Genomic DNA, 233,814 nt, shown 5'->3' with positions numbered 1-233,814 from the left:
ATTGTAACGCTCTGCTTTGTCCTCCTGAGCTGCCCTGTGGAGTCCTCTGCTGGCTCCAGCGCGTCATTGTAACGCTCTGCTTTGTCCTCCTGAGCTGCCCTGTGGAGTCCTCTGCTGGCTCCAGCGCGTCATTGTAACGCTCTGCTTTGTCTTCCTGAGCTGCCCTGTGGAGTCCTCTGCTGGCTCCAGCGCGTCATTGTAACGCTCTGCTTTGTCTTCCTGAGCTGCCCTGTGGAGTCTTCTGCTGGCTCCAGCGCGTCATTGTAACGCTCTGCTTTGTCCTCCTGAGGTGCCCTGTGGACTCTTCTGCTGGCTCCAGTGCGTCATTATAACGCTCTGCTTTGTCCTCCTGAGCTGCCCTGTGGAGTCCTCTGCTGGCTCCAGCGCGTCATTGTAACGCTCTGCTTTGTCCTCCTGAGCTGCCCTGTGGAGTCTTCTGCTGGCTCCAGCGCGTCATTGTAACGCTCTGCTTTGTCCTCCTGAGCTGCCCTGTGGAGTCTTCTGGTGGCTCCAGCGCGTCATTGTAACGCTCTGCTTTGTCCTCCTGAGCTGCCCTGTGGAGTCCTCTGCTGGCTCCAGCGCGTCATTGTAACGCTCTGCTTTGTCCTCCTGAGCTGCCCTGTGGAGTCCTCTGCTGGCTCCAGCGCGTCATTGTAACGCTCTGCTTTGTCCTCCTGAGCTGCCCTGTGGAGTCTTCTGCTGGCTCCAGGGCGTCATTGTAACGCTCTGCTTTGTCCTCCTGAGGTGCCCTGTGGACTCTTCTGCTGGCTCCAGCGCGTCATTGTAACGCTCTGCTTTGTCCTCCTGAGCTGCCCTGTGGAGTCCTCTGCTGGCTCCAGCGCGTCATTGTAACGCTCTGCTTTGTCTTCCTGAGCTGCCCTGTGGAGTCCTCTGCTGGCTCCAGCGCGTCATTGTAACGCTCTGCTTTGTCTTCCTGAGCTGCCCTGTGGAGTCTTCTGCTGGCTCCAGGGCGTCATTGTAACGCTCTGCTTTGTCCTCCTGAGGTGCCCTGTGGACTCTTCTGCTGGCTCCAGCGCGTCATTGTAACGCTCTGCTTTGTCCTCCTGAGCTGCCCTGTGGAGTCCTCTGCTGGCTCCAGCGCGTCATTGTAACGCTCTGCTTTGTCCTCCTGAGCTGCCCTGTGGAGTCCTCTGTTGGCTCCAGCGCGTCATTGTAACGCTCTGCTTTGTCCTCCTGAGCTGCCCTGTGGAGTCCTCTGTTGGCTCCAGCGCGTCATTGTAACGCTCTGCTTTGTCCTCCTGAGCTGCCCTGTGGAGTCTTCTGCTGGCTCCAGTGCGTCATTGTAACGCTCTGCTTTGTCCTCCTGAGCTGCCCTGTGGAGTCTTCTGCTGGCTCCAGGGCGTCATTGTAACGCTCTGCTTTGTCCTCCTGAGCTGCCCTGTGGAGTCCTCTGCTGGCTCCAGCGCGTCATTGTAACGCTCTGCTTTGTCTTCCTGAGCTGCCCTGTGGAGTCCTCTGCTGGCTCCAGCGCGTCATTGTAACGCTCTGCTTTGTCTTCCTGAGCTGCCCTGTGGAGTCTTCTGCTGGCTCCAGGGCGTCATTGTAACGCTCTGCTTTGTCCTCCTGAGGTGCCCTGTGGACTCTTCTGCTGGCTCCAGCGCGTCATTGTAACGCTCTGCTTTGTCCTCCTGAGCTGCCCTGTGGAGTCCTCTGCTGGCTCCAGCGCGTCATTGTAACGCTCTGCTTTGTCTTCCTGAGCTGCCCTGTGGAGTCCTCTGCTGGCTCCAGCGCGTCATTGTAACGCTCTGCTTTGTCTTCCTGAGCTGCCCTGTGGAGTCTTCTGCTGGCTCCAGGGCGTCATTGTAACGCTCTGCTTTGTCCTCCTGAGGTGCCCTGTGGACTCTTCTGCTGGCTCCAGCGCGTCATTGTAACGCTCTGCTTTGTCCTCCTGAGCTGCCCTGTGGAGTCCTCTGCTGGCTCCAGCGCGTCATTGTAACGCTCTGCTTTGTCCTCCTGAGCTGCCCTGTGGAGTCCTCTGTTGGCTCCAGCGCGTCATTGTAACGCTCTGCTTTGTCCTCCTGAGCTGCCCTGTGGAGTCCTCTGTTGGCTCCAGCGCGTCATTGTAACGCTCTGCTTTGTCCTCCTGAGCTGCCCTGTGGAGTCTTCTGCTGGCTCCAGTGCGTCATTGTAACGCTCTGCTTTGTCCTCCTGAGCTGCCCTGTGGAGTCCTCTGCTGGCTCCCGCTTCATCATTTCTTTCATTTGCTTTGGCTACTCAACATTCAGGATGAAGTCTCAGAGTCTCTTCTGACATGTTTTGGTCTTTTCTTTCTTTTCAGCCTTTTTAATGACCTCTTGCTTTCTTCATGTATGATGTTCTCAGTGTCATTCCACAACTCGCCTGGTCTTTGGTCATTAGTGTTCAATGCGTCAAATCTATTCTTGAGATGGCACTAAATTCAAGTGGGACCTACTCACAGTCGTACTTTGGCCCTAGTGGACTTGCTCTAATATTCTTCAGCTCCAGCTTAAACTTGCATATTGATGGTCTGTTTGACAGTTGGCCTCTGGCCCTGTTCTGACTGATGATGTTCAGTTTTTCCATCATCTCTTCCACAGAAGACAGGTAAACATCTTTCTGGTATTCTCTGCTTTCACCCATGATCCATCTGACATTAGCAATGATATCCCTTGCTCCAGGTCCTCTTCTGAATCCGGCTTGAATTTTTGGACGTTCCCTGCTGATACACTGCTGCAACAGTTTTTGAATTATCTTCAGCAAAAATTTACTTGCATATAATAAATTGTCCTACAATTTCTGCATTCTGTTGGATCACCTTTCTTTGGAATATGCACAAATATGGGACCTCTTCAAGTCAGTTGGCCAGGTAGCTGTCTTCCAAATTTCTTGGCCATAGAAAACGTGAACGCTTCCAGCGTTGCATCCCTCTGTTGAAACATCTCAATTGGTATTCTGTCAATTTCTGGATCCTTATTTTTCACCAGTGTCTTCAGTGCAGCTTGGACTCCTTCAGTACCATCAGTTCTTGATCACATGCAACCTTCTGAAATGGCTGAATGCTGACCAATTCTTTTTAGTACAGTGACTCTGTGTATTCCATCATCTTTCGATACTTTCTGCATCATTCAATATTTTGCCCATAAAACCAAAAGCCAAACCCGTTGCCATCGAGCTGATTCTGACTCATAGTGATCCTATAAGACAGGGTAAAACCACCCCATAGCGTTCCCAAGGAGTGGCTGGTGGATTTGAACTGTCGATCCTTTGGTTTGCAGCCATAGCTCTTAACCACTGTGCCACGAGGACTCCATTTTGCCCTAGAATCCTTCAGTATTGAAACTTGAGGCTTGAATTTTTTTCTTCAGTTCTTTCAGCTTGAGAAATGTCGAGTATGTTCTTCCCTTTTGGTTTTCTAACATCTGGTCTTTGCATGTATCATTATAATACTTTCCTTGAGCCACCCTTTGAAACCTTATGTTCAGCTCTTTTATTTCATCATTCCTTCTGTTTGCGTTAGCTACTTGATGTTGAAGAGCAAGTTTCAGAGTCTCTTCTGACATCCATTTTGGTCTTTCTTTCCTGTCTTTTTAATGACCTCTTGCATGATGTCCTTATGTCACCCACAACTCATCATTAGTGTTCAATGTGTCAAATCTCTTCTTCAAGTGGTCTCTAAATTCAGGTGGAATATACTCAAGGTTGTACTTCGGCTCTTACAGACTTCTTCTAATTTTCGTCGGCTTCACCTTGAACTTGTATGTGAACAACTGATGGTCTGTTCCACAGTTGGCACCAGCCTTGTTCTGACTGATGATATTGGGCTTTCCTATTGTCTTTTTCCACAGATGTAGCCAATTTGATTCCTGTTTATTCCATTTGGTTGAGGTCAACGTGTATAGTTATCTTTTATGTTGAAGAAAGGTATTTGCAAAATTCTTTCATGCGATTTTTGGCATCGTTTCTATCACCAAGGCCATATTTTCCAACTACCAATCCTTCTTCTTTGTTTCCAACTTTCGCATTCCAATCACCAGTAATTATCAATACAACTTAATTGCATCTTTGATCAATTTCGGACTGCAGAAGTTGGTAAAACACCTTCAATTTCTTCATCTGTGGCCTTAGTGGTTAGTAGGTAAATTTGAATAATAGTCATATTAACTGGTCTCCCTTGTAGGTGTATGAATATTATCCTGTCACTGACAGCATTGTACTTCAAGGTAGATCATGAAATGTTCTTTTGGACAATGAATGCAATGCCATTCCTCTTCAATCTGTCATTCCCAGCATAGTAGACCATATGGTTATTGAATTCAGAATGGCCAATACCAATCCATTTCAGCTCATTAATGCCTAGGATGTTGATGTTTACACATACCATTTCATTTTTGACGGTTTCTGATTTTCCTAGAGTCATACTTTTTACATTCCACGTTACTATTATTAATGGATGTTTGCAGCTGTTTATTCTCATTTTAAGTCATGCCACATCAGCAAATGAAGGTCCCAAAAGGTTAACTCCATCCACATCATTAAGGTCAACTGTACTTTGAGGAGGCAGCTCTTCCCCAGTCATGTTTTGAATGTCTTCCAACTGAGGAGCTTGCCTTCTGGCACTGTATCAGACAATATTCTGCAGCTATTCATAAGTTTTTCACTGTCTAATGTTTTTCAAAATTAGACCATCAGGTCTTTCTTCCTGGTCTGTCTTAATCTGGAAGCTCAGCTGAAACCTGTCCACCAAGGCTGACCCTGCTGGTATATGAATACTGGTGGCATAGACTACAGCATCATAGCAACACGCAAGCCAACACATTATGAGAAACTGACAGACATGTGGGGTAGCCTTCCTAAACCAAAACCAAAAACCAAACCTGTTGCCTTGAGTTGATTCCGGCTATAGTTACCCTACAGGACAGAGTAGAACTGCCCCCTAGAGTTTCTAAGGAGCAGCTGGTGGATATGAACCGTCAACATTTTGGTTAGCAGCTACGCTCCTAACAACTGAGCCACCAGCCATCCTAGCGGGGGTGAAATAGTATCTCATGGTGGTTGTGATTTGCATTTCTCTGATGGCTAATGATGCTGAGCATCTTTTCATGTGTTTGGTGGCCATTTGAACGTCTTTTGGTGAAATATCTATTCAAATCCTTTGCCCATTTTATGATTTTTTTTTGGCAGATAATTTTATCAGTTTTGTATATTGGTTATTAGAAATGATTAGGTAAAAGAACTGAACAGAAGATTTCAAACGAGGGCTCAAGAAGACGAAGTATAATAATGACATGTGTAAAGGGCTGGAGGTAGAAATCCAAAAGGGAAGAACATGCTCGGCATCTCAAGCTGAAAGAACTGAAGAAAAAATTCAAGCCTCAAGTTGCAATACTAAAGGATTCTATGGGGAAAACATTAAATGATGCAGGAAGCATCAAAAGAAGATGGAAGGAATACACAGAGTCATTATACCAAAAAGAATTGGTCGATGTTCAACCTTTTCAAGAGGTAGCACATGATCAGGAACTGATGGTACTGAAGGAAGAACTCTAAGCCACGCTGAAGGCATTGGTGAAAAATAGGGCTCCAGGAACTGACGGAATATCAATTGAAATGTTTTAACAAATGGATGCAGCACTGGAAGTGATCACTCGTCTATGCCAAGAAATTTGGAAGACAGCTACTTGGCCAACCGACTGGAAGAGATCCAATTTATACCTATTCCCAAGAAAGGTGATCCAAGTGAATGGGGAAATTATTGAACCATATGATACATATCACATGCAAACAAAATTTTGCTGAAGATCATTCAAAAATGACTACAGCAGTATATCAACAGGGGACTGCCAGAAATTCAGACTGGATTCAGAAGAGGACGTGTGTAATGGATTGAATTGTGTCCCCCTGCAAAATACGTGTCAGCTCAGGCCACGTGTGGTTGTCCTTCATTTTGTGATTTTCCTGTGTACATAAATCATAATCTCTGCCTGTGGTTAAAGAGGATTAGGATGGGACTTAACACCCTTGCTCAGGCCACATCCCTCATCCAACTTAAAAGGATTTTCCCTGGGGTGTGGCCTGTACCACCTTTTATCTCTCAAGAGATAAAAGGAAAGGGAGCCAAGCAGAGAGTTGGGGACTTCATATCACCAAGAAAGCAGCACCAGGAGCAGAGCATTTCCTTTGGATCTGGGGTTCCTGCACCTGAGAAGCTCCTGTACCATGGGAAGACTGAGAACAAGGACCTCCTTCCAGAGCCAACAGAGAGAGAAAGACTTCCTCCGGAGCTGATGCCTTGAATTTGGACTTTAGCCTACTTTACCGTGAGGAAATAAATTTCTCTTTGTTAAAGTCACCCACTTGTGATATTTCTGCTATGGCAGTACTAGATGATTAACGACAACTTGGAGCCAGGGATATCACTGCTGATGTCACATGGATCCTGTCTAAAAGCAGAGAATACTAGAAAGATTTTTACTTCTGTTTTTTTTATTGACTATGCAAAGACATTAGATTGAGTGTATCATAACAAATTATGGATAACATTGTGAAGAATGGGAATTCCAGAACACTTAATTGCGCTCATGAGGAACCTGTACATAGATTGAGAGGCAGTTGTTTGGACAGAACAAGGGGATATTGAATGGTTTAAAGTCAGGAAAGATGTGCATCAGGGTTGTATCCTTTCACCATATCTATTCAATCTGTATGCTGAGCAAATAATCTGAGAAGCTGGACTATATGAAGAAGAACAGGGCATCAGCATTGGAGGAAGACTCATTAACAACCTGCGTTATGCAGATGACACAACCTTGCTTGCTGAAAGAGGACTTGATGCACTTATTGATGAAGATCAAAGACTACAGCCTTCAGTATGGATTACACCTCAACATAAAGAAAACAAAAATCCTCACATCTGGACCAATAAGCAACATCATGATAAACAGAGAAAAGATTGAAGTTGTCAAGGATTTCATTTTACTTGGATCCACAATCAACACCCATGGAAGCAGCAGTCAAGAAATCAAAAGATTCATTTCATTGGGCAAATCTGCTGCAAAGGACCTCTTTAAAGTGTTAAAAAGCAAAGGTGTCACCTTGAACACTAAGGTGCGCCTGATCCAAGCCATGGTATTTTCAATCGCATCATATGTATGCGAAAGCTGGACAATGAATAAGGAAGACTGAAGAACTGATACCTTTGAATTGTGGTGTTGATGAAGAATACCACGGACTGCCAAAGAACGAACAAATCTGTCTTGGACGAAGTACATCCAGAATGCTCCTTAGAAGCAAGTATGGCGAGACTGCATCTTACATACTTTGGACATGTTGTGAGGAGGGATCAGTCCCTGGAGAAGGACATCATATTTGGTAAAGTACAGGGTCAGCGGAAAAGAGGAAGACCCTCAATGAGACAGACTGACACAGTGGCTGCAACAATGGGCTCAAGCGTAACAACGATTAAGAGCATGACACAGGTGTGGGCGGTGTTTTGTTCTGTGGTACATAGGGTCACTATGAGTCAGAACTGACTTGACGGCACCTAAGAACAACAAAGATATTTTCCAGTCAGTAGATGGTCTTTGAGCTTTTTTGCTAAACAAAAGTTTTTAATTTCTATGAGGTTCCATTTATTTTGTCTTTTGGTGTTTGTACTTTTGTTCTTATATTAGATAACCCATTGTTAAAAGCTAGGCCTGACAGTGCTGCCCCTGTATGTTCTTCTAATAATTTTATGGTATTAGTTTGCACATTTAGGTTCTTAATCCATTTCCAATTTATCTTTGTGTACAGCGTGAGGCATTTCATTTTTCTGCACGTGGAAATCCAATTTTCCCAACACCGTTAATTGAAGAGACTGTTCTTTCCCCGTTGAATGGTCTTGGCACCCTGTCACAAACCAGTTAACCATAGATCTGTGGGTTTATTTCTGGACTCCCAGTTCTCCTCCATTGGTCTATGTGTCTGTTGTTATACCAGTACCAGGCCGTTTTGATTACTGCAGCTGTATAAACTCAACATCAAAACCCCCTGCCGTTGAGCTGATTCTGATTTAGAGCGATCCCATAGTTTCCACGCCTGTAAATCTCTGTGGATGCAGACTGCCACGTCTTTGTGCAGTAAAGCCACTGGCAGTTTCAAACCGCTGACCTTTCAGTTAGCAGTCGATCGTTTTAACCACTGTGCCACCAGGGCTCCTTTTATAGTATGTTTTAAAATCAGGAGGTATGAGTCCTCCTACTTTATTCTTCTCTTTCACCATTGATTTAGCTATTTGGGGCCTCTTGCCATTCAATATAATGTTGAGCATTGGTTTTTCTACTTCTGTAAAGAAGGCTGTTGGAATTTTTATTGAGATTGCATTGAACCTATAGACGCCTTTGGGTATACTGACATCTTAACAATATTTTCTTCCAATCCATCGACATGGACTATCTTTCCATTTGTTTTAAGTCTTCTTTAATCTTTCAGCAGTGCTTTATAGTTTTCATTTATAAGTCCTTCACGTCCCTGGTTAAATTTATTCCTAGGTATTTTATTCTTAGATGTTATTGTAAATGGAATTGTTTCCCTAATCTCCCTTTTCATATTTCTCATTACTGGTGTATAGAAACCCAACTGATTTTTGTTGACCTTGTACCCTGCAACTTTGCTAACTTCCTTTATTAGCTCTGTAAGTTTTCTCGTGGATTCTTTGAGATTTTTTCCATATAGGATCATATCATCTGCAAGTAAAGATAATTTTACTTCTTTTATTCCAATCTGGATACCTTTTCTATTTCTTATTTCTCTGGTTAGGACTTCAAACACAATATTGAATAGAAGTGTTTAGAAAGGACATCCTTGTCTTGTTCCTGATTTCAAGGAGAAATCTCTCAGCCTTTGTCCATTAACTATAATGTTGGCTGTTAGCTTTTCATATATGTCTTGAATCATACTGAAGAAGTTCCCTTCTAATCTTCTTTAGGGTTTTCATCAAGAAAGGGAGTTGGATTTTATCAAATGCTTTTTCTGCATCCATAAAGATGATCGTGTAGTTCTTTTCCTTTGTTCTATTGATGTGGTCTATTACATTGATTAATTTTCTAATGTTGAACCAACCATCCCTGCATTTCTGGAATAAAAGCCCACTTGATCATGGTGTATGACTGTTTTAATAAGTTGTTGGATTCTGTTCGCTAGTAGTTTGTTGAGGATTTTTGCATCTATATTTATAAGAGATAGTGGCCTGTAGTTTTCTTTCTTGTGGTCTCTTTGTCTAGTTTTGGTATTAGTGTTATGTTTGCTTCATAGAATGAATTATGGAGTTTTCCTTCCAACTTTATCTTTTGGAGGGGTTTAAACAGTACTGGTGTCAATTCTTTTCTAAATGGTTGGTATAATTCCCCAGTGAAGCCATCTGGTTCAGAACTTTTGTGTGTGTTGGGCGGTTTTTGATCACTGATCTGACGTCTTCACTTGTTGTGGGTCTGTTGAGACTTTCTATTTCCTCGAGTCAGATTGGGCAGGTTGTGTGCTTATAAGAACTTGCCCTTTCCGTCTAGGTCATCCAGTTTGTTGCCATACAGTTGTTCGTAATATTCTGTCGTAATTGTCTTCATTTCTATTGAGTCAGTTGTAATGTCCTCCTCCATTTCTTATTTCGGTTATTTGCATTTTTTGCGGAGGGTCAATCTAGCTAAAGGTTTGTCAATTTTATTGATCTTTTTGAAGACCCAACTTCGGGTTTTATTGATTCTGTTGTTTTCTGTTCTTAAATTTATTTATGCTCTGATCTTTGTGATTTCCATTCTTCTGGCAGGTTTATGCTTTGTTTGCTCTAGTTCCTGGAGTTGTCGAATTAGGATGTGATTTCTGTCTTCTTTTTTCTCCATCTTCGGTTTTGAGTGTTTTCACTCAGTATATAATTCGAAGTTGACGGTTTGTTTTTTCTTTGCACTTTCATGACACTCCCGTGTCTTCTGATTTGCACAGTATCTAATGAGTCTGCTCAGTTCTTATCTTTGTGTCTTTTTTTCTTTAAAGATTTTCTCTTAATCCTGGTTTTCAGCAATTAGGTTGTGATGTGCTCTAGTGTGGTTTCCTTGATGTTTATTCCACTTAGGCGTTGTTGAGATTCTAGTTTTTTAGTTTTCATCAAATTTGGAATATTTCTATCATTTCTTTGATCATTCTCACCACCCCCGACCTTTTCTGGGATTACAGTAGTAGGTATGTTAGACCTCTTGATATTGTTCCATGGGTCTCCACCCACCCCCAAGTCTCTTCTCTATTTGTGCTTTATTTTTGATTCTGTTGGTGTGTTATCAAGTTCACTGATGTTTTCTTCTGTGGTTTCTAATCTGCTGTTAATCTTACCCAGGGTATTTTTCACTTCAGATGTAGTTTTCTTTAGAAATTTCATTTGGGTCTGTATATGTATATTCTATTTCTTCCCTCATCTTGTTCATGTTTTCTTTTGTATTCTTGAGCATATTTATAAGACATATAGTATTTTAAAGTTCTTCTCTGCTAATTTCATCATCTGTCATTTCTGGGTCTATTTGTATAGATTGATATTTCTCCTGATTCATGGTTTGTATTTTCCTTCTTGTTGGTACGACCTTTTAGTTTTTGACTGGATGTCAACATAGTCAGTTTTAGTTTGAGTGTAGGATATTTTTGTATTCCTTTAAAGAGTGTTGGACTTTGTTCTAGCAGGCAGTTAAGTTACTTACGATCAGTTTGATCCTTCTGAGGCTTGCTTTTGGCTTTGCTTGGACAGGTATAGTAACTTTTATTCTAGGGTTAATTTAACCCCATCACTAAGATGACCCTTCTGAGGACTCTCCACCCTGGCTGATGGAAACAAACTAGTCTCAGCTTTCTGGTAATTCTTCCCCAGGATTTATGGAGTTTTATCGCATACATGCCCAGGTAAGTACATGGCCAAATATTTGAGAGACTTTCTGCAGGTCTCCAGAGCTCTGTGTGCATGCCCTGCTGTCTGGAACTCTGCCCCACAAATTCTAGCCAGTCTCTGCTTCCTCAGCTCATTGAGGCTGCTGGTCTATGGGTCTCCCCGGTGTTAGTCTCCTAGTCCTGCTCTAACAAATACCATAAGCGGGTGGTCTTAAAGAAATTTTCTCCCCCTCCCACCACTCACTGCCATCTTAGCAGTTGGGGGGTCCTCATTAAGCAGACAAGGAAGCTGAGTCTAAGGTGGCCCTGGCCCCCAGTACAGCCTCATGACTGTCCGTACCACTGTGGAACCAGGGGCCAGGGAGCTGGGCAGGCAGCTCTGCGAGGGTGAAGGCCCCACTGTGTACCACTCGGCATTTGCTCCCCTGCTCCGACTGCCCACGCGGGTCTCAGGCCCCTCTTGTCCACTTGAGAATGCTGCTCCCACTGTGGCCATGCCCCAGCCTTAGTTTCTCCCATTTCTGAATCATCTCATGAGCAAAGGAATATGCTGTTCTTCCTCTCACCTGGAAAAAACAAACAGTGAACAAAAACAAGCACACACTCCCAGCCCCATTCCTGCCCGGTTCTCTGCTCCCTGTGCAGCCAAACTCAGAGCTGTCAGGACCTGCTGACCCAACCCCACCATACTCTCTCGCAAACCAGCTGGGCTCTGGTCAAGGTCACTGTGGTGCCAAGTGCCAAGCCCTCCTGCCCCCTCTCCCCTAGCTCAGCCACTGATGTCTGCTTGCTCCTAGAGTTTCACACAGGCTCCTGAGTGTTCCAGCACCCCACCCCCCAAATTCCAGATACACGTCATGTGTCTCTGGTGTCCTCCTTGCCCTTGCATCTCCCTTGGGTGTCTGTCTGGTGAGCATCCCAGACCCAACCTGCCCAGAACCATGATCCCAGTCCTTCCCACTGCCATCCTCCACCCCTCTTGCTCTCCCACCCTCATCCAGGCCATTAGGGAATCCTGAAGTGCTGCCATCAAACATTTCCAGAAGCCTGGCCTTCTCAGGGCCATGGCCCAGTCCTTCCTCCACACCCCTCCCCACGGGAAAAGTGCACAGCAGAGGAAGCTTATCCTAGCCATGGAGTGTTCTAAGAGATGAGCAGGAGCTAGACCACAGCCAGAGGCTGCTCTTGGTGTGCTTTCCTGGCACATCAAGTTAGGATTTCTTTTTTCATTTTAAATGATACTTTATACCTAATTTGCATGTAGCTTATTATTTATAATTTTGGAACATTTACGATAAAGCAACCTGTCCCCCAAAGCATAGATCAGCACCAGACTCCAAGGCCATGTGATGTCGCCCTGATGAATCTTCTCTTGCTTGCTCTGTCCCACGTTGACCCCTTCTCAGCAAGAGCTTCCCCAGGCGGCCAATTGAAACTTTGCTGCTCCAACAGCCTTTCCCTGACCTGGGCATGTTCCTTCTTAGCACACCCACTGGTGGGCAAACCAATTCACAAATGTGCACACTGCACCCTCTAGTACACACACAGCACCCTCTGCTGCCCACATGGCACCCTGTAATGCACACATAGCACCCTCTACTGCACACACAACACCCTCTGCTGCACGCATAACACCCTCTACTGCCCGCATAGCACCCTGTAATGTACACACAGCACCCTCTACTGCACACAGTGCTCTCTACTGCACAAAGCGCCCTCTACACACAGCAGGGTCTACAGCACACACAGCAGGGTCTACTGCACACACAGGAGGATCTACTGCACACACAGCGCCCTCTACTGCACACAGCGACCCCTACTGCACACACAGCACCCCACAATGCACACACAGCACCCCCTACTGCACGCACAGCACCCCCTACCGCACGCACAGCGCCCCCACCACACACAGCGCACTCTACCCCATGTACAGTGCCCTCTACCTCACGCACAGTGCTCCCTACTGCACACACAGCACCCTCGCTGCACACAGCGCCCCCACTGCACACACTGCACCCCCTACTGCACACACAGGACCCTCTACTGCACACACAGGACCCTCTACTGCACACACAGCACCCTCGCTGCACACAGCACCCCCACTGCACACACTGCACCCCCTACTGCACACACAGGACCCTCTACTGCACACACAGCACCCTCGCTGCACACAGCGCCCCCACTGCACACACTGCACCCCCTACTGCACACACAGGACCCTCTACTGCACACACAGCATGCTCTACTGCACACACAGCGCCCCCTACTGCACACACAGGACCCTCTACTGCACACACAGCATGCTCTACTGCACACACAGCGCCCCCTACTGCACACACAGGACCCTCTACTGCACACACAGCATGCTCTACTGCACACTCTGCACCCCCTACTGCACACACAGGACCCTCTACTGCACACACAGCAGGGTCTACTGCACACACTGCACCCCCTACTGCACACACAGGACCCTCTACTGCACACACAGCAGGGTCTACTGCACACACTGCACCCCCTACTGCACACACAGCATGCTCTACTGCACACGCAGCGCCCCCTACTGCACACACAGGACCCCTACTGCACACACAGGACCCCTACTGCACACACAGCGCCCCCTACTGCACACACAGGACCCCCTACTGCACACACAGCAGGGTCTACTGCACACACTGCACCCCCTACTGCACACACAGGACCCTCTACTGCACACACAGCAGGGTCTACTGCACACACTGCACCCCCTACTGCACACACAGCATGCTCTACTGCACACACAGCGCCCCCTACTGCACACACAGGACCCCCTACTGCACACACAGCACCCCCTACTGCACACACAGGACCCCTACTGCACACACAGGACCCCTACTGCACACACAGGACCCTCTACTGCACACACAGCATGCTCTACTGCACACACAGCACCCCCTACTGCACACACAGGACCCCCTACTGCACACACAGCGCCCCCTACTGCACACACAGGACCCTCTACTGCACACACAGGACCCCTACTGCACACACAGTGCCCCCTACTGCACACACAGGACCCTCTACTGCACACACAGGACCCTCTACTGCACACACAGGACCCCTACTGCACACACAGCGCCCCCTACTGCACACACAGGACCCCTACTGCACACACAGCGCCCCCTACTGCACACACAGGACCCCCTACTGCACACACAGCGCCCCCTACTGCACCCACTGCGCCCTCTACTGCACACACCACACACTGTTGCCATCTCCAACCTCTGCTCTGTCCCAGCACCTAGCACCCAGCACCCACCTGGAAGGGCTGTCAGGCCAGCAGGAACCCTAGGCTGCTGCCTGGGGTGACCTTGGGGTCCACAGAAAAGGCCATGACTACCCCCCCACACTCCCACCTCCCCATGACCACCCCCACCCCAGCAGAAAGCAGCCAGACGAGGTCTTCTGCCTTACTAATGTATTCCATCTTTCAAAAAGAAAGACATGATTTTAATATTACTTAACAATATGTTAAAAAAGTAGCCAGGCAGGCCTCCGTGTTAATACAATTGTACACTCTATAACAGACTTGATGACGGTGTGAGTACTGGGTGGATTTTTCGTTTTTAACTTTCTCATTCTGCAGGGATCTTACACAAGCTGGCTACGAGTCGGGGGGTCAAACACAAATAGCGGAACGTGTACACTCTCAAACAGGACGTTGTGGAGGAGACGGAAGATCGCCTGCCCTGGACCCCGCGAATCGGGTGGGGACGCGGGGCGCGAGCGTGAGTGACGACTGGCCCCCAGGGGACCGGGTGACAGGACGGTGAGATGCAGAGGCGACGGAGCCACGCGGACGGCCACACTCGCGCTGGGCCGGCCAGGCCCGGGAGGCGGGTTCAAGTGTCCGAGACCAAGGCGGCTGGAGGAATTGGCGGGAAGCTACTGTTCAACCCCAATGCACAGAGCTACAGTCACAGTCGCACTCACAGACTACAGGCACACCAGCTGGACTCGGGGAGCCGCCACGCCACCCCAGGGCCGGGCCAGCGAGGGTCAGCACGCCAGCGGTTTGGCCGGGCTCACGCCTGCGCCCTCTCCAGCGGTCCTCATTCAGTGGGCAGCAAACGTGGCTTTTTTCAAGCTAAAATTGGACCAGTTGATGGACAGTCTTTGCCGGGTCTGTCGCGCAGAATCCAAGCAGAATCTACGAGACAAAAAGGCAAAGGGTCATGGAAGGCAGTGGCCATGCCCACCGGTGCTGCAGCCCACACCACGCCAGCCTCCCAGGCGAAGGGCTGCTGACCTCCTGTACAGAAGGCGAGGCTATTTCCCTCACAGCCTTCTCGGCACACCTTCCGAAGCCGCTCTAGCTCCCTGTGAGCCGCAGAGCACAAACTCCACCTGCAGTGGGTGGTGTTGACACTCACCCGGGAGACAGAATTTAGGGTTGCTCAACCATTCAAGCACAGACTGGGTGTCAAGTGCCAGGCCGGGAGCAGAGTACCGCAGTGCCCACTGCCAGGCAGGGTTCTTCCACAGGAACCCCCATGGGCACCACTCAGAAGTCTCCAAACACCAAGTGGGTTACATCCTGCTGAAGGGTGGTCAGGGGAGCCTGGTCCACACCACAGGAGAGCTGCCCACGGTTCCCCTGGCACTGGGCATAAAACCCAGGCTGCCCCCACAGGCCCCAGGTACAGGGTGCTGTATATACAGGTGACCGATAACACTACCATGCTGCAGTGCCCGCCCTCCCCCAGGAGAAGACTGCTGTCCAGCTTTGTAGTTATCAGTCCCCTTAACATCCCATGACTGAACACATCCTGAGCAAGTAGTCTGGCTGCTGAATTCTGAGATCTACGCACTCTCTTTTGTTATTGCCACTTTCACTCGACATTGTGAGATTCCTCCCCGAGGCAGGAGCTTGTCCATTGCTGAGGCTGTATGAAGAAGAACGTATCCATCCCAGTCCTGACGGCGGGCTGAGGGGTTCCTGATCTGGGGACGCCACTCTCCTTGTCCTGCCTCCTGGAGCACGCCCACAGGAGTTGCCCCCACCTACACACTCGCACGTGGAACATACCACCTCAATTCTACTAGAGTCTGCCAAACTCTGGCCCACGTGGCTTTCACCAGTCCATGCTCCCAGGGGCTGTGCCCTTGCCCAGAGGTAACCTAAACCAGTCTGTGGACAGACTCCTGGCCTCTGCCAGGCTGGCCTCTGGCACTTTATTGGTCAAACGTGCTCCGGGAATTCCTGTTAGTGGTTTTTGTCTGCCCATTTTTCAATTGGTTTGTCTTTTTCTTACTGACCTGTAAAATTTCTTTATTGATACTAATCCTTTGTTAGGTCCCTAGGCAGAGGTAATGGTCTGTGCTCCACTGCCAGCCTACTTCCATAAAGACTACAGCCAATGAATCCCTACGGAGCAGCTCTACTCTGTAACACCTGGGGTCGTCGTGAGTCGGAGCTGACAGCAACCAACAACGCTTTGTTATGTGCTGTAACTTCCTTTAAACCTTTAATTTTAATGTACTATAATTTATCGATCTTTTATGATTGATGTTTTAAAAAATTTCCCCTTCCCTGAGGTCAGAAAGATTTGTGTTTGACATTTAAAATCCTAGTCCCCCTGTTGGTGCAGTGAATTACTTCATACAGCCCTTCCAGCCATGGTCTTGTGACTCTCACAGAATGACTGGGTGGGACTCTGCAGATAAAGTGCCTGTGGCCCACCAAGGGGGCTGGATCACCTGCCAGTAATGCAAATAAAGAGCACGGCACCCTTGCAGGGGTTGGAGCATGCAAATAAGGTTCCTGGAACCCTTGTAGGGGACTGGTCAGTTTTGCCATCCTGCTAGGCTTAAAGGGAGCCAATTCCAGAGGCTCAAGTGGGACCTTATTACCACCAAGAAGAGCCAGGAGCGGAATGTGTCCTTTGGACCTAGAGTCCTGCACTGAGAACCTACTAGACCCAGGAGACAAAGAGAGCTGTAACACTGTAGGCAGCGGCACTGTGAGATGGCATGGCAGGCTTCTCAACCCACCGAGTGAGGTGGCTACAGTGGCTTCCTGGCCTGTGGAGCGAGAGCTGACAATCTTTGGGCAGAGGCTTCTGGGCAGAGTGGGGTACCTTGGGAGAGCTAAAGAGAGCTTTGTAATACTTACCTGGGCAGGGCAGAGGCCAGGCCGAGGGCCAAGAGAGAGGCCTGCCTGCAGCCATGACTGAGAAGCTGTCCTAATCGAAGAACTGTACCCTGAGTTGTTTACTTCCAAGTCGACCCTGATCCTGAATTATAATCTGTTACTTCCCTAATAAACCCCATAATCGTGAGTATGGTCTGTGATTGTGTGTAACCACTGCAATGAATTACTGAACCCAGTAGAGAGCACTGTAGGAGGGATGGCTCGTGTCAGAATTGGTAAACAGGTTGGAGAGTGGAGGTGTGTCTGACCTCCACCTCATGGGAGTCAGCTGTGGGCTGATGGTGATCTTCATTCTCTCTCCTCAAGTTAGGCGAGGTCTCTGGCGCCATACTATTTTTACAGCCTAGAGCTGACCTCTGAGTGCAACATGATACAGAGATCCAATTTCAGTTTTCCAACACAGAGAGCAACTTTTCACAGCTCCATTCATAAACAGGACCTCATTTCCTGGTGGCCTGCCGACACATCCTGTCTGTTACGGTCAGGGTTGGTCTGCTTCTAGGCTGTGTCTTCTGTCCGCTGACCACCCATCACTGCACCAGTATCAAAATGTTTTAACGGCATGACTTTATAAGTCTTTATAATGGGTAGGATACCTGTCCCTCCTTGTTCTTCCAGTTCTTCTCAGACATGTCAGGGCAATCCTTGGTGCTACACTTTTTCTTTTGTGCTTTGCTTTGGGTATCTTGCTTAACGCTCAGATTGCTAACAGTCATCTGTGTCGTAGGCTGTTCCGGTCGGCCCTTTACATTGCCGTATGGCATTCCAGTCTATGGGTGTGTCACAACTTGGCCGTCCTAACACGTTTCAGAAGCACCGTGTTACAGCTCCACACAGCCCTTGGGTTTTGACTGGGGGCGGGGGGCGGGAGGATTAAATCCACAGAGCAACTTAAGGAAAATCCACCAGCTCGACGACATGAACTCTTCCTATCTGTGAATACAAATCTCACATCTTTTATTTCTGTTTTCTTTAATGTTCTTCAGGAAAGTTTCATCATCTTCCGTGCCCCAATCCTGTGCCTCTCTTGTTAAGATTTACCAGCAGACACCTAGCTTTTGATGCTATTGTATTTTCCGCTGATGGCGTAGAGAAAAACACCTTCCGTACACTTCTGCTAAGGCCAGCCCCTTACTAAACTGTCCTTCACATTCTTCCGTACTGACTATGCAGACAACTGTATCATCTGAAAAACCGCCGTTTTTTCCTGCCTCCCACTCCCGAAGACTTCATTTCTCTTGTCTTACTGTGCTGGCCAGTCTAAGGCTGAACAGAAGCAGGAAGGGAGAGCACTTGTGCTTTGTACATGCTAGCACACCTCCCCAGTGGGCATAAGGTTTCATCGAGATTTCTCTTTTGATAAACTGCTTTATCGGGTTAAGATGTTTCCTTCTATTACCTGTTCACCACTTTTTAAAATTATACACAGAGTAATGGTTCTATCAAATGCTGTTTTTCCATCTACTGAAACAATCATAAGGCTCTTCTTTAACATGTTAACATAGCCAAGAACATAACAGATTTTCTAACACTGAACACTTCGCTTTCTTGGGCTAAACCAGTTTGCTCATGGTCTGCTGCCTTCTGGGGTTAGATTTGGTTCGAGTATTTTCTTTAGAAATTTTGCAACTAATGTTCATGAATGAGACAAACCTGTCATTTTTCTTTTTCTGGTGTAGTCCTTGGCAGATTCTGGTACCAAAATTTTCCTGGTCTCATAAAATGAAATGAAGAGTATCTTCTTGGGTCCCTCTCTGTTTGAGTTTGTACAAGACTAGTACGATCTGTCATTTGGAAGTTTGGTAACGTCCCCTGTAAAGCTGTTGGAACGCAGTCTTCTCTCGGGCCGAGTCGCAGCTGCTACTGTGGTCTCTGTGGCAGCTACTGAGCCACTCAGGCTGCCTAGTGTTTCCTTGGCTTGATTTTGCATTTAAGTTTTTAAAATTGTCAGGAAGCTCTTCCCAGTATTCTCTTATTATAATCTCCGTAGTATCTGTAGTTATATCCCCCTTTTCACTTACATATTTAAAAAACGAAACCTTTTTATTTATGGAAATTTCCAAATATACACCAAAGAGTAGAGTACGAGCCCCTGTGTAGCCGGTACCCAACGTCGACCAATTATCAACATCTTGTTCCTTGTTCCAAATACTGTTATTTGATTTTTTTTTCTGCTTGACCAGTCTCCTAAAAGTTTATTTATCAATAAATCTCTTCAAAGAATCAAATTTTGGCTTTGTTGATGTTCTCTGGCATATCTTTGTGGTGTATTTCATTGATTTCTCTTACCTATTCTTTTTTTTACTTTCTTGTGTTTATTCTGTTGTCTTTTTCCTAATTTCTCAAATGAAATCTTTAACTCACTAATTTTCAGTTTCTTGGTTTGTTTGTTTTTACACTAGTTTTGGCATTTAAAGTTTTATATAAAGGGCTCTGAAAGAGAATCTTTCCTGGATCCCATAAGTTTTCAAATGCAATGTTTTCATTACCTTTTAGTTCTTCCTGTTTTAAAATCGTCACTGTGGTTTTTTACTTGGCCCGTGAGTTATTTAAAATTATATACTTTTAGAATTTCAAATACTTAGGGATCTTAAAATTGAAGATTTTGTTGTGGTTAGAGAACACAAACCGTATGGTGCTCATTCTCTGCGGTGGCAAGCCCTCCTCTGCGTGGCCTAGCGCGTTTCTGCGACCGTCCCGGTTTGCCCAAGAAGAATGCAAACTACCGTTCTCGGGTGCAGTGCGCCACCTACATTCATTAGCCACACCATTCTCATCTCCTACATCTCTGTGGATTCTCTGACTGCTTGAGCCTTCAACAATGCACAGAAATAGGCTGAAATCTCAGACCAGGGGTGTGGTTTCGTCTGATTCTCTGTGCCATTCCAACAATTTTTGCTTTTTGTATTTTGAGACTATTTCATTATTTGCAAATTTAAAAAATTTCTATTTCTCCCAGATAAACTGAACCCTTTGTCATTATATAGTAATTGCCTCTATCCCCAATAACAGAGTCCTGGTGGTGCAGGGGTTAAGCTCTCAGCTGTTAACCAAAAGGTTGGTTATTTCAACTCACCACCTCCATGGCGGAAAACGTGGTGGTCAGCATTTGTAAAGATTACGGCTTGGAAACCCTATGGGGCAGTTCTACTCTGTCTTATAGGGTCGCTATGAGTCGGAATCAACTGGATGGAAACTTTTTTTTTAATGATGCCTGTTTTAATTCTGTCTCCTATTACATAGCTACAACAGCTTCCTTGTAGCTAACTTACCTTTACCTTTTTTCTTTATTTCCATCTTTCCATTTCATTATACTTTAGGTATACCCTTGTAAACTGTGTGTGTGTGTACATAAATAAAACACAGTCTGACAATCTATTTACTTTTATTTTAGTCTGCTTACCATTTATTGTAGCTACTGATATAACTGGACTTAGGACTACCATGTTTTTAAATTTCTATTTATACCACTATTCTTACATTTTTTTTTTTTTTCTCTTTTTGGATTTTGATTTTTTTGTTGTTTTGTTCTACCTTATCCCATTTTTTCTTCCTACTGGTTAGCAATTTATACAAGCTATTTCTACGCTTTTAATAGTTTTAATAGCTGCTCTTGAATTTTTACCATGCCCATTTAAGTCTGAACGTTAAGTATCTTAACTGCCCACCTGAACAATAACAGGACCAGAGAAGGCTCAGCTCCGATCTTTACTATCTTGCGTACACTGTGATTAATACTGCAGTTCTTTTCCTTTCAATCCTGCCAATGAGAAAGCATTACCATGTCCATGCTAACCTAGACTTATGGCCCCTGCATTTCTTGTTCTCCCTGCACATCACACTGTTCCTCTGGGAGCATCTTTCTTTTTTCCTGAAGTATAATCTGAGACACTTCCTTTCATGCAGGTATTTTGGTAGCAGTTTTTATTATGGGAAAACATTTTTATTTCATTCCTGTTCTGGAAGAATAATTTTGCTGGGTGCATAAATGTTAGACAGTTTTTACTTAACACTTTGTAAATACCACTCCACTGTTTTCTAGTTTTTGTTGCTAAGAAGTTTGTTTCATTCTAACCATTTGTAGGTGATCTTTTCTTTTCTTTTTTGATGTCCCTTAGTTTCATATGCCTTGTCTAGGAGTGGATTTTTCTGTTTATCTTGTTATATTTTGGCTTTGTAGACGCATATTTCTCATCAGTTCTACAAAATCCTTAGGCACCATCTCTTTGACTGCTGGTTCTTCCCGTATCTCTGCGTTTTCTCTTAGAGCACTCTCCAATTAAATGTTTGTTAAACCTACTTGTCTCTGTCTCCTAACCTCTTTCATATTTTCTGTTTTCCTAATATCTGTGTATTCTTGATACATCTGCTAGATATGCCCTCCAATTCACTAATTCCCTCTTCAACAGTGTCTAAGGTATCTGTCATCTATTGAGTTTTGATTTTAACAACTTTATTTTTTATTTCTAGTTTTTTCATTATTTTCCCTAAGTTTTGGGTGTTTGAGAATCTTTGTTTATATGGTCATGCATGATTTTAAAGTGTGGGAATCCTACAGGCCTACCTTGAGAAAAATTATTTCTAAAATTTACCTATAACCAGCAAGTGCCCTCCAATACTCCAAAATCCAGCCTCAGAGTGAGCCCATCCCTCCCTGCTGATTTAGCTCCAGCCCTGGCTCCTTTCTCTCCTGGCTTTGGTTCCTTGAGGTCCTGACCCATTCTCAGGTATTATTGGCCCAGTACACTTGGTATTCCCGCCTTGGTTCTAGGCAACACAGGCTTCCAGTCTCCCCAGCACCCTTATCCCACCCAATCCTGGCTCAACTCACATCTGTTTCTTTGGGGATGGGAGATGGTTCCCAGAAAACTTTCTTGCTTGTTGTAAGACCAGAAATACCTCAAGGAGTAGAAGAGTGCGATTTAAGGGCTGTGGGTGGGGGAAAAGGTCTCTTTTGAGCTCCTTAGTTGTCCATATCAGAAGGAGAATCCTGTATGCTGACTTTGCATCCAACAACATTACCAACCTTAATATCACAAGAAATGTACCTATATACTTCTGAGTTTTTTTAAAACATGATATCTGAGAATAATGACAATTTGATTTCTTCCAATTCTTATCCCCTTTGTTTCTTTTTTTGCTTTTATAAATAGAGGTTGTGGTAATAGGCATTCTTGTCTTTTTTAAAAAAAAATAACCTCAAGGGATAGGTTTTAACATTTTACCCTTAAGTATGATATTTGTTGAAGTTTTTCTTATGGATACTTTCATATTATATTGAGGAAATGCCCTCCTATTCCAGTTTAAGAGATTTTATTATGAATGGATGTTTAACAATTGTTTTTCACCACCTACTGTGATAATCATCGTGTGTGTGTGTGTATGTGTGTGTGCATATATATATATATACATATACACAGAAACCCTGGTGACATAGTGGTTAAGAGCTACGGCTGCTAACCAAAAGGTCGGCAGTTCAAATCCACCAGGCACTCCTTGGAAACCCTATGGGACAGTTCTACTCTGTTCTATAGGGCTGTTATGAGTCAGAATCAACTCAATGGCAACGGGTTTGGTTTTTTTTTGGTTTTATATATGTATATATAAAACCACAATTAGGATTTTACAATATTTAAAATATGAGTTAATGACTGTTTTGCACTGCAAACTGTTCCTTTTGTGTGTGTTTTTATTTGAAATAAACAGGATAAAGTACTTTCAAAGATAAAATAAAATATCTTCACCATATTCACATAATAGGTAATTGCTGAACGCAGCACTGATTAAGTCTGCCCAAACATCAATGTTACTTTCTATTAAAAGTGCGGCATATCAGTATGGTCAAACTTGAGTCCAGCAGGTGATCAGGGCTCAACAGAACAGGCTGCTGGGCTCAGTCAAGCAGGATCTGGCAGGTGTGGGGGGGCCTGAGTATTTGCATTTCCCTGTGCTCCTGGTGATGCTGCTGCTCCAGGGCCACTTTAAGAGCCACTGCCACAAAGGCTTCTCTGCACCCGTGAAGCGGGGAGGGGTACAAGTGTGAGAGGTGAATGAGAAGTTGAGAGCAGGTATGCGCAAATGTGGGGCTGGGGTGCGGGGGGCTCATGGGTGGCAGGCCCGTCATCTAGAATATGACTCGGTAGCCAGGCTATCCGACTGGCTGATGGAACTTCCGTTCAGGAGACCTGGAAGTGCTATGGGATGGTCACCAAACCATCGTTACTCAGACACACTGTCCTAATGTTTACCTTTTGAAATACTCCACTTCCCTCTCTGTTTCATCCATATCCACACTGTCTAGGTCAATGTCTTTAGGCAGAAAGACATCATCTGCAAAATAAAAGAGATAAAAAGTCAGTCAAACTACAATAACTGGTCATTTTACCGGAACAGAAAAAATCATTTGATTTTACCAAAGTTTTAATAACTTCGCCAAACAACAACAAAAAATATTTTTAATGAGATCTTACATAAGGCAAAGGGAGGGCAAATCTATTTGATGTGCCTTGAAGGCACAGGTTCAGCCTGGAAATTACAGAGCTCACATCTCTTAAGCAAAGTAAGCATAGGCCTCCAGTTCTACTAGAAAACAACTGTTTGCTGGAAGCCAGACTCTGATGTGGCTGTCATTTAAGCACGGCCAGCCCATCAGAGAGCCTGTGAGAAGACGACTCTGGGAGGACGTGCTTCCTCCCCTAGCTACCACTTGTCTGTCAGTTTGTGGTATGGTAGTGGCTCGCACATTGCTGTGGTGCTGGAAGCTATGCCATCAATTGCTCATGTGCAAATTCAATTTGAAGCTGAAGAAAATTAAAATAAGTCCATCAGAACCAAAGTACAACCATGACAATATCCCACTTGAATTTAGAGACCATCTCAAGAAAAGATATGATGCCCTGAATATTAATGCTCGAAAACCAGACGAGTTGTGGAATGACATCAAGAACAGTATACGTGAAGAAGGCAAAAAGTCATCACAAAGACAGGAAAGAAAGAAAAGACCAAAATGGATGTCAGAAGAGACTCTGAAACCTGCTCTTAACATGTTGTTGTTGTTAGGTGCCATCGAGTCAGTTCTGACTCATAGCGACCCCATGCACAACAGAACGAAACACTGCCCCGTCCTGCACCATCCTTGTAATTGTTGTTATGCTTGAGCCCATTGTTGCAGCCACTGTGTCAATCCACCTAATTGAGGGTCTTCTTCTTTTCTGCTGACCCTGTACTTTACCAAGAATGATGTCTTTCTCCAGGACTGATCCCTCCTGACAATATGACCAAAGTACGTAAGGTGCAGTCTTGCCCTCTTTGCTTCTAAGGGGCATTCTGTTTGGACTTCTTCCAAGACAGATTTGTTCATTCTTTTGGCAGTCTATGGTATATTCAACATCTTTCGCCAACACAATTCAAAGGTATCAATTCTTCTTCAGTCTTCCTTATTCATTATCCAGCTTTCACACACGTATGATGTGACTGAAAATACCATGGATTGGGTCAGGCGTACCCTAGTCTTCAAGGTGACATCTTTGCTTTTCAACACGTTAAAGCGGTCCTTTGCAGCAGATTTGCCCAATGCAATGCTGCAATGCGTCCTTTGATTTCTTGACTGCTGCTTCCATGGCTGTTCATTGTGGATCCAAGTAAAATGAAATCCTTGACAACGTCAATCTTTTCTCCGTTTATCATGATATAGTTTATTGGTCCAGTTGTGAGGATTTTTGTTTTCTTTATGTTGAGGTGCAATGCATACTGAGGACTGTGGTCTTTGATCTTCATTAATAAGTGCTTCAAGTCCTCTTTATTTTCAGCAAGCAAGGTTGTGTCATCTGCATAACACAGGTTGTTAATGAGCCTTCCTCCAATCCTGATTCCCTGTTCTTCTTCATATAGTCCAGCATCTCGGATTATTTGCTCAGCATACAAGTTGAATAGATGTGGTGAAAGGATACAACCCTGACACACACCTTTCCTGACTTTAAACCACTCAGTATCCCTTTGTTCTGTCCCAACAACTGCCTCTTGATCTATGTACGGGTTCCTCATGAGCACAATTAAGTGTTCTGGAATTCCCATTCTTTGCAAGGTTATCCATAATTTGTTATGACCCACACAGCCGAATACCTTTGCATAGTCAATAAAACAAAGCTAAACATCCTTCTGTTACTCTCTGCTTTCAGCCAGGATCCATTTGGCATCAGCAATGACACCCCTGGTTCCAAGTCCTGCTCTTGAACATAAGAGCAGCTAAAGCAAATGGAAGATATTATGAAGTAAAAGAGCTAAACAGAAAGTTTCAAAGGGTGACTTGAGAAGACAAAGTATTATAATGAAATCTACAAAGACCTGGAGTTAGAAAACCAAATGGGAAGAACATGCTCAGCATTTCTCAAGCCGAAAGAACTGAAGAAAAAAATTCAAGCCTCGAGTTGCAATACTGAAGGATTCTACAGGCAAATACTGAATGATGCAGGAAGCATCAAAAGGAAATGGAAGGAATACATGGAGTCACTGTACGAAAAAAAAAAAATTGGTTGACATACAACCATTTTAGGAGGAAGCATATGATTAAGAACTGATGGTACTTGAGGAAGAAGTCAAAGCTGCACCGAAGGCACTGGTGAAAAACAGGGCTCCAGGAATTGAGATGTTTCAACAAACGGATGCATCGCTGAAAGCGCTCACTCATCTACGGCAAGAAATTTGGAAGACGGCTACCTGGCCAACCAACTAGAAGAGATCCATATATGTGCCCATTCTAAAGAAAGGTGATCCAACAGAATGTGGAAATTATCGGACAATATCATTAATACCACATGCAAGTAAAATTTTGCTGTAGATCATTCAAAAACGATTGCAGTACATTGACAGGGAACTGCCAGAAATTCAAGCTGATTCAGAGCAGAACTCTGAACAAGGAATATCACTGAGGATGTCTGATGGATCTTGATTGAAAGCAAAGAATACCAGAAAGACGTTTACCTGTGTTTAATTGACTATGCAAAGGCATTTGTCTGTGTGAATCATAACGAATTACGGATAACACTGAGAAGAATGGGAATACCAGAACACTTAATTGTGCTTATACGGAACCTGTACATAGGCCAAAAGGTGGTTGTTCCAACAGAACGAGAGGATACCGCATGGTTTAAAATCAGGAAAGGTTGCATCAGGATTGTATCCTTTCACCATACTTATTCAATCTGTATGCTGACCAAAGAATCCAAGAACCAGGACTATATGAAGAACAGGGCATCAGGATAGGAGGAAGACTCAATAACAACTTGCAACATGCAGATGACACAGCCTTGCTTGCTGAAAGTGAAGAGGACTTGAAGCACTTACTACTGAAGATCAAAGACCACAGCCTTCAGTATGAATTACGCCTCAACTGAACCAGTAAGCAACATCATGATAAATGGAGAAAAGATTGAAGTTGTGAAGGATTTCATTTTACTTGGATTCACTATCAACGCCCATGGAAGGAGCAGTCAAGACATGAAATGACGTATTGCATTGGGCAAATCTGCTGCAAAAGACCTCTTTAAAGTGTTCAAAAGCAAAGATGTCACTTTGAGGACCAAGATGTACCTGACCCAAGCCATGGTATTTTCAATCGACTTAGATGCACGTGAAAGCTGGACAATGAATAGGGAAGACCAAAGACAAATTGATGCATTTGAATTATGGCGTTGTATAAGAATATTAAATATACCATGGGCTGCCAGAAGAACAAACAAATCTGTCTTGGAAGAAGTACTGCCAGAATGCTCCTTAGAAACATCTCACGTACTTTGGACATGTTATCAGGAAGAACCAGTCCCTAGAGTAGGACATCATGCTTGGTAAAATAGAAGGTCAGTGACTCTCGACGAGATGGATTGACACAGTGGCTGCAACAATGGGCTTGAACACAGCAACAACTGTGAAGAAGGCACAGGACTGGGCAGTGTTTCGTTCTCTTCTACTTTTGGTTGTTGTGTGTTGGAACTCACTCAATGGCACCTAACAACAACAAAGCTGCTTAGGGCAGAGGCCTCCTTATGTCCCCGCTAAGGGGCAGGAGGGCCAGCCATCCACAGGAGCTACCCAGAGGGCAGGCACATGTCAGGTAAAAGAATGTGACTGCAGTCAGGACACAGGTGTCAACCTCTCCAGTGAAGACGGCTCTGCCCAGGCTCTGCCACACAGCTGGTCTGAGGCCCAAGCTGACCTGACGCCCCACGTTTGACTCATGGCCTCACGTCATAGGCTCGGCCTCTAGAGAAGGACCAACAAGGCCTAGGAGCATCATCCTTTGGGAATCTCAACTGAGGACGAATGGGAAAGATGAGGCATTCAGTCTACAGTGGGAACACGCCAGAGATTTCAGGATTTGCCAGGGACTTCATCAAATCTTTTCAGGCTGTTCTAAATTAGAAGCCAGGCTGTTTTCCACCTTGCAGTTAAATAATCCTCTTCTTTAAAAATAGAGGAGAGCAGGGTGATTGTTGATGCAGGATTACTCAATTACAAAAGTTCTGGTCCTAGAGGATCTCAGTTTCTCTCTTCTGCTCTGCCCACCCTAACGACTCACTACAGATGCCACCCGCGTGGTCTGGGCCGGTGGGAAGGCAAGGCCTCGCAGCAGGCCAACTCTCTGGCACCCAGGCCTCGTCTGGGCCTCATGTGCCAGTTGAGGACCCCGTGAGCACGAGTTCAGGTTGCTAGTGCAGGTATAGCACCTGACATGTTCAGAGGGAGGACGTAGAAACCACTTAACTTCTACGTTAAAGGTGCGTCTGCACTTGCCCACCATACCTTAGCATGGAGATGATTTTAAGGAATCCTTCACAAACAAACCCACTGCCGTCTTTTATTCCCATCGCTGGGCCTTTCCCAGCACAATTAAGGCATGTCTTCCCTGAAAAATCACAGGTAAGATTTCTGATGACCCACACAGCACACCAGGCAAAATGCCTTCATACCTGTTAGCTCACAGAAACACCACCTGAGAAAGCTCCCAGAGCACAGTCCCTCCACACAGACAAGCCCCCATGAAGGCCTGCTGGCATCCAGGTCTCCCACTCTCAGTTCTCATCCTACCCTGCACTGGCCCTCCCTCTCTCCACTGTATCCCCATGGTTTCAACAATTCCCGATTCTGACAATTCCCAAGCTTACACACACACCCCAGAACTCCATCTACAAAGCCACCTGACCCCCAACCAGGGCAAAACAGCATCCCTAGTACTTGGCTACAAGCCTGCTCCTCTTCTTGAGCACCACACCTCTACACCACTGACCTAGAAATGATCCTCCCGTTTCCCATTCATCATACCCTCATTGGGCTGGGGCCTGGCACTTTGCTGTCCCTTCTTTCTTGGTGAGTGGAGGACTAGGAGTCCCTCAGAGCCCATCGTGTGGCTGCTGTGACAGTCTCTACTAGATGAAAAGAAAAAGGCTCAGGAAATCATTCCCTTCCAGGAGGCCACACAGCTGGTCTGAGGCCCAAGCTGACCTGACGCCCCACGTTTGACTCATGGCCTCACGTCATAGGCTGGGCCTCTAGAGAAGGACCAACAAGGCCTAGGAGCATCATCCTTTGGGAATCTCAACTGAGGACGAATGGGAAAGATGAGGTTCAAAGGAAATGCATCCAGTGACCATTTTCTGGCCTCACTGCACAGCACAGGGTGGCACATGTGAATGGGAATGTGAGGACAGCTCCCAGACATACCAGGCCACTTAAAGCCACTCTGGAAGGTGAGCCTCGAGTTTCAAAGATTTGAGCAGCAGAATAAAAGACATAAGAGTTTCCACACACCAGCAATGAGAAAGCTGAAAAGGAGATTAAGAAGACAACTCCATTTCCCATAGCATCTAAGAGAATAACATATCTAGGAATAAATTTACCCAGGGATGTGAAAGACTTACAAAACGAAAATTTAAAAACACTGCTAAAAGAGACTAAGGAAGACCTAAACAGATGGAAAGACATTCTGTGCTCGTGGATTAGAAGACTTAATATAGTCAAGATGTCAATATTACCCAAAACAGATACGACGAAATCCAGATATAAATATCAAAAGCACTCTTTACAGAAATGGAAAAACTAATCCTCATTTTTATACAGAAAGACAAGGGACGCTGAATAGCCAAAGTAATTCTGAACAAAGTAGAAGGTCTCACACTTCCTGACTTCAAAACATATTACATAGCTACAGTAATCAAAACAGCCTGGTGCTGGGTTAGTGATGGACACATAGACCAATGGAACAGAACTGAAAACCCAGAAAAAAACCCAAACATCCATGGGGAATTGATTTTTGAGCAGGGATCTAAATCCATTCAATGGGAAAGAAACAGTCTCTAACTAAGTGTTGGCAAAACTGATTTCCACATGCAAAAAAATTAGGCAAGATCCATACCTCAGGCTACACACAAAAGCTAACTCAAAATGTGTAAAGGACATAAATGTGAAACCTAAAACCGTAAAGTTCTTACAAGAAAACATAAGAGGAAAGCTATGGGACTTAGTTTTTTTCAATGACAGAATGAATGCACAAGCAGCAGAAAACAAAACAGGTGACGGGGAACTGGTAAAAATTAAATACTTATGGTCATTAAAAGATTTTATCAGAAGAGTAAGAAGGCAACACACAGAACTTTTCCCCCACGAGTCTGTCAGTTAGCTGTACTGTGGGGGCTTGCGTATTGCTGTGATGCTGGAAGCTATGCCACCGATATTCAAAGACCAGCAGGGTCACCCATGGCAGACAGGTTTCAGCTGAGCTTCCAGACTAAGACAGACTAGGAAGAAGGACCCGGCAGTCTACTTCTGAAAAGCATGAGCCAGTGAAAACCTTATGAATAGCAGCGGAACACTGTCTGATATAGTGCTGGAAGATGAGCTCCCCAGGGTGGAAGGCACTCAAAACACGACAGGGGAAGAGCTGCCTCCTGAAAGTAGAGTCGACCTTAATGACGTGGATGGAGTCAAGCTTTTGGAACCCTCATTTGCTGATGTAGCACGACTTAAAATGAGAAGAAACAGCTGCAAACATCCATTAATAATCAGTACCTGGAATGTATGCACAAGGGATGAATCCATGAAAACTGGAAATCGTCAAAAATGAAATGGAATGCATAAACATTGATATCCTGGGCATTAGTGAGCTGAAATGGACTGGTATTGGTCATTTTGAATCGGACAATCATATAGTCTACTATGCTGGGAATGACAACTCAAAGAGGAATGGCATTGCATTCATCATCAAAAAGAACATTTCAAGATCTATCCTGAAGTACGCTGTCAATGATAGGATAATATCCATACGCCTACAAGGAAGACTAATTAATATGACTATTATTCAAATTTACCCATCAATCACTAAAGCTAAAGATGAAGAAACTGAAGATTTTTACCAACTTCTGCAGTATGAAATTGATCAAACTTGCCATCAGGATGCATTGATTATTACTGGTGATTGGAACGCGAAAGTTGGAAACAAAGAACGATTACTGGCTGGAAAATATGGCCTTTGTGATACAAACGATGTCTGAGATCGCATGAGAGAATTTTGCAAGACTGGCTTCTTTGTTGCAAAGACCATTTTTCACCAAAATAAACAGCAACTATACATGTGGACCTCACTGGATGGAATATACAGGAATCAAATTGAATATATCTGTGGAAAGAGACAATAGAAAAGCTTGATATCATCAGTCAAAACAAGGCCAGGGGCCGACTGGAGAACAGACCATCAATTGCTCAAACGCAGGTTCAAGTTGAAGCTGAAGAAAATTAGAGCAAGTCCATGAGATCCAAAGTATGACCCTGAGTACATCCCACCTGAATTCAGAGACCACCTCAAAAATAAATTTGACGCACTGAACAATAATGACCGAAGAACAGAGGAATTGTGGAATGACATCGAGGACATCATACATGAAGAAAACGAGGTCATTAAAAAGACAGGAAAGAAAGAAGAGACCAAAACGGATGTCAGAAGAGAAACTTGCTCTTGAACGCTGAGTAGCTAAAGCAAAAGGAAGAAATGATAAAGTAAAAGAGCTGAACAGAAGATTTCTAAGGGCGACTCGAGAAGACAAAGTATTATAACGGCACGTCCAAAGAGCTGGAGATAGAAAATCAAAAGGCAAAAACACGCTCAGCATTTTTCAAGGTGAGAGAACTGAAGAAAAATGCAAGTCTCGAGTTGCAATAGTGAAGAATTTTATGGGGAGAACAGTAAACGATGTGGGATGCATCAAAAGAAGATGGAAGGAATACAGATTCACTATACCAAAAAGACCTGGTGGACATTCAACCACTTCAGGAGACAGTGTATGACCAGGGACTGATGGTACTGAAGGAAGAAGTCCAAGCTGCACTGAAGGCATTGGCGAAAACGGGCTCCAGGAATTGGCAGAATACCAACCGAGATGTTTCGACAGATGCAGCGCTGGAGGTGCTCACTCATCTATGCCAAGAAATTTTGGGGAGAGCTGCAGGGCCAACCAACTGGAAGAGATCCATATTTATGCCTATTCCCAAGAAAGGTGATCTAACCGAATTCAGAAATTATCGAACGATATCATTAATACCGCATGCAAACAAAATTTTGCTGAAGATCATTCAGAAGTGGCTGCTGCAGTATATCGACGAGAAACTGCCAGAAATTCAAGCAGGATTCAGAAGAGGACGTGGAACCAGGGATATTGTTGCTGATGTCAGATGGGTCCTGGCTGAAAGCAGAGAATTCCAGAAGGATGTTTACCTGTGTTTTATTGACTATGCAAAGGCATTTGACTGTGTGGATCATGACAAATTATAGACAGCACTGCAAAAAAAGGCAATTCCAGAACACTTAACTGTGCTTGTTAGGAACCTGTACACAGAGCAGGAGCCAGTCGTTTGAACAGAACAAGGGGACACTGCGTGGTTTAAAGTCAGGAAAGGTGTGCGGCAGGGTTGTATTCTTTCACCATACCTATTCAATCAGTATGCTGAACAAATAATTGGAGAAGCTGGACTATATGAAGAAGAAAGGGGCATCAGGATTAGAGGAAGACTCATTAACAACCCGTGTTATGCAGATGACACAACCTTGCTTGCTGAAAGTGAAGAGGACTTGAAGCACTTACTAATGAAGATCAAAGACCACAGCCTTCAGTATGGATTACACCTCAACATAAAGAAAACAAAATTCCTCACAACTGGACCAATGAGCAACATCATGATAAATGGAGAAAAGATTGAAGTTGTCAAGGATTTCATTTTACTTGGATCCACAATCAACAGCCATGGAAGCAGCAGTCAAGAAATCAAAAGACGCGTTGCATTGGGGAAATCTGCTGCAAAGGACCTCCTTCAAGTGTTGAAAAGCAAAGATGTCACCCTGAAGAGTAAGGTGTGCCTGACCCAGGCCATGGTGTTTTCAATCGCCTCATATGCACGTGAAAGCTGGACAATGAATAAGGAAGACTGAAGAACAGATGCGTTTCAATTGTGGTGTTGGTGAAGAGTACTGAATATACCATGGACTGCCAAAAGAATGAACAAATTTTTCTTGGAAGAAGTGCTGCCAGAATGCTCCTTAGAAGCAAGAATGGCGAGACTGCGTCTCACATACTTTGGATGTGTTACCAGGAGAGATCGGTCCTTGTAAGAAGAACATCGTTCTTGGTAAAATACAGAGTCAGTGAAAAACAGGAAGACCCTCAGGGAGATGGACTGACACAATGGCTGCAACACTGGGCTCAAGCGTAACAATGATTATGGGATGGCGCAGGACGGGTCGTGTTTTTTCTATTGTACATCAGGTAGCTGTGAGTCGCAACTGACTGGAGGGCACCTAACAACAACAACAGAACTTTCTACCATGATAACAGACAGGATGTGCCTTCCTCTGATGTGGACATGAAGCATTCACCAAAGTTGAGCATATATTGCTCACAAAGAAAACATCAGTAAATTTCACGAAGCAGAAATACTACAAATGGTATCTCTGATCACAACGTAAAAAAAACTATTAGCCAAAAAAAAAAAAAAGGTTCTCCCAACTGGAAATTTAAGTCACCTGATTGTCTGAAATAGGGAAAACAAATGGAAATTACAGAAATTCAGAAATTATTTAATAATAATCATTAATGGAAACAACCTATCAGATGCTATGAGATAGGCTTAAAGCAATGCTCAGAGGAAAATTCGAAGAGCTTTTCTCAACAAAAATGGAGGCATGGAAACAATCTAAATTCCTAACTCAAAAAGTCAGAAAAAGAACAAAGTAAAACAAAAGCAGCACATGGAAGGAAATAAAGATAATTAATGGTATAGAGGAAAGAACAAAAGTAAAACATAATTAATAAATCAAGAGGCTGGTTATTAAAAAAAAAAAAAAATTAAGGCAGACCAACCACTAACTAACTTGAAGAAAATTAGGGAGAAAGCACAAACCTACAAGACAATAAACAACAAGGGGAAAAATCATCACTGGAAAAATGTTTACAGTCTTCAGACTACTTTGCAGACATCTATGCAAATCAACTGGAAAACCTGGCCCAAATGGTAATTTACTATGGAAATACTGCCTCTCAAAATTAACCTCAGCAGCGACAGAAACATTGAACAGACCAATCTCCACAGAGGAAGGAGAGAGTTACCGAGGACTACCCCGCAGAGAAGTACCAGGCCCTGCCGGTTACAAAGGGGGTTTCTATCACACCTTCAAAGCCCAGACAGTTCCAGCAGCGTGAATGGTTTTAGAACGCTGAAAATGAAGGAACACTTCCTGTTTGTAAGTGTAACACTGATACTCAAAGCTAATATAAAACAAAAAACCAAACCGACTGCTGTCGTGTTGATTCTGACTCATAGCGACTGTACAGGACAGAGTACAACTGCCTCATAGGATTTCCAAAGAGCGTCTGATGGATTCGAACTCTTAACCACTATACCATCAGGGTTTCCAAAGCTAATACAGACAGTACAAAAAAGGAGAAAATTATACACCATTATCTTTCATGAATATTGATGTAAAAAAAAAACACTCAATAATAGCAACTTGAAACTAAATAAAGACTGTAATACACCACAAGCAAGTGGTATTTATTCTAGGAATGCAAGGCTGGGACAATATTAGGAAATCCAATTATATACTATACCATATAAATACGTCTAAGAAAAAAAGAGCCCTGGTGGGACAGTGGTTAAGTGCTCAGCTGCTAACTGAAAAGTTGGCTTGAACCCACCAGCCCCCGTGTGGCAGAAAGATGTGGCAGTTTGCTCCCGCCAAGATTACAGCCTTGGAAACCCTATGGGACAGTTCCACTCTATTTTATAGGGTCACTATGAGTTAGGATCGACTCGATGGCAAGTGGTATGGGTAAGAAAAAAAATCATGATTATCTTCACAGATGTTGGGGAAAGCCTTTGATAAAATTCAACACATTACTGATTAAAATACCCAAGAAAAACAGAAATCAGTAGTATCTTAGCATGATGAAACACAGAAACTTTAGTACTAAAGCCAGCCTCTTACTATATTTCCATTAATATCAGGAACAAAACAGGCGGAAAATAATTAGAGGCAGAAGAATTAAAAAAAAAAAAAAAAAGAAGTGAAGCTTTCTTTTTGTAGATATTTGATAATGTATCTGGAAAATCCTAGAGAACCAATATTAAGACTCAAACAGTAAAATAATTCATTAAGGCTGTTGTCAGCTGCCATCAAGTGGGTTCTGACTTGTGGCAACCCCAGGTGTGCAGAGTAGAACCACTCTTCCGGGTTTTCAAGCTTGTCACCTTTTGGAAGCCCATCGCCAGGACGTTTTCCGAGGCGCTTCTGTGTGGGTGTCAACCACCAACCTTTCAGCTAGTAGTCGAGCGAGTAACTGTTTATACCATCCTGGGACAGGCTTCAGTAAGGCAGAAGAGATAAAGGTAACAAGAATAAACAGCTTTAATATAGACAAACAGTGCAGCACTATCCAGTAGAAATATAACATGAGCTGCTTGTCTAGTTTAAAATTTTCTAATTTTTGTTGTTAGGTGCCATTGAGTTGGTTCTGACTCATAGCGACCTCTACAACAGAGCAAAACACTGCCTGGTCCTGCTCAAACCTCACAATTGATTTTCTAGTAGCCACATAAAAGTAAAAAAAAAAAAAAAAGTGACTGATTTTAATAATATATTTTACTTAACTCAATTTATCGGAAAGCAGTAAACATATAATCAATATGAGAAATTGTAACTGAGGTATTTTCCATCCCTTTTTCTCCTAGGTCTTACAGACTCCAGTGTACATTGCAGACTAACTGCACATCTCCACATGGACCAGCCCGTCTCAGTGCCCAGGAGCGCCACTGCAGTGGACTCTGGAGCCAGGAGATACAACAGTAGAGAAGACCCCATTGAAAACAGAAACAAAGGAGATTAACCACTCAGAAACAAACTGAATAAGAAATGTGAAAAACCCGTTATGAGAGAAAACATAAAACATTCCTGAAGACACAAAAGCAGACTTCCACAAACGGAAAGACATCACTTGTTCCTGGTAAGATGATCAACATCATGAAGACATTAGTTCTTCCTAAATTATAAATGTTAGGCAATCCTGATAAAGACGCCTGCAGGCTTTCTTACAAACATAGGCAGGTTGACACTGGGAGTTCAAATCAAAGGCAAACCTGAAAGGACAGGCAGGAAAACACTGAGGAAGAAAAGCTATCAGGAGAACAGCCCTGCGAGGCACATAAACAGACTCTCACTCCTCCATTACGGGTTGAATTGTGTCTCCCCAAACTCCGCTCTGTAAGTCCCAACCTCTGTATCTGTGGTGATAATTGCCAAGAAGTTTTCTGTGATGTTAATGAGGCAGGATTGGTGTAGGGTGTGTCTTGAGTTAATCTCTTGTAAGAGATAAATCGAGATTAGGCAAGCAGAGATGGGGGAAGCCAGATGCCAAGCCACACGGAGATCTCCAAGGAACCAGGAAACAGAAGCTAAAGAGACAAGGACCTTCCTCCAGAGCTGACAGAGAAAGCCTTCCCCTTAGAGCTGGGGACCTGAATTTGGACTTCTAGCCTCCCAAACTGTGAAAAAAATACACTTGTTCACTAAAGCCACCCACTTTTGGTATTTCTGTTATAGCAGCACTAGATAGCTAAGACAGCCTCTAAAAACGACTCAGTGTAATGATGACTTTTTTTTTTTTAATTTTTATAATTTTTTTAATTAATGATGACATATGAATAAAGAAAGTGGAAAAGAACAGACTCCAGAAACAGATTTAATTACACACGGAAATTTAGTGTATGATAAAGGTGATATTTTGAATCACTGGGGCAAGATAAACTTTTTAATAACTGGTGGTGGGACAACTGGTTAATTATTTGGAAGAAGATTAAACTGGATCCATACCTTTTTTAAGAATAGACTCAGAGTGAAAAAAAAAGTCACACGATACTCAGAGAAAACAAAACACAGGTGCGTTCCTCTTGAACCCTGGTGTAGGGAAAAGCTTTCTAACGATTATTCAAAATCTAGAGGCAATAAAAGAAAAGATGGATGAACTGACTACGGGTAGCAGGTAGTCCTCAACTGATGATGACCCGCAAGTAAGACCATCTCTTTTTGGGTTTTTTGGACATCTTATTGTTAGTAATATCTACAACAAACAATGCTGTAGCACGTGATTTGCTGATGTCATCATTCCAGATGTTCACTTCCAGATGTTCAGGGATTAGACTTATACAGATGCTGTTAACAAACGGCAACGATAATGAAAACTAAAAAAGGAGGTATTCAACTTAAGTCAGGACTGACTGACGACAGAGTTGTCGGAAGTGAACTCCGTCCTAAGTCAAGGGCTACCTGTGCACAGAAGTGTTATCGTTAGCTGCTGTCAAGTTGGTCCCTCCTGCGCTGTGGGATTAGACCATTGTGATCCGTAAGGTTTTCCTTTGTTGATTTTCTAAAGCAGGTTGCCAGGCTTTTCTTCCTAGTCTGTCTCAGTCTGGAAGCTCCACTGACATCTATTCAGCTTCACAGCAGCGTACAAGCCTCCACGACTGACAGACGGGTGGTGGATGCACGTGAGGTGCACTTACTGAGCTGGGCCTCCCACCACTGAACCCCACTGCCCCCACGTAAAAGCAGCACGGCTCAACAGCACCAGAAACAAAATCAAAAGACAACTTATGACATGGGGGGAAATACCTGCAGCGTGTAACAGTCAAAAGGCTGGTATCCCTAAAATGTAAACGACTCTTAAAAACTGCCTGCAGCAACTGAAGGAAAAAGACTAAAAATGTTTTACAAAGATGTGAACAGAAAATTTCCAAAAGAAATAAGGCAACAGCCCTAAGAAGTATGATCTCACTGTTAATTACAAGAAAATGCACGTTAAAACTACATCGAGGTGCGATTCCTCACAAATTACAATGGTGGGGAGACGCCAGCTGGCGAGGCTGGGGAGGCAGGCGCCCTACACCACTGTGGGATTTGGAGAAGAACCGGTGCGATCCAGCAGGACTACAAACACACGTACCTTTGACCCAGAAATCCCTCTTCTGGTACTCCTCCTGACAACAAAAACCCAGACGCACAGACCTGCTCACTGCAGCACTGTTCGCAATGACAAGTCACTGGAAACCCCCTAAGTCCCTGTACAGAGGAGAAGGGGGGGCTACACAGCAACGCAGCTGCAGGAGAGTCCCACGCAGCTCTGAGGGTGAGGAAGATCTCGGTGAAGTGGCAGCAAATGATCTCCTGAATATGTTAAGTGGGGAGAGAACAGCAAACGGCAAGAGTATCTATATTACCTTTTGTGTTTCTTTTTTTTTAAAAAAAAAAGGGAAGTAAGAAAATAATTGATTAGTTGTCTACAAGGGGTGGATGGGAATGAGGTGGGGGAAAAAGGGAATGTGGTGAGAACCCAAACCAGAATGGAACACACCAGAAACAGATGAGCCTAGCTTTATTTCAAATGAATCCCATAACTGTACTGGGGGGGAGGGGGCGGGGGGGGGTGCGGATAATCCAAGTGACTTTTAACCCAGCATTCTGACTGCGTGCTCTCAGGCTAAAGTTAAAAATGAGTTGCGAGCAAACACTAAAAGTGAGTTCATACGTTCTCATGGTGACAAATAAGGGGAGCAGCTCAGAAGCCGTATATTCTAGGAGTGAACAAGTAAGCAAACACACTGTGGGGAAGGGGAACCTGGCTTTTTACCGTCAGAGAACAGAGTTACAAGTGAGGAAAGGCGGAAGGTTAGAACGAACCCTGTCAGGTGCCGCTGAATCAATTCCGACTCAGAGCAACCTCACGTGACAGAGCAGAACTGCCCCATAGGGTTTCCTAGTCTGTAATCTTTATGGGAGCGGGTCCTCAGGTCTTTCTCCTGAAAAGCTGCTGGGTGGGTTCGAGCCACCAACCCTTGGGTTAGCAGCCAAGTGCTTAACTGTGCAAACAGGGCTTCTTGAACCCTGTGGTACTGGAGTGGAATTGCACGTATCAGTACGAACTCGTGCCTTTTAATTTCAGAATTAGATACAGAAATGGATATAGATCTACGTGTTGTGGGGCACACACGCACACCACCACACACATACAACACCACGCACGTGCACACACATGCCACACGTGCACACACACCACACGCGTACGCACACACACAACACCACATATGTGCACACATGCACGCGCACACTCTTCCTAGCTCTGTTGACTGAGTGGGCCTAGCAGGAACGACACACTGGTAGCGCCTAGATCTCAATCTCTAAATCCCACACTCCACTAAAAAGAACCAAGGCTCCCTGGAGAAACGCCTGACTATGGGGCTGGGACAGGCCAAGTCTAAGATAACTATGCCAGAAAGTTAGGATGTGCTCAAGGAAAGGCAGAAAGTGTCAAAGGGACCCAGGAGGCGCCCACTGATTAAACCGGGGACACTAGAGCACCAGATCCAAAGAGTTAGTAAAGGGTTATCAGCTTTGGCATAAAACATCAACCTGTGAACCCAACTGGAGTCAAATAAACCAATGAAAAATAGGCAGAAGGAAAGCTCTTCTGTATAGCAGAATGCCACAGAAACAGGAGGAATAATCAGAAAAACCACCGTTTGTCAAACGACAAAGTACCAATCACCTGGGGCAAGAACCATCCAAGGACACTAATCCTAGTGGTTAGCGCTTGATGAGAAGTAGGGGATTCCTCTCCCCACAGCACGTCTGCTAGTTGGCAGCGGGGGAACGGTTAACTTCATGGTGGGACACGTGCCTCTCCACCCAAGGACCAGAATCCGCATCCACAGTGATAGGACAAACAGACGTCACCTCCTCCTAATACAACACACTGGGACACACCACTTGAAGGGTACTGCTGCGACAAACATAGAATTTGAATCCAATAGTGTGGAGCCGTCCAACCCAAATCGAGGGACCTTCTAAAAAAATAAATGGCTGTACTCCTCAAAAATATTAAGGTCATAAAAAGCAAAGAAACTGATCCAAATTAAAGGAAATTAAGGAGGAACAACAACTAAGTGCCACCTGTGATCCCGGACTAGATCCAGGCCAGGAAAACAACACACTTTTTTTTTTTGCTATAAAGGACACTAATGGAACAAGAGGAGAAATTTGGGTGCAGTCTATAGTTAGATGATCGTATCAAATCAGTGATAAATTTCTTGACTTTGATCATTACACTGTGGTTTTGTAAAACAATGTCCTTGTTTTCAGGGAATTCACACCCAGATATTTAGGGGTAAAAGGGCATAACATCTACAGCCTACTCTCAGTTCAGAAAAAGAAGAGAGTGGGAGAGAGAGGGAGAGAAGGGGACAGAGGGAATGCCAAGGTGGCCCCATGCTGACGACGGGTGGCTGAGCGTATGCGAGTTCTTTGTACTATTTCTGCAGGCTTTTGGCAAGTGTAAAATTATAAAAAGTTAGTGTAACAACAAAGGCTACTTGTCCCCCCTTGTTGTGAAAAGGCCATAAAAAGCACAAAGCCAAAGACGGATAAGGTAGCCGCCAGGGCAGAAGGCGGACAGGCTGCAGGAGGGTGTCAAACCACTGTGCCCTCCAGTCATCTGATTCACCCAGAACATGAAAGGCCTCAGGCTAGAAATACTGCCTCCTGTTCTGTATTTACCAATTGAATTGTTGGCTCTGTCTCCTTTCTTCTTCTTGTTTTTCTTGTTCTTGCCCTTCGGCTGAGGAGACTCGGCCAGGATCAGCTTGCCGTTCTGCTGACACTCGCTGGGAGAGGTGGGCTCGGCTGGGACTGGTGTGGACTTCTCTTCCTTGACGTGATTCAGCTGCTTTTTGTTGTTGTTATTACTGTTGGCTTTCTTCTCCTCTCTCTTCTGCTCTGTGAGGGAAGTGAGCTCAACAGCTTTGGCCTTCGCGTCAGTCTGGGGCCTGGCTCTGGGCGGTGCCTCTGTGGCTTTGGGGCTGGCCTTGCCAGTCTGCCTAAGCTTGGCTTTGCTGCTCCCGTCTTTGTGGTGGTGCATGATATCAAACAGGAAAGAGAGTGGCTCGTGCGGCTTCCCGCTGATCTCCTTCCGGAGCAAGAGCCTGGAGTCTCTGGTGCCCGCGGGGTCTGCGGCATCTGCATCCGGCCCTGGCCTCGGCTCTGCGTGGTTCACGTGTCTGGAAGGGGAGCGAGGTGAAGTTTCTGGTTCTTCAGTGTGCGCGAGCGAGCCATTGGGGATGCTTTCAGACCTGGGCACAGGCTCTGCGGCTGTCTGAAAACTGCGAGCCAGCATGTCCAGCTTGGGACAGTCTTTACCAGGCCTGTCCTTCTTCTTCTTCTTCACCGCTCGCAGCTGCTGAAGCTCCTGCAGCCGCTGCAGCTCCTCCTGCAGCCGCTGCTCCTCCTCCTCCTCCTCCCGCCGCCGCTGCTCCTCCAGGACATGCAGGTGCTCCCGCTCCCGGGCCGCGGCCTCAAGGCGGGCTTTCTCCTCCAGCTGCAGGTGGGAAAAGAAAAGGCAACTTAGGACCACGGTGTGCAGTCTAAAGATTAAGACACACAGAACACAAAGTAATATCAGGAGCTACCCACATAACAGGACAGTAACCAACTCTGGAAGGGGCTAGAATCAACGGAAAGCTTACACTGCACCTACCCTGTTATGGACTGAATCGTATCCCCCAAAAATGTGTGTTGTAAATCCTAACCTCTATGCCTGTGGTGGAGCCCTGGTGGCACAGTGGTTAAGAGCTTGGCTGCAAACCAAAAGGTCGGCAGTTTGAATCCACCAGCCATTCTTGGAAAACCTGTGGAGCAGTTCTACTCTGTCCCATAGGGTTGCTTTGAGTCGGAATTGACTCAATGGCAAGGGGATTTGTGGTTTATGCCTGTGGTTATAATCCCATCTGGGAATGGGTTATCTGTTATGTTAATGAGGCAAGATTAGTATAGGGTGTGTCTTGAGTAAATCTCTTTTGAAATATAAAACAGATTAAACAAGCAAGCAAAGGAAGCAGAGATGGGAAAGACGTGCCAAGCCACATGAAGGGTGCCCAGGAGAAGCAGCTCAGAAGAGACAAGGACCCTCCCCCAGAGCCAACAGAGAGAGAAAGCCTTCCCCCAGAGCCAGCACCCTGAATTCAGACTTCTAGCCTCCTAAACTGTGAGAAAATAAATTTGTTTGTTATAAGTCATCCACTTGTAGTATTTCTGTTATAGCAGCACTGGACAACTAAGACACACCCCAAATGATTTTATTCTACAGAGTGGTGAGATTCCTTCTACCTACCATGGTATCCACCAGCTTCCCCTTGGAAACCCTGTTGGGCAGTTCTACTCTGTCCTACAGGGTCACTATAGTCAGAATTGACTCGATGGCAATAGGTTTGGTTTTGGGTTTACCATGGTATATAAATCTACCATGCTGTACACTTCCTTTATTGGGGCAGGGGACAGGGGGGCTTAGCCAAGAGCTCCTCGCAGCCTCTGGCCTGGGGTGAGGGGCACTGAACAAGGTCCCGTCAGCCACTGTGCTCGTGGCCACCCCTCCCACCGGCTCTGCCCTCCATGACCGGGCAGAAAAGCCTGCCGGCGGCCTGTGTGATGAGGTCTGCGGTACTGCAGATTCTCTGGGCCACAGTTAAACGGCTGCCCATGTCCCGCCAGAACGCCTTGCAAGCACACCTTTCCAGATGAAGGTCACGCTAGCGCATCACCACGGATAAACAGGGCATGCAGGACGTGTGGCCGAAGAGACTAAAGATTATTTCTTCGCACCTAGTAGATAAGCAAAGGTTCCGGTGTGTCTTCACTAGCGCGACAGAGTACCTGGCTTTACGCAACAGCCTCTACTACAGGGCGAATGGACTGGCATGCTTCTGCCACCAGCCCCCGGAGTCCGTCCGCCCCAGTGTGTGTTTACTAGTGACGGGGACCCGGGGCGCAAGGGAAGCCGCTCCTTCTGTTTAGAAGACAAACAGGAGTCATCAAGGCGTCCTCCCTCCTACCCAGCTCCTCTGGTTACTCAGTCCCGAAAAGGTGGGTTTATGAGAAACTCTGGCAAAAACAGGTTCCGCGGGAAGCTTTAAAGGACCTTTCAAGTTTAAATGATCTTCTCACGATGCCTTAATATTTCAGTAGGAATATATTTTAAGAGACAAATTTACTCATCTTATTAAAGTTATGTCAAAAGATTTAACGGTTGCACGCTTTTTTTTTTTTAATTTAGTATGCTAATTTAGGTGAAAACGATTTAAAGCCCTTGCTCCTCCATGGTAAAAGGGAAGCCTTTCTCGGGAAACGGTCACAGAGATGAGGCCCCTGGGGCGGTCACTGGCCACGTCTGCTACGAGCCGCGGACTTGGCGCCTGAGCGTGAGGGGCTCTGTCACCACACACGCTGGCACACCCCGGCCAGATGTGTTTCCTCACGGTAAGACTGTCTCCACGGAGAGCACTGAAGTAGCTTCGGCTCTAGGGCAAACTCCTTCTCAGCCCTGGACCAGTCACAACCACAGCCTGTTTCCGCACCGGCACCCAGCAGTGCACCTCCCACACAGGCCTGCAGGGGGAGCTGCTACAGTACAGAACCTAGAGGCGAATTCAGTGTCCACTGCCTTATTTCAACAACCAGCCTGCTGTCAAAGTCTCAAAACAGGTCTAGGGGAGGCACTTAAAAACTGGTGCAAGGCGAAGAATACCCAAGAAGTGTCCCTGGTGAGACCAGGTGCTAGGGAGGGCCTATGGCACCTGCTAGAAAGACAGCCTGGCCTCAGTGAGCCCAATGTGACTGCAGCACGAGGCTCTGCCCAGACGGCCCACAGGACAGGGGACAGGAGGCAAGGGCTGAGAGCGGTAGGCTTGGAGAAGCCCCTCTGGGCCCCCCAATGCTGTAACGTCCCTGGGTTCCTGCAGGTTCTCCCCCATCCCTGTGTATCTTCTCCCCACAGCCTTCCACACATACCCGGCAGCCAGTGCAGACTGAGCGTAGGATCCTAAGGCACAAGCAGAGCCCTGGATGTTTAATCCACTGGGCAGAATAATCACAACAATCCTAGAATCTCACATTGCTGGGCTGGAAGCAACACCACGGGTCACAAGGCCCGGCCTCCACGGGCATCTTCTGGTCAGTGCCTTTGGCAGACTGCTCACGCTGAGGACAGGGCCCTCAGTTCTCCCCAAAGCCATCTATTCCACGGCTAGTGCCCTTGTCATTTTCCCACATTCCCTCACACTGAGCCCAGATCTCTGAGGTCTGGCTCTTGGGCAACTTTTGGCAGCAGGAACCCAGGAACTGCTCTGTGGGAAATCCCCAAACAAAAAAAGTCACACCGAATCACAGAGCAGATGCTGTTTCTATCACTTTCCACAAAATGTGAAGTGAGGAACACAACATCCCATTTGCCAAAAGGCAGTTTCTGCACGTCATGACTGGTCGTCAGACCTCAGGTCCAGTCGATTCATGCCCCCGGGCCACGCCCACTGGATGACCTGCCTGGTCTCAGTAGGCAGCTGCCTGTGTGACACTACTGCCCCTCGGGAAGTGTGGACTCCTGGCTCCCCGGGGCTCTCACCTTACTCTGCAGCCCTCATGCCCACGCCACCCAGTGTCCCCTCTGGAAAGTGGCTGCCTGATCCTTCTCTGCTCTGAGGAGAGCTGTGGCAGTATCAGAGGTGCAGGTGTGGGGCCCCTCGGCCTGCGCCCGGAGGAGCCGCCGTGCAAAGGCCCTGTCACAGCCCCAGGGCAAAGTCACCCCTTCTTCACCCCTAGTCTCCACAGTCCATGAAGATCCACCCTGTGGGACAAGGACTTAAAGACTTGCTTTCAGCTGTTTACAAATCTCTGCTACCAAAGGGCAAGTGGTTTTCTGAAAACATGAACAAAGGGGACTCCTCAATCAGCTTCCAGTTCAGGCCTCGAGGGACAGATAGGGGCTCTCCCAACCCTGACCTCCTGACACGCGCAGCGCCCTGGAGAAACGCCCGCAGGGCAGTGGCCACAGAAGCACAGGTGTGCTGTTACCTTTCTCTGCTTGTGTCTCGCTCGCTTGGCTGCTCGGGTACTGCTGACCGGCTTGGTCTCTGAGCTGTTTATAAACTGTAACAAGTCTTCTACCTTTCGATGGTCAACAACACTTTCCCTTTCTGAGATCTGATCCGCTTTTTTAGGCTGCTCTTCTTTCCTCTTGGTCAGGCGTAAACGAAGCTTTTCCCTCATTTCTGCATAATTTCTACTTGTTGGTGCAGCTGGAGGCTAAGACAGTTAAATAAGAACACAACTAAATGAAGCTCCAAGTTTTAACAATTTTGAATGTAACAATTACAGACCACACCTTTAAAAATCACTCTTATTATTCAAGTAATACGTGTTCACTGTGAAAGGAAGGCTGCAAGGTGAGCCAACGGCACGACATGCTCGCCACCAAGTCGCTGGAAGGCTGCGTTTTGGCACTTACCCCCCAGTTTTTACGTACTCAGGGGAAGTCTGGTAGAATATGTACATCTATGTACACAAATGGATACTTTAACCTGACAAAGAAACAATTATGTACACTGATTATTTTTCACTTATTATGATTATCCTCCCGTGACAACGGCTGGTGTCTATAGTGCCTCTGTGTCCATTTATTGCTTCCTGTCTAGGGCCAGAAAAGAAAAAAATACCTTTAACTCCACTGCCAGGTTATTTCTTATTGACTATTAAAACACACACACACGTTTAGAGAAGGCAAACAGGACTGAGGTAAGAAAGAAAAGCTACAAGCCTCGCACCTTTCCTATTGCCTCTTGCCAAAGAAGGAACCATGGCCAGCATTTTCTTATATAAAATCACTGCTCAGCAAAGGCCTGCAAGTACATACAGCCGATACCCGTCATTCTCAGTAGCTACGTTCTACACAGGTGCTGTGGACGCCAACATAGTGAATACCTAACCAGCCTCCTTCACCCTCACCCGGGAAAGGCGTGCGTGTTGGGCAACTCAAGTTTTCTGCTGTGCTGCTCACGTCCGCGAGGGACCGTGGAAGCCCCACAGGTATTGATTTGGGTTGTAAATGTTCAAGAGTAGGTGAATTCCTAAATACGGAATCTACAAATAATAAGGATCAACCGCATGTGTTCTAATATCCTCATACTGAAATACGAGGAATCAAACTGTACACACAGAAAACTGTTGCAATTGGCTACGTGGTATTCCACTGTGTGGCTGTTCTGTAACTCAGCAATATCTTACTGTTTGGCATTCAGTATGTCCCCCACCTCACCAACTATTTAAAAAAACACAAATGAAGAAAAAAAATGCAGTGATGAAAATCCTTTTAGCTAAATCTCTGGACCAGTATTTAATTATTTCTTGAGGATAAACATAACCTACCAGTGGAACTGCTGGTTCAGATCATATCTTGATTTTAACTGTAGAGCAAATGGTTTTACACATAACATAACCATACCCTGATTCTACTCTAATTTAAATACAACATGCAATTTAAAAACATTCATCCCTGAACACGCATTTGGCTTCTTCGGGAAACTCAGAAAACACGCAGGAGGACCTGCCCCTTCCCCTTTGCCCCCACCCCTCACATGGAGCCCTGACTGTTGGGGCAGCACCCACACCCCATCACGGACGGAGCCCTAAGCAGCACTTACCGCGTCGCTCGTGTGGGCCCCAAGTGGAGGGGACACTTACCCCATCCCCACGTGGAGCCCTGATCAGCAGGCTGACACTTACCTCCCCTCCCGCATGGAGGCCTAAGTGGGGGGGATGGCACTTACCCTGCCCCCCATGTGAGTCCCAACTGGTGCTCTCGCATGGAGCCCTGAGTGGGGGACGGCACTTATGCTACCCCTGGGTAGGGCCCCAAATGAGAGGGATACTTACCCACCCTGGTGTGGAGCCCCAAGTGGGAGGGACACTTACCCCACCCCGTATGGAGCCTCGAGTGGGGGGGGGGGACACTTATCCCTCCCCCACATGGAACCCTAAGTGGGGGGGACACTCACACTGCCCCCACGTGAAATGGAGCCCTGGCTGGGGGACATTTACCCCACCCCCACATGGAGCCCTGAGTGGGGGACACTTACCCTGCCCCTGCATGGAGCCCCGAGTTGGGGGGACACTTACCCCGCCGTGGCCGAAGAACTCACAGTAGCAGCAGTCACAGTACTTGCCCTCCTTCTGGTTGGTGGAGGTCGAGGTGCTGGAGCTGTGCTCGGAACAGCTGTCCTCGTCTGCACTCTCGTCCCCGTCATCCTGCTGTGGGTCGTAGACCCCGTTCTCACACCGATGCCCTTCACAGTCAGGGTCGCTGCAAAGGCGCACAGGCTGGTAAGCGAGCAGACCACCCCGCAGGACCACGACGCAGCAGCACGCCCCGCCCCACAGCACCTGCCACGCGCCTGTTTCCCAGAGCAGTGGTGGGTGCAGAAGGCCAGTGGCGGCCACAGTCACACAGGAAGGGCGATATGGGGATGTGGGCGAGGTGGACTCAGCACCAGGGCTTTACAGAAAATAAACACCATGCGTACCAGGCAGGCGTCTCGCTCAGGAAAGGCTTGCGGCACGGTGTCTGCTCTCCGCGACGGCCCCTCCCACCACCACTTCAAACAGGGGGCTCAAAGGGAGGGCTGTCAAACAGGGGAGTCCAAGGGTAGGGTGGTTTTCTTTGTAAACTCCTGGGTGTTTGTCACCTGGTGCTTCTCTAGACACACTTTACACATTTGCCTCTGATTCTATTCAATGTACAACAAATACAGCTTAGGGCCACGCCAGGCACACACCTTGCTGTTGCCTGTGGGCAGACTGCCCTCCACAGGGCCTGACCCTGACTGTGGCCTCTGCTGGGGTGCCCTGCCTGCCCCCCACTGCATTGTCCTGGAACAACACTCCGTTTCTGGAAGGGCCTCCAGGGCTCACCTGCACACGCTGGGAGGTGCGCTGAGGGGGCCGTCCGTGGTGGGGGGTGGGGGCGCCACAGGGGCAGGACAGAAGCTCTTGCGTGCGTCCACGAAGCCAGGAGCTGGGGTAGCAGTCTTGGGGAACGACGGGGATGTGAGATTTGCGAGATGAGGCGTGGAAGCCGGTGAGAGCGCAGCAGGAGAGAGAGAAGGAAGTGGCGCGAGCCCTGTGGGGCTGCTCCTTGGCGCGGCTGGGGCCGAGTGTCTGGGGTCCTCCTTGCTGATGCCGTGGAAGACCTCACCTGTGTTTAAAGATGCCACGAGAGTCACTTCTGATGGCTGAAGAAAAGACATCAGTCATCCATATTTTTCTTAATGAAAAAATTTTCACCAACTTTTTGTTTGGGAAATATTCTGACCTACAGGCAATCTGAAGGAACAACACATGAGCACCCCTAAGCCTTACCTAACATCCTTGGTTGCTGACACTTTGTCATGTTCATGGTATTTCTCATACCCACTTTTTTCTTGGTGTAATATTTGGAAGGAAGCTGTATTCACCCCTAAGCACTGCGGTGTGAGCCTGAGAAGACAGCCTTTTCTCTGTGTGATCACAGTACCATCGCCACATCAAGGCATTTACCAGGGACACAATGTGACTGCCTAATGTGCAGTCCGCGCTCACGCTTCCAATTATCCCAAGTGTCCTTTTCAGCTTTTTTCCCAAACCCAGCCTCTTAACCATTTTTTCTCCCCCTTTCACTACACTGACGTTTTTTTGAGTCTGGGCCAGCTGCCCCACAATCTGATTTCCCTGTCTCCTCGTTAATCAATTTAGGTAGATTCGTGTGAGTCATTTTTGGTGTGAATCCACCCAGCTGCAACAGGGAGCACCTCTGTCCATTGGTCCATGCTGGTGCGGATGCGTCTGCTCACATACTGCTGACCAGTCACGTGAGGGCCGTGCTCTCAGACTGTGGATCAAGCGCGTTCCCAAGCGGATATCCAGAGGTTTCAACGTCACAGGTGGCACTTACCTGAATCAATGATGGCTGCGTGATGGTGACTTCTGCGTCCCTACTTCTCTGATGCTGCTAGTGGCCGGCAAGCTTCTGCAAAGAGCAGCCTGCACACCCTACTCCCTCCCGAGTGTCCTCACAGGTCCTCTGGTCCCTGACTTTATTTAGTATGCTACAACCCATCTTGTCTTCCTGACACAGCTTCCAGTGAAGGCCTCCTTGTGCCCAAAAGGTAACGACAGCCTCTCTCATCACAGAACAACTGGTACAGAGGCCCTCCAGATACTGCATCGCAGAGCCTCAAGGGACCACCACTAAAATTCCCACCCGAGTCCTAACTACCACACTCTTTGCAGGTGAGTAACTTTGAGGACATTCACACCTCTGGCTAGGCCAATGACAAAGAAGGAGCCAAAAAGGCAGAACAACGGCCAGGACTCCAGCAGCTGGCAGTCTTACCTATGGAAGGCGGTCTCTTGGACGACACCTTGAACTGGCTGTTGCTGGACTGCACTGTGGTGGCCGTGCAGGAGACGGAGGATGTGGCAGACGAGGTTGCCATGACAACTTTGTTAGCGTCCATAAAAGCATCTTGGAAATTGTACAGGCATTTCTTCTTTGCAGCATTTTTTTTCTCTTTACTATCCGAGACTGCAGGTGTGTCACTGCTAGATGGAGGTGGAAGGGCTTCAGGCCTTGTTTCTGAGAGCGTTGCCCCTAACAGATCACTCCCTTCAGAGAAGAACGGGAAAATTAAGGCTCCAAAGAGACATAAAATTTAGCCAAAACCTAAAGAACATGCTGCTGACTAAACGTTAACACTGGGGCTGCTACTGGAGCTGGGGTTCCAGGGATAGTGCTAGTCAACTAGCTCTTCATCTAAGACAGATTCATTGAGCACCTACTATGTGCCAATTCCCGTGCTAGGTGCTTTTCAAAAGTTATTTCATTGAATGTCTTGAAACTAACTTCTGAGGTCAGTACTATTATTCTTATCCAAAAGATGAAGAAACTGAGGCTCAGAGAGGCTAAGCAACTTGCCCAAGGTCACACAGCTAGAAATCCTTCCCAAGCACAGATCAGGATGCACAGTCCAGCTTGTTTTCTGAGCACATGCAGGGGCTGGGAGAGACCCCCGCAGGCTCCCGCCACATGAAAACAGATGAGGCGTGGGTCCTGGCCCCTCTTGAGTGTACACTGGCCCTGCCACTGTGGTAACAGCTGAGCCTCAGCAGCTGAGGCCATGTGGGAGGGGTGCGGGGGAAGCTGTCTGAGGGGACAGGTCCCATGTAGGGTCAGTGCAGGCATCAGAGGACGGAAGGCAAGTCCCAGGACTTGAGCTGCCTGTGCCCCACCTCCTGTGCATGGGGTTTGGGTTTGGTGGTCACCACTGCTAGGAAGCCAAGTTAATGTCAAAAGCCAAACTCAGAACCCTGGAGACACAGCCCTTAGTAAGGGGGGGTGGGGGGAGAGGCCCCAATAGGGGCAGGGCTGAGGGAAAGGCTCACTGTGCCTCCAAGCACCATGCAGCCCACAGCCTGCTCTGCTCAGTGAGCGCGGTGGGCCAGCCTGGGCAGACTCGCGGGGACGGAGCGGGATGGCGGGGCCCATGGGGCCCCCACTAGACACAGAGTCCAGGGCGAGACACAGCCCAGACCCGCTGCATGCCGGCTCTGGACAGCTCTAGGCCTTCTACCGGAAGGCAACAACAATGGTGGCAGTCTACTCAGCTCGGGTTACTTTAAAACTTTTTAAGAAATTTTTAACAAATTCCTTACCAGAAATTGTATCTGGCAAGAAAGTGCCAGGATTCCAGTTCTTATCATTCATCACTTCTGATCCCCAAAGACTTATAAATTTAGAACTATTCCACTCTGGAGTATTCCCAAAACAGCTCGGATAAATATGGTCTTGAAGAGATGCACTGAATACCTGATGCTTATTTGTGTGATTCTGAACAGGTGCTGGCGGTAAAGCCTACAAAAAAAAATGTTCTAATCACATATCAAAATTAATATTCTGTTCACCTACGTCGTTACGCTACAAGCAGACGCGTGGTTACTGAAGCCCTGCGGGGCGTGGTCACGGGCGCCGGTGCCCGTGTAGGGGAGCATTTCACAAAGTGCTGGCGTGAGGTGTTTCTAAGTTACATCACACATCAGATTCCAACCGGACAAGGGTTTGAAAGCAGCGATGCCTCAAGGAACACACCTGAACAAGCTTGCGACAATTTGGTAATGTCTAATGGTCCTCCCTCATCACACTTCCGACATGGTCCACTTGCAGAAGATCTGCTCCTGTGGCTTATTCTCCATCTGACATGTTAATGATCGTTGCTAAAAAGTCAGCTTTGGAATCACTGATGAAAATGGTAAATCCTGTTCCCTGTTCTCTTACGCATGGGGGAGGGTACCACTTAGGTCTGAAGAACTGACCGGGTCTATGCCGAGCTCTGAAGCCGAGGCTGCTGCCCAGGAGCCACCTCGTCACCACATCCCCTTGGGGCCTGCTGGGCAGACCCTGGTCTGGAGGCACCAAGGGAGGGTGACGAGGGAGGGTGACGGTGGCCCAGCGGCCACCTCAAGTATTGCCTGAGTGGCCAGCTGCTCGGGCCCGCCCTCCCCCTCCACCCCCAGGCACCAGGCCCTGTCTGTTTACCTCCTAGGAGCTCCTGAGCGTCCGCTTCTGGGCAGCTCCACTGCCTCCATCTGCACTAGCGCAATAGCCTCCACATTTGCACTCGGGCCTCTTCCCAATCCACCTCCTCACAGCAGCCAGAGTGATCTTTTTTGAATGTAAATACGATCATGTCACTCCCCCGCTTAGAAGGCGGCAATGGCTTCCCACTGCGCGTAAGATAAAATCCAAAGTCCCTAACGGGGCCGAGAGGACCTACGGAGCCCGGCCCCCGCTAGGCTACCTCGGCTACCTCTCGGTCCTTGAGCTCTCTAGCTCCTTCTCAACCCCACATTGTGCTCCACTCAGGCCTCAGCCTACACAGCGCTGCCCCAGAGAAGCTGCTTTGCCCTTGCTCCCTCCCTCCCCAGCCCAGGGCCCACAAAACACACTAAAACCCAAACTTCTCCCTCTGAGCATGTACCACAGCTCTAATTCAAGGCTCACTGTATACCTACTGGTTTCAGCTTCCAAATTACATAAGCATCATGAAGGAACGGAACATTTGGGGGCTGCTGGCCCTCGCTGTTCCCAGCCATGTGTCAACGCTAAGCACACACTTTTTTCCTCAACAGGTATTTATTTATTGCAAGAACAAATGAAGGCCCAGATACAGACCCTGCCCTAGAGGATGACCCTCAGTTGCGGCAGACAGGAGCAGTGAGTGCTATAAACTCTGGTGGGAGGGTTTGGGGAAGGATTCCCAAGAGCGGTGACACTTCAGCAGATCCTGAGGGCTCAGGCTTGGGGGGAGAGGGTGGCAGGGAAGAGGCCTGGAGGACAGGGATGGCACGTGTATGTGAACAGCAGCACTGCTCAGATGGGTGAGGACTGGGTGCCCTTCAGCTCTGCTTGGCTGCACTGAGAACACTCCAGGGCAAGAGCAGTGGGGGCCAAATTAGGGGCAACTCTGTATGACTTTTGTCCTGAAGGGGGTAGGGACCCACAGAGGGTTTTACGTAGCAGAGTGACAGGATCTGACGGTTTTTTGCGCAATATCAGCTGGGAGAAACACGGTAGGTGAGCCAGAGGGTGAGCGATTACGGAGTCAGTCAGGGGACACACAGTGATGACGCAATGGGGTGAAGGCGGAGAGGAGAGGGTGAACCCTGGTGCTACCAAGACGACAGCTACCGGCTGAACGTCTAGGTCAGTAATTACTGTGTGTGACCTCAGGCAAATTATTCAGTCTTTTTGGGCTTTAGTTTTCTCATCTGTAGTACCTACCTCAGGGGTGGTGGTAAGAATAAACAGACAGCATATACTGAGGGTCTGGCACACTGTCTAACCCGAAGTAAGTGTTCATGAGTGCTAAGGAGGGTTACCATCATTTTACACGACTGCATTCCCTGAACAGAAAGGAAGAAACAAGCAAACAAAAAAACGAGCTCTAGCCAGTGCTCTGAACGCAGGGATGAAGCTGGGAGTAACCTGGGGCTGGGATGACTTAGGGCACCCACTGACCGGGAAAGGACTCAGCGAGGAGAATGAGGGGAGGGGAGTCTGGAGCAGACATCTTAAGACTGGAAACCCGAAAAAGACAGGTCTTCCTGTTTCTGTGGCCACCAAGGATAAAAGCAAGGGCCTGATGTTATTTTGGCAGGGGAGTCCCACAGGGCAAAGAGCAAGGAAGACAAAAAAATCGTGTTTCAAGAGATACCGGTTTCCACAAAGGAGTGATAAGCTAAGTGCTGCCTAGCTAAGAGGGAAGTGATGACAAGTAGGGACTATATCGGAGCGGCAGAAATTCCTGACAGATGTAAACCAGTCAGCGTCCTCGCACTGCATGCCTCTGGGTTTCAGAGCAGCTCCCCCAAGCTGGTCCAGCTGGTAAACTCTGAACAGCAGAGGCAACGCCAGTGCTCTGAAGCTACTTAAATATTTATCAAGAGCCTCCTAAGAGAGGTCGTCAGTTGTCTGCTTTTAATACGTGGATGTCACGGCTCAGGGCCGGCTGGCCACTCTGAATGGACAGCTGGTGTCCAGAGGGCTCTTGTTCACCCTTCAAAGCCCCATCTGCCGTTGTCTCCTCTGCAACACCATTCCCTGCGCTCATTCCAACAGTCTCCCTCTTTGGTGTTACTCTTACTTTGCAGCTACAGTTTCTATTAGGACCTGTCATAGTTTCCAGTTTTTTAAATTTATTATTATGCTTATTATTTTGTCTTCTCCTTAGACTGCAGGCGCATCGAAAACAGGGACCAGGATTGACTAATTCTTGTTTTCCTAGCATGTAGCACAGGGCCTGGCACATACTAGATGTTCAATAAATGCTTGCTGAGCAGGATTTAGCTGAGAAGAATAAAGCAGCATGACTGTGCAGGGCAGGTGTTCTATAGGAACGCATCTACAAAACAGTAATGTTGGAAACTTAAGTTAATGACTCTACAATTCCATATATATACTTCTTCAGAAGCCCATCTGTTCAAAAGCAATTCTAGTTGTAGAGACAAAAGGCAGAAACGAGGAGGGGTCAGTAACAACAAGTTGTATTTTTATAAACAATTCTGCACAAAATGCCTACTGACCTCAACAGCTTAAGGGTCTTCTTCAGGAAAAGAAAGTATCTGTCAACTAGACCATTCTTGGGTCACATAAGTACAGCAACAATTTAGCCATAAAATAAGTCTCTCAAATGGATAATGCAATTGAATTAGAACACTGATTTCACTCTTTATACAAATACACAAAGCTTCAATTAACAGTGGTTTTAAATTGTCTTCCAACGTTGACACAAAGAAGTTATTCACAGGAAAGCAAATTTTTGCTCTAAGTGATACCTCTGACACAAGCTCAAACAAAGACAGATGCTTTCACGAAGTACACATTCCTGCACCTCTCCAGACACCATGGGCCTGTGTGCTCAAACATGAGCCAAGAGAGAGGAAGACCAAGTCAGGAGGTGCACGCACACTGGAGAGAGGCGTCCAACACTGCACATTCAAACAAAAAGGGGCTCTAACTATACCCCAGCTAACCAGAAAATGAAGATGGCTGACTGTTCTGCATTACTGCTCAATTGAGGTTTTTCAATATTTCTCCCAGAGATGATAAAGAGGCAGGAAGTACCACCTTTGCTTTGGCCTTGCTATTTCTCAGGCCCAAAGAAATGAACAGTACCTCTAAAATAGGACACAGACCAAAGATTATGATACCATCTCCAAATTGGAACAGATTTATGTCCCTGTTTTTACAATTAAAATAAAGACAGATTTTTTTCAACAGAAATAATGAAAGCCTGTGGACTATCTTCCAAGTAGTAAGTAAAAATAACTATCGATCTAGAATTCTATACTCGGCAAAGCAAATCATTCAAGAGCAAAATAAAGACATTTTCAGACAAACTAAACCAGAGTTTTACCAGAATTAAATTTTTACTTAAGGAACTTCTAAGTGATATACTCCAATGAAAAAGTAAAATGTCCCATAAGTATGGTCTGAGACTTAAGGATGGTGAGCAAATAAAATGGTAAGCATATAAGTAAATTTAAACACTATCTGTATAAAATAATGGCATTACTAATAATATTGGTAATGGTGATGATAATTAAAAATAATTTTATTACTAATAATATTGGTAATGGTGATGATAATTAAAAATAATAAAGTAGTGAGTTCAAAAAGGACCAAACTAAAATATTAGACCACGACAACACCTAAGTCTAGAAGGGCCCTGATTAAGTTAGTGTTTTAAGGTCTTCTTTATTTGGAAGCAGGGCTGAGATGTTAACTTAGGATCTGAGGGCAAAAATGCATGGTAAAATTTCAAGAGTAACTAATAAAACAGAAATAATAGAACAATATAACTTTCAAGTTAGTAGAGGGGGGAAATGGTATAATGGGGGAAATCTCAAAAAACAAAAAAAGGCAAGAAACAAAAAAGGAGCATAGTTTAAAAAGCAAGAAAAAGAGAAGGCAGCAAGCATATTCCAAATACAGGTAGACCTCAGGTTACAAAAGTCTGATTTATGTACAACCCGAAGTTACGAGCCAAACCTCGTCAAGTCTATTATGTTAAAAATTCCAGGTACATACAATGGTTCGTAAAAACAAACGGATGTTACTTTGTGATGCACATCAAAATATCATTGTTATTATCATGCTGAAGATTTTTAGTGTATCTGCGTTTCTTTAATGTTTTTTATGCACAGAAAGGTGCACTACGACAAACATCTGACTAACTGACAGTAGATACAAATTGTACTGACTTATGTACAAATTCAACTTAAAGACCAGCTTAGGAAAGAACTCGTTTGTAATCCGGGGACTGGACTGCCTGTGCATCAATAAGCACAACTAATATAAATGAGCTAAACTGCCTCATTAAAACAGGGATGGTCAGACCAGGTGAAAAGAAATATGCTGTTAAAAGAGACATACCTAAAACATAAAAACAAAGAAAACTTAAAAGCAAAAGGATGGCAAAAAGGAAATTCAATACAAATATAGAACAAAATTAAGTTGGAATAATCAAGCTGATTCAAGATAATTCATATCACGTACACCTTCAGGTAGAAAGAAATCAACAGATGAACCAGAAAGATCTAAAATTCTGTGTGTAGGCCCTTAGAATCTCAAGGGGGAAAAAACGATGTGTAAGAAAACATTAAATTAAATTCCATGGCACTTAGGCTTCCAGTCTCAGCTCCAACACGTAAAGACTTTGGAAGTTTCATCCTTACAATAAGAAAAAGCTTGACAAACTGAAAACCAATAACCTTTCTTGGACCCATGAGAGAACTGGCTTGCAGGGCAAACTGCTACTCTGAAATCTGGAGAGACAGAAGAACCCACAGTCACAGCAGTTATCTGCTTACCTGAAGCAGAGAAGCTGGAGCCATAAACTGGCAGGAACACATAATGATAATTTTCACCAACTGCCGGAGACTAAGTGTGGACCATGTGAGAGTGAGAAACTCCTGGAGCTGCAGTTTTAGGGGGATCCCCACACTTTCATGGGTTTTACTTCCAGGAACCCCACCAAGTTCTCATGGTAAAGGTCTGAGAGAGACGCCCTTGTGGGATATTTCATAACAAAGGCTCCAAAATAACAACAAGTGAATTGCAAGAGCTGCAAGACACACTCTCTCTAAGGGGGGTACTCAGGGAAGCAAGACACAAGCACAAACACTAGAGAAGTATGAAGCCTCTTGCACCTACAGCTACAGCAAACATTAAACAAAGCCCAACTCCTAGTCAGATTAATATAAATTCCCACGCTAGAAGTCTGTTTACCTCAGTTCATATTACCCAATACAAGATGTCTGACTTTCAACAAAAAATTGCAAGACATGCCAAAGGGTAAGAAAAAACACAGCCTGAAGAGACAAAAGCCAGCATCAGAACCAGACTCACATATGGCACAGGTATTAGAATTATCGGATGGGAAATTTAAAATAACTATGATTAACATGGAGGCCTGGTGCAGAGTGGTTAAGAGCTTGGCTGCTAACCAAAAGGTCAGCAGTTTGAATCCACCAGCCACTCCTTGGAAAACTTATGGGGCATTTCTACTCTCTCCTATAGGGTTGCTATGAGTCGGAATCAACTCAATGGCATCGGGTTTGGTTTGGTTTTTTGGATGTTTAACATATTAAGGGCTCTAACAGAAAAAGCAGACAACATGAAAAAACAGACAAGTAACTTAAGCAGAAAGATGAAAATTCTAAGAAAGATTTGAAAGGAAATGCTAGAAAACAAAACCACTATAAGAGCAATGAAGAATGCCTTTGAAGGGCTCATCAGTAAACTGGACAAAGCTGAGGAAACAATCCGTGAGCTTGAAGACAGGTCAGAAACTTTTCAAATCAAGACAAAAAGTGAAAAGAAAAAAAAAAAAAAATTAATGCCCCTCCCCCCCAAAACCAAAAAGAACAAAATATCTAAGAACTGTGGGACAATTTCAAAAAGCACAACATGTGTGTAACTGGGATACTAGGAGGAGAAGAGAGAACAGAAAAAATACTTGAATAATGGCCAAGACCTTTCCAAAATTAAGGACAGACACCAGAGCAAGAAGGTCAGAAAACACCAAGCAGAATAAATAACAAAAAACTACAACTAGGTAAATATTCAGGGGCAGAAAACCGAAGACAAAATCTCGAATGCAGCCAGTGAGGGAAAACCTCCTTCCTTACAGTGGAGAAGGATAAGAATTACTACAGGTATCCCGTCAAAGACCACGCAAGTAAGGAGATAGTGGAATAAAGTATACTTAATGCGTTTAAAGAAGAGAACCAACCCAGAATTCAGTATCCAGTGAAATTACCCTTCAAAAGTAAAACAAAATAGCTTACTTGTCTCATTCTTAATTTATCTAAAAATGATTGTGTGATTATAAAATATGGATAAGTGAAAATGATGATGATGTCACAAGAGATGAGAGGGAGGCCCTGGGAATGCCCTAGACGAAGCATGAGAAGTGAAATAACGTTATCTGAAGATAAACTTAGTGAAGTTTAACACACACAGTGTAAACTCTAGAGCAACCACTAAAAATACTTTTAAAAGTATAATTGCAAGTTAAGGGAGGAGATAACATGTAATATAAAATGCTCATCTAAAAGCAGAGAGGCATAAAAAGCCTGGAAAAAAAAAAAAAAAAGGACACAAAGAACAAGGGCAAGAACAGAAACAGTTACATATATGGTAGATATTAACCCTATTATATCAATAATAAAAAATGTGAATGGTCTACATACACCAATTAAGAGACAGAGACTATCTATGAGAGTGGATAAAAAGACAAACCCCAATATATACTGCCTACGAGAAACCCACGTTACGTATAAAGATACAGGTAGATTAAAAGTAAACAGAGTAAATTACACCATGTTAACACTAATCAAAGGAAAGCTTTGATTAATTCATTTAATTAATTTCAGACAAAGCAGACTTCAAAGCAAGGAAAATTTTCAGGGATAAAGATGGGCATCACATAACGATAAAGGGGTCAGTTCTTCAGGAAGACATAACATCCTAAATGTGTATGCACCTAGCAACAATAGAACATCAAAATACATGAGGCAAAAGCGACAGAACGAAAGGAAAAAGAAATGAATCCACCCAGTACTACAGTTGGAGACTTCGCCACCCTGTCAGGAACTGAGAGATCAAGCAATCAGAAATCAGTTAAGAACACATTGACCTGAACCACCCTGTCAATCAACCTGATCTAACAGACGCTGATAGAACACTCCACTGAACAAAAGCAGAATATACATTTTTCCCAAGCTCACATGGAACATTCTTCGAGACATCACATTCTAGGCCATAAGGTACACCTTAACAAATTCAAGAAAACAGAAATCATACAAAGTATCTTTTTGGATCACAATGGAATTAAACTAGAAATAAATAACAGATAGCTAGAAAATCCCCAAATATTTGGAAATTAAATTCCATGGGACCATTTTTATTCTATTAAGTCATTATTATACTTTTCACCTCCAACTATATTTAACTTTTAAATAAACTATATCTCAACATATAAATTAAAAGTATCATTGGTAGTAAGAAATTTGAAAAGAGTCTTCAAAATATCTTGTTTTCAAGAAAATAAAATTTTCATAGTACTCATTCTAAGCATTTGAGGTATTAAATATATGCCCACAATGGCCAAGGTATGAATTAAAACTACTATGAAATAAAGTCTTAAAAGAGTTCATTAAGATTTCACCAGGACAGAAACTCTGTACAGCCCCAGCAATGCAGAAATGGCTGCAGACACAGAGGCAGGTCAGAAGCACCTCAACGCAACGGCTACCCCATCTTCAGCACCCATCTTTGCCTGCCACCTTTGAATTGGCCTCAACTGGAAGCCTTGTATTTCAAACATTACAACAACAATCCACTGTCATCTGATATAACTGAAGATAAGTTTGTGTCATCGAAACACAGCGCATTCATTCTCTAGAAGGGGCTTCTACCAACTCCCACGGGCTTGTTAACACATTGTGTCATCACGACACACACATCCATAGCGTTTCAGCTAACTCGAACAAACTCAAACAACACAAACTGCTTATTGCAAGATCTGCTAAGTATTTTGCCAATTAAATCTCATCTTTCCAAATAAAAATGTCACCCAGCTAATGTATTTTGAAATGAACTGATAAACATTTTTAGCATTAATAGCAAAGTGTCAAAAAAAGGTTAAAAATCATAAATTCCAAAATCTCTATATTACGTCCATCACACACGTGGCTTCAGCTCCATTATCTGCCTCCCTACCCATGAATCCTTCACATCTATCTACTAGATCAGAGCTTAACAGGTATAAAATAAATAGATACTAGATACAAATAATGCTTCTAAAAAATGTTTTTCTTCTCTTTTTACCCTTATGCAGACTACCCATAACTTTCTGAGAAAAAGCCAAAAATCATGTGAAAGAATTGATTTTTAAGTAAGCTATGGAATCCCAATAGTCTTTGGGAATACTCAATTTCACTAGTTCATTTAAAGATTTTTAGGAAACAAATTCTTGAATAGTTTATACCAGAAAAAAAGTACAACAGAACATTCTATAATCTTCACCTGAGGCAGTTCCTTTGTGCTAGAAAATAGAGCTCCAGTCAGGTCAGAATAAGGTATGTACAGCATCCTAATCTCACACATTCAACCAAGAGAAAAGAGCCTATAGGTTACGCAGACCATGAAAACAGCCTGGTTTTAAATGCATACCTGAAAACTGCTGTTTAAAAATGTCCTATCAACAGACATCATAAAAATGTCCAGAGTGAGCAACATTCAATCTGATAAAATTTAAGTATAAATCACGATAGTACTGAGTATTCATAAAGGAAAGTGACTGATTCTATTCTATTCTAAACCAGTGGTTATTAATCTCCCACCTGGGTCCCTCCCATCCAAACAACAAACCCCAGGTATGGGCTACAGACTCCCACTGGTAATGTGAGCTTGTTCCCAGCAATGCTTCCTGGGAAAGGAAGACCAACGTGTAGCTTCGAAAAGCCCATTCTGTGCCATGTTCTTCCTTTCCTTCCCAGTTGAGAATCACTGTGATAAATAGTAAATTAGCAGAGTTTGGGGGAAATTTTGATTAATTACCACTACCATTGAATCGAAATCAGTGGTAGAAAAAAAAATCAGAATTCATGATAAGAGTCAACAAAGGTCAGTTTAAAACAGCTAGAGAGGCAAAGCCAAAAGCCAGCTAAGGTACAAAAATGAAATCAACCTAAAAACTTCCCTGCAAAGCTGAAGGGACCATACACAGCATGGGGTCCTCCGAATACACAAAAATCAAACACGTAGGTTTTGGAGATCCTCACTCTATTTCTTGCAAAGGCTTTTAGCACCATGGTTTCCGGCAGGCTCCACGCTGCCTGCCCTCTAGCTACCTCTCGGTCAGCCACACGGCATCACAGTTTTCTACTGCACTGCTGCTCTCCCAATGGCCAACACAGGGTCAGGACAAAGGTTCTGCTATGCAAAATTTACCAAAGTCTTCCAAACTAAAGTAGAAAATAGCAGACTTTTCACTCCAGAAGCAAAATATAAGATGGGTTTGGACTGTTCCTCCTTTAAGCTTTGTGTTTCTAAAAGCCCTTAGTTTTTGTGCTTAGAATAGAGAATCATTTAACAGAGCCTGAAAAAAAAACTTCTTTTTTTTTTTTTTGTAGAACCCAGCCAGTGTTAGGGAATCCATCCTATATTCAAATAATTTTACCCATCTCATTAAGAAAAAGAACCAGGTCACTGGGACTCGGAGTTGAGAGAATGGGAATGACGCCCAGGTAGACAGAAGCCACGTCCATGAAGTATCCCTGAGTATAACCTGTTATCACCAGCATCACCTGAAAAACTCTTTACAGTCTAGTTAATTCTGAATAAACAAGCCATGACTTCCTTTTTTTTTTTTTTTTTTCAATAACTGGGTTTACAACTCTAAAGATTCAAATTCCAAGAGCTTAAGAGATTATGGTAAAAGAAAACATTTGCAGACCTTCCTATCAAAAGCAGATGCTGTCCCATTCAAGTTGCCAATTTATAGATTTCTGTCTTTTTAAATATGTGCTCCTATAAGCTCTAAGCAAGGGGTGACACGCGGGCCCTCTCTGACCTGACTTACCTTACTGTGCGTGAAGGGGGGCGCAGTATACAAGGTGGGGTGGATAAGAGGGCGAGGCAGATGTGGGATGGTATGCAAAGGTACGTGTCCATGGATATGGGGGTAGAGGTGAAGTGCAGGGTGTGTAGGCTTCTCGGGGCTCAGGAACTGGTGGCCAGAAGGAAGAGCTCCTGCTGTTGTTGCTGATGCCGTCAGCCCAGAGGCTTCTTGTTTACAGACATGACATTCACAAGTGTTCTGAGCTTGTTCAGCCTGAAAGGAGAGAAAAAATAGTACTGGCTTAGATCTGTAATAGGTACCTGCTGAAAATGACAAATAAAAGTTGCAGAGCAGTTAGACAGCAAACACAAAGGAGCAGGGCTCGTCCCGATTCCCCAAGTAGACCAGGTCCCTCCCTGAGAGGAAAAATGAGGGGTTCCAAGATACTGGGACTGAAGAAGCCTGTAACGGCAAGATGAGCACCTTGGCCCCCTGCTGGGTATTTGCTGAGGTAGAAGCCATAGGACCTGTGTCCTGTGCCTATCTGAGCACGGAGAAAAGAATAGGAAAGAGAGCACAGTGAAAAGGGGAGAGCTGTGATCAAGAAAAACAAAACCATTAGATGGTTATACTCCACTGGGATCACACTGCTTGACCAACAGTTACACAGAGATTTGTCAAAATGTGAGCAGAGAGGTAAGACTTCCAGTTATGGTGAAGAGGCCAGTGAATCCTCTCTCCCAAAACAAATGTAAAACTTAACAAACCTGCCCAGAACAACCATTTTGAGACTCTAGAAATCAACCAAAGTCTAGAACAACAGGGGTCTAGCCTTCCTGCCTGGAGCTGTTCCACTCGCGAGGGCTCCCCTCCCAGTTTAATCAGCAGAAATAGCAGCCCCACCAGAGCAGAGTGCCTGCTGACAGACAGAGTGGGCTTGATTTTAGCAGACAGCAAAAGACCACTGCAATGTTGTTAGGAAAAGGTGTCAGCTGGAGGCTAGGGTCCTGGCTGGCATGAGAGGTTGGCCAGAGGGAAATCTAACAGGAAGACCTGGAAAGGAGAGCATAATGGAAGAACTGCCTATCTCTCCACACATCACTAACTGATTACAAGATCACAGCACACGTACAGGGGAAACCTGAAAGCCCAGAGGAAAATTAGCACCTGGGTTGACTTGACAGCTGGCTGACAATTTGGTACATTTCCCAACCCATATGTATATGCATGAGCAAAAAGCAGAGGTCCCATGGGCTCAAGGTATATGAGTGAACCTCTGCCCAAATCATTGGATGACCAATAAGCTATGGAGACACATGGCAACCTTTAGAAAGCAAAGCTTAAAAACAAAAAGAAGAAACAGCCTGAGCAGAGACCTCAGCAGCCACATAAAAATAGGTATATACAAATTCTTCAATTTAAGTTCTGGAAAATAACAAAAACAATAAAACAACAAACAACCCTCAGTGGGGACTATCAGAACGCAAGCTTACTATATTATCTAAAATGTTTGGTTTTCAACAACCACAAAAAAGCACGAAACATGCAATGAAACAGTAAAGTGTGACCCATACACAAAAAAAGAGTCAAAATAAAAAGCAGAAACTGACTGACTGAGCCCAGATACTGGATTCAGTACACAAAGATTTCAAAGAAGCCATTATACATATATTGGAAGAATGAGAAGAAACTAAGTTCATAGAATTAGAGGAAAATATGGGGACAAAGATCCAACATATAGGAAATATCAACAAAGAAAGTATACAAAGAACTAGATATAAACACTAGAGGTGAAAAATATAATAACCAAAATGAAAACTTCACTAGAAGGCCTCAACAGCAGATTTGAGATGGCAGAGACAGACTATGAACTTGAAGACAAAGGAATATAAATGATCCAATCTAAGGAACAAAAAGGAAAAAAAAAAAAAAAAGATTAAAGAAAAGTAAACAGAGGCACAGAGACCTGTGGGAAAGAATCAAGAGTATCAACATATATGCAGTAAAACCCCAGAAGGAAAGTAGAGACAAAGGTTTAAGAAAAGTATAAGAAGAAATAACAGCTGAAAATTTCACCTCCCAAACTTGATGAAAAACATCAACCTACAGAACCAAGAAGCTCAAAGAACCCTAAGACAGATATAAATATACACACCTAGACACATCATGGTGAAAATGCTGAAAGATAAAGAGAAGATCCTGAGCAGGCACAGCAACAGAAAAATGACTCATCGTGATCACAGAAACAACAATACAATTAACAGCTAACTTCTCATCAAACTCACTGAAGACCAGAGGACAGTGGAATGACATGTTCGAGATGCTAAAAGAAAAAAAAAAACAAAAACCAAGAATTCTATCTCCAACAAAACTATCCGTTAAAAATGAAGGCAAAGTAAAGACATTTCCAGACAAAAATCGAAAGAATTCATTGTTAGCATACTGTCCCTGTAGTATATATTAAAGGCTGTCCTTCAGGCTTAAAGGAAATGATAGTAGACTTGAGTCAAAAGGAAGACATGAAGAAGTCCAGAAATGGTAAATAAGTTCGTAAATATCAAAGATTGTATAAATATTTTTTCTCTTCTTAGAAAACTATAAAATTCTACAAATAATTGTAACACTGTATTACTAAGTTTATGATGTATACAAATGCAATACAAAGGACAATAACAGTAAAAGGAGGAAGAAGGAAATGGAATTATATTGGAACGAAGCTTCTTCATTTTACTGAAGTTACGTCTGTATTAACCTGAAGCTGATTATGATAAGTGGTATATTGTAATTCCTAGAGCTGAAAATAACTAAAAAAAAAAAAAAAGACTGAACAGCGAAATTAAAACGATACACTAAAAAAATTTTTTTACTACAAAATGGAACAAAAAAACATGAGATATAGAAAATAGCAAAATGACAAATGTAAATATCACTTATCAATAACTCATTAAACGTAAATGGAATAAGCACTTCAAACAAAAAACTGAGATGAAAAATTAAGACCCAATTATTTTAGATTCAGCAATAAAGTTTAAAATCGAAGATACAAATAGGGTAAAAGGATAAAAAAGGCATAACACACATACGGTAACTATAAGACAGCTGGAGTCGCTATATCTATACACAATAAAATGAACTTTAAGAAATATAACTAGAGAAAAAGAGGGACGTTTCATAATGACAAGCATCAACATACCAAGGAAATATAATAATTATAAAAAATATATACACATTCAACAACATAGTCCCAAAATGCATGAATTAAAAAACATCTAAGAAAGAAGTAACACCAATCCCACACACATTGCCTCAGAAAAGAAATACTTCCCAACTCATTCCAGGAGGCCATTTTTACCCTTGATACCAAAGCCAGAGGACATCACAAAAATTAAAAACCACGGAACAGTATCTCTTATAAACACAGATGTAAAGATCCTCTACAGACGTCAGCAAACCAATCCAGCAACACGGAAACATCGTGATCAAACAGAATTTACTCCAGGAATGCAAGGGTGTTTTAATATCCAAAAATCAACTGACGTAATACACCACAGTAACAGGATAAAGGATGAAAACTATAAGATCATCTCAAAAGACACAGAAAAGTCATTTTAAGAATCTAACACACATTCATGATAAAACACTCAACAAACTAGGAATTGGAGAAAATTTCCTCAACCTGAAAAATAGCATATATGATGCCACAGCTAGCACCATACTTAGTGTTCAAAGACTGAATGCTGTCCAGCTCAGGTTGGGAACAAGGCGACCATGTCCGCTAGTAACACTTCTAAGTCATTATTGCGCTAGAGGCGCTAGCCAACTCAATAAGGCAAGAATAAGAAATTAATGCTATCCAGACTGGAAAGGAAGATGTAAATTTGTTTTCATTCACAGACAACATGATCTTGTATGTAGAAAATCCATAGATCTAACCAAAGAGAGAGAGAGAAGCAAGAAATAAACCTACGAGAATCAATAAGCAAATTTGGCAAGGTTGCACAACATTCAAAAAAAAATTTGTATTTCTACACAATACCAGCAATTAACTAGAAAGATACACCATGTTTATAAACTGGAATATTCAATACTGTTAAGATTTCATTCTTCCTGAACTGATCAATATCTTCACACAATTTCACTGGTGAATTACATAAAATATTTAAGTCATTGCAATTCCTGTGAAAAAGCAGGCTTTTTTGTAGAGACTGACAAAAAAAAAAAACAAAAAAAAACACCCATTGCCAAGGTGATTCTAAACTTATACAGAAATGTAAAACCCAAAAAACCAAACCCGCTGCCGTCGAGTTGATTCTGACTCACAGCGACCCTTTGGGCAGGGCAGAAGTGCCCCGTAGAGTTTCCAAGGAATGTCCAGCGGATTCGAACTGCTGACCTTTTGGTTAGCAGCCACAGCACTTAACCAGTACGCCACCAGGGTTTCCACGGAAATGCAAAGGACCTCGAATAATCTAAACAATTTAAGGAAGGAGCACCATGCTGGAGGACATACCTTATTCAATTTCGAAACTTACTATAAAGCAGAAGTAATCAAGACAGTACAGCATGGCTGTAAGGATATAAACAGAGATCAAATAAACTGATTTTCAACAAATGATCAAGGCAATTCTATGGGGGAAGGATCTTCATTGCAAATAGTGCTGGGACAATTAGATACCCAGCTGCAAAAAAGATGAACTTAGACCCTAACCTCACACCAAAAACAAAAATTAAGTTCAAGTGGATCATAGACATAACTTTAAGAGCTAAAATTATGAAACTTCTCGAAGAAAACAAAGTTTTTGTTTAGGCAAAGTTTTCTTAGATATGACATCAAAAACATGCCTATTAATTTTTTTTAGTAACTTGGTATGCATTACAATTAAAACCTTTTGCTCTTCAAAAGACATCAATAAAAAAATTAACAGACATGCCACAAAGTAGGAGAAAATCATATATTTGATAAAGGATTTGTATCTATTATATAAAGAACTCTCACAACTCAATAAGAAGACAAACAACCCAATTTTTTTAATGGGCAGAAGGTACGAATGAACATTTCTCACCCCAGAACATACATTAATGGCTAATACGCATACGAAAAAATGCTTATCATCATTAACGGTTAGAGAAATACAAATTAAAGCCACGTCATGCCACTGTTCACCCACTAAACTGGCTACAATCCAGAGGACACCTGACGCCAAGTGCTGAGGATGCGCACAGCATGGAACCCTTGTACGTGTTACGGGCGGGGATGTAAAACGGCACAATCGTTTTGAAAACAGTTTGGCAGTTCGTCAAAAATCAAGTGTGTATTTACCATACGATCCACTCCAAGGTATACACCCAAGAAAAACCAAAACACGTATCTACACAGATTTACACGCAAATGTTCACGATAACATTATTCATAATAACCAAAAGCTATAAACCACCCAAACGTCCGTCACGTGGTAAAGAGATGAACACAATGTGGTGTATTCACACAATGGAATAATATCCAGCAAGTAAAAAACAATCGATACATAAAACAGCATGGATGAAACTCAAAAAGCCAGACATATAAAGCTCAACAGTGTATGATTCCACTGGGATAAAATTGGTGGAAAAGGCCAACTGATATAGAGAGAAAGCAGATTAGTGGTCTTCTGAGGGTGAGGGATCGACTTGACGGCAGCGGGCGGTGGGAGGGTGAGGGAAGGTGCAGGGACAGACTGCTGAATGGTCATGAGGAAACTTCCTGGGGTGACAAAAACCCACTGCTGTGACAGAACTACCCTAATAGCAGATTGTGGTAATGGCTGCATAACCATAAATAAAGCTGTTAAAAACATATGAATTCGCATTTTCCAAAAGTTACACGACCCCTGAGTGACACAGTAATCAGGCTCTTTATCTTAAAATTTAATGTACTAGACCGCATGGATCAGGCTGGAGAAGATGCCAAGAAACCCTATAAACCCAGAATTCAGTCAGTGTGCAAATTTATAAGAAAAGTTGGGTAAAGAAGTTTGAAAACAGGTTTATTCGAATCCCATAATCTAAAGGGAGAATTGGTATTGTTTTAGGCTTATTTTTAGAAAATAAGATCTTCCATAAAATGATACTCTTATAGCCAAAAGTTACGTGTGTTCGTCAGAAAAAGGATGGGACAGACATACTTAAGTGGAATACCACAATCCTGAATACAAACATTCAAACCTCTAATTACGTAAGTGAGCGATGCAAGAGGGGCTAAAGCAGAGGCCGTAAGCTCCGTCTCTGAACAGGAGACAGCAAGAGCATCAGATCAGTCCGCTTCCTTTGGTGCAGTTTCCAGGTGAGTTTATCAACCTTATACAATTCTTGAACATGTTATTCATGGTGATTCCAACTCTGAAGGCAGGAAGAGGAGAGGAAACTGCCCACAAGTATACGCCAATTAATAACTGGGAAGGGAACCTGGAATACCGACTCAGTCCACGTCACCAACCACTAAAATAAGAGTCATTAAATTAAGAAGTCTAATGCCACTTTCACCAAAAAACATTTTTTTTAAAAGTCTAATGCCAAATTCTAAGCCAGCTAGATATAAACCTCAATATATACAATTATATATTGAAAGGGGTACAACCTCAAAGGAGACTATAGTTAATACTCATGGGACAGGATCATGTGCTATTACATAATAAACGAATACTATGCTATGCAAAGCGAGTCACTCTAAATACACAAAGAGGTCGCAGAACAGAGGCTAAAGACAACTCAGCAGACAAATGGGCAAAGGACAAAAGCTGGGCGGCAGGTGATAAGGAAAAGGAGACAAATGGCCCTTAAACATCAAAGGACGCTCAGTTCTGCCCACAGAAAGTGAAATGAAAGCTGAAACCACAGGGGTTACCAATTCTTGTCTATCAGAGCTATGGTGCTCCCGCTTGTCGGGTGGGGTAGGGGGGGCACGGGCCCTGTTGGTGGGGGGGCTGTGGTGAATCACCCACTCCCCCCAGATGCTCTGACCCAGCAAACTCACTGCTGGTGGTAAGTCCCAAAGGTACCTCTGCTTTTCCACAAGATGGCAGATGTATAAGGGTACTCAGGAAATCGTTCATAATGACAAAAAACGGAAAACCACAGAAGTGCCCATCAGCAGGGCACTCATTAAAAACAAAAACCAACCAACCAAATGGCCACACGATGTAATACAGCGAGGTCAGTAATGGAGAACGAGGGAGTACTCTCCAACCAAATGGCCACACGATATAATACAGTGAGGTTAGTGAGGGAGAGTGAGGAACTGCTCTTGGTTCAGATGGAGAAAGGCTCTCCGGATACACTGTCAAGTGAAAAAGCAAGGTAGAAAAACAGGGTGTGTAATAGTAGATAGCCTTTTTCATAACGAAGGAAGAATATTTGTATTTGCTTAAATAAACACTGAAAGGACACACAATAAGCAAATAAAACGAGCTGCCTATTGGAACTGGGGGAGCCCTGATGGTGCAGTGGTTAAGAGCTCAGCTGCGAATCAAAAGGTCGACAGTTGAAATTCCCCAGCCGCTCCTTGGAAACCCTATGAAGTTCTCCTCTGTCCTATAGGGCCATTCTGAGTCAGAATCGGGTTTGGTTTGTGGTTTTGATTGGACGAGGTACAAGGGTGGGTAGGGAAAGGAGCGAGACTTCTTAGCACTTTTTAACATCATTTTTATCTTTTGAACCATTTATTTACATTACCTTTTAAAATTAATTAAGAAGCATCTTAACCTTTTCTTCATCTTTTCATTTAAAAGTTACTTATTGAGCATCTACTTTAAAACTCTGTGTCTTTAAAAAGAATGTCCAATAAGTTAAGCTCACTTTTCATTAACAGAAAAACAGATATCCAACAGAAATAAACGTCCCCTTCTAATACCAACCTTTTCTGAAATTTTAATATTCCATCATTTTACTTTATGAAAAATCTCCCCTTGCTTTTGAACAGACTAAAAGGTCCATGACACCTAGATAATAGGGGGCTACCCTGGGGTGTTGCCAAGTCAAGGTTGATGATTACAGATTCAAGCAAGAGAAACAATATCACAATGGAGTTATAAGTCGAACCATATTTGTTCATTTTTCTAATCTTCAGAAACTATTAGAAATGCAATAATCTCATATAACAATAAGTTTCATGTTTAAAGAAACTATTAGAAATGCAATAATCTCGTATAACAATAAGTTTCATGTTTAAAGAAAATATACACACAATGCAAAACAGAAAATGTGAAAATAATAAAACTGTACCTGTGGAGCTGGGTATGACGGGGGTGGACTATCCACTTTGTCTTCCTCCTTCCCGAGGCTCCCATTTCCTAGAGCTACGTCTTCCTTTGGGGCTCCTGGAGGCTCCCCGCTGCTCTCGCCGTCTGCTTCCTCATCGTCAGCTTCTGAAGAGCTACTACTGGTACTGCTTACCTGAGGGGACTTTAAAAGCAACCTTTTGTAATTTATGCTTTTCAAAACAGAAGATTCATATAAAACATTAAAATGTCAGACCACCACTTCATGACATTTATTGTATCGACAAAGAAAGTCAAGCCCGTACCTCATCTTTCAGGGCCATGTTTTCCCCGCCACCATTTAACTCGCTGTGAACTCCGTTCATATTGGCCACAACCTCAGCGTCATCATAGTTGCTCAACGGATAAATATCAGCAAATTTAGCCGACAATGGCACAACATCTTCATCATCACTACAACTGAGACCAAGCAGAGAGTCACCATGAGGCCATGGGCTGGAGGACAGTGGGTGAACTATTGCCTGGGCACGGGCGTTTCCTTTACAGAGGAAGGTCCTCGTTTACAAAGTTTTATGTCAAGTACCACTCAGACTAAACATTGCTTAGTAACCAGAACACAAAAGATAATACTTGGACTACTTGAACGAATCAAGGAAAACAAAGCTCCCAAAGTACAACTATTAAATAACAAAAACTTGATCGTATATATTGATACATTTCCATTTAACACTACATTTGAAAGGCCTTGATGTAGAACTATTTTCTTCTGCCATCCCTAAACAGAAACATTTAATTTTCAGTTACAAATAAAGGGGTATAGAGGGGTGTTTATTTTTATAACCACCAAAATTATTTCACAAATAGCCAGCTGAACAAAACTTTAAAAGCCATTTAGTGACAAAATACTCTTTTACCACAAAGGGAGCAGTGGTCAAGTCAGTCAGGACCTTAAACAAAAAATTCGCTTTAGCAAGACATCAAAGCAATGGGAAATGGAATACAGTGAAACCTGTGAGAGCCGGAACTTGACAGGACTACCTTGTTTTTCCAGGTCTCGAAAGTTTCCGGCCTTTGACAGGGTGCAGTCTCAACACCTTCTATTGCTCCTTTTAGTGGAAAATACTGGTGTTTTCCTTCTCTGACAGGCTTCTGCCTTTATAGGTTCCAACTTTGACAGGTTTCACTGTATTTAATTTTTTTTTTCCAGCAGATTTCAAGGCTTTATTCTCTAGAAAGGTGCTTAAAATGTATGATTTCCTGGTTTGTGAAAACAGCTGGCACAGAGCCCATAGTCAAAATGTGACCACGAACAAATGTCCCTCAGTCCCCACATACATGCCAAACAGTGGGTGAAGACCCTAAGGGCTGGTGTCCTCATCTCCTTCGGAAACATGTCCAGGAATACCTAACTCATTTTAAGAAAACAAGAATCAACACGCAACTGAGAGCTCACCAAAGCAAAGGACAAACAGCAGGCTGCCCGGAACACGGCTCGGGTTTGCTGAGGGCCTGTGGTCAGCACACACCCACTCCTGAGGCACCATCCTCACCACCATTCACCCATGAGGAAACTGAAGTTCAGAAACGTAGGTAACTGTCTAGTGACAAATGCAGGCCTCTTCAACATGAGATCCCAAACACTCCAGAAGGCACTGAGGAACAGTTACTAAAATAGCATGGCTCTAATTCACTTAATTTAGAAATGGCACCAAGAAAGGGAAAACACAAACCAGATAAGCCTGAAAGGTTTTCAAACCATAGCAGTTTATCATGAGGAAGGCCCTCACCAACATCTGCTGACGGCCTCAAGCCCAGCTGCCTCCAAGAGCAGCAGTGGGCAGCCACGGCACCCAGCACCTGCAGGCCCCCATAGCCGGAAGGCCCTCCCCACTAAGCGCAGCCCAGGAGCTTCAGAACCTATATCAGCAGCTATATCAAGCGGACAGAGATGGAATTCTCTAACTGAAATTTTATTAGATAACATACGTTTACTTAACTTCTACATGTTCCTATAAAGATTTGGGTAACAAGTAATGGTAAGACCTTTAGGACTCTTGTGCTCCCAGAGAGCACACAGCATTTCTAAAGCTACAAAACAGTGTGAAGTCTTTCACTATGAACAAAGAGAGCCATGACGTTCAGGCCTGTTCCTTTGGAATTATTTTGAGGTTGATAATGAGTCCCAATTAAGAGTGGAAAGAAATCTGAAGGAAAGCCTCAGAGCCACCATGAGAGCCCGATGTAGTAACAATACACCTGGATCTGTCAGAGAAATGTGAGAAGAGCCAAGGTGCCCACGGCTGGGTGACCACCGCACCAGGGAGCAGCAGGGCCCAGTCTTCTCCTCAGGCTCATGGCACACGCACACTCTAGCATGTGAGTAGCGGACACCTTGGCTGACTCAGATAAAAACATACCCGTATGCAGTCCTTCAGAAGTTAGAGGGGGAAGCCTCAACAAGTGACAGGGTCGTAACAGAAGAAATGTGGGACCCACATCTGCAATGTCTACTGGTGACGGCTGCAAAACCCCCTCACTAACGTGAAATGACTTCTGCCCTGTGGGAACTCTGGAGACAGAACCTTGCAGACCACACACCAACACGACCATCTGAGTGCTCGGCAGGACACGGAGCAAGCATGGATGCTGTTGACAATGAGATGGTAAAAAAAGCGGACTTGCTACGCTCAAATAAAATGGGAAACCATAATTGAATAGACACTCCCCTGCATACAAACATGCTTTTTTCCATTACTGGTGCTTATTAATTGACCATATTTTTTTCCTCAGGTAATGAAATAGTGTCAGACTTTGGGTTTGCTGATCTCATGTGTTTAGAAAGCTGCCTGAAAAACACAAGGGTCCTTTCTCCATTAAAAGCACTGAAACGACAGGCGTACTGCTGTAGACATTACTGTCTGTATTGTGCACGGTTGGATTACTGAACCTTTATGACAAAGTCACAACTTACAAAGTTGGTGCAGGGCCACTGTCTGTGAGGATGAGTCTGGGATGCTGCTGAATTGTAATGGGGGAGCTGGAGCCCGACCCTGAGCTTGCTGAGGACACGCTCGGTGGGCGCATCTCAGAGAGATAGTCGGGAGCAGAGTCCATCTGCAGTGGCAGCTGATGAATGTGGATGTCGTCAGTGACGGGGGGGTCCATGATACCACAGGTGAGGATGTGTGAGAGGCTGCAGTCATCACAAGCACATCTGATCGGGAAGGAAGGACAGTTACCACAAGAGCCATAGGAAGGCCAGACACATGCTCTGCAGCCGTCACGCCGGGTCACGGCCACACGCCCCCGCTGCCTCAGACTCTGAGCTCACCTTCTCCTGTAGTTACAGTTGGGGCAGTCGGGTATGCCCAGCCGTGACGACAGCATGTGCCTCATGGTGTCTGTGAAGTGGTTCTCGCCAGCTACTGCTTTCTTATTAGTTAACTAGAGGAAATTACAAAACAGTGTTCTAACCCGGCCAGGCACTGCCCCTCGATTACACAGCTTGTACTTTTAAGCAGCTACAGTTATATAAATACATCATACAGGAGACTCTGGTGGCGCAGTGGTTAAGTGCTCCAGCTGCTAACCAAAAGGTCAGCAGTCTGAATCCACCAGGTGCTCCTTGGAAACACCATGGGACAGTTCTACTCTGTCCTATAGGGTTGCTATGAGTCGGAATCGCCTCTACGGCAACACGGTTTTGTTTGGTTTTGTTTTGTTATGGTAACATACGTCATGTTCATCTAGAAACCAGTGGTCTCAGAGTCCTACGGTGGAGAGGCCAGGAAGACAGGGGCAGATGACTGGAGCCAGGGTCACTGGCTGAACCCCAGACCCTGGGAGCCAGGAATCCCTACAAGCTTCCTCTCCAAGCAAACTAGCTGTTGTGTGACCTCACACCAACACCCTGGAGGGCAGGGTTGCAGCGGACACCTGCCATTTACCCTGTGTCTGCAAGTACCGGCTAGGTACCAGGAGTACAGGGAGGTGAACGAAATCATCGCCTACAAGGGGGTTACAATGTGGCAGAGAAACAGACAAAAACCAGAGGTCATGTAAAAAAAAAAAGACAGGATGAATGAAGAGTATTAGGGCTACAACCTAATCAGGGACGGGGAAGCAGAAAAGAAGGCTCCATGGGGCAGGGGCTGGGAGGCCTGAGCCAGTGGTCAGACAGGAGTTGAGGCTGGCAATTCAGACAAGGGGAGGAGCACTGGGCCAGGCACACACTGGCAGATTCTAGGACACCTGGGCTGAACTCACGGGTGACACGGAAATCAAGGGCCGGCAATGAGAGCACGGCGCGGCAGGACACGGGGCTGCAGACAGGAGCTGCAGGCCAGAGGGTGACACGGGACGTAGACCTGGACAGTGAGCCCCAAGATGGGTCAGAGAGGCCCAGTGGGAACCAGCAGCAGGCAGGTGGGGAAGAACGGCCTCAGCGGTGCACAGGTCGGGGGTGGAGGTTGCAGGCATCAAGGGCAAAGAGGAGACAGCAGCCTCACAGGCTGTAACAAGCTGCCCAGTACACACGGGTTTTCCGTGAGGAGTAATGGAACGTAAGGATATGGGTCAATCGGTGCGATGGGTTGACCCTGAGGACTTATGAGTGTGGCCTGCCAGCCCTGTGTTGTCTCCAAATGCTGGTCTGTCACGGCAGAGCACATCGACACGCACGAGAGCCGTCCACATTGCAGTCAAGGGTGTCTGCTTCCCAAACCTTCAGCCCCTTCCTCTCTGCAGCCTCACCTGCTCTTCAGTGAATCGCCTCTGTTTAAAAAGCTCCCAGTCTTCCGTTAACATGCGCTGTTTGGTTTTCATCGTCATCTAATGAGGGGATGTTAAAAAAAAAAAATTAGCAACAGCAATATTTTTACAGGATATCTTCCAAGGGAGGAGCTTTCCAGAGGGCGTATACAAGAAACATTACATGTAGACAAAATAAAAGAGCAGTACTACAGAGATGGGTTCACATTCAAAAGAGAAATGAAGGTATTCTAGCTGATCAGTCGATACAATGGGTGAACATTCAACAGTCACCTAGTGCCCCATGCTGGCACCGAAGGAGTTCCCAGACTACAGCAGAGGAAGACCCACACACCGAGGGGAAGGGACCAGGAAACCAGACGTCTCGGGGCATTGGCTTCCTGGGGAGGGGGCAGGCTATGGAATGAGTAAATCTTGATGTTTACATAATTCATTCCACTGACACTGACAGAGGTTAAATGCAACACCAGAAGAAGATGGTAAGAGAAATTCTCCCCACGTTCTGAACAAGAGACCGTCTGTAGCCACAGTTGTAGTAGATGTGGTGAGAGAAACATTATACCAAATTTTGTATCATCTTTTTTGTAACTCAGCGGAACAAGATCATGTAAGGTATCCGGCACATACCAGCCCCTTCTTTCATTCCCACCTGACCCACCCCCTCCCTCTAAGGCCCAGGTGGGCACTGCTGTGAGGGCTCCTCCGCCCCCAGGTTCTCTGAGGTCCAGGTGGGCAGTGCTGTTACAAGGCCCCTTTCCCAGCATCTCCACAGGCCCAGGCGGGCAGTGCTGTGAGGACAGCCCCCTCCCCAGCATCTCCACAGGCCCAGGCAGGCAGTGCTGTGAGGACAGCCCCCTCTCCAGCATCTCCACAGGCCCAGGCAGGCAGCAGTGTGAGGGGTCACACCAGCATCCAAGTGCACCAACAATCCCAGGTGGACCCGGGACCTGCACAGTGTGAGCCAGGACTGGAGTCTTACTTCCTGCAAACATCACCCAGAGTGTAATGCAGAGCTCTGTCACTCCCTCTTGGATGTTCCTCACAGTGTCCCCTTTAAAACAGGCCACTCCTAATGTATTCCTGCCTGACTCGACCGGAGGTTTGAGGAAGGGGGCCACCAGCAGGGTGGCCAGCAGGTCATTCCCACCTGACCCACCCCCTCTCCAGGTCCCTGCTCGGTGTCTGTGGATGTGTGGCAACTTCCCTTGGTGCCACCATCCCCTCCCACCATCCCCCTCCCTCTTCTGTTTCCTCATTCCCTTTTCAGCCCCTGCTGGGTGGCAGCTCATGTCTATCTACACCCCCTTTCTGGACAGGGAGGGTCAGGAAGTAGATGGGGACAGGCAGGTGCTGTTTGGGTCCAGGCCCCAGCAGAGTTGACACTCAGCCTGGGCAGCAGCCTGTGCCAAGGAGACTGCGAAGACCTGGCCAGACACAGCACCTGACTAGCCACTGCCACTGCCCCAAGCGCTCACCTTAGGCCCCTCCCCAGGACAGGTGAGGCCCCACCGTGCAGCACAGGAGTGCCCGCCTGGCTCACCTGCTCGTCCACATAGTCGTCGATCCTCTTCTGGCACTCCAGCCACTCCTCAGCCACATGGCGCAGCTCCTCCTCCGAGTGGTGGAAGCGCTGCAGTAAGGTGCTGTAGGTGTCCTCATTGCAAGTGTCGTGCGTGGTAGTGCCCAGCCTGCAAAAGAGAAGGCCTTCTAACAAAGGAACAGAGCGTTTGGTGCTCAGTGCCCAGGCTACTTCTGCTCCAGTGAGTCTAGTCCTGACCCTCTCCTCCCAATCTGAGTGAGGGGGACGGCAAGGCGCACTTAACCAGGCTACCTGCTAAGACGGATCAATAATTATGTACGCGGCACACCAAGCACCGAGCATGGCACAGAGGACATAATCAAGAAACAAGCACTCCTAAGAAAACAACCAGTAACGAAGAAAAGACGAAGTCCTGGCGACTCAGGTCACTAAAGCATGGAGCTGTCAATGAGCTTTCCCTCTTGAAACCCACCAATCCAGAGAATATACAGCATTTCATGAGAAACATAAAATCTGGATCTGTTTTTTAAATTAAGTAAAATATAAAATTAGAATCAACCGAAGGAACAAGATAGTTTTAATTTATTCTGCATTATCTCCTGTTGGAAAATGAGAATGTAACAGGAAACAAAGGACACACAAGGTGGACGTGAGAAAATCCACTTTGGTTTTGGAAAAAGAGGGTGGTTCAGGGAAAGGAGACAGGATGGGGAGGGGACAGGAAGGAGGAAGGTAAGAGGGGAGACATATATATTTTACCATCAGAAATAAAAAATTTTTCTTAATACCTGTTATGGATTAAATTGTGTACCCCCAAAATGTGTGTCAGCTTGGCTAGGCCATGACTCCCAGTATTGTGTGGTTGTCCACCATTTTGTGATCTGAGGTAATTATCCCATGTATTGTAAATCCTAATCTCTGTGATGTTAATGGGAAACCGTGGTGGCATGGTGGTTAAGAGCCACGGCTGCTAACCAAAAGGTCAGCAGTTCAAATCCCCCAGGTGCTCCTCGGAAACCCTATGGGGCAGTTCTATTCTGTCCTATAGGGTCGCTATGAGTCGGAATCGAGTCGATGGCAGTGGGTTTTTGGGTCTTGGGGATGATGTTAATGGGGGCCCTGGTGGTGCAGTGGTTAAGTGATATGGCTGCTAACCAAAAGGTCGGCAGTTGAAATCAACCAGCCGCTCCTTGGAAACCCTATAGGGCAGGTCTACTCTGTCCTGTAGGGCCACTATGGGTTGGAATCACTGGACGGCAACAAGTGTGGTTTTGGTTTTTTGGTATGATGTTAATGAGGCAGGATTAGAAGCAGTTATGTTAATGAGGCAGGACTCAACTACAGGATCAGGCTGTTTCTTCAGTCAATCTCTTCTGAGATATGAAAGAGAGAGGCGAGCAGAGATGAGGGGGCCCTCCAACCACCAAGAACGAAGAAGTAGTGGGGGAGCACATCCTTTGGACCTGGAGTCCCTGTGCTGAGAAGCTCCTAGATTAGGGGAAGACTGATGACTAGGACCTTCTTCCAGAGCCAACAGAGAGAAAAAGCCTTCCTCTGGAGCTGGCACCCCGAATTTGGACTTCTAGCCTCCTACACTGTTGGAGAATAAACTTGTTTGTTAAAGCCACCTACTTGTGGTATTTCTGCTACAGCGGCACTAGATAACTAAGACAATACCTAAATATATCAATATTTGAACCAAAATGATTGAATAGACATCATGACAAGAATTTTCCAAAAGTAAAGACGACATGTGTAATCACCAAAGAGCACAGAGAGGCTGCGCCGGGCCAGCAATCAGTGTTGTTCATGTAAAAACTGGAGTCTTCCCACAGCGGATCCCTAAACACATCACAGTGCAGCTAGAAAACGGGTGTTATGGGCTATCGAAAATGTAATAACTGCATATACTCCTACATACCCGCACACATCCGTGAGTACATAGGTTACGAAATGAACGTATGCACGTGTTAAGTAAAGGCGTGACCATGGGGGCATGTATGTGGAGACCTACCTGTGGGAGCCTATAAGTGGAGACCTGACTGTGGGGGCATGTATGCGGAGACGTGACTGTGGGGGCATGTATGCGGAGACCTGACTATGCGAGCATGTATGCGGAGACGAGACTGTGGGAGCATATATGTGGAGACCTGACTGTGGGGGCATGTATGTGGAGACCTGACTGTGGGGGCATGTATGTGGAGACGTGACTGTGGGGGCATGTATGTGGAGACCTGACTGTGGGGGCATGTATGTGGAGATCTGACTGTGGGGGCATGTACGTGGAGATGTGACTGTGGGGCCATGTATGTGGAGACCTGCCTGTGCGAGCATATAAGTGGAGACAAGACTGTGGGGGCATGTATGTGGAGACGTGACTGTGGGGGCACGTAAGTGGAGACGTGAGTGCAGGAACATGTAAGTAGAAATGTGTCTAAGAGAAGCAAAAATAGGAAAGATGTCTAGAAGAAACACCAAACTGTTCACTACATACCTCCGTTTTCCCACGCTTTTCTGTATTTTCAGGATTTTATTTGCAAAAACAATGTAACAAAATTTTACATTAAGAAACAAACATTAAAGAGCTCTTTTAGGAGGAGGGTAAGCATGGTTAAACAGCTTGAAGAATGTTATAAGTGTCACTAAACAGTACATGTAGAAACTGTTGAATTGGTGTATGTTTTGCTGTATATATTCTCAACGACAAAATAAATAAAATTGTAATATTAAAAAAAAAGAGCTATTTTCAAGTTAAAGCACTTTGATGGGCAGAAATCACCCCCTTCTCCTTCCTGTGTCTGCTGTCGAGTGACCACATGGGAATACTGGGCACAACTGGAGCCCCTCCAAACTGTGGCTGCGGAAGCTGTCCCCACGTGTTTTCACGTATGCAAATCCCTCCAAAGCAGGAGCAAGCAGAAATAAGATAGAATTGAGGAATTAAGGAAGCCCGGGGCGGGGGCGGTGGGGGGGGAAGGAAGAAGAAAATATTACCTCACACAGTGACTGAGGTGATCTAAACTATCAAGGCTGTTCTCCTAAGACAACTTCTGCTTTACAGGAAACAAAACTCCTGAAGCCGTGTCTCTCCTGGACTCTGCAATACGCCTGGTGTGACCCCAGCCCCAAACCGACAACACGCCTGGGGGAACACAGTCTTCCTCTTACCACACGGCAATCTCTGAATGAGGTCCAGCACTCCTGCTAATCTGTCTCCTCACTTCACATTACCATGTCCCTTCTGGACGCCAAGCCCGCGTCCCCTGTAATTCCACGCTGCCCTCTTGCCCTGCCCAGAGGCTGCAGGGAGCGCCTGCGGTGCACTCTGCCTTAAGTCCTCGATGCGCTCCTTCCAAGTTACAGACTACACATTCTATTTTGAACAAACAAAGGGAAAAGCAGGCATTTTTGGCCCCTCTGAGGCAGAATGGTTTGTCTAAATGTCAGCAGTTGAAAGAGACATAATTCCACCCTCTCCTTGGGCAGTCAGGCAGGTGTGGAATGGGTCACACAGGCTTGGAAGTAGAAGAGTGGCTGGGGAAGGAATTTTCTGTCCCCTCACCTATGCTGGGAAACCCTGGTGGGGTAGTGGTTAAGTGCTACAGCTGCTAACCAAAGGGTCAGCAGTTCAAATCCGCTAGGTGCTCCTTGGAAACTCTATGGGGCAGTTCTACTCTGTCCTATAGGGTCGCTATGAGTCGGAATTGACTCAACGGAACTGGGTTTGGTTTGGTTTGGTTTGGCTCAGCTATGGTGAAAGGGTGAGCGAGCACAGCACAAGCCCTCAGCCCACTAACTAAGCCTACCTGTCCGGAGTGGGTGGGAGCTGGCAGGAGGTAGGCCCTTTTGGATCCTTCAGCCTACAGGTGCAAAAGTGAGGGAACGCGTCCAAGAGCCTCCCATCTCCACCTGATAGCTTTCCAGCCAGGGGGCTGCTGGTCATGGAGCATTTCCTGTGGCATTCCGTCTGTCGTCTGAGTAATTACAACGGTTTTCGCTACTGCCCACACTGCGTACGTGGCTCGTGTCTATGACCTGGTCAGGCTGAAAGGACATAACACCGTGGAGCGAATGGTGCCACTGGGTGGAAGTCTCACCCCAGCATTCTGGTGGCCACTTGGGATCCCGAGACAGCCTTTAAGGCAAACTGCATGTGCATTGCACTCCTGATAAAGGCACACCCTCCGAGAGTCCTGACCAAGAGATGGAAGCTGTGTCTGGTGGAGCCCCTGGACCCCGCTGCCACCCTGCAGCCAGGACAGAAGGACATGCCAGACGGCACCGTGAGCGTTCACTTGGCAGAACCCAGTCTGTGCGACTCTACACAGGACAATCAACCTGGTTCTTTCCTAGACAGAGGGTGAGGGCAAAGACACACCAGATAAAAAACCAGGCAAGGCTAAGGATGAAAAGGCACACATGGGTGCTTAGAGAATAAAGAAACGCAAGGCATGATGGCTGTGAGAGCCAGCGTGGTGACCACCTGGGCCGAGTCATCAGCGCCTGGGGTGGACGCACAGGGGAACTGACTTGGGTGGTGGCTGTTGGGATATTCACCTTCTAACACTTCATTTAGTTATACATTTGCTCTGTGTGGTTTTCTCCAACTGTATCTTACTCTATAATAAAAAAAAGTTAAACAAATATGAGTAGGCCCAGACATAAAGTTTTAATATTAAAATACATTACTTTAGGGGGCAGTGTACACATATAATTTGTCAACAAAACGTTACGAGTTACTAAATGTATACTTGTACACTGAAAGCTCCTGTGTGAATTCTAAAGATTTTAAAGACTCAGGTTGTACTCAGGTCCACAAGTGTACCTGCCTGGCCCTCTAGGCTATAAGGGGCTTCTGCCTGAGAAGCACCCAGGAAACCACTCTTCCAGAGGTCACGAGCCCCATCTGTGTTAATCCTGCTCCCTCACTTGTCCCTGCGGAGTCGAGGGTTACCTACTGCAGCTTAAATCCCATAATTGACATTCAAGACCCTAAAACACTGCTCATCTTTGCAGTCTGGTCATCGTTTGAGATGAAAGAATGGAAAAATCCAGAACTAGGACACAGAAAAAAATGAAGTTTATCAGACACTTTGGGCTTCCAATGCACTCTGTTACCCACCCGCAGTTTGGTGATGGACCCAGTGAACACACTGGCACACCGAGAAAGGGTCAGTGAAAGGTAAATATGCTGGCATCTGGCCTGAAGAAGCCCTGCAGGATGCACACTGTCCTGGAAGATGCACGTACCTGATGATGCCACACGTCACAGTTTAGGGACATGACCCTGCAGGCTCCTCATGACTGCACAAGTCACAGATTAGGGAAATGACCCTGCAGGCTCCTCATGACTCCACACGTCACAGATCAGGGACATGACCTTGCAGGCTCCTCATGACTGCAATGTCACAGATTAGAGACAAGACCTTGTACACTCCTCATGACTCCACACGTCACAGATCAGGGACACGACCCCGCAGGCTCCTCACGACTCCACACGTCACAGATCAGGGACATGACCAAGCAGGCTCCTCGTGACTCCACACGTCACAGATTAGGGACACGCCCTGTATGCTCCTCATGACTTCACATGTCACAGATTAGGGACACGACCCTGTACACTCCTCAAGACTCCACACGTCACAGATCAGGGACATATCCCTGCAGGATCCTCATGACTCCACACGTCACAGATCAGGGACACGACCCTACAGGCTCCTCATGATTCCACACGTCACAGACCAGGGACATGACCCCACAGGCTCCTTGTGACTCCACACGTCACAGATCAGGGACACGACCCTGCAGGCTCCTCATGACTCCACACATCACAGATCAGGGACACAACCATGCAGGCTCATGATTCCACATGTCACAGATCAGGGACATGACCCCACAGGCTCCTTGTGACTTCACACGTCACAGATCAGGGACACGACCATGCAGGCTCCTCATGACTCCACACATCACAGATCAGGGACATGACCCTGCAGGCTCCTCATGATTCCACATGTCACAGATCAGGGACATGACCCCACAGGCTCCTTGTGACTCCACACGTCACAGGTTAGGGACACGACTCCGCAGGCTCCTCATGACTCCACACGTCACAGATCAGGGACACGACCATGCAGGCTCCTCATGACTCCACATGTCACAGATCAGGGACACAACCCTGAAGGCACCTCATGACTCCACACGTCACAGATCAGGGACATGACCCCGCAGGCTCCTCGTGACTCCACATATCACAGATTAGGGACATGACCCTGTGCGCTCCTCATGACTCCACATGTCACAGGTTAGGGACACGACCCTGTATGCTCCTCTTGACTCCACACATCACAGATCAGGGACACAACCCTGCAGGCTCTTCATGACTCCACATGTCACAGATCAGGGACACGACCGTGCAGGTTCCTCACGACTCCACATGTCACAGATCAGGGACACGACCCTGAAGGCTCCTCATCACTCCACATGTCACAGATCAGGGACACGACCCTGCAGGCGCCTCATGACTCCACATATCACAGATCAGGGACATGACCCCGCAGGCTCCTCGTGACTCCACATGTCACAGATTAGGGACACTACCCTGTACGCTCCTCATGACTCCACATGTCACAGATTAGGGACACGACCCTGCATGCTCCTGATGACTTTGAACTTCATAGATTAGGGACAAGACCATGCTCTGCATTTCAAACTCATTACTTTGAGTTCTCCTGACTCCTTTTCTTCCATGGGATGGGGGTGAGAGCGTTCAGGTCTCACATATTCCTACGGAATGTCATGGATGCTCTCAAACAGTGGACATGGAAGGGACACGGTATGACAGGAAGCAGGCTGTGAAAAGGCTGGCTGGAAGGATCAAAAACAAAGCAGAGGGCAAGTCACATCCACATGACATCTCGTTCTGGTATCTTTCTCCTCAGTCGCCTGTTCCCCAGCTGCTTGGGAATACCTCCTTCTCCAGAGGTGTGGACAGGGGGAACCCTCACATGGAATTTGGGAATACAGAAAACAAGGACTGGGTTAATACAAGGGCTTAAGAAGGGGAGAAAAGCAGTGACTGGTGTATAAGTAAACGCCACAATATTTGATCTACTTACCATTCCCCCTTTTTCTGCATTTGCTCTCAATATATTTCAATATGGACAGGCAAAGAGGACTGCAGTCTCTTCTGTTGTAACATGACTGTTGGTGGGTGCCACCGAATCACTTCCGACCCATAATGACCCCACATGACAGAGCAGAATTGCCCCATAGGGTTTTTTTGACTGTCATCTTTAAGGAAGCAGATTGCCAGGTCTTTCTTGAGCAGAGCAGCTAAATGGGTTCGAACCGCCAACCTTCTGGTCAGCAGCCAAGCACCTAACTGTTGCACCACTAGTGCGCCTTATAATGTGTCTATAATGTGGGAATCTGCCCATCTGAGGTAAACAGATAAGAAATAAAGCCACCAAAATGCACAGCCATGGTCGCTGGTGTGACCTTGCACAGGAGGCTCTGCTCCGATCACCGAGAATGCCCCCAACGGAGCCCAGCGCCCCAAAGAACAGACACATGACATCCCCTTTCTCTCTCAATCTCACTGAGCCCCAGGTACCCATGTGCAAATGTCTGGTCCTGAGCACTTGGTACACCTGTCTTGGTAAAAGCACACAGTCCAGCATCCCAAATAGGAGGGAGTTAGAGGGGTCTTCACACCAGTAAGAAGAGCCCGAATGTGAACAAAGAGGAACGCCATGGAACTACAAGTATCCACCTACTGCGGATGTCGTGGCCCAGGGGAGCCCACCCTACACACACTGGGGCCTCCCCAGCTCACCTGCAGGCTCAAGGCTGCAGTGGAAACACACTCGCCACCAGGCAGCAGAGCAGTCTCCAGTCACAGTAAAGTGCCGTATTTCCCGTAGCTTTCCTTTATTTGTGAGGGCTGTGTGGGGCTAAATCCACAGTAGCATTTATACTGGGTTTATTATTTGAAAGTTCACTTGTCAACATTAGAAAATCAATCAGTGTTAATACACCACATCGACAGAACACAGGAAAAGAGCCACATGATCATCTCTGTGAATGCAGAAAAAGCATCTGACAAAACTAAACACCTTGTCTTGAAAAAAACCCTGAAGAAGACTGGACTAGAAGGGAAATTCCTCAGTATGACTCAGGCACGTATGAAAAGCCAACAGCCAACATCACACTTAATGGAGAAAGACAGGAGCTTTCCCCTTAAAATTGGAAACAAGACAAGTGTGTGTGCTCTCATCACTTCTATTCCTATTGTATTAGAAGTCCTACTAGCCAAAGGAAATAAGACAAAAAAAAAAAGAAGTAAAAGGTATCCAGACTGGAAAATAAGTAAAATTATCTTTATTTGTGACTGATACGATCCTATATATAGAAATCCCAAAGAGTCCGCAAGAAAACTTCTACAGCTAATAGAGGAATTTTGCAAAGTTGCAGGGTATAACGTGAACAAACAAAAATCAGTTGGTTTTCTATACACCAGCAATGAGAAATCTGAAAGGGAAATTAGCATTTATTTATGACAGCATCTAAGAGAATAAAATATTAGGAATAAATCCAACCAGGGACATGAAGGACTTAAACAATGAAAATTATCAAGCACTGCTGAGGAAATTAAAGAACACTTAAGAAAATGGAAAGATCATCCACATCCATGGATTGGAAGACTTAAGCTATCAATACTACCCAAAGCAATCCATAGATTCAATATAATTCCAATCAAAATCCCAACAGTCTTCTCTACAGAAATGGAAAAACCAGTCCTCAACTTTATATGGAATGGCAAGAGGCTCCACACAACTAAAGCAATGTTGAAAGATAAGAATAAAACAGGAGGACCCATGCTTCCTGATTTTAAAACACACAATACAGCTACAGTAATTAAAACAGCCTGGTACTGGTATAACAACAGACACAAGATCAATGAATGGAACAGAACTGAGAGTCCAGAAATAAACCCACACTTCTACGATGAACTGATTTTTGACAAGGGTGCTAGTCCACTCAATTAGCAAGGAGATATTGTGGGGAAAATTGGATTTCCATGTGCAGGATAATGAAATAGGATCTATGCCTCACACCATACACAAAAACAAATTCAAAATGGATTAAGGACAGAGATGTGAAATCTAAAACCATAAAATTATTACAAGAAAATGCAAGGGCAACGTTCCAGGGCCTAGCTTTTAATAATGGATAATCGAATATATTTTAAAAAAGCAAAAGCAGCAAAAGACAAAGTAAATAAATGGGACATAATAAAAAGTAAAAACTTTTGTTCATCAAAAGACTTTACCGGAGGGGGTTAGAAGCTGGCAAAATGGACACGAAAAGAGAGAGTGGAGGGAGGGAGCGGACTGTCTCATTAGGGGGAGAGCAATTGGGAGTATGTAGCAAGGTGTATATGGGTTTTTGTGAGAGAGACTAACTTATTTGCAAACTTTCACTTAAAGCACAATAAAAATTAAAAAAAAAAAAAAAAGACTACCAAAAAAGTGGAAAGACAAGCTATCGACTGGCAGAATATATTCATAAACCATACATACAATAAGAATCTAATAACCAAAATATATATATATAAAACTTCGACACTTAACAATAAAAAAGGCAAATAACCCAATTGTAAAATGGCCACCTGTTGCCACTGAGTCAATTCCGACTCACAGCGACAATATAAGACAGAGTAGAACTGCCCCATAGAGTTTCCAAGGAGCGCCTAGTGGATTCAAACTGCTGACCTTTTCGTTAGGAGCCATAGCACTTAACCACTATGCCACCAGGGTTTCTAAATGGCCACCAAACACATGAAAATGTGCTCAATGTTATTAGCCATCAGAGAGATGCAAAACAAAACCACGCTGAGATACCATCCCACATACCATTTCACGCTGACCTGACCCATACCATGGTATTTTCAATCGTCTCATATGTATGCAAAAGCTGGACAATGAATAAGGAAGACTGAAGAAGACTGACGCCTTTGAATTATGGAGTTAGCGAAGAATATTGAGTATACCATGGACTTCCAGAAGTACAAACAAATTTGTCTTGGCAGAAGTACAACCAGAATGTGCCTTAGAAGCAAGGCTGGAGAGGCCACGTCTCACGTACTCTGGACACTTCATCGGGAGGGACCGATCCCTGGAGAAGGACATCATGCTTGGTAAAGTTGACAGGCAGCAAAAAAGAGGAAGACCCTCAACAAAATGAACTGACACAGTGGGTGCAATGACAGCCTCAAGCATAACAACAGTTGTGAGGACGGTGCAGGGCAGGGTAGTGCTTTGTTCTGTTGTGCATAAGGTCACTATGAGTCAGGACCAATTCAATGGCACCTCACAACAACAGTCTAGCTTAATTAGCAAAAAAAAAAAAAAAAAGTCTGGCTTGGGCATTACGCTCTTTTAAGATCTATCTGGGATCAAGGTGATAAAAGAAACTTGAAAGATTAGACAGGAACCTTAGGAAGCAGTGAGTTTATATTAATGGAAGAAGAACAACTCAGAAAAGGGTGATAAGAATGGCTGCACAACTTAAAGTACGTAATCAATGTCCCTAAATTACACACGTACAAACGGTTGAACTGGTTGGGTAGGGAAGTTCACTTGTATTACTCTTCACATACTCTTTTCTGCCCACACCGTATGTTTTCCCTAAGCCCTGTTATTTTTACTGCAAGAAATTCCACACCGCAAGGATTTTCAGGAACATGGACGCTACGTCACGGAGAAACGACATGCTGCGAACACATGGGATTTACAGAAATGGAGCCTCGTACCTGATCTGTGACACCAGCGTTGGCAGGTTGCTCTGGAGAAGAGGCTCCGAAAAGACCAGATTCTCAAACAGGTGCTTATTATGCAGCTCCCACGTCACCTGGAACTTTTTCAAATGCTCGTTTTCCTAGAGTAAAAAATAATAATAATAAAGATATACTGAATTGATGAAGATTCAACGATTCCCAGAGGGAAGTTTCCCCACCCCCCGACATGTACCAGCACACACAGGTCTGCACCATCTCCGCCTGCCCAGGGTGCTGTTTATGAGCAGTCATGGTGCCTTGTCTGTCCCGAAGCACAGGAATGCACATCTCATTTTTTCAATGAATTGTGCATTACACTCTTGGGGGAGGCACGGCAGGAGAAACGGCAGGTCATGCACTGGATCAAAGTGGAACTCTCTCACATAGCTTGCCCGGGAGATCACATCCTCATTGGGGTCCTCAATGTTAAGCGTACAGGGTCCTGCGACCACAATGTCGAGAACTGATGCTCTGAGAAATGGACTTTAAGAGACGGAACCGAGTTTGCCTTACCACAGCTCTATATACCTCAGATCACTGGACAACACTTTAAGAATGCTGCTAGGACTACTGAACCTTGTTGGACCCTCATTTGAATGCTCCAACTATAAAAGAGCATTTTTGAGATAATTGGAAATTTTTTAACATTCACCACTGTTAAGGAACTACTGTCAGTTTTCACAGCTGTGGTAATGGTACTATGATTATGTAAAATAGTCCATTTTTAGAGATGCATATTGAAATGGTTTTAGAAAAAAATGGCACACTGTCCAGGACTTGTTACTACATCAAAAAGAGAAAGAGGGTGGAAGGGAAGGAAGAAAAGAAGGCTAACATAGCCAGTCCGACAAAATGTTGATAACTGCTTAATCTAGATAAGGGACGTACAGAAATCCATTATATTGCTCTCTATCCTGAATCCAGAATTACACTCATATATCACACCTTATGGAAACCCTTGTGGCATAGTGGTTAAAGAGCTACGGCTGCTAACCAAAAGGTCAGCAGTTCAAATCCACCAGGCAGTCCCTGGAAATTCGATGGAGGCAGTTCTTCTCTGTCCTATAGGGTCGCTATGAGTCAGAATCGACACAACAGCAACGGGTTTGGTCTTTTCATATCACATCTTATTGGCAATTTTAAACGAATTCCTATAATTGGCTCTTGAGATAGCTTTTTCTGGGGTGTTCTGTAGCTGTCATTATGCTGTATCTTTGTTGTTGTTACATGCTGCAGAGTCAATTCTGCCTCACAGCAACCCCACGTACAACAGAATGAAACCCTGCCTGGACCTGCGCCATCCACACAATCGTTGCCATGCTTGAGCTGACTGTTGTAGCCGCTTGTCAATCCGTTTCCTTGAGAATCTTCCTTTTATCGATGACTCTCTACTTTACCAAACATGATGTCCTTCTCCAGGGACTGATTCCTTCTGATAACATGTCCAAAGTATGTGAGACAAAGTATCGCCATCCTCGCTTCTTTGGAGCGTTCTGACTGTACTTCTTCCAAGACAGATTTGTTTGTTCTTCTGTCAGTCCACAGCACATTCAATATTCTTCGCTAACACCACAATTCAAAGGCATCCAATCTTCCTCAGTCTTTCTTATTCACTGTCCAACTTCCCCATGCATAATACCATGGCTTGGGTCAGGCATACTTTAGTCCTCAAAGTGAAATCTTTGCTTTTCAACACTTTAAAAAGGTCTTTTGCAGTAAATTTGTCCAATGAAATACTTTGTTTGATTTCTTGACTGCTGCTTCCATGGGCGTTGACTGTAGATCCAAGTAAAATGAAATCCTTAACAACTTCAATCTTTTCTGTTAATCATGATGTTGCTTATTGGTTCAGTTGTGAGGATTTCTGTTTTCTTTATGTTGAGGCATAATCCATACTGAAGGCTGCGGTCTTTGATCTTCATCAGTAAGTGCCCCAAGCTCTCTTGGCTTTCAGCAAGTAAGGCTGTGTTATCTGCATATTGCAGGTTGTTAATAAGTCTTTCTCCAATCCTGATGCTGCATTCTTCTTCATATAGTCCAGCTTCTTAGATTATGTACTCAGCATACAGATTGAGTAAATATGGTGAAAGGATGCACCCCGACACATGCCTTTCCTGACTTTAAACTACACAGCATCCCTTGTTCTGTTCTAATGGCTGCCTGTTGGCCTATGTACAGTCCGGTCATGAGCACAATTAAGTGTTCTGGAATTCCCATTCTTCAAAATTGTTATGAATTGAATTGTGTCCCCCCAAAACATGTGTCAACTTGGCTAGACCATGATCCCCAGTATTGTGTGATTGTCCACCATTTTGTCATCTGATGTGATTTTCCTGTGTTGTAAATACTACCTCTACGATGTTAATGAGGCAGTTATGTTAATGAGGCAGGACTCAATCTACAGGATTAGGTTGTGTTTTAAGTCAATCTCTTTCAAAATATAAAAGAAGCCAGCAGAGAGACAAGGGGACCAAGAAACAAGAGCCAGTAGAATAGCATGCCCTTTAAACCTGGGGTCCCTGCACTGAGAAGCTCCTCGACTAGTGAAAATTGATGACAAGGACCCTCCCCTAGAGCCAAGAGAGGGAGAGAGGCTTCCCCTGGAGCTGGCACCCTGAATATAGACTTCTAGCCTCCTAGACTGTGAGAGAATGAATTTCTCCTTGTTAAAGCAATCTACTTTTTTTACTTGTAGTATTTCTGTTACAGCAGCACTAGATAACTAAGATAGCAACGTTATCCATAATTTGTTACGATCCACACAGTCAAATGTCTTTCAGTAGTCAATAAAACAAAGGTAAACATCTTTCTGGTATTTTCTGCTTTCAGCCAAGATCCATCTGACGTCGGTAATGATATTCCCCGTACCATGTCCTCTTCTGAATTCAGCTTGAATTTCTGGCAATTTCCTGTCAATGCTGTATCTAGGTAAGGATTTATTATCTATCTTATTTAGGAAATTTGATAGGCTTCCTTGATCTAAACATTTATTCTCTCTAATCTCCTCTGAAAAGTCTGATGAGCTATGGTTAAGCCTAAATCCTTACGACTTAATATATTTTATCTCTTATACGTCCCATTTCTTTGTCTCTTTGAGCTACATTCTGTATAATTACTTTATTTTATTCCACTGTTTAATATATTCAATAAGTGTTTTCAAGTTAACAATTGTGTATTTTCTAAGTTTTGTTTCTTTTTCAAATCTGCTTGACTGTTCTTCACAGTCTTGATGCTTGACTCAATTTCAAACTTTTTTTTTCCTTACATGTAGAATTCATAGTTATTTTATATTCTTTGAGTATTTAAATGTCTTTGGGACCTGATCCTGTTGTTTATGCTGGCTCTCAATCATGCTTCCTTGAAGCCTGTAGTTTGTTTTTTGGGTTTTCTGTTTGTTTTGTTTTTTTTGACTGAGAGCTGCTCATATTTTGTTGGGACTTTTATCTATGGAAACTCTGTAAAGCTAGACTGAAGGCAGGGCCCTCTGGAGGTGATCTGCATGACCTTCTGCCAGGTGCTTGACATTTCTATCAACCTCAGACCACTTTAAATAATTTCTAGGCTTGAAACTCTCACATACCCCCAACAGCACTAACTCAGACTACAAACCCCTCTGAAATCTCAGGGGAGGTCTTATTTCCCCATTCTGCTCACCACCAGATTGCGATGGGCATGCTTCCTTGCCATCCCCTCCAGGGCAAAGTTTCTCCCTACACTCAGGTTGTAGTCATTTGTGGCACCAGCATTATGTGCTGACCCCACCTTGGGCTGGACTTAGCTTTTATCTCCTGTCTCCTATGCAGCTGTCAAAGCAGAAAGTGAGGGTCTCCGGGGTCAGAAGTCATCAGAGTGAATGTTGTCTTTCTCAGGATTCCTGCTTTCAACTTATTTTTCATTTCTAAGGCTTCTCTTTTGTGCCATCACAGCAATGTGTTTTAAAAGATTTTATGTTACCTAGTACTCTGTTATTTCCCTTGGAGGAAGGAGTAGTTTAGGGTATCTAGTCTGCCATGGCACTGGAAACCAAAGTGAATATCTCTATTTGTAATGGAACTGTAAAAACACTGACCAAAATATAGCAGTATTTTGGACTAAAAGTTTGGAGTTTTTTCCAAATCACAAGAAAACATTTCTGAGTAATTTGGTAGGTAATGGTGCCAATAAAACATGGTTTAAATTAATTCATAAAGCAGCATTCTTCTCAAACATCTGAGAAGTGTCTAGACTTGAGCAGCACAACAGCATCTCTCTGTAACACCACGTTCAGGCAGGCAGGTGAGACCCTGGCTGTACTCACACCCTGCCTCCTCCCAGGAGATGGGGGACCAGGTACTCTCACAGAGGAGGTGGCACTGGACTTAGATCTCTGAAGAAGCGGTAAAATTTCAATTGGCAGAGATGGGAGACAGAATGCCACAAGAAAAGCTAAATGAAGGAACAGGCACAAAGGAAAGACCTGGGATTCATTTCCAATTTCTTAGCTTTGGGTCTTGAAGCAGAAATCAAACCCCACACACATTTACCTAGCTATCTTTCCTCACAATGGATGCTTTCCCCAAGGTTTTAGGACATTGCCTACAGCAATGGCAATGGTCTATCACAGCCCAAGAACCCATGAAATTACTTGTGTGAAAACTGCATGAATATAAATTTTTCTAGAGATGATCCATTAACTTCTTTAAAATCAGGTAAAGATCACTGGGAGACTTGGTGGTATGGTGGTTAAGAGCTCAGCTGCTAACCAAAGGTTGGCAGTTCGAATCCACCAGCCGCTCCTTGGAAACTCTATGGGGCAGTTCTAGTCTGTCCTTTAGAGTTGATATGAGTCAGAATCACCTCAACAGCAATGTGTTTTGTTTGTCTGCTTTTCAAACACCACTGGGCTTAAAATGTGAGGTGGTAGCCACTTGCTACGATATTCGTTTTAAAATGTAGTTTTATCACTAAGAAAGCGCCCCAAAGTAGCACAATGAAGTGTCACATAATAACAAATCTTAAGCGATGATGAAAACTTCTGCAAACTGTTAGTAAAGGGGTGCTTCTGTAAGAGTTAGGACAACTTAAAAGGCATGTGTCTTTGGAGAGCGGGGTCTCCTCCTGCCAAGCAGCAGGTGCACCGAGACTGTCTATGCTCGATCCCCCGGCGACCGTGAGCCACATTTCGAGGCCAGATGTCTTTCCACATGTTACCTTCACTCAGTGCCTTTCTGAGGTGGTCCGAGGCCCCAGTGAGAACACACCTGCCCGTCTCCTTTGGTAGGACTGAGAGAGCCCTGAAGGTGGGGTGATGCCTTAGCATCTGAATTGCTGGACAAAAGCCAGGGGAGTGTGGCCAAGTGCCTTTCAATATGCCACTCTCTATGGTCTTCACGTCATTAAAAGGCCTTAAAAACAAAACAAGGTGAGTCTCTCTCTTACCAGAGTGCCCAGAAAGGAGCTGATTGTGCGCGCAGCCTGGCAGAGGGCGCCGTACTCCTCCAGGAGCAGGGAGATGAACTGGTGCGCCTGGGGCGGGCCTGGGAGGGCTGAGGGTGCTTTCACCTTGGCTGCTGCCGAAAGCTGCCTGAGGAGCCGCACCTTCATCTCCAGCACGTACTCTCTGGCCTGCTGCTCCAACCGCTGGTACAGCTGGTAGGGGTCCCTCTCGCAGAGCCTGCACAGAGAGGAGAGTCAGGGCTCACCCAGGGCCAGCCCGCACGATGGGAATGACGTTCTGTAGTAGTGAGCACCTTTTCTGAGTCACATTCTGGGCTGATGACCCTAACCCTCACTACTTGTGAGAGGTGCGATCAGGACCCCACTTCACAGGCAGGCAGCCCGGGCACAGAGTGCCTCAGGAGCTTGTTCAAAGTCACCAGCCAACTAACTGAAAACCAGCATCTGCTGAGAATGTACCCTGAGCAGCACCATTTCTTCACATGCCTTAATGCACGGAATCCCCACATGGCAGGCATCGTTTCATCTCCATTTCACAGACGAGAAAACTGAGGCACACGCACGTTGGGTGATTTGTTCTGAGATCCCACAGCCAGCGGGTGGCAGAGCGTGGACTCACTCTCAGCAGCCTGGCTCTGAGAGCACTGTTCTAACCACTAAGCTAGGATGAAGGAGCCCTGGTGGCACAATGGTTAAGTGCTTGGCTGTGAACCAAATGGCCAGCCATTCAAAATCAACAGCCAGTCCGCGGAAGAAACACCTGCTATCTGCTCCCATAAAGATAAGAGCCTGTGAAACTCTTGGGGCAGTTCTCCTCTTTCCTATAGGTTCGCTATGAGTCGGAATTGACTTGACAGCACTCAACAACAACAACAAAGCTAGATCAACCCCCAAATCATTAAACATAACACACTGAAACAATGATTCCTGAATATTTATACATTAACAAATGAAAAGGCAACAACACTCGCAGAGACAACAGTGGACTGCAGAAGGCAGGAGCATTCTCCAATGAGTTCGTATTATGTTTATAATCAGAGGAAACTTTAGAGAAGGTTTATCCTATTCTTAAATTACCTCACCATAAAAGCAATTAACAGCATACAGAATAAAATTTGTAAGCTAAAAAGTAGGGGAAATATGAATACATGTCCCACTACCAGGCAACAACTGCAACGAACATTTTCATGTATTTCCTTCCAGACTTGGAGCTCATTTACCTTTAAAGCCTTGTTTTGTACTATACCAAGTATTAGAATTTCATTCCTTTTTATCGTTGAATAATATTTCGTTATATATATATGACATAATTTATCCATTCATCTGCTGATAGACACTGGCATCATTTCCACCTTTGGACTATTGTGAATAATACTGCAATGAATACTGGTGTGCAAGTATCAGTCTGTCTGTGCTGCTACTTTCAATTTCTTTTGGGTACATACCTAGGAGCAGAACTGGTGGATCACATGGTCATTCTGTTTTTTTTGGAATTCCCAAACCGTTTTCCACAGCAAGTGCACCACTTTACATTCCAACCAGTAATGCACAAACCCATCGCTGTTGAGTCAACTCCTACTCATAGCTACTACGTAGGACAGAGTAGGGCTGCCCCACAGGGCCTCCAAGGAGTGGCTGGTGGATCTGAACTGCCGACCTTTTGGTTAGTGGTCAACCTCTTAAACACTGCGCCACCAGGGTTCCTAGTAATGCACAAGGCTTCCAATTCCTCCACAGCTTCAACACTTGTTATTGTCCTTATTTTGCTGCCTGCAACATTGCTAAATTTATTGACTCTGAAAGTTCATTTTTGTGCTTGTTTGTGTATTCTGTAGGCTCTTCTACATATAAGATCATGTTGTCTGCAAACGGAATATCCTTCATTTATATTTCTTGTCTAGTTTCCCTGGCTAGAATTCCTCATACTATGTTGAATAGAAGTAGTGAAAAGAGGGTATCCTTGTCTTATTCCTGTCTTAGGGAAAAAACTTTCAGTCTTTCACCACTGACTATGATGTTAGTTGTGGGTTTTTTATATAAGGCCTTTATAATGTTGAGGAACTTCCCTTCTATGCCCGTCCACTGACTGTTCTTATCATAACAGGGTGTTGGATTATGCAAATGCTTTTTCTCCATCAGCTGAGATGATCACGCATTTTTTCTCCACTTTATGCTGTTAATGTGGTATATGACATTGATCGATTTTCATATTTTGAACTGTCCTTGCATTCTGGGAATAAATTTCACTTGGTCATGGCATATACACCTTTTGAATATGCTACTGAATTTCGTTTGTCAGTATTTCGAGAATTTTCACATCTGTATGCATAGAAATATTAGTCTTTAGTTTTCTTTTATGTGGTGCCTTTCTCCGGCTTTGCTATTAGGGTAATGTTGGCTCACAGAATGACTTAGTAAGTGTTCATGCCTATTCAATATTTTGGGGGAGTTTGAAAAGGACTGACGGAATTTACCAGTGAAACCACCTGATCCAGGACTCTTCGTTGGGAGGTTCTTGATTACTGATTCAATCTCCTTACTTGTTATATATCTACTCAGATTTCTATTTCTTCTTGAATCAGTTTTGATAGTTTGTTTCTATAAATTTGTCCACTTTATCTAGGTTCTCCAGTTTGTTGGCATACAATTGTTCACAGTAATATCTTAAAATATTCTTTGTTGTTGTTAGTTGTCGTTGAGTTGGCTCTGACTATTAGTGACCGTATATGTAACAGAACAAAATGTTGCTCGGTCCTACACCATCTTCATGATCACTACTATGGTCGAGTCCATTTTTTTTTTTTTGCCCACTGACCTTTTTATTTCTGAAAAATTAGTAATGTTCCTACTTTCATTATGAATCTTCTCTTTTTATGTTAGTCAACATAGCTAAGGTTTGTCAATTTTGTTGATCTTTCCAAAGAACCAACTTTTGGTTTTATTAATATTCTCTACTCTTTTTCTATTCTCTTCTTGTTATCTCTGCTTTGATCTTTACTACTTCCTTCCTTTTGCCACCTTTGGGTCTAGTTTGCTCTTCTTTTTCTAGCTCCTTAAGGTGTAATGTTAGATTAGTGATATCTTTCTTCTTTTATAATGTAGGCATTACAGCTATAAATTTCCCCCCTAGTACTGCTATTGCTGCATCCCATAAGTTCTGGTATGTTTTGTTTTTGTTTTCATTCATCTCAAGGTATTTTCTAATTTCCCTTATCATTTCTTCTTTGATTCACTGATTTAAACATTTAAGAGTATGCTGCTTAAATTACAGGTATTTGTGAATTTTCCAGTTTTCCTTCTGTTGGTTTCTAGTTTTATTCGATTGCAATGAAAAATGATACTTTGAAAACTGGATTATAGAAGACATTAAGGATGGAATAAAGAAATTCAGAGAATCCAATGAGAATGAAAACACTTCCTATCAGAACCTTTGGGACACAGCGAAAGCAGTGTTCAGAGGTCAATTTATATCAATAAATGCACACATACAAAAAGAAGAAAGGGCCAAAATCAAAGAATTATCCCTACAACTTGAGCGAACAGAAAAAGAACAACAAAAGAAGCACTCAGGCACCAGAAGAAAACAAATAATAAAAATTAGAGCAGAACTAAATGAAATGGAAAACAGAAAAACAACTGAAAGAATTAACAAGACCAAAAGCTGGTTCTTTGAAAAAAATCAACAAAATTGATAAAACACTGGCCAAACTGACAAAAGAAAAACCAGAGTGGAAGCAAATAACCTGAATAAGAAATGAGATGGGCGATATTACAACGGACCCAACTGAAATTAAAAGAATCATATCAGATTACTGTGAAAAATTGTACTCTAACAAATTTGAAAACGTAGAAGAAAAGGATGAATTTCTAGAAACCCACTACCTACCTAAACTCACAAAGAGGTAAAATAATAGACCCATAACAAAAGAAGAGATTGAAAAGATAATCAAAAAACTCCCCAAAACAGATTCACTGCAGAGTTATACCAAACTTTCATAGAAGACTTAACACCACTACTACTGAAGGTATTTCAGAGCATAGAAAAGGACAGAATACTCCCAAACTCATTCCAAAAGAAAATTACATACCTATATCCCTCATGAACTTACATGCAAAAATCCTCGACAAAACTTTAACCAATGGAATTCAACAACATATCAAAAATATAACTCACTATCACCAAGTGGATTCATACCAGGTATGCAGGGATGGTTCAACATTAGAAAAACAATTAATATAATCCATCATATAAATAAAACGAAAGGCAAGAATCACATGATTTTATCAATGGATGCAGAAAAGGCATTTGACAAAGTTCAACACTCATTCATGATAAAAACTCGCAGCAAAACAGGAATAGAAGGAAAATTCCTCAACGTAGTAAAGGGCGTTTATACAAAGCCAACAGCCAACATCATCCTAAATGGAGAGGGTCTGAAAGCATTCTGCTTGAGATGGGGAACCAGACAAGAATGCCTTTTATCACCACTCTTACCCAACATTGTGCTGGAAGTCCTAGCCAGAGCAATTAGGCTAGATAAAGAAATAAAGGGCATCCAGATTGGCAAGGAAGAAGTCAAAGTATCTCTATTTGCAGATGACATGATCTTATACACAGAAAATCCTAAGGAATCATGAAGAAATCTACTGAAACTAATAGAAGAGTTCAGCAGAGTATGGGGATACAAGATAAACATACAAAAATCAGTTGGATTCCTCTATACCAACAAAAAGAACATCAAAGAGGAAATCACCAAATCAATACCATTCACAGTACCCCCAAGAACAAATCTTACCAGAGATGTAAAAGACTTATACAAAGAAAACTACAAAACACTTCTGCAAGAAACCAAAAGAGACTACATAAGTGGAAAAACATACCTTGCTCACGGATAGGAAGACTTAACATTATAAAAATGTCTATTCTACCAAAAGATATCTATACATTTCATGCAATTCCGATCCAAATTCCAACTACATTTTTTAATGAGCTGGAGAAACAAATCAGCACTTCATATGGAAAGGAAAGAAACCCCGGACAAGCATGACTGAAAAAGAACTAAGTGGGAGGCCTTACTCTACCTGACTTTAGAACCTATTATACCGCCACAGCAGTCAAAACAGCCTGGTACTGGTACAACAGATACACAGACCAGTGGAACAGAACAGAACTGAGAATCCAGACATAAATCCATCCACATATGAGCAGTTGATATTTGACAAAGATCCCAAAACAGTTAAATGGGGAAAAGACAGTCTTTTTACCAAATGGGTCGGAATCAACTCAACGGCACTGGGGTGGGGTTTAACAAATGGTGCTGGAATAACTGACTATCCATCTGCAAAAAAATGAAACAAGACCCATACCTCACTCCATGCACAAAAACGAGCTCGAAATGGATCAAAGACCTAAATATAAAATCTAAAATGATTAAAAAGATACTTTGTAAGATTTTAATCTTCTTACATTTCTTAAAACTTGCTTTGTGGCTTGATACATGGTCTATCCTGGAAATTATTCCACTTGCACTGGAGAAGAATGTGTATTCTGCTATCGTTGGGTAGTATATACGTTTGTTAAGTATAACTGGTTTGTAGTGTTTCCGAGTCCTTTTATTTCCTTACTGATCTTTCAGGTAAATGTTCTATCCAGTAATTAAAGTGGGAAACTGAAGTGTCCGAACTACTACTGTAGAACTGTCTATTCCTGCCTTCCAATTTGCCGATTTTTGCTTCTATATTTTGGGGCTCTGTTGTTACACACATAGAGGATTATCATTGTTATAATTGATGTAATGTCCTGCTTTGTCTCTTGTAAATGTTTCTGACTTAATTTCTATTTTGTCTGATAACAGTATAGCTACCTGGCTCACTTTTGGTTACTATTTGCATGGAATATCTTTTTTCATCCTTTTATTTTCAACCTGTGTCTCTGTACCTAAAGTGAGTCTCTTGTGGACAGCAGATAGATGGAGCATGTTTTTTTAAACCAATCTGCAATTCTCTTCCTTTTAATCTGAGAGTTTATTCCACTTACATTTAAAGTAGTTACTGATAAGGCAGAACTTACTTCTGCCATTTTGCTATTTTTTTTTTGTTGTTATATCTTATATATTTTCTTCCTCATTTCCTCCATTACTACCTTTTTTATATTTTTTGGATTATTGCAGTGTATCTTTTTGATTCCTTTATTTCCTTTTCCATGTATTTTTAAATTATTTTCTTAGTGGTTAACCTTGAGGATTACAATTAACATCTTAAACTCATAACAACTTATTTTAAATAATGCCAATTTAGTATGACTAGTATACACCCATCTTTCGCAATCGACTCAACGGCACTGGGTTAGTATACACTCTGCTCCTATACATCTCTGCCCCCCCCCATATTGTTATCATCATAGATTACACCTTTGTACACCGTGTGGCCATTAACATGAATTCATACTTATTGTTTTACATATTCACCTTTTAAATCATGTGTGAAAAATAAAGGAATTACAAACCAAAAGTACAATACTGGTTATTGTATTTATCTATGTAGTTAGCTTTATCATTATTTATTTTTTCTTACAGCTTCAGTTATTGTCTAGTGACCCTTCACTTCAGCCATAAAAACTCCCTTTAGTATTTTTTGAACAGGCAGGTCTACTGGTAATAAACTCCATGAGCTTTTGCTTATCTGGAAATGTCTTAATTTCGTCTTTATTCTCGACAAATAGTTTTGGAAAATACAGAATTCTTGATTGAAATTTTCTTTTTCTTTCAGGACTGCCTTCTGGCCTCAGTCAGTTCTGATGAGATTTCAGCTGTTTATTTTATTGAGCATCCCTTGTACCTGACAATTTGCTTCTTCCCTCTAACTGCTTTCAAGATTGTCTTTGATTTTTGATAATTTGACTAAATGTGTCTCAGTGTGAATCTCTTTGATTGCATGCTGCTTGCAGTTCGTTTGGCTTCTTGGATGTGTAATTTCATATCTTTCATCAGCTACTATTTTTTCAGCTATTCTTTCTGCCCCTTTCTCTTTCTCTTCTTCCGGGACTCCTATAATGTATACGCTGGTCTTGAGGTTGTCCCACAGTCCTCTCAGGCTCTGTTCATTTTTCTTCATTCTTTTTTCTTCCTGCTCCTCAGACTGAATAATTTCAACTGTCTTATCTTCAAGTTTGCTTATCTTTTCTTCTGCCTGTTACAATGGACTGTTGAACCCCTCTTGTAAATTCTTCACTGTAGTTATTGTACTTTTCAGCTCTGGAATTTGTTTGCTTCTTTTGTAAAATTTCTCTTTATTAATATTTTCATTTTGTTCATCCACTGTTTTCCTGATTTTCTTTACCTCATTCAGCATATTTAAGATAGCTGATTTAATGTCTTTGACTTGCAATTCTAATTTCTGAGTCTCCTCAGGGATGATTTCTGTCAAATTCTTTTTTACTAGCATGGGCCATATTTTCCTAATTCTTTGTGTTTATATGCATTTTTTATATAAATATGTACATATTTGTATATTTTTGTTGAGAGCTAGACATTCTACGTATATGTGTTAACTCTGGATATCTGACTATCCCACTCCTCAAGGATTGCTGTTGGTACTTTATTATGGTTCCAATCATCTGTTTAGTGACTTTTCCAAGCCATTTTTTCAAGTATATATTCCTGCAGTCAGACCGTGACCAGACATGAATTTCATCAGAAAAAAGGGAGGCAAGGGCATACAGACCCTTTAAGCAGCTGCTGCTAGGTGATGCTACTGCTGTCGAGACGGCTGAAACTGCAGCAAGTGTGTACATGCCCAGACCAACCAGGATTCACAGCCGTAAATCCTTGGAGGACAAGGTCCCCACTACCTGTCCTGGCACCAGCCAGCCGCTCCAAGATGCAGACCGACTCCACCACTACGGCAGGGCTGAGGGATGCTCACTTACGAATGATCAGCAGTTTCTTCCTTCATCAGGCACTCCTCTAGTTGTTAGAAGTGTCCAATCAGTTCCCTGAATTCCAAAACAGCTGATCCCAATTGCTCTTTTCAGTTCAGTTTTTGCTTTGGTGGAAGGACTGACCTTGACAGCCTCCTACTGCACCATTTTGTGTGATGTTACTTTGTTATTTATTTATTTTTTTTTAACTTTATTTTAGCCTCTTCCCTGAGCACTCATAATCTACTTAGTCATGGGCTTGGTGTGCAGGTTATATATTTTCTCCTGATACTCATTAACAAGCCTAACTTCTAAATAAGGGCACATACCACCTGCAACCCTGGACACACTGGCTAGATTCATCAACTAATTAATACATTAATATAACCCAAAGCTAATGACTACTCCTGTCTATGGGGTAAAATCTACTATACGGCAAACCAGAGTTTATAAAACCTCAGAAGTAGCTGAATTCAAAATGTGGGAGAAAAAGACACCAAAATGAGAACTGATCCACTAAACGTCTGGCTCAAATTTACTGCCTTCATTGGAAATACGTCAAAAAATTTAAAAAGATGCTATATTCAAACTATGAGGAAAAACAAAAATTATGCCCACCTCAAATTCTCTACTGCTACTGAGAATAATTTATCTGCTAAAAAACAAATGCAGTGTCTTAAGCCTGTCCTAACCCTGCTATTTTCTGTGCTACTTAGCCTGGGAGAATCAGCATGGCATGTGAGAAAACACACAGACGGACAGACCTGACTCCAGGTAGCTCTCCACTTGTGTGCTATGTGCTCACTCACAAGTTGCTCCGCGCCTCACTGAGCCTCAGTTTTCTCACCTCATAAGTGGGTAGGTCTACGTTTTCCTTTCCTTGGGTTGATAAATACAAAGATGCTCATGAAAGCACTTAGCATAGTCCCTTGAACACGGTTTTAGTTCTCAAAAATGATATAAACATTTCCATTCATTTTTTATTATACAGGTAATAATATTTTCATTAGAATTAGGAAATCTAAAACTTTTTACCCAGAGGGCTTGCTTTTGCCAGTCTGTCTGCTAAAGACCTTGAAAAGCACCAAGGCCTAAGCAAGCAGAGATCTTTTGCCAAATACTGAAAAGAACGCCCATTCCAAGTGGGAGAGAGAGACTCCCTACAAGATACACTGTCGTCGACACAAGGGCAGCTGGTTCAGGGGCCACACGTACCTATCCACTAGCTCCTTCATTCCCTCTTTGTCAGGTACGAGAGTCTGGTCTTGGTCATCTGCTAGCGGGGTCCCGGCCTGGCGGTATATACAGCGCACCATGTAGCGTACTTCTGACCAGTAATTCTGCAGCTGCTGAGATTCTCGGTCTGTCTCTGCTGAAATTTCTCTGTGAAACAATGTTAAGAACAGAGACAGTTAGGATTAGACAAGTTAGCGTATCTGTTTTATCTCCTTACCCTAACATATTACCTCAGGGTATGAAGACTTTTCTCAAAGCACTCCCCAAAGTGGGAGGACAGAGAAACAGCTCACACGTCCTGTTCCAAAATGCCATTCCCATCCTTTTTCAAGTTCATGTCTTTCACTGAAGCCACCTTTTCCCCATTCAATTCAAACTCCCATTTACTAGCATTCCTCCATCTCCTCCACTCCTAGGAGCCAGCATCTCAGTCTTCTGTTACAGTAAGGACTGACGGCTTCCCCAGGCACAGCTCCAGGGCACCCTCATTCTCTCAGTTCCTCACACCACGTGAACGTTACAACTACCTTCCCAACAGGGGAATGCGTATGGTCCCTTCAGTTCTACCTGGTCATCGTTGTCAAGGGGGCTATGCGAGCAGCTCTCACTCTCCACAAAGGCTGTGCCTCTCAACCCTTTGGTCAGCACTAGGTCCTCTTGGTTTCCTTCCCCAGCTGGACAGAGGTCCATTTCTGCAGCCCACCCATCCCCGGGTCTCTCTTCCTTGGTTGTTTACCAGCCTTAACCCATCACTCCAGGTAAGAAGCCATTTCTCTCTCCTTCAAGTTCACTTAACGTTTACTTGCACGAATCTACTACTCTAATTACTCTAATTATTTATGTCTGTCTTCTCTCCTTTCAGAGGACTGGCTTCCTGTGTAACTTCCTCAAGGGCAGGAACTTTGCCTTTTTCCTCTGGCTATTCCTCACAATAACCAGGCTACTGTCTTATTCTCAGGAGTGGCAGGAAATGTTTGTGTTATTTATCAAAATATCCCAGATTTCTGATACAGCTCCAACAAGAATTAGTTTCACCCTCTCTGGAACCTGTATCTCCTCCTAGACAAGAAGGAGTGGCATCAGGCCCTGAGAGCAGGACGCACAGACCACATACCTGCGCTCATTGCAGGCCTCACAAGTGCAGGCTGCGTCGGCGGCTGTGGAGTTGCTGAGCCCCGAGGAGGGGACTGTCTCAGCGCCCAGAGCTAGTCTCCCGGTGCCTCCTACCTCCGGCGGCGATCCACCAAGGGGGTTGTGCAGGAGAAAATCTTGGCCCTGCTTTGAAAATAGATTATTAATAGACCAGTTATGTTCAAATGTTCATGGCAACAATTTTTATTATCTGTGCAGAAAAATGCTTTTCAGAAAAATTTTAAAACCTAGACACTAAAAATACTTTAACTGCCATTACACAGAAAACTTTTTCGCTCTAACATCCAAGAATTTTGTTGGAACCACTCTGACATTTTAATGATAATCACGTGAAGATGTTCAATGTATTTCTTCCATGCTTTAAAAAATAATTCTACTTCCAATGTCCTAATTGGCACCTGTGCTGACCCCCCAGCGCGCACCTCTGCGAAGTGACCCACTGGCTGTCACAGTGAAGCCTAGTGACCATGCTGCACCGTCCTATGACCTAGCCAGGACAGCAGGCATAGAAGCCCCTCTGCCCCATAGAATCATGCTGCCTGCTCTAAGTAAGAAATCCAGAGGTGTGAGAAAGCCAACACTAAACTAAATCCTGGGACTCCCGGGTAAAGATGCAGGAGGACGCACAACCAGGCCTTCTTCCTTTCAATACCCAACACGAGCTTAACGTCAGCCAAGGTTTTACCAACCAGTAAGGAGAACATAAATACAGCCTCAGGCATTCCTCCCCCATGACACCTTGTGTTGTTTTCCGTGTCTCAGAACTTGACATCACTCTCCACCGAGCTGCCCACAAAAACCCAGAAGGCATCCTGGGTCCTCTAGGAACGGCCCCTAAGCAGGATTCTGGCATCTAGGAGCTTTGGCTCAAGTCTTGGGGCTGAGGAGAGTGGAGGTGAGGACCCCTCAGTGTGAAGAGAGGTGATGGATGCCTCCCCAGTGGGCTCACTAGCAGGGCAACCATTGTGTAGTCATCACCCCAAAGGCCTGAAAGAAAGGCACTGGAGATGTATGGGAGACCAGCTTACTGAAGCGGATGCAGAGAAGTAAGGAGAACCATATTGCTTCTTCTCCTCTCCCCACAAGGGGAAGGTGGACGGAGGAATTCATCTCCTGAAGCCAAGTGAAAGCCTTTAGATGATCCCCTAAGAGAGACTGAGGCATCAGCCTGTCATGGAGGAGCCTGGCTTCTCACTCATCACTCAATGCTTTTTCAGATACAGAAATCAGAGTACCACCCCATTTTGCTACTGGACAAAGCACAAGGAAGCTCTTCAAAGGGCCTGTGTCCATTGGAGTTTGGGGTCACAAAAACACTGGTTTCTTCCACATGGAAAAGCCTGAAAGTAAAGACACTTCTAGGCTTGTACCTTCCTTGATCTCTTTCCCTATGCCCCAAAGTTAGTGGCCGCTCCCTAAACCTGCGATGATTACCTTCCTCAGCACTGGCGTCACAGATCTGAGTAGCTAAACCCTATTTACTAGTTAATTATTCTTTGTTAAAATTTCCCTGTTCAAATTACCAGTGTGGTTTCGTTTCCTGACTGGCTCTGGTTGACACACCAATCCTAACCACTCTAGTTAAACTCTCCAATATTACAAACTGCTATCTGAAATCCTGGCGTTTCACATGCTTGCTTGTTTTTTGTCCACCTTCAATACTGGAATAGAACTTCCATGAGAGCAGGAACCTTTTCTGACCTGTTCATCCCGTACCTCAGCACCTACAAGGGCACCTGGCACATGGAACGGACTCAATTAGTATTTGTGGAATGTCTGAAGAGTGATCAAGAACCTGTAAGTAACATTTCCTGGTGATAAGAGATAAATGTAAGCCTTTTAAGATAGAAAGCATAGCTACTATCCAATAAATCCTTACATGTGTCACCCTTCTGTACTCACCTTAGGCAAATTTAATCTGTCATTAAGTTTGTTCACGTCCACACACTTTGAAAGAATACAACAAAATCCAACACTCAGCAACATAAAACTCACGATGTCCAGCATCCAACAGCAAAACAAAGATGCAGAGAAATCTGACCCAGAAAGAAAACCAATCAATAAAAAACAGACCCAAAAATAACAGAGATGACGCAACTAACCGACAAGAATCTGAGAATGGCAGTTATAAATAAGCTCCCTATGTGCAAAAAAGTAGAGGAAAGCCAAAATAGAAAAGCAAGAAAACAGAACTGCTAGAGATGAAAAATAAAACATCAGAAGAGAAAAAATACACTAGATAGAATTAAGAGCAAATTAGAAACAATACAGTATCAATAACTAAAGACATGCAATAAAAATCCAGAATGAAGCACAGAGAAAAGCAATACTGAAACAATGAACAAAGCCTTTATGAGGCAAAATCAAGATGTGTAACACACAGGTAGTGCTGCCCCAGAAAAACAGGCTGTGTTTTTACAAACCCAAAAAATTTCCAAATTTTTTGAAAACTGACATCTATAAGAAGCTCAATTAATCCCAAGCACAATGGATACAAAGAAAACCACTGTACATCATAATCAAGTTGCTGAAAATCAGTAACAAAGTAAAAATCTTGGAAGCAGGTGCACAGAGACACGTTGCGCATATGGAAACAAAGAACGATGACAGCAGACTTTTCCTCAGAAACTAGTAAAGCCAGAAAAGAATGGATCAACAACCTAGACTCTCACACCTAACAAAAATATTTTTCAAAAATGAAGGCGATATAAAAGCTTTCAGACAAACAGAAGTTTGCCTGAACTATAAGAAATGAATGTTCCAGACAGTACTTAGGTGAGAAGGACAAGGACACCGGATGGAAATACGGATCCACACAAAGGAATGAAGAGTGCCAGACACAGTCAAGGTGTGGATAAACACTAAAGACAGTTTGCTCAATGTACAAGTCTTTTTAAAGAGGTAATTAACTATTTAAAGCAAAAATAAAAATGGTGGGGATCGAAGTATAACGCCATAAGGCTGGTTCTTATACTACATGTGCAGTAGCATATTATTTGAAAGTGGACATTGACAAGTAAAAAATGTACACTATCAGCCCTAGAGTAACCACTAAAAAACATGAAACGAAGTGATGTAGGCAGTAATTGAAAATTCAATTAATCAAAAAAAGGAAAGGAAATGAAGACCAGCAAAAACAGATAGAAAAAATATGAAAAAAAAAATAATAATAACAAGATGGCAGGTGTAAACCCAAACACAGTAGTAATTACATTAAATGGAAATCGTTCAAGCATTCCTACAAGTAGGCGAGACGACTGGGCTGGATTACAAAGCAAGATCCACTATGTTCTCTGCAAGAGAATATAAAGACATAGATTGAAAAAAAAGGTTGAGAAAAATAATCCATGCAAAAACTAATAAAAAAAAAATCCTGGTGGGTCTATAACAGTATCAGACAAAGCTGCCTTTAGTACAAGGAATATTACCACTGATGGAGTGGAATATAATAGTAATGACAAAAGAAACAACTGAAGAAATAACAATGCTAAACAGGTAAGCACACAAATAACACAGCTTCTAAATACACTAAAGTAGGAACTAGAAGGAGGAATAGACAAACCCAAAATTACATGTGGAAATTTCAACACTCTTCCATTAACGGCACTAGAAAAAGCATCAGAAAGGATATAGAAGACATGAACACCACCACCAATCAATTTTATCTGACATTCATAGTACACTCCTGCCTTAAGCTAGACTTTCTTGAAAAGCAAAATCAGTGAAGCATGTATATAAATAGAGATTTATTTCAAGGAAATGACTCATGCAGTTGTGGAGGTTGTTATGTAGTTGTTGTTGTTAGGGGCCATCGAGTGGGTTCCGACTCATAGCAAGCCTATGTACAAGAGAACAAAACACTGCTTGGTCCCGCACAATCTCCATGATTGTTGTTGTATTTGAGCTCACTGTTGCTGCCACTGTGTCAATCCATCTCACTGAGGATCTTCCTCTTTTTCCGCTGACCCTCTACTTTACCAAGCATGATGTCCTTCTCCAGGGACTAGTCCCTTCCTGATAACGTGTCCAAAATATATGAGACACAGTCTCACCATCCTTGCTTCTGATGAGCATCTGGCTGTACTTCTTCCAAGACAAATTTGTTTGTTTTTTCGGTAGTCCATGTTATATTCACTATTTTTTGGCAAAACCATAATTCAAAGGCATCGATTCTTCTTTGGTCTTCCTCATTCACTGTCCAGCTTTCACACCCATAGGAGGTGACTGAAAACACCATGACTTGGGTCAGGCACACCTAAGTCCTTAAAGTGACATCTTTGCTTTTTAAAACTTCGAACATTTCTCTTGTAGCAGATTTTCCCAATACAATGCGTCTTTTGATTTCTTGACTCCTGCTTCCAGAACACTAATTTTGAGTCCAGGTAAAAGGAATTCCTTGATGACTTCAATTTTTACCCCTTTTTTATTATGATGTTGCTTACTGGTCCAGTTGTGAGGATTTTTGTTTTCTTTATGTTGAGGTGTCATCTACACTGAAATCCGTGGTCTTTTAATCTTCATCAGTAACTGATTCGGGTTTTCTTCACTTTCAGCAAGCAAGGTTGTGTCATCTACACATCGCAGATTATTAATAAGTCTTCCTCCAATCCTGAGGGTGAGTTCCTCTTTCATATAGCTCAACTTCTCAGATTATCTGCTCAGCATACAGACGGTATAAGCATGGTGAAAGGATAGGATCCTCACGCACACCTTTCCTGACTTTAATCTACAAAGTATCCCCTTGTCTCTGTTTGAATGAATGCCAAGCCCCAAATCTGTGGGTCAGGCATCAGGTTGGAGGCATCTCCTGACTCACGTGGTTGCAGAGTCTGACGTACCCAAGGTCAGAGGGTCAGGCAGACGCATGCTGGCTCATATTCCAAGAATCAGAGGTCAAAGGATGTCGAGTCAAATGCGGGATCGAGAGGGGCGAGCTTTGCTAGAACATCCATATATATTGGGTGCTGGCTACACCCACAAGCAAACTCCACTTTCAAGTGACTGGCTGTTCACATCAGGTCACAAAATGGAGAATGATTACACAGTATCTCCCAAACCACTGAGGATCATAACCTAGCCAAGTTGACACATGACCTTAACCATTACAGCTCCTCTCCACAGCAGCAGAATACACATCCCGTTCAAAGGCACATGGAATATTAACCAACACTGGCCATAAAACAAATCTCAAAAATTTTTTGAAAAAAATAAATTATATAAAGTATGTTTTCTGACAGCAACAGAATTAAAGAGATATCTGAAAAATCCCCCAATCAACATTTTTCCAAATAATCCTTGAGACAAAGAATAAATTGCAATAAGGGCAACTATAAAATATTTTGAACATGATGAAAAACATATGTTATTCTTGTTAGGTGTTGTCGAGTCAGTTCAGACTCATAGCAACCCTATGTACCACAGAACGAAAGAAACACTGCCTGGTCCTGCGCTGTCCTTACCATCAGTCTTATGCATGAGCCCAGTGTTGCAGCCACTGTGTCAATCCATCTCGTTGAGGGTCTTTCTCTTTTCCGCTGACCCTCTACTTTACCAAGCATGGTGTCCTTCTCCAGGGACTGGTCCCTCCTGACAACATGTCCAAACTATGTAAGAAGCAGTCTCACCATCCTTGCTTCTAAGGAGCAACCTGGTTGTAATTCTCCCAGGACAGATTTATTCATTCCTTTTGGCAGCCCATGGTGTATAATCAATACTCTTCGCCAACATCACAATTCAAAGGAATCAATTCTTCCTCAGTCTTCCTTATTCATTGTCCAGCTTTTGCACGCATATGAGGCGACTGAAAACACCATGCCTTGGGTCAGGTACACCTTAGTCCTGAAGGTGACATCTTTGCTTTTCAACACTGTAAAGAGGTCCCTTGCAGCAGATTTACACAATGCAATGTGTCTTTTGGTTTTGTGACTGCTACGTCCATGGGTGTGTTGACTGTGGATCCAAGGAAAATGAAATCCTTGATAACTTCAATCTTTTCTCCATTTATCATGATGTGGCTTACTGGTCCAGTTGTGAGGATTTTTGTTTTCTTTTTGTTGAGGTGTAATCCATACTGAAGGCTATAGTCTTTGATCTTCATCAGTAAGTGCTTCAAGTCCTCTTCACTTTCAGCAAGGAAGGCTGTGTCATCTGCATAACACAGGTTATTAATGAGTCTTCCTCCAATCCTGATGCCCCATTCTTCTTCACATAGGCCAGCTTCTCGGATTATTTGCTCAGCAAACAGATTAAATAGGTATGGTGAAAGTATATAACCCTGATGCATACCTTTCCTGACTTTAAATCATTCAGTATCCCCTTGTTCTGTCTGAACAACTGCCTCTTGATCTATGTACAGGATTCTCATGAGCACGATTAAGTGTTCTGGAATTCTCATTCTTCGCAGTGTTATCCATAGTTTGTTATGATCCACACAGTCGAATGCCTTTGCGTAGTCAATAAAACACAGGTAAACATGCTTCTGGTATTCTCTGATTTCAGCCAGGATAGATCTGACATTAGCAATGATATCCCTGGTTCCACGTCCTCTGCTGGATCGGGCCTGAATTTCTGGCAGTTCCCTGTCGATATGCTCCTGCAGCCACTTTTGAATGATCTTTAGCAAAATTTTACTTGCACGTTGATATTAATGATATCGCTGGATAATTTCCGCATTCAGTTGGATCACCTTTCTTGCTAATAAGCATAAATATGGATCTCTTCCAGTTGGTTGGCGAGGTAGCCATCTTCCCAATTTCTTGGCATAGTCGAGTGAGCACTTCCAGGGCTGTATCCATTTGTTGAAATATCTCAATTGGTATTCCGTCAATTCCTGGAGCCTTGTTCTTTGCCAATGTCTTCACTGCAGCTTGGGCTTCTTCCTTCAGTACCATCGGTTCCTGATCATATGCTACCTCCTGAAATGGATGAACGTCGACCAATTCTTTTGGAATAGTTTGTCTGTGTCTTCCTTCCATCTTCTTCGTAGTTCAATATTTTCCCCGTAGAATCTTTCACTATTACAATTCGAGGTTTCAATTTTTTCTTTAGTTCTTTTAGCTTCAGAAATGCTGAGCATGTTCTTCCCTTTTGGTTTTCCATCTCCAGCTCTTTGCACATGTCATTACAATACTTCACTTTGTCTTCTCAAGCCACCCTTTGAAATCTTCTGTTACTTCATCATTTCTTCCTTTTGCTTTAGCTACTCGACATTCAAAAGCAAGTTTCAGAGTCTCTTCTGACATCCATTTTGGTTTTTTCTTTCTTTCCTTTTAAGACGTATTGCTGCCTTCATGTATGATGTCCTTGATGTCATTCCACAACTTGTTGGTCATCAGTGTTCAACGCATCAAAGCTATTCTTGAGATGGTCTCTAAATTCAGGTGGTATATACTCAAGGTCACATTTTGCCTCTCAGACTTGTTCTAATTTTCTTCAGTATCAACTTGAACTTGCATATGAGCAATTGATGGTCTGTTCCACAGTCGGCCCCTGGCCTCGTGCTGACTGATGATATTGAGCTTTTCCGTTGTCTGTTTCCACAGATGCAGTCAATTTGATTCCTGAGAATCCCATCTGTCAGGTTTCATGTGTATAGCTGCCGTTTGTCTTGGTGAAAAAAGGTATTTGCAAGGAAGATGTCCTTGGTCTTGCAATATTCTATCATGCAATCTCTGGCATTGTTTCCATCACCAAGGCCGTATTTTCCAACTATGGATCCTCCTTCTTTGTTTCCAACTTTTGCATTCCCATCAGCAGTAATTATCAACACATCCTGACAGCATGTTTGATGAATTCCAGGCTGCAGAAGCTGGTAAAAATCTTCAGTTTCTTCACCTGTGGCCTTGGTGGTTGGTGTATAAATGTAAATAATAGTTGTATTAGCTGGTCTTCCTTGCAGGCATATGGATATTATCCTATCACTGGCAGCGTTGTACTTCAGGATACATCTTGAAATGTTCTTTTGGATGATGAATGCAACACCATTTCTCTTCCTCATTCCCAGCATAGCAGACCGTATGATTGTCTGATTCAAAACGGCAAATACCAGTCCATTGCAGCTCACTAATGCCTAGGATATCAATGTTTATGTGTTTCATTTTTGACAATTTCCAATTTTCCTAGATTCATACTTCATACACTCCACGTTCTGATTATTATTGGATGTCTGCAGCTGCTTCATCTCATTTTGAGTCATGTCACATCAGCAAACGAACATCCCAAAGGTTTGACCCCTTCCACATCATTAAGGTTGACTCTACTTGAGGAAGCAGTTCTTCCCAAGTTGTATTTTGAGTGCCTTCCAAGCTGGGGGGCTCATCTTCCAGCACTATATCAGTCGGTATTCCACTGCTATTCATAAGGTTTTCACTGGCTAATTCTTTTCAGAAGAAGACCACTAGGTCCTTCTTCCTAGTTTGTCTTTGGAAGCTCAGCTGAAAGCTGTCTACCAAGGGTAACTGTGCTGGTATCTGAATACCAGTGACATAGCTTCCAGCATCACAGCAACATACAAGCCCCCACTGCACGACAAACTGACAGACACGTTGTGGTATCAACTGTTTAAAGAGAAACTAATTTGCTTTGTAAACTTTCACCTAACGCACAAAGAAAACCCTAAAAATAGAAGTGAACTTCCTCATCCTGATCAACAACAGCTACAAAAATTCTACATCTGACATCACACTTAGTGAAAACCTGATGCTGTCTTGATCCCTGAGACTGGAAACAAGGGAAGGATGTCCACTCTCGGCACTCTTAGTCAACATTACTGGAAGTCCTAGCCAATGGAATAAGGAATAAAACACATACAGATTGGGTAGGAAGAAATAAATTATTTGTAGATACGATTGTCACGATTGTCTATGTAGAGAAGCCTAAGAAATATACCAAAAGACAACTAGGATAAATGAGTTTTCACAGGATACAAAGTCAATACACAAAAATCAACTGTATTTCCTTACACCAGCAATGAACAATTGGACATAGAAATCTTTTAAAGTACCATTTCAAATAGCAACAAGATATGAAATACTCTGGCAATTTTTCAATAAAATCTGCAAAGCCTGTAAGACTGAAGGCTACAAAAAAATATTGAGAATAAGTTTAAAACACCTAAGTAAATGAAGTGTTTTACTACGTTTACAGACAAAAAGATCCACTATTGTTAAGATGTCAATTCTCCCCAAACTGACTGAACTACAGATTCAACACAGTACGAATTAAAACTAACAAGCTGATTCTAAAATCTATATGGAAATGCAAAGGAGCTAGAATAGCCAAAACACTTTTGAAAAAGAACAAAGTTGGAGGACTTCTAATACTTAATGTCGTAACTTGCTATAAAAACTTCACTTATCAAAATAGGCAAAAGGATAGACATTTATGCGATGTGGAACACAGAGTCCAGAAGCAGAATTACACATAGGATCAAATGATCTTTGACAAAGGTATGCAGGTAATTCCAATGAAAAAAATATAGTCTTTCCAATAAACAGTACCAGAACAACTGGAATACATACTCCAAAAAGAACCTGAACCCTTACTTTACAACAAATAAACCACTTGACTGAAAATAGATCATAGACCTTAAGAAGAAAAGCTAAAATTATAAGACATCTAAAAGAGAACACAGGGCAAAAAATCTTTATAACCTCAGGTAGAAAATATTTCTTACACAGAACTCAAAACGCATAGATCATTTAAAAGTCATAAACTTGGACTTAATAAAATTTAAAACCTCTGCTCCTCAAAAGAAACTGTTAATGAAAATGTAAGCCACATACTAGGAGAAAATATTTGTAAAATACATCTAATAAAGGGTTTATCTCCATAATATATAACGATCTCTCAGAATCCAATAATGAGATAAGCAACCCAATTAAAAACATGCAAAACATTTGAACAGCTACACCATCAAAGAGACAAAAATGGGAAAACAAGCACATGAAAAGATGTTCAACATCAACAGTCATTAAAAAATGCACATTAATGGGGATGAAAAAACACTAAATAGAAAATAGGTAAGTGGTAAATTTCACGAAGGGTAAGATGGTACACAATACTGCGGAAGCTAGCACAGCTTTTCCAAAGCAACGTTATGGAAGCTCCATAGACACATTCAAACTCCCTGCAGGACCAAATTACTGGGCTGAAGGCTCTGGGGACCATGGTCTCGGGGATCATCTAGCTCAACTAGCATAACATAGTTTATAAAGAAAATGTTCTACATTCTACTTTAGTGAGTAGTGTCTGCCTGGGGTCTCAAAAGCTTGTGAGCGGCCATCTAAGATGCTGTACTGGTCTCACCCTGTCGTGATCAAGGAGAATGAAAAGAACCAAATATACAAGAGAAAGATTAGTCCAAAGGACTAATAGACCACAACTACCACAGCCTCTATCAGACTGCGTCTAGCATAACTAGATGGTGCCCAGCTACCACCACTGACTGCTCTGACAGGGATCACAATAGAAGGTCCCGACAGAGCTGAGAAAAATGTAGAACAAAATTCTAACTAACAAAAAGAGACCAGACTTGCTGGTCTGACAGAGACTGGAAAAGCCCCGAGAGCATGGCCCCAGGTACCCTTTCCACTTCGTAATGAAGTCACTTCTGAGATTCACCCTCCAGTCAAAGATTAGACAGGCCCATAAAACAAAATAAGACTGAAGGGGCACACCAGCCCAGGGGTAAGGACTAGAACGCAGAAAGGGACAGAAGGGTAATAGGGAACCCAAGGTCGAGAAGGGAATGTTGACATTTCGTGGGGCTGGTAACCAATGTCACGAAACAATGTGTATACTAACTGTTAAACGAGAAGCTAATTTGCTCTGTAAACCTTCATCTAAAGTATAATAACAGAGGTGGGGCCAAGATGATGGAGTAATCAGGCGCTTCCTGTGGTACCACTTACAATAAAGACCTGAAAAAAACAAGTGAACCAATTATATACGACAATCTAGGAGCCCTGAACATCAAAGGCAAAGTTGAGGAACGGGACTGAGTGGCAGGGTGAGGGAAAGATGGTTCAGAACCAGCAAGCAGTTACCAGACCTGACCCAGTGGGAACCAGCCCCCTGCAGGCTGGATCTGCTGGCGTGCGTGTTGAGGCAAACAGTGGCGCTTGGGACGTATTTTCCACATCAGGAGAGACTGAGCGGCACAGAGTCTACTCAAGCCTCCAGAACCAGTGAAAAGTGGTGCTCAATTGGCAAAAGACAAGTACCTTTGTCTAACCAACTGTGTGGATCAAAAGACACCCTGCTCTGGGAAGAACTTCTCCACCATTTAAGCTGTCCCCCTCCTCTACACCGGGTCTGAGACAAGCTTCAGAGATTGCTGCATCCCCTGGACCAGAAGTAGGTAGGACTCGTCATGCACCCTGAGCCATTCTCCCAGCTTTGGAGAGGGAACTAATTAACAAACAGGAAAAAATAATCTGCCAGCTCCCCTAAGCCAGGAACTCAAGGTAGCCACAGCCCCTTTGCTGAGGCACAGACATAAGGGGTCCACAGACTCTGAATGCCTTTGACCCCTGCAAAGACCTGTGTGGGCCCATTGCAACAGCAAAGGCCCACATAAGCACACTACAATAGGGTATATGCCTGAAGCCTATTTTCAACTGTATCAGCTATTAGGTAAAGTGGTAGGTTCGTACATTTGACACCACTTTGCCCTTTCAACAGAGTCCGTACCTACCCACATCAGGGGCCTGAGGACTGGTGGCTCCACCCACACCACCTAGTCACCCACGAAGCATTCAAGAATAAGTGGTGCCTCCCAGTCCTTACACCCAACAGCACTGGATGCCCACAGTCCAGCTGCAAAACCCACCCACCTACGTGCTCTAGGGAACAGGACACACATCACTGCCAGACACTCAGGAGCAGCTGTCAGCCCCCTGCCTTGCTCAACACATTACCCCCTACTGCAGCCAGGTACCCGTGCCTACTCCAATCACCCCTGCACATCTATGACATTAGGTGAGAGCCTATACCATACAGTTGGTGACAGACTACCTGGACACCTGAGGTGAATCCATCCAAGAGAAGTAAACAGACTCCTGGCCTCACATACCTGGTAACAGCTCTAACCAGCTGGTGACAGAACATGAGCGCTTTGAAGGCACCAATAATCAAACTGTATCACATGAGCAGCCTATTTGGGCATATCAAAACAAAACAAGAAGCTAGGACACAGTAAGCAAACATAAAATAAATAAATTATTGATGACTCCGAGACAAGAGTCAGTATCAAATCACATGAAGAGGGAGACCATGATGGCTTCAGCAAGTGCCCAAAACAAAGAATCAAGAAATCTTCTAGGTGAAGAGAACCTCTTGGAGGTAGAATTCAAAAGATTAATATACAGAGCTCTTCAAGAGATCAGAAAGGTGTTCAGGCAAAATGCATAACAAGTCAAGGAACACACAAAGCAATAAAGGAACTTAAGAAGGTTATACAACAGCATAATGACAAATTGAACAGGCCGCAAGAATCCACAGAGACAGCAAACAGAAATCCAAAAGATTAACAAGAAAATTAGACAACTCAATAGAAAGCCGCAGGAGCAGAACTGAGGCAATGGAAGTCAGAATTAGTGAGACTGAAGATAAAGCACTTGATACCAACTTATTTGAGGAAAAAATAGATAAAAGAATTTTTTAAAAATGAAGAAATCCTAAGAATTACGTGAGAGTCTATCAAGAGGCATAACCTACAAGTGATGGGAGTACTACAACAAGGGAGGATAATAGAAAATACAGAGAGAACTGTCAAAGATTTTTTGGCAGAAAACATCCCTGATACCATGAAAGATGAGAAGATATCTATCCAAGAAGCTCATAAAATCCCACACAAGGTAGAGCCCAAAAGAAAGTCACCAAGACATATTATAATCAAACTTGCCAAAACCAAAGATAAAGAGAGAATTTTAGGAGCGGTTAGGGTTAAAACGAAAAGTAATCTACGAAAGAGAGTCAATTAAGACTAAGCTCAGGCTACTCAGCAGAAACCGTGCAGGCAAGAAGCCAATGGATAACATATATAAAGCTTTGAAGGAAAAAAACTGCCAGCCAAGAATTATATATCCAGCAAAACTGTCTCTCGAACATGAAGGGGAAATTACGAGATTTCTAGATAAACGTTAAGTATATGGAATTTGTAAAAACCAAACTAAAATGACAAGAAATACTAAAGGTAGTCCTGCAGTTAGAAAATCAGTAACATCAGATAACAACCCGAGACTAGAACGCAGGACAGAACATCGAGATATCAAACCAGATAGAGAAATAACAAATAAATCAAAGCTAAAACACTGAAAATAGGGAAACACAGACGTCCATATTAAAAGATGACAACAAAAACTAGGAACTAAATAATGTAGTCATACGTATTTCATACGGAGAGGAAGTCAAGGCAATATAAACAAATAAAAGATTGGTTTAAACTTAGAAAAATAAATCACAATAAAAAAAAAAGAAAGACACTAAAACCATAGTCAGAGAACACTACAATCACTACAACAGCTGTAATTAAGGACTGTCAATATCAGGCGCCAGCAAGGGTGTCGATCAACTGGAACTCTCATACCTGGCTTTGGAAACCAGCATGGCATTTTCTTATGATGTTAATCATACACTGACCCTAATATAAACCAGCACTTATCACAGAAAAATGAACTTATGTCCACACAAAGACTTGTACTCAAATGTTACTAGTAGCTTTTTTCAAAATACCCAAAAACGGGAAACACAATTATCTAACTACTGGTGAATTAATTTAAAAAAAAAACTACTTTTCATATAACTACAAAGGCATTGGTGGTTCAGTGGAAGAAGTCTCACCTTCCATGCTGCAGACACCAGGTTCAATTCCTGGCCAATGCACGTCAGCACTGCTGCCACCCGCCTGTCCACGGAGGCCTGCATGCTGCTATGAGGCCGGACAGGACTCAGCGGAGTTTCCAAGCTAAGGCAGACTAGAAGGAAAGGCCTGGCAGTCTACTTTGGAAAACACTCCAATTTTGTTGTGACGGAGATGACCATGAATTGGGTGAAGGCACCTAACAACAACAACATTGCCAACTCTAACAAGAACTCAACAGCATGCAAGAACGTAGATGAATCTCAAAGCAATACTTTAAGTGACAAATGTCAAACACTACCATTCAAGATCAGCCTTTCTGTGAGAGTTGTCCTCAGTCTGCCCAGTTCTAGCTAGTACTACAGAATACATCAACAACCACTTTTATCAAGTTCATTAGAAAGGAATTTTTTTCTGGTGATTGTGATCCCAGAAACAAAAGACCAAACATTCATAATAAGGAAGAATATGAGTAAACTTTTAAACGGTTGGTATAAATTGGGACCATATGCTTTGACTAAAGGTATGGGCACCACAACTATTAGAGAATCTAATAGTTAGATTAAGTTAGTGTAAAAAAGCAATTGTTACATTTTCACGGTATAGGAGAACACAGACCCATCTATTAACACCCACAGTCAAAACAGAGCTTTCAAAAAGGTTAATCTTGAAAACAGAAAAACAGAATATAATCTGCTAAGTAGTCTTCCTTGTGAGAGTAAGCATGGGTGTCATACACATGCCTTTAAAAAACAAGTAATTCTCTAAAGCATCACCCCTCCCAGCCTATTCTGTTATTTAAACATGTTGTTGTTGTTAGGTGTCATCGAGTCGGTTCCGACTCACTGCGACCCTATGCACAAGTGAACGAAACACTGCCCAGTCCTGAGCCATCGTCACAATCGCTGCTATGCTTGACCTCATTGTTGCAGCCACTGGGTCAATCCACCTCATTGAGGGTCATCCTCTTTTCCGCTGACCCTGTACTCTGCCAAGCATGATGTCCTTCTCCAGGGACTGATCCCTCCTGACAACCTGTCCAAAGTATGTAAGATGCAGTCTAGCCACCCTTACTTCTAAGGAGCATTCTGGTTGTATTTCTTCTAAAACAGATTTGTTCCTTCTTTGGCAGTCCATGGTATATTCAACATTCTTTGCCAACATCACAATTCGGAGGCGTCAATTCTTCTTCGGTCTTCCTTATTCATTGTCCAGCTTTCACGTGCATATGATGCGATTGAAAATACCATGGCTTGGGTCAGGCGCACCTTAGTCCCCAAGGCGACATCTTTGCCCTTCAACACTTTAAAGAGGTCCTTTGCAGCAGATTTACACAATGCAATCCATCTATTGATTTCTTGACTGCTGCTTCCATGGCTGTTGATTGTGGATCCAAGTAAAATGAAATCCTTGACAACTTCAGTCTTTCCATTTATCATGATGTTGCTCATTGGTCCAGTTGTGGGGATTTTTGTTTTATGTTGAGGTGCAATCCATACTGAAGGCTGTGGTCTTTGATCTTCATTACTAAGTGCTTCAAGTCCTCTTCACTTTCAGCAAGCAAGGTTGTGTCAGCTGCATAACACAGGTTGTTAATGAGTCTTCCTCCAATCCTCATGCCCCGTTCTTCTTCATATAGTCCAGCTTCTTGGATTATCTGTTCAGCATAGAGATTGAATAGGTACGGTGAAAGAATACAACCCTGGCGCACACCTTTCCTGACTTTAAACCAATCAGCATCCCCTTATTCTGTCTAAACAACTGCCTTGATCTATGTAAAGGTTCCTCATGAGCACTATTAACTGTTCTGGAATTTCCATTCTTCGCAATGTTATCCATAGTTTGTTATGATCCACACAGTCGAATGCCTTTGCATAGTCAATAAAACACAGGTAAACCTCCTTCTGGTATTCTCTGCTTTCAGCCAGGATCCATCTGACATCAGCAATGACATCCCTGGTTCCACGTCCTCTTCTGAAACCGGCCTGAATTTCTGGCAGTTCCCTGTCGATATACTGCTGCAGCCGTTTTTGAATGACCTTCAGCAAAATTTTGCTTGCATGTAATATTAATGATATTGTTCTATAATTTCCACGTTCAGTTAGATCACCTTTCTTGGGAATAGGCATAAATATGGATCTCTTCCAGTCAGTTGGCCAGGAAGCTGTCTTCCATATTTCTTGGCATAGACGAGTGAGCATCTCCAGTGCTGCATCTGTTTGTTGAAACATCTCAACTGATATTCCATCAATTCCTGGAGCCTTGTTTTTTGCCAGTTACTTCAGAGCAGCTTGGACTTCTTCCTTCAGTACCATCGGTTCCTGATCACATGCCACCTCGTGAAATGGTTGAACATCAACCAGTTCTCTTTGGTATAATGACTCTGTGTATTCCTTCCATCTTCTTTTGATGCTTCCTGCCTCGTTTAATATTTTCCCCATAGAATCCTTCAGTATTGCAACTCGAGGCTTGAATTTTTTCTTCAGTTCTTTCCACTTGAGAAATGCCGAGCGTGTTCTTCCCTTTTGGTTTTCCATCTCCAGCTCTTTGCACATGTCATTATAATACTTTACTTTGTCTTCTCGAGACGCCCTTTGAAACCTTCATTGAGTTCTTTTACTTCATCAATTCTTTCTTTTGCTTTAGCTGCTTGACATTCGAGAGCAAGTTTCACAGTCTCCTCTGACATCCATCTTGGTTTTCTCTCTCTTTCCTGTCTTTTCAATAACCTCTTGCTTTCTTCATGTATGATGTCCTTCCACAACTTATCTGGTCTTCAGTCACTAGTGTTCAATGTGTCAAATCTATTCTTCAGATGGTCTCTAAATTCAGGTGGGATGTATTCAAGGTCATATTTTGACTCTCGTGGACTTGCTCTGATTTTCTTCAATTTCAGCGTGAACTTGCATATGAGCAATTGATGCTCTGTTCCACAGTTGGCCCCTGGCCTTGTTCTGACGGATGAGATTGAGCTTTTCCATCGTCTCTTTCCACAGATGTAGTCAATTTGATTTCTGTGTGTTCCATCTGGCGAGGTCCATGTGTATAAAAAAAAATAGTCACCGTTTATGTTGGTGAAAAAAGGTATTTGCAGTGAAGAAGTCATTGGTCTTGCAAAATTCTATCATTTCATCTCCGGCATTGTTTCTATCACCCAGGCCATATTTTCCAACTACCGATCCTTCTTCTTGGTTTCCAACCTTCACATTCCAATCGCCGGTAATTATCAATGCATCTTGATTGCATGTTCGATCAATTTCAGGCTGCAGCAGCTGATAAAAATCTTCTATTTCTTCATCTTTGGCCTTAGTGGTTGGTGCGTAAATTTGAATAATAGTCACATTAACTGGTCTTCCTTGTAGATGTACGGATATTATCCTATCACTGACAGCTCTGTACTTCAGGATAGATCTTGAAATGTTCTTTTTGATGATGAATGCAACACTGTTCCTCTTTAAGTTGTCATTCCCAGCATAGTAGACTATTTGATTGCCCTATTCAAAACGGCCAGTACCAGTCCATTTCAACTCACTAATGCCTATGATATTGATGTTTATGCCTTTCATTTTTAACGATTTCCAATTTTCCTAGATTCATACTTCATACATTCCAGGTTCCAATTATTAATGGATGTTTGCAGCTGTTTCTTCTCATTTTGAGTCTTGCCACATCAGCGAATGAAGGTTCCAAAAGCTTTACTCTATCCACGTCATTCAGGTCGACTCCACTTTGAATAGGCAGCTCTTCCCCAGTCATCTTTTGAATGCCTTCCAACCCGGGGGGCTCATCTTCCAGCACTATATCAGACAATGTTCCACTGTTATTCATAAGGTTTTCACTGGCCAATTCTTTTCAGAAGTAGACTGGCAGGTCCTTCTTCCTAGTCCGTCTTAGTCTGGAAGCTCAGCTGAAACCTGTCCTCCATGGGTGACCCTGTTGGTATCTGAATACCGGTGGCATAGCTTCCAGCATCACAGCAACACGCAAGCCCCCACAGTACAACTAACTTGACAGACACGTGGGGGTACTTAAACATACACAAACTTAAATGCAATATAAACTCATGCTTTTTAATCTTTATACAACTATCTTTTAAAAGCTGATTTATAATTTAGTACAAACAAAACTGAAAATCAATAAAATTCATATTAACATTATTTTAAAGAAAGAGATGAATGTTTAGTTGAAACTAAGTTGCTAAATTCAATGTAGGTCTGGCTCTGGCTACTAAGCAGCAGGGTGTTGGGCTGGGCCTTGGGTCTCCGCCAGTGTCTCCGCCCTCCTGCCCCTTCCCCTGGGAACTCTGCTGCACAGAGCAGGCCAGGCCTGCAGCCGGTCTTTCCTTGGCCTTAGCAGAGAACGTAGTATTAAGAGCACCTCTGTTCTTTCCTTAGTGGCCTGTGAACCAAAAGCACGTCAAACCACACCAGGACACAGGACTTAGGGCCACTTCCTCTGATACAGGGAATTCTTTCAGGTGATCTGAATATGCTTATGTATTTTTTTCAACTATCAGAAAAGAAACAAAATTTCTAAAAACTATCAGAGAGCTGACAGACCCATGAACGTGCATCACAGGCCCCCAAGGCCTCAAAGCCTCTACTAGTCAGGAGGAGTATTTTCAACACTCTCCTCAACGATTCAGCAAGGGCAGCTTTTCCCTTCATTCAACAGCCATCTCTGGCACCATCGGCGGAGGCTTGGCCTGTGCAGAAACGCCCCAGGGTAAACCGATTGGGTAGGAGATCTGCCAGACTGACTGAGAACTCACAGCAACGGGGCTGGGAGCTGCCAGAGGGCCAAGGAGAGGCAGGTGACTGCTCTCTAACACCCTATATGCTGTTCTTCCACTAAGTCTATCCAGCACACCCTGACCCCGGCCCACCCCAACTGCCTTGTGCAACACCTGCTACTGAGGAGGAAGAAAGAACAGAGACATCCTCGCCACCAGGCAGCTGGTGGCACTAGGTCCTCCGGGACTGAGGCAGCCCAGCGACCCCAGATCCCTCCCAGCACACTTCACCCATTTCTTGCAAGATCTGTTCTTCCCTGCCCCACTAAATACACTCTCCACCTCAAAATAAAAATGCACAAAAAATAGGAGTTGTGGCAGCAATGTTCTCAACTGGAACACTCCCCATCCCCACCTTCTTCATACCCCTATCAGCCTTGCCTGCTTCCCTCCTGTCTCAACAAAAGGGATGATTCTCTCACAGGGACAGAGAGAGAGGGGAGACAGCCTGTCCTACCTTCATGGGCCTCATTAGCACTATCACGTGTCCACCCTTACTCATTCCCACCCCACACAACGTGAGCATCAAGAGACAGGTATACAAATATCCCTGATGGCATTTCTTGTAACTGTAAAAAAACTGGAAGTCAGTCAATGCCAACCAAAAAAAGCACTCATGCATAAACTGAAGTGTAGTCACACAGGGAAGTGTCCTAAGGGAAATGAATAAACTGCGCCTGCTCTTCGTTTGTCAACTGTCTCATTACCTGGCATTTTACACTTACACCAATAGTAAAAAATCTACCACCGAACTGTTTTGCACATTAACGACCCCAGACCCAAACACCTTCGCCGTGAGCAGCTAGTCCAGCACACGCAGAGGTAGGAACAGCACCACCCCGAGGTATTTAACCTCAGTCTAGAACCCCAGTACCCTGAGGCTCCGGTTCCTTGAGCCGCTCCTCCCCCTTCCTGGCTTTCTCCCAGTGTGCCCTACCCTCCACCCCACACTCACCTTACAAGCAGACACCGTCCCGCAGGTGCCGGGAGTGGGGCAAAGGCAGTGGGCACATGTGGAGCCGCCCCTGGATGAGGCCGCCATGCCCCACCCACCTGTGCCACCCCGTTTCCTACACTGAGTGGATCACACAGTCCGAGTCTGGATGCTCAGCCAGCACCCTATATATAGCATGGATCCCGGTTCCAGCAAGCAGAACCAGGGTCAGCCCGTGACCACCGCAGCTACAGAGGTGCCGCCACCCAGCTGAGAAGGTTGGGCCAGGGATGAGGGGAGCCGGGGCAGGAGTATTTCACACAACACCGGTTTTCACATAACAACGTGGCCTCTGGAACCTAACTATGTCACTAAGTGAGGAGTGGGTATGCAGCTGCCTACACAGTACGAATGAATCAAAAAAGAGCGAGACACAGAAGACAACATAAGCATAGCACCATTTTTATAAAGTTCAAAGTTGAACAAAATAAAATATCATTCAGCGATACACATGTAGCTGATAGGATGTGTCATTTAAAAGGAAATCTTTTTTAAAAGTAAGGAATGATAAATACAAAATTCAGGTCAGTGGTTTTTGGAGATGGGGAGGCAGAAGGATGGGAAAGGGAGAAATATTCATCCTCACTCTTTACAGACCCCATATTTACCAATTTGCCTGTCTTCTAGAAATACGCACCATGCTTTCACGGTCGTTCACAGACAAGCGCGTGTGAGAGTGGGCAAGAGTCCCCAGAGGTCAAACAAGCTGGGTTTGGCATTGGCTAGTTCCCTGCTCGCCGGGACTTTACAGAACATCACTACCACGAATAACGAGAACTGACTGTACACAGCTGGAGCGTGAGGAATGGTTTGATTCTTACGCAGGATGGCGTTTTTTTTTTTCTTACTAGCTTCATAAACACGTATTCATGTGTACATCAAAATTACATAATTAAAAAATAAAAATTTGAATGGGGGAAGACCCCTCCCCAACTCCCAGCTCTTTCTTTCTTTGAGCATTTCCAAGCCCCTTCCTCCAGCTCCACCCTCTCCTTTGGGTCTGCCCTCTTCTACCATCAGTCCAGCTGAGAATCAGCACCTGAGCAACTGCCCCACTAAGTTATTCTCCACACAGTTCAGCCGGCTTCTGCTCCCACCCCTACACCAACAACATCTAGCCAAGGTCAGAAACACTCTCTTTGTTGCCACGTTAAATACCTTCTGTTTTTTCTTGGCTGACTTTGTTTTAATGTCTGCTAAGAGGACAGTTGGGTGACAATGCTCCATGCATTTCTTGTGCTCCTCCAAGTCTTGTTGGAAATGCCAAGGTGTGAGGATCTGACCTTTCTTTTCCTTCAGCTATTTCTCGGGGTTGTTTATGCAGCTGATAACCTGGAGAGACGAGGTAACACATCCCCTCGAACAAAAAGTAGGCTTACTATAAAAGTGGAGCTTACTATAAGAGCAACAGATTCCCCGAGCTCAGTGTTCCTGAGCTGTGACACAAACTCCCTGTGTCCGCAGCATGCGGCACATACGTAGGCCCTTCTGTGTCACCTCTACAGGACTTAGCGGGGAGGTAGCACAAGGAGAAATGGCAAAAATATGCTAACACTCATGCTGTTTGTTCTGCCATGAGTCACGGAATGGTTCCAATCTAGGGCTAACAGAAGGTCTGGGGGCCATGACCACTGGAGTCCTTCTAGTCTCAGTCAGACCATTAAGTCTGGTCTTTTCACGAGAATTTGGGGTCTGCATCCCACTGCTCTCCTGCTCCCTCAGGGGTTCTCTGTTGTGTTCCCTGTCAGGGCAGTCATCGGTTGTAGCCGGGCACCATCTAGGTCTTCTGGTCTCAGGCTGATGTAGTCTCTGCTTTATGTGGCCCTTTCTGTCTCTTGGGCTCATAATTACCTTCTGTCTTTGGTGTTCTTCATTCTCCTTTCCTCCAGGTAGGTTGAGACCAGTTGATGCATCTTAGATGGCCTCTTGCTGTGTTTAGGGTCTTCCTCTTTTTTGCTAACTCTCCACCTCACCAAACATGAAGTCCAAAGGACATGAAACAAAGACTCGACATCCTTGCTTCTGAGGAGCACTCTGGCCGTACTTCTAAGACAGGCTTCTTCGCTCTTCTGGCGGTCCATGGTAAATTCAATACACTTCGCCAACACCATAATTCAAAGACATCGATTCTTCTTCAGTCTTCTTTATTCACTGTCCAGCTTTCCCATGCATGTGAGGTGAGTGGAAATACCATGGATTGGGTCAGGCGCACATTAGTGCTCAAACTGACATGTTAGCTTTAAACATTTTAAAGAAGTCTTTTGCAGCAGATTTGCCCGATGCAATACATCAATTTATCTCTTGACTGCTGCTTCCATGGGCATTGACTGTGAATCCAAGTAAAATGAAATCCTTGACAACGTCAGTATTTTCTTCATTTATCATGATATTGTTTACAATTGTGAGGATATTTGTTTTCTTGATGTTGAGGCATAATCCATACTGAAGGCTGTGGTCTTTGATCTTCATCAGTAAGTGCTGCAAGTCCTCTTCACTTTCAGCAAAGAAAGCTGGGTCATTTGCACATCACAAGTTGCTAATGAATCTTCCTCTAATCCTGATGCCACATTCTTCTTCATATAGTCCAGCTTCTCAGATTATTTGCTTAGTATATAGATTAAAAAAGTATGGTGAAATGATACAACCTTGACATACACCTTCCCTGATTTTAAACCACACAGTATTTATTCCCTTGCTCTGTTCAAACAACTGCCTCTTGCTCTATGTACAGGTTCCTTAGGAGCACAATTAAGTGTTCTGGAATTCTCATTCTTCACAATGTTATCCATAATTTGTTATGATCCACACAGTCGAATGTCTTTGCATAGTCAATAAAACACAGGTATTCTCTGCTTTAAGCCAAGACCCAAGTGGCATCAGCAACGATATCCCTTGTTTCACATCCTCTTCTGCATGTGGCTTGAATTTCTGGCAGCTACCTACCGATGAACTGCTACAACAGTTTTTGAATGATCTTCAGCAAAATTTTACTTGCACGTGATATTAACGGCATTGTTTGAAAATTTAATTTCCACATTCTGTTGGATCACCTTTCTTTGAAATGAGCACAAATATAGATCTCTTCCAGTCGGTTGGCCAGGTAGCTACCCTACAAATTTCCTGGCACAGACAAGTGAGCACTTTCAGCGCTGCATCCATTTATTGAGACATTTCAATTGGTATTCCGTCAATTCCTGGAGCCTTGTTTTTCGACAAGGCCTTTAGTGCAGCTTGGACTTTTTCCTTCAATACTATCGGTTCTTGATCACATGCTACCTCCTGAAATGACTGAACATCGACCAATTCTTTTTAGTGCAGTGACTATGTACTCCTTTCACCTTCTTTGATGCTTCCAGCATCGTTTAATAGTCTGCCCACAGAATTGTTCAATATTGCAACTAGAGGCCTGAATTTTTCTTCAGTTCTTTCAGTTTGAGAAATGCCAATCATGTTCTTCCCCTTTGGTTTTCTAACTCCAAATCTTTGCACATTTCATTATAATACTTTACTTTTTGCATTCTCAAGTCACCCTTAGAAATTTTCTATTCAGCTCTTTTACTTCATTATTTCTTCCATTTGCTTTAGCTACCCTACATTCAAGCGCAACTTTCAGAGTCTCTCTGACATCCATTTTGGTCTTTTGTTTCTATCTTGTCTTTTTAATGACCTTTTGCTTTCTCTGGAAACCCTGGTGGCATAGTGGTTAAGAGCTATGGCTGCTAGTCAAAAGGCTGGCAGTTCGAATCCACCAGACGCTCCTTGGAAACTCTATGGGGCAGTTCTACTCTGTGCTGTAGTGTTGCTATGAGTTAGATTTGACTCCATGGCAGTGGGTTTGGTTTTGGTTTGGTTTTTGCTTTATTCATGCATAACGTCCTCGACGTCACGCCACAATTCATCTGCTCTTCAGCCGTTAGTGTTCGATGCGTGAAATGTATTCTTGAGATGGTCTCTAAGTCCAGTTGGGACATAATCAAGGCTGTACTTTGGCTGTCATGGGCTTGTTTGAATTTTCTTCAGCTTCAATTTGAACCTGCACAAGAGCAACTGATGGTCTGTTCCACAGTCAGTCTTGTTTTGACTGATGATATTGAACTTCTCCATAGTTTCTTTCCAAAGATGTAGTCAATTTGATTCTTATATATTCCATCTTGTGACACCCACGTGTATAGCTGCTGTGTATGCTGTTGAAAACAGATATCTGCAATGAACAAGTCATTGGTCTTCTGAAATTCTATCCTGCGATTTCTGGCATCACTTCTATCACCAAGATCATATTTTCCGACTACCAATCCCCTGTGTTTCCCATTTTCACATTCCAAGCACCAGTAATTATGAATGCATCTCGACTGCATGTTGGATCTATTTCAGACTGCAGAAGTTGGCAAAAATCTTCAATTTTTTCATCTTTGGCCTTAGTGGTTGGTGCGTAAATTTTGAGTAACAGTCGAATTAACTGCTCTTCCTTGCAGGTGTGTGTATATTATCCTGTCACCAGACAGTGCTGTACCTCAGGATAGGCCTTGAAATGTTCTTTTCAACTATGAATGCGAAGCCATCCCCCCTCGAGGTGTCATTCCTGGCACAGTAGACCGTAGGATTGTCCAATTCAAAATGGCCAAAACCAGTTCATTTCAGCTCACTAATACCTAGGATATCAATCTTTATGTGTTCCATTTCATTTTTGATAATTTCCGATTTTCCTAGACTCACACTTCATACGTTCCAGGTTCCAATTATTAATGGATGCTTGTGGCTTTTCTTTTCATTTTGAGTCATGCCACATCAGCAAATGAAGGTCCCAAATGCTTTACTCCATTCAGGTCATTAAGGTCGATACCACTTTCAGAGTCATCTTTTTTGACTGCCTTCCAACCTGAGGGGTCCATCTTCCAGCACTGTACCAGACAACGTTCTGCTGCTATTCATAAGGCTTTCACTGGGTGTTTTATTTTTACAAGTAGATCGACAGGTCTTTTCTCCTAGTGTGTCTTACTCTGGAAGCTCTGTTGAAACCTGTCCACCAAGGGTGACCTGCTGATATTTGAAATACTGGTGGCTTCCAGCATCACAGCAACACGCAAGCCACCACAGTACAACATTGACAGAGGAGTGCTGGTACATGACAGTACACTAGCACAATCTTAACTGTGGTAGTGGTGTCTACATGACTATATACTAACGTAGTCTTAATTGTGGCAGTGACATTTCCGTTACTGTACACTGGCGCGGTCTTGACTGTGGTACTGGTTGTTTCCATGACTGTATACTAGCGCAGTCTTGACTGTGGTAGTGGTGTCTACATGACTGTACACACTTGTCATAACTCAGTGAACTGGATACTTACATAAATTTTGCTAAATGCAAATTATATATCATTTATTAAAAAAAAAAAAAAAAAAAAAACAGGCCAGCAGTTTTAACCAAATAGAATAAAGAAGCCAATTTTACAAAAGTAACAGAAGGTCTCAGTCTACAAATACAGGTCAGTGCTACCCCTCTGTGGTCCCTGAGGTTGTATCTGGTGAGGAGAGAAGGCCTCACTTGACAGACAATCCATTACCCAGGATAAGTGGAGAGCCCAGTGACAGGAAACCAGGCAGTGTCCCTGCCTCGGACACCAGGGTGAGCAATACCATCGCCTCCCCAGGGGTACACTCAGGCTAAAACATGAGAGTAGGACAGTAAACAGAAGAAAAGGCAATAAAGTTTAGGAAACGAAGAAAACAAAACGCATTAGTCGGCAGAAAGACTCAGGAATGCTAATAGAAGTGAATTTAAATAATATTGAGCAGCCTTCTATGAAACAACGGGGAAAAGATCAAATACAGAAAGTAAACGAAATCAGAATAGGAGAATGATAAAGCAAAACGATGTTCAGGTAAGAACATTTAGGACCGACTATGCCGTCTTTCTAGGGAGCTCTGGTGGTGCAGCGGTAAGCATGCTCAGCTGCTAACCAGAAAGGCTGGTGGTTTGAACCTGCCAGCTGCTCCATGGGGCAGATGGGGCAGTCTGCTTCTGTAAAGATCACAACACCAAACCCACTGCCATCAAGTCGATTCCGACTCACAGCAACCCTACGAGACAGAGCAGAACTGTCCCAGAGTTTCCAAGAAGCACCCCGTGGATTTGAACTGCTGATCGTTTGGTTAGCAGCCACAGCTCTTAACCACTATGCCACCACTGTTCTCCTCTGTAAAGTTGACAACCTTGGAAACTACTCTGTCCTACCGGGTCACTACGAGGAGGAATTAACTCAACAGCATGGGTTTTTATGCCAACTTCCTAAGGGATTAATGAGGAGAATTTCAGGGTCCACTCATTCTTTGGCCATTCATTTACTTATTCATCAAATATTCTGAATGCCTAATATATCCCAGACCAGGCACTGTTCTTGGTAACAGACAAAAATTGCTGCCCTCCTGGTGTTTATAGTCCAGTGAAAAGGAAGAGAAGCAAAATGAATACAGGGTGCCAGAGATAAAAAAAAAAGGGGGGCAGGTGAGAAGGGGCTGAGTGAGAAATCAATTTCTATTTTAATAAGCAAAGAGATCTCAGGGTTTAGGTACTAAGGCAAGTTAGTGTTACTTTAATGACCACAGAAACTGGCCACTGGAATTGGGTGCTGCCTTAAGGAAAACTAAAGCCATGAGCCAGTGGCTTAGCAGCTGGCTGGCAGGTAGCAGGGAAACATAGATGACTCCAGAAAGACAGAGCCCCACTAGGACTAACTTGGCTAGCACTACCTGGTTAGGAAACACTAGTAGCATGTGCTGGTTGTTACTGGTTGCATTTTGCAAGGAACTAGAAGAAAGAGACTAACCCAGCAAAAACCAAAGGGAACCGAAGAGCCTTCGAATATGGGGCCTCAAATGGTTGCAAAACCAACTCCTCCTAAAACCCAAATAGGAGATCTGGAAGACTTTGGAACAAGGGCACACGAAGACTTGGTCTGTATCAAAACATCACATTGAGGATGTGGTCTTCTCACGCAAGCTTAATGGCCTAGAGGTGGCCTCCGTTAAACTGGGGCAAGGGATCAAGGAAAGAAGGGAAACAAAAAACAAACTCGAGAATGGCATCAGGGAAAGAATTTCAGTTGAGTTGATAACACATGGAATTGACTAGAAGGAAATACATGAGGGAGCCCTGGTAGCACAGTGGTTAAGAGCTCGGCTGCTAACTAAATGGTGGGCAGTTCAAATCCACCACTCACTCCTTGGAAACCCTATGGGGCAGTTCTGCTGTGTCCTACAGGATCGTTATGAGTTGGAATCGACTTGACATTAAGGGTTTGGTCTTATTTTTGGAAATACATGGAAAGTCCACTAGCTTTTGAGGTAACTGTATTGTTCAAGGTAACAAACCCTCAGTCCAGACCAGAGGAAAAAAGCTAAAAGCCCCCTCTGTGCCCCCTTTGTGCCTTTGGAGCCCTGGTGGCACAGTGGTTAAGAGCTACAATGACCTACGGCCGCTAACCAAAACGCCAGCAGTTTAAATCCACCAGCTGCTCCTTGAAAACTCTATGGGGCAGTTCTACTCTGACCTATAGAGTTGCTTAGAGTCGGAATCGACTCGACGGGAATGGGTTTTTTACGGGTACCCCACAGCTTGCTGACAAAGTTGTGTCTGGCCCAGGAAGAACTTCCCAGTGGGTGGAGCAAGGGTCTGAGAAATGGTGCAGGAGGGAGTTCCAGAAAGCAAAACCAAATTTATTTCCCTGGCCAATTAAGGATGTCACTGAAAGGATGAGAAGCAGCTGAATGCGCTCTCACCACGCTCTGCCACCTGCTGCCGACTCACCGCAGTCTGGTCGAGGCCCTGCCTCTCCTCCTTCTCCACTGTCCGCCGGCAGTCTGGGCACACCCACAGCGGCAGGTGCAGCACATTGCTGCCTTTGGGGGCCATGGAGAGGGCCAGCTTACTCGCGGTCTTAATCCCACTCTCCAGGAATGAAGAGTCCTTCCGTTCACTTCTGCACAGAAGACAGTAATCCCCAGCGGGGTAGGGTGGTGTTCTGTGGTTCATTCCGAAACTAAAAGGAGTCTGAAACAGAAGAAAAAAAGGTTCCATTTTCAAAACGGGATCCACGAACACAAGATCCTTAAAAAGTACCACATAGAGTTCTAAAATTAAAACCCACACGTATGTTTACATAAAACACAAAATAGGGAGCTTATTGGATACAACTGGTGGCACAGTGGTGAAGTGCTCAGCTGCCAACCCAAAGATTGGCGCTTCAAATCTACCAGCGGCTCCGTGAGAGAAAGGTGTAGCAGTCTGCTTCTGTAAAGACGACAGCCTTGGAAGCCCTGCAGGGCAGCTCTACCCTGCCCTACAGGGTCGCTGAGAGTCGGAATCGACTCAACAGCGATGGGTTTAGTGCTCTAGAAACTGGTAATACTTCAAGTAAGATAGTAACGCCATAAAGAAAACCCTAGTAGGAGCTAGGAAATAGTCCAGTGAATCCCCTCACCTAGATTTCTGTATCACTTCCTGCCACATGCTGGACACTGCCAGCCTCATCGACCCAAAAGCACCAGTACTTTTTATCACCAGTGAGGTTAGAAAGCAGCCGTTCTAGAAGGATCTGCACACGAGGGCATGGACCTGAGGCAGTAGTCCAGGCTAAGTGTGTCTGCAGATCCAAACGCAATCAGATGGGCTGTCCAAGCTCTGGATTCCAGATGGATGTCCAGGGACCTGACTGTGGCCCATCATCCATGTAGCCCCCCTCCCAGGCTCAGCAGTAGAAACTCTGAATTCAGCTCTGGCCATCGGATCTCAATGTCTACTTTTTCCAGTAGGTCCTCAGCCACAGGCTAGGGGTAATGGCGAGGTAGGGGCCTCAGAGCCAGGAAGAAGAGACAAGATTATAACCCTAGGTCCTCCCCAAAAGATTATCAACTACCCTATCAGAAAACTGAAATTAGCCTTAAAAAGAAGAAAGTGCAGTTCACAGGTTTGGAAACCTGCCTGAAGTCACAGGGCTAGTAAGCAGTGGGGCCGATTTTAGCCTAAATTAGCATGACCCAGGATGACCCAGCACTGCCTTGCCCCCACAGGAAAAACCCCGCTGTCACCTGGGTAACACCATTCTGAGCAGGCACGGCCTTCCCAAACAGAACACCTGCTCTGCATTCTAAGGGCGGAGGGGAAGAACGCGCAGAGCCAGTGTCCTCTGGCAGGGCGCCATGGCAGAAAGCCTCTCTTTGTCTGTCACCATCTGGGGTACCCCTACTGCAGTACCCTCAGGTGGAACGGCAGAGAGGACCTTGAGCCCAGGCTTTCTGGCTAGAATGGCAAGGGTTGGACAAAGTCTACAGCTCCAGCCAGTGGCTCCTCCAACGTCTAACAACCCTGTCCAGCCAGTCTCTGGGTGTGTCCCCAGCCACTCGCTCACTTCCTCTCCTCAGGTCACTGGCACCGGAACACGTGCTCTGACTGCGCTTGTTCACCTGGATGTCAACCAAGCATGCACACAGCTGAGAATGCCACATGTGAACCCCAGGCTATACTGCTACACCTCAAAGTGTTGGTCACAGAGGGCAGGTACTCAGACATGAGGCCAAAGGAGTGAATGAGCGATTGAAAGAATCAACGACAGCACCACGAAGACTCCCAGACTTTCACATCTATTTCTACGTGTTTCTACAAACCAGCGCTCAAAACTGCTGGACTTGCACCATATGTGCGAGGGCTCTACGGGGTAAATGAAGCCAGCTCAGCAGTCACACATACGTCAGAGGCCAAAGGGAAGAGAACTGGGAATTACCTCACAGCCATGTTCTAGAAAGCACAAGGCTGCTCCCCAGGCCACAGAGTACCAGGGAGCAGATGTCCTCCTCCATACCAACAGATCAGAGGAGTCTAAATCATGACAAAGAATCAGCCTGATTCAACTCTATGTAAAGCCATCTCCTTCCCCCAGTCCCAGACATCAGCCCCCATCACCAACATAACAGCTATGAGGCCTCTCTAGGCTGCCTTTCTGCCCACAGAGGAGATGCTGAGCTACATCACCACACAAGTCCCCACACCTGAAGTCATACGGTGAGAGCCAGAGCCAACTTGAGAGCACTCAGCTCGGGTCTCATCTGTTTGTTCACGCTGTCAGTCAGTACTGGGAGCTGGCCACATGCCAGACACTGCTCCAGGCACTGGGGACACCATGAGTAAGACAAAGATCCTGCCCCTGTAGAGCCAACATCCTTGGCAAAGGCAAAGAAAATAATTAAGACAAATAAATACAAAATACAGAATATTAGATAGTGCTAACTCCTAAGGACAAAAACCTAAAGCAGGGAGGGGAACACGAACATCTGGGGCTGGGGAGGTGTCCTTTTAGAAGTGGGGTGACCCACGAGGACCTCCTTGAGAAGATGACTTGAAGAGACACCTGGAGTGAGGGAGGAAGCTGCACAGATACCTGGGGGGAAGAGCGGAGCGGACAAGGAGGGAGAAGTAGGTGAAATGGGGGGACAGGGCGAGAGCCCCTGGAGCTGAGGAGTGGCTGTGTATAAAGAGACCGAATGGGAGAAAGGAAGGAGGATGAGGTATCTGCAGTCAGGAGCAGGGAGGTGGTGGCTCAACCAGGGCAGCAAAAAGCAGCAGCCAGATGTTGGGTATATTCTGAAGGAAGAGTTGACAAGATCATCAGCAATCAAGAAATGAGGAGAGTGAAGGACCACTCCAAGGTTCTCAGGCTGAGACCTGGAACAACGCTGGAACAACGCAGGCACCAGTAACTGAGATGAGGAAGACCCCTTCAAAAAACACTGAAAGACACTATGTGCCGGGCACTCTTTTGAATCAGATGACAGGGATGCAACAGTGGTGAAAATAAAGCTCCTGCTCCGGCCTTCATTCCAGAGGGGTCACGATATGCCAAACACAGGTGGAGCCAGGCGCTGTCCGCCAGCGGTGGGTATAACGAGCGTGAAGCCATGATGAGCCCCAGGGCCGGACGGGAAGGGCAGCCACAGAGGGCTGCCAAGGAGAAGCAGTCCAAAAGCATAGAGACCACCCAGTGCACTGGGGCAACGCAAGGAACAGGACCAAGGGGAGGAGGGGGCAGAAGCTGCCAGCACAGACGGGCAGGTGGGGCCAGGTCACCCAGGCTGTGGGTCCTGCGATGAGGTTTCAAGGTTTCCAAGAAGGGGGATAGCATGACCCAATTTTCACGTGAAAAGGAAACTTTGTTGTATGAAAACGGACTTTGGGGAGGCAAAGCTCTAAGCAAGGCTTAGAATTCTACCCAGGCAGAAGATTGGGGTGGTTTCGGCTGGAAGAAGAGCGGTCAGCCTCAGGACAGTTGTGAGGTACAGCCACAGGACTCGGGGATGGAACAAGGGCAGCGAAGACTTCAGGGGGTGTCCCCAGCCACGGAGGTGCCAAAACAGAGATACTGGAGATGAGGCGGTGGCGGGAACCAAGGGTTTGCTTTGGCTACCCTAAGGATGAAATGCTTATTAAACATCCAACAAGATGGAGCCTTTTTTTTTTTTTTATTATTTGCATGAGTAAGAAACTCAGGGCATAGGCTACATACAGCTGGATGTATGAATTGAAAATCACCGGTACACATGATCTCTAAAGCCATGGGACCAGAGGAGATCACTCAGGGAGGGAGGGAGGGCAGACAAGGCTCTGAATGTAAGCAAAAGTCCAAGGCTTGACCACTGCGCTCATGTACGAAGCTTGCCCTCGAGAGGGCTAGAATTCTACTCGCCGTATCTTTTTCAGACAAGCAAGTAACAGGTTACGAATTTAAGTATGCACACATTTGTATGCAACTAATGTTGTTGTTGTTGTTAGGTGCCACTGAGTCAACTTCAACTCCTAATAACCCCACATGACAGAGTAGAACCACCCTACAGGGTCCTCCATGCTGTAATCTTTATAGGAGCCTGGTCTTTCTCCTGTGGGGTCACTGATAGGTTCAAACCGCTGACATTCTCTTTGGCAGCCCAGTGCTTAATGGTTGTGCCACCAGGTCTCCTAGTACCTGGCTAAAAATCAAATTTACCCGATACCAACGCTCTACAGTGTGACTGGTTTTCTAATGAACTTGGGCTAAATGGGAGCTGCGAATATACATATTACATTGTTTTTTTAATTCTACAGCTTTACTGAAGTATAACTGAAGTACAATAAACTGCAAGTATCTAAAGCAGACAATCCAAAGAGCCGGCATCTGCAGACACCAGTGAGACCGCCAGCACAATCGAGGTAAGGCGCGTGCCCACGGCCGCCGGAAGCCTCCTGGCCCTGCTCTGTACTCATGGCCCCCGCCCCTCTCCTCCACCCGGCCGACGCACAGTCCCGGCTGGGCTGCTCTGCACACGTCCTGCCTCCCTACTTCAAATTACAGTCTCCCTTCCTTACTTGCATACGTGACCTCTGGCTGGCTGGCTGGCTGGCTGAAGGGAAGTCCAGGGGCCGCTTCACGGGCAGTCAGTAGAACACCTGCCACGTTCTGTTCCCTTCCTGAGCTCGGTTTTCCCAAAACACACGGAGTCTGAGCAAGTGACACTGCTTGTGAAATAATCATTAACAGGAATACTCCGTCTCTCAGATTTCTCCGCCAGTAAGAGTCACAATTTTATTAAGTACTTCCTCTTGCAACCGGCAAATTATAGGCTTGAAAATATCATACGTCGATGTTCCCTTCTAACTGGTTACAAAAACTGGTAACAGAATCCAAGGTGAATTAGACGCGCTACAAAGTTACTCTGTGTGTTTAGTATTTCATCTATAATTTATGCAATCTGGCAGAGTAAATTTTTAGTAATTTACAGATTTTAAGGTTGTTCCCGAGAAATTTAATAAAGATTTCATATTATTATTGTAGCATCCTTTTTACAGCTAATGCGGAAATAAGTTTTCTTTAGGACTTATTTTTAATTTTAGTTTACATATTAAAAACATAAAACTGCAACCATTTTTTCTTACTGCTACAAGTTAATCTCCTGCATCAGCCTAGCTATTAAACCGTCAGTGGTTCTATGTAAATAGACAGGGATGGCTTTTGAGGTCTGAGTGGCACAAACAGTTTGCACTCAGCAACTACCCAAAAGGTTGGTGGTTCAAACCCGCCCCGCGGCACCATCTAAGAAAAACCTGGTGATCTGCTTCCATAAAGATTACAGCCAAGAAAACCTAGGGATCTCAGTTCTACTACGTAACACGCAGAGTTGCCATGAGTCAGAATCAACTCAAGGCCAATGGACTTGGTTTTGTTTTCTTTTTTTAATAGCATTAATGAAGGCATACTGGCAATTGCCATGTGCCAGGACAACAGCTATACACAATGTTTTTAAGCATCTAACTGTTACTAAGCAAATGTAGTTGCAACGTTTCAAGTCTATGAAATAATATAATCACTGTGTGTTTTGATGCTCCTCACGCAGAGGAAGAGAATGTCTAAGTCCCCTAACAAGTAAGGGTGTCAGGGCAAGTTTAGCACCCTTGCTCTGAAATCTGACAAGACAGCTATCGTCCCTTCAACTATTTACAAAATCCTTCAGGTCTCTGCGTCTGAGCTGCATACGGCGAGAGTACAAATGACTTGTATCAGCAGCAGCAAATAAGACTGTTACAAAGCTTACAGCTCTGGAAATAACCTATTTATAACATATTTCTCTTTGCTAATTTTTAAAATACAACCAATCTACTAAGGTTAAATGGCTGCAGTTTGTATCCCCTTCAAAACCTGCAGGTATCTGAAAACAGCAGTAACAAATCATTTTGCACAGGATGTTAACATCTTTGCAGCAACACCCAGAAATCACTACGAGAGAAACAAAAACTCTAACAGAGCTGGGACAGGTTTTTAACCAGAACCCCTAAACTGGGCACGGCAACATTTGAAAATTAAGTAACCTTACTTAGGTAATTAAGGAGCCCTGGTGGCAAAACAGTTAAGTGCTCTGCTGCTAAGGGAAAGGTTGGTGCTTAGCACCCACCAGCTAGCTGCTCTGTGGGAGAAAGGTGTGGCGGTCTGCGCTGCAAAGACTACAGCCTTGGAAGCCCTGCGGGGCAGGCAGTTCTACTCTGTCCTATAGGGTCACTACGAGTTGGAATCGGTATTTTTATTAAAAAAAAAAAAATTGCATTTTCTTTTATACATGCTTAAGCTTTTGTTCTGGTATTAAGTGTGTTACATCGTTATGCATAAAATCATACCTGTAAAAAACAATACTCACTACTATACATAAACATTAAAAAGTTTAACAAAAACTTACTCCAAATAGCTTTGAAATCTATCATTTTTAACCCTGATACTCGTATCTCAATCAATAATAGTACCATGACTCAAAAAAAGCGAAGTCAAAAGAAATCTTAGATACCTTTAAGCTCATCCCCAACTCTGACACAACAGCTAACATATTAAAAAAAAACAAAACCAACAACTGACTAGAGCTGCTCACACAGCACCTGGATGTGGCCACAGCCCCAACGGAGGTGGACGGTAAGTGTAAAAGACACACTATGTTTCAGAGATTTCCTGTGAAGAATGTAAAATATCTCAGTAATAATTTTTATTTTTATTTCATGTGGAAAAACCGATCATACCAACTTCTTCTTACTTCTATAACACAGTTACCAGAAAGCTTTACACACGTGGCTTACGTTCTTTCCATCGCGCAGTGCAAAACTGGCGTGTCACTATTCCTCCCCTGTCGCATCTTCTGAGTGCTGACAAAGAATAAAGTGTCCCGCACTGAGTGGGAGTGCCAGCCCGGAAAAGCGCGCGCGGAACGATTAATTTATAAACAGGAAAAGCAGCAGTGAGAAAATCGGAAGTAACCTGTACCTGCCAACAGCTCTCTATATTATGCTTAATTTTTTTAAACACAGAAGTCATAAAAGATTTTTCTTGTAAGAGGAATTTAAAACTTCTATAGGGCATAGGAAACCCCGGTGGCGTAGTGGTTAAGTGCTACAGCTGCTAACCAAAGGGTCGGCAGTTTGAATCTGCCAGGTGCTCCTTGGAAACTCTACGGGAGTTCTACTCTGTCCTATAGGGTTGCTGTGAGTAGGAATCGACTCGACAGCACTGGGTTTTTTTTTTTTTTGATAGGGCATAAACAGCTTTACAAAAAAAAACACACACAGTATTGGGAGCAGGCTCATTTCCTACATAGACGTAGTGGTTGCTAACCAGCACAGCAGCCCTACACAGTTGTTGCTGTTGTTGTGTGCCATCAAGTCAATTCTGACTCAGAGAGACCCTATAGGACAGAGTAGGACTGCCCCATAGGGCTTCCTAGGCTGTAATCTTACAGGAATAGACTACCAGGTCTTTTCCCCCCCAGCGTTGCTGCGTAGGTTCAAACCACCAACTTTCGGTTAGCAAACGGGCACTTAACTATTGCACCACATACTTGTATGGGTCTGCAGTAAGCTGGGAACCTCTGAGTTTTCTAGCAAAACGAACCTGTCTGTTAGTGCCCTCATTACCCCTACTTCACTGAGGAGGAAACTCCAGCGTGGAGCCTAAGAAACATGTCCCAGCAGGTAAGGGATTCATATCCAGACAGGCTGGCTCCAGGCCACTGGAGGAGGTGCTGGGGTAACCCCCTGGGGGAAGGTGGCTCCTTCACAGAAGGAAAATTTCCCAAGAAGGGGGCAGCTGTGAGCCCGAAGACTCACATCAGCTCGGATACAAATAAATCAATTTCAGTGCTTCTAAAACGTATATGGTAACACAAAGGGCCAAGAATAGCCAAAATGCTCTTGAAGAACAAGGCAGGACTACTAAGACTTATGAAAAAGCTACAGTATAGCAGAATGTTTACACTGATTTCTAAGTATCTCCCTACAAATGACATATTAATTACTTATTAAGTACAAAATTCCTATGGACTTTACGGTGGAAAGCCAGTCAGGTCCCACCTTAACCACATGGTAATAGTTATCACCGCCTGTAACAGAACAAATCAATCTCCTTATGCTCCTGCCAGGATGCGCTGCGCAGACCACAGCACTGCTTGTGGGCTACTCCTGCGAAATCACAAAACTGGAGTCCGATCATGAGGAAACACCAAGTACACGCAAGCTGAGGGTCGTCCTGCTCTCGTCATGAACGACTGGACTAAGGTGCTCTTCCAGAATTAGCGGAACTGAGAGACGTGACAAAATATCGCAATGAATGCACTCTGTGACCCTGGACTTATTCTGCACCACAAAGGAAAAGAGAAAACGGGGAAGGAAGTTCCTTTCTTTGGTTTTGCTATTAAGGATATTTTGGGACAGTTGGTAAATCGGAACAGAATCTATGGATTAGAAGCAAATACTGTATCATGGTAATGTTCTGATTTTGATAGGTGTACTGCTGGTATGGATGGAGCCTGAAGACATCATGCTAAGGAAAATAAGTCAATCATAAATATATATATATATATACATATATATATAGTATAGTATGACCTCACTTACCTAAAAAGAAAAGAAAAAGCAGATATACACAGACCAAATCTTATAAGTGGTTACTGGAGCGGGAGGGAGGGGCAAAGGGGAGCTAACAATGATGAAAAACCACATTGATTAAGGTAGGGTTGCACAGCCAACTGCTGCAATTGCTGTCAATAAGTTGCACGTCTGTAAAACGTTGAATAGGCAAAAGGTGTGTCACAGATATATTTATAATGACGACAAAAAAAGGGAGGGGTAGCTGCTGAGGCTGCTTACGTACAACCATACATCTCATGGGATGTGGCTGCTTGGTCTGGAGGTTTAGGGTCACAGTTCCATCGGACATCCCAGATAATTAGCTCAGTAACATGTTTAGTACTTCCATTCTACCTCCTAATTCGTTGAGTAGTGCCTGGGGTCTTAAAAGCTTGCAAACGGCCATCCAAGGAACAACAATTGATCTCTATTCAACCGAAGCAACAGAGGAAGGAGAGTCAGGACTAGGAGGTGGGTATGGAATGTGTGGCTTCCATGAACAGCTGCCTCCTCTGCCTGAGGCCCGAAGACCTGGATGGTGCCAGCTGCTCTCACGGAACACTTTGATCAAAAGATCCATAGGAGAATCCTGGCAAAATAGGGGAAAATGCAGAACAGGTTTTCAAGTTCTCATGCACTCCACACTTCCTGGAGCCATAAAGGGTGGATGAACCCCTGAAACTGCTACTCTGATATAATCTTTATGAAGTCTTCTTACAACCAAGCAATAGTTTAGCTTAATTAGTAAAAAACTCGTAGAAAAAAGTCTGCTTTGAACATTATGCTCTTTTAATAGCTATCTATATGGAATCAAATTGACAATAGCAACTCAAAAGCTTAGAAAAGGAAACTCAGGGGCCAGTGAGTCCATGTCAGTGAGGAAGGAAAACTCAGAGAGGAAGGCGAGAATGGCTGCACAACTCAAAAGAACACAGTCAATATCACTAGACTGTACACACAGAAACTGGTGAACTGGTGTATATTTTGCTGCGTACAGTCTCAAGACAGTTTAGAAAAAAATACGTTGCAAAAGGGTGGAAAGAGATGGCGAAGTGAGTGCATGCTCCCAATTACTCCCACAGCAACCAACCCACTGAACAACGAATAAAAACAACCTCAGACTGAGATCTCAGAACTCCAGGCAATAACATGTACAACGGCCCCCAAATCAATAGCCAGGATTTAACCTAAAGAGGAACATAAGAGACTTATACAATAAAAATGATAAAACATTTCAACAACTCAAAATAAGAAAATAAGACTAAAAGAGACCTACGAAACTGGAAAGATACCTGTGCTCATCAATTGGAAGACTTAATATAGTGACTATACCAGTAGCATACCTTCCAGCACACAAGCCTCTGTGTTGCTGTGAAGCTGGACGCTATGCCCCAGTATTCAAATACCAGCAGGGTCACCCATGACGGACAGGTTTGAGCTGAGTTTTCAGGCGAAGACTGACTAGGACCCAGTGGTCTACTTCTGAAAAGAATTAGCCAATAAAAACCTTATGAATAGCAGCAGGACCATGCCAGAAGATGAGCCCCACAGGCTGGAAGGCACTCAAACTACAACTGGGGAAGGGCTGCCTCCTCAAAGTAGACTCAACCTTAGTGACGTGGACGGAGTCAAGCTTTCAGGACCTTTATTTGCTGATGTGGCACGACTCAAAATAAGAAGAAACAGCTGTAAACATCCATTAATAATCGGAACCTGAAATACACAAAATATGAATCTAGGAAAATTGGAAATCGTCAAAAATTCAATGGAATGCATAAAGATCGATATCCTAGGCATTAGTGAGCTGAAATGGACTGATATTGGCCATTTTGAATCGGACAATCATATAGTCTACTATGCCAGGAATGACAACTTGAGGAGGAATGGCGTAATATTCGTCATCAAAATCTGTCCTGAAGTACAATGCTGTCACCGATAGGATAATATCCACGCGCCTACTAGGAAGACCAGTTATTACCACTATTATTCAAATTTACACACAAACCACTAAGGCCAAAGACGAAGAAACTGAAGTTTTTACCAAACTTCTGCAGTCTGAAATTGATCGAACATGCAATCAGGATGCATTGACAATTACTGGTGATTGGAGTAAGAAAGTTGGAAACAAAGAATATGGATCGGTAGTCAGAAAATACGGGCTTGGTGATAGAAATGATGCTGGAGATCATATGATAGAATTTTGCAAGACCAATGACTTCTTCATTAAAAATACCTTTTATCACTAACATAAAGGACAACTATACACATGGATCTCACGAGGTAGAATACACAGGAATCAAATCAACTACACCTGTGCAAAGAGACAATGGAAAAGCCCAATATCATCAGTCAGAACAAGCCCAGGGGCGCACTGTGAATCAGACCATCAACTGCTCATATGCAAGTTCAAGTTTAAACTGAAGAAAATTAGAACAAGTCCACGAGAGCCAAAGTACAATCTTGAGTATATCCCACCTGAATTTAGAGACCATCTCAAGAATGGATTTGACACGTTGAACACTAATGATCGAAGGCCAGACGAGTTGTGGAATGACATCAAGGACATCATCCATGAAGAAAGCAAGAGGTCATTAAAAAGACAGGAAAGAAAGAAAAGACCTAAATGGATGTCAGAAGAGACTCTGAAACTAGCTCTTGAATATCGAGTAGCTAAGATAAAAGGAAAAAACCATGAAGTAAAAAAGCTGAACAGACTTCAAAGGGCAGCTCAAGAAGACAAAGTAAAGTATTATGATAGCATGTGCAAAGCCCTGGAGATAGAAAACCAACAGGGAAAAACACGGTTGGCATTACTCAAGTTGAAAGAACTGAGGAAAAAATTCAGGCCTTGAGCTGCAATACTGAAGGATTCTACAAGGAAAATATTAAATGATGCAGGAAGCGTCAAAATAAGACGGAAGGAACACAGAGTCACTATATCAGAAAGAATTGGTCGATGTCCAGCCATTTCAGGAGGTGGCCTATGATCAGGAACCGACTGTATGAAGACGTCCAGGCCGCACGGAAGGCACTCATGAAAGACAAGGCTCAGGATTGACGGAATACCAACGGAGACGTTTCAACAAACGGACGCAGCGCTAAAGTGCTCACTTGTCTATGCCGAGAAATTTGGAAGAAGAGCTACCTGGCCAACCAACTGAAAGAGATTCATATTTATGCCTATTCTGAAGAAAGGTGATCCATTCAAATGTGGAAATTATCAAACATTAATATCACATGCAAGCCAAATTTTGCTGAAGATCATTCAAAATCGGCTGCAGCAGTATATCGACAGGGAACTGCCAGAAATTCAAGCCTGATTTAGAAAAGGATGTGGAACCAGGGATATCACTGCTGATGTCAGATAGATCCTGGCTGAAAGCAGAGAATACCAGAAAGATGTTTACCTGTGTTTTATTGACTACGCCAAGGCATTCGACTGTGTGGACAAATCATAACGAATTATGGATAACACTGCACAAATGGGAATTGCAGAACACTTAACTGTGGTCATGAGGAAAATGTACATGAATCAAGAAGCAGTTATTTGAACAGAACAAGGAGATACTGCATGGTTTATGCTGTATCTGTATGCTGTATGCTGAACAAATAATCCGAGAAGTTGAACTATATGAAGAAGAACTGGGCATCAGGATTGGAGGAAGATTCATTAACAACCTGCGTTATGCAGATGATACAACCCTGCTTGCTTTAAGTGAAGAGGACTTGAAGCACTTACTAATGAAGCTCAAAGACCACAGCCTTCAGGATGGATTACACCTCAACATAAAACAAAAATCCTCACAACTGGACCAATGAGCAACATCATGATAAAAGGAGAAAAGACTGAGGTTGTCAAGGATTTCACTTTCCTTGGATCCACAATCAATGTCCATGGAAGCAGCAGTCAGGAAATCAAATGACATATTGCATGAGGCAAATCGGCTGCAAAAGACCTCTTTAAAGTGTTGAAAAGCAAAGACGTCACCTTGAAGACTAAGGTGCGCCTGACCCAAGCCATGGTGTTTTCAATTACCTCACCGCATGTGAAAGGTAGACAATGAATAAGGAAGATCAGAGAAGAACTGACACCTTCGAATTGCGGTGCTAGAGAAGAATATTGAATATACCATGGGTTGCCAAAAGAATGGACAAATCTGTCTTGAAAGAAGTACAACCAGAACACTCCTTAGAAGCAAGGATGGCGAGACCACGTCTCACATACTTTGGACATGTTATCAGGAGGGATCAGTCCCTGGAGAAGGACACCATGCTTGGTAGAGAAGTGGGACAGCGAAAAAGAGGAAGACCCTCAACAAGATGGATAGAGACACAGTGGCTGCCACAATGGGCTCAAGCATAGCAAGAATTGTGAGGATGGCACAGGACTAGGCAGTGTTTCATTCTGTTGTGCAGAGGGTTGCTGTGAGTCAGAACCAATTCAACAGCACCTAACAACAACAATACAGTAAAAAATGTCAATTCTACCTAAAGGGATCTACAGACAAAATGCAGTCCCAATATAAATCCAAACAACATTCTTTACTGAAATGGAAAAGCTAGTGACCAACTTCATACGGAAGGGAAAAAATTCCGAAAAGCCAAAGCAATATTGAAGAAAAAGAACAAAGCAAGAGGCCTCACACTCCCTGATAGCAAAACATACTATACACCCACTGTATCAAAATAGCCTGGTATGGGTTCAACAACAGACACACAGACCAGTGGAACAGAATTGAGAATTCGGAATTAAACCCAACCACTTTAAAGAGGTCTTTTGGAGTACATTTGCCCAATGTAATACGTTACTTGATTTTCTGAATGCTTCTTCCACGGGCACTGATTGCGGATCCAAGTAAAAGAAAATCCTTGACAACTTCAATCTTTTCTCCGTTTATCATGATGTTGCTTATTGGTCCAGTTATGAGGATTTTTGTTTTCTTTATGTTGAGGTGTAATCCATACTGAAGGCTGTGGTCTTTGATCTTCATCAGTAAGCGCTTCAAGTCCTCTTCACTTTCAGCAAGCAAGGTTGTATCAACTGCTTATCACAGGTTATTAATGAATTTCCTCCAATCCTGATGCCCCTTTCTTCTTCATAAAGTCTGGTTTCTCAAATTATTTGCTCAGCATACAGATTGAATAACTACAGTGAAAGGATACAACCCTGACACACACCTTTCCTGATTTTAAACCAGACAGTATCCCCTTGTTCTGTTCGAACGACCACCTCTTGGTATATGCACAGGTTGCTCAGAGCACAATTAAGTGTTCTGAAATTCCCATTCTTTGCAATGTTATCCATAATTTGTTATGATCCACACAGTCAAATGCTTTTGCATAGTCAGTAAAACACTTTCTGGTATTCTCTGCTTTCAGTCAAGATCCATCTGACATCAGGTATGATATCCCTTGTTCAACATCTTCTTCGGAATCAGGCTTGAATTCCTGGCAGTTCCATGTTGATGAACTGCTGCAACTGCTTTTGAATGATCTTCAGCAAAATTCACCTGTATGTGATATTAATGATATTGTTGGAAAATCTCCACATTTTGTTGGATCACCTTTCTTTGGAATGGGCACAAAAATGGTCTCTTCCAATTAGTTGGCCAGGTAGGTGTCTTCCAAATTTCTTTGCCTGGACAAGTGAGCACTTCCAATGTTGCATCTCTTTTTTGAAACACCTCAATCGGTATTCCATCAATTTCTGGAGCCTTGTTTTCCACCAATGTCTTCAGTTGATCTTGGACTTCTTCCTTTCAATATCATTGTTTTTGATCACATGCTACTTCCTAAAATGGCTGAACACTGACCAATTCTTTCTGGTATAATGACTCTGTGTATTTCTTCCATGTTCTTTTGACACTTCCTGCATCATTTAACATTTTGCCCGTAGAGAATCTTTCCATATTCCAACTTGAGGCTTGAATTTTTTCTTCAGCTCTTTCAGCTTGAGATATGCCGAGCGTGTTCTTCCCTTTGGTTTTCTAAGTCTTTGCACGTTTCATTATATTACTTTACTTTGTCGTACATATATACCCTACCCAACCAAACAAAACTCAGTGCCGTTAAGTTTATTTTGACTCATAGCAACCCTATAGAACAGAGGTGAACTTCCCCATAGGGTTTCCAAGACTATAATATTTACAGAATCAGACTGTCACATCTTTCTCCCATGGAGCAGCTGGTGGGTTTGAATCACTGACCTTTCAGCTAGGTACCCTAAACCAAACCAAAAATCAAACCCATTGCTGTCAAGTCAATTCCGACTCACAGCAACCCTACAGGACAGAGTAGAACTGCCCTATAGGGTTTCCAAGGAGTGCCTGGTAGATTCAAACTGCCAACCTTTTATGGTTAGCAGCTGTAGCTCTTAACCACTATGCCAGCAGGGTCTCCAGAGTATACACAGGTGCATATAAATACATGTATGTGGGTACAAGCACACGTATTCATTGAAACCAAACACCTTCCAAGGTTGGTTTTCTGGGTTTGAAAGCTTAGGACCATGGTCTCATGGGACAATGCAAGTCAACTGGCATAACATAATTCACAAAAACCACGTTCTGCATCCTAGTGAAGCGAGTAGTGTCTGGGGTCTTAAAAGCTGTGAGCAGCTATCTAAGATACAACTACTGATCCCTACTCGCCAGGAGCGAAAGAGTAAGAAAGTTAACAAATGCTGAAAGAAGAAACAAGTCTTTCCGAGCCATGACCTCATCTACCCTGAAACCAAAGAAACTAGATGGTGTCCGGCTACCAATGACCTTTCTGGCCAGGGTCACAATAGATGGTGACAGACAGAATAAGAGAAAAATATGAAGCAGAACACAAATTCTTAAAAACAGAAAAGAAAAAAGCCAAACAAATTGGAACAGTAGAGAACAGAGGACTCTCTGAGACTATCACCCTGAGACCCTCTTTAAAACTAGAACCAAGACTTACCTCCTGAGGTTACCAGAGTGGCACGCAAAATAAAGGATATTACTCTTAAGATCGGTGACCTACTTAAAAACCATCTCTATCAGACCAAAAGACCAACAACTACTCAAAAGCAAAGACGAGAAGATGAGGGGACAAGGAAGTCAGAGCACTGGAAATGGAACAAGCAGAACACAATTAAAGGGAATATTGACACAATGAGATAAATGTAACTAATGTCACTGAACAATATGTGTGGAAACTATCAACTGGGAACCAACGTTGTGTAAACTTTCACCAAAATGTCAACAAAATATTATTTTAAAAAATAAATCACATTGGGGTTGAGGCCTACTGGCAGAGTGGGGTGCCTCTGGGCACTTACTGGTGGAGCTAAAAGAGCTTTGTAACACTTGCCTGAGTAGGGCAGAGGCCAAGGGGACAGAAAGAGATGTGTCTATAAGCACAGCTGGGAAGAGGCTGTTCTGATGCAAGAACTATCCTGAGTGTTCCTGAGCCTGAACTGTAACCTGTTGCTTCCCTAATAAACCCCATAATAGTGAAAAATAAATAAGTCACAAAGCTATACACTCATTTTATACATTTTTCGAATATATAACAATAAATTTTTTTCTCAAAATAAATCAGTTTTTGACGAAGGGACAAGGTAACTCAATGAAGACAAGACAGGCTTTTCCATAGATGATATACAACGGGATACCCATATGGCGGATATCTCACACCATATGCAAAAATTAACTCAAAATGGATCATAGACTTACAAGTAAAACCTGAAATTATAAAACTTATAGAAGAAAACATAGTAAGAAACCCAGCCAAGCAGTAGACTGCAACTATACTTTCTCCCACAAAGTCTGAACGCTAGCTAGCCTTGGGGAGAAGCACCCTTCTAAATTTGTCCTACCTTGGGTACTCTCCCCCAACTTTACAATATCCTTTAGGGTTATTATTCCAGTTTACAGTTAATTTTCCTATCATGGATTATTAACTCTTTATACATTAAACTGAAAACAAAATAAAAGAAAAAACTCATTGCTGTCAAGTCAATTCTGACTCACAGCAACCTTACAGGACAGGGCAGAACTTTCCATAGGTAGAGGCTGGTAGATTCAAACTACCCACCTTTTGGTGAGCAGCCAAGCTCTTAACCACTGCACCACCAGGGCTTCAAACTTAACCTGTTTAAATTACTGTATGGTTTAGTCTCCAGATTGGACTCATACTGATACACCATGTTTTTCCGAAAGTCGCTGTCTATGGACTTACTCCAGCAAGCGAAGAACTGCAAGATCCCCAACGAGATGGAGTGACACAGTGGCTGCAACAATGGACTCAAGCATAACAACGATTGTGAGAATGAGGCGAGACTGGGCAGCGTTTTGTTCTCTTGTACGTAGGGTCACACTATGAGTCAGAATTGACTCCACGGCACCTAACAACATGGACTTATTGAATGCCTTACTCACTGACACCATCTTGAACAAGGAGTATTGTGATAAAAATGAGGCAATGGGCTCATCATCATGAGATTTAATGGTCTTGTCATATACTCCATCGCCTAGAAGCAAATGGCCTTAGAGAATGATGGAATGGCCTACTGGGGACTCAGTAACAGCACCAGATGGGTGACCTTTTGAGGTTAAAGAGCTGTCCCACAAGATGCAGCATATATTCTGAACAAATGACCAATACATGGTACTTCTCTATAAAAAGCCAGATACAAAGACAGATCCAGGAAGAAGGGTTTAAACAAGAATAGCATCTTTCACTGTTATACCTAATGACGCATATATGAAATTTTTCCTTCTCATTCCCACAACTCTGGGCTCTGGTCGTTTAGAATTCTTAGTACCCGAGAGTTGAAAATACTAGCACCAGGTGGTAATAGTTTCAGTAAACCAGAAGTTGAGCCTGCTGCCTAAACATTCAGGACTCCTTGTGCCTCTGAATCCACAGGTAAAAAGGTTGTTTTAATATGCTGACTGGAATGATTACAGTTAAAGACTGAAAAAATTCTAAGCAGGCAGAATGACGAAAGACAAATGTTTGGGAATTATATTCTGGAAGGTACCCTGACCAGATGTGGTGAGAGCTATGGGTAAACAGAACATGACACAGATAGTGGAAACCCCAAAAGTATGTCACAGAAAAATGTATTTCTATACTGAGCTTCCTTCCAAAATGTTGACACATCTTCCAAGAACAGCTACATGAATGCTAACAGATTTTTTCCTAACCATCTGAATTTGCCATAAAACAGAGTGAAAAAAAAAATAATAAAGCATTACCCCTAAACCATATGTCCCTCCCCAAACAAAATTTAGTCAACTACAATTTTGTTTTTATACATACACATGCTTCAAAATACAATATGCCTTAAAATATATCAAGAAAATATTGGAATAAATTAATAGGGGCAGATGAGCAGAATGCTTTTCCATTCTGTATCAATGCCATTCACATCAATGGCAGGCTAACACAGATAGTTTGAACATTAAAAAAAAGAAAAACCCACTGCCGTCAAGTCTATTCTGATTCATAGCGACCCTACGGGACAGAGTAGAACTGCCCCATAGAGTTTCCAAGGAGTGCCTGGTGGATTCGAACTGCTGACCCTTTTTTTTTTTTTGGTTAGCAGCTGTAGCTCTTAACCACTACACCATCAGGGCTTCCAAAAGGAGATATTTCAGAAAGGCAGTATAGCGTTAAGAGCCTGGGACGTTGAAGCCAGGCTGCCTGGATTTGAATCCCAACTCCATCTCCTAGTAGGTTGCGTAACCTCCAGAAGTTACTTAAGCTTTGTAGAACTCAAGTTTTTTTGCTGTGAAAGAGATATCTCAAAGCATTGAGAACATTGTTTGTTTTTTAAAGAAACGTGGAGTCCAATGGCTGTTTAGAAAACAAATACTTACAATAAAATAGGCAATTGGGTGATGTCACACAAGATAGTTGAGTAGGAAGCTCTGGGAGCCAGTCCCTCCACCAAAACAAAATAACTGGAATGAGCAATTGGATTCAATCATTTTGGAACTCTGGAACCTGATCTGACACTTCTACCAGCCAGAGGAGTACCTGATGAAGGACAGGCTGTTGATCTTTCCTAGGTGAGCTGTGTACTCCACTCGCTACCAACCTCAGCCCCAGCCACAGTGGTGGGGACAATCGCCAGGTTCCTAGAATGGCTGGCTGGAACACAGGAGGGGAATGGGACGAGGTCCTCCAAGGATTTGGGGTGGCACAGTTTGCACAGCTCGGTTGGTCTGGTGTTTCCCCGAAGGGCCAGTGCAGACCAATGCTGTAGTTTCAGCCCTCTCACTGCAAGAACTTCTCCTGACCATAGCAGGTTAAAGGAATAGCGTGCCTCTGCGTGTGTGTGTGTTTTGTGTGTACACACACACGTGCACAGGTGCCCATGGATGTGCAAGTGAGAGAGAGAAATCTGTCAGGACACTGACTGTAGAAATGAGGGAACAGAAAGTTCGGTGACCACACACAACTGAAATACACACGTTGTAAATGTACTTTGGCAAAGTAAATAAAACAGACACCTGCAGCCTTTACCAAATAACAGCAGCAATCCCTGAGGAGGGGGAAAATCAGCTTTCCAGAGCTATCACATTATAATACCCATTATAATACCCAGGATGTTCAGATCTCAACAACAACAACAAAATCACAAAACATACAAAGAAACAGGAAAGAATGGCCCATCCACATGAAGAAAATTTGCCAGAAATCAACCTTGAGGAAGCCCAGACATTGGAATTACCAAACAAAGATGTTAAATCAACCATCTTAAGTATGCCCACTGAGCTAAAGAAAACCATGGGCAGAGGCCTAAAGTAGAAAAACAATGTGTGAACAAAATGGGACTATTAATAAAGACATAGGAATTATACAATGAAGCCAAACAGAAATTCTAGAGCTGAAATGTAAAATCACTACAGGGCTTCAACAGTTCATTAGAGCAAGCAAAGAAAGGACAGGCGAGCTTGACATTAGCTTGAAATTAGCTTGACAGGACAGGCAATTGAAATTATCGAGTCTGAAAATTAAAAAGAAAAAGAATGAAGAAAATTTGCACAGAGCCAGACAACTTATGCATCATAGGAGTACCAGAAAATGAGAGAAAGGGGCAGGAGGAATAGTTAGAAACAGTGACTAAAAACTTCTCAAATCTAATGAAAGACATGAATCTACACATCCAAGAAGCTCCACAAAATCCAACCAGCATAGCCTAAAAAGATTCACACCAAGACACATTATAACCAAATCATCAAAAACAAAAGACAAAGAGAATCTTTAAAGCAGCAAGAGGGAGAAGCAAATCACCATGTACAAGGGATCCTCAGTAAGATTAACAGCCGAACTCTCATCAGAGCCCATAAGAGCCAGCAGGCAGTGGGATGAGATACCTAAAGTTCTGAAAGAAAAAAACCTGTCCACCAAGAATTCTATATCCAGCAAAACTACGCTTCAAGAATGAGAGAGAAATTAAAACATTTCCAGATAAACAAAACCTGATGGAATTTATTACCAGTAGTTCTGTCCTACAAGAAACACTAAAGGGACCTTCAGGCTGAAATGAAAGACACCACACAGTACTTGAAGACATAAGAAAAAATAAAGAACGATAGTAAAGGGAACTATATAAGACCCACTGCCATCGAGTTGATTGACTCATAGCGACCCCATAAGACAGAGTCGAGCTGCGCCATAGAGTATATGGTAGATATAAAAGCCAGTATTGTTGTACTTTTGGCTCGTAATTCCTTTTTTTTTTTTTTTTTTAACCTATTTAAGATAAATGCATAAAACAAAAACTATAAATCTGTTAGTGGTCAAATAACACATGAAATGTGATTTGTGACAATAACAATACAAAGGAGGAGGGATGAAATGCGTGGGGTAGGGTGTATGTATAACACTATAAGTTGTTATTATTCCATTAGGTTGTTATAAATTTCAGATATTAATTGTAATCCTCAAGGAAATGCTAAGTGAAATAATCCAGACACAAAAGGACAAGTATAGTATGATTACACTTACATAAGGTACCTAAAATAGGGACATTCTTAAAGACAGAAAGTAGAATAGAGGTTACCTGGATCTGAGGAGAAGAGATATTCAAGAGTTTTTGTTCAACAGTTTACTCCATTCCTATCATTTCCCAACCTTATCACATTTTTATGCAAATAACATGTGCCTTCTAAGTTTGTTTGCCAACCATGCCCTGCCCCCTCCAGGTATTTCTGTAACCGCACTGTGCATTTTTTTTTTTTTAAAGAAAGATGTAAAAAAAAATTGGCAGAGTGACATTTATGAAAATACCTCAGGAGGGGAAGGCGCAGTTGGCAAACAAACAGGAGGTGTGCGTTATTTGCATAAAAATGTGGTACAGCAGTCCCCCCTTATCTGCGGGAGATATGTTCCAAGACCTCTCGTAGATGCCTGAAACCTCAAATAATACCAAATCCTATACATGCTATGATTTCTCCTATACATACACACCTGCGATAAAGTTTATAAATTAGGCACAGTAAGAGATTAACAGCAATAACTAATAATAAAATAGAACAATTGTACCAATACACTGTCATCACAGCTATGTGAATGATGGAGAAGTACAATGTGAGATTTTACCACGTTATGGAGTCGTCAAACATTTTCCAATTTTCAGTTACTGCGTCAACTGAACCTACGGAAACCGAAACGGCATTAAGGGGGGCCCGTTGTATTACTAAATCAGATTTATTGCTTGCATGATTTATTCCTGAAATCTTGACCAAAGCCATCTTGTGAAAATTAAATTTTACATTCCCTTCTCCTTTTGCTTTTGAGATAACGTCTAAATAGTTCAACCCTTAAAAAAAACCTTTTCGTTCAATGACTACAGAATTTCTGTTTAGGAGGATAAAAAAGATCTAGAAATAGTAGTGATGGTTACGCAACATTCTGAATGTACTTAATTAATGCTACTAAATTGTAAGCTCAAACTGGTAAAAAAAAAAAAAGGTAAATTTTGTATTTTACTGCAATATAAAAAATACTCAACAGTATAACTGGCTAAAATCTACTTTCACAGTTTAACCTTGAGCAAGTCATTAACTCCTCTAAGCCTGTTTCTTTATCTATAAGAAGGGGGGCAAAGTACCTCAAAAAGTTTCATAAGGATTAAATGAGGTATTGTAAGGAAAGGGCTTAATACAGTATATAAAAAAAAAGTAATCATTCAGTCAAAACGGCAGCTACTTCATATTACTAAAATAACAGAACTTTAAAAAGAATAAGCGAAGCAGGCACAGGAAATAAAATAACAAGTAACAATGCTAAAAGGAGCCCCACTAGTGCAGTGGTTAAAAGCCGGGCTGCAAATCAAAGATCAGCACTTCAAACCCACCAGTCACTCCTTAAGAGAAAGATGTGCCAGTCAGCTTCCATGAAGTTTACAGCCTTGGAAACCCCTGGAGCAGTTCTACTCTGCCTTATGGGGTCACTAGGAGTCGGAAGCCAGTCAGCTTCCATAAAGTTTACAGCCTTGGAAACCCCTGGAGCAGTTCTACTCTGGCTTATGTGGTCACCAGGAGTCGGAATTGACTCGATGGCCAACAGGTTTGTTGTTGCTGTTAGGTGATGTCGAGTTGGTTGCTTTAGCCCATTGTTGCAGCCACAGTGTCAATCCATCTCGATGAGGGTCGTCTTCTTTTTAGGCGATCCTCTACCAAGCATGATGTCCTTCTCCAGGGACTGCTCCCTCCTGATAACATGTCCACAGTATGTGAGATGAAGTTCTTGCCATTCTTGCTTTTAAGAAACACCTGGCTAGACTTCTTCCAAGACAGACCTGTTTGTTCCTCTGGCAGGTCATGGTATATTCAATATTCTTGCCAACATCATAATTCAAAGGGATCAATTCTTCTTCAGTCTTCCTTACTCATTGTCCAGCTTTCACACGCATGTGAGGCATTGAAAATATCATGGCTTGGGTCGGGTGCAGTTTAGGCCTTAATGTGACACCTTTGCTTTTCAACACTTCAATGTGGTCTTTTGTAGCAGATTTGCCCAATGCAATACGTCGTTTGATTTCATGACTGCTGCTTCCATGGGCATTCATTGAGGATCCAAGTAAAATGAAATCCTTGACGACTTCAATCTTTTCTCCATTTATGATGTTGCTGCTTATTGGTCCAGTTGTGAGGATTTCTGTTTTCTTTATGTTGAGGTGTAATCCATACCGAAGGCTGTACTCTTTGATCTTCATCAGTAAGTGCTTCAAGTCCTCTTCACTTTCAGCAAGCAAGGTTGTGTTATCTGCTTCCTCCAATCCTGACTCCCCGTTCTTCTTCATATAGTCCAGCTTCACAGATTATATGCTCCGCATACAGACTGAACAGGTATGGTGAAAGAACACAACTCTGACACACACCTTTCCTGATTTTAAACCATTCAGCATCCCCTTGTTCTGTTCGAACCGCTGCCTCTTGGTCTATGTACAGGTTCCTCACGAGCACAATTGTTTCGGAATTCCTGTTTTTCACAATGTTATCCATAATTTGTTATGATCCACACAGTCACATGCCTTTGCAGTCAATGAAATACAGGTAAACATCTTTCTGGTATCCCCTCTCCTTTCAGCCGACATCCATCTGACATCAGCTACGATAGCCCTCATTCCACATCCTCTTCGGATTCGCCTTGAGCTTCTGGCAGTTCCCTATAGAGGTACTGCTGCAACCGCTTTTGAACGATCTTCAGCAAAATTTGGCTTGTGTGTGGTATTAATGATACCGTTTGATAATTTCCGCATTCTGTTGGACCATCTTTCTTTGGAATGGGCACAGTACGGATCTCTTCCAGTCAGTCGGCCAGGTGGCTGTCTTCCCAATTTCTTGGCATAGTTCTGTGTGCACCTTCAGTGCTGCATCCGTTTGTTCAAACATCCCAACTGGTATTCCGTCAATTCCTGAAGCCTGTTTTTCGCCAACACCTTCAGTGCAGCTTGGACTTCCTCCTTCAGTACCATTGGTTCTTTATCATATGCCACCTCCTGAAATGGTAAAATGTCAACCAATTCTTTTAGGTACAGTGATTCTGTGTATTCCTTCCATTTTCTTTTGATGCTTCCTGCATCATTCAAAATCTTCCCCTTAGAATCCTTCCATATTGCAACTCAAGGCTGGAATTTTTTCTTCATTTCTTTCAGCTTAAGAAATGCCGAGTGTGTTCTTCCCCTTTGGTTTTCTAGCTCCAGCTCTTTGCGCATGTCATCAAAATACTTTACTTTCTCTTCTCAAGTGGCCCTTTGAAATCTTCTGTTCAGCTGTATTACTTCATCATTTATTCCTTTTGTTTAACCTATCCTACGTTCCACAGCATCCCTCAGGGTCTCTTCTGATATCCATTTTGGTCTTTTCTTTCTTTCCTGTCTTTTCAATGACCTCTTGATTTTTACGTATGTTATCCCATAACTTGTCTGGTCTTCAGTCATTAGTATTCGATGTGTCAAATCTATTCTTGAGATAGTCTCTAAATTCAGGTGGGATACACTCACGGTCATACTTCAGCTCTCATGGGTTTGTTTTAATTTCCTTCTTCAGCTTCAACTTGAACTTATGCACCAGCAACTGATGGTCTGTTGCGCAGTCAGCCCCTGGCCTTGTTCTGACTCATGACATCGAGCTTTCCCATCATCTCTTTCCACAGATGGAGTCTATTTGATACCTGTGTGTTCCATCCAGCAAGATCCAAGTGTATACTCGCCATTTATGTATACGAAGAAAGGTAAGTGCAATGAAGAAATCGTTGGTCTTCCAAAATTCTATCATGCGATCTCCAGCATGGTTTCTATCACCAAGGCCATATTTTCCAGCTGCTGTTCCCTCTCCTTTGTTTCCAGCTTTTACATTCCAATGGCAACAGGTTTAGCAATACTAAAATCAGAAAAACATTATTAACAAAGATTACTTTGTTAATAAAAGGTGTAATCTTAATGAAGACATAAAACTCATGATTCTTAACATACAAAATAATGTGAACTCTATAATGCAAAAGTCAGAGTTCTGGGTAAAAGTTAACAGAATTTACCAACAGTTAAACAAGCATTTATTAATCGATAATAAACCAAGTGGACCAAAACATTGTTGTTGTGAAGTGCCACTGGCTAAATTTTCGACTCACAGTGACCCCATGTGATAGGGCAGAATTGCCCAACAGGGTTTCCTAGGCTGTAATTTTGGGTTTTTTAATCTTTACCAAAGCAGATCACCAGATCTTTCTGCCATGGAGCTGCTGGGTGAGTTGAACCATCAACCTTTCGGTTAGCAGCCAAGCTTAGCCATTGCACCACCAGGGCTCCTTAGACTGAAACATAACATGGCAGATTTAAATAGGGCTTAATTGTTAGATATATGTCAAGCTTTAAACTTGACCAGATACTGTTTTTGTCAACCTCCACAAAACATAAAAACTGATGAAACACTACGCTACCAAAACAAAGAAAAAAAAAAAAAACCCTATATTCCAAAACGCACCAGTTATACAGGCTATATCCACTTAAACAAAAACAAAAAGCAAGGGAAATGTCAGACATAAGGAAGCTGAAACCACATATTTTAAAATCTGATTCACTTCCATATTCAAAGCTCTGTTCAATAAATACGGTAACAAAGAAATTATCAAATCTACAATTACAGTTCCACCAGTATGTAATACCAGGGGACAGGAAAAGTCATTACATCCCAGTACTTATCACAGTTACTAGCACACAAACCAAAAAAACCAAACCCATAGCTGTCGAGTCGACGATTCTGACTCATTGCGACCCTACAGGACAGAGCAGAACTGCCTCACAGGGTTTCCAAGGAGTGCTTGGTGGATTCACACTGTCAACCTTTTGGTTAGCAGCCATAGCTCTTAACCACTGCACCGCCAGGGTTTCCTACCAGCACGTTGTTGTTGTTGTTAGGTGCCGTCGAGTTGATCCCAACTCATAGCGACCCTATGCACAACAGAATGAAACACTGCCCGGTCCTGGGCCATCCTTAAAATAGTTGGTATGCTTGAGCCCATTGTTGCAGCCACTGTGTCAGTCCACCTCATTGAGGGTCTTCCTCTTTTCCGCTGACCCTGTACTCTGCTAAGCATGATGTCCTTCTCCAGGGACTGATCCTCCTGACAACATATCCAAAGTACGTAAGACGCAGTCTCGCCATGCTTGCCTCTAAGGAGCATTCTGGCTGCACTTCTTCTAAGACAGATTTGTTCATTCTTTTGGCGGTCCACGGTATATTCAATATTCTTCGCCAACACCACAATTCAAAGGCGTCAACTCTTCTTCGGTCTTCTTTATTCACTGTCCAGCAATCACATCCATATGATGCGATGGTAAATACCATGGCTTGCGTCAGGCGTACCTTAGTCTTCAGGGTGACATCTTTGCTCTTCAACACTGTGAAGAGCTCCTTTGCCGCACATTTGCCCAATGCAATGTGTCTTTTGATTTCTTGACTGCTGCTTCCATGGCTGTTGATTGTGGATCCAAGTAAAATGAAATCCTTGACAACTGCAATCTTTTCTCCGTTTATCATGATGTTGCTCATTGGTCCAGTTGTGGGGATTTGTGTTTTCTTTATGCTGAGGCGTAATCCATACTGAAGGCTGTGGTCTTTGATCTTCATTAGTAAGTGCTTCAAGTCCTCTTCACTTTCAGCAAGCAAGGTTGTGTCAGCTGCATAATGCAGGTTGTTAATGAGTCTTCCTCCAATCCTGATGCCCCATTCTTCTTCATATAGTCCAGCTTCTCGTATTCTTTGTTCAGCATACAGATTAAATAGGTATGGTGAAAGAATGCAACCCTGATGCACACCTTTCCTGACTTTAAATCAATCAGTATCCCCTTGTTCTGTCCAAACAACTGCCTCTTGATCTATGTAAAGGTTCCTCATGAGCACAATTAAGTGTTCTGGAATTCCCATTCTTCCCGGTGTTATCCATAATTTGTTAGGATCCACACAGTTGAATGCCTTTGCATAGTCAATGAAACACAGGTAAACATCCTTCTGGTATTCTCTGCTTTCAGCCAGGATCCATCTGACATCAGCTATGACATCCCTGGTTCCATGTCCTCTTCTGAAACCGGCCTGAATTTCTGGCAGTTCCCTGTCGATATACTGCTGCAGCCATTTTTGAATGATCTTCAGCAAAATTTTGCTTGCATGTGATATTAATGATATTGTTCTATAATCTCCACATTCGGTTGGATCACCTTCTTGGGAATAGGCATAAATATGGATCTCTTCCAGTCAGTTGGCCAGGAAGCTGTCTTCCGTATTTCTTGGCATAGACGAGTGAGCACCTCCAGCGCTGCATCTGTTTGTTGAAACATCTCAATTGATATTCCATCAATTCCTGGAGCCTTGTTTTTCGCCAATGCCTTCAGAGCAGCTTGGACTTCTTCCTTCAGTACCATCGGTTCCTGATCATATGCCACCTCTTGAAATAGTTGAATATCAACTAATTCTTTTTGGTATAACTACTCTGTGTATTCCTTCCATCTTCTTTTGATGCTTCCTGCCTCGTTTAATATTTTCCCCATGGAATCCTTCACTATTGGAACTCGAGGCTTGAATTTTTTCTTCAGTTCTTTCAGCTTGAGAAATGCGGAGCATGTTCTTCCCTTTTGGTTTTCCATCTCCAGCTCTTTGTACATGTCATTATAATACTTTACTTTGTCTTCTCGAGAGGCCCTTTGAGATCTCCCGTTCAGTTCTTTTACTTCATCAATTCTTCCTTTTGCTTTAGGTGCTCAACGCTCAAGACCAAGTTTCAGAGTCTCCTCTGACATCCATCTTGGTCTTTTCTTTCTTTCCTGTCTTTTCAGTGACCTCTTGCTTTCTTCATGATGTCCTTGATGTCATTCCACAACTTGTCTGGTCTGCGGTCACTAGTGTTCAATGCATCAAATGTATTCTTCAGATGGTCTCTAAATTCAGGTGGGATATACTCAAGGTCAGGTTTTGGCTGCCGTAGGCTTGCTCTGATTTTCTTCAGTTTCAGCTTTAACTTGCATATGAGCAATTGATGGTCTGTTCCACAGTCGGCCTCTGGCCTTGTACTGACTGGTAATATTGAGCTCTTCCATCTTGTCTTTCCACAGATGTAGTCAATTTGATTTCTGTGTGTTCCATCTGGTGAGGTCCACATGTACAGTCACTGTTTATGTGGGTGAAAAAAAGGTATTTGCAGTGAAGAAGTCATTGGTCTTGCAAAATTCTAATTCTAAAATTAAATTAAATTCTAATTCTAAAACTTCCAAATTTTCTAGATTCATACTTCGTACATTCCACGTTCCAATTATTAATGGATGTTTGCAGCTGTTTCTTCTCATTGAGTCGTGCCACATCAGCAAAGGAAGGTCCCAAAAGCTTTACTCCATCTACGTCATTAAGGTCAACTCAACTTTGAGGAGACAGCTCTTCCCCAATCATCTTTTGAGTGCCTTCCAACCTGGGGAGTTCAGCTTCCAGCACTATATCAGACAATGTTCCGCTGCTATTCATAAGGTTTTCACTGGCTAATGCTTTTCAGAAGTAGACTGCCGGGTCCTTCTTCCTAGTCTGTCTTAGTCTGGAAGCTCAGCTGAAACCTGTCCTCCATGGGTGACCCTGCTGGTCTCTGAATACTGGTGGCATAGCTTCCAGCATCACAGCAACATGCAAGTCCCCACAGTACAACAAACTGACAGACACGTGGGGGTACTAAATGAATGTTTGCTTAATGAATCATTTCAGAAAAACAACAAAAGAAACTTTAGATGTCTGGCCAATGTCTTTGATACAAAGATGTATCAAAACTTTAGATGTCTGGCCAAAGCTGTACTTAAAGTTAAGTTCATATCTTTAAGCATTTAACTATTTTAAGAGAAAAAAATAAATGTTGAACTCAAGATTAGAAATCAATTTTAAAAGGTCCTAAAGAAATGGGAACAAGTTACTAATAAATATTAAAACAGAAGTTAATAAATTAGAAAATAGAACTGCTAAACAACGAAGAGTATTCACAACATGGCACATCTAAATAGGAGGGAGAATACTGAAATAAGGAAAAACAACAGATAAAAAAAGAGTGAAAATATTACCTAAGTACCAAATCCATGGATGAGTCTTAGTATATTAAGTTAACATCTCAAAAATAAAGATTAACGATCAGAACAATTATGCAAGAAAAAGAAATAAAAGGTACCCTCAACAGGAAAGAGAAAGCAAAACTATTCCTTTTTACAGCTGACATGAGCCTACACATAGGAAACCCCAAAGATTTCATAAGAAAGCTATTAGAACTAGTAAATGAATTCAGAAAAGTGGCAGGTCACAAGGTCAATGCACAAAAATCAATTGGGTTTCTATACATCTGCAATGAGCATTCTGAAAAGGAAGCTAAGCAAACAGTTCCATTTATAATAGCATCTAAAACAATAAAATACTTAGGAATAAATTTAATCAGGAAGATGAAAGACTTGTATACTATAGAAACCCAGTGCCGTCGTGTCAATTCGTACACTATAGAGCATTGCTAAATCTTGTACATTGAAAACTCTAGAACATTACTAAAAGAAATTAAAGAAGACCTAAATAAATGTGAGGACATTCTGTGTTCATAAATTAAAGGACTTAACACTGTTCGAATGACAATACTACTGAAAGCAATCTATGGACTCTATGCAATCCTCACCAAAATCCCAACAGCCTTCTTGTAGAAATGGAAAAGCCAATTCTCAAATCCATATGGAAATGCAAGGGGCCCCCAAGAGCCAAAACAATATTGAAAAAAGAAAAACAAAATACGAAGACTCTCACTCCCTGATTTCAAAACATATGATAAAGATACAGTAATAAAAACAGCCTGGTACTGGTATAATGGTAGATATACAGACCAATGGAATAGAATTGAACATCCAGAAATAAACCCTCACATATTTGATCAACTGTTTTTTTTTCTTTAAGGGTGCTAAGTCTATTCAGTGGGGAAAGAACAGTCTCTTTAATAAATGGACCCGGGACAAGATTTCCACATGCAAAAGAATGAAGCTGGACCCATACTTCACACCATATACAAAAATTAACTCTAAATGGATAAAGGGCCTAACTGTGAGAAATAAAATCATAAAACTCATAGAAGAAAACGGGGATAATGCTTCAGGACCTAATTTTTAATAGTGGATTCTTAGATATGACCCCAAAAGCACAAGCAGCAAAAGACCAGATAGATAAACTGAATTTCGCCAAAATTAGAAACTTTTGTGCATGGAAGGACTTTATCAACAAAATGAAGAGACGATCTACAGAATATATGAAGAACTTCTAAAACTTTACAACAAAAAGACAAACAACCCAGTCAAAAAATAGGCAAAGGACTTGAACAGACATTTTACCAACAAGGATATACAAATGACCAACAAGCACACAGAACGATGCCTGACGTCATTCATCACCATTGTTCTGTGCCATCAGGTCAATTATGACTCACAGTGACCCATTAAGACAAAGTAGAACTGCCCCACGGGTTTCCAAAGCTATAATCTCTATGGAAGCAGACCGCCTTATCTTTCTCCCGCAGAGTGGCTGGTGGATATGTACCACTGACCTTTTGGTTAGCAGTCAAGCGTTTAGCCACCATGCCACCAAGAGCTCCTTCATTCATCATTTAAAAAAAAAAAAACCCAATTGCCCTTGAGTCAATTCTGACTCATAGCGACCCTACAGGACAGAGCAGAACTGTTCCACAGGGTTTCCAAGGGGCTGCTGGTGGATTTGAACTACTGACTTTTTGGTTAGCGGCCGTAGCATGCCGTAGCTCTTAACCACTGTGCAACCAAGGCCCCATTCATCATTAGAGAGATGCGAATCAAAACCAAAATGAGATACCACTTCACCCCCCACTAGAACGGTTATGCTCAAAAAATATGAAAAATACATGAATTTGAGTTCTGCTCCGCTCTTTTCTCCCACGCCATCCAGGACTCTCCGTTGTGCTCCCTGTCAGGGCAGTCACTAGTGGTAGCCAGGCAGGCAGAAGACCAGGATAACGGTCAGAGACTGGAAGAACCCCCAAAACTATGGCCTGCGGACACTCTGTTAACCCAGAACTAAAACCATTCCCAAAGCCCACTCTTCAGACAAAGATTAGACAAGCCGATAAAACATCAAATAACACTCGTGAAGAGTGTGCTTCCTAGTTCACGCAGACACAAGAGACCAAATGGGTAGCTTCTGTCTGGAGGCAGGATGAGAAGATAGGAAGGGACAGTAACTGGCTGAATGGTCACAGGGAACCTGAGGTGGAAAGGGGGAGTGTGCTGTCACATTGTGGGAACTGCAACTAACGTCACGAAACAATATGTGTATAAATGTTTGTATGAGAAATAAACTTGAGCTGTGAACTTCCACCTAAAGCACAATAAGAAAAAAAAAAGACTGCCTTGCTTTCTGTTTTTCAAGCACGTCTTACATTTGATCCTCACATGCGTAATGAATAAAGAGGAATAATATTATCAACTTCATTTTACAAATAAAGAAACTGAGACAAAGAATAGCTAAGTGACTGGATAAGGCATAGAGTGGGGGCTAGAACCCTGAGCTTTTCCATCTTGGTTTACCCAGTTTATAGTCTCATTTCTATGAAGTCAAAACATATGGAAGTACCTTGAGTTTTTTAATGACTGTAAGATATTCCATTTCATGGACATTCTTTATTCTCTTATTGATTGCATTTTTGGTTTTTTCCAACCTTTTTTCTATTATAAATAATGATCCAGTGATTATCATTGAGTACTTGTACGACTATTTCCCTACAGTACATTGCTAAAAGTGAAATTGCTGAGCCAAAGAGTATGTATATTAAGGTTCTGATTTATATTACTAATTTGTCTCTTAAAAATTTGCACCATTTTGCACTACCACTGGCAATATACAAAAGACTGTCTTCTCCCAAATGCCTACATTTTACCGTTGCCAATCTGATTGATAATATAATCTAATTTTTAAATTTCCATTTTTAAAAAATAATTTTTATTGTGCTTTAAGTGAAAGTTTACAAATCAAGTCAGTCTCTCACACAAAAACCCATATCCCCCTTGGTACACACTCCCAATTACTCTCCCCCTAATGAGACAGCCTGCTCCCTCCCTCCAGTCTCTCTTTTCCAGTCCATTTTGCCAGCTTCTAACACCCTCCGCCCTCTCATCTCCCCTCCAGGCAGGAGATGCCAACATAGTCTCAAGTGTCCACCTGATCCAAGAAGCTCACTCTTCACCAGCATCCCTCTCCAACCCATTGTCCAGTCCAATCCCTGTCTGAAGAGTTGGCTTCAGGAATGGTTCCTGCCCTGGGCCAACAGAAGGTCTGGGGGCCATGACCACCGGGGTCCCTCTAGTCTCAGTCAGACCATTAAGTCTGGTCTTTATGAGAATGTGGGGTCTGCATCCCACTGCTCTCCTGCTCCCTCAGGGGTTCTCTGTCGTGTTCCCTGTCAGGGCTAAATTTCCGTTTTTTTATTAATGAGGTTTAGCATATTTTTAATGTCCAAAATAGATATAATGAGATAGGAAAGTGCACAAATCTCAAGTGTACAGTTTGATGAATTTTTACATATGTATACATCTGAGTAATCGTCACCCATATCAAGATATAAAATATTTCAATCACTTAAAAGTTCTCTCTTCTAGGGTTAGAAACTGGCAAAATTGTCATGAAAGGAGAGACTGGAAGGAGGGAGCGGGCTGACTCATTAGGGGGAGAGTAAGTGGGAGCATGGAGTAAGGTGTATATAAGCTTATATGTGACAGACTGACTTGATTTGTAAACTTTCACTGAAAGCACAATAAAAATTATTAAAAAAAAAGTTCTCTCTTCTATTAACATCAATTCATTCTGCTTGTTTTAGAGCTTAATATAAATGAAATCATAGTTTTATGTATGTCTTCTTTCGTTCAGCATAGTACCTATGGGATTCACCATGTTGTCGAGGTATCAGAGTGTCATCCTTTTTTACTCCCGTGTTGTGTTCCATTGGACATATTATAGATCAGTCTCTAGTCTCCTGTCAGTGAACACTGGGGTTCTTACATATCACAGATTAGTCTCTATTCTCCTGTCAGTGAACATTGGGGTTCTTACGTATCACAGATTAGTCTCTAGTCTCCTGTCAGTGAACATTGGGGTTCTTACATACCACAGATCAGTCTCTAGTCTCCTGTCAGTGAACGCTGGGGTTCTTACGTATCACAGATCAGTCTCTAGTCTCCTGGCAGTGAACACTGGGGTTCTTACATACCACAGATTAGTCTCTAGTCTCCTGGCAGTGAACACTGGGGTTCTTACGTATCACAGATTAGTCTCTAGTCTCCTGTCAGTGAACACTGGAGTTCTTACGTACCACAGATTAGTCTCTAGTCTCCTGTCAGAGAACATTGGGGTTCTTACGTTACCACAGATTAGTCTCTAGTCTCCTGTCAGTGAACACTGGGGTTCTTACGTACCACAGATTAGTCTCTAGTCTCCTGGCAGTGAACACTGGGGTTCTTACGTTACCACAGATTAGTCTCTAGTCTCCTGTCAGTGAACACTGGGGTTCTTACATATCACAGATTAGTCTCTAGTCTCCTGTCAGTGAACACCGGAGTTCTTACGTATTACGGATTAGTCTCTACTCTCCTGTCAATGAACATTGGAGTTCTTTCTAGCTTTTGACTATAAGGAATAAGGCTGCTACGAACATCTAAAAATACATATGAAAAATAACAGGTGTTGGTGAGGATGTGGAAAAACCGTAACGCTCATCCATTGCTCGTCCGAACGCAAAATGGAACAGCCACTGTGGGTTTGGGGGTTCCTCAAAAAGTTAGCCACAGAACTATCATATGACCCAGCAATCCCAATCCTAGGTGTATATCCAAAAGAACTAAAAGCAGAAACGCAAACAGAAGCTTCTACACCAATGTTCATTCCAGCATTCTTCAAAGAGCCAGAAGGTGGAAAAACTCAAGTGTCCATCAACTGATGAATGGATAAATAAAACGTGGTTATTCACACAATGGAGTATCATTCAGCCATAAAGAGAAATGAAGTTCTAGTAACACGCTGCAACGTGGATGAATCTTGAAAACATTGTGCTGAATGAAATAAGAGAGTTCCAAGAGGACAAATATTCTATGATCTCACTTTGTGACAGAGGCAAATGTACAGAGATGAAGTTTGTTAGTAGTTACCAGGAGTGGGAGGAAGGGCGCAAGGGAGACTCCACTCAGGAGGCACTGCGTTTCTGTTAACTGTGGTGGGATAGTGTGGAACAGGCCATAGAGACAGCTGCACAACATGACAAACACAACGTCGGTGAGCTGTACGTGTAAAAAACGCTGAACTAGCAAATGTTGTTATGTATATTTTCACCACAATAAAAAAGAAAGATTAAGTGAGTAAATTCCTTTTTTTAATTTTTTACGTAAGCGAACAATTATCAAAATTGATTCAGGAAACTGCAAGTATTTTGTGTATATTTTCACCACAATAAATTTAAAAAAACAAAAATTGACTCAGGAAAAATCACTAAACCTAAACCAACACCATGAAGAAACTGAAAAAATTACCAAAGACCTGCCCCCTTAAAAGTTCCAGGCCTAGTTTAATAGGTAATAGTTATCTTTTAAGGAAGAGAATATTTCCAAAGGCTAACATAGGGTTGAAGAATAAATACTCTATCACAAAAAGATCTCTGAATGATGAATGGCACATAAAAATAATTACCATTTATTGAATGTCTCCACCACCTGTCAGTTTGTCGTACTGTGGGGGCTTGCATGTTGCTGTGATGCGGGAAGCTATGCCACTGGGATTCAAATACCAGCAGGGTCACTCAGGTTTCAGCTGAGCTTCCAGGCTAAGACAGACTAGGAAGAAGGACCCGGCAGCCTACTTGTGAAAAAAATTTAACCAATGAAAACCTTATGGATAGCAGCAGAACACTGTCTGGTACAGTGCCAGAAGATGAGCCATTGAGGTGGAGGGAAAAAAAACCCAAACCCATTGCCATCAAGTCAATACCGACTTTAGGTGGAAGGTACTCAAGATAGTACTGGGGAAGAGCTGCCTCCTCAAAGTAGAGTGGACCTTAATGATTTGAACAGGATAAAGCTTTCAGGACCTTCGTTTGCTCATGTGGCAAGCCTCAAAATGAGAAGGACAGCTTGCAAACGTCCACTATGGCACAGAACTGAGCAACATTTCATTCTTATACATGGGGTCGCCAAGAGTTGCCATTGACTCAACAGCACCAAACAACAACAGAACTGAATGCCTACTGATATTATCACTACACTTATCTACCTCAAACGCAGAATGTACACATACATTCCAAGGCCATGTTTCTTATTAGTTTACAGCATTGTTCCACTAAGTATGGATATTCTGAAGTCAATTTATTGTTTACAAAAGATTGCTGACATCCTTTGCATGCGTGCGTGCGTGTGTGTGTGCGTGCGTGCTTTAGGTAACAGTTTACAAATCAAGTCAGTCTCTCGTACAGTTACATACACCTTGCTGTGAACTCCCAGCTGCTCTCCCCCTAATGAGACAGCACATTCCTCCTCTCCACCCTGTATTCCCCGGGTCCATTCAACCAGCTCCTGTCCCCCTCTGCCTTCTGAGTGTTTCCTCATCACACAATGGCAGTATCATCACACAATGGCAGTAACAACACCACTGTCTTTAGATTACCATTAGGCTAAAAAGGCACCTACACGTGCATACTGACACCCACACAAATTTCTAGAGCGGTGCCTGACAGACAGGAAGTGTGATATAAATGTCAGTTAAGGTTAACAGGTATCAATCACTGGGATTGTGGCAGAGCTCCTCAGTAATTAGTGCCTATACAGTTAACTAACGCCAAAATGCCCACATTAACTAACTTCTGATTCCTCTTCTATTACAGCTCTGGACTGTTACCTACATCTCTTACTGCTGACGGCCAACTCCGCTCCACGTGTCACATCTTGGTAACTGTGACCACACCAGGCAAAGCATACGTGCTCTCCTTGTTACCTGAATACCTAGGCTGCTCCCACCCAAGGCCTGGGCACTGCTTTCCCTGTGCCTGGAAGCTTCTTCCCCAGATTACAAAAGAAGAACAGAAGAAACGTGGGACACCCCTCACCTCCTGCAGGCCTGTGTTCAAACAGGACCACGTTGTCGAGACCTTCCCTGAGCCCTGCCGCCACCCACTTCTGCTTCTGTCTTTCACGGAGGGACAGGGTACACTGTCATTTACCATCAGACTCCTGCCGCCAGAAGGTAAGCTCCATGAAGGCAGGACACCTTCAACAGGTAGTGCCTGAGAGCCAGGCACTCAACAGATACTCGTGGAACGAACGGGCAAACGAGCTGTGCACACAGCAACACACAGGTCTTAAAATTCACGCTGCATGAAAAAGAAAGAGTAAGATCCACGTCACTCTCCGTTTTGGTAATTTAAACACACAAATACACGCAAGGGTTTTTTTTCAAACATAGATTCAAACACACCCAAATACACTACCCCATTCAAGGAGAACAAATCCGGAAGGAGGGGAAGAGGAGTGGGTATAAAGAATGAAGCAGAGAAAAAGTGAAGAAAAAAAGAGACCCGTTCTCCTCTGACGCTGAAAGTATGCTATGAACTGAGAATATGGGGGTCAAAACGAATGTAAACTAACAAAACGCATAACCTGTCCCGCAACTCTAGCCCATCTTTAGTATTCTCTGTCCTGGGGGCAACAGTAGCACTGGAGGTCAGGATCCTCAGAATTAGCTATACCCTGGCATAGTGAAGCCACGTTCAAGTGCTGGCTCGCTCGCTCTTCCTGTGTCCCTTAAACATGTCCCGTGCTCTCCCACCTCTGCTGCCACCACCATGTGCCACCACCAAGGCTTACTGAACAGTCTCCTACGTGTCTCCCTGTGAGCGGTGTTATCCTCACTGCGGCCACAGAGACCTTGAAAACATTTGTCCTTCTCTGCGTGAAGCCTTTCAACTGTTTCCAAGATCCTTACCCTGCCCACAAGGTCTTAGGTGAGCAAGTGCTCCCAGTCCCTCGTCCTTTATGCCCCTTTCTTAGCTTCGAGCCAAGGGACACGGTGTCCTCTCACCATCAGTACTGTGGCACATGCCTCCCCGTCTACCGGGAACACTGACTACTCCAACCCACACTCAGCCTAAATCTCTCACTTTACAAATTACAAATCAGAGGAGGCTGAGGCTTACTCCAGGGCACACAGTGAGATACTGGCAAAGCTGGATTAAGAACTCAGCCCAGCCTGGTGCTCTTGGGCTGTGTTCTCAGAGAATCTTGGGTTCAGTGAGGGGCTACATACGACCTCACTTTAGGGGGAAAGAGCATCAGACAGAAAGTTTAAAATGTTGCTTTGGGGTTAACTTTTAAATGAAAAATTAAAATTCAGTCTTTATAATCTACTTTGATGTACTCACCAAGTTTTAGAAAGCGGTAAAAATTGGGTCTAGAATTTCGCTTTATGCATGCCCCTCAAGATCCTCTTCTTCCAAAACGCCTTTAACTAAAATTAGGTGTTCTACCTCGGAAGCCACACGCTTTCAAATTTATATTAACACAATCTTTACACAAAATCAAACCAAAGTTCACGGTCCTGACAGAGATGTCGATCCCTGCACCTGCCTGCAGGGGGCGCCTCATCAGGGAACATGCCCCCACAGTCCTCTGCTTGGTTCCCAGGCCCTGCCCTCAACTGCAGGCCTCAAGGAAGGAATGAACTCAACATCAGGCCAACGACCAGCCTCGAGGCAGCCCATCACAGCCATCATACCAACAGGATCAGGTCCCCTTCTGGGAAATATGAACTGAAATACAAAGCAAAACCAACCAGTAATCATTGGAGGCTGCCAGGAAGAGGTGAGCCAGGCTGAGCTAAATTACCAAGAGCAGAGCCTATGGGTGAAGTGAGCCCACCAGAAGAGGCTCTCCGCCAGAAGAGGCTCAGAGAAGTCAACACGGTGCGAGGAGCCACAGGACACAGAGAAGCTGGTGCCCAGGGCTGCTGTCCACAGCCTCTCTTCCGCTCCACCCCACCTGCTCTGAAGTCAGACTCGGTGGCTTCTCAGCGCCACGCTGCCTTGCTGAGCACGTGGAGGGCCAAGTGCACGACTAAAAATACACCCCCATAAACCTACCTGAGGCTGAGACAGGAGCAAAGCAGTTCTTCTTTCAAAGAAAAACCAAGCCCGCCCCTTAGCCACGCCTGCTCTGAGGAAGCAGTGTCGTCGTTCTTCAAAGGTGCCGACAGCTGGCCAAGTCCTGCGCCAGGGCAGCTGGTCCACCTACAGAGCCCTTTTTCACACCTGCACACGGCCTCACATCTAGAGCACCTGGGGAAGCGGCCGTCACATGTCGCTATGGGCTGGAACGATGAACGGGAGAAGGGAACACCTGTGATGTCAGTGACGCCTGGCACAGCGAGGGCTGAGTTCCCTTCTCCTGTAGCGTGTCCAGTAGGACAGTGCTCAGAGCTCCGCACGCCAGAGTCTGCATTCCTGTGATGAGCAATAACAAAGTGGCCAAGAGTGTTCACATCCTTCTCCAGTTCATGGAATGCTTAGAAAAAGCTAAGGATGTGTGGAGACTTGGTTTATTTTGGTATCTTCTGAGCCACATCATCAAATTTTATTGACAAGATTTACAGGAGTTGCTTCTTCGGCTCAGAATGACTCTCTGAACTTAAATGGCTCTTTAAGAATCTAAACCATCCAACTCACAACAGCTCACAAGAATGTACTACGTTCTGACAAAGATAAGATATCTGAACATGCTGAATTCAACCCTGCAGTTAAAATGAGAGTAACAGACGTTATGCAAGAAGTGCAGGCTACAACCCAGCCACGGGCAGAGCAGATGGCGGCTGGAGCCCCGATTCCTGATGCCCAAACAGCTCGGCCACGAGTCCCGAAGAGCTGCTGGGCTGTTCAGCGGGAAGTCAGTCACAATCTCACAAGGTATGCAGAAGTGAAGATTGGAAGTTACGCTTTCAGTTTCTGTAACTTAAATATTTAGGTAGGAAAACTTCAAGATGCATCTGAATTATCCCTGGGAGTGTGCCTCAATTTTCAAGAGCAACTGAATGAGATGAAATCAAACAGTGGTCACGACAATCACAGGCCAGTCCTAAAATTTTGGAAATGAACATATGAGTCCCAGCTCCATCCTGAAATCTGTGATTTTATGATCATGTTCTAGATAATGTTTGGGTCCAACTACTTAGGAAAGTATAGTTTATTTTAACAGCATGAGCTAAAAGAACAAGGCTGGCCGTGACAGAGCTTTGGCAGCTGCTGTTGCTTGTGTCTAGAATACCATAAGCCCAGATGTCGGCGTAGCTTTGCTTCCTCACTCCCTTTGGGCATTTGCTAGCTGCTTCCTTCTCCTTCCTTGACCCCAATTAACACTGCAGACATCTCTGCCCCTCTCCTCGCCTCACCTCTGCACTCACCATCTCCCCGCAGACATCTCTGCCCCCTTCGTCGCCTCACCTCTGCACTCACCATCTCCCTGCAGACATCTCTGCCCCCTCTCTTCGCCTCACCTCTGCACTCACCATCTCCCTGTAGACATCTCTGCCCCTCTCCTCTCCTCACCTCTGCACTCACCATCTCCCTGTAGACATCTCTGCCCCCTCCTCACCTCACCTCTGCACAGACCATCTCCCTGCAGACATCTCTATCCCTCTCCTCACCTCACCTCTGCGCTCACCATCTCCCAGCAGACATCTCTGCCCCCTCTTCTCACCTCTGCACTCACCATCTCCCTGCAGACATCTCTGCCCCTCTCCTCGCCTCACCTCTGCACTCACCATCTCCCTGCAGACATCTCTGCCCCTTACCTCACCTCTGCACTCACCATCGCCCTGTAGACATCTCTGCCCCTTTCCTCGCCTCACCTCTGCATTCACCATCTCCCTGCATACATCTCTGCCCCCTCCTCTCCTCACCTCTGCACTCACCATCTCCCTGCAGACATCTCTACCACTTTCCTCTCCTCACCTCTGCCCCTTTCCTCTCCTCACCTCTGCCCCTCTCCTCTCCTCACCTCTGCACTCACCATCTCCCTGCAGACATCTCTGCCCTTCCTCTCCTCACCTCTGCACTCACCATCTCCCTGCAAACATCTCTGCCCCTCTCATCTCCTCACCTCTGCACACATTATCTCCCTGCAGACATTTCTGCCCCTTTCCTTACCTCACCATCTCCCTGCAGACATCTCTGCCCCTCCTCACCTCACCTCTGCTCTCACCATCTCCCTGCAGACATCTCTGCCCCTTTCCTCACCTCACCTCTGCACTCACCATCTCCCTGCAGACATCTCTGCCCCTCTCCTCTTCTCACCTCTGCACTCACCATCTCCCTCTGGACAGTGGAGGGGAAGCTTCTTCTGTTTTGTTCACTGATACATGCTCTGCCAGAGCAACTCCAGACACATGAGAGATGCTCTGAACACATGACAAATGAACAAGCTGTTAATGAAGCCCCATCTCAGGTATGCCCAGCCCAGATATTCCCCACGCTGTCATGAGTATCTCAGGCCACTAAACGCCAGAATTCTCACTATCAAAACTGATAAACAGCACAAAGCTCATATCTGCATAATTATGAATAAATTCTTTTTGGGCTGCTTTTGTATTATTGCTAAGAAAAATCAAATTTTTAGAAAGTTATATTCTATCATTCCAACAGAACTTCCCTTACAATTTCTCACTCCCACACATGGGTTTCTGATCAGCTGGTTCTTTACGGGGAACAGAAAGGGTAAGCCCATAAAAGCCTTTCAAGAAATAACAAGGACAATACTGAACCAACTTTTTTTTACTTGTGAAACGATGTTACAATTTAATCCTACCCAACCATGAGTTTCCACGCCACAGGAAGGGAAGGGCATGATCTTAGAGCAACCCTTCTGTAAGCCACAACAGCTAACTCAAACTGGAACCAACGCTGCTGTGCACAACAAACAAATCCCCGCAAGTATCTCCTAAGATCTGCGTTCTAATTCTCCAAGTAAGACCCCTCCTTTTTCAAAGTGGGAGTCCCTGGGGGGGGGGGGTGCAAATCATTAGCACACTCAGCTGCTAACTGAAAGGCTAGAGGTTCAAGTCCACCCAGAGGCACCTTAGAAGAAAGGTCTGGTGATCTACAAGTAAACCAGCCACTGAAAACCCTACAGAGGACAGTTCCGCACTGACACACGTAGGGTGCCCTTAGTCAGACAGAAACTGGTTTTTGTTTTTTTCCACAGTACCACCTCTCAGTTTTCCTCATTCTCCCCATTACATGTGGTCACTGTACCTCATAATAACACACACCCCTCACCGTAGGAAACGCTGGCTAAAGTGTTTTACTGCACCTTTTACTCTAGTATATTTGAACATCAGGAATAATCTGGCTGTACTCTATATTCACGAGGTAGAAAATTCCAAAATACACTTCAAATGGCATGCCAAAATTTTTAAATAACTTAAAGTCTTAACTCTACATCTCATTTGATTCATTCAACAAACACAGACTAGCTATGAACAAGTTACTATCCCTTAAAAAACTTCTGCACTCAATGAACTTACAATCAATCTGGTCAAAGACGATTAAGATGTAGGTAAATACAAATGGGTTGTATTTCATCAGAAGTTGAGGGAAGGTCAGCTGAGTTGGACAGACAGGCAGGTTCTTAGAGCTGGGAGAAGGGGATGGCAAGTGGGAGAAAAAGCGGTTCCTGGAGAACCACGGCAGGGAAGAGAGGTGCCAGTGGAGAAAGCCCAGGACACACTCGAGAAGAAACCACAGTGGATGCACTTCCCAGGAGCGGGATGTAGGCAAAGGAGGAAGAGGCCACTGGGAAGCTGGCAGAAGGCACGAGAAGGCACTGCTTGGTCACCAGCAGGCTCACCTTTCCGGAAGTACTCTGGCAGTGGGACCTGAGCACAGATGACAGTGTCCCCATAACACACTGTGCTGGAGGCTCAGGACCATGGAGTTGAGGTCACCATATATCTCGTACTGGTAACAGCAGCATTCAGAGGCGGGTAAGGAATGTAATTTATGTATAGTAAAAAGTACACAAAATATAGACATATATAAACAATGAAGATATCCAAGCTACTCTGAAGACATTGGTGAAAAACAAGGCTCCAAGAACTGACGGAATACAAATTGAGATGTTTCAACAAACAGATGCAGTGCTGGAAATGCTCGCTCATCTACGCCAAGAAATTTGGAAGACAGCTACCTGGCCAATGAACTGGAAGAGATCCATAGTTGTACCCATTTCAAAGAAAGGTGATATGACAGAATGCAGAAATTCTCAGACAATACCGTTAATATCACACGCAAGTTAAAAGTTTGCTGAAGATCATTCAAAAGTGGTTGCAGCAGTTCATCAATGGGGAACTGCCAAAAGTTCACGCCGGATTCAGAAGAGGACGTGGAACGAGGGATAGCACTGCTGATGTCAGATGGATCCTGGGCTGAAAACAGAGAATACCAGAAAGATCTTTACCTGTGTCTTATTGAGGCATTCAACGCAAGGCATTCAACTGTGTGGATCAAAACAAATTATGGATAACATTGCAAAGAATGGGAATTCCAGAACACTTAATTGGGCTAATGAGGAGCCTGTACATAGATCAAGGCAAGATCTTGACTGCTGCTTCCATGAGTGTTGATTGTGGATCCAAGTAAAATGAAATCCTTGACAACTTCAGTCTTTTCCCTGTTTATCACGATGTTACTTACTGGTCCAGTTGGGAGGATTTTTCTTTTATGTTGAGGAGTAATCCCTACTGAAGGTTGTGGTCTTTGATCTTCATCAGTAAGTGCTTCAAGTCCTCTTCACTTTCAGCAAGCAAGGTTGTGTCATCTGCATAATGCAGGTTGTTAATGAGTCTTCCTCCAAACGTGATGCCCCGTTCTTCTTCATATAGTCCAGCTTCTTGGATTATATGCTCAGCATACACACTGAATAGGTACAGTGAAAGGATACAACTCTGACGCACACCTTTCCTGACTTTAAACCACGAAGTATCCCCTTGTCCTCTTGATCTATGTACAGGTTCCTCATGAACACAATGACGTGTTCCGGAGTTCCCATTCTTCACAGTGTTGTCCATAATCTGTTACACAGTTTGCACTTACCTACTAACCTAAAGGTTAATGGTTAAACCCAAACAGCAGTATGGAAGAAGAAAGGCCAGGCAACCTTATTGTTGTTGGGTGTCGGCCAGTCAATAATGACTCAGAGCAACCCCATGTGACGGAGTGGAACTGCCCACAGGGTGTCCTAGGCTGTAATCTTTACGAGAGCAGACTGCCAGGTCTTTTCTCCCAAGGAGCCACTGGGTGGGTTAGAACTGCTGATCTCTCAGTTAGCAGCAGAGCACTTAGTCATTGTGCCGCCAGCCAAGAAAGCCCCATGGAGCAGTTCTACCCTGTAATACATGGTTTGCCATGAGTTGAAATCAAAGCCACGGCAACGGTTTAAAGGATGCTAAATCATGCTTGTCAATTCTATCAATCAGTTAGGCAGGGGTTTTTGTACAAATTCAGCGAGTAAATTTACATCTTCCTCCTGAGTTAGTGGTTCTTACATAATATCATAAGGTATCACATTTTTGTATTTTTAACAAACACATTAAAACTCCACTAAACATTACAACAGGAAGCTTTTAAATGGGCTGAAGAATTCATTTCCAAGTTTAAGTGCTCGGATAAGATGACGATTCACATGATTTTTAGCAAAAAATAAATAATGGGGAAAATTCTAAAACACCCATTGTCAAAACCTTCTCTACAGCAAGTTTCTTTCAGTTTTTCACGCGCTGTTAAAGTGTCACCATTCTTCTTGTGGGGGCAGATTAAGTGTTTATTTTCTTCAAAAATACTGCATTTTCTAGGTAGTGTTCTTAGTGGCAGCCACTCACTACAGAAAAGGTCAGCAAATTTAGACCACTTATGTTTATGTAAAGGAAAAACAATTCACTTTCTAAATAGCAACATTTTTAAAGTATTTTGCCACAAGATAACCAGCGTATCTCTGTATCTTGCCAAATATTTTCATAGTTACTTCCTAGTTCAACACAAAATATTGCAAAGGTTTACCACATTTTAAAGGTCTCAAGCTGAGCCCTTATGTACTTCTGGCTCCAATTCATTGTACGAACATATCCATGCATGATGCAGTGAGTGAATTTCACATGTGCTGCTTTCTGTAACCCTACCCTACCCCTGAACAGTTGTGAGTGAGTGAGTGAGTGAGTGAGTGAGTGAGTGAGTGAGTGAGTGAGTGAGTGAGTGAGTGAGTGAGTGAGTGAGAGTGTGTGTGTGTGTGTGTTTTCGTTACAAAATAACTGTTCCATTGCTGGTTACGTCTAGTTTATCAAAGAAATCATTTATCACTGAGGAACATACATGCTCTAGGAGATTTTTCCTTCAGTTGACTCACAAAAAAAGTATTCAATCAGAATGTAGCAAAAAGTACAAGTTGAAAGGCGTTAGAAATACCTGTACCTCCATCCAATCACACACCAAACCACCCACATATCATGGTTTATTCTAATAATTTATTTTTTCAAATCTTCCAGGATACTTCTGATGAACAATCGGAAAGACTTTGCTGACAAAGTAACGGATTTACTTTGTTGCCACCTTGTTTTCAGTCTATTATTTCACCCCTCTTCCCCCACTTCCCCAGCCCCTGCTGGGGGAAGAAGCATTTCCCAGTGGTGTGTGGCAGGTGTTATATATGACTCAGCCAGCTCTACAGCTGAGTGCTGTCCTTTTGTTCTGTAAGTCATTCTTGGAAACCCAGCCTAGAGCCTGTTCCACCAGCCCTTTCGAACACGTGATATGCTCCTAACTCTCCAAATTAAATGCCTGTCTATGAGAACTAGCTAGTTTCTGCAACCGAACCCTAACCAACTCAAAAATGCAAGTTAGAAACCTCAAAAGGGGTTTACCTTTAAGCTTAATGAAATTCTATAAAATAGTGGACTGAGTACCGTAAGCCTTTAAACACTGCTGCGTAACTGTAGCTGTTGATGTCCCTCTTCCCAATGATTACTTTAACCAGCACTGAAACTGCCTTGCTGACTTTCTTAAGAAGGGCTACATACTTTCCTAAGGAGCCCTGGAGGCACAATGGTTAGACACACGGCTGCTAACCAACAGGCCAGTGATTCAAACCCACGAGCCACTCTGTGGGAGAAAGATGTGTCAGTCTGCTTCTATAAAGATTTACAGACTTGGAAACCCTAGAGGGCAGTTCTACTCTGTCCTACAGGGTCGCTATGAGTTGTAATCAACTCGACGGCAGTGGGTTTTATATTCTTTCCTTGCCTAGTATCTCAGGGAGAGATATCCACTTCAGGCATGGGTCACCATTCATTAAGGTGAGCAATCTTTGAGAGCCGATTCTCAGGTCTGCTTGGATCATTTTTTGAACTTCATCCTGTGGCTAATGTTTGTGCAGGGAGGTATTTCCTGGCTCTTTCAATACTAGCATTCTCGACAACCCAGGGTTTCTTTTCAGACTACCTGCCCATTTTATGGGGGCCAGCTTAATTAAAACTAGCCAGTAGGATTCCGAAATGTACTTAATGGGCACTCGCTAACTGCCCCAGGCAAGAACATCGCCTCTGCCGTTTGTGGCATCTTCTCTTGTCTCAGGATACCCTAGGACCTTTGAAACACAGATCAGGTGCGAACACCAGTCTGAATCCACAAGCTAAACATTCACAAATTTCTTATTTAACAATATTAACACTAGTCTCGACAATCCCCAGCAAGCGTCTGAAGTACGCCCCACTTTAGAAATGATGAGTAGTCGCGGAAATAGTCTGACCAAAAGTGTGACAATCATAGAATCACAAGGTTGTAGAAGACCTTCAAGATTATCGGATACAACCTTCTCATGACAGACACAACCAATAGAGCTGAACTGAGATTTTTAAGCAAAAACGCTTTTGGGTAAATTAGCATACAAACCAATAATTCCCAACCACTGCATTCTAGTATAGAAAGTTTAGTTTAAATATGGACAAGTTGAGTTCATTTGCCACAGATGGGCAGAAAAAAAAGGCCCAACCATCATTCTAGTGAGTATGTGGTACAATGGATCACTGTTGTGTGACCCTTCTAGCCATGGTCACCGGGGCAGGAGTGTGCAGATAGCACCCAGGAGTCAGCATGTCCTCTGAACCCGGGATTCCCATCTGAGAACTCCTGGAACCAAGAGACAGACAGACAGCTATGACCTTGAAGACATGCTCCCCTCCTGGTTCTTCACTCCTCTCTGCTCACTTCTCTCTTCTATATCTCAAAAGAGACTCACTCCACATACAACCTAATCCTGTAGACTGAGTCCTGCCTCATTAAAATAACAGCCACTAATCCCGCCTTATCAACGTCGCGTTGTTGTTGTTAGGTGCCATCAAGTCAGTTTCAACTCACAGTGACTCTACGTACATCAGAACAAAAGCTGCCCAGTCCTACACCATCCTCCCAATTGTTATGCTTGAGCCCACTGTTGCAGCCACTGTGTCAATCCATTGTGTTGAGGGTCTTCCACTTTTTCACTGACCCTCTAACTTGGTTACCAAGCATGACATAATTCTCCAGGAACTGATCCCTCTTTACAACACGTACAAAGTAAGTGAGACAAAGTCTCACCATCTTTGCTTCTAAGGAGCATCCTGGCTATACTTCCTCCAAGACACATTTGTTCGCTCCTTTGGCAATGCATGGTATATTCATATTCTTCGCCAAGACCATAATTCAAAGGCATCAATTCTTCTTTGGTCTTCCTTATTTACTGCCCAGCTTTCGCTGCATATGAGGCGATTGGAAACACCATGGTTTGGCTCAGGCGTCACTTAGTCCTTAGAGAGACGTTTTTGCTTTTTAACACTTTAAAAGAGGTCTTTTGCAGCAGATCTGCCCAATGCAATTCTCCTTTCATTTCTAGACTGCTGCTTCCGTGGGCATTCATCTAAGTAAGATGAAATCCTTTACAACTTCAATCTTTTCTCTGTTTATCATGATGTTGCTTACTGGTCCAGTTGTGAAGATTTTGTTTTATGTTGAGGTATAAGCCATACTGAAGGCTGTAGTTTTTGATCTCCATCAGTAAGTGCTTCATGTCCTCCGCACTTTCAGCAAGAAAGGTTGTGTCATCGGCATATCACAGGTTGTTAATGATTCTTCCTCCAATCCTGAGGCCCCATTCTTCTTCATATAGTCCAGGTTCTCGGAATATTTGTTCAGCATACAGACTGAATTAAGTACGGTATAAGGATAAAACTCTGACGCACATCTTTCTTGACTTTAAACCACGCAGCATCCCCTTATTCTGTTGGAAGGACTGCCTCTTGGTCTTTGTACAGGTTTCTCATGAGCACAATTAAGCGTTCTGGAGTCTCCATTTGTCTTAGTCATCTAATGCTGCTGTAACAGAAATACCACAAGTGGATGTTGCTGAAAAAATGTATTTACAATGAAGAAGTCATCGGTCTCGCAAAATTCTATCATGAGATCTCCAGCATCATTTCTATCACCAAGGCCATATCTTCCAACTACCAATCCTTCTTGTTTCCAACTTTCACATTCCAATCACTAGTAATTATCAGTCTATCCTGATTGCATGTTCAATCAATTTCAGACTGCATAAGTTGGTAAAAATCTTCAGTTTCTTCATCTTTGGCCTTAATGGTTGGTGCGTATATTTGAATAGCAGTCATATTAACTGGTATTCCTTGTAGGCGTACGGATATTATCCTATCACTGACGACACTGTACTTCAGGATAAATCTTGAAATATTCTTTTTGATGATGAATGCAACGCCATTCCTCTTCAAGCTGTCATTCCCAGCATAGTAGACTATATGATTGTCCAATTCAAAATGGCCAATACCAGTCCATTTCAGCTCACTAATGGCTAGGACATCGATGTTTATGCATTCCACTTCTGACGGTTTCCAATTTTCCTAGATTTATACTCTGTACATCCCACATTCCGACTATTAATAGATGTTTGCAGCTGTTTCTTCTCATGTTGAGTCATGCCACATCAGCAAAAGAAGGTCCCGAAAGCTTGACTCCATCCACGTCATTAAGGAGCCCTGGTGGCGCTGTGGTTAAGCATTCAGCCACTAACCAAAAGGTCTGCAGTTCAAATCCATCAGCCGCTCCTTGGAAACCCTATGGGGCAGTTCTACTACATCCTACGGGGTTGCTATGGGTCAGAATTGACTTCATGGCAGTGGGATTGGTTTGATTTGGTTTCTACTTTGAGGAGGCAGCTCTTCCCCAGTTGTATTTTGAGTGCCTTCAAACCCAAGGGGCTCATCTTCCAGCACTGTGTCAGACAATGTTCCACTGCTATTCATAAAGTTTTCACTAGCTAATTCTTTTCAGAAGTAAACTGCCAGGTCCTTCTTCCTAGTCTGTCTTAGTCTGGAAGCTCAGCTGGAACCTGTCTGCCATGGGTGACCCTGCTTGCATTTGAATCCTGGAGGCATAGCTTCCAGCATCACAGTAATACATAAGCCCCCAGAGTACAACAAACTGACAGATGCATGACAATACTGTGTGGTTGTCCACCATTTTGTGATTTGGCATGATTATCCTATGTGTTGTAAACACAACACATAGGATAATCACATCAGATTTTGCAACACACAAGATAATCACATCAGATTTTGCAACACACAGGACAATCCCATCAGATTTTACAACACACAGGATAATCCCATCAGATTTTACAACACACAGGATAATCACATCAGATTTTACAACACACAGGATAATCACCTCAGATGACAAAATGGTGAACAAGCACACAATACTGGGAATCATGGCCCAGCCAAGTTGACACACATTTTGGGGGGACACAATTCAATCCATGACAAAAGGTAAAGAGAAAGGAATTGCAGGCGCTAATCTCAGTTGGCCTTGTTCTCAGTGCAACATGTAAGGAGCACTTACCATGCACTGAGTGAGTCCTGGAGTAGCTGGGAAAAAATCTTCCAATAAACCAGGAGTGACAAGCTAGCCTCAGCACTGTGACCCAACCAAGGACAGGCACTGAGGGAGCAGAGAAAGAAGGCAACAACCAGGCCTAGGATGGTGAAGGAAGGCTGCCCAGAAGAGCCAACATCTTAGGAGAGAAACAGTAGTCACCTACACAAAGAAGGGGAAGACCACCAGGCAGACCCAGCACCCAGCAAGGTGCAGAGGGGAGGAAAGGCTGGCCCCACTGGCTGTACCAGGCCACCACATAAGGCGTGCAGTGTGACAGAAGAGTCAAGTGTGTGTGACAGAAGAGCCAGGTGTGCATGGTGCAGTGGAAGGAAACACCACCACACAGGACAGCAACGTGACAGCAGAGCCGTGTGTGTGTGTGTGGTACAGTGGAAGGAAGGGCCTCCACACAGGACAGCAACCTGACAGAAAAAACCAGGTATGCATGCAGCAGTGGCAGGAAGCTGAGTGCAGAGGGATGCTGACCTCTCCTCCCCACTGGGCAGGAAGCCTGACAGGCGAGGGAGTGGTCAGAGTAAGGAAGGCACCATCAAGGAGATGGAAAACATTTCAGGCCCTCAGGCAAGCAGGCAGAAGAACCCGGGCAGAGAAGGCAGCAGGGTGTGCACATGAAGACTGACTGAGAGAGAGGAAAGGGAGAGTAAGGAAGAATAAGATGAAACAAGGGTCTTGATATCTACGGTAACTACTGATCAGGGATAAAAACCACCAGGAGTTGAAAGGTGGAAGAGAGGATACTGACTAAAAAGACTAGAGGAATTTGCTGAATTCAACACTTTGGGCCTCAGTTTCCTCAAGCTAGTAAATAAAAGAATCTGTCTCAGCAATAAGTATTCTGTTTTTCATCCCTTCTAGATCTAAAGTTCTATAATTCTCTGGTCTGCCAATCCCACATTCCAACTGGAATACTAATGGGGCATCTGTAAATCTGCAAACATTACAAGGAACAGTTCAACTCAAAAACTGCGTGTGGATGGGCGTCTGGCTGTAATGACTGGTTAACAGACCCAAACTCTATGGTTTTTTAATGGAAGGAAGAATACTGACAGTGGCCAAAATTTACATTTAAGCCAATCAACAGATGATTTTTTTTATGCTTTTAAAAACAGGAAACAATGACAGCAATACTATGAACATGGTCAGGGATTCATCTATGGAATTTTCTTCACCCAAGGCCACCAAACAGCTTTGGCAAGGAGCTACTACCTCCCTTCTCTGAGCTGTCCCAACCACTACTAGGGCAGCGTCTGCACGAGCAGGTTGCCACCCTCCAGGAGCCTCGAAGGAGGGAGCTGTCCTCTCCACGGTAACTTCTAGAGAGTGTGTGTCCTTCAGACCACAGTAGAAAAACTGCCAGATATTTCCAGAGAAAAAAATTAGATTGTAGTAAACTATTAAATAGTTAATAATTTCACTGAATTTTAGTATAAACATAAAATCACTACCAAACTTTGAATATTAATTATCCTTTGCAGGGCTCATTTGAGGAAGACAAAAATTAATCTACCCATTTCATAGATGAGGCAGCCAAAAAAATTATAATTAAAATTCTGGGGGCACTAAATGCAACGTGGTATCCTGGATAGGATCCTAGAACAGAAATAGGATATTAGTGGGAAAATCAGTCAATTCCAAATAATGTCTGCAATTTAGTTAACAGTATTTTATAAATGTACAAGGTTACACAAGATGTTAACATTAGGGAAAACTGGGTGAAGAAAATATGGAAATTTTGTCAACTTTTCTATAAATCTAAAAGCATTCCAAGATAAAAAGTTTATTAAAAAAATAATTCTGGGTCATAAGACGTTAGATTTCCCATCTTCTCATTCAGTTTCAACCTGTAACTAATACTGTGCTCAATGATTCAAGAGAAAAATGTTCCTCACTTGATATCACAATCTGCAAATGTATGCAAAAAAAGGTCAATTTCCCTGGAAAACAAATACGATCATTCAATGCCACAAACACAAGTGAAAAGTAAAATTTATTTCTATATTAAAAAGAAAGTATGTGTTTTGTAGGCACATGCCCTTAGAAGCTATTCAACTCCAAGCCATACTGGTTAGACTCCCTCTGAAATAAAGATCACTTGCGTTTTCACACTTGTGCAATTCACCAAGACAATGTCCAAAAGTCTATAGGGTCAAAAAGTCCAACAATGAAAGCTATATCCTAGTATATATCCTGTACTAGCACCAAACAGATATTCAATTAGCAGTTAAGCCAGACAAAAAAAGACCTCAAATTAGTAAGCATATTTCACATCTACATTACAATTAAAAGTGGAAATATGGATATACATAATTAATGAAAGTTAATCAAGCAGCTGTCTACAAGAAACTCACCTTAAATACAATTACATATGTAGGTTAAAAGTAAAAGGAGAAAAAATATATATACCATGCAAAATCTAATCAAAAGCAAGCTGGAATAGCCATATTATTATCAATGTAGACTTCGGAGGCAAGAAAATTACCAAAGAGGGTTATAACTTAATCAGTAAAAAGGTCAATTCATAAAGACACATTTCACCAAAGAAGATACACAAATGGACAAAAATCACATGAAAAGATGCTTAACATTAGTCATTAAACCAAAAAACCAAACCCACTGCCATCAAGTCGACTTCAACTCATAGAGACCTTGTAAGACAGAGTAGCACTGTCCCCACAGGGTTTCCAAGGAGTGCCTGGTGAACCTGAACTGCTGACCTTTTGGCTAGCAGCCACAGCTCTTAACCACTACGCCACCAGGGTTTCCATATTAGTCATTAGGGAAATGTAAATCAAAACCGCAATTAGATTATCACTTCACATCCATTAAGATGGCTATGATTTAAAAAAAAACAAAAAACACCAAGTATTGGAATGTGGAGACACTGGAACCCTCAGTTGGTGGGATCGTGAAATGGTACAGTAACTGTGGAAAACAGCAGGGAGGGTCCTCAAAACGTTAAATATAGAGTTCTATACCATCCAGCAAATCCACTCCTAGGTATATGTCCGGAAGAACAGAAAGCAGGAACACAGATACTCATATACCAACCTCCACTGCAGCAATATTCACACAGCAGCAAAAAGATGGAAACAATCTAGATGTCTATCTACAAATGGATGAAAAAACAGAGTATTACTCAGCCACAAAGAGAAATTAAGTCCTGGTACATGCTACACCACCAATTAACCTGAGGGAAATAAGTCAGGCTCAAAAAGAACTATTGTATGATTCCACCTATAGGAAATATCTAGAACAGACAAATATATACAGACCTGAGATTATTAGGGTTACCAGAGGTAGGTGGCAGGGAGGGATAAAAAGGGACTCACTGCGTAGGAGACACTGAGCTTCTGTTAATGGTAACGGAAAAAGCTGAGAAAAGGTAATGGTGATGGTTACACAGCATGATGAATACAATTAACGTCACTAAGCTGTACACGCTGAGAATGCTGATATGGCGACGTCTGGAACACACGTATTTACCACAATTTCAAAAAAGGGTCAATTTACCATGAAGACAGGACAATCCTAAATGTATATGCACCAAACAACAGAGATTCAAAATACATGATGCAAAAACTAAACAAACTGTAAGGAGAAATCAATAAACCCACCATTTTATCAGAAAGGTCAAAATGTCTCAGCATCGATAGAACTGGTGGACAAAAGATTAGCAAGGATATGCAAGAACTGAACAAAACCAACAACCAGTTGGATCTAACTGACATTCAGGGAACACTCCATCCTATAATAGCAGAATACACATATTTTAAGTGCATGAGTAATATCCACCAAAAAAGACCATAGAACCTAAAATTTTTTTAAGAATTAAAATCATACAAAGCATGTTTTCAAACAATGAAATTAGACTACAACTCAATAACCAGTAACAAGAAACTAAACAACACGCTCCTAAGTAACCCGTAAGTCAAAAAGGAAATTAGAAAATATTTTGCATTAAATGAAAGTGTTAAGTACAGCATATCAAAATTTGTACAACGCAGATAAAGAATGGCTTAGAGGTAGCAAGCAGCCATCTAAGATGCATCAATTGGTCTCAACCCACCTGGAGCAAAGGAGAATGAAGAACAGCAAGGACACAAGCCAATTACAAGCCCAAGAGACAGAAAGGGCCACATAAAGCAGAGACTCCATCACCCTGAGACCAGAAGAACTAGATGGTGCCCAGCTGCAACCGATGACTGCCCTGACAGGGAACACAACAGAGAACCCCGAGGGAGCAGGACAGCAGTGGGATGCACACCTCAAATTCTCGTGAAAAGACCAGGCTTAATGGTCTGACTGAGACTAGAAGGACCCCAGAGGTCATGGTCCCCAGACCTTCTGTTGGCCCAGGACAGGAACCATTCCCTAAGCTAACTCTTTGGACAGGGATTGGACTGGACTATGGGATAGAAAATGATACTGGGGAAGAATGAGCTTCTTGAACCAAGTATACACATGAGACTATGCTGGCATCTCCTGTCTGAAGGGGAGATGAGAGGGCAGAGGGGGTCAGAAGCTGGCCGAACGGACACGAAAAGAGAGAGTGGAGGGAAGGAGTGTGCTGTCTCATTAGGGGGAGAGCAATTAGGATTATATAGCAAGGTGTTTATAAATTTTTATATGAGAGTCTGACTTGATTTGTAAACTTTCACTTAAAGCACAATAAAAATTAAAAAAATAAAAAGAATGGCTTAGAGAGAAGTTTATAGCATTAAACGCTGACATTAGAAAAGAAGAAAGGCCTCACACCAATAGTCTGAGCTTCTAAAGGTCACAGTCTTGAAAGCCCCATGGAGTGCAGTTCTACTCTGCACACTTGGGGTTGCCATGAGTCGAAACCAACTGGACAGCAAGTAACAACAACAACAAAACCTCAAGAAATTAGGAAAGGAAAATCAAAATAAACCCAAAGCAAGTAATGAAGCAGACTTAAAAAAATAAGAATCAACGAAGCTGATAACAAAAAGAGAAAAATCGATAAAGCCAAAAGCTGCCTCTTCAAAAATATCAATAACATTGAGACACCTCCAGCAAGACTGACAAAGGGAAAAAAAGAGAGAGAAGACTAATTATCAATATCAAAAGTGAAAGAGGGGACATCACTACAGATCCCCACAGACATTAAAAGGATAATGTGGAAATACTCCAAACAACTCTACACACATAAATTCAACAACTTAATGAAACAGACCAATTCCTTAAAAACCACAAATTACCAAAATAGAAGAGAAGGGGACAATTAAAACATATTTTACAAGACCACCCTTACATTTATGCCAAAAACAGGCAAAGACAGTATAAGAAAACACTGACAAATATCCCTTATGAAAATAGATAAGAATCCTCAACAAAATATGAGCAAACCAAATCCAGCAATTTAAAAAGAATAATAACCAAGTGAGGTATATTTCATTAAAGCAAGGCTGGTTCACTATTCAAAAATAAACCCACGCAATCTACCATAACAACCGTCTAAAGAAGAAAAACCATGACTGTATCAGTTGATTCAGAAAAAGCACTTAAAACTACTTTAGGTGAAGGGAAGGTCAATACTCAATACATGGAAGGTCAGCTCAACTGGACTGGACAAAAGCGAAGTTTCCGGGATAAACTGAATGCTTCAAAGGTCAGCGGAGCAAGGGTGGGGGGTTTGAGGACCATGGTTTAAGGGGACTTCGAAGTCAATTGGCAAAATAATTCTATTATGAAAACATTCTGCATCCCACTTTGAAATGTGACATCTGGGGTCTTAAATGCTAACAAGCGGTCATCTAAGATGCATCAATTGGTCTCAACCCACCTGGATCAAAGGACAATGAAGAACACCAAGGTCACATGATAACTATGAGCCCAAGAGACAGAAAGGGCCACATGAACCAGAGACTTACATCATCCTGAGACCAGAAGAACTAGTTGGTGCCCGGCCACAACCGATGACTGCCCTGACAGGGAGCACAAAAGAGAACCCCTGAGGGAGCAGGAGATTGGTGGGATGCAGACCCCAAATTCTCACAAAAAGACCATACTTAATGGTCTGAGACTAGAGGAATCCCGGTGGTCATGGTCCCCAAACCTTCTGCTGGCCCAGGACAGGAACCATTCCCGAAGACAACTCATCAGACATGGAAGGGACTGGACAGTGGGTAGGAGAGAGATGCTGATGAAGAGTGAGCTATTTGTATCAGGTGGACACTTGAGACTGTGTTGGCATCTCCTGTGTGGAGGGGGGATGGGAGGGTAGAGAGGGTTCGAAGCTGCCAAATTCTCACGAAAGGAGAGACTGGAAGGGCTGAGTCATTAGGGGGAGAGCAAGTGGGAGTATGGAGTAAGGTGTATATAAACTTATATATGACAGACTGACTTGATTTGTAAACATTCACTTGAAGCTCAATAAAAATTAAAAAAAAAAAAAAAGCACTTAACAAAATTCAATATACATTAACAAAAACTCTCAACAAACTAGGAACAGAAACTTTCCCAACTTGATAATAAAATCCACTGCCACTGAGTCAATTCTGACTCACAGCAACCCTGTAGGACACAGTATAACTGCCCCATACAGTTTCCAGGGAGCAGCTGGTGGATTTGAACTCCCGACCTTTTGGTTAGTAGCCATAGCTCTTAACCACTGTGCCCCAACTCAATAACAGGTATCTACAAAAAATATACAGTAGCCATCACACTAACGGTGAAAAATTGAATGCTTCCCCCTAAGATCAGGAACAAGGTAATAATGCCCATTCTCACCACTACTACCCAACATCACACTAGAAGTTCTAGCCAGTGCAACAATGCAAGAAAACGAAGTAAATGGCACACAGATTGAAAAGCAAGGAGAAACCGCTGTTCCTATTCACAGACAACATGATTGTGTACACGGAAAATCCCAATAAATGCACACCAAAACTCCTACAACTAATACATAAGCTTAGGAAGGTCAAAAAATAGGTGACCACACACTATTTTTCTATATACTAGCAATGAACAATTAAAAACAAATTTTAAAATACTAAATAGCTCAAAAATATGAAATACATATAAATCTAACAAAAAACACATGCTGGATCTACATGCTGGTTAAAAAAATTAAAGAAAACCAAATAAATGGGGAGACATACTGTGTTCATGGATTAGAAGGCTCAAAGGGTGAGAATATCAATTTCCACCAAACTGATCTACAGATTTAAGGCAACTGTAATCAAAATCCCCACAGAATTGCTTGTAGATATAGACAAGCTATAGTATTACAATGACATGCGCAAAGACCTGGAAATAAGAAACCAAAAGGGAAGAACACACTAGGCATTTCTCAAGCTGAAAAGTACTGAAGAAAAAATTCAAGCTTGAAGTTGCAACACTGAGGATTCTACGGGGAAAATATTAGACGACACAGAAGCATCAAAAGATGGAAGGAATACACAGTCACTAGACAGCAACAAAAAAAAAATTGGTTGATGTTCAAAACATTTCAGGAGGTAGCATATGATCAAAAATTGATGGTACTGAAGGAAGAGGTCCAAGCTGCACTGAAGGCACTGGTGAAAAACAAGGCCCCCAAAATTGACAGGATACCAATTGAGATGTTTCAACAAATAGATGCAGTGCTGGAAACAGTCATGTATGCTAAGAAATTTGGAAGCCACCTACCTGACCAACCGACTGGAAGAGATCCATATTTGTTCCCATTCCAAAAAAAGATGATCCAACAGAATACAGAAATCATTGAACGCTATCATTGATATTACGCACAAATTTTGCTGAAGATCATTCAAAAGCAGTTACAGCAATACATCAACAGGGAACTGTCAGAAACTCAAGCCAGATTTAGAAGAGGACGTGAAACCAGGGATATCACTGCTGATGACAGATGGATCTGGGCTAAAAGCAGAGAATACCATAAATGAATACCTGAGTTTTACTGACTACGCAAAGGCATTCAACTACGTGGATCATAAGAAATTATGGAGAACACTGCAAAGAATGGGAATTCCAGAGCACTTAATTGTGCTCATGAGGAACCTGTTACTTAGACCAAGAGGCAATTGTTCAAACCAAATAAGAGAATACCGCATGGTTTAAAGACAGAAAGGTACGTGCCAGGGTTGTGTTCTTTCACCATATTTATTCAATCTGTATGCTGAGCAAATCATCTGAGAATCTGGACTATATGAAGAAGAACAGGCATCAGGATTGGAGGAAAACTCATTAACAGCCTTCAATATGCAGACGATACAACCTTGCTTGCTGCAAGTGAAGACTTGAAGCACTTATTGATGAAAATCAAAGGCCACAGCCTTCGGTATGGATTACAACATAAAGATAACAAAAATCCTCACAACTGGATCAATGCCCAACATCATGGTGAATGAAGAAAAGATTGAAGTTGTCAAGGACTTCATTTTACTTAAATCCACAATCAACGTCCACGGAAGCAGCAGTAAAGCAACCAAACGATGCGTTTCATTGGGCGAATCTGCTGTGAAAGACCTCTTTAAAGGCTTAAAAAGCAAAGATGTCACTTTAAGGACTAAGATGTGCCTAACCCAAGACCTGGTGTTTTCAATCACCTCATATGCACGTGAAAGAATAATGAATATACCAAGGACTCCCAAGAGAACAAACAGATCTGTCTTGGAAGAAGTACAGCCAGAATGTTCCTTAGAAGCAAGGATGGCAAGACTTCCTCTCACATACTTTGGACATGTTATCAGGAGGGACCAGTCCCTGGAGAAGGACATCATGCTTGGTAGAGAGAGGGTCAACGAAAAAGAGGAAGATATTCAGTGAGATGGGTTGACACAGTGGCTTCAACAATGGGCTCAAACAGAGCAACAATTCTGAGGATGGCGCAGAACCAGGCAGTGTTTCCTTCTGTCGTACAGAGTCACTATGAGTCAGAACTGACCCGATGACACCTAACAACGCCACCACCACAGACAAGCTGATTCTAAAATGTGTATGGAAAATCAAGAAACTAAAATAGCCAAAACAATTTTTTTTTCCTGTGTTGCCCTTTTTTTTATTTTTAAACTGTACTTTAGATGAAGGTTTACAGAACAAACTAGTTTCTCACTAAACAGTTAGTACACACAGTGTTCCATGACATTGCTTAACAACCCCACGACATGTCCCAACACTCTCCCTTCTGAACCTTGGGTTCCCTATTCCCAGCTTTCCTGACCCCTCCTGCCTTCCAGTCCCTGCCCCAGGGCTGCTGTGCCGCTTTGGGCTCGTGTCAGAGTAGAGCTGTGCTCCACAGGGTTTTCAATGGCTGATTTTTCAGAAATAGAATGACAGGCTTTTCTTTTGAGGTGCCTCTGGGTGGACTCGAACCACCAACCTTTCAGTGAGCAGCTGGGCATGTTAACCATTTGCACCACCCACAGACACTATTTTAAGACTGACATCATCGAAACACTAAATAGATAACAGTTACGTGGTTAACTCTGGTGAATGGTAAGACACTACACAGTACTGGGGAAGCCAGCACGGCTTGTACAAGGCAAGGTCATGGAAACTCCATAAACACATCCAAACTCCCTGAGGGACAGAACCGCTGGGCTGAGGGCTGTGGGGACCATGGTCTTGGTTAACACCTAGCTCAACTGCCATAACAGTTTATAAAGAAAACACTCTACATTCTACTTTGGTGAGTAGTGTCTGGGGTCTTAAAAGCCTGTGAGCGGCCATCTGTGATACTCCACTGGTCTCACCCCTTTGGGAGCAAGGAAGAATGAAGAAAACTAAAGATACAAGGGAAGGATTTGTCCAAAGGACTAACGGACCACATCTACCACAGCCTCCACCAGATTGAGTCCAGTAAGACTAGCTGGTGCCTCGCTACCACCACTAACTGCTTTGACAGGGACCACAATAGAGGGTCCCAGACAGAGATGGAAAAAAACGGAGAACAAAAATTCTAACTCAAAAAGAAAGACCATACTTGCTGGCCTGACAGAGACTAGAGAAACCCTGAGAGTATGGCCTCCGGACACCCTTTCAACTCAGTAATGAAGTCACTCCTGATGTTCACCCTTCAGCCAAAGATTGGACAGGCCCATAAAATAAGACCAAAGGGGCACACCAGCCCAAGGGCAAGGACTAGAAGGCAGGAGTGGACAGGAAAGCTGGTGATAGGGAACCTAAGGTCGAGGAGAGAGAGTATTGACGTGTCATGGGACTGTTAACCAATGTCATAAAACAATATGTGTTCTGTAAACTTTCATCAGAGGTACAAGGGAAAAAAAAAAGAGGGAAAATAACCCACGTATTACTCAGCATGCTCATGGTCAATTACCAAAAAAAGAAACACATAATCAAGATCATGTGATATTCACAAAGGGCTAGACCCATAGATCAATGGAACAGAACAGAAATCAGAATTAAACCCACACAAATAAGGCTCACTGATTTTTGATCAAGGTGAAAAGTCAATTTAGTAAAGAAAGGGTAGTCCTATCAACGAATGGGTTGGAACAACCTGACATTCATATACGAAAAAAACAAAACACCTACCTAAATCTCACACCCTATACAATTTACTCAAAACAAGTCATATATCTAAATGTAAAATGTGAAACTACAAAATTTTTAGGAAAAAAATGGGGAACAAATTCATGACCTGGAGCTAAAATAAAAAGTTCTTAGATATGGAACCAAAAGTATGATCCATTAAAAAAATTTTTTTTCAATAAATTAATCTTCATCGAAATTTTTTTTCTCTCTGCAAAAGATATTGTTAACAAGAATAAAAAGGTAACCTATGGACTATGTGAAAATGTTTGCAAATCATGTACCCAACAAAAGACTTGTGTCCAGAATATATAAAGAACTCTCAAAACTCAGAAGAAAAGAACAAAGAGCCTAATTAAAGATAGGCAAAGTCTTTATTATGGATTGACTTGATTCCCCTAAAAACGTGTGTCCACTTAGCTAGGCCATGATTTCCAGTGTTATGAGGTTGTCCACCACTTTGTGATCTGATATGACTATCCCATGTGTTGTAAATTCTAACCCTCTATGATGTTAACAAAGAATACTGAATATACCACGGACAGCCAGAAGAATGGACCAATTTGTCTTGGAAGAAGTACAGCCAGAATGCTCCTTAGAACTGACGGACAGCAAGACTTCATCTCACATATTTTGGACATGTTATCAGGGGGGACCAGTCCCTGGAGAAAGACATTATGATTGATAAAATAGGTGAGTGAGAAAGAGGAAGATCTTCAACAAGATGGATTGACAAAGTGGCTGCAACAATGAGCTCAAGCGTAACAACAACTGTGAGGATGGCGCAAGACCAGGCAGTGTTTCATTCCATTGTACACAGGGTCGCTGTTAGCTGCAACTGACTCAAGACTAAGTAACAACATAATGTTAACGAGGTAGGATTAAAAGCAGTTATGTTAATGATGCAAGATTCAATCTACAGGATTAGGTTTTATCTTGAGTTGATCTGTTTCGAGATATGAGAGAAGTGAGCGGAGAGCAGAGGGACCTCATACCACTAAGAAAGCAACGCCAGGAACGGAGTGCATCCTATGGACCTGGGGTCCCTGTGCCGAGAAGCTTCTAGACCAGAGGAAGATTGATGACAAGGACCTTCCCCCAGAACTAACAGAGAGAGAAAGCCTTTTCCTGAGCTGGCACCCTGAATTCAGACTTCGAGCCTCCTGAACTGTGAGAGAATAATTTGTCTGTCAAAGCCATCCATTTGTGGTATTTCTGTTACAGCAACACTAGATAGCGAAGCCAGTCTCGAACAAACACTTCACCCAAGAGAAATGGCAAATAAACACATGAAAAGTGTTCATTATCATTAGCCATCAGGGAAATGCAAATTAAAACTATGACAGATACCACTACGTGCTTATTTATCACAATAAAAACTACTGACGATACCAAGTGCTGACAAGGATGAGGAGCAACTGGGATTCTTATACACTGCTGGTGGGGGCACAACATGGGACAGCCACTTTGAAAAAGAGTTTGTTTCTTACATTTTCATATGAGCCAGCTCTCGCTCCTTGGCATTTACCCTAGAGAAATAAAAACTTACTTTCACACAAAAACCCATACACAAATGTTTATAGGAGCTCAATTCATAACCACCAAAAACTAGAAACAACCCCGATGGGATAAACTGTGGGACATCCACACAATGGATAATTACTTACAACGAGGTTGCATTATTCAGAAGGCTACTTCGTAGCAAGTTGGTTCTGATGTAAGTCAAATACCTCATTTTTTTTTTTTTTTTTTTTTAGTTTTCATCATTGCCTTTATTACCAGTATCTTTATAAATCCAACCTTTATTTGTCTTTGGGGGTTCGAAACATTACGTCTGAGAATAACAGCAGCAAATTACATGTTGCAACACTGCATGTAATACATATTACTAACAATAAGATATACCAAAAAGAAAAAAAAAAGGGATGACCCTAAGTGTGGTTCATTGTAACTGGAATACTTAGTAAATCGAGGACTACCTGTAACATATAATTCCATTTACACGACATTCTCCAAAAGATGAAACTGTAATAACAGAGAACAGATCGGTGGTTGCCAAATGAGGTGTAGGGTGGGGAGAGTGTGGCTGAACAGGGAGAGCAGGAGGGCGTTTGTGGGCAATGAAACTGTTCTGTATCCTAACTGTGATAATGGTTATACAAATCTAGACGTGAGGTAAAATCTAAACGACTGTACACACACACACACAACCAACGGTACTATATATTAACTTGTAAAATTTAACATTAAACCACTTAGGGAAACTACCTGGCAGAATCTGCTACAGTCAACCCATGTGTATATCCACCAATTCCACCCCCAGTTACATATTCAACTGAAACTTAGTTGAATACGTTGGTGCTCACGTCCACCAAAAGACATGTATGGAAATGTGCATATCGCCTTGATTCCTAACAGCCATAAAAATGAAATAACCCAATGTCTGTCAATATTGGAATAGATAAATAAATAGTCACACACTGGAAAACCACATGCCATGAAAAAGAACAATCCACTGCTACATGGAACGCCACCGATGCATCCCAGATATGATGTTGAGCCAAAGAGCCCTGACAGGAGGTCCTTTTACAGGATCCCCGTTTTTCAAAAGTTTGCTTTATGCCATCTCACTTTTACAAACCCCGTGTCTGTCAGTTTGTCATACTGTGGGGGCATGCGTTGTTGCCGTGATGCTGGAAGCTATGCCACCGGTATTCAGATACCAACAGGGTCATCCATGGAGGACAGGTTTCAGCTGAGCTTCCAGACTAAGACAGACTAGGAAGAAGGACCCAGCAATCTACTTCTGAAAAGCATTAGCCAGTGAAAACCTTATGAATAGCAGCGGAACACTGTATGACACAGCACCTGAAAATGAGCCCCCCAGGTTGGAAGGCACTCAAAAGATGACTAGGGAAGATCTGCCTTCTCAAAGTAGAGTCGACCTTAAAGACATGGATCGAGTAAAGCTTTTGGGATCTTCATTTGCTGATGTGGCACGACTCAAAATGAGAAGAAACAGCTGCAAACATCCGTTAATAATGGGAACCTGGAATGCATGAAGTATGAATCTAGGAAAATTGGAAATCATCAAAAATGAAATGGAACACATAAACATCGATATCCTAGGCATTAGTGAGCTGAAATGGACTGGTACTGGCCATTTTGAATAGGACAATTAAATAGTCTACTATGCTAGGAATGACAACTTAAAAGGAATGGTGTTGCATTCATCATCAAAAAGAACATTTCAAGATCTATCCTGAAGTACAACGCTGCCAGTCATAGGATAATACCCATAGCCTACAAGAAGACCAGTTAATATGACTATTATTCAAATTTATGGACCAACCACTAAGGCCAAAGACGAAAAAACCGGAGATTTTTTATCACCTGCTACACTCTGACATCGATCGAACACGCAATAGAGATGCATTGATCATTACTGGCGATTGGAATGCGAAAGTTGGAAACGAAGAAGGATTGGTAGTTGGAAAATATGGCCTTGGTGACAGAAACAATGCCGGAGATCGAATGATAGAATTTTGCAAGACCAACGACTTCTTCATTGCAAATACCTTTCTTCACCAACATAAACGGCAACTGTACACATGGACCTCGCCAGATGGAACACACAGAAATCAAATTGACTACATCTGTAGAAAGAGATGATGGAAAAGCTCAATATCATCAGTCAGAATAAGGCCAGGGGCCGGCTGTGGAACAGACCATCAATTGCTCATATGCAAGTTAAAGCTGAAACTGAAGAAAATCAGAGCAAGTCCATGAGAGCCAAAATATGACCTTGAGTATATCCCACCTGAATTTAGAGACCATCTGAAGAATAGATTTGACACACTGAATACTAGAGACCGAAGACCGGACAAGTTGTGGAATGACATCAAGGACATCATCCATGTAGAAAGAAAGAGGTCACTGAAAAGACAGGGAAGAAAGAAAAGACCAAGATGGATGTCAGAGGAGACTCTGAAACTTGCTCTCAAACGTCGAGCACCTAAAGCAAAAGGAAGAATTGATGAAGTAAAAGAACTGAACAGGAGATTTCAAAGGGCAGCTCAAGAAGACAAAGTAAAGTATTATAACGACATGTGCAAAGAGCTCGAAACGGAAAACCAAAAGGGAAGAACACGCTCGGCGTTTCTCAAGGTGAAAGAACTGAAGAAAAAATTCAAGCCTCAAGTTGCAATAGTGATGGATTCTATGGGGAAACCATTAAATGACGCAGGAAGCATCAAAAGAAGATGAAAGGAATACAGAGTCACTATACCAAAAAGAATTAGTCGGTGTTTAACCATTTCAAGAGGTGGCATATGATCAGGAACCGATGGTACTGAAGGAAGATGTCCAAGCTGGTCTGAAGGCACTGGCGAAAAACAAGGCCCCAGGAATTGATGGAATATCAATTGAGATGTTTCAACAAACGGATGCAGCGCTGGAGGTGCTCACTCGTCTATGCCAAGAAATATGGAAGACAACTTCCTGGCCAACTCACTGGAAGAGATCCATATTTATGCCCATTCCCAAGAAAGGTGATCCAACCAAACGTGGAAATTATAGAACAATATCATTAATATCACACACATGCAAAATTTTGCTGAAGATAATTCAAAAATGGCTGCAGCAGTATATCAACAGGGAACTACCAGAAATTCAGGCTGGTTTCAGAAGAGGATGTGGAACCAGGGATATCATTGCTGATGTCAGATGGATCCTGGCTGAAAGCAGAGAATACCAGAAAGATGTTTACCTGTGTTTTATTGGCTATGCAAAGGCATTCGACTGTGTGGATCATACCAAATTATGGATAACATTGCGAAGAATGAGAATTCCATAACACTTAATAATGTTCATGAGGAACGTGTATATAGATCAAGAGGCAGTTGTTTGGACAGAACAAGGGCATACTGATTGGTTTAAAGTCAGGAAAGGTGTGCGTCAGGGTTGTATTCTTTCACCATACCTATTTAATCTGTATACTGAGCAAATAATATGAGAAGCTGGCCTATATGAAGAAGAATGGGGCATCAAGATTGGAGGAAGACGCATTAACAACCTGCGTTATGCAGATGACACAACCTTGCTTGCTGAAAGTGAAGAGGACTTGAAGCACTTACTAATGAAGATCAAAGACCACAGCCTTCAGTATGGATTGTACCTCAACATAAAGAAAACAAAAATCCTCACAACTGGACCAATGAGCAACATCATGATAAACGGAGAAAAGATTGAAGTTGTCAAGGATTTCATTTTACTTGGATCCACAATCAACAGCCATGGAGACAGCGATAAAGAAATCAAAAGACGCATTGCATTGGGTAAATCTGCTGCAAAGGACCTCTTTAAAGTGTTGAAGAGCAAAGATGTCACCCTGGAGACTAAGGTGCACCTGACCCAAGCCATGGTGTTTTCCATCGCATCGTAAGCATGTGAAAGCTGGACAATGAATAAAGAAGACCGAAGAAGAATTGATGCCTTTGAATTGTGGTGTTGGCGAAGAATATTGAATATGCCATGGACTGCCAGAAGAACGAATAAATGTCTTGAAAGAAGCACAACCAGAACGCTCCTTAGAAGCAAGGTTGGCGAGACTGCGTCTTACGTACTTTGGACATGTTGTCAGGAGGGATCAGTCCCTGGGGAAGGACATCATGCCTGGTAGAGCACAGGGTCAGTGGAAAAGAGGAAGACCCTCAATGTGGTGGACTGACACAGTGGCTGCAACAACGGGCCCAAGCATAACGACTGTGAGAACGGCTCAGGACCGGTCAGTGTTTCGTTCTGTTGTACATGGTGTTACCATGAGTCGGAATCGACTCGACGGCGCCTACCAACAATAACGAGTTTTACAAAATACCTACATTAGTACCTGTTTTCGCAAACCAAGAGAAATCCTAAGTAAACTTTGCTTTTAGAAAAAAAGGCAAAAGGCGGAAACAGCATTCAGCGTTTGCTTTTCAGGGAGCCATTGAAGAGGCTGCGCCCACCCCGAGCAGCGAGAGTGGCATTGCCCAACTCCCTTCACCCCATCGTTCCTGCTTGTACTGCATGGCAGTGGTATTCTGGGCTTTACGCGTTATTGGTACGATGTGGGGTCTGGGAACACTCAGATTCTTCCCATATAAATTAACGGTAATTGCTGCTTCACTTGATGTCCTCTCGGTTTCTGAAAGGTTTTACAGGAATGCTCTACTTTCAGACAGCAGGGGAAACCTGTACACGAAATTCAAAAGCAGGCAAAGCGAATCTGAAGGATACAGATCAGAAGAGCCATGCAGATGAGTATGGGGGCAGCATTCTGGGGCACTGGGAATGCTCTGTGTCTTGACACAGGAGGCGGTTACACAGTGTGCACACACATAAAAATAACGAACCGCAGAGGGGCTATCGCCAGATCCACCACTGATAATAATTTCAACTGTTAAGTTATCAATTTTAGTTAAAGCACAAAGGTTCTATATCTTTATTCAACCTAATTCCTCGGGTCACTAAGGCAAATCTGGACAAGAAAGATGGTCATTACCGTTGCCATCGAGTTGATTCCAACAAATGGTGACCCTACGGGACAGAGCAGAACTGCCCCATAGGGTTTCCAAGGGTGTAAATCTTTACGGAAGCAGGCTGTCACGTCTTTCTCCCACGGAGCTGCTGGTGGGTTCAAACCACCAACCTTCTGGTTCACAGCCGAGCGTTTAACTACCGCACCACCAGGGCTCCTGGAGATGGTTATTACTGCTCCTTATTTCACCATCCCAGTGAATTCTACAACACAGGGCAGGCCTATAGGCACACCCAGGTGAAACCTGGAGAGCCATAATCACAGCTGCCAATCACGGGATACCCTGTATGGTGGCCTTTAAACATTATTAGCCGTACTCTCCTTCTTATCACCTTGAATGAAAATAGATTTACATTATTACAAATGCCTCCTACACTCCAGTCAGTTTGTGTTTCTGACATTAAAATTTTAATAGTGCCGTCTAAAGGTACTATGACCTCTTCCCCACATAGCTTCCTTTCATGAACCTCTAACAGCATCCCCAAAAGAGCCCTAAACTCCCATGTGAGCACCCCATAAGCATAAATTATATATACAGTTTGATACTCCAACAGTCTGGGACACAGTCCGCTTCCCTAATAGAGGAGTACTGGCTTTTATAAGTAACAAATGTATGACTTAATTTCGCACGCTTGTTCAGAAAATTGAACTCTGATGGTATAAATATTTTTATCCTATATGTAATGCCTGCCAAAAGATATAAAGAGCCAAAATTGGTTTTACTTAAAAAAGGAAAAGTGTTATAGTATCAGGTTGTAAAAGTACAGTTTACCTTTTTACTCCATCCCAAACCAAACCAAACCAAACCCAGTGCCGTCGAGTCGATTCTGACTCATAGCGACCATGCAGGACAGAGTAGAACCGCCCCATAGAGTTTCCAAGGAGCGCCTGGTGGATTTGAACTGCCGACCCTTTGGTTCACAGCCGTAGTGCTTAACCGCTACACCACCGGGGTTTCCTTTTACTCCATAAGTACAGTATATTCTTTGTAGTAAAGTTTTAAAACTTGAGGAACGACCAACAAGCAAAAACATCAAGTCATCAGAATTCCCACTACAAAGTGTTTTGACATCTATCCTTACCAGACTTCCCCATGCAAAGACATCCACACACACAGACAGATATTTTACAGAAATGGGTCTATGCTACAAACACGGTTTTCTGTTTTGTGAGCTTTTTTTTTACTTAAATTATCAGGAATACTACGAAAATCATAAACTTGAAATGGAACATAAAATATACTCAGGCTATCCTTCACCTACCAACTTTTCATTTAAGGGGAGAAAAGCAACACCTTTACTGCCCACGTGAGGGCAAACGACCATGCAAGGCTATGGTGAAGCAGAGCTCATCCAAAACCCGCCTAACATTTTCACTGTGTGTACTTGTTCCCTACAGAAGCCCAGGTGGTGCAGTGGTTAAGCACTCAGCTGCTAGCTGAAAGGTCTGTGGTTTGAATCCACCAGCCACTCCGTGGGAGAGAGATGTGGCAGTCTGCTTCCATAAAGATTACAGCCTTGGAAACCCTACGGGGCAGTTCTGCTCTGTCTTGTTGTTAGGTGTCTTTGAGTCGGTTCTGGTCACAGTGACCCTGTGTTCATCAGAGCAAAATGCTGCCTGCTCCTGCACCATCCTACAGGGTTGGTATGAAGTCAGAATCGCCTTGACAGCAGCAGGTTTGGTTTTTGGGTTGAGTGTTCCCATTCCACAAATAGAAAACGTTTGATCAACAGAATCCTGAGGTAGAGCACCAAATAAAGTCCAGCTTAGCCTCCTGAAAAATGATTGTAAACACACGCTGCACATACCAGGTGCCAGTAGGTCACCGTGTACTGTCACTGAATCGTCTAAGCACTTTTCTTGCATTTAATTCTCTTTAACTCTTACAATAATCTAGGATCTGGGGGTCATCGTCATTTAGAAAACTGAGGCAGCACAAGGCTGAAACCTTGCCCAAGGTCCCAAAGCCTAATAAATGTGTGTCCCCTGGAGCTTTCTGGACCAGAGTTTCGTTTTGGGCCAAAGATGCTATAAGTTATGTTTTCTTACATCTTCCACAGCCGTCCCTCCCTCTTTGCCTCAAGCAGTCACTGGTGAAGGAGGTCTCAGTAATCACATGCAGTACTGCCCAGCACACGGGCAGTGCGGCTCAAGGCCACTCCTGAGAATCAGGACAGTCCTCCAGTCTTGCTTCTCTTTAGACACCTTCTGGCTTCGTGACTCCACACAGAATGGACAGGACCCCCCCCCCGCCCCCGCCAGCCCAGGAATCAGAGAGCCTCTCTGGGAGCCGCAGGGCCAGTACACACTTGCTGTCACTTGCTGACAACCATGCTTTGGGATCCTGTTCCAATCCAGACAATGTACCCCAAAGAGCTCACCATCTGTGGGAAAGGAGTCAAAGCCTTCAGAAAGACAGCCTGAAGGCTTTTTGTGACTCATGTCAAGAACGTCTTTAGCCCTGTTACATTAAGAATACTTCTAAATCCACAATCAATAAAACGACACGTTTACGAAGAAATTTAAAAACAAAAGACAGGTTTAAAAGTTTAAAATACAGGAAGAGCAGATGTTTCTCAAGGCGCAGGTCACAGCTCAACAGCACACACTGAAGAAACTCCGGGAACTGCAGCCAAGACTTCACCAATGAAACAGAGCGAACTAAAAGTCTCAAAGTGCCCATCAGAACGTCACCTTCTGGAACACGTGTTTCACATATAAACACACACATACAGAGACACGTTAGAGAAAGCTGCAGCTCCATGCGTGTCAGAGAAGGACGGCGCTCCCCGGGGCTTTCAGAGGCTGGCTTTTCCAGACGGAGATCGCCAGGCCTTTCCTTGGAGGCACCTCTGGGTAGAGTCAAACCTCCAAACTTCCAGTTAGGAGCCACGGACGTTCACCGTTTGCACCACCCGGGGACTCCTATATATCCATGCATACACATATACATACGCGCATGCATATATACATACACATGCACATACATATATACATACACACGCGCATACACACGTACATACCCGCGCGCATGCATATACACATACACACGCGCATGCATATACACATACACACATACATACACACGCGCATACACACGTACATACACACGCGCATACACACATACATACCCGCGCGCATGCATATACACATACACACGCACATGCATATACACATACACACGCGCATACACACATACATACCCGCGCGCATGCATATACACATACACACGCACATGCATATACACATACACGCGCATACACACATACATACCCGCGCGCATGCATATACACATACACACGCACATGCATATACACATACACACGCGCATACACACATACATACACACGCGCATACACACATACATACACACGCGCATACACACATACATACCCGCACGCATGCATACACACATACACACGCGCATACACATACATACACACGTGCGTGCATATATACATACACACGCGCATACACACATACATACACGTGTGCATGCATATATACACACACACGGAAAGACTGACATCTGTGCATGTACATGCACACACTGGGACTTAAGGCACATTTTATTTCTTACAGTGGGCCATGGTCAAGAAATTTCATGCATAATAGTTTAATACGGTAAGACAGTTCTGTCAAAAATACTAGCCATGTGATTATCTGTGTTGCGATTAGGATAACAACTTAGAATAGATTAGCTAAACGTAGCAAACTAAACGGGAATTATTAAAACCTGAGATGGTATGAAAAGCTGGAGGAAGGGTTTTTACTGTGCCATCAACTTGTTTTTACGGAATCAACAGGACTGGGTACTCGACATCCAGCTACAGCTAACCTAATCTAATCCACACTGTGCTGACGTCCGAACAGCCCTCCTCCTGGCCTCCTGGCCTCCCCTCCGCAGTGGTAGCATACGCTGCATTTAAAAACCCAATGACACAACACAGGTGAACCTAGAACACAGGATGCTGAGGGAAAGAAGTCAGACACAGAAGGCAAATGCTGTGTAATCCGGCTCTCACAGAACATCTAGGACAGGCAAACGCACCCACGCCAGAGTTCACTGGTGGTTACCGGGGGTGGGAGGCAGGGGGACGAGGGCGTCCCTGCTTGGGGGTCACTGAGTTTCTGTTGGGGTGGGAGGCAGGGGGACGAGGGCATCCCTGCTTGGGGGTCACTGAGTTTCTGTTGGGGTGGGAGGCAGGGGGACGAGGGAGTCCCCGCTTGGGGGGCACTCAGTTTCTGTTGGGGTCGGAGGCAGGGGGACGAGGGAGTCCCCGCTTGGGGGTCACTGAGTTTCTGTTAAGGGCGAAGTAAAAACAATGGTTACACAACACGAGGAGCCTAATTAACATCACTTAGTTGTACACTAAAAAAATGTTGAAATGACAAATATTTGTTTTATATGTATCTTTTACCACAATTTAAAAATAAAGGAAAAAAACCCCAATGACCCAAGTATACCAGCCTCGTCCTTGTTCCCAAGTGTACTGGATAAGAGCAACCCTGGAGAATGAAGTCTGGGGCTATGATCCAGAACACTAAATAAATGTTAGGCATCTGAAGGAAGCTCCAGTCATGGCAGACAACACTGGAAGGACTTCACACAGAAACTGAAGTACACATACACGTGTACGCCTCAGAAAGCCGTGCCAAATGCAATGATTTCTTATCTGCTCTCACTGAATGCTTGTCTTCGTTACCCAGTGCTGTTATAACAGAAATACTACAAGTGGGTGGCTTTAACAAACAGAAGTTTATTTTCTCACAGTTTAGGAGGCTAGAAGTCCAAATTTAGAGTCCTGGCTCTAGGACAAGGTTTTCTCTGTCGGCTCTGGAGGAAGGTCCTGGCCTCCTCTGAGCTTCGGTTCCCGGTGATCTTCATGTGGCTTGGTGTACCTTCCCCCATCTCTGCTTTCTTGGCTTGCTGGTTTAATCTCTTTCAGATTTCAAGAGACTGACTTAAAACACACCCTGCACTACTCCTGCCTCGTTAGCATAACAAAGACAACCCATTCCCAAATGGGAGTATAACCACAGGCATTGAGGTTAAGGTTTACAACACATATTTTGGGGGGGACACAATTCAACCCATAACATTCCACCCTTTGGCCCCCCAAAATTAAATGTCCTTGCCACATGCAAAACACATTCACCCCATCACATCGCCCCAGAAATCTTAACTCAACTCCACTTTCAAAATCTCATCTTCCAAATCATCGAAACCAACTATCAGAGAGACTTCGGACTTATTCCATCCCAGGGAAAAGTGCCTTTTCACCTGTGAGCCTATGGAATCTTGACTACAAGTTATCTGCTTCCAAAGTACAATGGTGGAACAGATACAAGGTAGACATTTCCATTACAAATGGGAGCAAATGGAGGGAAATAAGGATAATGGGCACCAAGAAGTCCAAAACCCAGCAGAACAATTTACATTAGCTCTCAAGGTTTGAAAAGAATCCTATGTTCTCCAGGACCATCTGGGCAACTGCCCCACCCTCCAGACTCTGAGTGTTGGTCATACCCTCTGGATTCTGGGTGGGGGCCTCTCTGCCCTGGGACTCAGCTCCACTTTCCAGGCCCACTGTGATGGCAACTCTGCTCCCTAGGTTTTGGGCACCCCCATTCTCTGAGGCCTTCTGAATGGCCATCTCACCTCCTCAGCCCCGGCAGGCCCCGTTCTCCTGCCCCTTGGACATGGCAGCCCCACCCCATCAGCTTTGGGCAATGTCCCATCCCCCTGGCACACCTTAACAGCAGCCCCACACTCCACAACTGAGTTGACAAAAATTTCACTCTTTGAAACCTAGGAGGCTGTGACCCCACCCTTTGAAACCAAGAAGGCCGTGCTTCCTGTGCTCCTTCCAACAGTTCTGCTGATCTCCCAGCTGCTCCAGGTATTTCCTTTTTTTTTTTTCTTGGAGGACAACAAATGTAGGTCCTTTGGCCCGTTTCCTGCCTACAGAATTCCAAGAGTCAGACGGTGTTCTTTCCTTTTTTCTTTCTCTGTCCCCTTCAGTCTAAGCTGATGGGTTTTCTGCTGCAGTAGTTGGTTAGATCCATCAGTCACAGGCTTCATCTCTTTAACAAAAGACTGCGTGGCCACGTCCTTGGTGAACACTCTAGGACACGTGTCCTTAGTTTCTAAAACAGAATTTTCCAAATCTTTAAGTTCTGTTTTCATTTTACACAGTTCATTTTTAAGTCTATCTCTCTCCTATCGCATTTTACTCTAAGCAGCAAGCAGAAACCACACAGCCCCCTTAAAATGTTGCTTAGAAATCTCATCAGGTAGCCAAGTTCATTACTAAAAGGCTCTACCTTCCGGGAAACATCTGGACATAATTCAGACAACTTATTTGCCACTGCATAAAAAACATGGCTCTTCCTCCATTTTCCAATCACACGTTGATCGTTTTTTTTAAAAGCCTCATCAGAAGCACATTTAACGTCCACATTTCTAGCAACAGTCTGTTGCTGGCACCATGTGCATTCACTTAGACAACAGAGACTTTTCTACAGCTCTCCTCACTTCCCTCTGAGCCCTCACCAGAATTGCCTTTGACATCCATGATTCTATCAACAGTCTCTTCAAGGGAACCTAGGCTTTTACTATTAACCCATTGCCACCGAGTCACCTTAAACTCTTCCAGCCTCTATCCATTACCCAATTCCAAAACTGCTTCCACATTTTAGGTATCTGTTACAGCAGCACCCCTCTCCTCTGGTACCAAATTGTCTTAGTTATCTAGTGTTGCAATAAAAGAAATACCACAAGTGGATGGCTTTAACAAACAGATATTTGTTTTCTCACAGTTTAGGAGGCTATAAGTCCGAATTCTGGGTCCCAGCTCTAGGGGAAGGCTTGTGGAGGAAGGTCCTTCTCTCTTCTGAGCTTCTGCTCCTGGGCAATCTTCATGTGGCTTAGCATGTGTCTTCCCCCATCTCTGCTTCTCTCGCTTGTTTAATCCCTGTTAAAGCACTCAGTTGCTGACCAAAAGGTCAATACTTCAAACCCATCAGCTGCTCCATGGGAGAAAGATGTGGCAGTCTGCTTCCGTAAAGACTTATCAGCCTTGGAAACCCTATGTGGCAGTTCTACTCTGTCCTACAGGATCACTATGAGTTGAAATCAACTCGACAGCAACGAGTTTGTTTTGTTTTTTTTTTGGAGGGGCAGTTTATATCTCAAATGAAATTGACTTAAGAAACACCCTACACAAATCCTCTGTCATTAACAAAACAACCCATTCCCAAGTGGGATTATAACCACAGGCACAGAGGCTAGGATTCACAAATCACCTGGGGACGGGATTCAATCCACGGCAACACTGTTCCAGCTCGTTACTTGGAAACCTGCAATTTCTACCACACAATTTGGCACAAATACTCCTGGTGTGGCTGTTTTTATTTATCTTTTTAACTATAAATGTCTTTAAAGTAACATTAACGTAACTGTTCTAACAACGTTGCAAGAACTGACACAACTTCCAAAAAATCCTATGTATCTTTCAGTTCACACGATGACCTGACATGACTACGCCAATTCCACACGGTCATACAAGAAGTGCTGTGTTTTTTGAAAGGCTGTAACCAATCGCTGAATACAAGTGGTAGCAATCCATAATCGATAGATGCAGTGTGCGCTAGCTGCCTTCACAGAACAGAAAAAAATGACTTTTCAAATTCCTGAAGTTCAAACACTAAATACATGTCTGAGTAACTAGGTCAGTAATTGCCCCTAAAAACTTCAAAACAGCAGAGGATGGAGGGCGAAGGTTGCCTCCTCAAGATAACTGTTGGGTAGCTTAACGTGGTCACATTGTGATAAAAGCGCTCAGCAAAACAGGAATCAAAGGGAAATTCCTCAACATAATTAAGGGCACATATGTAAAACCAACAGCCAACATTATTCTCAGTGGAGAACGACTGAGAGCATTCCCCTTGAGAATGGGAACAAGACAAGAACATCCTTTATCACCACTCTTATTCAATATTGTACTGGAAGTCCTAGCTAGAGCAATAAGGAAAGAAAGGGTATCCAAATTGGAAAGAAGTAAAACTATCCTTACTTGCAGATGACATGATCCTATACATAGAAGATCCCAGAGACTCCACAAGAAAGTTACAGTAACTAATAGGAGCATTTAGCAGAGTGACAGACTATAAGGTCAACACACAAAAATCAGTTGGGTCTTCTACACTAACAAAGGGGATTCTGAAAAGGAAATCAAGAAATCAATACCATTTACGACAGCCCCCAAAAGGATAAAAGACCTAGGAATAAACTTAACCAGGGCTGTAAAAAACTTATACAAGTAAAGCACTACCGCAAGAAACTAAAAGAGATCCACACAAATGGAAAAACATTCCAGGCTCATGGACTGGAAAACTTAACATTGTGAAAAAAGGTCAGTACTACTAAAAGCAACCTATACATAAATACAATTCCGATCCAAACCCCAGCAACATTCTTTATTGAAATGGAAAAACTAATCTCCAACTTTATATGGAAAGGAAAAAGGCCGTAAATAGCTAAAGCAACACCGAAGAAGAACAGAGTAGGCAGCCCTAACCTTCCCAATCTCAAAACTTACTACACAGCAGCATTAATCAAAAGAACCTGGTATTGGTTTAACGACAGACACACAGACCAATGGAATAGAATTGAGAATTCAGAAGTAAATCCACCCATCTACAGGCAGGTGGATTTATTTCTGAATTCTCAAATTGGTTTTTTTTTTTTTTTTACAGGCAGCTGATCAAAGTCCGTTCAATGAGAATGAAACAGTCTCTTCGACAAACGGTGCTGGCAAAAAACTGGATATCCACTGGCAGAAAAATCAATCAGGATCTGTATCTCACACCATGCAAAAAAACAAATTCAACATCGATCAAAGACCTATACGTTAAAGCTAAGACTATAAAGTTCCTGGACGATAACATAGGCTCAAAACCAGGGGACCTCATTTTCGGCATAAATAGTCTAACAAACAAAACAAAAAATGCCAAGAGCACCACAAGATGAATTAGATAGTTGGACCTCCTAAAAACTAGATACGCTCATCAAAAAATTTTACCAAGAGATTAAGAAGAGAACCTACAGACTGGGAAAAAATCTTTGGCAACAACATATCTGATAAGGTTCCAATGTCTAAAATACAAAAAATGTCAACAGCTCAACAGCAAAAAGACAATCAAAAAATGGACAAGGGACATGGGCACTTCACCAAAGAGGACATTCAGGCAGAGAGTAAATACATGAAGAGATGCTCATGATCATCAGCCGTTACCAAAAACCCCAAACCAAACCCACTGCCATGGCTGCTGCTGTTGTTAGGTGCCATCGAGTTTTTTCTGACTCACAGAGCCCCTACAGGACAGAGTAGAACTGCCCCATAGGGTTGCCAAGGAGAAACTGTGGATTCGAACTCCCGAACTTTTGGTTAACCACTACGCCAGCCGGGCTCCCCACTGCCATTAGAGAGATGCAAATCAAAACTACAAAGAGATACCATCTCACCGCTGCAAAAACAGCGATGGAAACAAAAAAATAAACAACAGAAAACATAAATGCTGGTGAGGTTGTGAGAGACTGGAACTCTTACACATTGCTGGTGGGATTGTGAAATGGTACAACCACTGTGGAAAACAGTACGGCGCTTCCTCAAAAGCTAGAAATAGAGATATCTTCTGATCCAGCAGTTCCACTCCTATGTATACAACCTAGAGATACAAGAGCAGTGACACAAATAGACATATGCACACCTATGTTCGTCGCAGCACTATTCACAAGAGCAAAAAGATGGAAACAACCAAGTGCCCTCACAGATGAATGGATAAAGAAACTGTCATACGTACATACAACGCAATACTATGCAGAATGAGGAGTCCACGAAACCTTTTATAACGTGAATGAACCTGGAGGACATTATGCTGAGTGAAACAAGTCAATCACAAAAACAGAAACATTGTAATTACAAAAAGTCAAGAAGAGATACACATATGGAAAGCAAAGTTCTTTGATGGGTTACCAGGGACGGTAGGGACAAGAATCACTTTCTAGACAGTAGACACTCGTTACTTCTGGTGATGGGAAAGGCAGTTACACAGGCTTCCTACACATATGCAAACAACTTGCTGGACTGGTTTACTGGGTCAAAAGGCTTGGGACCCTAGTCTTGGGGGACAACTTAGTCAACTGGCATAACATAGTACACAAGATAACGTTCTACATCCTGGTTTGTGAGTTGCATCTGGAGTCTTTAAAGCCTGTGAGCAGCCATCTAAGAGACAACTACTGGTTTCTACTCACTTGGAGCAAAAGAGAACGAAGGAAGCCAAAGGCTCAAAGAAGAAATCAGTCACAGGACTAGTAGCCCTCATGAACCACAATCTTTCCAACCTGAGACCAGAAGAACTAGATGGTGCTGGGATATCACTACCAACCATTCTGACCAGGGACACAATAGAAGGTTCCAGATGGATTGGGAGAAAAATGTACAAAAATTTAAATTCCTGAAAAAGTTCAGACCTACTGAACCAGCAGAGAGGAGGGGGTTATCTAGAGAAATTCCCAGACTATGTATTGCCCTAAGATACTTTTTGAACTTGGATTTCAAGCTATTTCTGCAGGTCACCTTTCAGCCAAATATATTGGCTGATAAAATAAACATCACCTGTGAGTGATGTGCTCCCTTAAACAATTAACTATGTAAGACCAAACGGTCAATAATTACCCAAGGCAAAGATGAGAAGGCGAGGAGGGGAAGGGAGGCTAGATCAATGGAAACAGAACAAACAGAATGGAAGTAAGGAGAATGCTGACACATTGTGAATACTGTAACCAACGGCATGCAACAATTTGTATAAAAAGTGTTAAAGGGGAACCTAATTTCCTTGTAAACTTTCACCTAAAACACTATAATACACTATCTTAAAAAATGGCCACATTGAAAAAGAAAACTTTCGATAGGCACTTCTCCAGGTGTTATTTGCAAAGGCATCAAAAAGGTGGGGGGTGGGGAGGAGAGAGAAGCGTTCCAAAGCACCAGAAACTGTAAAGGAGAGGTCTGCTGACCCCGTGGACCCTAACCCTTCCCAAACTGTGCATGAAGTCATCTCAATGGCTAGCTCTGCAGCGGGGAAGACGCTCCGCCCGGGCGCCCAGGTCCCCGCAGGGCATCCCCCCGCCGGGCTGTGACAGCAGGCGGCGAGCAGCCACACGCAGGGCGCAGGGCCTGGGAGCCGTCCCCCTCGTTCAGGAGGCGGCCCAGGCTCCGCTGCTCAGAGCGGCCGCAGGACGAGCACCCGGGCGCAGGCACCGGGCCCTGCGCGAGCCGTCTGCGCTGCCAGCACCGCGCGCGCCCGCTCGCCCGCCCCGGAGAACGCTGTCACGGGCACGTCCGAGCAGCGCGCCCGCAGCCGGCCTGCCTCCAGCCCGCGGCCCGCAGCAGCTGCCCGCGCTCCGGGGCGCCCCGAGGCTCGGGCCCGCGCGGCGCGGCCTCCCTCCGCCGCAGCCGCGCCCGTTCCCCGCCGCGCGCAGCACCCCCGCGCCCCAGGCCCGCGCCGGCCGAGAGCTGGAGGCCGGGCAGGCTCCGCGAGGGGGCGGCGGCCGCTTACCTCGAAGTAGGCTCCGGGGGCGGCGCCGCCCGCGCCCGCGCCGTGGGGCCCGTTGGCCGCCGCCGCGCCGCCCAGGAGGCCCGCCGCGCCGCCCGGGGCCGCCAGGGCCGCGGCCTGGGAGCCGCGCAGCGCCGCCGCCGGGCCGGCCTTGCCGCCGCTTGCGCCGCCGTTGCCTCCGCCCGAGCCTCCGCCGCCGCCGCCGCCCCGCTTGTTCTTCCGGCGCTTGGCCCCGCGCTTGGCGTCGGCCGGACTCATGGCGGGCGGGCGGGCGGGCGGGCGGGCGGGCGGCGAGGGAGCGCCGAGCGGGGGCCGCGGCGGCGGAGGGCGCGGAGGGCGGGGAAGGCGGGCGGGCTGAGGCGGCGGCGGCGGCGGCGGCGGGGCGCTCCGGCCGGCCGAGGGCGGGGGCGGCGGCGCGGGTCGCCGGCCGGGCGGGGAGGCCTGGGGCGGGCAGGAGCTGCGGGCAAGGCCGCTGGGCAGGAGGAGCGGCGAGTCCGGCGGGCCCGGCGCTGCCGCTGACCAGAGTTAGAGTCCAATATGGCGGACACAAGGGGAAAGGGATCCCAGTTTACGTCGGGGAGGGGGAAGGAGCGGCGGGAGGGGGAGGGGTGTGGGCGCCCTCCCCCCGCCTCCCTCCTCCCCCCAGCGCCGGATCCCCTTTCCTCGCCCTCTCCCCCCGCCGTTAACAAGCGCCCGGCGCGCAGGGCACGCCGGGAGCTGAAGTCCATACTGCCGGAGCCGCCGCTGGGAGCGCCGGGGGGGAGGACCACAGTTCCCGTCAGGCCGTGCGCGGCCGAGGGGCCGGGCCGGGGGAGGGGCTGAGGAGGGAGCGCCGGATCGGCGCTGACGTCACCGCGTTCTCCTCGCCGCCGGCCGCGCCCCGCGCCGCGCAGCCTTGTGGGTGTTGTAGTCGAGCGGGGGCAGGGCCGGCGAGAGGCCGCGGCGCTGCCCGGGATGGCGAACTACAGGGCTAGAGGCGAGCAGTTCCGCCTCTTGGACAGACACCCAGACGCCCCCGCGCGGCCGGCCAGGAGGTCCGCAGACCTGGTCCAGGTTCCGGGCTGAGGGCCCGGCCTTCATGCGACAGGCGGGAAGCCCCTGCGCCGGCCCTGCCCGAAGTGAAGCCGATGACCTTGGTCTAACCGCGGCTTCGAACCCGCCTCCGCCGCTCTGTGGTTGCGTGACCTTGGGCAGGGCCCGTGGCCCGAGGCTCAGATTACTGTGTGCGGACCTCAGAGCTACCTGCCCTCTGGGGCCGTGCGGGACTGAAGGGGGCGCCCGGAAAGCGTGTGGCCCAGCAGCGCCCGGGCGCGCCTTCCCCGAGAGCACCCCGGCCTGGCGGGCACGGGCCTGGCTGTGACGGCTAGCGGCAGAGCGCACACCCAGGCCCGGGGCCCGGGCAGAGGCGTCCGTTAACCGAGAACCACGTCTCGGGAACCCTCTGCCCGAAAGGCCGCCCTTCCCGAGCGCACCCTCTCCCTGCACCCTGGTTAGGGCGCCTTCCAGGGCTGCCCGTGCCTGGCGACCCGCACAGCCCCAGGACTGCACAGCCATTACTCTGCCGCGCATCCACCCACCTCACGGGCAGCTGGAACCGGCCAGGCCCCCTCGGGCCTTGCACCACGCCCTTCGCTGCGGGCACCCATGGCCGCTGCCTGCACCCTCCAGCCCCTTCCTGATGGCGCCTTGCCAGCCCCGCCCCAGGTACAGTTCTGCCTTTAGATTAGATCCCGGCTAGAGGGACCCCTGCCTGGACCGTGCGCTCTCCAGGGCCCTGCTTATACAAATGCTGAGACACAAAAGGCATTTTACCCCCTTTCTGGTTCCACGGGCCGTTACAGGGCCGAGCTGCAGCAGAGCTTGTATGGGGTTGTGTGATGTGCCGACCTCCACGGGCACCCTCTCGCGGCCCCACAGTGGTTAGGCGCCCCTGCCAGCCTGCCCGGGTCTCACTGCCTTACCCTTACTCCCAACCTTCTGCAGCCAGGGCCTTCCAGCCCTGTGACCCCATTCTTCCTGCCACAACCAGATGAGCCTTCTAAAGCAAACGTGGTCAAATCGGTGCTTAAAATCCTTTGAGATTTAGGTTGTGGCAGAATAATGGGTCCTTCGCCATGGTCTAGGAGCCCTGGTGGCTGCTAACTGAAAGGTTGGAGGTTCGAACCCACCCAGAGGTTCTGTGGAAGAAAGACCTGGTGATCTGCTCCTGTGAAGATTACAGCCTAAAAATCCTATGGGGCAGTTGTACTTTGTCACATGGGGTCGCTCAATAGAAATCAATCCACTTGCCAGCACCCAACAACCACTGTAACATGGCCCACCAGGAGAGTCTTGGATGATCCTGCCACTGAACTTGGAGTTTGAGAGGTTGGAGGGGATGGCTGCTTGAGACCTCCTTGGGATGGGCAGGGTCTTGGGCTGCCCTCCCTCTTCCTCCCACAGGGGCTGGGGTCAGGCACCTCAGGGTCACACATCCCCTGTGCTCTCCCTCCTCCTAGCACAGTGGTTTCCTAGTCTTCACCAGTATCCCCAGGGGTGGGGGCAGGCCCAGGAGTGCTGCTCAGGCACCTCTAAAACCCAGCTCCCACCAGGAAAGGACTGGGCACACAGCACTGCAGTATTTGCTGAATGAATGGATGACATACGACGACCATATTAGTTAAGCAGTTATGCACCAGCCACCCTGCTTCCTGCCTTGCTGTGTCATCTCCGTTAATCTACACCACAACTCTCAAGATAGGGACCAATTGCCCTGTGTGATGGATGAGATGTCACCCAGGGAGTCAGAAGCAGGGCACAGATTCCAACTCAGGTATGACTCAGGTGTGGCTGTGGGTACCCACTGGGCAAAAGGTGATGCAATCGAGAGTTCCTCTGGGGACTCGGGACAGGGGAGGCCTCTGGGGAGTGGAGGTGAGCCAGAGCCAGTTGCTGGCAGAAATGAGAAAAGGACTTTTTCAGCAATGCAAACTCTGGAGTAGGGAAAAGGCTCATCAAGTCACAGAACCCTACAAAAGTCAGTGTGGCTGGAGCAAGTGAGAATGGCAGAAACTGTAGGCCTCATAAGGTTGTTGGGTTTTATTATAAATAAAGCTAAGAGCCATGAAGTGTTCTGAGCAGGGAATGTCATGGTGTGATGTGCACTTTTAAGAGAACTCTGGCCACTACTTGGAGAATGGACTCCAAAGAAGCGAGAATGAAGGCGGAGAGACCAGCAACAATGCCTCTTAGGGGCAGGAGTCCTTGAAGAGTGTGGAAAGGATGCTCTTGTAGACAGACTGATGAAGCAAAGGCATAAAGTAGTATTCTCAACCCGTTTTTCATTACTTTCCCCTAAAGAAGAATTTACAAGAAGTTAAGGAAAGAAGTTAAATACTAAGTGTCATAGATTGAGTTGTGTCGCCCAAAAAATATGCTGTCGACTTGGTTAGGCCCTGATTTCCAGTATTGTGTGGTTGTCCTCCATTTTGTGATTATAATTTTATGTTGAGAGGATTAGGGTGGGATTGTAACACCACCCTTGCTAAGGTCACTTCCCTGACCCAGTGTAAAGGGAGTTTCCCTGGGGTGTGGCCTGCACCACCTTTTCTCTCTCAAGAGATAAAAGGAAAGGAAAGCAAGCAGAGAGCTGGAGACCTCATACCACCAAGAAAGCAGCTCCAGGAGCAGAACACATCCTTTGGACCCAGGGCCCCTGCGCCTGAGAAGCTCCTCAAGCAGGGGAAGATTGAGGACAAGGATTTTCCTCCAGAGCTGACAGAGAGAAAAAGCCTTCCCCTGGAGCTGACACCCTGAATTTGGACTTTTAGCCTACTTTACTGTGAGGAAATAAATTTCTCTTTGTTAAAGTCATCCATGTTTGGTATTTCTGCTATAGCAGCACTAGATGACTAAGACACTAAGGAATAAGATTTTGCCTGGTAGGGTCGAATTTGGAGGACCACAGACACAAACCATTTCACTATTTGTGATATTTTCCCCCCTAAGAACCAGTGTTCGTCCTCTGGAGGGAGACTGCATGGCATAGGGCCCAAAGGGGTCTTGCACATTCTGAGAAGTGACAGTAGCTGGTGTGACAGGGTGGGAGGTGACTAGCGTGGCCACCAGCAGGGCCAGTCACAGGGGAGGGTGGGCAGCAACGTTGGAGAGGATCCCAGGCTGCTCAGAGCACTCTCCCAATCCTGGATCACTCTCTGAACTCGCTCCCAGGAAAACGTGGCATATGTTGGATATTTTTGTAAAAGTGCCATTTTATTGTGTTCAAGCGCAGTAAATATTATTAACCAAGATATGAATGTGTGCGAGCAACACAGGATAATTTTATAAGGGAAATAAGATAAGTTAATTATCTCACAATTCATAGCCAGGAAGCACTCCATAATAGTGAATCATTACCTAAAAAGCCGTCATTTTCTAATGCCTCACTTTATTAAAAGTCTGCAGGAAAAAATGGTTGACACTACTGTCCACCTCCGCCCCAAGCAAAACCGTAGCACCTGGGCTTCCACCCTGGGTAAGGCACCGGGAATTCTCCGCAGACACCACAATGCAGAAGAGATATGGGAACATTAGTGTTTGGGGAACCCAAAGAATCAGACAGTTCTTGATCTTCACCCAGAATTGAAGTCCACAGTTCCGTAAGTTTTGCCCACATGGAGCATCAAATCAACTTTTAAACATGTCACTTATGAACACGAAGTCAAGGATCACAACATTTAAGAAATGCCTTAAAGTCAGACACCAAAAAAAAAAAAAAGGAAGGAGGAGGCAGGCAAAGAAATTGTTAATGTCGGAAATAGAAAAAAATACCAAAGAAAATGATGATAGCCTCCAAGAGCTATAAGAAAGCAGTCATAGAAATTAAAAATATAGCCAAATTTTAAAAGAAATTCAACAGAAGGTTTGCAGAAAGTGGAACAAAAACACTAAGCTAGAAAGTGGGCGAGATGGGCCGAGTAGAAACATGAGACTACGTTGGCGTCTCCTGTCTGGAGGGGACATGAGAGGGCAGAGGGGGTCAGAAGCTGGCCAAATGGACTCCAAAAGAAATAGAGGAGCGAAGGAGTGTGCTCTCTCATTAGGGGGAGAGCAATTAGGAGTATATACCAAGGTGTTTATAAATTTTTGTACGAGAGTCTGACTTAATTTGTAAACTTTCACTTAAAGTGCAATAAAAATTAAAAAAAAAAAAAAGGTGGGGGGGAGAGAAAGGAGACTTAAAACCTCAATCCAAGAGGCCTGACAACCTCCTAAGAGGAATTTCCAGGGGAAAAATTGGGGGTGGGGGGGTGGGAGGGGGAATGAATTTTTAAAAAAATAATAAAATTCCTCAGAAACAAAGGGCATGGGAATCCATGAGAGGCCTGCCTAGGGTGCTCATTAATGGCAGAAAAGCAGGGACACACAAAAGCGCCTGAAACATTCAGGGTGAGAAGAGCAAGTTACATTCTTTAAAAAGCAGGTAAAAAAAAAAAAAAAAAAACTAAATTTCTTAACAGTAACATTCGATGCTGAACAGTAGAGCAAAGCCTTCAAAATTCTGAGAGAAAATTATTTACAACTTAGATTTCTATCATGAGCCAAGTTGTCAATTACTTACGTGTGGGGACAAGCAACATTTCGGACATTGGGGTCTATCTATCAGTAAAAGACAGGCTGTATAGCATTGTGCTCTTGTAAAGAACTATCTACATGGGATCAAAGTGGTAACAGCAACTTGAAAGTTTAGATGGGAATCTTGGGGGAGCAGGGAGTTTATGTTAATGGAGGGGGAACAATTTGGAAAAGGAGGGTCAAAAACGTTGCGCAGCTTGAAGAATGTAACGATGACGCTGAATTGTACATGTAGAAACTGTTGAGTTGGTCTATGTTCTACTGCATATATTCTCAACAACCACAACAAAAATAAATTATGTAAAAAGAAAGAAAAAAACAGGCAAATGAACTCTAAAATCCTAATGGGTCTATTTCTCACGTAAAATCAGAAGCAGTTAAATAACCTTCCTCCACCTTATAACTGAAATGTGACCTCAAGGTTCACCCAATCTTGAGAGAGATGGAGAAGGGACCCTGGCTTCAAAAGCCTTGCCCTGAGATGACTCATATCCTTTCTGCCTCACAAGGACTCAAAATAAAGAGCCAAAGAAAGAAACCAGTCCAAACTGGATAAAAAGGCTGGAAGGCTGTGTGGAAAAAGGACACTCAGAGCAATAATTGATATATGAAGTTTTTTGATATTACCTGAAATTGCGATAAAAGGACAGAACGTTGGCAGATCTGAGGGAACATATCAGCGAAGTGCTATCTGATAAGGAAGTGTACATAGTCATGATGTAAACATGAGTGTTAATTAAACTAAAACAGCGATACGTGTATATTGGAAGGAAGGAGGGGTCGGGTGCTGTAAGAGAACCAAATCCACCTCTATCACAACAGGAAGTCAGTAGATGATGTGCAAAATTGATCAGGAAATAATAATATCTGCATTTTCTTTAGAAATGAGATAAGCAAGGGAAAATGACCATCTGTCTTCTCTCCCAAAACACATTTTAAACCAAACGTAAACTAGTGTCCACTTCTGGGCAGCTCATGGCACCCCAAGTGTGTCAGAATAGAACGGGGCTTGGTGGCTGTGACCCTTTGGAAGCAGATTCACCACACCTTTCTTATGAGGTACCTCTGGGTGAGTTTGAACCACCAACCTTTCAGTGAGTAGCTTAGTACTTAACCACTTACACCACCCAGGCACTCTACCAGAACTGCTGTTGTTGCTGGGTGCTGTTGAGTCCATTTTCGCTCACAGTGACCTCCTGCGACAGAGCAGAACTACCCCACAGGGTTTCCTGGGCTGAGTAGATCACCAGGTCTTCCTCCCAGAGAGCTGCTGGGTGGGATCTAACCACCAACCTTTCAGTGAGCAGCCAAGTGCTTAATCTTTGCGCCACCAGAGCTCCTTATACCAGAAGAGGGAGCCCAGTTTTCCCCGAGGCCGTTTTCCATTTCTCAGGGCAATGGACTGAGAATCCAGACATTGTCTGGGCAGAGGGCATGGCTGGGCAGACTGGTGGTAGTTTTGCTGGAGAGACAAAATTGGAGACTAGAAGCTAACATCCCAGTGAGATGAAATGAGTAGATCTCTGAGCCTGACATATGGCCATTTTCTCCCTCAAGACATTGCCAAATCTTGACGTTCTGTAGGCAGGAGGCAAAAAAAGAAAAGGCAGAAAGACCCTGAAAAGCAGATCAGAAGTATTGTTAGTCTTCTCAGGTTGCCAAAGGATTAGCGCTCAGACAAGGATAGAGATTGGGGCTAACCAGGGAGAGGTGCCCTGGAGCTCAGTGGGAAGCCCTGAAGGATATCCTTATTGGGAAGTGAACCACAAGCAGAAAAAGCCTTACCAAAACTGCAACACAGCCCTAACTCAGCTTAATCTGTGATTGGATTAAGGTGATCCGCTCCCATTCTATTTGCCTAGCAGAGGAAGATAGCATCTGTAGCCTCTACAATTTTTTATATGCAAAATTCAGCGTTTAATTCAATATATCAAGGCATATAAAGGCATGGGGCAATTTTCAGTAGAGTATTTTCGAGCAGTTTTGTAGAAAAATTGTGCAGAAAGTACAGAGAGCTCCCATAGACTTGTAAAGGTAGACTCCCTCTCCCCTGCCCACTGCTTCTCCTATTAACCTCTGGCATTCCTGTGATACATTTGTTATAATTGGTGAACGAACAGTGATACATTTTTATTAACTAAAGTCCATAGTTTACATTAGGGCTCAGTTTGTGTTGTACACGCTTATGGGTTTTTGACAAATGCCATAAGTTCACCGTTACAGTATCAAACAGAACACTTTTATTGCCCTAAAAACATGGCACCAGGCCATTTGACTAAAAAAGAAAAAAGATTACAGAGGCAGGCCCACAGGTGATCTACATATTGGAGTTAGAAGACAAGGACAGTAAAATAACTATGATTAATATGTTAAAGAAAACATAGAAAAAGATGGCAAAAATGGATGAAAGGATGGAGACTGTCACACCTGACAACTGAAATCTATTAATAAAACTAAATGTAAAATCTGGAACTGAAAAATAAAATGACAGAAATTAAGAACTCAATAAATTAACTTACAGTCAGTTGCTGGGTTATGACTGTCCAGCTTGTGTACAACCCATAGTTTCAAACCAACCACCATAAAGCCCATTACATTAAAAATTTGAGGTACGCGCAATGGTGCATAATAACAAAGGAGTGCTAGTTTGATATACAAATTGAAAGATTATTACCATTATTACTATATTAGTGTCTTAAAGATGTTTTAGTGTATCTGGAAGTGTTTCTTTAATGTTTTTACACATAGAAATGTACACTATATGCTAAGACAAACATCTGACTAGCTGATGTTAGATACAAACCGTGCCTAACTGTTCTGACTTACGTCCAAATTTAACTTAAAAACAGATTTAGGAGGGGAACTCTTTCATAATCCAGGGACTGCCTGTAATAGATTAGACACAGTACAAAAGAGAATTAGTTAACTGGAAGACAAGTCAATAGCAAATATTCTAGCTGTAGCAGAGAGAAAAAAGAATGGATAATACAGAAAAGAGATTAAGAGACATATGCAACATATAAGACACCGCTGAAGGTCTAACAAGCATGTAATTAGAATCCCAAAAGGAGAGAAAAGAGAATGTCACAGAAGCAAATTTTGCTAAAATTGATTAAAGGAACTTACAGTTTCAAGAAGCTCAGTGACACTAAACACATACTTATCTATAATTACGCTGAATGTAAATGGACTAAATGCACCAATAAAGAGACAGAGAGTCTCAGACTGGATAAAGAAACAGGATCCGTCTATATGCTGCCTACAAGAGACACACCTTAGACTTAGAGACACAAACAAACTAAAACTCAAAGGATGGAAAAAAAATGCATCATGCAAACAATAATCAAAAAAGAGCAGGAGTAGCAATATTAATTTCTGACGAAATAGACTTTAAAGTTAAATCCACCACAAAGGATAAAGAAGGACACTACATAATGATAAAAGGGACAATTGACCAGGAAGATATAACCATATTAAATATTCATGCACCCAATGACAGGGCTGCAAGGTACATAAAACAAATTTTATCAGAGCTGAAAAGTGAGATAGACACCTCCACAATTACAGTAGGAGACTTCAACACACCACTTTCGGAGAAGGACAGAAGATCCAGTGAGAAGCTCAATAGAGACACGGAAGACCTAATTACTACAATCAACCAAATTGACCTCATTGACTTATACAGAACTCTCCACCCAACTGCTGCAAAGTATACTTTTTTTTCTAGCGCACATGGAACATTCTCTAGAATAGACCACATATTAGGTCATAAAACAAACCTTTGCAGAATCCAAAACATCGAAATATTACAAAGCATCTTCTCAGACCACAAGGCCATAAAGGTGGAAATCAATAACAGAAAAATTAGAGAAAAGAAATCAAATACTTGGAAACTGGACAATACCCTCCTGAAAAAAGACTGGGTTATAGAAGACATTAAGGAGGGAATAAAGAAATTCATAGAATGCAATGAGAATGAAAATACTTCCTATCAAAACCTCTGGGACACAGCAAAAGCAGTGCTCAGAGGCCAATTTATATCAATAAATGCACACATACAAAAAGAAGAAAGAGCCAAAAGCAGAGAACTGTCCCTACAACTTGAACAAATAGAAAGTGAGCAACAAAAGAATCCATCAGGCACCAGAAGAAAACAAATAATAAAAATTAGAGCTGAACTAAATGAATTAGAGAACAGAAAAACAATTGAAAGAATTAACAAAGCCAAAAGCTGGTTCTTTGAAAAAATTAACAAAATTGATAAACCATTGGCCAGACTGACTAAAGAAATACAGGAAAGGAAACAAATAACCCGAATAAGAAACGAGATGGGCCACATCACAACAGACCCAACTGAAATTAGAAGAATCATATCAGATTATTGCGAAATATTGTACTCTAACAAATTTGCAAACCTAGAAGAAATGGATGAATTCCTGGAAAAACACTACCTACCTAAACTAACACAATCAGAAGTAGAACAAGTAAATAGACCCATAACAAAAAAAGAGATTGAAACGGTAATCAAAAAACTCCCAACAAAAAAAAGCCCTGGCCCAGATGGCTTTACTCTAGAGTTCTACCAAACTTTCAGAGAAGAGTTAACACCACTACTACTAAAGGTATTTCAAAGCATAGAAAATGACAGAATACTACCCAACTCATTCTATGAAGCCATCATTTCCCTGATACCAAAACCAGGTAAAGACATCACAAAAAAAGAAAATTACAGACCTATATCCCTCATGAACATAGATGCAAAAATCCTCAACAAAATTCTAGCCAATAGAATTCAACAACATATCAAAAAATAATCCACCATGACCAAGTGGGATTTATACAGGCTGCTTTAATATTAGAAAAACCATTAATGAAATCCACCATATAAATAAAAGACAAAAACCACATGATCTTATCAATTGATGCAGAAAAGGCATTTGACAAAGTCCAACACCCATTTATGATAAAAACTCTCACCAAAATAGGAATTGAAGGAAAATTCCTCAACATAATAAAGGGCATCTATGCAAAGCCAACAGCCAACATCACTCTAAATGGAGAGAGCCTGAAAGCATTTCCCTTAAGAACAGGAACCAGACAAGGATGCCCTTTATCACCGCTCTTATTCAACATTGTGCTAGAGGTCCTAGCCAGAGCAATTAGGCTAGACAAAGAAATAAAGGGCATCCGGATTGGCAAGGAGGAAGTAAAATTATCTCTATTTGCAGATGACATGATCTTATACACAGAAAACCCTAAGGAATCCTCCAGAAAACTACTGAAACTAATAGAAGAGTTTGGCAGAGTCTCAGGTCATAAGATAAACATATAAAAATCACTTGGATTCCTCTACATCAACAAAAAGAACATCGAAGAGGAAATCACCAAATCAATACCATTCACAGTAGCCCCCAAGAAGATAAAATACTTAGGAATAAATCTTACCAAAGATGTAAAAGACCTATACAAAGAAAACTACAAAGTACTACTACAAGAAACTAAAAAGGACCTACTTAAGTGGAAAAACATACCTTGCTCATGGATAGGAAGACTTAACATTATAAAAATGTCTATTCTACCAAAAGCCATCTATACATACAATGCACTTCCGATCCAAATTCCAGTGTCATTTTTAATGTGATGGAGAAACAAATCACCAACTTCATATGGAAGGGAAAGAAGCCTCGGATAAGTAAAGCATTACTGAAAAAGAAGAAGAAAGTGGGAGGTCTCACTCTACCTGATTTCAGAACCTATTATACAGCCACTGTAGTCAAAACAGCCTGGTACTGGTACAACAACAGGCACATAGACCAATGGAACAGAATTGAGAACCCAGATATAAATCCATCCACATATGAGCAGCTGGTATTGACAAAGGCCCAGTGTCAGTTAATTGGGGAAAAGATAGTCTTTTTAACAAATGGTGCTGGCATAACTGGATATCCATTTGCAAAAAAATGAAACAGGACCCATACTTCACACCATGCACAAAAACTAACTCCAAGTGTATCAAAGACCTAAACATAAAGACTAAAACGATAAAGATCATGGAAGAAAAAATAGGGACAACGTTAGGAGCCCTAATACGAGGCATAAACAGAATACAAAACATTACCAAAAATGACGAAGAGAACTGGGAGCTCCTAAAAATCAAACACCTATGCTCATCTAAAGACTTCACCAAAAGAGTGAAAAGACCACCTACAGACTGGCAAAGAATTTTCAGCTATGACATCTCCGACCAGTGCCTGATCTCTAAAATCTATATGATTCTGACAAAACTCAACCACAAAAAGACAAACAACCCAATCAAGAAGCGGGCAAAGGATATGAACACACACTTCACTAAAGAAGATATTCAGGTAGCTAGCAGATACATGAGAAAATGCTCTCGATCATTAGCCATTAGAGAAATGCAAATTAAAACTACGATGAGATTCCATCTCACTCCAACAAGGCTGGCATTAATCCAAAAAACACAAAATAATAAATGTTGGAGAGGCTGCGGAGAGATTGGAACTCTTATACACTGCTGGTGGGAATGTAAAACGGTACAACCACTTTGGAAATCTATCTGGCATTATCTTAAACAGTTAGAAATAGAACTACCATACAACCCAGAAATCCCACTCCTCGGAATATACCCTAGAGAAATAAGAGCCTTCACACAAACAGATATATGCACACCCATGTTTATTGCAGCTCTGTTTACAATAGCAAAAAGCTGGAAGCAACCAAGGTGTCCATCAACTGACGAATGGTTAAATAAATTGTGGTATATTCACACAATGGAATACTACACATCGATAAAGAACAGTGACGAATCTGTGCAACATTTCATAACATGGAGGAACCTGGAAGGCATTATGCTGAGTGAAATTAGTCAGAGGCAAAAGGACAAATATTGTATAAGACCACTATTATAAGATCTTGAGAAACAGTATAAACTGAGAAGAACACATACTTTTGTGGTTATGAGGGGGGAGGGAGGGAGGGTGGTAGAGGGTTTTTTACTGATTAGTTAGTAGATAAGAACTACTTTAGGTGAAGGGAAGGTCAATACTCAATACACGGAAGGTCAGCTCAACTGGACTGGACCAAAAGCAAAGAAGTTTCCGGGATAAACTGAATGCTTCAAAGGTCAGCGGAGCAAGGGCGGGGGTTTTGGGACCATGGTTTAAGGGGACTTCTAAGTCAATTGGCAAAATAATTCTATTATGAAAACATTCTGCATCCCACTTTGAAATGTGGCGTCTGCTGTCTTAAATGCTAACAAGCAGCCATCTAAGATGCATCAATTGGTCTCAACCCACCTGGATCAAAGGAGAGTGAAGAACACCAAGGTCACACGATAACTATGAGCCCAAGAGACAGAAAGGGCCACATGAACCAGAGACCTACATCATCCTGAGACCAGAAGAACTAGTTGGTGCCCGGCCACAACCGATGACTGCCCTGACAGGGAGCACAAAAGAGAACCCCTGAGGGAGCAGGAGATCGGTGGGATGCAGACCCCAAATTCTCACAAAAAGACCATACTTAATGGTCTGACTGAGACTAGAGGAATCTCGGTGGTCATGGTCCCCAAACCTTCTGTTAGCCCAGGACAGGAACCATTCCCGAAGACGACTCATCAGACATGGAAGGGACTGGACAGTGTGTAGGAGAGAGATGCTGATGAAGAGTGAGCTATTTGTATCAGGTGGACACTTGAGACTGTGTTGGCATCTCCTGTGTAGAGGGGGCATGGGAGGGTAGAGAGGGTTGGAAGCTGGCAAAATTGTCATGAAAGGAGAGACTGGAAGGGCTGACTCATTAGGGGGAGAGCAAGTGGGAGTATGGAGTAAGGTGTATATAAACTTATATGTGACAGACTGACTGGATTTGTAAACATTCACTTGAAGCTCAATAAAAATTAAAAAAAAAAAGAAGCTCAGTGAACCCCAACTAGGATAAATACAAACAAAATCACACCAAAGCACATCATATTCAAACTGCCGAAAAATAAAGACAAAGAAAAAATCTTAAAAGCAGAGAAAATATTCACATACCTTCAAAGGAGCCACCACGTTCCTGAGAGTTGACTTCTTGACATAAATGAAGCTGGAAAACAGTGGAATGACATAGGCTCATTGAAAGAAAACTGCCAACCTATAATTTTTTTTACCTAGGAAAATATATATACAATGCAAGAATAAAGGTAAAACAATGGCATTTTTGGACTAACAAAAATGGACAGAATTTATTGCCAGCAGTATTACAGTGAAAGAAATACTAAAAGGACTTCTTTAGACAGAAGGAAAATTATTCCAGACGGTAATAAAAGAATGAAGATTAAAGGAAAAGCTAAATATGTGGGGAAAATACACTATCATTGACCATAAACCAAAAAACCCAGTGCCGTCGAGTCGATTCCGACTCATAGCGACCCTACAGGACAGTGTAGAACTGCCCCGTGGAGTTTCCAAGGAGCGCCTGGTGGGTTTGAACTGCTGACCTCTTGGTTAGCAGCTATAGCACTTAACCACTACGCCACCAGGGTTTCCAACATTGACCATAAAAAAAAAAAAAAGGTCAATGTTGGAAACCAAGCAATAATTCTTTACTAAGTGTTTATAATACATGTAGAATTAAAACGCATGATACCTGTAATAGAAAAGGTGAGTGACAGAAAAACGAAATTGAATTATTTTCAAGTTCTAGCATGTTCAAGGAAGCAATAAAAGTAGCTGAATTAGACATTAGTCAAGGATTGCATGTTGTAATCTCTAGGATAACTACTAAAACGTTGTTGTTGTTAGGTACTGTCAAGACAGTTCCTACTCATAGCAACACTATGCACACCAGAACGAAACACTGCCGATCCTGCACCATCCTCACAATTGTTAATATGCTTGAGCCCAAGATTGCAGCCACTGTGTCAATCCATTTCATTGAGGGTCTTCCTCTTTTTTGATGATCCTCCACTTTACCAAGCATAATATCCTTCTGTAGGGACTCTCCCTCCTGACAATATGTCCAAAGTATGTGAGATGTAGTCCTGCCAGCCTTGCTCCTAAGGAGCATTCTGGCTGTACTTCTTCCAAGACAGATTTGTTTGTTCTTCTGGTAGTCCACGGCATACTCAATATTCTTTGCCAACACCACAATTCAAAGGCATTGATTCTTCTTCAGTCTTCCTTACTCATTGCCCAGCTTTTGCATGCCTATGAGGCAATTGAAAACACCGTGGCTTGGGTCAGGCTCACCTTAGTCCTCAAGGTGACATCTTTACTTTTCAACACTTTAAAGAGGTCTTTTGCAGCAGATTTGCCCAAACCAATGCATATTTTGGTTTCTTGACAGCTGCTTCCGTGGGAGTTGATCGTGGATCCAAATAAAATGAATCCCTTGACAACCTCAAGCTTTTCTCCATCTGTCACGATGTTGCTCATTGGTCCAGTTGTGAGGATTTTTGTTTTCTTTAAGTTGAGGTGTAATCCATACTGAAGGCTGTGGTCTTTGATCTTCATCAGTAAGTGCTTCAAGTCTTCTTCACTTTCAGCAAGCAAGGTTGTGTCATCTGCATAACGCAGGTTGTTAATGAGTTTTCCTCCAATCCTGATGCCCCTTTCTTCTTCATGTAGTGGTTAAGAGCTTGGATGCTAACCAAAAGATCAGCAATTGGAATCCTCCAGGCGCTCCTTGGAAACCCTATGGGGCAGCTCTAACTGTGCTATAGGGCTGCTATGAGCCGGAGCCAACTCAACAGCAGTGGGTCTGGGTTTTTTTGTCTTTTACCAAAAGTTTAGTAAAAAAAAAAACAAAACTAAATAAAGCTAGTTAAATTAAGAATACTGAATGATCTAGCAAGAAAGAAGAGAGAAAAAGAAAACAAAACAAATGGGTCAAATAGAAAACAAAGATGGTAGATATGAACCTAAATATATCAGTAATTATATTAGCATAAATGAAATAACACTCCAATTAATAGGATAAGATTGCCTAAATGGATTTGAAAAAGAAAATCCAACCATATTCTGCTTACAAGAGATACAACATAAACATAAATCACAGAAGGGCTTATAACAGAAGTTTATTCTCTCACAGTTCTGGAGGACAGAAGTCCAAAATAAAGCTGTCAACAGGGTATCGCTCCCTCTGGAGGCTCTAGGGAGGGATCTGTTCTTTGCCTCTTACAACTTCTGGTGTCTGCAGGTGTTCCGTGGTTTGTGGCTGCATCACTCCCATCTCTGCCTCTACATATTGCCCCTGCTTCCGTGTTTGAGGAAAATCAAAAAACCAAACCCAGCGCCGTCGAGTCGATTCCGACTCATAGTGACCCCTATAGGGCAGAGTAGAACTGCCCCACAGAGTTTCCAAGGAGTGCCTGGCAGATTCAAACTGTCGATCCTTTGGTTTGCAGCCATAGCACTTAACCACTACGCCACCAGGGTTTCCAATGTTTGGGGATGGGGTGCAAAAAAGGCTACAGTTTATGAGTAAAGGCAATTGTAGACTATCCTCTGCAGGGACTGAAGGACAGATTTAAGTATAATTTACACATAATAAAATGCACAGATTGTAAATGTAGAGTTTAATAAGTGTGACAAACACATCCATGTAACTACTACCCCAAGCAAAATATTCATCCCAGATTCATCACGTCGGAAAGTTCCCTCAGGCCCCCTTCCTGTCAATAGCATCCCACTAGAGGCAATGACTGTTTTACACTCCTCTCAACAATGTATGAAAGTTCCAGTTCCTCCACATCTTTGCCCAAACTTGGTGTTGTCAGTCCCTCTCTCATCCCAGTCCCCCTCTGCTTTCCCAGAGGTTACCAGTACCCTAAATTTTCTTTCTCATGCAATATTTTTTAACACTTGGTTAGATTTAGTGAGGCATAATTTACATATTATAAAATTCACCCTTTTAGTGTGTAATTCTATGAGTTTTGACAAATATATAGTCTTATAGCCACTACCACATCACAGGATCAAGATATAGAACAGTTCTATCATTCCAAAAATCGTCCTCATGTCCTTTTGTAGTCAATCCCTAACCCTAACCCAGCCCTATAATTTTTGCTTTTATATTGCCTTGTATATTTCACAATCTGTACAAATGTATCACACATACCATTCTACAACATGATTCTTTAGTAAACATTATGTTTTTCCGATTTAACCGTATTGATAAAGGTTGTCGTTGTGGTTAGGTGTGGTCAAGTCAGTTCTGACTCACGTCTAAACTACCTGCAACAGAATGAAACACTGCCTGTTCCTGCCGCATCCTCACAACCGTAATGGTCGAGCCCATCGTTGCAGCCACTGTGTCAGTCCAACTCATTGAGCGTCTTCCTATTTTTCAATGACCGTCTACTTTGATAAGCATGATGTCCTTCTCCAGGAATTGGTCCTTCCTGATAACATATCCAAAGGATGTCTAAGTCCCTCCCTCCTTGCTTCTAACCAGCATTCTGACTGTACTTCCAAGATACATTTGTTCGTTCTTCTAGCAGAGCAGGATTTATTCAATATTCTTTACCAACACCACAATTCAAAGGCATCAAATCTTTGGTCTTCCTTATTCATTGCCCAGCTTTCCCATGTGTATGAGGCAATTGAAAATGCCATAGCTTGAGTCAGGCCTACTTTAGTCCTCAAAGTGACATCTTTGCTTTTCAATACTTTACAGAGATCTTTTGCAGCAGATTTGCCCAATGCAATATGTCATTTGAGTTCTTAACTGCTGCTTCCATGGGTGTTGATTGTGGATCCAAGTAAAATGAAATCCTTGACAAATTCAATCTTTTTTCGTTTTACCATGATGTTACTTATAGGTCCAGTTGTGAGGACTTTTGTTTTCTTTATGTTGAGGTGTAATCTATACTGAAGGCTGTGGTCTTTGATCTGCATCAGTAAGTGCTTCAAGTCCTCTTTACTTTCAGCAGGTAGGGTTGTGTCATCTGCATATCGCAGGTCATTAATGAGTCTTCCTCCAATCCTGATGCCCCATTCTTCTTCATATACTCCAGCTTCTCAGATTATTTGCTCAGTATATAGATTGAATAAGTATGGTGAAAGGATGCAACCCTGATGCACACCCTTCCTGACTTTAGATCACACAGTATCCCCTGGTTCTGTTCGAATGACTTCCTCTTATTCTATGGACAGGTTCCTAACAAGTACAATTAAGTTTTCTGGAATTCCCATTCTTTGCAATGTTATCTATAATTTGTTAGGATTCATACAGTCGAATGCCTTTTCATAGTCAATAAAACACAGGGAAGCATCTTTCTATTATTCTCTGCTTTCAGCCAGAATCTATCTGACATCAGCAATGATATCCCTGGTTCCTGGCAGTTGCCTGTCAATGTACTGTTGTAACCTCTTTTTGAATGATCTTCAGCTAAATTTTACTTGCTTGTGATATAAATGATATTGTTCAATAATTTCTACATTCTGTTTTATCACCTTTCTTCAGAATGGGCACAAATATGGATCTCTTCCACAAACGAAGGACTTCTTCCTTCAATACCACCAGTTCTTGATCATGTGCTACCTCCTGAAATGGTTAAATGCCAATCAATTATCTTCTGTATTGTGGCTCTGTGTATTCCTTCCATCTTCTTTTAGGTAGCTCTAATTCAATATGAGCTTTGCATGGTATTCAATCCTGAGGTATACCATGATTTGTATCCCTTTTCATGTTGATAGACATTTACATTGTTTCTAACATATTTTTTGAACAACAATAACAAAATAAAACATAGAATCCATTCTTAGTAGCCTTTCATTAAAGGATATACTAAAGACTATTCCTCAGGCAGAAAAAACATGATGACATATGAGCCTCAAAGATGAATAAAATAATAAAGAGCTACAAATAGGGGAAAACAGGTGTGTGAATACAAGTACATATTGACAGTAAACAACAACAGAATAATATTTGTAGTGTAAAACATATACAACTTGTATAGCACGTAAGTTGGAAAGGGAATAAAAGGCATTAAGACTCTTCCATTGTTTAGGAAAACAAAAAATACTAATGTTTAAGTTTAAAAGTCTTTGGCAAGTAAAAGATACACATTTTAGTCTCTAAAATAACCACTAAAAGGATAGTAAAAGAGTGTACAACTACTGTCTTAGTTGCCTAGTGCTGCTATAACAAAAATACTACAAGTGGGTGGCTTTAACAAACAGAAATTTATTTTCTCACAGTTAGGAGGCCAGAAGTCCAAATTCAGGGTGGCAGCTCTAGGGGAAGGCTTTCTCTCTCTGTCCCCTCTGGAGGAAGCTCCTTGTCACTTCAGCTTCTATTCTTTGGCTCCTTTGTGATCTTCATGTGGCGTGGCATTTATCTTCCTCCATTGCTGCTTTCTTCCTTGTTTGTTTAATCTCTTTTATATCTCAAAAGAGTTTGATTTAAAATACACCCTAAATTGATACTGCCTCATTAACAGAGAACACCCACTCCTAAATGGGACTATAACCACAGGTATAGAGTTCAGGATATACCACACATATCTTTTGGGGACAAAATTCAACCCATAACAACCACCAAACTAGAAGACAGTGAAAATGGAATAAGCAAACTTAGTGCAAAAGAAAAAAGAAAGGAAAGGTATAAATTAAAAAAAGCAGGACAAATATAGACAGCAGGATAGTAAATTCATATATAAGCATAACAATAATTACATTAAGTATAAATGCACTAAGTGCTCACTTTAAAAGACAAAGATTGTAAGGCTGCATACAAAAAAACCCAATTCTATGCTGCTCGCATCAGTCACACTTTAAACGTAAGGGCCCCAGTTAAAAGCAAAGGGATAGGAAAATGGTTGCAAAAACACTAATCAAAAGAAATCTGGTATAGCTACATTAATTACAAACCATCTGATTTCAAGGCAAAAAATAAAAACATTAGTGATAAAGAGGGAAACTTCATAATGACAAAAGGTGAATATATCAGGAAGTTATAATAATTCTAAATTTGTATTGCCAAATAAAAATAGCCTCAAAATGAACAGAAGTACAAGGAGAAATAATTAAATCCACGTTATAACAGGAAATTTTAAAAATACTTCTCTCAGGAATTGATACAAGCAAAAAAAATTCAGTAGAAATACAGCATATTTAAATAATATAATTAATAAAACTGACTTAATCTACTTATACAGAACACTCACTAACCCAAACAACTGCAGAATATACATTCTTTTCCAGAACATATGGAAGGCAATAGAAGAATTAAGGTGGAAAACTAAAAATTCAAATAATTCAAAAGAAGGCAGAAGTAAGGAACAAAGAAACAAGAAACAGAGGGCAGAAACAGGAAAAAAAAAATGGTAGACCTAAACTCAAATATATCAATAATTACATTAACCACAAATGACCTAGCCATTCCAATTAAATGGCAGAGATTGTCAGGGTGGGTAAAATACCAAGACTCAACTATATGCTACTTAAAAGAGAGACACTTTAGATACAAAGACACGAATAGGTTAAAGGAAATTGGAGTGGCTATATTAATATATTTTTTTAATTAATATCAGGAGCCCTGGTGGCACAGTGGTTAAGAGCCGTGGCAAGCAAGAGCTCCTAACCCAAAGGTCAACAGCTGGAACCCACCAGCCTCTCCTTGAAAACCCTGTGGAGGCAGTTCTACTCCGTGCTGTAGGGCCGCTATCAGTTGGAATCACCTTGATGGCAATGAATTTTTTTGGTATATTAATATCAGATAAAATAGATTTTAAGACAAGAAGCATCACCATAGATAAAGAGGTACATATCAATAATGATGTTAAGTAAAGAACAAAATGACTGTGTTGGGTTTGGACATTCCAGGAACAATAAATCAAAATGGCCATGTGTGCCAGGTACAAGCCTTGAAAGAATAGGAAGTTATCAAGATGTTACAATTGCAGGGACTTTCCCAGAAATACAACCGGATATTGAAGGATGTTTCAGACACAACCAATTCCCACCAAACAAGTACACCTTTGAAACCAAAGACAGAAAGACCCTTGCTTTGTAAAACTCTCCCCTTCAATTAAAGACATACCTAAAACCCAATCATAATTTCATTGCCGGAAATACCCTAAATGCCTTTAAAATCCTATAGTTGTGCTGCTTCAACAAGCCCCCTTTGTGGATGCTCCCTGTTTTCCAACAGCTTCTTGCTCAAGCCCTGTTGATTAATTTGACTAGTTGATTGGCTTTTCCTTTTGATGATGATTAAAAAGATAATCCATCAGAAAAAAAAAAAACACTAATTATAAAGGTGTACGCACCTAGTAACAGAGCTTCAAAATACATGAAACAAACACTAACAAAATTAAAAAGAGTAGAGAAATCCATGATCATATTAGAGGATTTTAATATACTTTTCTTAGCACTGGATAGAGTAGTTACAAGAAAAATTCAGTAAACACACAGATTTGAATGACAGATACTAGGTGACTACATAAAATTAAGTGTAATTTACATACTAAAAAACAATTAAAAAATAAAATTTAAATATTTTATTTACCCACAAAATCATAAATTAGGAACAAATCTAACAAAAGATGTCCAAGACCTTGAAACAGAAAAACTATTTAATGCTGCTGAAAGAAATTAAAGAAGACTCAATAAAAGATAGCTACACCATGTTCATGAATTGAAAGACTCATTGTTGTTAAAATGTCAAGTACACATGAAACATTTACAAAAATTGACAATAATGCAAATTGATTTCAAAGCAGGCTAGGTGGAACTGAATAACAGAAAATAACCATTATAAAAAACAAACAATATAAAGAGATCTCACATCTAAAGAATCCATGGATCAAAGAAAAAAATCACAATGGAAATTAGAGAAGTTTTTGAACTGTAGATATTGAAAATGTCACGTATCAAATTTTATGGGATTCCTCTAAATCCATGCAAGAAGCAATGTCTGTAGTCCTAATTATATATTAGAAAAGAAGAACATGTTAGTCAATGACGTAAGAATCCATTTCAAGAAAGAAAAAACTTAAAGGACAGTAATTTGATCCAAAGGAAGAGGAAGGAAGCCAATATTAAAGAGAATGGAAATTGATGAAATAGAAATCAAACCTACAATAAAAACAATCAACAAAGCCAAAAACTGGTCTTTTGAAAAGACTAATAAAATTGATGAACCTTTACAAGAATGATCAAGACAAAAAAAGAGAAGGAAAAGTAAGCAGTATCAGAAACAAAAAAGAGATCATCATTATAGATCCTGTAGATATTGAAAAATTTATGAGAGAATACTATGAATAACTTTATACCAATATATTTGGAAATTTAGTTGAAATGGACAAATACTTAGAAATATACAACCAACCAAAAATGATACAGGGAGAATGTATTTGTTATCCTCTAATTCTTAGATAAATTGAATCTGTAATTTAAAATCCTTCCACAAAGAAAACTCTAGGTCCAGATAGCTTCAATGGTGAATTCTTGCAAAGACTTAAAAAAGAAAGAGTCCTAATCTTAAACCTCTTCAGAGAATAGAAAAAGAGGAAAACTGTGCCACTCAGTTCATGAGGAAAGCATAACTTGTGATACCAAAATGTGACAATGACATTACAAGAAAGAAAAACTGTAGGCCAATTTCACTTATAAACATAGATGCAAAAATATTAAACATACCAAAAACCCTAACCAAACCCATTGCTGTCAAGTTGATTCCCACACATAGCAACCCTATAGGATAGAGTAAAAATGCCCCATAGAGTTTCCAAGGCTGCAAATCGTGAGGCCATCTCAAGAATAAATTTGACACATTGAACACTAATGACTAAAAACCAGATGAATTGTGGAATGACATCCTACATGAAGAAAGCAAGAGGTCGTTAAAAGACAGGAAAGAAAGAAAAGACCAAAATGGATGTCAGAAGAGACTCTGAAAACTCCTCTTGAACACAGAGTAGCTAAAGCGAATGGAAGAAATGATAAAGTAAAAGAACTGAACAGTAGATTTCAAAGGGTGGCTCGAGAAGACAAAGTAAAGTATTATAATGACATGTGCAAAGACCTGGAATTAGAAAACCAAAAGGGAAGAACACGTTCCGCATTTCCCAAGCTGAAAGAACTTAAGAAAAAATTCAAGCCTCGAGTTGCAGTATTGACGAATTCTATGGGCAAAAAACTGAACGATGCAGGGAGGATCAAAAGAACATGGAAGAAATACACCGAGTTATTATACCAAAAAGAATTGGTCTATGTTCAGTCATTTTAGGAGGTGGCACAGGGTCAACGACGGACGGTACCGAAGGAAGTCCAAGCTGCACTGAAGGCATTGGTAAAAAAACAAGGCTCCAGGAATTGATGGGATACCGACTGAGATGTTTCAACAAATGGATGCAGCACTGGAAGTGCTCACTCCTCTGTGTCAAGAAATTTGGAAGACAGCTACCTGGCCAACTGACTGGAAGAGATCCATATTTATGCTTATTCCCAAGAAAGGTGATCCAACAGAATGTTAAAGTTATTGAACAATATCATTGATATCACGGGCAACTAAAATTTTGCTGAAGATCATTCAGAAGCGGTTACAGCGGTACATCGACAGGGAACTGCTAAAAATTCAAATCAGATTCAGGACAGCACATGGAATGAGGGATATCATTGCTGATGCCATATGGATCCTGGCTGAAAGCAGAGAATACCAGAAGGATGTTTACCTGTGTTTTATTGACTGATTCATTCAACTGTGTGGATCATAACAAATTATGGATAACACTGGGAAGAACAGGAACACGAGAACACTAAATTGTGCTCATGAGCAACCTGTACGTAGACCAAGAGGCAGTTTTTTGAACAGAACAAAGGGATACTGCATGGTTTAACGTCAGGAAAGGCGTGCGTTGGGGTTGTATCCTTCTAAAATGCTTATTCAATCTGTATAATGAGCAAATAATCCGAGAAGCTGGACTATACGAAGAAGAACAGGGTATTGTATTGGAGGAAGATTTATTAACAACCTACTTTATGCAGAGGGTACAACCTTGCTTGCTGAAATTGAAGAGGACATGAAGCACTTACTGATGAAGATCAAAGGCTTCAGTACGGATTGCATCTCAACATAAAGAAAACAAAAATCCTCAGAACTGGACCAATAAGCAATATCATGATAAACGGAGAAAAGAATGAAGTTGTCAGGGATTTCATCTTACTTAGATCCACAATCAACACCCATGGAAGCAGCAGTCGAGAAAGCAAATGACACATTGCCTTGGGCAACTCAGCTACAAAAGGCCCCTTTAAAGAGTTCAAAAGCAAAGATGCCACTTTAAGGACTAAGGTACACCTGACCCAGGCTATGGTGTCTTCAATCACCTCATATGCATGCAAAAGCTGGACAATGAATGAAGAAGATTGAAGAAAAATTGATGCCTTTGAATTATGGTGTTGGTGAAAAATAGTGAATATAACATGGACTCCCAAAGAACAAACAAATCTGTCTTGGAAGAAGTACAACCAGAATGCTCCTTAGAAGCAAGGAATGCAAGACTTTGTCTCATATTGTTTGAACATGTTATCAGGAGGGACAAGTCCCTGGTGAAGGGCATTGTGCTCGGTAAAGTAGAGGGTCAAAGAAAAAGAGGAAGAGCCTCAATGAGATGGATTGACACAGTGGCTGTAACAATGGGCTCAATCATAACGATTGTGAGGATGGCACAGGAGTGGGCAGTGTTTCGTTCTGTTGTACACAGGGTCACTATGAATCAGAACTGACTTGAAGTCACCTAACAACAACAACATACATGTGGACCTCGCCAGATGGAATACACAAGAATCAAAGCGACTACATCTGGGGAAAGAGACAATGGAAAAGCTCAATATCACCAGTCAGAACAAGACCAGGGGCTGTCTGTGGAACAGACCATCAATTGTTCGTATGCAAGTTCAAGTTGAAGAAAATTATAATAAGTCCAGGAGAGCCAAAGTGCAACCTTGAGTAGATCCCACCTGAATTTAGAGACCACTTCAAGAATAGATTCGAAGCATTGAACACTAATGACCAAAGGCCAGATGAGTTGTGGAATGACATCAAGAACTCCATACATGAAGAAAGCAAAAGATCATTAAAAAGACAGGAAAGAAAGAAAACGCCAAAGTGGGCCTCAGAAGAGACTGAAATTTGCTTTTGAACGTAGAGTAGCTAAAGCAAATGGAAGAAATGATGAATGTACATATATATGTATATGTATATATGTAGAACCAGTTACCAAGTCAGTTCCGACTCATGGCAACCACATGTGTGCAGAGTAGAACTGTGCTCTGTAGGTTTTCAAGGCTGTGACCTTTCAGAAGCTAATCACCATGCCTTTCTTCTGAGGAGCCTCTAGATGGGTTTGAACCTTTCAGTTGCTAGCGGAGAACTTAACTGCACCACTCAAGGTCTCCTGTGTATATGTACTTAAAAATATATAAACTTATTTCATATCTATATGTATATATCAAATTTAGTTTATTCCAAGAGTGTAGTATGGGCACAACATTTTAAACTAATCAATGTAACCCACCAAATTAACAGAAGGAGAAAATCCTATGATCAACTCAACAGTTGATATTTTAAAATTGAGATTTTTTTAAATATCTTAGAAAACTAGGAATTGATGGGTAACTCGTTCTTAATAGGTATCTACAAAGACCCACAACAAACATCATATTTAACCTTGAGATGTTGAAAACTTTCTGTAAAAACGGTGTGGGGGTGGTGTCTGATCTCCTGTAACTTCACAAGAGGGGAGGAGAATCAAGATCAACAGCCCAGGGCTGATTCCTATGAGGCTGAGGTCAGACATGTCTCCTTTCTCTGCCGTCTTTACCAATTCTGACACCAACGGTCCCAGGGCACTCTACTTCTCTGGTGAGTTTGATATTTCATTGCAATGGTCACACAGGACTCACAGACAATACTCATGATTATGGGTTTATTAGGGAAGTAACAGGTTATAATTCAGGCTGAGGAGTGTTCAGCATACAGTGCTTTCATCAGGACGGCCCCTCCTAGCCATGTTTGCAGGCAGGTGTCTCTCTGGCCCTCGGCCTCTGCCACACTCAGGCAAGTGTTACAAAGCTCTTTTTAGCTCTTCTGATGAGTGCCTGGTGGTACCCCACTCTACCAGTAAACCTCAGCCAGAAGGCGCTCAGCTCTAGCTGCGCGGGTTGGCAAACCTAACTCCACCAACTGCCTGGAGGTACCCTACTCCACTAATAATTCTCCTGCCCAAAGGCATTCACCTTTCTTGCTCCATGGGCCAGGAAGCTCACCATGCCATCTGCTGCCAATCTCTGCTGTTCATCTCTCCTTTTTTGGTGGTGGTGGGATCCTCTCTTCCTCCCACCTCTTGGATAGTGTCTTAATTATCTAGTGCTGCTGCAATAGAAATACCACAAGTGGCTGGCTTTAACAAACAGAAATGTACCCTCTCATGGTCTAGTAGTTCAGAAGTTCAAATTCAGGGTGCCAGGCCCAGGGGAAGGCTTTCTCTCTCTGTCTGGAGGAAGCTCCTTCTTCATCAACCTTTCCCTGGTCTAGGAGTTTCTCTTCAAGTCAACCTATTATTGTTGTTGTTGTTGTTAGATGCTGTTGAGTCAGTTCCAACTGCCCCATAGTGTTTCCAAAGAGTGGATGGTGGGTTTGAACTGTTAACCTTTTGGTTGGCAGCTGAGTTCTTAACTACTTTACCACCAGGGCTCCAGGATTTTACTGTTAGGCACTTGAAAACTCTTCCAGTTTCTCCTCATTCATTTTCAAAACTGCTTCCACATTTTTAGGTATCTGTTAGAGCAGCACCCCACTCTTGGTACCAAATTCTGTCTTAGTTATCTAGTGCTGCTATAACAGAAATACCACAAGTGGACAGCTTTAACAAACAGAATTTTATTCTCTCACAGCCTAGTAGGCTAGAAGTCCGAATTCAGGGTACCAGCTCCAGCGGAAGACTTTCTCTCTCT

General features: G+C 43.4%; 1 protein-coding gene across 1 annotated transcript; it reads right to left on the bottom strand.

Moving 5' to 3' along the window:
- Positions 1 to 14,331: 14,331 nt before the first annotated feature.
- Positions 14,332 to 207,302, bottom strand: FAM193A (family with sequence similarity 193 member A). Its single transcript, XM_049886592.1, has 21 exons — positions 207,239 to 207,302; positions 129,787 to 130,029; positions 102,296 to 102,456; positions 101,161 to 101,328; positions 92,010 to 92,244; positions 86,568 to 86,692; positions 75,755 to 75,902; positions 74,197 to 74,274; positions 72,776 to 72,888; positions 72,416 to 72,658; positions 69,750 to 69,903; positions 69,449 to 69,628; positions 61,214 to 61,465; positions 50,220 to 50,418; positions 48,901 to 49,173; positions 47,442 to 47,724; positions 46,650 to 46,833; positions 44,550 to 44,780; positions 40,209 to 41,025; positions 23,320 to 23,401; positions 14,332 to 15,067 (listed from the first exon to the last, which is right to left on the bottom strand). Exons 2-21 carry the CDS (start codon positions 130,009 to 130,011, stop codon positions 14,974 to 14,976), a joined length of 4,245 nt encoding a protein of 1,414 aa, XP_049742549.1. The 5' UTR covers positions 130,012 to 130,029; positions 207,239 to 207,302; the 3' UTR covers positions 14,332 to 14,973.
- Between the last annotated feature and the right edge of the window lie 26,512 nt (positions 207,303 to 233,814).

Source organism: Elephas maximus, chromosome 5 (assembly GCF_024166365.1).
Source record: "Elephas maximus indicus isolate mEleMax1 chromosome 5, mEleMax1 primary haplotype, whole genome shotgun sequence".
NCBI lineage: Eukaryota > Metazoa > Chordata > Mammalia > Proboscidea > Elephantidae > Elephas > Elephas maximus.
Note: the sequence above shows the minus strand (reverse complement) of the source record. Positions and strands in the feature narration are given on the sequence as shown.

Bases quoted from the DNA above. Each gene is read 5' to 3' on its own strand.
- FAM193A (XM_049886592.1), bottom strand. From the start codon at position 130,011: ATGAACCACAGAACACCACCCTACCCCGCTGGGGATTACTGTCTTCTG. The intron at 69,904-72,415 runs GTAAGTTGTGAC...GCTTGGTCTCAG, and splicing joins AGTGGCCCTGCACCAACTTT to TTGTAGTGATGATGAAGATG. The intron at 50,419-61,213 runs GTAAGTCAGGTC...TTTTTTTTGTAG, and splicing joins CCCCCTTCACGCACAGTAAG to GCTTTACCGCCAGCACCTGT.